This window comes from Globicephala melas, chromosome X (assembly GCF_963455315.2).
Source record: "Globicephala melas chromosome X, mGloMel1.2, whole genome shotgun sequence".
In the NCBI taxonomy this organism is placed as follows: Eukaryota; Metazoa; Chordata; class Mammalia; order Artiodactyla; family Delphinidae; genus Globicephala; species Globicephala melas.
In genome coordinates this window covers 16441391-16677593 of record NC_083335.1, presented here as the reverse complement: position 1 = coordinate 16677593, position 236203 = coordinate 16441391, and the positions used below count along the sequence as shown (strand labels likewise).

The 236203-nt window shown below is 43.1% G+C and overlaps 3 protein-coding genes and 1 non-coding gene across 11 annotated transcripts; 3 read left to right on the top strand and 1 right to left on the bottom strand.

The window, feature by feature from the left end:
- Positions 1-16656: 16656 nt before the first annotated feature.
- RBMX (RNA binding motif protein X-linked) lies at positions 16657-21753 on the top strand. The gene is made up of 9 exons (XM_060292218.2): positions 16657-16815; positions 18049-18177; positions 18377-18483; positions 18954-19125; positions 19743-19895; positions 20154-20268; positions 20370-20495; positions 20601-20683; positions 21310-21753. The coding sequence occupies exons 2-9, from the start codon at positions 18069-18071 to the stop codon at positions 21618-21620; spliced, it is 1176 nt and encodes a 391-aa protein (XP_060148201.1). The 5' UTR covers positions 16657-16815; positions 18049-18068; the 3' UTR covers positions 21621-21753.
- On the top strand, positions 18230-18301 carry LOC115846358 (small nucleolar RNA SNORD61). Its single transcript, XR_004036839.1, has one exon. It is a non-coding gene; the product is annotated as a small nucleolar RNA SNORD61 (small nucleolar RNA).
- A 46311-nt stretch (positions 21754-68064) lies between the features above and the next one.
- On the top strand, positions 68065-233962 carry ARHGEF6 (Rac/Cdc42 guanine nucleotide exchange factor 6). 8 transcript variants are annotated; one of them, XM_060292531.1, is made up of 22 exons: positions 68065-68244; positions 69591-69674; positions 98933-99017; positions 101191-101315; positions 102925-103126; positions 124045-124115; positions 139822-139916; positions 143129-143224; positions 144735-144857; positions 162476-162614; positions 165235-165294; positions 167270-167416; positions 170430-170516; positions 171327-171405; positions 172627-172772; positions 173831-173968; positions 175536-175556; positions 176739-176832; positions 177963-178052; positions 180262-180361; positions 182357-182411; positions 233761-233962. In XM_060292531.1, exons 1-22 carry the CDS (start codon positions 68080-68082, stop codon positions 233818-233820), a joined length of 2262 nt encoding a protein of 753 aa, XP_060148514.1. In that variant the 5' UTR covers positions 68065-68079; the 3' UTR covers positions 233821-233962. The 8 variants fall into 8 exon arrangements, with proteins under 8 accessions (XP_060148514.1, XP_030700869.1, XP_030700872.1 ...); XM_030845009.3 differs by lacking the exon at positions 233761-233962 and adding an exon at positions 184302-186710 and having other exon boundaries at positions 173843-173968; XM_030845012.3 differs by lacking the exon at positions 233761-233962 and adding an exon at positions 184302-186710.
- On the bottom strand, positions 197309-208647 carry CD40LG (CD40 ligand). The gene is made up of 5 exons (XM_030845017.2): positions 208492-208647; positions 206525-206656; positions 202392-202449; positions 200401-200463; positions 197309-197685 (listed from the first exon to the last, which is right to left on the bottom strand). Exons 1-5 carry the CDS (start codon positions 208645-208647, stop codon positions 197309-197311), a joined length of 786 nt encoding a protein of 261 aa, XP_030700877.1.
- Positions 233963-236203: the final 2241 nt, after the last annotated feature.

Below are 236203 nucleotides of genomic sequence, written 5' to 3'. Positions count from 1 at the left end.
TCCTCCGAGCGCACCAGTCCGCCAGCTCGTCGTCAGCTTCCCCGAGCTGCTCCACCAGGCTGAGCAGCAGCATGGGCACCGCCATGGACTCCGCGGCCGGGGCCCCAGGGAGCTGGGGCCGCCCCAGCCCAGAGGGGTCCTCCTGCACCCAGTGCACGATCTGATCCATTATCTCCACCGCTTCGCTCTGGGGAGGGATGAGGGGAGGCCCAGGCTGAGGCTGCATCCCATCCAGTCTGGTCTCCCAGGTGCCGACCTGCTGGGTCCCCAGCCCTGGGGTGGGAGAACCATGTGCTCCCAGCCACTCATAGGACACCTTCACCAAGGCCTACTCTGGGCCTGGCCCCAGGCTGGGGGCTAGGGCTCCCACTCTGGGGGCGTAGACCATTCCCAGAGTGTGAGGTCACGTTTGAAAGCAAGAGGGGGCCCAGGGAGGAGGGAGCGGCCCTCTCCTGGCCAGGGCAGGGCACGGATTGATCCCTGTGAAACAGAGCAGGACCCTGCAGAGACTTCTGGGGGGTAGACCCCCTGTGTCCCCCGCCTCTTGTCTGTAGAAAAGCTTTAGCCTCCTAGGCCTTCCCCGAGTTCCAAAGAGCAAATATAATCATAGAAGTGAGAAAATGCAGAAGCAGAGGAAAACAGATAAGCAACACAAAATAATAATAGTTTAGCCATGAGAGAAAGTCATGGACCTTTAGTTGCTATAGATCATACCTGAGTCATATTCCTGAGTTGTTTTGCAGATACTAAGACCCCCACCGGGTGGAAGAAGGTAAGGGCATGCTGACCACCAGCGTGTAGATCCCAGACCACTGGAACCAGAAGGTTGATGATGTTGACTCCTTCCCGAAATACCACCTGGTTACCTCACCACCAACCAGTCAGAAGAACGTCCATAAGCTGATCAGGTATCCCGCCACCCCCTCCCTCACCTTGCCTTTAAAAGCCCTTCCCCGGGGCTTCCCTGGTGGTGCAGTGGTTGAGAGTCCGCCTGCCGATGCAGGGGACGTGGGTTCGTGCCCCGGTTCGGGAAGATCCCACATGCCGCAGAGCAGCTGGGCCCGTGAGCCATGGCCGCTGGGCCTGCGCGTCCGGAGCCTGTGCTTCACAACGGGAGAAGCTGCAACAGTGAGAGGCCCGCATACCGCAAAAAAAACAAACAAAAAAAAACACAAAAAAAAACCCACAATGAGATATCATCTCACACCGGTCAGAATGGCCATCATCAAAAAATCTAGAAACAACAAATGCTGGAGAGGGTGTGCAGAAAGGGAACACTCTTGCACTCCTGGTGGGAATGTAAATTGATACAGCCAGTATGAAGAACAGTATGGAGGTTCCTTAAAAAACTACAAATAGAATTACCTAATGACCCAGCAATCCCACTACTGAGCATAGACCCAGAGAAAACCATAATTGAAAAAGACACGTGCACCCCAATGTTCACTGCAACATGATTTACAATAGCCAGGTCATGGAAGCAACCTAAATGCCCATTGGCAGACAAATGGATAAAGAAGATGTGGTACATATATACAATGGAATACTACTCAGCCATAAAAAGGAACGAAATTGGGTCATTTGTAGAGACGTGGATGAATCTATAGAGTGTCATACAGAGTGAAGTAAGTCAGAAAGAGAAAAACAAATATCATATATTAATGCATATATGTGGAACCTAGAAAAATGGTACAGACGAACCGGTTTGCAGGGCAGAAATTGAGACACAGATAGAGAACAAACGTATGGACACCAAGGGGGGAAAGCAGCGTGGGGTGGTGGTGGTGTGATGAACTGGGAGATTGGGATTGACATGTATACACTGATGTGTATAAAATGGATAACTAATAAGAACCTGCTGTATAAAAAAATAAAATAAAATTCAAATATTCAAAAAAAGAATTAATGCTACATAGATAATTATTAGGTCAACTAAAAAATGGGCATATCATTGTTTGCTTGGATAAAAATATTGTGTCAATATTAAATTTCCTGAAGTTGAAAACTCTACTGTGTAAATGTAAGAGAATATTATTATTTAGAGGAAATGCTCACTGAAATATTTGGGGGTGAAGGGCTTTATGCAAGTAACTTACTCTTGAATCGTTCAGAAAAATGTTATGTATCTGTATTATTTGTGTGTGTATGTGTGAATACATGTCAATTAAAAAAAATGCTGGACTAGAAAGTTCTTGAATAAAACTTTTTTCAAAACTAAAGTTTTTGTTATAATTATGTGTTACATGTAATTTCTAATTTATAATATATAATTACAAATAATGCCTATTGTCACAGCTAATAAAGCTGAGAGAGGTCCTGGTTTTCTGTTATTTTATATATATATATATATATAGTCTTTTTAATTTTAATAAAGTTACAGAAATAACAAAGGCTTTTGAGAACCACTGTTGAACATATTTGGTTTGCAGTTTATTTAATTAATTTATTTATTTATTTTTGGCCACACCGCGTGGCTTGTGAGATCTTAGTTCCCTGATCAGGAATGGAACCTGCACCCTCAGCAGTGGAAACGTGGAGTCCTAACCACTGGTCCACCAGGGAATTCCCTAGTTTGCAGTTTGAAGAAAAAAAAGATGAATGAGCCACCAAAGCAGTTGGAGAATGAATGAATGTTTTTATAGGCAAATGAATCAGTCTTTTCATTCATGCCATCTGGGTTTTGTGTCAGGAAGTCCTTTTGGTTCTACCCTTAAAATACATGCAGGATCAGACAACTTCTCACCACCACAGGCACTGCTGTCCCCACCATCCAGGCATTATTACAATAGCTATTTAAAAAATATTTATTTATTTATTTGGCTGCACCGGGTCTTAGTTGTGTGTGCAGGATCTTTAGCCAACCCCAAAAGTGCACCCTGAATGGGAAAGAACAGAATATTGGCCCTGGATAGTTAAGGTACATATCGAAGGGATTTCAATGAGCCCAGACTCTTGCATCTTCCCATACACAGAAAAAACGCTAAATTCATTAACTTGGGATGTCTGGTTTTCTTTAATTAAAAGTAATCTTTTGATGTTCCAACTACCTGGGTTTTGTTGAAAAAACTCCTGTATATCCTGGCTCCTTCTTTACCTCTTTGGAGCTGTCTCTCAGAGAGATCTGAGAAGCTGTCCTCCGGGCTTAAGTCCTCGAAATTCTGCCAAATAAAACATAATTCTCAACTTTTAGGTTATGCACTTTTTTTCAGTTGACACTCTCTACGGTGTATCCCGCACAGAGCAACAATGGGATCCTGTTCTGGGGTAAGACAGATGTGTCCCTCCTCTGCTCAAGACCCTACAATGGCTCCTGATTTCAATCACAGTAAAAGGTGAGAGGGAGGGCTTCCCTGGTTGCTCAGTAGTTGAGAGTCCGCCTGCCGATGCAGAGGACGCGGGTTCGTGCCCCGGTCTGGGAAGATCCCACATGCCGCGGAGTGGCTGGGCCCGTGAGCCATGGCCGCTGAGCCTGCGCGTCCGGAGCCTGTGCTCCGCAACGGGAGAGGCCACAGCAGTGAGAGGCCCGCATACTGAAAAAAAAAAAAAAAAAAAAAGTGAAGGGGAGCAGAACTGGCCACCTCAAAGTCACAATATGCCTCTTTGGCATGAGGATTATTTCGAGCTGACTATTTTTAAGAAACAGCAGACACAGGAGAAGCTTTGAAAATCGAAAAGTTACCCTTTCGTAAGAGATATTTACATTTATAAGGGAAATCTCCATTTGTGTGTCTTCCTCTCTATACCAGGAAGAGGAGGATGGTTTTATCTCTAGAAACTCTTATCAATGGAGAACGTAATAATTTCGATCTGCATCACAACCCTATTCTTGTTTATTGTGCTTTGCTTGATAGCCTCCCATAACCGGCTCCTACAACGTCTCTTTTAGCTGAAGATGGTATTTAAAATGATGGCTTGAGGAGATGGGGCAAGATAGGGGTAGGGGATAAGAGGTACAACCTGTTATATATAAAATAAGGTACAAGGATATATTGTACAACATAGGGAATATAGCCAATATTTTACAATAACTAAATGGATTATAACCTTTAAAACTTGTGAATCACTATATTGTACACCTGTAACATATAATATTGTCCATCAACTATACTTCAATTTAAAAATAAAATGATGGCTTGAGTCATTTCCTGAATTACTCAGTTTTCACGGCTATCTCCCATGTATACAGGAGGTATGCATGTTATTAAACTTGTTTGTTTTTCTTCTATTAATATCTTTTTTTTTTTTTGCGGTACGTGGGCCTCTCACTGTTGTGGCCTCTCCCGTTGCGGAGCACAGCCTCCAGACGCGCAGGCCCAGCGGCCATGGCTCACGGGCCCAGCCGCTCCGCGGCATGTGGGATCTTCCCGGACCGGGGCACGAACCCGCGTCCCCTGCATCAGCAGGCGGACTCTCAACCACTACGCCACCAGGGAAGCCCCTATTAATGTCTTATTTTTGGGGGGTGGTCTTAGTCAAGAACCTAGAAGAGTAGAGGGAAAATTATTTTTTCTCCTCAACAAAGGCAAAGTCTTTACCAATGGCCTACAAAACCCTCCATGATCTGGCCCCTCTGCTACTTATCAGCCTTAGGTTCTACTACTCTTGTGTTTTGCTCATTCAATTTCAGCCACGCTGGCCTCTTTGCTGTTCTTAGAATGGGGCAGGTATGCTTCAGTCTTCCTGGCATGCTCTTTCCCAAGATGGCTCTTCCCCCCGCTGGCTTTCTCCCTCCTTTATCTTTACTTCAATGTCACATTCTTGGTTGAGGCCAACTCTGATCCACCCTTTTAATTTTGCACCCTCCCATTCCCCTACTCCTGACACCCTCCCCCTCTTACTCTGCTCTATTGCTTTCCTAGCGTCTTTCATCTTCAAACACACTTTATAATTTATTTGGTTTATTGTTTATTGTCTAGCCCTCCTCACTAAAATGTTAGCTTCAGGTAGGCAGGGACTTTTGTCTTTTGGTTCACTGATGTATTCCCAACACCCCAAACAGTGCTGACACATAATAAGCACTGAATAAATATTTGTTAAATGAATGAAAGGATGGATGTTTCTCATGACAAGATTATAAAAGCATCTACCCATTTTTCCTCTAGTACTTCAGTGGTTTTACATTTAAACCTTTAAGCTGGAATTTATTTTGAAGTAAAAAGTGTGGTATGAATCTGGATTTTTTCCCCTTCAAACAGCTTTCTAATTGTCTTGACACAATTTATTGAAAAATCAATCATCCCCCACCCCCACCCCTGTCCCGCTAAGGTCGGATCTTAACAAACGGCACCGCGAAACAGAGGAAAGCTTCAAGTGAGCTTTATTAGGGAGCGCTCCCAGGCGAGGCTCACTGGTCCGAGAGAAAGGGGCCAGAGAAGTCGCGCCCGGGCAAGGGTTGGGCAAGATTTTATAGGGGAAGAAGGGAAAGGGGTGTGGTGAATCTGGGAGGGCGCAGGGTATTCCTTATTTGGTGGTCTTTTCGGGTATCCTGGGGGACCGTTAGTCCCGCCCCTCGAAAGGCGGGAAGGCTGGGCCGGGTGCAAAGTCCCCAGGTCAGTTCCTGGAACTGGGTGGTCCGGAGAGTTTCGGTCTGATGCAACCAGTGAATCTGATTGTGTTCCCCTGCCTCGGGCCAGTTGGCCTTACATCCTGACATCTTTGGTGTAATGGGGCGGCGTTCTGATCTCTGGCTACTTCATGCTGAATGGGGGCGTCGAAAGGGGAGTCGGGCGACCAGAGGTCCGAGGCTTAGGGGAGACCAGTGGGGGGTTCTGTAGGAAGCAAGGTGTAAGGACCGAGGAGCATTTGGTTTGTGGCCACCCGAGAGACTTCCTCCATGCGCCTGCGAAGGAACCTAAGAAAACAGGGAGCAAACGTGAGCAAGATACAGATGAGAATTAAGGGGCCTAAGACTGGTGTTAGCCAGGTATAGAGGGTGGACCACCACCAATCGGGAATTGGGGAGGCGGACTGTTGGTGTTTGCGTTGGAGTTCTTCTCTTAAGCGATGGAGGGCTTTTACGTTGTCTTCGACGAGTCCTGTTTCATTGATGTAATAGCAGCATTCCTCCTGTAGGAAGAGGCAGGTACCTCCTTTGTCGGCCGTCAGGAGATCCAGGGCTCGTCGATTTTGGAGGGCAACTTGGGCTACTGAGGTGATCCAGCGCTGGAGGGAGGTGATGGAGGCGGCAGAAGCCTCGATGGCTAGCTGGAGTTTCTGTTCTAGGTCAGGGGATGTTGAGACACTGTGTGTTAGGGCTCCTCCCCCGATGCCTGCAGCGACCAGGGAGGAGGCGAAAGAGATGCCTGCGACCAGAGGAAGAAAGATAGCTCTTTTTCGTCGGGTAAAGGGCGGCGTGATTAGCGAGGAAAATTCGGCTTGGCTATATAGTGTGAGTTGTGGGACGAGAGTAACGGGGATACATGGGAAGGGGGAGGAAGAATTGATCTCTTTTGTGAGGGAACCATTGCACCACAAAAACGTGCCTGGTGGTGCTTCAACTGATGTGTTTACCGTGAGGGATGAGTTGCAAAGAAACCCAGTATCAGCTAGATTTGGGCGGCTGCCGTAACAGATGGTGAGATTTTTTGAATCAAGGAATATGGGGACTTTTAACGGGGAAAAAGGTGGGTTTGGGGAGGTGTGGGAAGTAGAATTGAAGGGCTGGTCGAGTGGGACAGCAGCCAAGGGTGGCCGGCCAAGCGAGGCACATAGAAAGCAGTCGGAGATGTTACCTATTCCTGTGTGGTTGAGTATCTGTACTGCTTGACAGACGAGGGTCAACCAAGAGAAAGGATCCTCTTTGTGTTCGGGGTGGGGTAGTTGATGTCTTAGGGCTTGTTCTGTTTCCTGGATGGCAGTGGCTTGTTCATTCAACTGTTGGATAACTTTGGGAATCAAACTGATAAATGAGCGAAAGACCCTGATAGAGCCCACGGGGTAGGCATCAGTTGCCCATCGGTAGATTTTTCCTTGTATCCCTTTTACCCATCTTGTGTCCCAGGGATCTTTGATGTTGATGAATAATTGACCCTTGCCATTTGTGGTGAGCAGGTGGGATTGTCGGAGCGAGCTCCTGGTATCTAGTTTTGCCACATGGATGTTACATGAGTGATAGGGGCACCCCCCATAGGTCTCATTCCACCATTGACAGTAGTCTCGGGTCTGATTGTAAGTGAAGCAGACAGCAGGGGTGGACCATCCCAGGGGAACACCTTCTGTGTTAGAGATGGGGATCTGGACTGTTACTAAGGCCTGGCACCCATCTGGTTGGCAGTCTCCCGTGCCCAGGACTCGGGTGTGGGTCCTACCTTTAGCTTGCCATGTCCCATGGACATGGAAGCGCCATAGGGACATCTGGTGAGTCCTCAGTGGCAGAAGGAGCAGCAGGAGGAGAGACAGGGTGACAGACAAGCCGTAGTCTCGTGGGACCCTGCAGAAGGGCCGTCCAAGTCTCTGGAGTTGGGGCCATTTTAAGGCGGGAGACATGGTACCAGGAGGGGTGTCCCAAGAGTTTAGCTGCCATGGGAGTGGTGAGGATCACCGTATGGGGGCCTGTCCACCGTGGCCTGAGAGATTGAGGGTGTAATTCTTTGAGGAGGACGCTATCGCCGGGTTGTAGACGGAGAGAGGAAGTTTCAGAGACAGTCACTGTCGGTAGATGACGGTCAGCGTGTTCGCGGAGAAGGCGGCGAAGCAGGGAGAGATAGGGAAGGTAGGAGGCTAGGGGTGGACTCTGGGTTGGTAGGTCGTGAAGGAGGAAAGGGCGGCCGTAAAGTAGTTCAAATGGACTGAGGCCAGTAGGAGTCCGAGGTGAGGCTCGGATTCGGGTAAGGGCTAGAGGAAGCAGGTCAGGCCATGAGACACGGACCTCAAGGGACAGTTTGGTGAAGTGGTCTTTTAAGATCCCATTGGCGCGTTCAACCTTACCGGATGATTGGAGGTGGTAGGGGATGTGGAGTTTCCAGGTGATCTGGAGAGCCTCTGATACCTGTTGAACCACCTGAGAGACAAAGGCGGGTCCGTTATCCGACTGAATGGAGACCAGCAGACCAAATCGGGGGATGATGTGTTGAAGCAGGATGGTGGCGACTGTGTCTGCCGTTTCTTGAGTTATTGGATAGGCCTCGATCCAACCTGAAAAGGGGGTCAATGAGAGTGAGCAGATATCGGAAGCGTTTGTAGCGGGGCATATGGGTAAAGTCGATCTGCCAGTCTTCACCAGGCTGATGTCCACGCATCTGGTGTGTAGGAATTCAGGGCCGTAGGCCTCCTTGTGGGGAGACGGATGTGCAGGTTTGGCAGGCCATGTGAGTCTTTGAGATGGCCTCTCTAAGTCCTGGCAGATGAAAGAGGGGGTCCAAAAAACGGAACATTGCTTTTGGACCAATGTGTAAGGATTTATGGATGTCTGATAGGAGGCCGGCTGCTTGGGCCAGAGGTAGGGCAATTTTGTTGTCTATAAAAATCCATCCTTTGTTGTCTTTGCGTCCCCCTTTTGATAGTAAGGCAGCTTCCTCGTGCGGGTATATGTGGGTTGGGTAGGACTGGTAAAAAATAGGAGTGGACCTGGAGGATCCCCTTTTGCAAGCTCTCGGGCCACAGAATCGGCCTTCGAGTTACCTTGTGCTATTGGGTTGGATGGGAGTTGATGACCCCTGCAATGGATAATTGCTACTTCCTTAGGAAGCTGGAGGGCCTCCAGGAGTTTTGCAATGAGGGAAGCGTTGACCACTGGGGATCCCTTAGTGGTCAGAAATCCGCATTCCCTCCATAGTGCTGAGTGGCTGTGTGCAATGAGAAAGGCATATTTAGAGTCTGTGTAGATGTTAACCCTTTGGTCTTTGGAAAGGTTAAGGGCTCGTGTAAGTGCGATTAGTTCAGCCTTTTGGGAGGTCGTTCCTTCTGGGAGTCTGTTAGCCTCAATAATAGTTGAGATAGTTACCACCGCATAGGCTGCCCGTCGGCGTCTGTCAGGACCGAGTATCGAATTACCGTCCACAAAGAGAGTGCAGTCCGGATTTGAAAGAGGGATGTCAAAGAGTCTCTCTCTTGGTGGTTTGAAGGCTTCTATGACATGAGGGCAGGAATGGGATGGAAAACCCCCGGTGCCAGAGATAGGCAGGAGGGAAGCCGGGTTCAGGCGAGGGGAGAGATCAAGAGAAACAGCTGGGTTTTCAATGAATATTAGGTGGAACTCCTGGATGCGGGAGGGGCCCAGGAGGGAGAGAGACTTGTGGCCTAGGAGGTCGACCAGCCGGTGGGAGGAAAACACGGTTAGTGGGTGGGCCAGAGTCAGTGTGAGTGTTTGTTTGGTCAGTTCGGCTGCCGCTGCTAGGGCCCGAAGGCATGGTTGCCATCCCCGAATGGCTGGGTCTAGCTGTTTGGAGAGGTAAGCCACAGGGCGGTAGGAAGGCCCTACAGGCTGGGCAAGGAGTCCAGTGGCCATTCCGGCCCGTTCATCCACAAAAAGGTGAAAAGGTCGGTTTGGGTTGGGCAGAGAAAGGGGAGGAGAAGATATCAGAGCGTTACGGAGGGTGAGAAAGGCCTGTCGAACGGCGGAAGGAGAGGTGAGGGGCCCTTGAGGGGTTTCTTTAGCGGCTAGATATAAGGGTTTAGCGAGGAGAGCAAAGTTAGGGATCCAGTGTCGGAAAAATCCTATAAGGCCCAAAAAGGAGAGAATTTGCTCCGCTGTTTCCGGAGGCTGGAGTTCATGGATAATTCGGGTGCGGTCGGCTGTTAGACCTTTTGTGGTAGGGGTAAGGTGGAGCCCCAGGTAGGTTACAGAAGATACAGATAACAGCCTTGGTTGGGGAGACCCGATAACCGCGAGAGCCAAGGTAATTGAGGAGATCTGCAGTATGTTGTCTTGAGAGGCTGAGAGATGGGCTACAAAGGAGGAGGTCATCTACATATTGAAGGAGTGTGTTGGGGGTAAGGGAGCAGGAAGTGAGGTCCCGTGCGAGCACCTGACCGAAGAGGTGAGGACTGTCGCGGAAGCCCTGGGGAAGAACTGTCCAGGTGAGCTGACTGGAAGTATGAGTATCCGGATCTGTCCAGGTAAAGGCGAAGAGGAAATAGGAGTCGGGATGTAGGGGGATAGTGAAAAAGGCATCTTGAGATCCAGAACCGTAAAGTGGGTTGTGGTTGGGGGGATATGGGAGAGCAAGGTGTATGGGTTTGGTACTACTGGGTGGAGAGGAATTATGGCCTCATTCATTAGTCGGAGGTCCTGGACCAGGCGATAATCCCCAGAGGCCTTGCGGACAGGTAGGATGGGGGTGTTGCAGGGAGAATCAGTGGGGATAAGGAGTCCCTGGTTTAGGAGTCTGGTGATATTAGGTTGTAGGCCCCTAAGGTGAGTCTCAGAGATGGGAAATTGGGGCCTTGATGGAAATTTGGAGGCGTCCTTTAGGCGGATGAGAATGGGGGAATGGTGTGTTGCTATTATGGGCTTAGAAGTATCCCAGACTTGGGGACTGATTGGGTTCGGTGTGATTGGAAGAGGGGAATAGGAGGGGGAGGGTTCTAGAGACAGGCTGAGAAGAGAAAGCAGGAGTTGGGAGGAGGGGACTTAGGGTCAAGTCTAACCAGCTGGAGGGAGGCCCCTAAGTGGAAAAGGACATCTCGGCCTAGCAAGGGAACTGGGCAGGATGGTATGACTAAGAAGGAATGAGTAAAAGGGAGTCCTTCGATATGACATGGGAGTGGACCGGTCTGGAGTGGGAAGGATGATTTGCCATCAATACCCATGACCGAGATCTGGGAAGGAGAAACTGGCCCGGAATAGGTAGGCAGGACCGAATAGATAGCCCCCGTGTCCACCAGAAATGAGATGGACTTACCCGCTACCTGTAGCGTTACCCTGGGCTCGGCGAGGGTGATGGGGGTCTTCGAGTCCGGCACCGTCAGTCGTCAGCCAATCCCAGCAGTTCGAGTGGTAATGCCGTTGGGTCGGCCTGCCCCCCGCGTGGAGACGCTGAGGGAGGGCCAGTCGTAGGGCAGTCACTCTTCCAGTGGCCCGTTAGCCCGCAGCTGGGACAGGGCTTAGAAGGAGGTCGGGGACTGGGACATTGGCGAGCCCAGTGGCTTTCTTTTCCACATTTGAAGCAGGGCCCCGGCGGGGTTGCCTTTTGTGGACCCCGTGGATGCTGTGATCCATGGGAGATGGCCGGCTACAAGAGCTTGGGTTTGGAGAGCCACCTTCTGGTGCATCCGAGCCTGTCGGCTGGATTCTGCCAAATCCTCACGGCCATTATAGACTTTAAAGGCCATCTTTACCAGACCTCGAATAGGGGTTTGAGGGCCGTCCTCTGCCCGTTTTAATTTCTTTCGGATGTCCGGGGCTGATTGGGTGATAAAATGGGTGGCTAGGACCGCTGCCCCCGCCGGGGTTGTCGGGATCCAGCCGGGTGTAGAGAGTTAAGGCCTCTGTAAGGCGATTGAGAAAGATAGCTGGATTTTCGTTAGGTTCTTGGGTTATCTCTTTTAGTTTTTCAAAATTGACCAGCTTATGAGCGGTAGCCTGCATGCCAGTCAGGAGGCATTGGATCATGAGGTCGCGTTTACGGCGGCCATCTTGGCCATCCTGATAAGTCCAGCCTGGGTCGGTGCCAGGTACGGCAGTCGCTCCGACAGGCATGGAATTGCCGGTAAGGTGAACCTGATCTGCATGGTTTCGGGCAGCAGTTTGAATTCTTTCCCTTTCGTCAGGGGTTAAGGTAGAGGACAGAACCACAAAGATATCGTGCCAGGTTAGATCGTAAGGTTGAGATAGGTAGCGAAATTCTTTGATGTAGTGGGAGGAGTCGGCAGAGAAGGAGCCTAATCGTTTTTCAATTTGAGAGAGGTCCTGGAAAGAGAAAGGGACAGGGACTCTGACCAGTCCTTCCGCTCCTGCTACCTCCCTCAGAGGGCAGAGGAGATTTGGATCTTGGGAGTCGTGAGAGCGTGTATGTGCACTAATAGGCGAAGCAAGGGGTGTGGGAGGAGAAACCGTTGAGGGAGGCGGGGAGCGGTTGGAGGGGCCGGAGCGGGTTCGGGAGGAGGAGGGACCGCTTCAGGGTAGGGTGGAGGTTGGAGACGAGTTCTGGAGGGGGGAGAGGCGAGAGATTCGGGAGGGTCGGTTAGTGGGGAGGAATCCAAGGGGATTGAGGTTTTGGATGGAGGAGATGTTTGTTTGGCAAGGAGGATTTGAGGTAGAACAATTGACGCAAAGGGAGGGGCGGGAGCGCAAATACCAGAAGGCCTGAACTTATGGGACCTCGGACCATTTGCCGTCCTGCGGCAGTAATTATCTAGATCACGGAGGATATTAAAATCTAAAGTCCCTTCAGGATTGATTGTCTAGAGGATATTGGGGCCAGGCCACAGTGGAATAGAAAATAAGCCGTCGGCAACGGAGATCTTGGGAGAAGCCGAGGGCTGTAAAATTGGCTAGGAGACACCCCAGGGGCGTCTTAGGATCTGGTTTCGATTGTGAGGTTCCCATGACTCCCAGTCTGTCCCTGAGTGAATGGAGAGGGAGAAAGGCGTCCCTGGTCTCAGTCTCCAATTCACAGTAGGTCGGAGGGCGGTCAGGCGATTGGGACGTCTCCACAGTTGCCCGAGGCCCAGAGAGAGGACGGAGGAATCCCTGACGCGGCCGCGATTAAGGACAGGGAGTCCGGTGGGCAGGGACTCTGAGGGTCGGAGGGAACAAGGGAGGGGGACTTACCCCGTTTTCTGCCGGATCGGGTGGATGAGTAGAGGTTCCCTGGTTGTCTCCTGGGGGAGGGGAGGAGCTGCCCGCGCGGTAACCCGCGGGGCTTGGTACCCCTCCCGGGTTTCGGCACCAAATGTAAGGTCGGATCTTAACAAACGGCACCGCGAAACAGAGGAAAGCTTCAAGTGAGCGCTCCCGGGCAAGGTTCACTGGCCCGAGAGAAAGGGGCCAGAGAAGTCGCCCCCGGGCCAGGGTTGGGCAAGATTTTATAGGGGAAGAAGGGAAAGGGGTGTGGTGAATCTGGGAGGGCGCAGGGTATTCCTTATTTGGTGGTCTTTTCGGGTATCCTGGGGGACCGTTAGTCCCGCCCCTCGAAAGGCGAGAAGGCTGGGCCGGGTGCAAAGTCCCCAGGTCAGATTCTGGAACTGGGTGGTCCGGAGAGTTTCGGTCTGATGCAACCTGTGAATCTGATTGTGTTCCCCTGCCTCGGGCCAGTTGGCCTTACACTTACTATGCACCCATCTCATACTAAGTAACATGGAGGATAAAAAGAGCTTGTAATTCATTCAGCCGACATTTATTTAGCACTGATTATATTCCAAGGATACCTAGTGGAGAAGTAAGATCACTGGACTCAGACCATTGGTCAATCATTGAGATGGCATCTGGAGAGCAACAATGAGGCAAAGGAAAAATTAGAGTAAAAAGAAAATTATAACTATACTTAATGATAATCCAAAGGAGTAAATAGAAAGAAAGAAGTAAAGGGAAAAATCTAGAAGATCCATGAAGGGGAAGGATGGGATTCAGAGATTAGTTTTGGGCAGTCTGCTTACCCGATAGCCTGTTGGCCAGAGCTGCTCACACTTAGCTTGCCCACATCCCCTCTCTCTTGGGACTACATCAGCAACACCCTGCTTCCTGCCCCTCCCTTCCCCTGTACAGTCTCTGGATTGCAGCCACAGTGATCTCTTTAAGATGAAATCTGATTATCTTGCTTTACCTCTTAAAAAGGCTCCCCTCTCCAGTGCCCTCTGATCCGGTCAGTAGGCCCTCTGCCTCCCTCTCCAGGTACTTGCTTTGTCCTCTGTGTCTCACCTCTAGATTCTAAGCTACAGCCATAATGATGCTCTCCTACAGATTCCTCAACTAGCCATTCCCCACCCCCTCCCTTTCTCTTCTGGTCATTGGAAGTGCTGGCCCCCTAGTCTAGAGCACTCCACTCCCCACCTCCCACATTCCTGAGCACGAACTGCAAAGACCAGAGTAATCTGTTCCACTGGGAGGCACATTTCCTTCTCGAGACCCAGGGGGACAGGGACATCTATGGTAGAAATCAGCCCCGTTCTCCCCTAGTCCGGCAGAGGCCCTCTAGTCCTTTTGCCTGGATCTGAGACAGAGAAAGAGCACCTGCTGGCCCAGGGGGAGGGATTTCTCCTAGTTCTGCCTGGGGGTGCAGACTCCCTTTGCCGAGGCGAGCATTTAAGTGCTTTTTGCCAACCTGGCCAATCCCCAACTATCGCTACTCAATAATTTACATAACTCATTCTGAAGGCAAGTGGACGTGACTTTTGCTTTACTTGTTATTATTTGGCTGGGAAAAGAAAAAAGGACAAATATTCTTATTGTACCGAGTACTATTCCCTCCATTAATGTTCATAATTCAAAGCTGGTTCCAAAGCTCCTTGGAGCTCTTACCCACGACCTGAGCATCATTTCCTACCACCTGCCTGGCATATACCGTAATTCACCATGGCAGAGTTAACTGTAACTGTGAAGAAGAAAAGTGACAATTGTCCATAAATTCTACCCCTCCCCCAAGATAAACTGGTAACATTTTAGCATATTTCCTTCTAGTGTTTTCCTCTCCACATGTATTTTTTAGTAATTAATACAGACTTCTTTTCTTTTCCCCATTGTATTCTCTTCTTTGGTGGTCCCATTAACTCTGATGAGTTTCATTACTATTTCTAAAGCGACAGATTTAGCCCTGATCTCTGGTCTGAGCATCAGATTTCTTCACCCTCGCCCACATTCCCAAACTTGCTCCTTTGCAGCCATTTTGATAAATGGCCACCACCTATTAATACCAGATAGTCATCCATAATGACTTACCCTGTTGTTTGAATTCAACCCCAGTGCTCTCCCATCTGATTCATTAGCAAATCCTGTCCATGCTACCTGCCATATACACCTAGTAATTGTTCCTTCCTCCCCAGATCCACTGCTGAACCCTAATTCAAGGCACTGTCTTCTCTCTCCTGGTCTGTTCACACAGCCCCAGTGGTGTCCCTGCTTCCACACTTACCCCTGCAGTCTTTTTTTTTTTTTTGCGGTACGCGGGCCTCTCACTCTTGTGGCCTCTCCCGTTGCGGAGCACAGGCTCCGGACACGCAGGCTCAGCGGCCACGGCTCAGCAGCCTAAGCCGCTCCTCAGCATGTGGGATCTTCCCGGACCGGGGCACGAACCCGCGTCTCCTGCATCGGCAGGCGGACTCTCAAACACTGCGCCACCAGGAAAGGCCCCTGCAATCTTTTAATGGGTTCGAATGTTCTGCCTACCTTGGCTCCCACATTTTATGCCCCTTAAATTCCGGTCGCCCTGGATCCCTTTCTGTCCCTTGATACATGCAACCTCTTTCCCTCCACTTTGCGCTTGTTTCTCTGAAAAGCTTCGGATCTCCCACCCCCACCCCAGCTTTCCCGAGGCGGATTTCTTTTCTTCCTTCAGAGCTGATCTCCAAAGCCACCTCTTCAGATAGACCTTACCTGAGGGCTAAATCGAATTTGGTCTCCCAAATGTTGTCCATCAAAGCCCTGAGTTTACTTCTTCCCTGGCACTAATCACAAGATGCAATTGTTTTATTTGTTAATTGTATTTAAATGTCCTCTTTAGTTTGGAAAGAAATTAGAAAATAAAAAATTTTTGTAATCCCCTCCACGAGTAGGATTGGCAGATAAAAAACACAGTTACGGGCTCCCCTGGTGGCGCAGTGGTTGAGAGTCCGCCTGCTGATGCAGGGGACACGGGTTCGTGCCCCGGTCCGGGAAGATCCCACATGCCGCGGAGCGGCTGGGCCCTTGAGCCATGGCCGCTGAGCCTGCGCGTCCGGAGCCTGTGCTCCGCAACGGGAGAGGCCACAACAGTGAGAGGCCCGCGTACCGGAAAACAAACAAACAAACACAGTTACATTTGAATTTCAGATAAACAGTGAATAAGTTTACTTTATATGATATTGAGATCTACTTATATTGAAAAAAAAGTATTTGTTATCTGGAATTCAAACTTGACTGGGCATCCTGTATTTCATTTGCTAAATCTGGCAGCCTTACCAATGAGGCGCGTTGCCCTTGTCTCGCTTTGCTGGGTTGTACCCTCACGGCCAAGCCCAGAGCCTGCCCGCCATTTAGTAGATGCTCAGTAATTGTTCTATGTAAACGGATAATCTGTCTCTTTAGTACAGTTCTTTTCCCCCACCTCACACTTATTTATCAGAATTTTCCCCATTCACTAAAAATTCTTGTTAAAGATATTTGGGGAAAATGTATTTTTAATACAATAATTCTAAGCTTCTTTGTTTTTCATTTCTGCAAAACTGGCATAATTCTATCCTCATCAACGTTGTTTTGAGAATTAGAGTTAATGGGTGTAAAGTTTAGCACCATGCCTGGCCCACCAGAACACACAAAAAATTTCACTTCTTTTTTACATGAAGCCCGTTGAACCATTTTAGCGGAAAGCAAAAACGCGGGTTTGGGGAGCACCGGTGGGGGTTGGGAAAACGGTTAGAAATCGGGGCCAGCTGGAGAGCTGAGGGCCCAGGAAAAGGGGAGGAGCGAAGAGTGAATAACAGCGGAGGCAGCTAATGGGGAAGCTGGGAACCGCTCCCCACCCGTTCGCATTTTAAATTCTAAGCTCCGCCTGCATCCGGGTCCTTGAGCCTCGTTCCCGGGCAGTATAAAGTTTGCTGTCTCCTTTGTTCGCCCTCGTTGCGCAGTAGTGCGAGTGGCTTCTCGCTTCCTTTCTCGGGATCGACCACCTTCCCGCGTGCTGAGCTGCTAGGAAGCCGCGATCGGCGAGCTCGTAGGAGCTTGAAACAGTTGCCACCCCTCCGGTACGTGAGTCCTGTCCTTTACAGTCTGTTTTTCGTTCACTCTTGCCACGTTAGAACTTGGGATTACCTCCTTGGAGATGGGGGTGGCGGGCGCCATTTTAAGAACCCAGAGGTGCCGACCTATTTAGGGAAACCTGGGAGTGTCGAAGGAGAGCAGACGCTGGGGTGCCACTTCGTAGTGTACCTCTGCAGAAAGTTTGGCTGTCGCCTCTGGGGGCGGGAGGTGGCGGAGGTCGGGGCCTGAGCGGGACGAGGAGGGACCGCGCCTCCGTGGTCGCTACCTGCATTGGGATGGCGGTGGCGCTCCGGGCGGGCACTTGCACTTTTGCGCGGGGTCCTTGTTCATTGGCAGCCTTGGAGCGGAAGCCATTTGAGTTTTCTCAGCCTCCGCTGGTGGGAAAAGTTACTCCCCTGACCGGCGGCGGTTGTTCTGGGCTGAATCCAAGTGTCGCCATTTTGTGTTTTCCACGCGGTTTTTAATGACGGGTTTTAATTGGGTTCCGCTGCAGTCATGGAGTGCTTAGCGTTACAGTGCGCGCTTCCACGTTCCGTTACTTTGTATCCGATGATATTGACACTTTTTAAAAAAGTAAACAACGTAGCGAGCAGGGCAGGGGCTGGTGAAGAAGGGGTCATAACTTGATTAAAACTTTAAATTAGTCCTTAGATTTACTAGGGAATCCCAATGAAAGGCAAAGTTCTCGGGAGAGGGCTTGGTCTTACGGACCTACGTTTGGCCTGTGACCTTGACTGAGTCAGTTTAAAAAAATCATTAGGGTAATTGGGATGTGATCATTGAATTTTTAAAAGGCAACAAATCTAGTGTTAAAGCTAAAATTCACTTCTTGAAATGTTGTAGTTACTTGGTTAAGACTGCCAAAGTGGATTAAGGATAAAGGCATTAGTTAAGTAGGCTTTTGTTTTTTGGCCGTGCCGCGCAACTTGTGGGATTTTAGTTCCCTGACGAGGGATCGAACCTGGGCCCTCGGCAGTGAGAGCGTAGAGTCCTAACCACTGGACGTCAGGAAATTCCCTTAAGTTGGCTTTTTTAACCATTTTAATGTAAACAGTTATCACTGAATTAGTTAAATTGGTTTCCTGGTAAGGCTTAGAAAAAATTGTTTTCTGTGTATTATGCTATTAAGGAATGATTTTAGTAAACAAGAAAAATGAGCCCCGGTACACATGTTGGGTAAACTTTTCCAGGGAGGGTTAACACTTTTTTTCCAACAGACTTTCACCAGAGGGAAAAAATGGTTGAAGCAGATCGCCCAGGAAAGCTCTTCATCGGTGGCCTCAATACAGAAACAAATGAGAAAGCTCTTGAAGCAGTATTTGGCAAATATGGACGAATAGTGGAAGGTGAGTTATCTGAAAGTATATGCAGGGTTATTGTAATTGTAAAAAGAGGTAAGCTGTGATGAATTTGATTACATTGATCATATGAAATGATAATGTGCTTTGTCCTCTAAGAAGTTCTGAGCTTTCTTTTTACAGATTTACTTTTGTTTTTCCGTTTGAAATAGAGTAACACTCCTTTTCCCCCTGAAAACTACTTTAGTTCTCTTGATGAAAGATCGTGAAACCAACAAATCTAGAGGATTTGCTTTTGTCACCTTCGAAAGCCCAGCAGATGCTAAGGATGCAGCGAGAGACATGAATGGAAAGGTGAGACTGCACAATACCATGTTTCCTAGTACGTAAAATAGCACAATGTTACTCAAGTCTGGTCTAGGGCAGCTCTTGAATTTTACTGAGTGTATACTTTTCCAGGACCCTCTTATCCTAGCCCTTTGTAATTTTAGAACGAAATTTTGTAAAGTGTATTCTTGACAAGAATCTTTCAGTTTTAGAATATTCGGTATTATACTTCGTCTGGGATCCTTGGCTTTTGTTTTTGGTTATTTGCCTTAATAAGTTGGTCATTGTCTGGCATTGTTTTTAAACTTTACCGACCTAGCAGTACAGTGGATCCACCTTAGGTTTTAGTTCAAATAAGCAGTTATCTTAAAAGACTAGGTATTTAAGTGCTAAACAGAAAGGTACAGCATTTTGAAGGACATACTAGTGTCGCAGTGCATAGTGGATCTGCAAGTTCTTTTTTTAAATTTCCATAATTAACCACTGATATTATTTAGTCCTTAGATGGAAAAGCCATCAAGGTAGAACAAGCCACTAAACCATCATTTGAAAGTGGTAGACGTGGACCACCTCCACCTCCAAGAAGCAGAGGCCCTCCAAGAGGCCTTAGAGGCGGAAGAGGAGGAAGTGGAGGAACCAGGGGACCTCCCTCACGTGGAGGGCACATGGGTAATGACTTAGGTTTACTTTAGGCTTGGTGTATAAGTTAGGAACTGTAAACACACCAGTGTGTGCTTTGGTTAATAAGTATTTTAAAGGCCCTAGCTTTTGAAATTGAGAACACTTGTTCATCTACCAAAGTGCTTGACTTAAGGAAAACATAGAAGCTATCCTAAGTTAAATTACAGTGTCTTGAAATAATTAACAATTAGCTATTCCTTATCCAGGTGAATTCATTCTGTAGGAAAAAACACTTGCAGAAAAATTTTGATAGGTATTAGGTGTTGGTCATATGAAAATGAAACAATGTATATATTTTTTTTGAAGTAACTTGAAAAGAACCCTCAGGAGAACCCTTCGTGTCTACTTTGCTAATCTACGCAGACTTAAATAGATGACTACCGCATAGGGAACTATATACGCTTTGTATAGTTCCTTGTATGTAGTTTTCTGTGTATACTCTATATACACTGTACAGTTCTCATGCTCAGTCACATATGAGTGAGAACTCAAGATTCCCCGACTAAACAGAAATGGTCATACTCTTGATTAAGCAAAGAAAACTAGATTTTTCTTAGTACTTATATTAACATGATTTTCTTTTTTTTGTTGTTGTTCTAATGTAGACGACGGTGGTTATTCCATGAATTTTAACATGAGTTCTTCCAGGGGACCACTTCCAGTAAAAAGAGGACCACCGCCACGAAGTGGGGGTCCTCCTCCTAAAAGATCTGCCCCTTCAGGACCAGTTCGCAGCAGCAGTGGAATGGGAGGAAGAGGTAAATGGTCCATTTATGACAGTCTGTCCTACCACCATAACACAAGGAAGGATTGAGAGGCGAATCCTAAAAATGATGCTTAAAACTGTACCTAGATCATTGAAAAGATTGGTGTACATACGAAATTTTAAAGAGGATTTCCTCATTTGCATCCATATTGTCATATTTGGTTGAATCACTACTTTTCATTGCCTGAATATAAATTCACGTTTTGACTTTTCACTGGGTATGTTTTTAAAATGGACATTTTTCCTTAAGCTCCTGTATCACGTGGAAGAGATAGTTATGGAGGTCCACCTCGAAGGGAACCCCTGCCCTCTCGTAGAGATGTTTATTTGTCCCCAAGAGATGATGGATATTCTACTAAAGACAGGTAACAGAAAAGCATAGTAGTTTTTGTCTCTAATATTAATACTTAAGGTTGAAGGGGAGAGCTCATCAAAAATATGAACCAAGTTACTTTTGTTTCTTTAGCTATTCAAGCAGAGATTACCCAAGTTCTCGTGATACAAGAGATTATGCACCACCACCAAGAGATTATACTTACCGTGATTATGGTCATTCCAGTTCACGTGATGACTATCCATCCAGAGGCTATAGGTAAGTGACTTTGCTGTTGCTGTCATGGCTTGATGTAAAAGAAATTTTTTTGCTGTAAAAATTGATGTTCTGGGGCTTGTAATACGTTTTTTTTCTTTAATTTAGTGATAGAGATGGCTATGGTCGTGATCGTGACTATTCAGATCATCCAAGTGGAGGTTCCTACAGAGATTCATATGAGAGTTATGGTAAGATTTTGGTTGAGGGTCTTTGAATATCACCAGCCTGAGTTTTTAGGTTCATGAGCCAGTTTATTAGGCTGTTGTGGTGCTTGCTTTTAAAGGGATGTTTGCTTGCTTTTAAGGGGGTAACTTAATCAGCTGGGCTTTTCCTAGTCTTGTGAGGGGCTTTTGTTTTTTCTAAGTTTTTTTTTGAGGCTGTTGGCTTGCTTTGGAGGGGATTTTGCTTGCTTAAATTGGCAGCCTTATGTGTTTTCCCCCAACAGTGAAAATACAATTAAAAATTTTATTAACAAGATCAAATGTTTACCATTGCAATATGAAGGAAAGTCTACAGTTCAAAATTGCAACTTATCACTGGAAAGTGGCTGAGTGTCTACTATAAAATAACAAGCTGTCTGGAATATCCTCTTGAAATACACCGTCTTCAGTCTTTTCAAACAAACATTAAAACCCATCCATTTCCGTATCTCAGCAGATGAGCAAATCCCTGTTAATGGCCAGCAATGGCAGAGTTTAAAACCTCCCAGTTGAGAAAGTAAACGTTTAATACAAGAATTCTGTAAATTCAGATTTAAATGTTGTATATATACAATTTATAGTGTTGCCATATTACCTGACCATTGACCCTGCAGGTAACTCACGTAGTGCTCCACCTACACGAGGGCCCCCGCCATCTTATGGTGGAAGCAGTCGCTATGATGATTACAGCAGCTCACGTGACGGATATGGTGGAAGTCGAGACAGTTACTCAAGCAGCCGAAGTGATCTCTACTCAAGTGGTCGTGATCGGGTTGGCAGACAAGAAAGAGGGCTTCCCCCTTCTATGGAAAGGGGGTACCCTCCTCCACGAGATTCCTACAGCAGTTCAAGCCGCGGAGCACCAAGAGGTGGTGGCCGTGGAGGAAGCCGATCTGATAGAGGGGGAGGCAGAAGCAGATATTAAAAACAAACAAAACTTTGGACCAAAATCCCTGTTCAAAGAAACAAACAAAAGTGGAACCTATTCTATCATAACTACCCAAGGACTACTAAAAGGAAAGATTGTGTTACCTTTTTTAAATTTCCTGTTAAGTTCCCCTTCCATAATTTTTATGTTCTTGTGAGGAAAAAGAGTAAAACATGTTTAATCTTTGATTTTATGAAATTGCTTTCAACGAGCAAATGTTAAGTGTGTTAAGACTTGACATGTGTACTAGTATTGTAATTTTCCAAGTAAAAGTGTCCCTAAAGGCCACTTTCTATGAATTTTTCCCCAGTAAATGATGAGGCAAGCAATTCTAAGATCTTTCACAAAATATCTATTCATCTAAAATGGAGAGATGACTCCTCCTGCCTATACAAACAAGCTAGCTATTAGAGGGTGGTTCGGGGTATGCTACTCTTAGGATTTCAGAGTGTCTTCAAACTGAAATCTCAATGTTCTCAGTATGAAAAACCTGAGATCAGATGCTTATATTGTAAGGAAAATGCTATTCGCCCAGTAAACCCAAAAAAGCAAATGGATAGTGCTGGCCATATTTTGCTTTTCTGACATTTCCTTGGGAATCTACAAGAACCTCCCCTTTCCCCCTCCCCAATAAGACCATTTAAGTGTGTGTTAAGCAACTACAGAATACTAAATAAAAAGTTTGGCCAAAACCAACCATGAAGCTGCAAACGATGCTTGCTCTTACTGTTTCAAATTTTTGCAACTCTGTAGTGTCTCACTTTTAAGGAACAGCTTGATTGCAAAGGAGAAAATAGATAAGCAATGAAGTTATCTCCAACTTCTCAAAGGCTTATGACTTCTAAAAAGTGAATCTATCAGCATTCCACATCAGATTTAAAGCATCAAATGCCTGTGAAACAGCAAAGATGGTAAGCAAAGCAAACTAGTTTTTCCGTCTAAGTCGAAATTGAACACTTACCTTCCTCATAGTACAGTGAAACATACTGTACCTCATGGCAATGGAAATGCTTTCTAGATTAAAAAAAAAACTTTTGGAAAACAAAGTGTTCGATAGCATATTAGAAGTCCTCCAAATTCAACACTTGGATTTTTTTTAAAAGCATGTATGACACTTAAAGGCCTTAATACAGCTGTTGTTTACCAATAGCGATCTGGGGCTTGGGAGGGGGTATTTTTTTAAATCTGTTTTTGATGAAGACCTTTAAACATGCTTCATGTTTTAACATTTTTCAAATTATTCTTTTAGTCAATGTAGGAAATGGCTTAAGTTTGGGGTCCCCCTCTCTTTACCCCTGTAAGCCATTGCAAACCTGACATTTAGTTGGATGCCTGACTTGTTTTTAGTTCTGTGAAACTACACTGTATGGAGAAAATCTATTGCAAGTGGTCTTTAAAAAGCAAAACCTGAGGCAGCATGACCCAGGTCCAGCCATGAAGTTGAAAAAGATGCTCTTGAATATAGTAAACTTGAAGACCTCCAACTAAAAATCCTTACACTGCACTTATTCCTTCAAATAAGTTTTGTCCGTTCAACTTATGGATTTAACATGGCAGTGCACCATTGGAACAGAATGGGGATCCATAAGCCATGCAACTTAACCATTTAAGCCATTCCAGTCCATCCCAAGCCAGTGAAGCTTCCACCACTTAAGAGAAATAGTAGAACATGAAATACGTTAAGCTGCAAGTCTGAACTTGCCTTTTCTTTCTGGAAAAGGGGGCAGTTATAGGCAAGTTTTGAAGAATTTCCTTAAGAGGGATAACTAGTTACCTATTTAATTTTTACAGGTTGAGAATTTTGGTCATGGTCATGATGGTCATGGAGTGCTGATTGATTCACAATAGATAAAGCTGGCAGCAAGAGAAATGCAATGCTAAGGTAAGTTCTGAAAGCAGTGACCTTTGTAGGTTTAAATACTACAGCTTTGCTGTGTTGCATATGTTAATATTGGCAAGTTACTTGTAATGGGATAATCTAATGCTTGGATTACAAGGATAAAAAGTGCTCTAATGTGTAACACCTGGCACATTATTCGTTCAAATGTGGGGTGACGTTATCTTAAACAGGCATATTTCCATGAGTGGCTCAGTCATGCAATGCTTTTAGTAGCTCTATTGAATGCATACATTTTGCTAATACTGTTTTCAGAAGCAGTTGTTGGCTGGAGCTTTACAGTTAGTGTTTTGTCGTGTAAGCAGACTTAACTTGTATGAGGTTCAAATTTTATCCTGTGCGTTTTTTAAATGACACCCTTTTCATCAGTTCCTGATTGTTTGATTGGCCACAGTACAGACTGGCTGAAGGGTGAACAGATGCAGCTGCCACCGAGTCCCTAGTTTGAGTAACGATTTTATTAGTAAAATGATGACATAGTTATTGTCTTCATTACCAGTGATGCTTACAGGAATTATAGGTTTTTATGGTTGCTTTTTTGAGCTTGTAATTTAAAGCAAATGTTATACATGTTGGCAGTTAAAGCAACAAAGTAATGTATTTAAAGAATAGGTGAGGGGGGCCAGTAATTTCCAGTATAAAACAGTAAATACTTTGTGATGTGATAACATGCTTTTCATTTTACAGAGTTGTTGAAGCAGAAGAATGCTGATTGTCCTTAAGGCACAACAGTTGCATAAGCAGTACTCATCAGAATTGGTTTGGTGCAGACAAGATTTTTGCCTTCCAGGGTTCCTGTGGATCTAAGGAAGGCATCAACGTTGGTTAGCACTTGTAACTAGGGAGTGGCAGTTACTTAAAATAAGTAATTGACCAGATGGAGAAAGGGGAGCAATTAAAGAAATTGGTAAGTGGAGGTAGTCAGGAAGTTTTCATGGTTCTTTATGTAGATCTTACAGCTTTGACTTTCATTTCCTTTAGCCAAAGTCATAGGGACAACTGCAATTTAGAACTTCCTAATTACCACTGATTGTCAGAAAGTCGGATTAGAAAAATGAAAGGCATAAGAGGTGACTTTATCCAGTAAAGTGTCTGATTTTCAGCAGGTAAAATATTTCTTGGTGTTAGTTTATCCAGGAGTGAGATTTAGTCTTAAAACTAAAGGGAAGACTAATATCTGGAAACTAAAGTAACTGGAAACATAAAATGCTCAAAAGCACACTTCTTAAAAACTGGAAACAAAATTGGGCCATTTGGCTTTTGCTATTTTTTTTAAGTTATTTTGTAAGCCTACTTTACCCCTCACCCCACTTCATATCTTAGAAACAAATCAAGATACAGTACAGCTTTGTCATTTATTGCATTGGAGACTAGAGCCAATAGTGTAAAAGCTAATGTTCTCAAAGGAAACAGATTTGAGTTGTTGGATTAGGAGAAACCAACTCACCTTCTGAATTTTTGCCTAGTAAATATCAGTACTATCATGTTTAACATTTGCAATCATGGAAAATAATCAAGAAATTTAACCCTCATTTTGATGGGCTCTTCTAATCACAGACCATCAGGGTATTGATCAAATTTAAAAAACCACTGCACTTACATAGCTGTCTTCCTCAGTCATTCTGTAATCTAAATACTTGGGTTTATGCTTCCGTGGACCTTTTGGCTCTTGAGATTTTATTTAGGTTATCTTGAAGATAAGTGTAGAACATAGAGATTAATCATAGTAAACATGAATACTAAATTGAAGAACGCCTAATGACCAGACAGCTGTTTGGCAAATAGTTTGTTGACCCGGCAGATTTAATTCTGCTCCTGTTGGAAAAAGAATCTGTCTTGATTCTTCTGGCTTTATACTGGTTGTAAAAGAAACAGAATAACATGTTTTTCTTGTTTAACTGGTAGTTGAATATAGAACTTAGGTATAATGGTTTTTCTCTTTTTGGAATGTTTTGTATTTGAACCTTAATAAAACTTAACATGCATTTTTCTTGTGGCCCTGGGTTCTTTTTTATAATAAGGGATTCATTTGGCTTTTATAGAATGATCTCCACATGTTCCCCTCCCCCAAACCCTAGTTCTCAGGCACTGTTAGCCCTTGCAGTTAGATGCCAGGGAACATAGTCACTGAGGGTATCCTGTGGCTAGCCTTCCTTCATTAGGAGAGGGAGTTTCAGGTAGGTATCACAGTAATTTGGATGATTTCATTTAATCCTTACCCTGAAATTGGAGCAATAACACCAAAGAACTAGAAGCTAAAGTACAGAAGATGTACTGTAGTGCTTTTGATATTTCCTGCTGGCTCCTGGGAAGGAGGCAGGTTGGTTAATTTGATTTGGCAGAGTCCCACCTCAGACCAATTCTTTAATGGGGATGCCATTAAACCAGCACATGATTAGTGTACTTCTTTATTGGTAAGTTTCTTTACTGTTCTATGTACATCTGACTCATGTTCATTTGCACTTGATAAAACTAATTTAGTGACAATTGTCCTTTATTTAAGGGAGAACAGTCGATGGGTCGGGAGTGCAGTGGCTCACAAGCAGCAAAGCACTGTTCCCAGGGCATTTGGGGCAAGACTTTTACAGAGTAGGCATCATTGGCTGTGGGGTCCTGTTTTCTACGGGAAGGTGAGCTAGCTAAAGTTGGAGGATTGTGATGGGTGTATGTTAAAGGTCACCTTGATGGGGTGTTTTCCTGTTAATGTGTGCTGACTTAGGTTTACCTTTGTGAGGTGGGCCAGACCACTGCTGGCAGCCTTCATTTTGTGGGTCCTGATATATGTATTAACTTTTATAATGTAAAACAGGATATTGTGGTTGGGCTATATAGCCAGTTGAAGGAACTCATCACATGGAAAAGCAGTGTTAGCTGAGCATTAGGGTTGCAGAAAAAGCTTCAGTACTGTCATTCTGTAAATAACCTCAGCTCTATACCAGTTCCAGAAAAACTTAAAATCCATCACATCACATCAATTTTTGTTCAGTTGCACATGTCAATAACCTGAAAACAGGCATTCACAACAATAACAAGCTCAATGTTCATAAATTCTGAAATTTCAACCAGAAGCGAACCATGAGATTTGGCAAAAGCTCACATACTATCAAAGTGGAGAATGTTGCTGTCACCCCAGCAAGTTACCTTGTGGCCCTTCCTCGACGACTCTTGGCCTCTGTCCCCTAAAGACGAACTGCCTGTTCTTGAATATAAATGCAATAAAAATATGGGTCCTATAAGGCTTTCATTAAGCAAAGTGCTTTTGAGATTCAGCCATGTTGTGTACGCATATGAGTATGAGCAAAGTACGGTTTACCTATTGCTGGAAACCTGGGGTTTTTCAGCTCTTGGCTATTACAAATAAAGTCCCTGTGAATGAATGTTCTCATGCAAGTCTGTACATGATTAGAGATGAAAACAGGTATGAAATTGCTGGATTGTAAGATAGAAAGTTTTATAAGAAATTGCCAGACGATTTTCCCAAAGTTCTATTAGCACTAACAATGTGAGTTCTGGTTACTCGACCCCACCGATGTCTGGTGTTTTAAAATTTAGCCATTCTACTGGGTACATTGTATCATTGTGGTTTAAATTTGTATATCCAATGAATAATGAGTAGCACTTAAATTTTTTGAATTGAAATATTTACAGTGAAATGCATAGATGTCAAATGTTCAGTTTGATTAGTCTTGAAAAATACTTAGTTTTATACGGTAACCTGCACATCAGGACAGAACATTGCCCTCCAGGAAGTTCCCACCCCCTAGAGAAACAACATTGACCTGGTTTCTATTGGTGTAGGATATTTTTGCATATTTTAATACTTTGTATAAGTTAAATCCTACAGCAATGTATCTTCTGTGTTTAGCTTTCAGCATGTTTGAGACTTATCCATATAGTTGTACTGGTAGTTTGTTCCTTTTTGTTGCAGGGTAGAATTCCAGTGTAGTTTATCCATTTTATTGATGGACATCTGAGCTGTTTGCAGTTTTGGGCTATGAGGAATAATGTTGCTCTGAATATTCTTATGTAGGTCTTAGACATATTTTCATTTCTCCTGGAGAAATGCCTTGCAGTGGAATTGATGGGGTAATAGGGTAGGTGATATATGCTTAATTTTAAGAAACTGCCAGATATTTTACTCAAAGTGACTGCCATCTTATGCTCTCATAGCAATTTATGAAAGTCCTGGTTGCTTTCCAACATTTGCTGCTGTTGATCTGGTCCATTTCAGCCATTTTAGTGGATGGGTGGGGTGGTATCACGTGATTTTCATTTGCGTTTTCCTGATGACTAATGATGCTGAGCACTTTTTAAAAAACTTTATTTTGGGATGATTTTTACATTTACAGAAAAGTTGCATAGATAACAGAGTTCGTGTATATCCTTCACCCAGTTTGCCCTAACTTTATTATCTTACATAAGCATGGTGTATTTGTCAAAACTAAGATTAGCATTGGTACCAATGAACTAAACTAGACCTTATTGAAGTTTCACAAATCTTCTAGTGTCTTCTTTCTGTTCCAGGATCTAATCTAATATCTCACATTCTATTTCATATTTGGTAGTTTCTCATGTTCTTATAGCCAATTTTATATGTTCTTTGAAAAACTGTACAAGTCTTTTGTCCATTTCAACAGTTCTTTTAAATATAAAATTCTCGGTATATTCTGGATGCAAGGTCTTTGTCATGAGTTATGAATATTTTCTCCTAGTCTGTCTTGCCTTTTTTTTCTTATTTTTCTTGATGAGCAAATTAAATCTGATCAAACATGGTTATTGCTTCCTGTGATAGGTCAGTTGAATTCGAGGTCATGAAGATTTTTTCCTTTTTTCTACAAAGTCTGGTAGTTTTAAATTGTTAGGTCTATGATTCATTTTGAATTGATTTTTTTTTATGGTGAGGTAGGGGTTTAAGTTTACTTCTTAATATATGGACTTAAATTTATTCTAGCGTCTTTTGTTGCTAAGACTACTCTTGCATTGAATTACCTCAGTATCTCTGTAGGAACCATATATACCTAGGTCCATTACTGTACTTAAAATTAATGTGTATCTTTTTTTATATAAATTTGTTTATTTATTTATTTTTGGCTGCGTTGGATCTTCCTTGCTGCGCACGGGCTTTCTCTAGTTGCGGTGAGCAGGGGCTACTCTTCATTGCAGTGCGCAGGCTTCTCACTGCGGTGGCTTCTCTTGTTGTGGAGCATGGGCTGTACGCACGCAGGCTTCAGGAGTTGCAGCATACGGGCTCAGTACTTGCGGCTCTCAGGCTCTAGAGTGCAGGCTCAGGAGTTGTGGCACACGGGTTTAGTTGATCCGTGGCATGTGGGATCTTCCTGGACCAGGGCTCAAACCTGTGTCCCCTGCGCTGGCAGGCGTATTCTTAACCACTGCGCCACCAGGGAAGTCCCCTCTGGCCTCTCTTGTCCGTGGTGCTTGCCCCTCTTTCATTTTAGGCCACTAGCCCCTGATCTCCAGCACCATCCCAGACTTGCTCTCTCCAGTGTCTGGGTATTCCTCAGTTTTATCTGGACTATCTGTGTTAGAATTCCAACTCCAGCATCACCAGCTGTGTGACCTTAGGCAAGTTACTTAATCTCTTTGTACTTGTTTTCTTATCTGTAAAATAGGGTTAATAATATAGTATTGGCTGGGGAGATTAAATGAGTGCCTGGTACATGGTAAATGCTGCGTAAGTAGGAGATTTCATCATTATCTGTCAGTTTTCCATATGTGTGTCATCTTCAGGGCTGGAATTGGAGGGAGCCAGCACCTTATGTTAGATCAACATCTTGTCAAGGACTGAAAGTCTCTACTACAAGCCAATGTTCCTTCTTTCTCTCCTGAATCATCTCAATTTTTGTTAATTGTGATTAGTCCACACAAGACCCTTCTCATTTTATTTTCACTTTTTTATTCCCACTCCCTGCCCACCAGTGGCAACCATTATAATGCATTTAATGTATATCCTTTTTGTTTGTATGTGTTCTTATTGAATGTATATCAATGTTTTATATGCATATATTTAAAATTAAATTGTATGGTATTGTATATCTAACTGATTCTTACAACTTCTCATCACCATGTTTTGAAGATTTGAAGATGTTGCAAATACATATCTAGTCCATTGCTTCTAACTAGTATAGCATTTGAAGGTGTGCATCCCCAGTTTTGCCTATCCACTCTCCCAGTTTGGTGTGTAAGCTATTCTTCCTGGGTTGTAGTGTGTATCTGGCCGCCTGGAGCATCCTGAGGTTTGACCCTAGTTATGGGTTTAATGGCAGTTGGAAGTGGTTGTGGTGGATCTTAAGGAGAATACCATTCCCTTTCAAGGAATCTGCCGCAGGTGAAGTTATCACAGGATTTTTAAGCAGGGAGAGACTTACTTCTACAGATACTGCAGGACCAGCACTCAGATGAACTCAGAAAAATCCACCCAGCACCAGAGTCTGATGGTCATCATTACTGGTGTACCGGCTGGGTGCAGCAGCTACCTGAGCTTCCAAAGCACTGCTTCAGTTGGCACTTGATTCACTGTGATTGTCCCTGCAGGCCACGGATTACTAGCATCCTTTTTTTTTCTCATTTGCAAGGAGCACTGCCCTCAAGCCCAAAGCCATGAACAAACCAATCCCCAAATCCTGTTTTTGTGGGTTTGCAGTTGTCACTCTGCAGGGTCCATCTCTAGGCCAATTCAGTATTTATTTCGGTCCAATCGGGAGAGGGAAACTTCACAGTACTTTGAACAGGGAAGGTTTGATATAAAGAATTATTTAATATGGATAGGATAATGAGGGATTACTTAAAGAGAACTCTTCAGAATATAGGAATACCAGATACAATAGGAGAATAACATAATAATCACCCCGGGGCTGAAATCTAGACCTTGTGGGAGAGGCATAGCTTTGGCTTGTTGAATCGTAGGGAAGTCGCTGTGGTGGCACACCCACAGAACTTGCTAGAAGTCTATCCCTTAGGGCTTTCAACAGGGAGGTGTCTCACCAGTGGTACTCTGGCTATAAAACTGACCAGGGAGGGGAGTTTCTGGGGAAGCTGCCGCCCATGGCACACTGCAGAAGCTGTGAGCACAGTAAGGGCCTGAAGCGGGAGATGCCCACCTCCACCAGGAGAAGCTGCCCAGGCTGGAGAAGCACATGCTACCGGAGCCTGCCAAGCAAGCCTACCTCAACCAGGAGGCAAAGCCCTTTTTCCTCTTGCAATCTCTCCAGTGTCCTTTACTGACAAAACCTAATGTGATGTGATATGGTAAACACATATTTGGGTCTTCATTCCCAGCTCCTGAAATAGCTCCAGAGTGATAAAGGTGAAAAGGGCATCTTTTGTTGTAATCCTTGGGTTTTGTTCCCAGTTCCTAAAATAGTTCTAGAGTAGTAAAAGTAAAAAGATTGTCTCTTGGTATTCATAACAATCCCCTTTCAACCACACCCAAGTTTATGTTAATAAAATGACTTGGAAAGTCCCTAAGGGTTTGGGGCTGGTTGCCAGGGAACCAACTGGGTGTTGAGAGGGCTGGAACTTTCAGCCCCACCCCCTCACCTCAGGGAGGGGAGAGGAGTGGCCAATGATTTAATCAGCCTACGGTAACAAACCCTTCATAAAAACCCTAACCACAGGCTTAACGGGAGAGCTTTCCAGTTGGTGAACACGTGGAGTTGCTGAGAGGCTGGTGTGCCCCGACAGGGCATGGAAGCTCCATGCCCCTTCCCTGTACCTTGCCCTATGCATCTCTTCCATCTGGCTGTTCCTGAGTTACATCCTTTTATAATAAATGGGTAATAGTGAGTAAAGCACTTTCCTGAGTTCTGTGAGCTGTTCTAGCAAATTATTGAACTGGAGGAAGGGGTGGTGAGAACCCCTGGTTTACAGCTGATCAGTCAGAAGTACAGGAGGCCCAGACTTGTGATTGGCATCTTAAGTGGAGACAGTCTTGCGGGACTGAGGTCTTAACTTATGGAATTTTACGTTAACTCCAGGTAGATAGAATTGAATTGAATTGCAGACCACCCAGCTGTTGTCAGAGAATAGGTCAATGTGGGAAAATACCCACGCATTTGGTGGCCAGAGGTATTGAGAGTAGTAGTATAGAGGAAGAAAGTTTTCCTTTTACATAATGTTATGCCAGTTGGCAAAGGAAGAATATCTAAAGGCTCAGATTCATTTTCATAGAAGGAGCAACAAGAGTGAATTTGGAGCTGAGAGGCAATAAATTTATAACTGGTGTGAAGGGTAAATCTAGTCTCATAAATCGGGAAATGTTTTCTACTCTTTTTTTTTTTTTGGCCTCGCTGAGAGGCTTGTGGGATTGAACCCGGGCCCTCAGCAGTGAAAGCGAGGAGTCCTAACCACTGGACCACCAGGGAATTCCCCCCTCCTCTGTTTTCTGAAAGAGTGTGTTCAGGATAGGTACTGTCTTTTCCTTAAATGATAGAATTCACTAATGAAATCAGCTGGGCCTGGAATTTTCTTTGTGGGAAGATTTTTTTATTGAAAATTTAATTTCTTGAGTAGATATAAGTCTATTCGGGTTTTCTATTTGTTTTTGTGTCTGTGGTAAGCAGGATTCCAAAATGGCCCCCCAAATTTCCCTGCCTAATCCCCAGGACTCTGAATATGATATGTCACAGTCACGATTGTTACGTTGCATGGTAAAAGGGATTTTGCAGATATAATTAAGTTTATTAATCAGCTGACTTCGGAGCTTTCTTCGTGGTCCAGTGGGTGAGAATCCACACTCCCAATGCAGGGGGCCAGGGTTCGATCCCCAGTTGGGGAACTAGGTCCCACATGCATGCCGCAATGAAGATCCCACGTGCCGCAGCTAAGACCCGGCACACGCTAAATAAATAAATAAACATTTTTAAAAAATTAGTTGAGTTAACCAAAAGGGAGATTATCTGAGTAGGCCCAATATAATCTCATGAGCTCTTTAAAAACAGAGATTTTGGGCTTCCCTGGTGGCGCAGTGGTTGAGAGTCCGCCTGCCGATGCATGGGACACAGGTTCGTGCCCCGGTCCGGGAAGATCCCACATGCCGCGGAGCGGCTGCGCCCGTGAGCCATGGCCGCTGAGCCTGTGCGTCCGGAGCCTGTGCTCCGCAACGGGAGAGGCCACAACAGTGAGAGGCCCACGTACCGCAAAAACAAAACAAAACATTTTTCTCTAGCTGGTAGCAAAAGAGGCAGTCAGATTCAAACATGAGAAGGATTTCATGTACCAGTACTTGCTTGAAGATGGAGGGGACTCATGTCAAGCAATAATGGTAGCCTCTACAAGCTGAGAACAGCCCCAGGCTGACAGCCAGCAAGGACACGGAACTAAATAATACCATCAACCCAAATGAGCTTGGAAGCTGATTCTTCCCCAGAACCTTAATAGCCCCACCCAGCCAATGCCTTGATATTAGCCTTAAGTGACCCTAAGCAGAGAACCTAATAGGGCTGACTTGGACTTCTGATCCACTCCACCCAACCCCACCCCACCCCGAAACATCCATTTGATTAACTCTCATCTTCCTCAAGCCTTTGCTCATCTCACCCGTCAATGAGGCCTCTCCTGACTGTCCTATTTAATACTGCAATCTGCCCATCCCATCTCCCAATGCCCAGCAGGCCTGAATTCCATTACCCTTCTCTAGTTTTTCCCCCATAACTTTTATTACCTTCTTACATACTATATTATATACCTATTATATCCATTACTTATTTTCGGTCTTCCCTTGTTAGAATATAACCTCCGTGAGATCAGGGAACTTTACCTGTTTGTTTATTGATGTGTCTCAAAAGCCTGGCAGAGTAGGAGTTCAACGAATATGTTGACTGATTGAAAACACTTTTCTCCCCTTATGTACTCTTCTAAAAATGTCTCTCTGCCTAACACACTTCGACTATTTTACACATGTCCTCAAATATACTGCTCCGTGGCCAACCCCAAAGAAAGACAACCCAAAGTTTTCTGCATAATTGCATTCAACTCCAAATGCAGAATTTCTGGGATCTTCTATATTCTCCTAGATATGAACTAAAAATGTTAAATTTATCCCCAAACATTCTATATAAAGTATTGGGAGGAAACAAGAGTTCATACAGCATGGGACAAAATTCAAGTGGAATCTACAACCCTTGCTTAGGTAACTAGTCACAGGGCCATAACTGGTATTTATATTCTCCCTAAGAGATCCATTTTATATACCTTTTACCTCAGTTAATGGTATTTTACTTGGTGGTATAACCTAAACCTTCATTCCTGAGGAGTCCAACTACCTGTGTGTTGTAGTAATCTTCCTTTAACTTTTAAAAAACATTAAAAAAAATTAAAGTGTAACAGAAAAGTAAACAAAACAACTTCCACCTCTGACCATAATGAGGTAATTGGTACTGAACCTACTTTCTCACCATAAACAACTGTAAAACTGGACAAAGTATAAAGAGACAGCTATTTTCAGGCATTGCTCAGTAAGTATCACAAAAGTACAATCCCGGAGAAAAGGGAAACGCACGAGGTGAGCTGCATATTCACTCCAGTTTTCTGGCCTGCGACACTTTCCTGACTGCAGCACAGGGAGGTGGAGTCCACGTCTCGTCAGGTTAAAATGAAGGTGTTAGGATGGCTGCATTCCTCTCTGTAGGCTCGAGAAAATCCATTTTCTTGCTCATTTGCTTTGTTGGTAGATTTCATTTCCTTGTGGTTACAGGACTGAGGTCCATGTTTACTTGTAGGCTGTAAACTGAGGGATGTTCCCAGCTTCTAGAGGCTACCTAATTCCTTGGCTTGTATCCCCCTTCCTCCGCCATCAGAGTCAACAATGGCAGCTGGAGTCCTTGTCATGTTGCATCTCTCTGACTTTTTCTGCTTCCTTCTTCCAGTTTTTAGGATTCTTGTGATTAGTTTGGGCCCACATAGATAATCCAGAATAATCTCCCTATTTTATGTAAACTGATTAGTAACTTTAATTCAATCTGCAACTCTAACTCCTTTTCTCCATGAAATATAACATATTTATAGGTTCTGGGGATCAAACATGGACATCTTTGGGGGGCCATTATTCTGCCTACCACACAGGGTATGTTCTCTAACTGTAATGGAACCAAACTAGAAATCAATAACAGAAATACAACAGGAGGGACTTCCCTGGCACTCCATTGGGTAAGACTCCGCGCTTCCACTGCAGGGGGCACGGACTCGATCCTTGGTCTGGTTGGGGAACTAAGATCTCACATGCCTCAGGGCACGGCCAAAGAAAAAGCAACAGGAAAATCAATGAACACTTAGAAATAAAACTTTAGCACTGCTAAATAACGCACGGATCAAAAAGAAATTCTCAAAGGAAAATTTTTTAAAAAATACATAGAATTGAATGAAAATGAAAATACAACGTATCAAAATATGTGGGACTCACCTAAAGCAGTGCTGGAAGGGAAATTTTATATATATATATATATATATATAGCAGCTTCATTGAGATAGGATTTACCCCTTTCAAGTGTACAGTTCAGTGGCTTTTAGTGTATTCACAGAGTTGTGCAACCATTACCACTATCTAAGAATACTTTTATTGCCCCAAAAAGAAACCCCATACCTATTTGCAGTTACTTCCCATTCCTCCCTGCTCCCAGGCCCTAGAAATAACTAATCTACTTTCTATTTCTATGGATTTGCCTGTTTTTTTACTTGCATGTAAATGGAATCATACGATATGTAGCCCTATGTGACTGGCTTCTTTGAGTTAACATATTTTCAAGGTTCATCCACGTTGTAGCATATATCAGAACTTCCTTTTTTGTCAAATAATATTCCATTGTATGGACATAACAAATTTTGTTTATCCATTCAACGACTGATGGACATTTGAGTAGTTTACACTTTTTGGTTGCCATAAATAATGCTGTGTGGGTTTCTGTGTGTGTGTGAACATGTTTTCAATTCTCCTGGGTATATACCTCAGAGTGAAACTGCTGGGTAATAACTGCTGGGTCATATGGTAACTCATTGCTTACCATGTTAACACAACAGTGTTTTCCAGAGTGGCTACACCATTTTACAATCCCACCAAAGAGAAATTTATAACACTAAATGCAGTTTACATTAGAAAAGAGGAGAGGTCTCAAATCAATAATCTAAGTTCCCTTCTTCAAGCAACTAGAAAACAAAAAGCAAAATGAAACCAAAGAAAACAGATGGAAGGAAATAATAAGAAATCACTGAAATTAAAAACAGGAAAACAATAGAGAAATCAATGAAACAAAAAGTGATTCTCCAAAAAAAAAATCAATAAAATTGATAAACCTCTAGCAAGATTGACAAAGATAAAAAAAGAAAAGACATAAATACCAATATCAAGAGTCAAACAAGGGCTAGAACTACAGATCCTACAGACACTGAAAAGATGAAAAAGGGAATATTAGGAACCACTTGACACTCATAAATTTGAAAACAGAAGAAATGTACCAACTCTTTCAAAACCCCAAGGTACCTGTGATGGTTAATTTTATGTGTCAATTTGAGTGGGCTAAGGGATGCCCAGATAACTGGTAAAACATTATTTCTGGGTGTGTCTGTGAGGGTGTTTCTGGAATAGATCAGCATTTGAATTGGTAGACTAAGTAAAGAAGACTGCCCTCACCAATGTGGATGGGCATCATAGATTCAGAGCCTGAAAAGAACAGAAAGTCAGAGGAAGGATGAATTTGCTCTCTACTTGAGCTGGGAAATCCATCTTTTGCCCTTGGACATCTGTGCTCCTGGTTCTCAGGCCTTTGGACTTGAACTGGGACTTACACCATTGGCTGCCCTAATTCTTGGGCCTTCAGGTTTGGACTGGAACTATACCACAAGCTTTCCTGGGCTTGCAGATGGAGATGGGACTTCCCAGCCCCCATAATTACATGAGACATTTCCTCATAATAAATCTCTTTCTGTATATCTATATATATCTGGTTGGTTCTGTTTCTTTGGAGAACCCTAGTAACAGTACAGTCTTACCTTAGAGATATTGCAGGTTTGGTTCCAGACACCACAATAAAGCAAATATCGTAATAGAGTCATACGAATTTTTTGGTTTTCCAGTGCATAGAAAAGTTATGTTTACACTATACTGTGTTTATTAAATGTGTGTTGGGCTGCACCTCGCCAGCCTACAAGCCCTGTGCTTGCCCAGCTTCAAGACCAAAGAAAGGGGCCGGAGGCAGTGACAGAGACATCACTCATTTGATGGATGGGGGAGCTTACATGTCTGAAGCAACGTTCTGGAGCAACACCCCACCGTGTGCAGCGGATGGAGGGGAGATTGCCAATTACAGGGAGAATTGACGTCAGATTGGATCATGGGTTACCAGGGGAACTAGCAGAGGGGCACGCCCCTCACCGCCCCTTTGATAAGAACAGTCACTAGCTGGGGCCTGGGGCAAGTATGTAAGAAGGTCAGTCATGTGCTTAGGGTGTAGATGAAGCAGGCACTCGTCGGGCAGGGGATGTACAGAAAGCAAGAGAACAGCCATCTTGAGTGGCCTGACCATACAGTGTGTAATAGCGTTATGTCTAAGACAACAATGTACATACCTTAATTAAAAATACTTTATCGCTAGGGGAATTCCCTGGTGGTCCAGAGATTAGAACTCTGCTCTCTCACTGCCAGAGCCCCATGTTTGATCCCTGGTCAGGGAACTAAGATCCTGCAAGCCGTGTGGTGCAGCCAAAAAAAAAAAAAAAAAAAAAAAGAATATATATATATATATATACACACACACATATATATATATATAGTTAAAACATGCTAACTATTATCTCAGCTTTCAGTGAGTCAATCTTTTTGTAATGATAACATAAAATATCACTGATCACAGATCACCATAGCAAATATAATAGTGAAAAAGTTTGAACTATTGTGATAATTACTAATATGTGACACAAAGTCACGAAGTGAGCAAATGCTGTTGGAAAAATTGTGCCGATAGACTTGCTTGATGCTCATAAGCCTTCAATTTGTGAAAAACACAGTATCTGCAAAGTGCAATAAAGTGAAGAACAGTAACATTTGGTATGCCTGTACTAAAACTCAACCAAGATAAAATAGATCATCTGAATAGTCCTTTCACCACGAAAGAAGTTTGAATTCACAAACTAAAAAAACTCCTTAAAAAGAAATCTCCAGGACTTCCCTGTGGCGCAGTGGTTAAGAATCTGCCTGCCAATGCAGGAGACACGGGTTTGAGCCCTGGTCCGGGAAGATCCCACATGCCGCAGAGCAAGCAAGCCCGTGCGCCGCAACTACTGAGCCTGTGCTCTAGAGCCAGTGAGCCACAACTACTGAAGCCCGCGCGCCTAGAGCCCATGCTCCGCAACAAGAGAAGCCACCACAATGAGAAGCCCACGCACCGCAACAAAGAGTAGCCCATGCTCGCTGCAACTAGAGAAAGCCTGCACACAACAATGAAGATCCAACACAGCCAAAATTAAATAAATAAATAATTTATTATTTTAAAAAAAGGAAAAGAAATCTCCATGCTTGTATTGTTTTACCAGAGAATTCTCCCGAAGATTTAAAGAATTAACATCAATATTATACAATCTCCCCAAGAAAACAGAAGACAAGGGAACACTTCCTAGCTCATTTTATGAGACCAGTGTTACTGTGATACCAAAATCAGGCAAAGAGAGCATAAAAGAGAAAATTATAAACTAATATCTCTCACGAAGTTAGACACAAAAATACTCAAATATTAGCAAATCAAGTCTAGAAACGTACAAAATGAATCATACACCACAACCAAGTGGGATTATTCCAGTAATACAAGATTGGTTCAATATTCAAGAATCAATTAACATAATCTACTGTATCAACAGACTAAGGAATAACATCATATGATCATATAAATTGACACAGACACATATATAAGCTTATTCTAAAGTTTGTATGGAAAGGCGTAGGTCCTAAAATACCTAAAACAAATTTGAAAAAGTGAGAGTAATCTCTCTATTTGATGTTAAGGTTTAATACATAGCTACTGTAATCAAGACAATGTAGTATTGATGGAGGGATAGCCAAATAGATCAATGGAAGAGAACAGAGAACTCAGAAATAGACCCACACAGATATGCCCAAAGGATTTTTGACAATGGCATAAAAATAATTCAGTGGAGAAAGAATAATAGCCTTTTAAAAAAATTTATTTATTTATATTTGGCTGTGTTGGGTCTTCGTTGCTGCATGCGGGCTTTCTCTAGTTGCAGAGAACGGGGGCTACTCTTCTTTGTGGTGTGCGGGCTTCTTATTGCTGTGGCTTCTCTTGTTGAGCACGGGCTCTAGGTGCGTGGGCTTCAGTAGTTGTGGCACACGGGCTCAGTAGTTGTGGCTCTCAGGCTCTAGAGTGCAGGCTCAGTTGCTCCACGGCATGTGGGATCTTCCTGGACCAGGGATCGAACCTGTGTTCCCTGCATTGGTAGGTGGACTCTTTTTTTTTTTTTGCGGTACGCGGGCCTCTCACTGTTGTGGCCTCTCCCGCTGCAGAGCACAGGCTCCAGACGCGCAGGCTCAGCGGCCATGGCTCACGGGCCCAGCCGCTCCGCGGCATGCAGGATCCTCCCAGACCGGGGCACGAACCCGTGTCCCCTGCATCGGCAGGCGGACTCTCAACCACTGCGCCACCAGGGAAGCCCGGTAAGTGAACTCTTAACCACTGCACCACCAGGGAAGTCCCAATAGCCTTTTGAACAAATGATGTTGAAGCAATTAGACATCTCTATGGCAAAAAAATTAACCTTGATCTACCTAAACCTCACACCTTTTCAAAAGTTAATTCCAAATGAATCTCAGACATAAATATAAAATGTAAAATTATAAAACGTTTAGGAAAAAAAAAATATGACAAAATCTTTGGGCCCTAAGGCTAAGTGGAGAGGTTTTTTTGATGACACAGAAGCACAGTCCTTAAAGGAAACAATGGACAAATTGAACCTCATCAAAATAAAATGGTTTTGCTCTGCAAAAGACTCTGTTAAGTGGAGGAAAAGACCAGCTAAAGACTGGAAGAAAATATTTTCAAACCACATATCTGACAAAGGTCTTGTATCTAGAATATATAAAGAACTTTCAAAATTCAAAAGTAGGAAAACAACCTAATTAGAAATTAGGCAAAAGATATGCACAGACATTTCACTGAAAATAACAGATGGTACATAAGCACTGATAAGATGGCCAACATCATTAACCATTAGAGAAACACAAATTAAGACTGCAATAAGATATCTCTATACACCTGTCAGCTTGGCTAAAATGAAAAATTGTGATAACACCAAATACTGGTGAAGATGTGCCAAAACTGGATCACTCATACATTGGTGGTGGTGATGTAAAATGGTGTAGCCACTCTGGAAAACGTTTTAAAAGTTTCTTTTAAAATTATGCTTACGCTTACCATATGATGCAGCAAGCGTTCTCTTGACTACTTATCCCAGAGAAATGAAAACTTATGTTCACAGAGAAACCTGCATCGGAATGTGTAAAGCAGCTTTATCCATCAGAGCCCCAAACTGTCAGTAACCCAAATGCACCTCAATGGGTGAATGATTAAACAAAATGTGCTACCTCCATACCATGGAATAATATGCAGCAATAAAGAAGAATGAACTTGATTCATGCCACAAACTACATAATCTCCAGAGCATTATGCTAGGTGAAAAAAGTCAATCCCAAACGTTACATAATATATGATTTCATTTATAGAACGTTCTTAAAATCACAAAATTATAGAGATGAGAAAAAGATTAGTAGTTGTTAAGGATTGGGGAATGGGGCATGGAAGGTTTTGAGGAACGCTGTGATGATGGAACAGTTCTACACTTTGACTGTGGTGATGGTTTTGTGAATCTGCACATGTGATAAACATGTGCCTTTATATCTGACTTCTCATCAGAAACAATGACCACCAGAAGGCAGTGGGATGAGACTCAAACTGAAAGAAAAATCTGTCAAACAAAAGTCCTATATCCAGAAAAAATTATTCTTCAAAACTGAAGACAATTGCTAACAGAGTAGATCTTAGAAGCTCTCATCACAAGAAAAAAAAAATGTTAATTATGTGCGGTGATGGATGTTAACTAGATTTATTGTGATCATTTTGCAATTAAACAAACAAAAACTGAAGGCAAAACGAATTCCCAGATAAACAACCAGTGAGAGGATGTACTGCTAGCATAATTACCTTACGAGAAATACCAAAAATAAATAAATTAAATTAAAAAAGAAATATCAAAAGAAATTTTTAGGTTGAAAGGAATTGATACCAGAGATTAAATCAAATTTGCACAAAGGAGAAAAGAGCATAGTAAAGGTAATTATGTAGGCAATTATAAAAAGGCAGAAATTATATGTGTTATATTCTCTCCTCTCATCTGAATAGATTTTTAAAACAACTTATAAAATTGTATTCTTGGGCTTTTTTTTTTATTCTAGAGCTTTTAACATATAAAGATGTGATGTATATAATAGTATCATGATGGAGGGGAGAAGGAAGGAAACTATATTAGAGCAAATAAATGACACCAAACAGTAATTTGAAACCACAGGAAAAAATAAAGAGAACCACAAAAAGTAATATGTAGGTTACTACAAAAGACTTGAGCAACCACTAAGAAAAATAACTCAAAAAATAGAGAAATTATTTAACAAATGAATGAAAAAGAGACAGTAGAAAATATGTGTTTAATAAAAAATAAGGGGACTTCCTTGGTGGCGCAGTGGTTAAGAATCTGCCTGCCAATGCAGGGGACACGGGTTTGAGCCCTGGTCTGGGAAGATCCCACATGCCGTGGAGCAACTAAGCCTGTGCAACTAAGCCTCTAGAGGCCGTGAGCCACAACTACTGAGCCCATGTGCCACAACTACTGAAGCCCACACACCTAGAGCCTGTGCACCGCAACAAGAGAAGCCACCACAACGAGAAGCCTTCACACCACAACAAAGAGTAGCCCCTGCTCACCACAACTAGAGAAAGCCTGCATGCAGCAAAGAAGACCCAAATGCAGCCAAAAAAAAAACACAACAAAACCAAAAACCACAATGCAAGGGAATTCCCTGGTGGTCGAGTGGTTAGGACCCGGTGCTTCCACTGACCAGGGCACACGTTCAGTCTCTGATCAGGGGAGGTAACATCCAGCAAGCCATGCAGCATGGCCAAAAAACAAAAACAAAAACCGAAAAAAACCCAAAACAAAAAAAACCACAATGTGATAACATCACATATCCACTAGAATGGCTACAATAAAAAAGGTGGACGATAACAATTATTGGCAAAGATACAGAGAAATGAGAAACCTGATAAATTGCTGGTGGGAATGTACATGGGGCAGAATGTACACTGGAAAACAGTGTGGCAGTTTCTTAAAATGTTTAATTATAAGTTTACCATATGACCCAGAAATTATTTCCCAGGGTGAATGAATACCCAAGAGAAGACTAGTACAAGAATGTTCCAAGCAGGATGATTCATTATAGCCAAAAAGTAGAAGCAAACCAAATGTCCACTAACTGATGAATTGATAAGCAAAATGAGATATACCCATACCGTAGAGTATCATTCACGCATAAAAATTAATGAAGTACTGATACATGCTACTATGCCAATGAACCTCGAAAACATTATGCTAAGTGAAAGAAACCAGACACAAAAGTTTTCAGATTGTATCTACATATATTGATACACATATTGTATCACACATGTTGTAAGATTCCATTTATTTGCACTGTCCAGAACAAGCAAATTCATAGAGACAGAAAGTGGTTGCATGGGCCTCATGATGGGAACAAACACTAACAGTAAACAGGGTTTTATTGGGGTGATGAAAATGTTCTAAAATGGATTTATGGTGATAGTCACACAACTTGGTAAATTTACCAAAAATCATTGAACTGTGCACTTGCAATAGGTGAATTGTATGATATGTAAAATATGCATCAATAAAGAAAAAGTATATATATATTTTGGCCACGCCGCTCGTCTTGTGAGATCTTAGTTCCCTGACCAGGGATTGAACCGGCAGTGAGAGCTCAGAGTCCTAACCATGGACCACCAGGGAATTCCCAATGAACGTATATTTTTAAAAAGCTGAGGAATGTTAGGGATGTGTATTGGTTACTGTTGTTCTGCCTAGATCCCCTCCAGAGATATTGTGATTTACAATAAGAAATATATACTTGTCACTTCCGGGAAGATGGCGGAAGAGTAAGACGCGGAGATCACCTTCCTCCCCACAGATACACCAGAAATACATCTACACGTGGAACAACTCCTACAGAACACCTACTGGATGCTGGCAGAAGACCTCAGACCCCCCAAAAGGCAAGAAACTCCCCACGTACCTCGGTAGGGAAAAAGAAAAAAGAATAAACAGAGACAAAAGAATAGGGACGGGACCTGCACCAGTGGGAGGGAGCTGTGAAGGAGGAAAAGTTTCCACACACTAGGAAGCCCCTTCGCGGGCGGAGACTGCGGGTGGCGGAGAGGGGAAGCTTCGAAGCCGCGGAGGAGAGCAGAGCAACAGGGCTGCGGAGGGCAAAGCGGGGAGATTCCCGCACAGAGGATCAGGGCTGACCGGCACTCACCAGTCCAAGAGGCTTGTCTGCTCACCCGCCGGAGCGGGCGTGGCTGGGAGCTGAGGCTCGGGCTTCGGTCGGAGCGCAGGGAGAGGACTGGGGTTGGCGGCGTGAACACAGCCTGAAGGGGTTAGTGCGCCTCGGCTGGCCGGGAGGGAGTCCGGGGAAAAGGCTGGACCTGCCGAAGAGGCAAGAGACTTTTTCTTGCCTCTTTGTTCCCTGGTGCGCGAGGAGAGGGGATTAAGAGCCCTGCTTAAAGGAGCTCCAGAGATGGGCGCGAGCCGCGACTATCGGCTCAGACCCCAGAGACAGGCATGAGACGCTAAGGCTGCTGCTGCCGCCACCAAGAAGCCTGTGTGCGAGCACAGGTCACTATCCACACCCCCTTCCAGGGAGCCTGTGCAGCCCGCCACTGCCAGGGTCCCAAGATCCAGGGACAACTTACCCGGGAGGACGCACGGCGCGCCTCAGGCTGGTGCAACGTCACGCTGGCCTTTGCCGCCGCAGGCCCGCCCCGCACTCCGTGCCCCTTCCTCCCCCCGGCCTGAGTGAGCCAGAGCCCCCGAATCAGCGGCTCTTTTAACCCCGTCCTGTCTGAGCAAAGAACAGACGCCCTCCGGCGACCTACACGCAGAGGCGGGGCCAAATCCAAAGCTGAGCCCCTGTGAGCTGTGAGAACAAAGAAGAGAAAGAGAAATCTCTCCCAGCAGCCGCAGAAGCAGCGGATTAAAGCTCCACAATCAACCTGATGTACCCTGCATCTGTGGAATACAGGAATAGACAACGAGTCATCCCAAATTAAGGAGGTGGACTTTGAGAGCAAGATTTATGATTTTTTCCCCTTTTCCTCTTTTTGTGAGTGTGTATGTGTATGCTTCTGTGGGAGATTTTGTCTGTATAGCTTTGCTTCCACCATTTGTCCCAGGGTTCTATCCGTCCATTTTTTTGCTTTTTTTCTCTTAATAATTATTTTTTTATTTTAATAACTTTATTATATTGTATCTTACTTTATTTTATTTTACTTTATCGTCTTTCTTTTTTCCTTCCTTCCCTCCTCCCTCCCTCCCTCCTTTCTTTCTTTCTTTCTTTCTTTCTTTCTTTCTACTTCTACTAATTCTTTCTTTCTACTTTTTCTCCCTTTTATTCTGAGCCGTGTGGATGAAACGCTCTTGGTGCTGCAGCCAGGAGTTAGTGCTGTCCCTCTGAGGTGGGAGAGCCATCTTCAGGACACTGGTCCATAAGACACCTCCCAGCTCCACATAATATCAAACGGCGAAAATCTCCCAGAGATCTCCATCTCAACACCAGCACCCAGCTTCACTCAACGAACAGCAAGCTACAGTGCTGGACATCCTATGCCAAACAACTAGCAAGACAGGAACAGAACCCCATCCATTAGTAGAGAGGCTGCCCAAAATCATAATAAGTCCACAGACACCCCAAAACACACCACCAGACGTGGACCTGTGCACCAGAAAGACAAGATCCAGCCTAATCCACCAGAACACAGGCACTAGTCCCCTCCACCAGGAAGCCTACACAACCCACTGAACCAACCTTAGCCACTGGGAACAGACACCAAAAACAACGGGAACTACGAAGCTGCAGCCTGCAAAAACGAGACCCCCAAAACAGTAAGATAACCAAAATGAGAAGACAGAAAAACACACAGGAGATGAAGGAGCAAGATAAAAACCCACCAGACCTAACAAATGAAGAGAAAATAGGCAGTCTACCTGAAAAAGAATTCAGAATAATGATAGTAAGGATGATCCGAAATCTTGGAAATAGAATGGACAAAATGCAAGAAACAGTCAACAAGGACCTAGAAGAAATAAAGATGAAACAAGCAACGATGAACAACACAATAAATGAAATTAAAAGTACTCTAGATGGGATCAATAGCAGAATAACTGAGGCAGAAGAACAGATAAGTGACCTGGAAGATAAAATACTGGAAATAACTACTGCAGAACAGAATAAAGAAAAAAGAATGAAAAGAACTGAGGACAGTCTCAGAGACCTCTGGGACAACATTAAACGCACCAACATTCGAATTATAGGGGTTCCAGAAGAAGAAGAGAAAAAGAAAGGGACTGAGAAGATATTTGAAGAGATTGTAGTTGAAAACTTCCCTAATATGGCAAAGGAAATAGTTAATCAAGTCCAGGAAGCCCAGAGAGTCCCATACAGGATAAATCCAAGGAGAAACACGCCAAGACACATATTAATCAAACTGTCAAAAATTAAATACAAAGAAAACATATTAAAAGCAGCAACGGAAAAATAACACACAAGGGAATCCCCATAAGGTTAACAGCTGATCTTTCAGCAGAAACTCTGCAAGCCAGAAGGGAGTGGCAGGACATATTTAAAGTGATGAAGGAGAAAAACCTACAACCAAGATTACTCTACCTAGCAAAGATCTCATTCAGATTCGACAGAGAAATTAAAACCTTTACAAACAAGCAAAAGCTGAGAGAGTTCAGCACCACCAAACCAGCTCTACAACAACTGCTAAAGGAACTTCTCTAGGCAAGAAACACAGAGAAGGAAAAGACCTACAATAACGAACCCAAAACAATTAAGAAAATGGGAATAGGAACATACATATCAATAATTACCTTAAATGTAAATGGATTAAATGCTCCCACCAAAAGACACAGATTGGCTGAATGGATACAAAAACAAGACCCATATATTTGCTGTCTACAAGAGACCCACTTCAGACCTAGAGACACATACAGACTGAAAGTAAGGGGATGGAAAAAGATATTTCATGCAAACGGAAACCAAAAGAAAGATGGAGTAGCAATTCTCACATCAGACAAAATAGACTTTAAAATAAAGACTATTAGAAGAGACAAAGAAGGACACTACATAATGATCAAGGGATCGATCCAAGAAGATATAACAATTGCAAATATTTATGCACCCAACGTGGGAGCACCTCAATACAGAAGGCAAATACTAACAGCCATAAAAGGGGAAATCGACAGTAACACATTCATAGTAGGGGACTTTAACACCCCACTTTCACCAATGGACAGATCATCCAAAATGAAAATAAATAAGGAAACCCAAGCTTTAAATGATACATTAAACAAGATGGACTTAATTTATATTTATAGGACATTCCATCCAAAAACAACAGAATACACATTTTTTTCAAGTGCTCATGGAACATTCTCCAGGATAGATCATATCTTGGGTCACAAATCAAGCTGTGGTAAATTTAAGAAAATTGAAATTGTTTCAAGTATCTTTTCTGACCACAATGCTATGAGACTAGATATCAATTACAGGAAAAGATCTGTAAAAAATACAAACACATGGAGGCTAAACCATACACTACTTAATAACGAAGTGATCACTGAAGAAATCAAAGAGGAAATAAAAAAATACCTAGAAACAAATGACAATGGAGACACGACGACCCAAAATCTGTGGGATGCAGCAAAAGCAGTTCTAAGAGGGAAGTTTATAGCAATACAATCCTACCTTAAGAAACAGGAAACATCTCGAATAAACAACCTAACCTTGCACCTAAAGCAATTAGAAAAAGAAGAACGAAAAAACCCCAAAGTTAGCAGAAGGAAAGAAATCATAAAAATCAGATCAGAAATAAATGAAAAAGAAATGAAGGAAACGATAGCAAAGATCAATAAAACTAAAAGCTGGTTCTTTGAGAAGATAAACAAAATTGATAAACCATTAGCCAGACTCATCAAGAAAAAAAGGGAGGAGACTCAAATCAATAGAATTAGAAATGAAAAAGGAGAAGTAACAACTGACACTGCAGAAATACAAAAGATCTTGAGAGATTACTGCAAGCAACTCTATGCCAATAAAATGGACAGCCTGGAAGAAATGGACAAATTCTTAGAAATGCACAACCTGCCAAGACTGAATCAGGAAGAAATAGAAAATATGAACAGACCAATCACAAGCGCTGAAATTGAAACTATGATTAAAAATCTTCCAACAAACAAAAGCCCAGGACCAGATGGCTTCACAGGTGAATTCTATCAAACATTTAGAGAAGAGCTAAAACCTATCCTTCTCAAACTCTTCCAAAATATAGCAGAAGGAGGAACACTCCCAAACTCATTCTACGAGGCCACTATCACCCTGATACCAAAACCAGACAAAGATGTCACAAAAAAAGAAAACCACAGGCAAATATCACTGATGAACATAGATGCAAAAATCCTCAACAAAATACTAGCAAGCAGAATCCAACAGCACATTAAAAGGATCATACAACATGATCAACTGGGGTTTATTCCAGTAATGCAAGGATTCTTCAATATATGCAAATCAATCAACGTGATACACCATATTAACAAATTGAAGGAGAAAAACCATATGATCATCTCAATAGATGCAGAGAAAGCTTTCAACAAAATTCAACACCCATTTATGATAAAAACCCTGCAGAAAGTAGGCATAGAGGGAACTTTCCTCAACATAATAAAGGCCATATATGACAAACCAACAGCACACATCATCCTCAATTGTGAAAAACTGAAAGCATTTCCACTAAGATCAGGAACAAGACAAGGTTGCCCACTCTCACCACTCTTACTCAACATAGTTTTGGAAATTTTAGCTACAGCAATCAGAGAAGAAAAGGAAATAAAAGGAATCCAAATCGTTAAAGAAGTAAAACTGTCACTATTTGCAGATGACTTGATACTATACGTAGAGAATCCTAAAGATGCTACCAGAAAATTACTAGAGCTAGTCAATGAATTTTGTAAAGTAGCAGGATACAAAATTAATGCACAGAAATCTCTGGCATTCCTATACACTAACGATGAAAAATCTGAAAGTGAAATCAAGAAAACACTCCCATTTACCATTGCAACAAAAAGAATAAAATATCTAGGAATAAACCTACCTAAGGAGACAAAAGACCTGTATGCAGAAAATTATAAGACACTGATGAAAGAAATGAAAGATGATACAAATAGATGGAGAGATATACCATGTTCTTGGATTGGAAGAATCAACATTGTGAAAATGACTCTACTACCCAAAGCAATCTACAGATTCAATGCAATCCCTATCAAACTACCACTGGCATTTTTCACAGAACTAGAACAAAAAAATTCACAATTTGTATGGAAACACAAAAGACCCCGAACAGCCAAAGCAATCTTGAGAACGAAAAACGGAGCTGGAGGAATCAGGCTCCCTGACTTCAGACTATACTACAAAGCTACAGTAATCAAGACAGTATGGTACTGGCACAAAAACAGAAAGATAGATCAATGGAACACGATAGAAAGCCCAGAGATAAACCCACGCACATATGGTCACCTTATCTTTGATAAAGGAGGCAGGAATATACAGTTGAGAAAGGAGAGCCTCTTCAATAAGTGGTGCTGGGAAAACTGGACAGGTTCATGTACAAGTCTGAGATTAGATCACTCCCTAACACCATACACAAAAATAAGCTCAAAATGGATTAAAGACCTAAATGTAAGGCCAGAAACTATCAAACTCTTAGAGGAAAACATAGGCAGGACACTCTATGACATAAATCACAGCAAGATCCTTTTTGACCCACCACCTAGAGAAATGGAAATAAAAACAAAAATAAATAAATGGGACCTAATGAAACTGAAAACCTTTTGCACAGCAAAGGAAACCATAAACAAGACCAGAAGACAACCCTCAGAATGGGAGAAAATATTTGCAAATGAACAACTGACAAAGGATTAATCTCCAGAATTTACAAGCAGCTCATGCAGCTCAGTAACAAGAAACCAAACAACCCAATCCCAAAATGGGCAGAAGACCTAAATAGACATTTCTCCAAAGAAGATATACAGATTGCCAACAAACACATGAAAGAATGCTCAACATCATTAATCATTAGAGAAATGCAAATCAAAACTACAATGAGATATCATCTCACACCAGTCAGAATGGCCATCATCAAAAAATCTAGAAACAGTGAATGCCGGAGAGGGTGTGGAGAAAAGGGAACCCTCTTGCACTGCTGGTGGGAATGTGAATTGGTACAGCCACTATGGAGAACAGTATGAGGTTCCTTAAAAAACTACAAATAGAACTACCAATAGACCCAGCAATCCCACTACAGGGCATATACCCTGAGAAAACCATAATTCAAAAAGAGTCATGTACCAAAATATTCATTGCAGCTCTATTTACAATAGCCCGGAGATGGAAACAACCTAAGTGTCCATCATCGGATGAATGGATAAAGAAGACGTGGCACATATATACAATGGAATATTACTCAGCCATAAAAAGAAACAAAATTGAGCTATTTGTAATGAGGTGGATAGACCTAGAGTCTGTCATACAGAGTGAAGTAAGTCAGAAAGAGAGAGACAAAGACCGTATGCTAACACATATATATGGAATTTAAGAAAAAAAAATGTCATGAAGAGCCTAGGGGTAAGACAGGTATAAAGACACAGACCTACTAGAGAATGGACTTGAGGATATGGGGAGGGGAAAGGGTAAGCTGTGACAAAGCGAGAGAGAGGCATGGACGTATATACACTACCAAACGTAAGGTAGATAGCTAGTGGGAAGCAGCCGCATACCACAGGGAGATCAGCTCGGTGCTTTGTGACCGCCTGGAGGGGTGGGATTGGGAGGGTGGGAGGGAGGGAGACGCAAGAGGGAAGAGATATGGGAACATATGTATAGTATATAACTGATTCATTTTGTTGTAAAGCAGAAACTAACACACCATTGTAAAGCAATTATACTCCAATAAAGATGTTAAAAAAAAGAAAGAAATATATACTTGGTCTTCCTCACCATTACTGGCACAGAGCTTCTAAAACCCTCGGAATTTCCTAAGTGATAAGAGAGATTAAGTGTCTTTTCTTATTCACAACAAGCCCGTTTGAAGCACATCTGAGTTTATGTTAATGAGGTGCCTTCTGGAAAGCCCCTAAGGATGGGGCTGGTTGCCGGGGGAACCAACCTTGTGATTAGAGGGTAGAACTTGAATCTATCACCAGTGACCAATGATTTAATCATTCATGGCTAAGGAATGAAACTTCCACAGTGACCCAAAAGGATTGGTTTAGAGCGCTGCCCAGGTGAACACGTGGAGGTACTGGGAAAATGGTATGTATGCCTGGAGAGGGCATGAGCTCTCCATTTCTTCCCACAGACCTTGCCCAGTGCATCTTGTCCATCTAGATATTCCTGAGTTGTAAGTTGTAAAACTGATAATAGTAAGTACAGTTGACCCTTGCACCATTTGAGGGTTAGGGGCACCGACCCTCTAAGCAATTGAAAATCTGCTCCGTGCAGGCAGTTCCTCCGTATCCAAGGTTTCATATCTCGGATACAACCAATGGCGGATGGTGTAGTATGGTCGTATTTATTATTGAAAAAATCTGCGTATAAGTGTACACTCGCAGTTCAAGCCTGTGTTGTTCAAGGGTCAACTGTAAACTCTTTTCCTGAGTTCTGTAAGCCACTCTAGCAAATTAATAAACCCGAGTAGGGGGTCGTGGGAACTTCCGATTTATAGCCTGTCGGTCAGAAGCACAAGTAACAACCTGGATTTTTGTTTAGCCCCTGACATGGGGACAATCTTGTGGGACTGAGCCCGTAACCTGTTGGATCTGACACTGTCTACCTGAAGATAGTGATAGAATTGAGTTAAATTGTAGGACACCCAGCTGGGGTCGCAGAATTGCTTGGTGTGGGAAAACCCCACACATATTTGGTGGCTAGTACCGAGAGTAGTGAGTGTGTAAAGGAAAACAAGTGTTTTTCCATATACCTCCAATCCCTTTAACAATTTGTGAGTACCATTCTGCTGGCTGTCGTGTCTGTTTGCTTCTACAGGCCTGCATCTGTGTCTCTAATGCTCTTGGAAGCCTGTTTTGTGGTTAGTGCTTTGCTTGCACACGCAGAGAGCTGGCATTGCCTGTGAGTTTACAGTCATCCTTACACAATCCCTTTCCTCCCCACCTGCAAGCCGCTGACGGTCTTTGCCCAGTGACTGACTGCTGTGGGAGTAGGAAAATGTAGTTTCTTTGCCTCAAGTTGGGACAAGCTCTGAGGCAGAATTTACATTCAGTGTTCCCCTGTTGCATCACGCTGAAGCACCCCTCCACAAGATGTTGCCAGAAAGTACGCATCTGTTTAGCTTCTTCCCCTTTCCCGTCCCACTTTCTCCATTCTCTTATTAGTTCGTCCTGGGAGCACTTCCTTAAGTTAATTGAATGTACATTTCAGCAACTGCTCCAGGGGAACCCAACCCAAGACAAAGAGGTTACTTATTCCTTATTCCCCTAGTTTGCAGGTGGAGGGACATATCTATTGAAGTAACACTCCAGGCTTCTCTGTGCCCCTCACTTACTTCTCCCCATGGGACTAGGAATTTGGCATATGTTGGTAGATCAGATGCTCTGTGAACCCTCAGACAGTGGTGCTGACTGAGGCCTGTGGGCCGATAAAGGCAAATCCATACTTGGCATGTGTGTCAAAATGAACAGTTGACCTTTTCAAAGGGAAGGGGTCAAATGTAATCATTTTGACAGCAAGAGACTGATTGATATCCTCAAGAGATGGTGCCACACTGGGGACTTGGTGTTGGTCTCTGTTGCTGGAAGGTTAGACATTTGGCCATGTCAATGTGTACATCGGCAAAGCCCTTGCTGATGGGCCCATGCATAGCCACCATCACTGCCACTGTGCCTACCCCATTGTTCAAGGACTGGGTGGCAGAGGACAGACTGGCTGATATCAACTGGCCAGGTCATCCTGTCTCCTTGGTCATTTAGTGCTTCTTCTGCAGTGGATGCTCTCTGGTGGGTGTTAACGTGAAAAGACAAAGACCTTCACTTTGTGCCCATTCCCATAAGTCCACCCACATGCCTCTTCCTCAGACCTCCTTGACCCCAATCTTTCCATCTTTCCCATCCAAGTCCCTGACCAACAAACCAAGCCATTCACTATTGCCCGTGAACCAATATGTATTATAATTTCAGGCCACTTCTTCCACACAAAGTGGATGCCCAAGTGTACAACCAAAAGCTCTCCCCACTGTCTTTCAGGGACATCCTTGAGTGGGGCGGTAGGGAAGCAGCTGCATATTTTCAGCTTGTACCCAAACACTGAGCCTACCCATCCGGAACCAAGTTTGAGCTCTTTCCTTGTATGTCAGCTGGTCGTAAGTGATGCTCCCTTTCATGTGCCTGTAGGTGGGATTTGAGGGAGAGGCCCCAGTGCAATAGTGGTGGGTGACGTAAGTGTCTAGACCACCTGTTCCTACAGCTTCCTGTGTCCTCTGACTGAGCCTAGTCCTGCTGGATGTACCATGTTGTCTTAGAATGGATTGCTGCTGGGTCTGCCCAACCTTGTGACTGGGTAGATCTGACAGAATCCAGCTCATGATGGGCATTTCTGGGAACATGGTCACTTGATGTCCCAAATTCAGGTGTTCAATCTCTTCTAGGGCCCAGTAGCATGCCAGGAGCTCCTTTTCAAATCATGGAACTTTCTGGATCATATGACCCAAGTGGTAGGATTGTGTTTACTACAGCTTGGACTTGCTACAGAGCTCTTTCTTGCTCTGGGGTCCATTCAAAACTTCTAAGTCATTCAATAAATGGACCAGTGCAGTATTCCCAAGTGCAGAATGTTGCTTCCGAACCCAAAGGGGCCCAACTTTGTAGCCTTTCTTAGAGGTAGGAGGTTCAAAGTGCAACAATTTGTCCATCAGTTTGGAGCAAATGTCCCAGCATTCCCCAGACGTTACATCTCTAAAAACTTCACTCATATGGCTGGCCCCTGAATCTTTGTAGGGTTTATCTCTGATTCTCTAGAGTGTGTGTCTTATCAGGGCATCCACGGTACTTTTGCTTCTTGCTCATCAGATCCAATTAACATGACACCATCAGTATAGTGGACCAATATGATGTTCTATGAAGTATCCAGATGGTTAAGTTTCCTTTGTGCTATATTATGAAAGAGGGCAGGAGAAATAACAAGCCCTGGGATAAGACTGTGAATATATATTGGTATCTGTCCTACATGAATGGAACCTGTTTTTGATTTCCCTTCCTGATGTGTGTGAAAGAATATATTTGCCCAAATCTGTGACCACCTACTACCTACCAGAGGCTGTGTTAATCTGCTCTAGTAAAGATACCACATCCAGCTCAGTAAATGTAATTGGGACTATTACTGGGCAGGTGCCAGACTGATGAAATGGGCATATGATGGGGATCATGACTCTTGCATCATTTAATGTTTTGATAGTGACACTAATCTTTGCACCCTGACTAGGATGTGATTTTTTTTTAAAAAAATTACCATTTTGGCCACTGGAGGGTTTTTTGGGGGGAGGAGTTTCAGGGTCTTCCATAGGGCCTTTCCTATTACAATACCTCTTACTTTATAGATCAAGGAACTGATGTAAGATTTCTACTAACTGCTAATATATTCATTGCAATTATTCATCTGGGAGCCATGGAGATGACTGCTGGATTTACAGAGACCGATCTGAGCCAGTACTCTTTATCTCCTTATTATTACCTGACCCTCATAAACCCCCATCTAACAGGGCAACCACAGTAGCACTTTGGGTTCCTGGGTATTAGTGTCTACTTATTTCCTGGTTCCAATTGACCTCAAAAGTATATTCCACTTTCTCCAGCTGAGTAAATGGTCGTAGATCCTTTTGGAGACAGACTGGGGAAATCACTACCGGGTACACTTGCCATGTTGTTGTAGGGTCCTTCTTCATGGGAACATGGCCTCACCTTCGTTTTATGGGTTTTGGGGTCTGAGAACTGTCTTAGTTCTGGAAATTGGGAATGGAGTTGTGACTTTCCACTGGGGCAGTTGACCTCTGTCCTAGCCCGTTTGACCTGCTGTAAAAACACCAGAGACTGGGTGACTTATAAAGCATAAACATTTTATTTCTCACAGTTCTGGAGGCTGGGAACTCCAAGATCAAGGAGATGGCAGATTTGTTGCCTGGTGAAAACCCACTTCCTGGTTCACAGCCGACTTTTTGTTGTAACTTCAAATGGCAGAAGGGGTGAGGGATCTCTATGGGGTCTCTTTTGTAAGGACACTAATCCCATTCATGAGGGCTCCACCCTCAGGACCTAATCATCTCCCTAAGGCCCCACCTCCTAATACCCTCACATTGGGGATTAGGGTTCAACATATGAATTTTTAAAAATTAATTAATTAATTTATTTTTGGCTGTGTTGGGTCTTTGTTGCTGTGCGGGCTTTCTCTAGTTGCGGCAAGCGGGGGCTACTTTTTGTTGTGGTGCATAGGCTTCTCATTGCGGTGGCTTCTCTTGTTGCGGAGCACGGGCTCTAGGCATGCGGGCTTCAGTAGTTGTGGCATGTGGGCTCAGTAGTTGTGGCTCGTGGGCTCTAGAGTGCAGGCTCAGTAGTTGTGGCACATGGGCTTAGTTGCTCCACCACATGTGGGATCTTCCCAGACCAGGGCTTGAACCCGTGTCCCCTGTATTGGCAGGCGGATTCTTAACCACTGTGCCACCAGGGAAGTCCCTCAACATATGAATTTTGACAGGGACACAAACATTCAGTCTATAGCAACCTCAGACTTCTGCTTACTTTTAATCTTTTTAAATATACATATATATGTGTATATATATATCTTTTAAAATATATATATATCTTTATATATATATATATATACACACACACAGAGAGAGAGAGAGTGAGAGAGGTAGAAGCACATAATACCCTTTTCTTCTATCTTGCCCCTAAGAACACAGTGTTCTGTGAATCATCTCATTTGAGATGTGTGGGTCAGGCATACTTTGATGAGATTCTAACCTTGCTGCCTATTACAGTAATTATACCCGCCTTGCTTCTGATGCTTAAGTGCTACCACCTGACCTCACATATTCCAGACTCTTAACACCTCTATTGCTACTAGGGAGTCCAGTTCTGTAATAGCATCTTCTACCATAAGCCCTGGCTCACATCCCTCCCCTCCCCCTCCCCTGTTTCCCTCTTTCTTCCCTTCCTTCCTTCCTTCCTTCCTTTCTCTTTCTGTTCCTCTAGTGAATGAATCTAAGTTTTTACTTGCTTTTGCTTATGAAGGAGTCCAGTATTTATGGCAAAGAGTTCCTCAAGGGTTTTGAGACTCCCCTTCTGTTTTTCCTAGTCATTTACAGGAAACCAGAGAAACTTGTTCCACTAGAGGGATTTATAATTTTCAAAATGTAGATGGTTTGCTGCTAGTCTCAGAAACCAAGGAGCAATGTAAAACTAATTGATACTTTGGCTTTGGTACAATTCTTTGCTTCACAAGGACATAAGGCTTCACTAGACAAATTGCAGTATTGCTGATCTGAGGTAAAACAGGACATCTGTTGTCAGCTGTAGGCCACAGAGTGTGACAGTCTAGGAGGCAGCCCATTTTGCAGATCTAATAGTCACTAAAAAAACTTAGATAATTTTGAGACTGGTACAAAAAAGTTGTAGACAATGGATTCCAGTTTTTGCAGAGGGGATTAAACCTCTGATGAAGCAATTGCCTGATACTCCTGCTTTGTTCTTTTCCCTCAGGATTGCTTTGGCAATTCTGGGTCTTTATGGTTCCATATAAATTTTAGGATTATTTGTTCTAGTTCTGTGAAAAATGCCATGGGTAAATTGATAGGGATTGCATTAAACCTGTAGATTGCTTTGGGTAGTGTGCCCATTTTAACAGTATTAATTCTTCCAACCCAAGAACATGGAAGATCTTTCCATTTCTTTACATCATCTTCAGTTTCTAAAAGGAAAACTCTTAATTAAAATTTTTTTAAAATTAATTTATTTGGTTGTGCCAGGTCCTAGTTGTGGCACACGGGCTCCTTAGTTGTGGCACATGAACTCTTAGTTGTGGCATGCATGTGGGATCTAGTTCCCTGACCAGGGATTGAACCCAGGCCCTCTGCATTGGGAGCATCTAGTCTTAACCACTGGACCACCAGGGAAGTCCCTTAATGAAAAATTTAAATGATCAGGTTCCTGAGTTAAGCTGCTCCCTAGGCTTAGAATGGGAAAGAACTCATAAAGAACTACAAAGTAATAGTCAATAGTTAATCATTTGAAAGCATAAGCAATAAAGTCTTCATAACAATTTGTAAAATTAATGTATGAGTAAAAAGTGTGTTTTTTTGTGTAAATCAAGAATCCGATTTAGGGACTTCCCTGGTTGCACAGTGGTTAAGAATCTGCCTGCCAATGCAGGGGACACAGGTTCGAGCTCTGGTCCGGGAAGATCCCACATGCTATGGAGCAACTAAGTCCACGAGCTGCAGCTACTGAGCCCACATGCCACAACTACTGAAGCCCATGTGCCTAGAGCCCATGCTCTGCAACAAGAGTAGCCACCGCAATGAAAGCCCGCACACCGCAATGAAGAGTAGCCCCCTGCTCACCACAACTAGAGAAAGTCTGCGTGCAGCAAACAAAGACCCAATGCAGCAAAAAAAAAAAAAAAATCTGATTTAACTCTTCACTATAGGTATGATGTATTCAAAGATTATTTCCTGGGAATTCCCTGGTTGCCCAGTGGTTAGGACTCCTTGCTTTCACTCCTGAGGGCCTGGGTTCAATCCCTGGTTGGGGAGCTAAGATCCTGCAAGCCTCGTGGTGCAGCCAAAAAAAAAAACATGTATGTAATAGGTTGTATCTGCCTGGCCATACAAAATGGTGAGATTGCTTTCAGTCTTTGCGATCTCTTAATAGATTACCTGTGATCCACACCACATTCTCGTTTAATGCTTATTCAGTAACGAAAATGGTTTTCTTTCTCTACTACCATTGTGGAAGGGATTTCTGAGTTTGGAGAGATTTTGTTTTTAATCCTATTTCTCCAACTTAGGCAAAATTATGCCCTCCTCACCAAGATGCCCATGTGCTAATCCCTGAAATTTGTGAATGTTACCTTACATGGCAAAAGGTACTTTGCAGATGGGATTAAGGGTATGAACATTGAGATGGGGAGATTAGCCTGGATTATCCAGGTGAGCCCAATCTAATCACATGGTTCTTAAACAATGGAAGAGGGAGGCATACAAGTGGGTCAGAGAGGTGATATAAAGACAGTTGTTGCTAGCTTTCAAGACAGAGAAGGGGGCCAAAAGCCAGGGAATGGTGTTCAGGCTCTTATAACAAAATGCCATGGATTGGGTAGTTTAAGAACAACAGAAATTTATTTCTCACAGTTCTGGAGGCTGGAAAGTCCAAGATCAAGTTGCCAGCATGGTTGGGTGAAGACCCTCTTCCTGGTTCATAGCTGCCGCCTTCACACTGTCTTCACATGGTGGAAGGGACTAGGAGCCTCCTTTATAATCCTGGGAATTCCCTGGCGGTCCAGTGCTTAGGACTCGGCGCTTTCACTGCCATGGCCTGGGTTCAAACCCTGGTTGGGGAGCTAAGATCCCACAAGCCTTGCAGTGCAACCAACCAACCAACCAAACAAACAAACAAAAAATGACACACTAATCCCATTTATGAGGGGTGAAGTCTCATGAACTAAGTACCTCCCAAAAGCCTGATCTCCTAATACCATCATCCTTGGAGGGTTAGGATTTCAACAGATGAATTTTGGGGGTTGGACACAGACATTCAGACAATAGCAGTTGGTGACCTCTAAAAGCTGGAAAAGGCAAGGAAATGGATTTTCCCCTGGCACGTAGAAAGGAGCACAGCCTTACTGACACCTTGATTTTAGTCCAGTGAGACTCATGTTGAACTTCTGACGTACAGAACTGTAAGACAGCAAATTTGTGTTGTTTGAAGCCATTAAATTGTAACAATAAAAAACTAAGGCTTCCAGTCTGAGGCAGTTGCTGTTGCGAGGCCGACTACGGCAACTCAGGAAGCCATACTGGGAAGCCAGTCGGAGGAGAGCAATGCTTTGGACCGGCCATCAGCTTATGATGTAAGGGATTACATGTTGCAGAGACCGAGCCAGGAGGCCAACAGTGAGGCTTTTAGTTCTGAGGAACCCCTTCCTATTCCTTCCTCTTCTGATGTGGATCCAGCTGTGTGGCTGACAGGGTCTTGGTGCTCGGCCGGGTGTCAGGCCAGCGCCTCTGAGGTGGGAGAGCCGAGTTCAGGACATTGGACCACCAGAAACCTCCTGGCTCCATGTAATATCAGTCAGGGAAAGCTCTCCCAGAGATCTCCATCTCAACAGCAAGACGTAGCTCCTCTCAACAACAAGCAAGCTACAGTGCAGGACACCCCATGCCAAACAACTAGCAAGACAGGAGCACAACCCCACCCATTAGCACAGAGGCTCCCTAAAATCATAGTAAGTTCACAGACACCCCAAAACACAACACTGGATGCGGTCCTGCCCACCAGAAAGACAAGATCCAGCCTCATCCACCAGAACACAGGCACCAGTCCCCTCCACCAGGGAGCCTGCACAACCCACTGAACCACCCTTACCCACTGACAGCAGACGCCAAAAGCAACAGGAACTACGAACCTGCAGCCTGCTAAAAGGAGACCCCAAACACAGTAAGTTAAGCAAAACGAGAATACAGAGAAATACACAGCAGATGAAGGAGCAAGGTAAAAACCCACCAGACCTAACAAACGAAGAGGAAATAGGCAGTCTACCTGAAAACGAATTCAGAGTAATGATAGTAAAGATGATCCCAAATCTTGGAAATAGAATGGAGAAAATACAAGAAACGTTTAACAAGGACCTAGAAGAACTAAAGAGCAAACAAGCAACGATGAACAACACAATAAATGAAATCAAAAATTCTCTAGAAGGAATCAATAGCAGAATAACTGAGGCAGAAGAATGAATAAGTGACCTGGAAGATAAAATAGTAGAAATAACTACTGCTGAGTTATATGGCAAGTGCATGTTTAGTTTTTTTAGAAACTAAAAACTACAAACTACTTTTCCAGAGTGGCTGTAACACTTTACATTCCCACCAGCGATGTAGGAGTGATCCAGTTTCTCTGCATCCTTAGCAGCATTTGGCGTTGTCACTGTTTTTTATTTTAGGTCTTCTGATATGTGTGTAGTGAGATCTCACTGTGGTTTTAATTTGCGTTTCCCTAGTAGCTAGTGATATTGAACATCTTTTCATGTGCTTATTTGCCATCCACATATCCTGTTTCATGAACTATCTGTGCATGTCTTTTGCCCATTTTCTGTTGGATTGTTTATTTTTTACTGTTGAATTTTGAGAGTTTAAAAATGTGTTCTAGATGGTAGATCTTTATAAGATCTGTGGTTTGCAGTAGTGTCTCCCAGTCTGTAGCTTGTCTTTTCATCCTCTTCAAATGGGCTTTCAAAGAGCAAATGTCCTTAATTTTATTTATTTATTTATTATTTACTTTTGGCTGTGTTGGGTCTTTGTTGCTGCATGCTGGCTTTCTCTAGTTGCGGTGAGCGGGGTTACTCTTTGCTGTGGTGCGTGGGCCTCTCATTGCAGTGGCTACTCTTGTTGCGGAGCACGGGCTCTAGGCGCATGGGCTTCAGTAGTTGTGGCATGTGGGCTCAGTAGCTGTGGTTCGCGGGCTCCAGAGCGCAGGCTCAGTAGTTGTGTTGCACAAGCTTAGGTGCTCCGTGGCATGTGGGATCTTCCTGGACCAGGGCTTGAACCTGTGTCCCCTGCATTGGCAGGTCGATTCTTAACCACTGCGCCACCTGGGAGTCCCCAAAGTTCTTAATTTTGATGAGGCCTAATTTCTTAATTTTTTTTTTTGTTGTTGTTCTGTAGATTGTGATTTTATTGCCTTCCGAACTTGTCATTATTTCTCTAGGATAAATTTCTAAAGTGACCTTGAGGAAGAACTTTAAGCATGATATAAAAGGTGTACATCATAAAAGGAAAGATTGGTATATTTAATTATATACAAATTTAAAAACTTCTGTATAGTAATTGCTAAGAAATTAATAAAATTTAAAAGGCAAATACTAACTAGGAAACAATTTAAAACATATATACTAAAAGGTTAATATCTTTAATATCTAAAAAGCCCTTATAAATTAACAAGAACAAACTATATTAGGTCTCATTTGTTGTATGATGTAGAAGACGTAATTAAAAGTAGACTAAGCCAACTTCTGCTTCTACCCATGAAGGATTATGTGGTATGGACTTGTCCTCCCAGTATAAACAACTAGAAAACTAGTCAGAATATATGAAACAACTCTTTCCAGAAATTGAGACAACAGGCAGCACAGGACTTTGATCCCAAGAGAAGGGAAACAAATGGGGACGAACCCTATGGTCACTCAGATTTTTGCCTAGAAGCAAATTCAGTTCTATGACATGAATAGGGGCAACTTGATTGCATGCTGCTTTGAAAAAAAAAAGCTCTGAAAGACATTTTTAGGGATAAATGGGAAAGTCTTTTTTTTAAAGTTTTTATTGAATTTATTACAATATTGCTTCTGTTTTTATGTTTTGGTTTTTTGGCCGTGAGGCATGTGGGATCTTAGCTCCCCGACCATGGATCAAACCTGCACCCCCTGCATTGGAAGGTGATGTCTTAACCACTGGACCACCAAGGGAGTCCCGGGGAAGTCTTAATATGAACTGAAAATTGGATGGCGTTAGTGAATTATTGTTAATTTTCTTAATTGTGATAATAGAGCTTTGGTTATGTTGAAAATGTCCTTAATTTGAGGAGAGGCATGCTGAAGTATTTAGGGTGAAGTGGTAGGATGTCTGCAACTTAATAGTTTATTTAAAAAATATATAGTTACTGCACCTATATAGGCAAGTGAAATATGGCAGAATGTTATCAGTGATTAAATCTAGATGGTGGGGACAAAGGAGATCATCATATTCCTTCAATCTTTCAGTATGTTATAAATTTTGCCTAATAAACTGTGTGTGGGGAGGGGGGAGTTTCATTTTTCGTCCCCCATCCTGACTTCCTGGCTGGAATGCAGACATGACGGCTAGAGCCCAAACAGTCGTTTTTATTTTTTTTTTTTTGTTGCTCATCACAATTGCCTTTTTATTTTACTTATTTATTTAGTTATTTATTTTTGGCCACAGCTCGAGGCTTGTGGGATGTTACTTCCGCGATCAGGGACTGACCCGGGCCCTCAGCAGTGAGAGTGCGGAGTCCTAACCACTGGACCGCCAGGAAAGTCCCACAATGGCCTTTTTAAAAATAACAGTTTTGTTGAGACATAATTAAGATAGTGTATAATTTACCTATTTAAAGCGTACAATTCAATTGCTTTTAGTATATTTACAGAGTTGTGCAACCATCACCAAATCAATTGTAGAATATTTTCTTCACTCCCCCCCCCCACCAAATCCCCCTCATATCCATTGGCAGTCAATCTCTATTTTCCCTCAACTCTCACCCGGGTCCTAGGCAACTGCAGTTCTACTTTCTATCTCTGTGGATTTGCCTATTCTGAACATTTCATATAAGTGAGATCATACAATATATGATATTTTGTGACTGGCTTCTTTAACTTAGCATATGTTTTCTGTAAGGTCGGATCTTAACAAACGGCACCGCGAAACGGTGGAAAGCGTCAAGTGAGCTTTATTAGGGAGCGCTCCCGGGCGAGGTTCACTGGCCCGAGAGAAAGGGGCCAGAGAAGTCGCCCCCGGGCAAGGGTTGGGCAAGATTTTATAGGGGAAGAAGGGAAAGGGGTGTGGTGAATCTGGGAGGGCGCAGGGTATTCCTTATTTGGTGGTCTTTTCGGGTATCCTGGGGGACCGTTAGTCCCGCCCCTCGAAAGGCGGGAAGGCTGGGCCGGGTGCAAAGTCCCCAGGTCAGTTCCTGGAACTGGGTGGTCCGGAATGTCTCCAGGTCAGTTCCTGGAACTGGGTGGTCCGGAGAGTTTCGGTCTGATGCAACCTGTGAATCTGATTGTGTTCCCCTGCCTCGGGCCAGTTGGCCTTACATCCTGACATTGGTTTAGTGTCCATAGGGTATGACAAACTTTTTTTTTGGGCTGCACCATGTGGCTTGTGGGATCTTAGGTCCCCTACTGGGGAACAAACATGGACCCCTCACACACACCCACCTCCGCAGTGAAAGCATGGAGTCCCAACCACTGGGTGGCCAGGGGATTCCTGGTATGACAAATTTTATGTAATTTTATAATAACAAAAAGACAAACAACCTAGTAAAAAGTGGGCAATAGAAATGAGCAAGATTTCACAGAAGAGGAGATATGTGTGGCCAATCAACATATGAAAAAATGCTCGGGAATTCCCTGCCGGTCCAGTGGTTAGGGCTCTGTGCTGCTTCTGGTCAGGGCACTGAGATCCCCCAAGCTGTGCGGAGTGGCCAAAAAAAAAGAAAAGAAAAAAGAAAAAATGCTCAACCTTATTAACAATCATACAAAAGTAAATTTCACACCCACGAAAAGAAAAGAAAATGTAAAAGTCTATAATATGGAGTGTTAGCTATGATATGGAGCCATGGGAAATCATACCCTGCTTTGTGGGAATGCAAATTTGTATAATCATCTTGGAAAACCATGCTTTGAGGATCCCTATGACGCTAAGGATTAATCGTAGTGGGAGTAACTGAATAAACAAGCTGGAAAGACAGTAGCTTGTGGTTAGAAAATGTAGTGTTTGAATTCATGATTCAGGAGGCAGAGAAGTTTATGCGATGACAAAGTACAGGGTGTGACCTTGCAAGTGGTTGGCTAAAGTGGAGGTGTGTTCACCGAAGATGATGACGCATGTTCATCTGGGTCCAATCAGGACAGAGAAACCACAGGGGAATTTTAAGAGGAAAAGTTTAACATCAAGAATTATTAACGATAATAGGGGATTGGATAATAAGAGATTGGCTAGTGAGAAGTAAAGGGAATTCTAGGAATACCAGATATAATATACAATAGCAGACAATATAAAAACGATATATAATAGTCACTACCCATAGAGCAGTGATAACCCCTCTTTCCGTGTACAGCTGATATCCAGGCCTTGTTAGAGGAGTCGCCTGTGGTGCTGAGTCAGTGGAACTTGCTGGACATCCACCCTCTGGAACTTGCTGAAAATGTGCCTCTCTAGGATGTTTCCCGTTCACAGGGGAGGTGTCTCACTAGAGACACTTTGCTACAGAACCACCCAAGGGTGGTGCCAGGGGAAGCTGCTCCCCGCTGTGCATTGAGGAAGCCAGTGCACAGACGGCAAGCACTAGCAAAGGGGGTGGTCTCGGCAGGAGCCCGTGGGGGGAGCACACAGGACACAGCGATTAAAACCCCTTCTTCCTGCCAGGTCTTTCCACCACCATCTACTGATAAAACTTCATATCGCACCAGCTGGCAAGGGAAAATATATTGAAAGGCCCCAGATCCATTTTCACAGCATAGAGAGGGGCTGAGAGGTACTATATCAATTACAGGTACAGGAGGTCAAGAAACTGAGTGGTCCCGATGTTGTATTGTTGTTCTTGTGAATATTGAAATGACCTAGGTGTTGGCAGAAATTTTGGTGGAGTGTAAGGTTATAAACCAACTTGTTCCTCCAAGTGTGACCGTGGTCCACCTGCCTCAGAATCAAGGGGATACTTTAATAATATAGATTCCTTTCTCCCATTGTGTATCTTCTGAACTAGAGTATTAGAGAACTGAGCCCCCAAATCTTTTTAACAAGTGCCCCAGGAGATTTAAATTTTTAAAAAATCAATTATGAATATTCCAAATTCAGAAAAGTAAAGAAAGTAATATAATAGGTTCCAGTGTACCCAAAAATCACTTTTAACAAATGTTAACATTTGCCTTATTTCCTGTAGGTCTTTTTTTTTATTTTGCATTACGCGGGCCTCTCACTGTTGTGGCCTCTCCCGTTGCGGAGCACAGGCTCCGGACGCGCAGGCTCAGCGGCCATGGCTCACGGGCCCAGCCGCTCCGCGGCATGTGGGATCCTCCTGGACCAGGGCACGAATCCGTGTCCCCTGCATCGGCAGGCGGACTCTCAACCACTGCGCCACCAGGGAAGCCCGGTCTTTTTATTTTTAATATAATATTAGCGATTTGGGCTCAGGTTCCACTGTCATGCCTTTCTCCTCCCTCCCTCGCAAGAGGTGATTATTTTTGTACATTGTCGTTTGTAAATCATGGTTTTAGGTGGTGGAGAGGCTTAGAGAGTTTTTGAGCAGGAATATTACACTATTAAACAGGCGCTTTGGAAAATCAACCAAAGTGTGCTCTGCCAGAGAGTTCATTAGGATGAGAGGATGGAGGTGGGAAAACCAATGAGGAGGCAGGTTCAGTGGCCCACGGTGTGTGGTACTAAGGATCTGAAGTAGAACCACAGACCTTTGTTCTTTTTAAAAAATATGCTCATAATTTATGTTCTACTTTATTTTGGGTGATAGCTATGTATAATTTTAACCTGAAAAAATCTGCAAAAAATACAGTTTGCGAAATAGAGCATATACTGGTCACTTTTTTTTTTTTTTAATTTTGGCTGCGTTGGGTCTTCGTTGCTGCACGTGGGCTTTCTCTAGTTGCGGCGAGCGGGGGCTACTCTTCGTTGCGATGGGCGGGCTTCTCATTGCGGTGGCTTCTCTTGTTGCGGAGCACGGGCTCTAGGCATGTGGGCTTCAGTAGTTGTGGTGTGTGGGCTCAGTAGTTGTGGCTCACGGGCTGAGTTGCTCCGTGGCGTGTGGGATCTTCCCGGACCAGGGATCGAACCCGTGCCCCCTGCATTGGCAGGCGGATTCTTAACCACTGCGCCACCAGGGAAATCCCCATACTGGTCACCGTTTTTTTGTTTTGTTTTTTTTTTTTGTGGTACGCGGGCCTCTCACTGTTGTGGCCTCTCCCGTTGCGGAGCACAGGCTCCGGACGCGCAGGCTCAGCGGCCATGGCTCACGGGCCCAGCCGCTCCGTGGCATGTGGGATCTTCCTGGACTGGGGCACGAACCCGTGTCCCCTGCATCGGCAAGTGGACTCTCAACCACTGCGCCACCAGGGAAGCCCATACTGGTCACCTTTTAACCAATCTGGGCAATATTACTGGAATACAATACGAAGATTATAGAAATTCAAAATTACAGTCCAGTTCATAGAACTTGGACTTAAAGCATCTTTTCAGAAAGTTCAATGTCTACATTTTAAGGTTACTATGAAATCGATTTCATATTTGGTATTATGTTGTGTGCTTAGGTAAAACGTTTGATAGATTTCTGTATAGCAGGAGGAGAGCAGGTAATGCTGCTCATCAAAATGGATAGACTCTAATATTCATACAATGGAAGAGAAAACTTAGGCTTCTTATTGAATTAAATGAGCCACGGATGCAATTTCATGCAAGTCCAGGATACATTTATTCCACCTTTACTTCTGCCATTCTCTTCTTCCAATCTTGACAAGATAACTTTTGTATAGTATTTTATTTTATTTTGTTTTGTTTTATTTTACTTTATTTTTTCACACTCTTGTGTAAAGCCTGTGCTTTGTGCCACTGTGATCTCCAGTCTTTCAACCCCCCACTCTGTTCCCCCAGTTCATCAACTGCTTTCCATTTCCCTGTGTTCCATGGTTAGTCATTTCACCCGTATGCTTGCTACTGTCCTGGAATGCCTTGCTTTCTTGACATTTGACCATACCAACCCTAACTTCCAATCTTTATGCTAGTAGAACTGTTTCTTCTGCCTTGAGGAGGTGGAGTTGCCTTTCTGATTATTATTTACAGTAATTTACTATAGCCAGTGTCTAAAATGAGGTGGATTTTCACCCTGATGACCCCAGTGGGCTCAAGCCTATTTTGGACTGGACTGGGTTCCTGAAATTACTCAGGTTTTGTTCTTCACCAAAAAATGTAAGTGATACCTCAATAATACTGCGAGATTTGTTTGTCTATAGAGTACAATTTTGATGAGCAGTCATGAAAACTGGCCAAATGACATATCAAAATATGTTTAAGCAGGTCAGATTTAAGAATTTTATTGATCAACACATGGATTTTGGTTTTATTTCCATTACATAGATGGGGTCATTGGTCAAAAGTCAATTATAACTTCTGATTGACTATACCTATTTTGTTCATAAATATAATTATATCAAACCAAATATTTGGAGGTCAAATCTTTCTTGTAGAACTATTGATAGACACAGCAACATGAATGAATCTCAAAGTGATGATGTTAAGTGCAAGAAGCCAGACAAAAGAAAGTTCTATATAAGGTTCTAGAAAATGCAAACTAATCTATAGGGATTGAAAGGGGATTGTTCGTTGTCTGGGATTTTGGGGGAAGGGAGGGAAGATGGGGTTGAAAGGGCACAAGAACACTTTTTGGGGATGATGGAAAGGTTTATCTGAATAGTGTGTGTGTGTGTGATTGTATCACGGGATGTATACATATGTCAAAATTCGTTAAATCATACAACTTAAATATGTGCAATTCATTATCTCAGTAAAAGTATAAAAATCATTAGCAAGGAAAACATGTTTGTTTTAAGCCATTAAAACATCTACTGTGTACCAGGCACTCTGCTGGGGACAGTGTTCGTTAAGGCAGACAAGACCCCTCCTCTAGGGGAGGGTACATTCTGGTGGAGGAGACAGATCGACAAGTGATAATAGTAAAGTCTGGCAAGTGTTACTACAGGGTAAGAAGGGGAAGCCTTGAAAACAGGCAGCAGGATTATCTAAGCTGGTTATTTGGTAGTAGATGCCTAAAACTGCGTTGAAAAGATTCTGAAGCTTAGCAGGATCCCATGCACTAGGAGAGGGTGGTAATGCCGAGTACCACGCATTTGCCCAGATGAGGCTATACTGTTGGCCTTATCATACATTTCCCAATAATATGACTATTTTAACTGGTTATGAAGATGTTTAAGAATAGTTCAGATCTCTTGTTATAGACCAGTTTTTTCCCAGAGCAGGATTTTTAAGGCAGTGTTTCTTGTTGGGGAAACATCAACTTTCTAGACTGTAGTGTAGACAGAGGACAAGTGTTCTTTTGTTCTCAAAAGCTCTGTTTTCAAGTGCTTTTTACCCGTTGATGTCACTGTGTCTGAGGCTTTGCTAAGGGTACTGCAGCTGGATTGTGTAGTGGAACCAGGTCCAGAAAAAGAATCACTCAAGAATGCAAGTAAACAGGATGTCAGATGTTATCCTTAGTCTATTTCCCTCAACATAGCTTTTTGGCTGCAAAGTAAAATGCCATTCTTCTAGCTTGTGCTTATACACAGTGATGGCTGACGGCAGGCACAATCTTCCTCTGCTTGGCATGTTGTCACTGTGCCACTCAACATGTTTTGCAAGGCATGATTGTGACATATCATCTCGGTGAGACAGTGTGAGGACATGTGGCCATTTCTTGGAAGAATTTCCCAGCCTACCTTCTTTGAGCCCTGTTGTGCCAGCACAGCTCCCCACGAGGCTCAGATCTGTCTGACCTAAGAGCCAGTTGGCATCTTCCTCTTGACAGAAACCAGATTTTCACTGGGGCTAGACTATATATTGACAGCTTCTTCCCAGACTGGCCCATGAGTATCTCATTTCTAAGGTCCCCTGAAGTGCTGGCTCACCTCTGTTTTCCCAGAGCACTCGCTTCCTTCTCTCTCCTTCCTCCCCGGCAGCCTCCTCACTTCCTTCCTTTACAGCTCCTTGCACCCGTTGGTTTTTTTTGTGTGTGTGTGTGTGTGTGTGTGTGTGTGTATGTATTTCTTCTTCTTCTTTTTTAATCCCAATGAATTTGTTTTGCAGATTTTGAAAAAGAAACCCAGTGTTATCCAGGACTCTTTTTCCCCCCATTCATTCTATTTCCACATCTCTGAGTGTGAGCTCTGTGGTTTTCAAATCCCATCATTGGAGTGGCTTCCACCGTTGTCTAAGAAAAGTTCTTTTAGAGCTTTGCGCTGCAAGCACGAGAAGAGAACTCATAAAAAGGAAGACAACAGCAGATGCAATCGCGGATGTGGCTTAGTCCTTGCAGCTGCCCCAGAGAGCTGTTCGGAGTGTACAGTCCTCAGTAATGAATCCAGAAGAACGCATCGTGACATGGCTTATATCTTTGGGAGTATTAGATTCCCCCAAAAAGACCATCTGTGATCCGGAGGAGTTCTTGAAGTCCTCGCTGAAAAATGGGGTAGTGCTATGCAAACTGATCAACAGACTTAGGCCTGGCTCTATAGAAAAGGTAAGGGAAATTTGCAGTATCTTTGGGGTTGCTTACCACAAGAGAGCAGCAATAATGTCACTCTGGAGATTTTCGATTGCCTGGGTCACAGGACGCTCCTACTTTAATCTCTTTCTAAGACTTCGACTTTCTTTCTGTTTTTGTAGTTGGAAAAAGTCGGAAAATGAAATGTTATCCTTTAGTAATTGGCCACCGAAGATTAGTACAGTAAAAACCTGTTACACCACTGGTGCGAGGGACAAGGAGAACACCCATGTCACGAGCTTGCTCTGTCATAGAGATGCATGTTACACCTCCCTGTGTACTGAGGACATGTTTTGAACTTGGGGTGCATGTGAGTCTGAGGAAAAATGGGATGATTTATAAGAGATACAGATGGTGTTTATTGACGGTATGACTAAATTCAGTGTAGATTTTCTTCACAAAGAAATAAAATATCCATTGAAAGAAAGAAAGGCTATTTAGCAACCAGGAGAAATAATCCAAAATGTTACAACACATTCTGTTAAAACAATAGAAACCAAATATATGTTTCAAATGCAACGTGTGTTCAAAGTGAAACTAACCTTACTCTCTTTTAAAAATCCAAAATTGTGAATGTTGGAAACCCATGGTCACGAGGATGTGATTTAAAAAGTGGGCACTGGGACTTCCCTGGTGGTCCAGCGGTTAAGACTCCACGCTCCCAATGCAGGGGGCCTGGGTTCAATCCCTGGTCGGGGAACTAGATCCCACATGCCGTAACTAAAGATTCCTCATGCCGCAGCTAAGACCTGACGCGGCCAAAAAAAAACCAAAAAAAAAGTGGGCACTTTAAGTAAGTTTAAAGGTGGAGCCCTACTATTATTTTCTTAAGGTCAGCAGGGAATGTGAGGCTGAGTACAGTTCTTTTGCTTATAATTTCTCAAACTTGAAAAACAGTGATAAAATGGTGGGAAAATGTTGAGAAATGTGATCAAATGTGGAGAACAGTGAAGGGGAAAATATACTTTTTAATAAATTATCATGAGGAGGAGGGAGGGTGGTAATAGGTTGGAAGCAGGAACCAGGATCAGAAAACTTTCAGGGTCTCTCTAATTTGCTATTACTACACTTTGGCAGAAAGCATGAGAAAAAGTTTGTAAGTAGAGACGGCTTGGGACTAAGGGTTTCGTGACATTTGAAACAAGACCGACCGTTTAGATTTTTGCATCACTTCCTTCAGTGGTTAATTTCTCTTCCTGGATTGACAGCAATGTTGGCCCCGCCTTAAAAAGCCTACCTTATCTACTTATCAGTGAGCGATGCAATGATGTGACCCACATGTGATGACAGTCTCCAAGTGACATTTGACTCTGTTTCCCTAGTACTGTCTGGAGCCCCAAACTGAAGCTGACTGCACCAACAACATCAATGACTTCCTGAAAGGATGTGCAGCCCTTCAAGTGGAGGTAAGCCCACCCAGGTTGCCTTCCTCGTGGTCATCGTTTTTCACTCTGCTAATGAAGATGGTGTTGTAGTAAAAGTACTTGGTTTATTTTCACTGTGAAACAGAGGAAGCATTTTATGGAAACCATGGTTAAGATTGGTGGTCCCCAGTCGTGGCTTGCTAGTTTGTCTTTTCCAGAAACCAATTCCAAAACAAAACAAAATAAAAATTCAAAATATGTACCTTCTGGACTTCCCTGGTGGTCCAGTTGTTGAGACTCTGCGCTTCCCCTGCAGGGTGAAAGGGTTCGATCCTTGGTCAGGGAACTAATATCCTGCATGCCACCAAAAAAAAAAAAAAAAAAGAAAAGAAAAGAAAAAGAGAGCAAAATATGTTACCTTTTATCCTACTGTATAGCACAGAGGACTATATTCCATATCCTGTGATAAAACATAATGGAAAAGAATATAAAAAAGAATGTATGGATATGTATAACTGAATCACTTTGCTGTACAGCAGAAATTAACACAACATTGTAAAGCAACTATACTTCAATTAAAAACAAAACAAAAAACAAAACCAAAATATGGTACCTTTAAAAAATAGCACCCAAGCCCTGAAAGCAGGCTTCCGGTGCCAGAGCTTGTATGGTGTGAGTCCCTACTTAAGTGGAGCCCAAAGCAGGCCACTGGCTGCTGCAGAGGGTTACTGTAATCCCCCTGAGTTGGGAAGAGTGGAAAACTTATTGTCACTTTTTCCCACTAACACTTTAGTAGAACAGAGGCCTTGAAAGAACCTGGCCCTGAGGTAGAAATTGTAAATTAAGTTACGTTGCATTCTTTTACGTTATGTGGATCCTTACAGTAAGTATAGGGGGTGTTGCTGAAAAGGAGGTGATACTTTCGCCTGTGTGTCAAATTATTTAATGTCTCTGTGCCTCAGTGTTTCTATCTGTAAAATGGACACAATAATAGCTACCTTATGGGGTTGTGGTAAGGATCAAATGAGATACTGCATAATAATTTAGAGCTAAGACCTCCAACCTCCAAAGATCTATGAAGTAATGTATGTAGAATGCTCAGCACAGGATCAAGGACATAAGAAGTGTAGATGTGCATTAGTAGTATTACTTGTGGAGAAGCATTAGTAGTGGTTTGAGCCTGGATTCGGACATTAGACTGCTCAGGTTCAAATCTCAGTTTTCTCCCACTAGTAGGTTTATGACGTTGGGCATATTACTTTACTATGCCTCTCTGCCTCAGTCTCCCCACCTGTAAAATGGGAAGAATAGCAGCTCCTGTCTCATAGGATTGGTGTGAGATTTCAATGAATCTGTGTCCCGGAAGAGTGCGTGTTACATAGTAAGTCTTCTCCAAGTGTTAGCTATTAGTAGTAGTAGTACAAGTACCTTTGCCCCAGATAAATTTTGCTTCCTTCAGAATTTTTCCTAAAGTTAGCCATAGCATCAAGCTATGCTTGTCTCTGAATATTTTATTCCGGATTTCCCTATTGCCAAATTTTAGCACTCTGTGTGTGTGTGTTTGTGCATGGGCACATGAGTGTGTATGGCTTTTGAGGTAGGTGTAACCTACTCTATATCCCTTATGGAATCATGTCTGCTATGAGCAGATCATGGTATTTTCTTTTTTATTTGATAAATAAAAACATGGTGAGGTTGCCAGTGATTTATGCACTCTGAAGCTGTCAGAAGGTATACCGAGCTTATTTGTGGTTCTAAGAATACTAGATGATACAGAAACACCTCCTGGGGGACTTCCCAGGTGGCGCAGTGGTTAAGAATCCACCTGCAAATGCAGGGGACACGGGTTCGAGCCCTGGTCCAGGAAGACCCCACATGCCGTGGAGAAACTAAGCCCGTGCTCCACAACTACTGAGCCTGCGCTCTGGAGCCCGCGAGCGACAACTACTGAGCCCGTGAGCCGCAACTACTGAAGCCCGTGCGCCTAGAGCCCATGCTCCGCAACAAGAGAAGCCACTGCAATGAGAAGCCCACGCACTGCAATGGAGAGTAGCCCCCGCTCTCTGCAACTAGAGAAAGCCCGCGCGTAGCAACGAAGACCCAACACAGTCAAAAATAAATAAATAAATAAATAAATTTTAAAAAAAGAAAAAAAGGAACACCTCCTGGGTCTGGCATTGTTGGAGAATGAGTCATTTCACATAAGTGGATTTTTCTGATAACTAATGCTTACTCCATTAATTTTTAGCCACTTTGGATACAAATCTTTCTAAAAAAGTATAACATAATTTTCATTTCTTACATGAAAGGCACCAGGCATATTTTGATTTCTTTTTGATAATTCAGGCTGGCCTGAGCATCAGATGAATATTGTAAGGAGGCAACATCTGGCATCATGGTTAAGCACATACCTTCTCTAGTTTGACAGACTTGGGTCAGAGTCTTGACTCTGACTGTGTGACTCTGGGAAAAGTTACTTGGCCTCTCTCTGCTCCAGTTTCCTCATCTGTGTAATGGAGACATTAGTAATATCTACTGCATAGGATTGTTTTAAAGATCAAATGAAATAATGCACTTAGAACACACTTCATATGTCACTGCACATAAGACACGCATAATAGCTGCTCATACTCTTATTACTAGGTAGTTTTGTACACAAAATTATGCCTGTAAAAAAAAAAAAAGCAAAATTATGTCTGTAAGGGGTGTATAGCAGCCATACCAAGGCACTCCTAGGACCCCGAGGGAAGCCTAATAAAATCAGCACATAAGGAATGAGACTGAAAGCAAAGCTGGGGTGTACTCAAGCAGCCAAGAATACTGACCATCCAGTCTCAAGCTCCCAAGTAGCTAGGGAGACAGACATCAACATAAATATTTGCAAACTTAAAAAAATTAATTATTTAAAAATTGAATATATTTGACATACAACATGGTGTAAATTTAAGGTGTACAATGTGTTACTTTGATAGATTTATATATTGTAATATAACTGCCGTTGTAGCTCACATCACCTAAATATAGTACAATATTGTTCTCTGTGTTCACTACAGCGGGCATTAGAGCACTACGGCATATTTGCTACTCCTTGCAAGTTGGTACCCTTAAACAACGTCACTTTTCATACCCTACCCCCACCCCTTGGTAACCACCATTTGACTCTGTTTTTTTATGTTTGACTTTTTTAGATTCCACATATAAGTGAGACCATACAGTATTTTTCTTTCTCTGTCTGACTTATCTCACTTAGCATAATGTGCTCCAGTTCCATCCCTATTGTCGCAAATGGCAGAATGTCCTCCTTTCTTATGGCTGAATAACAGTCCATTGTGTGTATATGCCACATCTTTTTTTATCCATTCACCCACTGATGGGTATTTAGATTGTTTCCGTATCTTGTCACTTTAGAGTATCTCTCAGACAGTGCCTAGTATAGGGCATGCTGAATACTTTTTTGTTGACGCTATAAAACTGTTAATGTATGAAAAGCAAGAAGAGCAGGGCTTGATTATTGCCAAGAACACACTATTATTTATATAAAAAAGAGTGGCAGCTTGAAATGGTCAATTTGGAAATGTAGAAAAATGAAGCTGGAGATGCAGCAGAACACTGACAATTTGAGTGTTGGTTGTGGGGCACAGTGACCACATGAAAGAGCTGTTGCCTTCTGACCCTCTGGGTGGCCAGTTGGCCTCTGCAAGTGACCTCCATCTTTGTGTTCTCATATGGCTACAGTGTCCTAGGGTCTCTAGGGGATCACACAGCTAGCAACTAGTCAGGGAAGTCTGCTGAGACACCTAGGAGACAAAGGTATCTCTGAAGCACCTCCCAGACTTTGATAGTTTCTCTTTTTTTCTAATATTTCCCCTTTTTCTTTTTTTTAATTTAATTTAATTTTTAAAAATTATTTTTTATTGAATGAAAAATCCTTTAAATTCTATAGTGCTTTACAAATTTCAAAAGTTTCACACACATGATTTCATATAATCCCATAATAACCTCTTTTTTTCCCCTCTACCCCTATATTGCCCCTCCCACCTTCCCTCTCCCCACAGGTAACCACTAGCTTGTTCTCTATATCTGTGAGTCTGCTTTTTTTTGGTTTTATTCACTAGTTTGTTGTATTTTTTAGATTCCACATCTAAGTGATATAATACAGTATTTGTCTTTCTCTGTCTGGCTTATTTCACTTAGCATAATGCCAAGTCCATCCATGTTGCTGCATATGGTAAAATTTTCTTCTTTTTATGGCTGAGTGGTATTCCATTTTGTGTGTGTGTGTGTGTGTGTGTGTGTGTGTGTATCACATATTCTTTATCCATTCATCTGTTGATGGACACTTAGGTTGCTTCCATACCTTGGCAATTGTAAACAATGCTGCTATGAACATTGGGGTGCATGTATCTTTTCGAATTCGTGTTTTTGCTTTTTTTGGTTATATACCCAGGAGTGGAATTGCTGGGTCACATGGTAGTTCTATTTTTAGAGAAACCTCCATACTGTTTTCTACATTTCTACAAACCTACAAACTTAATATACAAACCTACAAACCTAACATACACCTAATATACAAACCTACAAACCTAATCTACAAACCTAATATATAATGTTTTCTACATTTTCTACATTTCTACAAAACTCTATTTTTGAGAAACCTCCATACTGTTTTCCACAGTGACTGCACCAATTTATTTATTTGTTTGTTTATTTATTTATTTATTTTAAATGTATTAATTGGCTGCATTGGGTCTTTGTTGCTGCGCATGGGCTTTACTTGCGGTGAGCGGGGGCTACTCTTTGTTGCGGTGCGCGGGTTTCTCATTGCGGTGGCTACTGTTGTTGTGGAGCGTGGGCTCTAGGGCACGTGGACTTCATTAGTTGTGGCACACAGGCTCAGTAGTTGTGGTGCACGGGCTTAGTTACTCCGCGGCATGTGGGATCTTCCCAGACCAGGGCTCGAACCCATGTCCCCTGCATTGGCAGGCGGATTCTTAACCACTGCACCATCAGGGAAGCCCTGCACCAATTTATATTCCCACCAACAGTGTAGGAAGGTTCCCTTTTCTCCACAACCTCCCCAACATTTGTTATCTGTGTTCTTTTTCGTGATAGCCATTCTGACAGGTGTGAGGTGATATCTCATTGTGTTTTTTTTTTTTTTTTTTTTTTTTTTTTGCGGTACGCGGGCCTCTCACTGTTGTGGCCTCTCCCGCTGCGGAGCACAGGCTCCGGATGCGCAGGCTCAGCGGCCATGGCTCACAGGCCCAGCCGCTCCGCAGCATGTGGGATCTTCCCGGACCGGGGCATGAACCCGTGTCCCCTGCATCGGCAGGTGGACTCTCAACCACTGCGCCACCAGGGAAGCCCCTCATTGTGGTTTTGATTTGCATTTCCCTGATGATTAGTGCGATGTTGAGCATCTTTTCATGTGCCTGTTGGCCATCTGCATTTCCTCTTTGGAAAAATGTCTATTCAGGTCTTCTGCCTAGTTTTTAATTTGGTTGTCTGTTTTTTCGATGTTGAGTTGTATGAGCTGTTTATATATGTTGGATATTAACTCCTTATTGGTCATATCATTTGCAAATATTTTCTCCCATTCAGTAGGTTGTCTTTTCATTTTGTCAATGGTTTCCTTTGCTGTACAAAAGCTTTTAAGTTTGATTAGGTCCCATTTGTTTATTTTTGTTTTTATTTCCTTTGCTTTAGCAGAAGGATCCAGAAAAATATTGCTGTGATTTATGTCCAAGAGTGTTATGCCTATGTTTTCCTCTAGGAGTGTTATAGTATCCAACCTTTAATCCATTTTGAGTTTATTTTTGTGTATGGTGTTAGAGAATATGCTAATTTCATTCTTTTACAAGTAGCTGTCCAGTTTTCCCAGCACCACTTATTGAAGAGACTGTCTTTTCTCCATTGTATATTCTTGCCGCCTTTGTCATTGGTTAATTGACCATAAGTGTGTGGGTTTTTTTCTGGGCTCTCTATTCTGTTACATTGATCAATGTGTCTGTTTTGTGCTAGTACCATACTCTTTTGATTACTGTAGCTTTGTAGTATAGTCTGAAGTCAGGGAGCATAATTCCTCCAGCTCTGGTCTTCTTTCTCAAGATTTTTTTGGCTATTTGGGGTCTTTTGTGTTTCCACACAAATTTTAAAATTATTTGTTCTAGTCCTGTAAAAAATGCCATTGGTATTTTGATGACAGTATCTTTTGAAACACGAAGTTTTAAAATTTTGATGAAGTCAAATTCATCTTTTTTTCTTTGTTGCTTGTGTTTTGGATGTCATAGCTAAGAAAACCATTGCCTGGTGCAAGGTCATGAAGATTTACCCCTACATTTTCGTCTAAGAGTGTTCAAGTTTTACTCTTACATTTAGTTATTTGATCCATTTTGAGTTAGTTTTTGCGTATGGTGTGAAATAGGTGTCCAAATTCATTCTTTTGCATGTGGATATCCAGTTGTCTTAACACCATTTGTTGAAAAGACTATTCTTTCCCCCACTGAATTGCTTAATGTAGCTGTGTAGTAAGTTTTCAAATCAGAAAGCATGAGCCCTCCAACGTTGTTCTTCATTTTCAAAATAATTTTGGCTATTCTGGATCCCTTGTGTGCCCGTATAGATTTTAGGATAAGTCTGTCCATTTCTGCAAAAAAGCCAGCTGGAATTTTAATAAGGATTGTGTTCAGTCTGTATATTACTTTGGGGAATATTGCCATCTGAACAATATTAAGTCTTCTGATCCATAAACACAGGATGTCTTTCCATTGATTTAGGTCTTTAAAATTTCATTCAACAATGTTTTGTAATTTTCAGTGTACACACCTTATATCTCCTTGGTCCAATTTATTCCAAAGTATTTTATTCCTTTTGATACTACTACAAATATAATTTTTTTCTTAATTTCATATTTGGGTTGTTCATTGCAAGTGCATAGAAATACAGTTGATTTTTGTATATTGATCTTGTGTCCTTCAACTTGTTCATTAGTTCTAATAGTTTATTGGATTCCGTGTGATTTTCTTGTACAAAATCATGTCATCTGTGCACAGAGATACTTTTGCTTCTTCCTTTCCAATCTGGATGCCTTTTATTTCATTTTCTTGACTAATATGCCTGGCTGAAACCTTCTATACAGTGTTGAATGGAAGTGATGAGAGTGGACAGCCTAGTCTTGTTTTTGATCTTAGGGGGAAGCTTTCAATTTTTCACCATTAAGCATCATGATAGTTGTGGGTTTTCAATGCTCTTTATCAGGTTGAAGGTGTTCCCTTCTATTCCTAGGTTTTGAGTGTTTTTATCACGAAAGGGTGCCAGATTTTGTCAAATGCTTTTTCTGCATCTGTTAAGATGACCACTGATTTTGTCCTTTATTGTACTGCTATGTTGTGTTACACTGATTAATTTTCATCTGTTAAATCAATCTTGCATTCCTGGGATAAATACCAGTGGATCATGTTGTATGTGCACATAGAGGTTTGTGCACATCTGTCATTATTCTTGTTGCATCTTTCTTCATAGAAATGGAATTACTGTGTGAAAATTTGATACTCTCAAATTCCTCTACAAAAATGCTGAAGTTATACTCTTACCAATAGTGTAGAAAGTGCCTTCCTCATGTCCCTGGTGGCCCTGGATATTACTTATCTTCAATGTTTGCTAAAACGTTGGGTGAAAATGGTATTTCATTTATTGCTATAATTTGACTTCCATGATTCCTAGTGAGTTTGGATATCTCTCATGCCTTTATAGTTCATTTGTATTTCCTTTTCTGCAAAACAAATACATCTTTCTTATTTATTTATTTACAGAATGGAGGGGGCAGGGAGGACACTCAGGCCTCAAGAGAAAATCTTCCAGAACATATGGAAGAATCCTCATGTCTAGGTAGTGTGTCGCTAATGTGACCAGGAAGCCCCTTGACAGCACTGTCCTAGCAATGCTAGTTTTGTCTTTGTTCTGCGCTTGAACTTGGCGGGAATCAGGGACAGATACAGTTCTTGCGATCATTTGAGAGTGGCCAGGGTGCTACCTCTCTGATTGCATGGTCCTGGCTACAGCCCCAGGAAGGACTGGTGTGTCTCAGCTCTAGTCCTCTGGTTTTCCTTTCAGCCAGCCTTTCTCCCTGCCTCATCCCCAACAGGTACTTCTGCTTTGTCACCTGCCACCCTTATGACCCGCATATTGCCAGGGATACCCTACCCTCTCCTATTCTGCTCCTGGGCCAACCCTACTTTGTAAAAAAGATGTTTTGTTCATGAAGGATATCATTGAATGTACATGAGGCTCAGTTAGTGCTTCTGTCTCTCTTTCTCCCTCCTTCTCTCTGTCTCTCTCATCAGCTGGTATCAGTATGGCTTTTTCTTTGCCCCCTCCTGTCTCCGTCTCACTGCCTCCGTCTCACTGCCTCCTGTCTGCCTTGTCACTGGAACAGCAGGGGCGCCCTCCCCAAAGTGGGGCCTGTGGGATGGACGATCTGCCGTTTCCCAGGGGCTGCTCTCCTCATGAGTCAAGGCGAAATCTCCGGTAAGAGAGCTCCGGCTCTAGGAGAGCAAAGCCTTCCTGGAGCCAAGTGCCTGGACTGAGGCAGAAGGCCAGGCAACAAAGCAGTAGCTGCAGTGGGTAGCAGCAGACCTTCCTTCAGACCCTGAACCTGCCACCTTCTTTCGGAGAAGTCACAGTCCCCTTCCCTCGGCCTCGGTTGACTCATCTGTAAAATGAAGAGACAGGAGTAGTGATTGGTAATGTCTCACTGTTGGACACTGTTTTTAACTGGCCCGTTTCCATCAGTTTCCGCTGGGGAAAGCCTTGTATATTTAGCCGCTCAGTTTGAGCTAGTGGGAAGACTAAAGAGGATTTTGTAAGTTGTTGGTCTTTTTTTTTTTCTTTCTGTTGAGCCAATCTGACACTCCTACTGGAATTGCCGTGAGTTACATCAAATGACACCCATGACTGGCCATCCTAATCTACCGACTGCATTGTATTTCTGTAAAAACTGGACTTCAAGTAAGGTCGGAAATATTTCCCATCTATCACGAACCTTTTCATTCTCCATCAAAGAGACGATCTGATGTGGGGCCTGTTATCCGAGAGTCCGGGAAGGGCAGCCAGGACAGCTGGGGGAAAGGAGGGATGTGGAGGGCCGCTGGAGAGCGCTTCCTTGCTGGGGTGTCTCAGCGGCTCACCAAAGAGCTTGGGGGGTCCGAACTGCGTCGGGGGCTGGAGGAGGAAGCGGGCCACCAGGCAGGGCTGCTCTGTGAGGCCGGGATTCCCACCCGAGGCTCTGGCAGAGGCCCGCTACAGGCCAGGCGGCGGCAGCCCGGGGCTCGGGGCCGAACTGGGCGGCAGCAGCATGCGCAGTGTGGCCGCCGCTGCTCCGCGGTTTCTGCTGCTGCCACAGCTACCCGGGCGGCGGCGGCGGCAGCGGCGGCGGCGGCGGCGGCGGCTCTACCCTGCGCCGCTGTCACTTCCAGTTCCTACTTCGGCGATCCAGGTCCGGGTCACTGCTTCCACGCCGCTGGCCCGGTCCCTCCAGGCCGCTTTCCCTCCCGAGCTCTGGGCGCCGCGCTGGAGGGGGCCAGCGAGGTACTGAGAGCAGGGTCCGGAGCGGCCGCGAAGGCGGCTTCCCAGGGCAGCCGCTGCCCGTCCGCCGCTGCCCCTCGCGCCCTCGACCGGCTCGCCGCCAGCGCACCCAGCGGGGCGCGTCTCCCGCACCCAGCTTTCCGCCCTCCCAGCGGCCCCGCCGCTCTGGAAACAAGAACTTGAGGGCAAGAATCTGCCTTCCCTTTATATTAAAAAAAAGGGTGGCATTAAAAAAAATCCCCGGACTGGAGAGGTTGCGGGCGCTGCACGGAGTTTGGAGACGGGCGCCCCCTCCTCGCCCGCGTCCAGGAGCAAAGTTGCAGCCGCCCCTCCCCGCCCCGGAGAGCCGAGCCCAGCTCTCCAGTTTCGCCCTGGTGGCGGCCGCGCTCGGGGCAGGGTCCCAGCTCCGGCCGGGTGGAACTGTTCCCGCAGCCTTGGCACGGGCTCGGCCGCCCGCTCGCCGGCCCCGTGACTCGGGAGGGCGAGCGGCTTCCCGGAGGCGGCGGCGGCGCGGCTGGACCGAGCGAGCAACCGGAGGAGCAGCGGGCAGCGGCCGAGCCAGGTGACCTGCCCCGGGGCGAGGGCGTCAGGGGAAGGGAAGCGCGCGAGGGCCTGGGGTGGGGGCGAAGGACCCCGGTTGGAGAGGAGCCGCCTTTCCTCCCCGGGCCGTGGCCGCGGGGTCCGTCCTCCGCCAGGGCCTCGCGGGGCTCTGAGCTCCGGGGTGCGGGGAGCGGGGGCGGGGGCCGCGGGCGGAGAGCTGGGAAGCGCCAAACTTAGGGGCGAGTTGTCCGCCTCTGGCCGCGAGCTTTGCATCAGACCGGATTCCTTCTTTCCCCCGGAACCAGGGCGGTAGTCAACAGTACTATTTTTTTGATACTAACTTGACCTCCCCCCACCCCTCAACCCCCGGCATCTGTACATTTGGGGGTATTTTCGGTGTTGAGTACACAGGTCTGTCGCAGGAATGGTCTGTGGATGGGGAAAGTCCTGTATCTCCAAGGTGTTCAACGTGCCTGTGGTTAATTTCGAGTTTTCATTTTCCAGTCATTTAGGAACCCAACAGGTATGTGAGCGATTTCGTTTCTTAGCTCTAGAGTGGAGAGCCCTTAAGTTTATCTCTGTCTCTTCGAGAATCTTATATATTTACATTTGGTTTGATATTGTTTTTGAATCTAGGGGTGACTCACATGATTTTTTTTTCTTTTCTTAATGCGTAGTGGGAGTAAAAATAGAGTCCTAAGGGAATATATTTTTCTATGCAACTATGTATATTTTTGTCAAGAAAAGCTTCACATAAACCAAAAACCATTACAGAATAGGAGACAACTTTTAAGGCAAGATTCTAAGGTCCAAACTGCTTTTCTAACTTATATTTGCCTGGGAACCCCACAATTTGTCCTTGAACTTCCTGTCTTAATTTTTGACATTGACCATGGTAAGAGGAGCTCGGATGACATCATTTGCTCGAGCCACAGTTCTGGTGTTCCGTGACTGAGAGCGCCTGTCTCCAAAACGTAAGGCCTGGGCTTGCCCTTGTACTTCAGCTGAGGCATTTCCAAGGATTTCTCTTAAGCAAAGTATTATGCTACATGCCAGGCAGTGCTGCAGTCTCTTCTTACATAAGCGAGCTTCAGGCTGGTGGAGTCTCTGCGTACACTTGGAGCAGTTAATATCAGAGAGTTCTCAGTCTTGGGGAGGGAGGGTGGTGGTTGGTGATTGGAGTTTGGAAAAAAGTAAATTTCCAGTCTTGCCTTTCTTTGCTGCTTCAGTTTTTGGAAAGCTTTCTACTTATCTTATCTGAAACTCACTGTGCCCTTGTAAAGGCTGTAGGAGAGATGGCATTACTTTCATTGGCCAGAGAAACAGAAAAGTTTAGTGAAGCAAAGTCATACAGCTGACGGGTGGTATCATCAAAACTCTCACCTGAATCTCCTGCTCTCAGCCCAGGATTCTGTTTTGTTTGTTTGTTTTTACGAAAACATGACATTTTATACAAAAGTGTTTCATTTGGCACATTTCATGGATGGTATGCCTTCCAAGCTATTAATTTTTTCTATTCTTTTTGCCAACTCACATGGCTAGTGCTGTTCTTAGGAGTGAGGACAGGGACAAAGCTTTCCAAAGGAGAGTCTGTGGTTTGTATTTACCTACAGTCTGCCGCCCCTCCGTTCACTTTCCGGGGTAGCAGGTGCTGAACAGAGTGAGCGACCAGGGCCCAGAAATGTCCGACATTCGTTTGACATCACTAGCCCAAGTATAATATTACTTCAGTCTTTACAAAGAAACTCATTCAGGAGGGGAAATTGGAGAGCGTGAGTTTTGTTCGTTAACAGCAATCTGCTCATCACTGGAACTTAGACACGAAGGAGGAAAAGGAGTTGAGTACCTACCATTTCTCAAGCACCTACTATGTTCTAGGTACTGTGCTAGGTGCTTTAAGTATATTATTTTATTTAATCCTCACAACAATCCTGGGAGGGAGGGGATATTGTTCCCATTATACTGAGGTTTGGGGATGATGCAGACAAATGCCACACACTGCCAGTGCAAAATGGAGCCAGAATGTAATTGTTGACGTACCTTACTTCAGAACTTGTTCCCTTTGCTACGTGCCAGGCTATCCCCCCAGAGGAGCTGTTGATACATACAGGAACGCCTAACCTTGGTTTGCACACGTGGCTGCACATTAGAGCCACCTGGGGTGTTTTTTAAAAATACAAATGTTGGGATCTCCCCACACTGAGCTTTTGGGTTAATTGGTCTGCAGTGAGACCCAGGCCTTGGTATTTCTTGTTCTTTTTTTTAATGTTTAAATGAATTTTCTATTGCCATATAGCATGAATTCAGGAAACTGCACAAATCCTAAGTAGAGTTTGATGAATCCTTACAAACTGAACACATCTGTACAGTCAGCACACCGATTAAGAAACACACCATCATCAGCATTCAAAAGCCACCTGCCTTGTGCCCCTTCCCAGTCACTACCCCTCACCAGTGGGCACCACTGCCCTGACTTCTAAGACAATAGATTCCTTTTTTTCTGTCTTGTACTTTATATGGGTGGAATCATATAGTATGTATCTGTTTGTATAAGATTTCTCTCACTCAGGGTAATATTTGTACGAGTTCCCCATGTCATTCTTTCTTTTTTATTGCTAGTAGTATTCCACCATGTGGATGTCCGCTATTTTGTTTATCCATTCACCTGTTGATGGACATCTGGGTTGTTTCCAGTTTGGAGTTGCTATGAACAATGCTACTATGAATATTCCTGCGCATGTCTTCTGGTGCACATTTCTGCTGGGTTTATGCATAGGAATGGAACTGCTGGGCCATAGGGTGTGTATATGTTTGGCTTGAGTAAGTGCTGCCCCAAAGTTTTCTGAAGTTATTATTTGGTTTTGAAAGCTCCCCAGGTGATTCTAATGCACAGCCAGAGTCAACAACTATTTCCCTGGTTTATCTAGAGTTCAGCCATCTAGCAACCTCTAGTGTCTGCCCCCAAGCTGAGAACCTCCTCAGCATCGGATTGTCTAGGAAATCTCTGCTGGATTGGGCAGTTAGCGTCCATTTTCCCATAATCCCTTGTGCCCAGCTACCTTTTCGCTACCTGCCCACTCTCACCATGGTAATCTGTGGACACATTTCCGTCTCTACTAGCCTTGGAGCTTCTCAAAGGCAGGAACCAGAACTTGATCATATAACGCCAGCAATCAGTACAGAACGTGGCACATAGCAGGTGCTCAGTTAATGTTCATTAAATGAATGATTGCTAGAATGACTGAATGGTCGGGGAAGCTCCGGGCTGTAAAAGAGATGCCCCATCTTTGTCCTTAGACTTGTGCACTTTTATTCCTAGGAGACTGCCTCAGACCCTCACTCAGAGCCTAATTACTTTTATTTATTGAAGCCTGTTGGAATTATGGGTAATCTGGTTGCTCATCCCCATACTGGTTAGAAATAGCAAATTAGATTAAATGAGATAAGGTATGTGGAAGCACTTTGTAAACTGGAAAACAGCGTTTAAATAGAAAGTTGTGATAAAGGGAGAAGAGAAGTTGCACTAGATTAGACTTGCTGGCGATGGCAGAAAGAGTCTATATCTATGTGTAACATGGAAGCAATGAAATCAGCAGGAGACAAAAACTATAAAAAGCAGACTGCCAAACATAACCATCAGGGCCTTTTTGGTGTGGGATCAGGCAACCCAACACATGCTGTGTGGTCTAGTGGCCAGAATTTGTAACTTTCTCTGCCTTGGTCTGGGTCTGATTCCCGGTCAGGGAAGCTTTGTTCTTGAGAAGTAGTATAGTAGTACAGTGGCTAAGAGCTTGAGTCTTGGACTTGAACTAACCTGAGGTAGTCACTTATTAGGTATATGTAATATATATATAAAATATATATATTTTAAACTTTTGGCCGTGCCATGCGGCTTGCGGGATCTTAGCTCCCCGACCAGGGATAGAACCAGGGCCCTTGGCAGTGAAAGCACGGAGTCCTAACCACTGGACTGCCAGGGAATTCCCACACTGAGAATTTAGACGGGGATGAAACTTAAACCAGGAACAAAATATCCACCCATTTTGTTTCTCAGGTCTGTGCTTTATTTGGCAAAGATCGCTTGTTTTTGGAAAAACGTTTCTGGAAAATAAAGTCAAAGGTTAAAATCCCTACATATTTTCTAATTCTTAACATCCCTCTTCTGAAGACAAAATAAAGTTGACAGTTTCTGGGAATTTTAGATGAAGAGTGGTGGCGGGCTTGACCTCTCTTGTCATGGCGAACAGCAGAAATGTTCATCCTGTCAACATTATTAACCTCTTTCACTCACTAATTGAAGTGTTTTTTTTCTTTTTCCAGACTTGAAATTCTCAGTGCCTCACTTCATAGAAAATAATTTGAATTTAGATTAGAGGGTGTTGAAATGTATTTAAAATTATTTGTAGGTCATATTTACTGTGTTTACATATTTTATTTGGAAGACTGCATAAAGGCAGTTTAAATTTCAGTGATGTTATAGCCCAGTGATATCCATGGGACACAGACTGGAACCTGTGACTCTAATTTCTGACAATATATGTGTAATCTTAAGAGTTTCACGAACTGGTTATAAGAGATCCTATTAAGTCTCCAGCTTAATGTCTTGCTGTAGTTCTCAGTGCTTAGTGTGGCCAATTTTTAAGTGCTGAGAAGAATTTGTATATGGTTGCCTTTATGACAACTCAGGATTAGAAATATGTTTGGGGATCCAGTTCTAAAGAGGAAGTGGAGAAGACAAAGCAACAGAATTCTTCCGAGACTATGAATTATTCAGTTGTTAACCACAGTAACTTCTTTAGCTACCATTTTGTGTGCTAATAATAGAAACGGTTTGGACGGATTCCTCTTGGACTTGAAAAATCAGGAAAGCCTTTCACTCTTTTCTAGTCTATGCATAAACTAGGAGAATGTGTAAAAAGGATATTTTCAGTTTCTGTTGTTTACCTGGATGAAATAGTTGGTGTGTCTTTTAAAACAAATGCATTTGTTTTGTAATTACGATAGCTTGAAATTTAAAAATCCACCCCAGAGCAAGATGCTTCCTGATTTAGTTGAATTAAACAATTCAACAAATGGTTTTTTGTTTTTGGTTATGACTGACAAAAACTTTCCCCCTTGCTCCCAGGAAATAAGTAATAAACCTGTTGATTTGGGCATAGTCGAGGGGAGAAAATAAAAATCAATCGCCTCAGGCTTCCCTGGTGGCGCAGTGGTTGAGAGTCCGCCTGCCGATGCAGGGGACACGGGTTCGTGCCCCGGTCCGGGAAGATCCCACATGCCGCGGAGCGGCTGGGCCCGTGAGCCATGGCCGCTGAGCCTGCGCATCCGGAGGCTGTGCTCTGCAACGGGAGAGGCCACAACAGTGAGAGGCCTGCGTACCGCAAAAAAAAAAAAAAAAAAAAAAAAAAAAAAATCAGTTGCCTCTACAAAAACAAAACAAAAAGAAACAACCCCCCCCCCCCACGGTATGTAATACTTAAAAGGGAAAAATATAGTTTCTGAATTGGATTGAATGTATGCTGATAATACCAAAAGGAAGGCATTTTATTGCAAAATTTGATCAATTGAATCTTCCTGATGGGAGGTGTCAAAGTTATCTTGTTTTAAATCTAACTCAACTCTAATTTGTTTTTTTAAATTAAATTTATTTATTAATTAATTTATTTTTGGCTGCGTTGGTTCTTCGTTGCTGTGCGCGGGCTTTCTCTAGTTGCGGCGAGCAGGGGCTACTCTTCATTGCGGTGCGCGGACTTCTCATTGCGGTGGCTTCTCTCACTGCAGAGCACGGGCTCTAGGCACACGGGCTTCAGTATTGCAGCACGTGGGCTCAGTAGTTGTGGCTCACAGGCTCCAGATCACAGGCTCAGTAGTCGTGGCACACGCACGGGCTTAGTTGGTCCGCGGCATGTGGGATCTTCCCGGACTAGGGATCAAACCTGTGTCCCCTGCACTGGCAGACAGATTCTTAGCCATTGCACCACCAGGGAAACCCCTTTAATTTGGTTTTAATGTTGATTCTAATCCAGGCTGTTTCTGGGGGCAACAGAGCACAATACAGCCCTTTTTTCAAACCACACAATCTTGGCCACTCTCCCCTACTCCAGCCCCATTCTAATTTGGTCATACGTTATCACTGAGGCGACCCCCCCAGGATCAATCTGAGAGGTGAAGACATTGCCAGCACAACATGATGACCTTGGGGTTAGTACCAAAAGGAAGTACAAGGTCTGGCCTTTGAATTGCAAATGAAGAAGAGTGAGCGCACTTGCCTATTGCTTAGGGCCTTTGCTTACCTACGTTTTTAGAGGAAGTGTATGTCCACTCAGTCCAGAAGCTGCTCCATATCTGCATTGCCACTTCCTCTGTTGTCATCTGGAAGATGGACTTACAACACCAGACATCTGTCTAATTAGCTCCCCGCTTTGTCATACCCTGGCAAACTGGACCCTTCCACACAGAGGGGTGTGTGGGTTCAGAGATGTGGATCACCCCAGATGACATAATAGCCACGTGTCATTTTTATTGACTTCTTGGCAGAAGATTTACCTTCCTAACTTAGTTCTGCTTACAGAAAGAGAGTAAAATCCCAGCTTTATACTTTCTTGGGGACTTGAATATTATTACAGAGATCAGACATGTCAATTGAGGGATTGAATAGGGCAATAGGGAAGAGAAGGAATTAAATTAAGGTGGGAGGAAATGCAGCAGTTTGCAAAGCAGTGAGTGAAAGTGTTATAAGGACTTGTCTCACCCTAGACAATAACATACAGGTTTCCTCATGCTTTGGAAACACATGGACATTACTTTAAGAGGCATCTCGAAGGGGTCAAGCTCTTAACAGCTTTTATGAAGAGCCCGGCCTGTGAAGCAGGTCTCAACACTGAGGAACATTCTGTCTTGTAATTTGTCTGTTCTTCATGGCTAGGTTTCCAGCAAACTGGGGCTACTTACCAATAATTTCTGAGAAATGTATGCAAACCAAGAGAATGCGGTATTTTACTAACAAAAGAAATTTAGCCACTTCTTTGGAGAAATGTGTGTTGTGATAGGTGTAAACCAGCATTTTTACTGTAAAATGACCAGTTTGCATTATTTGATGATACGCTGGTATTTGGGGATGGATTGGGGAAAATCCTGATTGGGGATTAAAAAAATCATCTTCAAGCAAAGAGAACAGAATGAAAAACAACGTTTGACAGTTGGTATACTTGTGGGTGATTTTATTTGCTAGATTTTATATAGCATCCTTTTTATTTCTTATCTTAAAACAAATTTATGTATTAGTGCCTGGCATATACCAGGTGTTCAGTAAATATTTGTTGAATGGGTAATGAATTTTTAAAAATTTATTTTAGATAGATTGCATATCTAACAGTCTATATGTACATTATCAACAGCTGACTTTATTCATAGAAATGACTCTTTAGTGGATGAAAATAAGGCTAAAAAGAAAGCTGGGTCCTTCCTAATACAGTATTACTCACTTTCTTTATGTCAAGCTGGAGCACCTGTTTCATGTTTTTAAAAGTTAAAAAAAAAAAGAAAGGTATGAGAGATTAGGTGCCACAGTGTCATTTGGAAGACCTTCTCTGCCTTTCCAGTGCTCAGGTCTCTTCTTATTCCTTATGTTACCCGAACTCTCTCGATTTCACTGGGCTGTCCACGTGTGAGATTTGCACATCCAGGACTCCGTAACTTTGATTCTTCCAAATGATCCCAGGTAGTAACTTCACTTCCTTTGGGTGAGGTAAATGCTTTGCCAGCTTTCTTTGCTTCTCTCAATCATATTCTTCAAAAAGAAGCATCTATCTTCCCAAGTGATGGAAAATATATGAGGCCTGATTTATCAAGTTCTACCAGGAAAAAATTACCTTCTCCTGTCTTTCCTTCTGGGGAAGGTATGACCAAAGGACAGGTGTTTCTGGTGGAAGAAATAGCTGCTTAAGTTTTTGGTTGAAAGGAAAGAGGAATAATCAGCAAGTGCTTGTGCACTGTCTACATGGTGAGTACTGAGAATTGTGGAAAAAGGCAGCATGTGTATGGGAAATAGTGGAGTTTCGCAGCATGTAGAAGTGGATGGCTAGGTAGCCAAGCTTCCAGAATCTAGAGCATAATACAGAGTTGCGAGAAAGAGAAGCCCTTTGTGTACTGAGGTGTAGTGTTGGGGGAAGACCCCATGGAAGAGAGTGATGGAGGATGGGCTCCTAAGGACTGCTAGGATTCAGACGGTTGAGGGAACTTTTTCATAAGGAGAAGTGTGCATAGCAGAGAGAGGCACGGTGAAGGAAGCAAAGGATTCTGGGGCATACAAAGAGGTGATGATGAGAAACGATGGGCTTGCTAGTTGTGGGACCAGCTTGAGAAGGACTTTGAATGCTGGCTCGAAGAGCGTGGACTTGACCTTGTAGGCAGTTATAGGCTGGGTTACCTTAGGCTGAGAGACGTGAATTTTAACTGAAAGCACCATTCCTGATGGCTTGGCTATCTGAGCTCCCGAGCACCCACCTTCCTGTGTTTGGATGGTTTCCTAGGCACAGATCCTGTTTGGGGTCAGGTGGAGGAAAATTAATTAGTTAATTAATTAATTAGTTAATTAATTGGTTGATTGATGTCTGTTAGGCATTGATGGACATCTCTGAAAAGGGCAGGCTTGAAAAAGTGACTCACATAGAGACGTAAGCAAAGTGCGCCAAAAGTCTTTGCCGAATGAATGGTTGAAGGTGATCTTGAAGGAAAGAAAGTGGGAGAAACTTTGGTACAACATCCTTCCCACCCGGATTAGCTGGTGGAAGAGGGACTTCAGGTGTGTGATTCGTAGTCTTGCCAATTGCCTATCACCTCTCCTTACTTCTCGTGGGTTACTTTGCCGTGTTTTGCCACATCCCATGTGCCCTGCTGGGACTCAGAGCCTCTTTTAGAGCAAGGGATGAACAGGTGAATGTGGCTCTTAGTGGCTGTCATTTAAGCTATTTTACAATAAACAGTGAAAAAAAAAAAGATAGCCCAGCCCAGCCAAACAGTAACATCTCCCAGTTCTTTCCAGTGTCCCTTCTCTATAGTGCTCACATCATGGTGCTTTGGGAGGAGATTTAAAGGAACCTGTACTACCTGGGACACGCCAGTAATCGCATTGGCAGACGAGTTAATGAAATCCACCACCATGGAGTTTGAAGCATCTTTGGTCATGTCATGGTCACAGGGCTTCAGTTTGCAGATGAGCACAGGTGTATATTATTTTAGATAACAGATGTTTCCTGAAAAGTCACATGGAAATGGATTTTTTTCTTCCTTAATGATATTTCTTTTTGCCTTTACTATAATTTCGGCAATGCCTTTTCCTCAATTATAATTAATCACCAATTGGGGAGAGCTTCTAAACTTTCATTAACTCATCAAACATTTATCGAGCACCAACTATGTGACAGGCACTCTTCTAGACGTTGAGGATCCAGCCGTGAAAAAGGTTGGAAAGAACTGGCTTCGTGGGGCTTACATTCTAGGTGCAATTTATATTTAAGTTTCTCTGACAGTCCATTCCGTCAAGCCACCAATGAATGACTATTTATCGAGTGTCTCATGTGTTGAATGCTGGACCAGGGCTGAGGGACCCTTTGCACTGCAAACAGTTGGCTTTCCAATGGGAAAGCCAGGGCTAATCTTAACCCTCACAGAATAAATACAGAATATTACAGCATCTACCCAGACTGCAAGGCTGTAGCTGTTCAGAAGAAAGAGAGGTGAGGGTGAGTCAGTGGAGGACTTTAAGGAAGGCAGCGGATGAGACCGCTGGAGGAGGGGCTCCTGTGCTCATTGCCCTCCTCCCTCCCTCAGCTTTGGGTAGGGCTCATTTAACACCAGTCTCTCCTGTGCATGAAGTTGTCCCGAAGCAGCTGCTTCTGCTAGGTTCTCGGGCTCCAACCCTAAATCGCAGGAGGCTCCTAGGAAAACAGGGGCTGCAGGAACCCTATCTTCACAGGAGAGTCTCCTCCTTAACCGCCTGGACGGTTAAACAGTCAGGAACTGTCGGCTGTTACACTTTCTGAGCTTATTTTCATGGTCTTCACACGTGTCACTGGATTCATCACGGGGAGTTCCAAAATAAATAGTACTCGGAGTGTCTAGGGTATTTTTTTTCTTTTTAATTCCTCCTTTTTAAATTCCTCCTTTACGTGAAAGGACAAGGAAGAAATATAAGGATGAGGACGTTGATCTGGGACCCCATGTTCAGGCATTCTTCAGTATAAAAATGGATTATTTTCCAAATATTTGTTTTTAAGTTATTGTTAGGAACACAGAACACATTTTCCCATAGAAACAAGGTGCTACGTGGTGATTCTGTTTTCTGGCTGGCCCACAGCGGCTAGTTTAATAACTAATGTGGCTGAACTGTGGATGTCATAGAGACTAAGTGGCGCAGGTGACACTATGTCCCTTGGAAAATGTGTTCCTCATTCCAATTTTCACAACTAAGAAGTAAGTCCCCTTCTCCGACGTGGTGGTGGCTTGAGGCTTGGGAAGGACACCCCCAGCTCTGGTGCACAGATGCTCCAGCAGCTGGGGCATCACCCATCCGCCCGCATCCCTCAAAACTGGCAGCCAGTGTGGCTCTAGTGACAGAGGCACAGGAGGAGGGTCAGGGGGAGGGCCACAGCGGCCAGCGGGCTGAGAGGCAGCTGGTTCTAAGCCTCTGGCTTCCCACCCTTGGCTTGGCAAACGCTATTGACAAGAGAGATTTCATCTTTCACTTTCCTTCGTGCCTACTCTCTTTTCGGTGAGATTATCCAAAGCCAGTTGTTCTTTCTCTTTTTAATCCTGGGACCATCCCCACCAAGATGCCTGTATCATTCCTCATTCATTCGCCACTTTCCTCAACACTTGCTACTCAACTGAGGATAAATCTCTGTTGTGGAGAAAGCGGTTTTTGCCCTAGGTGAGTGCTAACAAGGAAGAATGGCGATCATAAGGTGGGATACGTTGATGTCAGTGATGCTGAGGAAGCCATCCCGGAGTGGATTTGGGGACTTCTCGATGAGGTGTGAGCAGTGACAATTACGCTCAGGTCTTTGCTCCTATTACAGGAGCTCTGGGGAGCTTGACTTCCTAGCTGTGGATGAGATGAGGTCCAAGTCATCTAGAAGCCCGTATTAATTATCTAAAGTGACTCTATATAAATCCACAGAGACAAAAGGACATAGATGGTCAAAGCTGTCCACAATTGCAGTTCGAGTCCCACGAGGCAGTGGTGGCAAGTTAAAGCCCGAATTTATATATAGGCCATTTAAAAAATGACATTTTGAGAGACATACCATGTTCTTGGATTGGAAGAATCAACATTGTGAAAATGACTCTACTACCCAAAGCAATCTACAGATTCAATGCAATCCCTATCAAACTACCACTGGCATTTTTCACAGAACTAGAAAAAAAAATTTCACAATTTGTATGGAAACACAAAAGACCCCGAACAGCCAAAGCAATCTTGAGAACGAAAAACGGAGCTGGAGGAATCAGGCTCCCTGACTTCAGACTATACTACAAAGCTACAGTAATCAAGACAGTATGGTACTGGCACAAAAACAGAAAGATAGATCAATGGAACAGGATAGAAAGCCCAGAGATAAACCCACGCACATATGGTCACTTTATCTTTGATAAAGGAGGCAGGAATGTACAGTGGAGAAAGGACAGGCTCTTCAATAAGTGGTGCTGGACAAACTGGACAGGTACATGTAAAAGTATGAGATTTGATCACTCCCTAACACCGTACACAAAAATAAGCTCAAAATGGATTAAAGACCTAAATGTAAGGCCAGAAACTATCAAACTCTTAGAGGAAAACATAGGCAGAACACTCTATGACATAAATCACAGTAAGATCCTTTTTGACCCACCTCCTAGAGAAATGGAAATAAAAACAAAAATAAACAAATGGGACCTAATGAAACTTCAAAGCTTTTGCACAGCAAAGGAAACCATAAACAAGATCAAAAGACAACCCTCAGAATGGGAGAAAATATTTGCAAATGAAGCAACTGACAAAGGATTAATCTCCAAAATTTACAAGCAGCTCATGCAGCTCAAAAACAAAAAACCAAACAACCCAATCCCAAAATGGGCAGAAGACCTAAATAGACACTTCTCCAAAGAAGATATACAGATTGCCAACAAACACATGAAAGAATGCTCAACATCATTAATCATTAGAGAAATGCAAATCAAAACTACAATGAGATATCATCTCACACCAGTCAGAATGGCCATCATCAAAAAATCTAGAAATAATAAATGCTGGAGAGGGTGTGGAGAAAAGGGAACCCTCTTGCACTGCTGGTGGGAATGTGAATTGGTACAGCCACTATGGAGGTTCCTTAAAAAACTACAAATAGAACTACCATATGACCCAGGAATCCCACTACTGGGCATATACCCTGAGAAAACCATAATTCAAAAAGAGTCATGTACCAAACTGTTCATTGCAGCTCTATTTACAATAGCCCGGAGATGGAAACAACCTAAGTGTCCATCATTGGATGAATGGATAAAGATGTGGCACATATATACAATGGAATATTACTCAGCCATAAAAAGAAATGAAATTGAGCTATTTGTAATGAGGTGGATGGACCTAGAGTCTGTCCTGCAGAGTGAAGTAAGTCAGAAAGAGAAAGACACATACCGTATGCTAACACATATATATGGAATTTAAGAAAAAAAATGTCATGAAGAACCTAGGGGTAAGACAGGAATAAAGACACAGACCTACTAGAGAATGGACTTGAGGATATGGGGAGGGGGAAGGGTAAGCTGTGACAAAGCGAGCGAGAGGCATGGACATATATACACTACCAAACGTAAAATAGATCGCTAGTGGGAAGCAGCCGCATAGCACAGGGAGATCAGCTCGGTGCTTTGTGACCACCTAGAGGGGTGGGATAGGGAGGGTGGGAGGGAGGGAGATGCAAGAGGGAAGAGATATGGGAACATATGTATATGTATAACTGATTCACTTTGTTATAAAGCAGAAACTAACACACCATTGTAAAGCAATTATATTCCAATAAAGATGTAAAAAAAATGACATTTTGAAAAAATCAACTCTAAACAGGTAATAATTATGTTAGGCCGTGATACCCCAGACTCCCTTTGCTTTGATTCTGTTTTATCCAGCAAATTTCTAATTGTAATTTGGCTTACTGTGTAGATTTCTCTATTGGGAGAGAGTGATCTGGCCCATAAAATGGGAGTATCCAATCCTCTTCATGGTTCTTTTTTTTTTTAATTAGTAAATTGGCATTTTGGCTTATGCATTGGCCTTTTGTGAATGTGGTTAATATAAGTCCATTTTCAAGAGCCTTGAGAACTGAAGGCCAGATTCTGGACCCTGGAGACCCGCCGAGATGCTGCCTTTGGGAGCCCCTATTCAGATGATGGACCAGCAGGCCTTTTCCTGTGCTCCTTTGGTCAAAGACATCTCTCACTGTCCTGATGCGAAACAGAGCCACAAAGAAAGTAGTGTTGCTTTCCTTAGGTCCTCACGACTGCTCGGCAGTGACAAATCTGGGATGGAGTCAAGGTCTCCTGACCCTCACATCAGGGCTCTTTTCAGTATACTGATGTTATTGCAACTACATGCATAAGTCACATCTTGTTCCCTAAATTGCTGAAATGGAGAGAAAGGAAGGAAATAAGAGAGAAGTAGAGAGCAGGGTTTACTCCATATCAAATCGAAACAGTTATTATTTAAAACCAGGCAGGGTACACATGCCATCCACTGTATTCTAGTAAGTGGAATACCAGTGACGAATTGAGTCCAGCTTCTGAGCTGAGAGCATTATTTGTTGCTGACTTGGTGGCTGCTTTTAGTAGGAGCTGAGTGGAAGCATCCCAGGTCATGTCCACAGAGCCAGGAGCACTGCCACCCGGTGAAATATGACTAAGCAGCTCAGATTTGCTTCTCTGTCGCACAACGTAATGACATTTCCTCCCAAGTTCAGGGGTTAACAGAGGCAGCGTGCTCAGCTGTGAGGATAAGAGAATGTGATTCAAGACGGGCTAAGTTAATTTAAGATCTTATTCAGTAAGAACAAGGAAGAGATGGAATGTTCCTGAAATATTTGGAATTTTTTTTTAAAAATGGGCCTGAAACATAAGCTATGTCCATGTGGTCCCACTGAATCACTTGCTTTGCAGTTGATTAGACTTTAATAGTTGAGTGATGGAGCCTATTGTGATCACTTCAAACCCTATATTAACTTTAAATGAAGTTCACTGAATGGTACTGAAGCCACATGACATTAGAGGCATCACAGGCGTCACCCATCACTAGGTATCTGAACTAGCATACGGTATGGCTTCTTCTCTTAACAAGGATGTGGCTGGGGCCGTGACTGGTTACCTCAGGTGCTGAGAGCATGATGCCGAGAAATGGTTTCACTTGGTCCTATAACCATGGGCTGGATGCCGCCCTCCCCCTGCACCCCCCACCCCCAGCTAACACCTCACTTATGTGGACGATGGAACCAGATGAACAAATAGAAGTAACTCAGAGCAGCCCTAACCCCCTTCTGGCAAACATGACCAGATGCCTGCTGGGTCAGGGCTGCCCCTTGAAATGAGAAGGAAAGCACATGAGTTAGGCAAAGCCCCTGGGGAGACAGTCTTCTCATATAGGCCATTTTCTCTTTGTCACAATTAGTTGAATTAAGTCATCTTAGAGGTTGTAACAAACTTACTGCATATGGTACAGATGCTGCAAGGGATTTCATAGCGACAGCAGCAAGGGATTTCTTTTTGTGTACAAACTCACAGATTTCTTTCTCATCTTTTTCATGTCTTATGAAAACATGAAATGGGCATACAGGGCTAAGATGCCTCTTGGAGCACTTTCTTGTGTATTTTTATTGGTTCCATCACTTTCTTGCTTTGTGACTTAACTGCTTACTCTGAGTCACTGTTTACTTATCTATAAAATGGGGGAAATAATTGTACACACATTATAGGCTTGTTCAGAGAATCAAGGGCAATGAAGACTCCAAGCATGGTGTCAGCATATAGCGCATAGCAACGGCTTGGTAAGTCAAGAAATCGTAGCTGTAGGACTACCAAGTGGCTGGGGGGAGTGTCTTCTCCTGTGCTTCCTTGCTTTTCTCAGTTTAGGGAAAATGTCATAAAATAGCATACATGTTGAAACTGAAAACTCCTCCAGAAAGGATCTATTTGTAAAGCCATATAAATATTAACTTCTGTGCAGTTTATACTGGCAGATCCCCAATGGTTCAGAATTAACACCTGGTGTTTAGTGGATGGAAAATAGGTTTTGCTGTCATTGTGGATCTCCAAAATGGAAAAATGTGGGGATACGTTTAAAAATGAAATGCCTTGTCTGATTTCAGCTGCCGATGTAGGATTAGACCTTAGGCTGGCTCTATGTAAATACTTAAAAAAAAATCTTGAATGAACTTTAATCCTTGTCTCTCCTATTGCTTACCCAGCGTAAAGTAAATGTTTTTTTGTCGTTGTTATTCTTGAACCTTGCCTCATCCCATTGCAGGCGTGGGACCTTGAAACCATCGAGCTGTAGTCTAAGAAGCAATCCTTTCTTACCTGTCTGCCTCACAGTAGTGGTAAATGGAGGGAGGGAATCCTGCTGTTCATCTGACCTTCACAGATCCAACTGGAACCGAGCAGCTAATTTCTGCACCAAAATAGGAATCAAGAAAGTTCAGCTAATCTGGGACTCAGTTTCATACCAGAGACACTAAACAGGCGAGTGAGGCTTGCACAGAGTATAGGGAGATGAGTGGCATCGGGACTTTGTATTGTGAAATCGCATAACGGGGTCAAAGTACAAATTTGCATCACCTTTTAACCATCCCACTGCTTTGCAGATAGAAAAGGGGAATTGGTTCTCCATTTTGCACATATAAATGGCTGGGATTAGGCCTAGGCAAGTGGCTTGTATTGGAATCTACTTCTCTTTGCTCTGCCCGCACCCTCTCCATGCTGGGGGAATCTCCCTTGCTTTTTCCCAGTTGGGCGCCAGTGCCCTTAGTTTTTCTCCACATCGTCATCTCTAAACTTGGTCTCACACCTCTCGTTTCCACTAAGATGTAAAAGACTGATAACAGCTGAAAGTATTGCACTCCCTCCAAATAATATTTCTATTTTAGTAGGTGACCAATCTCAAGTGCATGGAAGAAAGGTCTGGGGTGGAATGTTCGGTACTGTTCCATGTGAGGCTCGTGAGGGTGCAGTGCCGTCGAGGGCATTCATGGTTCTATCTAACCTTCCATCTGCTTGGAAATCATAACCCTCAGGCATTGCCTTCTCTGCTGGTCCCGAGAGGCCTCTTCCAACTTCTTCCTATGGAGTTCCGAGTGCTTCACTACAGCATCTGTGGGTAAATTCTAGTGTATTGAGGTTTTCTATAAAGGGAACTGTGTATAGTGCAGGCAACTTCCCTCAAGCAGACACAGTGCCTCTTGTTGATGCACGGTTCATTTTCTGATCAGTTTATTTGTTCTCAAATTCAGCCAAGTACCAATACAACTGAACACCAGGGAAGTCCAACGTTTGCATTTTAGACTGTAGCATTCAGGAACATATTTGGATCGTAGTGTCATTTAACTCTTTAGTAATATCGACATTCCCCCTTTGCTAGAAGTGTATTAGTGTTTCATTTTTAGATGTGATTGGGCTCTTCAGTCATTTTAAGTTTGAATGCAAAACATTCATTGATTAAATGAATAAAGAGTGTGGGGACTTCCCTGGTGGCGCAGTGGTTAAGAATCCGCCTGCCAATGCAGGGGACACGGGTTCGAGCCCTGGTCCGGGAAGATCCCACATGCTGCGGAACAACTAAGCCCGTGCGCCACAACTACTGAGCCTGCACTCTAGAGCCTGCGAGCCACAACTACTGAAGCCCATGTGCCACAACTACTGAAGCCCGTGTGCCACAACTACTGAAGCCTGTGCGTGCCTAGAGCCTGTGCACCGCAACCAAGAGCAGCCCCCGCTCGCCGCAAATAGAGAAAGCCCTCGTGCGGCAACAAAGACCCAACACGGCCAAAAATTAAAAAAAATTAAAAAAAAAGAGTTCTAAGTCTCAGAAGGGGCACACATTTGCATATATTGTTTATACTGATGCCCCCTCAAATTTGAAAAAAAATAGATACTGTATATTTTCTTTCTTTTTTTTTTGTGGTACGCGGGCCTCTCACTGTTGTGGCCTCTCCCGTTGTGGAGCACAGGCTCCGGACGCGCAGGCTCAGTGGCCATGGCTCACAGGCCCAGCTGCTCCGTGGCATGTGGGATCTTCCTGGACCGGGGCACGAACCCGTGTCCCCTGCATCGGCAGGCGGACTCTCAACCACTGCGCCACCAGGGAAGCCCCGACACTCTATATTTTCATTTGAGAGACCGATTTTAGGTCTTCTAGAATATGTACACAAAAAAGATAAAATTGGGTCTTGACGCGGCTCCCAGAAAACATGAGGATTAGATATGGAACAAATGTCTCTACCTGACGGGAAGACAGATCCTTCAAAATCCTAGGCTCATTACCAACCATGTCCAACGTGCAAAGGTACATTTTATTCCCATCACCACGTTGGGGAAAAAAAAGGGTGCAAACTTCTAGACATCCTGGAATGAAATGTTTTTTGAAGGTGTGTTTCCATCCAGAAGGTGGGCGTCGGGCTACCTATAGATATATATAGATTGGCATCATTGGCTGGCAGATTAATAGGTTGTGCCTGTGCTTGAGCATACTTCTCGATTCAAATACACGTTTATGAGACTAGAAGACACCTCCATACATTTTAAAACAATGAATACATTTTAATTTTTATATTTTTAAAAATTTTAATTTTTTTTACTGAAATAGAGTTGATTCACAGTGTTTCAGGTGTACAGCAAAGTGATTCAGTTTTATATCTATATATCTATTCTTTTTCAGATTCTTTTCCGTTACAGGTTATTACAAGATATTGAATACATTTTATTTTATTTTTTTAATTTATTTATTTTTATTTTATTTATTTTATTTTTGGCTGCGTTGGGTCTTCATTGCTGCACGTGGGCTTTTCTCTGGTTTGGTGAGCAGGGGCTACTCTCGTTGCGGTGCGCAGGCTTCTCATTGCAGTGGCTTCTCTTGTTGGGAGCACGGGCTCTAGGTGTGCGGGCTTCAGTAGTTGTGGCATGTGGGCTCAGTCGTTGTGGCTCGCGGGCTCTAGAGTGCAGGCTCAGTAGTTGTGGCACATGGGCTTAGTCGTTCCGCGGCATGTGGGATCTTCCCGGACCAGGGCTCGAACCTGTGTCCCCTGCATTGGCAGGTGGATTTTTAACCACTGCGCCACCAGGGAAGCCCTGAATACATTTCTAAATTAACAATTGTCTTTCAAATAACAACTGCTTGGTATCTTCCCTAGGGACAGTGGGATATCAGAATGGTGGTTGCGACAGGCCAAGTGAAATATTGTATTTCTTTAATGTTTTGCTGCTGGCAGTTGAGCAATACCAGGAAGGTCAGAGATCATATCTGGAATAGTCACCTAAGGCCAGGAAGAACCTATAGGCTTAGGCCACCCAAGGGTCAAATCCATGAAGATGAGCTGAGAGGGGCAAGGTCAAGGGGCAGAAACCGGGCATTGAGGCTGGGAGCAAGAGGCAGGCCTGGGCAGAAAGTTGGGCGACATGGAGTTGGGACCCAGTGGGTGGCCTTGGGGAGGATGGGCTGCAGAGAGGAAAGCCCTGCAGACAGTGCCCTGGCTGACAACAGTGAATAAACTGTACAGAGGAAAGTGTGTTACAAAGGCTTCCCCTCCTTCTGTAGGTGATGGGCATTGACTGTAACCCAGCACAGTTTCCAGTAACTGGGCTGAGAGTATTGATGGGCTCAGGTCAGAAGAGCAGGCCTGTGCATTTCCTAGTGGGCCCTGGCCTCGGCGTGGCTCTCATTTCCCATTACTGCTTCTCTCTGACTCACTGATGGCCTGCCACATGTCATTAGGCAGCTCAGCTGCTGCTTTCATTTCTCCCCCAAAGGTATACAGAGGTTTGGGTCTTGGCTTTTACATTTTTTTTTCTCCTGAGAGCTAGAGGAAGTGGCCTTCTGATAGTTTGGTTTGTTGAGTTGAATACTTACAGTGTCTTAACAGTTTCAATTTCCTTTCTCATAGGTATTTGATCCTGATGACCTTCATGCAGGGGTCAATTTCTCCAAGGTTCTGAGCACTCTTTTAGCTGTCAGCAAAGCAACAGAAGGTAAGCAGGGCTTGGGACAGATGGGTTCTGGGTGACACATTTGGGTTCACATGTCTCTGATTACCCTAGGAGCCAACTATCTATGGCCAGGATTGTGCGATTGGGGCAGATTTCTCTCCTCCCCCTAAAGAAACCCTGATGGGTGCCAGATACTTTAATCTGTCATAGTTTAGGATTTAAACATAACTGTCACAGAGGTTATTCTAATGCCCTTAATATAATAAGAACCAAGAAACAATTTCATTCAAAGCTATTGAATAGGCAGTGGAGTATAACAAGACAGAAAATAAAAAGGAAAAAATATCAGTTCCCTTTTTCATAAAGTTTACAAAATGCAGCCGTTACTTCCCTTTCTCCGCCAGAGACATATTTTTTCTCATAGTTTTCTGTATGCCTTTGTCCATGTTAAGGAACCCTTCAGTAACCTTGCGCTGGAAATGAAACCTCAGGTTCATAGTGAGTGAAAAGAACATCATTTATTTAAATGTTTAGTATGCATCACGTTGGCGGAATGAAATATAAATCCTAGTGAATGCGAAGCAGATGATGACAACCTTAAAGTATAACTTCATTCCTTCCGTGATATAGTATCTTACCTACAGCTGGGCAGTAATAACCATAGTTAAAATGTGTTGAGCCCTTACCATGGGTCTCTGCTGTCCTAAAAGCCATCGGTGGTCTCATTCAATCTTTGAAACAAGCCTGGGACCTGTTAGTATTAGGTCCGTATTACAGATAAGGAAAGTCAGGCCCATAGTGGCCCAAGTAGAAAGTAAGCAGCAGACCTGGGATTCAGACCCACATCTGACTGACTCCAGAGCCCTGATGCTCCATCATGGGTCCTGATGCTCAAACCGTTAGAGAGTCAACAGGCTGTGTGCCCAGCACTGCCAGGTGCTACAAAGGAAGTGTAAGACTTGGTCCCTGCCCTGGAGAAAATTACCGTCTATTTAGGGAGACTCAACTTACCCACGTGAAACAACGAGAGAACAAGAACAGACAACATAATCAAGTGCCAAATAGGCTGGAGCATCTAGGAAGCTATCAAGTAATTATAGTTTTAGTCAAAAGAGCTGTATATAATAGCAATAAATGTAAAAATACTTCTCTGAAGTTGTTCTTTTGCTCTCTGGAAGAAAATGCTTTGGAGCTATTGCAAGGCGTATAGCAGAAAGTACAGCTAATTCAAGTAACTATATTTAACACACATGACAACTCTCCAGTTCTGGGCAGGGAGGATCGGATAATTCGAACATTATGCCATACAAATTATATGTTCCTTTGCCAAACTCTCCTAGCAAGTTTTCCAGTCTCTTCCCTTGCCACAGATATTTATAAAATACAAGGAGGTGAAAGTTAAAACCCACAGCATCAAGGAAATTACTTGGATACTGAGCTTGTCGCCTCGGGAATGTTTGGGCTTTAGACTTTTGCAGTTTATATCTTTTAAAAATAAATGGAGAGGAAAAGAACCCTCATTTGAATTTGTCAGGAAGCCAGCTCCTCCCTTTAGTACGGCTCTCGCCATACTGAAAACACCCAGCTCAGCGCCGGGCTGATTGAATTTCGCAAGGTTTCAAGGAAGAGAAGACTCTTGAGTTTGATTTTTTTAAAAAAATAATTCCAGTATCAAGATTGCATCTTTCTCAAACACACATTCTCTCTCATTCTCATTCTCCTCACCCCTTCCCCCAGGCATAAGAGGGATTTTACATTATATGTGCCACACAGACTGTTCCATGTGAGGAAGAAAAGAACCACTCAGTTATAGGCCAAAAAACAAAGCGAGAAATTTGAAATATTTCAAAGTAATAAGAGCCACAAACAGCTGTTTGGTACCCAATATAGTTCTGCCTGGGCTAACAGGGCATACTCTTGCAACGGGTTCAAGGAGGGAAGAGTTGTAGGGAAATGGGTTAAGAGAAAATGTGGTTCTGTCGCTGTTTTTCATTCTACTGGAGAGCAATGGCCAGTAAGGTTAAGAAAAGAAGTTGGTCACCAAAAAGGGAGGCGGGGGGGGGGGGAATGAAATAAGCTCGGCATGTTCATCATAGAGCAGTTAGAATTATGATTAGGTTGCCTTTGATAATGTCCCGTGAAAGATAATATTAAGCTGTAGATGTTTTTCTGACACAAGGGGTTCTCTTTACGGTGCCTTTTCCTCTTTTCACAGATCAGCTCTCAGAAAGGCCATGTGGACGTTCCTCTTCTCTTAGCGCTGCTAATAGCTCTCAGACAAACCCACAGGGAGCAGTTTCTAGCCCAGCTCCAGGGCTGCAAAGGCAGTCAAAGCCAGTGGTAAGTCTGGTCCCCAATTCCCCCTGCCTGTTTTAAAATTTGTAAACTTCGATTGCTATCTCGGTTACATCTCCATAGGTGGTGACATAGCCATCCTGTTGTTTGGGGCGTTGTGAGAAAACGAATTTGGAACCTCGCCCCAGTTCAGGCTGGCCCATGGGAACAAATCAAAGGCATGTGGGGCAGAGAGTCTGAAAATCGGGGTTGAAGCCCCAAAGTCCTGTCCCTTTCTAGAACTGAGCAACTGAGAATGCTATGCAAATGTCAGTCATTAGGGCGACTTCCGGAGGGAAGTTTGCTGTTATTTCCCAGTCTCCCCCGGGCTTATTAGGAGAACTAAATAGTGCCTGGCCCGTAGAAGGCAATCAATGTATATTACTTGCTCTCATCATTGCCGCTGTCATTTTCTTTTTCTCTTTGCATTCCTTTTGAGCCCAGGACGAGCTCCTATATTGGGATAGCTCGGTTATCTTTGCATTTGGTCTTTTTTTTTTGCATTTTTTACATCTTTATTGGAGTATAATTGCTTTACAACGGTGTGCCATTTTCTGCTTCACAACAAAGTGAATCAGTTATACATATACATATGTTCCCATATCTCTTCCCTCTTGCATCTCCCTCCCCCCCACCCCCCCATGGGAGCTTTCATTTGGGAGGGAGCGCCCTAGCTTCTGCTCTTTTGAGACCTTTATTCCTTGTCAAAATCCACCCACTTGCTTTAAGCCCTCAAGAGCTATTACTTCCAAAGTACTTTAATTACTTCCAAAGCACTTAATCTTTGGAGATTGCAGATCTCTTTCAGAAGCTGATGAGCACTCTATGGTTCCATACCCTTGGGCCCTCTCAAATTGTCTGTAAAATCTGTGTGTGTGAACTTACTGGTCTGTGTTTTGGGTCAAGGCTTATTGTGCTATCAGCTTCTCAAAGGGACATGTGACAGGTTAAGAACTCCAGACTTAGGTAACTGTGGGATATTTGATCTTCGCATATGAATAAGTCTTAGCCAATTTAAGATATTCTTAGTAATTGGAAGGGGGAGGCAGATTTTATGAGAGGAGGTTGGTACCTAATCTTGGTCACGGAATTATGTAAGACTTCGGGTGTTGGGTAGAGGCAGAGTGGGATAGTTTATTACTTTACTTTGTTTCCTGGCTCATTTAAATAAGTATCTTTTGGGACTTCCCTGGCAATCCAGTGGTTAGGACTCCGAGCTTCCACTGCAGGGGGCCTGGGTTCGATCCCTGGTCGGGGAACTAAGATCCCCGCAAGCTGAGCGGCGTGGCCAAAAAAAAAAAAAAAATATATATATATATATATCTTTAGATAATTGGTGGGGGAGAAGGAAATAAAAGCTATGACCCCCTCCAAAATACACATTCTCACAAATGCAAAAGTTTGCCTACAATTTTGAGGGCTTTATTAATCCCCTTCCCCTCATTCCCCCAAGACCTACCCATGTTAGGCCCGTTCCTAAATTAAAAACTCAAGACTGAGATGGACCTGAGGTTTTATCCTTGGTCACCCTACTTTATTTGCCTAAATTCATAGAATGTCTGCCCCTGCCTCACTGAGATGAGCGCCTAATCTGGTGTGACTTTTGTTTCTCCAGGAGATGACGGAAAATGGAAGTCACCAGTTGATAGTAAAGGCGAGATTCAACTTTAAGCAGACTAATGAAGATGAACTGTCTGTCTGTAAAGGGGACATCATTTATGTCACTAGAGTTGAAGAAGGAGGCTGGTGGGAAGGCACATTAAATGGGAGAACAGGCTGGTTCCCTAGTAATTATGTCCGAGAAATTAAATCCAGTGGTAAGTCAATCTTTTCAAAGCTTTTTTGACTGTGACCTTTGTACTTTCTCGGTCTTCGGACCAAAAATCTTGTAGTTTTCATTGGTTAACAGAATTGTTTGTACTTGTATGTGTATGTCAAAAATAAGACGAGAACAGAACTGGGAAAAAAATCTATGATTAGATATCTTGAAACCAAGTTGTACTTAGACTACATCAAGGCAGTAAAACCTAAAAAAGCAAAAGAATTCAAAGCTCAGACAACTGTTCCACCTTAACTATGTCCCCTTCTGTCTACTAATTCTAGCCTGTGTAATATAGTACAAAGCCCTTCCTGCTACTCTAAGGATCACCATGGCAGAATACAACAATAAGAGAGGTCATGTGCTAACTTCCTTTTTTAGCCCTAAGCTCTTTGAGCAGACCTAAGTCTAAATGCCTCAGAGATGTGTAGGAGAAATAATAATCATAGGACTGCAGGAAGCTGTCTGGCCACTTTGATTCTGAAAAAGATTGCCCTTAACTCATTAATGATACCCAGAGAATGCAATCTTATCACTCATCAGTAATCTTTCTAGAACTTGCTTGGGTAATGTACTTCCCTTTTATTATTTAAGAAACTAGGTCCTGGGCTTCCCTGGTGGTGCAGTGGTTAAGAATTTGCCTGCCAATGCAGGGCACATGGGTTCAAGCCCTGGTCCGGGAAGGTCCCACATGCCGCGGAGCAACTAAGCCCGTGTGCCACAACTACTGAGACTGCGCTCTAGAGCCCACGAGCCACAACTATGGAAGCCCGCGTGCCTAGAGCCCATGCTCCGCAACAAGAGAAGCCACCGCAATGAGAAGCCCGCGCACCGCAATGAAGAGTAGCCCCTGCTCGCCAAAACTAGTGAAAGCCTGCGCGCAGCAACGAAGAGCCAACACAGCCAAAAATAAATAGATAAAATTAATTAATTAATTAAAAAAAAGAAACTAGGTCCTGCCTATATTTACAAATAAATCCCTAGCATTATAAAAATGTCACGATACAGATAAAATAAGGTTCAGTTATTCACATCATTATATCTCTTCACTCTTCAAAGCTATTTACCCAAGGGCTCCTTTTAAGTAGTTAGCGCCTCAGTATACTTTTCCCTTTGGTTAATGTCTTTATTGCTTTTTAAAAAAATAAATAAATATATTTATTTATTTATTTTTATTCATTTATTTTTGGCTGCATTGGGTCTTCGTTGCTGTGTGCGGGCTTTCTCTACTTGCGACGAGCGGGGGCTACTCTTCGTTGAGGTGGCTTCTCTTGTTGCAGAGCACGGGCTCTAGGTGTGTGGGCTTCAGTAGTTGTGGCATGTGGGCTCAGTAGTTGTGGCTTGCGGGCTCTAGAGCGCAGGCTCGGTAGTTGTGGCACACGGGCTTAGTTGCTCCGCGGCATGTGGGATCTTCCTGGACCAGGGATCGAGCCCATGTCTCCTGCATTGGCAGGTGGATTCTTAACCACTGCACCACCAGGGAAGTCCCTTTATTGCTTTTTTTAATGCCTCAAAATTAATACTATTATTTAATAAAATTATAGGCTCACTGTAAATAAGTTAAAACTTATAGAAATAGATAATGTAGATAATAAAAATTCCCCTCTCCTTCACCTCCTCCCCCAGATAACCACTGTGAGGAGCTTTTCCCTAAAGCATTTGAGATAAAATTTAGTTTCATGCATTTCTGTGTTGTGCGTTGGGTGAAGGTGGGGCATTTCCTTTAATGGAATAAGTGTTTAGTAACAGATTTATAATTATATATGTATGTGTAGATGTCTTAACAGTTTTTAATTCGCTTGGCCAAAAAGTTCATTCGGGTTTTTCATTACACTGTTACGAAAAACCTGAACGAACTTTTTGGCCAATGCAATATTACTGGGAATTGAGACGTTTCTGTTGAGCCCTGAAGTATTTTCACAGGCTGTGCTTGAAATTTCCTTGGTTTTGATGATTTTCACAGCCGATTTTTACCCCTTGCTGCATCTTTCAATTTGTGTAATCTCATTAAGATCTCTAAATAAGTTTACAGATTCACTCTAACTTGGCTTCATCTGTAAAACTAAAAGGAACAGCTCTTGCTTCCTGGCCTGGAAGTCCCAAGCATTGTTTGAGGGGTTGTGGGGGGCAGACAGACAGCACGCACTCCTTATAGTGTCCCTTATTGAGATGCCTTGTAGCCTTATAGCGTATAGTCTGGCCCCTGCCTTGTGGACCGACTGCCCTGAGCTGTTTCTCCTGGTCTTTGGCCCCTTCCCTTAGAGCTTTTCCTATACTCTCTTTGGTTTACAACTCAGTTAAGGACTCACCTGGCAGCTTTCTGGCTCTGGTTTGAGCACCTAGGGAACCTAACCTTTAGAAGCATCCTATGCAACTGTCAAGGATAGGTCTGGCTAGCTGGGGCCAGGAAGCCTGCTCGTCAGGGAAGGCCTCAGACTGGAAGAATATGGACCGTCTCTCACCTAGTTTATTGCAGTAGCTTCCTAACTGGCATCCCTGCTCCTGTCCTTGTCACCCCTGTAATCTAATTTAAACTCAGTAGATCCAGAGTGATCCTTTCAAAGTGTAACTTGAGTAGTATAATGGCTCCCCATCTCAAAAAGAGTAAAGGTCAAGGTCATTCCCAATAGCCTACAAGGCCCTCCAGGATTTGGCCTCTGGTGGCCCCTCTGGCCTTCTCTTTGACCTCTCTCCCCCTCACTCATCACACTTCAGCCACACTGCCCTCCTGGTTGCCTGTTCCAGACAGGCTCCTGCCTCACCTGCTGTCCCTCCACCTGGAATGCTCTCCCCAGATATCAGCACGGCTGGTTCCCTTACCTACTTCAGGTCTTTGCTCACTCATTGGCTTCAGGGTAGCACCTTCCCCGGTCACCCAGGAGAAAATTGAACCCTATTCCCACTGCCCCTATCCCCCTTCCCTTTTGTAGATTTTTGTTTACCATTTCTTTCTATCTAACATAGTGTACATTTACTTATTTATTTCATTTACCATCTGTATCCGACCATTAGAATGTAAGTACCACAAGGGCAGAGATGTTTCTTCTGTGTTGTTGGGCTCAGTAAATATTTGTAAAATCAATGAATATTGTGGGGCACTTCATTCAATTCTCTTTTTAAAAAATAAATTTATTTATTTTCTGCTGCATTGGGTCTTCGTTGCTATGTGCGGGCTTTCTCTCATTGCGGCGAGTGGGGGCTACTCTTCATTGCAGAGCGTGGGCTCTAGGCATGTGGGCTTCAGTAGTTGTGACACGCAGGTCAGTAGTTGTGGCTTGCAGGCTCTAGAGCACAGGCTCAGTAGTTGTGGCGCACAGGCTTAGCTGCTCTGAGGCATGTGGGATCTTCTCGGACCAGGGATCAAAAGGTCATTCAATTCTGTCTAGCTTGTTCATTGAGCATCTCCTGGGTACTTGGTGGGGAGGGGGCTATAAAAATCTGTCCTCATGGACCCTGCCCCCAAGGAGCTTACAGTCTAGTAGTCAAGATAGGTGTGTACACAACCAACCGTGACAGGATAGGACAGAGTCACACAGACAAAGCTCTACGTACAAAGCTGCTGGAGGAGTAAAGAAACGATGTGATTAACAATAACCTCAGAGGAAAAAAGCACTTGATTTGGTTCTTGAATGATGAAAAGAGGCTTATGATGGGCAGAAGGTTAGAAGGAGTCACTAAGTTAAAGCCGGGAAGTAGGGAAGCATGGAGTGGGTGGTAGGAGGATTTGGGCTGAGGGTCTGGTGAGTGAAGTGAAGGGGTGGGGCCTTGAGCTGGACCTATATTAAGAAGGGTGTCAATGACAAGCTGTAAGCAGGGGGTTGCGTGTGGTTTAGGGACATCTTTCTAGTGGTGGTGTTGGGGCTGGATGGCAGGGAAGTGGTGGGGATAACCAATGAGGATGTGGGGAAACCAGTGAAGACTACTGCTGAGGTCCCAGCAATCCAGATAGTGGCATGGGTGACTTTGGCGACAGTGGAGAGGAAGAGAAAGTGGATGGATGCAGTAGATATTGTGAAAATAGAATCAAGAAAACTGGCTGATAATCAGCTATGAGGAAAAGGGAAGAGGTGAGCATGACGCCAAGTCTAGGGGTCCAGCTTGGTGGTGAGCTCCTTAAGGGCATGTGATGTCATCCACCTAGCCAGCCAGCAGAGGACTAGGCTATCAGTCTCTGGCCTGGGCACCGGTCAGGCACAGAAACCTAAGGCATGCCCCTTGCCCTCATGGTGTTCATAGTCTAGTGAGGGGAAGATCTCATTAGCATATTGAATGATAACTTCCAAATACAGGGTACTCTGGAGACTGGTGAGCAGAAGAGGGGTGCCTAACTCATCCTGACATGTAGGTCAAAGGGAAATTATTCATCTTTGTATACCTTCCTATCTCCATAGTGCCTAATGCAGTGCTTTAGACATACATGCTGAACTCCATTAATAGAGAAGATGGGAGAAGGGTGTGTGTGTGCGCGTGCGTGTGCGTGCGTGCTGGGGGGGTAATTGGTACTGAAGATGATGAGTTGTTTTGGACATGTTGAGTGGAGGCGCCAGCGAGTCATCATTCTGAAGATTTCTAGCAGGTTGGCAGTATGGATTCGGAGCACGGGAGAGAGAGAAGAGCTGCAGATGAAACTGACAATGGAAACTGACAATGGACAGTATGAAGTGGTGGATGATGAAGGGTCAGATACATAGCAGATCATCAGTGGACAGAGAGAACACGGTGGCTGGAGAGGTCGGGAGAGGCTTCCTGGAGGAGATAGGGCTTGAGCTGAACCCTCAAAGACACGGAGACTGTGTGGATAGGCCCAGAAGGACAATCTAAGTTGTAGTGATTGGTTGGGGAGATCAAAAACCTTGAAAGAGCTGTGGTAGGTGAGCAGAGCAAGTTTAGGGGACCGTGGAAGAGATGAGCTAGGTGTAACGCAAAGGTCTTGCTGGGAAAGTAGGTGTCAGGTCTTTGCTGACTTGAATTCTTTCCCACCCAAGTCTTGCCTCCACAAAACAGTAAGCAGGCCAAAACCCACCTAGGATGCTGCTGAAGGACAATATAAATTCAATGTTGTGCTGTTTTATGCTTGGTCTAGAAAATACTTGTCAACTTTGGAATTTCTTTCCACAAAGTCCATACTGCTATGTAAGCTCAGGAAAGAAAATTTATTTTTAAAGAGTTAAAAAAATGATTTCTAAGTTAAATGCCTAGCTCAAAGAAACGAAACCTTCAAATTGGAGTTTTAAACTCCTCCGCCATACAACTTCTGGGTCCTTTATGAAGTTGAATCAGGCGTGGAACCATCTGCTTACTATTGGGGCAGATGTGTAATACTGAGGTCACTCAAGTAGTCAGGAATTCTGACATACTTGTTCATGGTAGCCTGGGGTACCATTCAGGCTGATACTACAGGTTCTTTAGGATTGTCTTAGAAACCAAATGAAGCAACCCTAGCCCCAGACAGCCCTTAACCCTGCAGATGGCTATGCCGTGGAGAGCTGTGCAGTGTTTTCTTCCCTTGACAAGAGCACTTCATGCTCTGGAAGTTTGCCCTTGGGGAGTGGCCTTTTACGTTTTAGATTCTACTATAACTTTTGTCTAGAGATACTTATGGCCGAAGCCCTGGGGACATCTTCTTCCTCTCTTCAGGAGGAGGTTGATTTCTGAGGACCTACAGAACCACCAGTGTAATAGTGTAGAAAGTTAAGAAATAGAATATTTGAGTATAATGTTTTACACACACACACACACACACACACACACACACACACACACACACCCCTTTCAACATGAGCTTAAGACTGAAGATAGAGTAGGTTTTTGTGACCATGATGATAAAAGCCTCTCACCAAGGATGATGGAACCCGGACACTGGTGACATTAGGAAGCCCTTGTTACCAGTCAATTTCTTGTTACATGAGAAAAGTAAACCCGATTTTGACTACAAATATTTTTTCAAGGATCTTCATGAAAAATACTTGTATGAATAACTTAGTCATTATATAAACTACAGAAGATATATTAAGGGCCCTTGCTCCTTTATTTCATTTGAGTCAGATACATTATAAATAAGAAAACTAGCCATTTATCCAATTTTCAGTCCTTTTCTTCAAAATCAGTGGTAACTTGTAAATAAACTTGTTTATACATCAAAGTCATGTCTGCCACTACATCAGTAAGGTAGTAAATTATATCTCTCTCTTTTTAAAAATTTAATTAATTATTTATTTTTGGCTGTGTTGGGTCTTCGTTGCTGCATGTGGGCTTTCTCTAGTTGCGGTGAGCAGGGGCTACTCTTTGTTGCGGTGTGCGGTCTTCTCATTGCGGTGGCTTCTCTTGTTGTGGAGCACAGGCTTTAGGCACATGGGCTTCAGTAGTTGTGGCACGCAGGCTCAGTAGTTGTGGCGTATGGGCTTAGTGACTCCGCGGCATGTGGGATCTTCCCGAACCAGGGCTCAAACCTGTGTCCCCTGCATTGGCAGGCAGATTCTTAACCACTGTGCCACCGGGGAAGTCCCTATATCTCTTTTTTTATTTGTGTCTTTGTTACCGAGAGAGGCTACATGTTTTGTCAGGACTTTGCATTAAAATTTTCCTGGCAAAATGTCCATGCCAAGAAAATATTGAGGAAGTATGATTGGAGCAGATATTTTAAGCAAGTTCTGTTTTCTGCAACTGATTCAGTTAAGGGATCATTAAATCCTTCTAAAACTTCTTCTTTTCAGGTAAATATAGATGTCAAGTGCGGGGATTAGGTAGATGGCTAATTAAATTTGTATTAAGGCAGATTAAGAAATGACTCTTCCTACTTATTAAAATCCAAAACTAGGATGGGGCTTTATATTTAGACTTCCTGTTTTAATCTTCTGGGTGTATCACATAGATGCTTCATGTCCAGAGAAAGCTAGTTATCACTAGATTTCTTTTTGACCTGTCACCACCAACAGGCATAGGAATCTGTACCTCAGCAAGGGAGGGGAATGAATCGAGAGTTAATGGGAAAGGGATCTTTACATCAGAAGTAGGAGGGTTGGGCTTCCCTGGTGGCACAGTAGTTGAGAATCCGCCTGCGAATGCAGGGGACACGGGTTTGAGCCCTGGTCTGGGAAGATCCCACATGCTGCGGAGCAACTAAGCCCGTGCGCCACAACTACTGAGCCCACGTGCCACAGCTGCTGAGGCCTGCGCACCTAGAGCCTGTGCTCTGCAACGGGAGAGGCCACCACAATAAGCCCTTTGAATTCTTCACTACGTTGACTGATTTTTTTTTCCACTGATTGAATTGAATTGACCAGTTTTTTAATGGTCTTAGAAACACCATGTAAAAGGTTTATGTTTTCATGTTAGGTCATATCAGGGAGGAAGAAATTTTCCTCTAACCCTTCTTGGTTCTTCTGTCTGGTCTGAGAACTAAGCCAATATGAGATATTAACAGGAGGAAATCCAAGTTTAATAACAAGTATACATGGGAGAGACCCAGGAGAACTGAATAAGTCGCCCAAATGGTGAAACCCTCACCTTAAATACCAACTTCAGCTAAAGACAAAAGAGGATGTTGGGGGTAGGGGTTTGGGACTTCAAAGGGGCAGGAGGGCAATTGACATAGAGATGGAAAAGCAAATGTTTGGTAAATAAACGTTTGCTGGGCCAGACAGAGACAGTGGGACACAGAGTGGACTCTGATCTCTGAGAGTTGCCCCCCTCATACCCAGCACACGTTCTTTGCATATGTCTCTGCTGATAGCTCTGTTCCAGGAACAGGCCCTCTACCTAAATTCTCTAGCCAGCTAAGGGGGTGGTGAAAAGAAAGACTTCCTGAGTCTTTAGAGCCTTGATGGTTTTCAGCTCAAAATAATCCACATGCCAAAGAGACATTTTGGGGTGACAAATTTTGCTCCCCTCCTGTCACTTTGAACCACCCCCAGGGACTGGACTTGTCTCCTCTGAACGTCCACATTCTTATTCCTTCTCTGCGTGTTGCCGAGGGTGGGTTTCAGCTAGGACTGCACGTGGCGGGAGTAGGCAGTGGTGGAGGGCAAAGGAGGTACAAGAGGCAAGAAACTGTCACTGAAACCTAGTGCTGGTGTTTTTCTTTGCATCCACCTCTTGAATTTTTTTCATGGGGCCAGTTGTTTGCAAGGACTACATTTTTTTTTTTTTTTGGTACGCGGGCCTCTCACTGCTGCGGCCTCTTCCGTTGCGGAGTACAGGCTCCGGACGCGCAGGCTCAGTGGCCATGGCTCACAGGCCCAGCCGCTCCGCGGCATGTGGGATCTTCGCGGACCGGGGCACGAACCCGCGTCCCCTGCATTGGCAGGCAGACTCTCAACCACTGCGCCACCAGGGAAGCCCAGGACTACATTTTTAAAGACTTTCTAAGGTTGTCCTTCCAAATGTGTCTTCCTTCTTCTCTTTGTATTGATTCCCCATCCTACACCAAGGCTGCAGGGACAGCCAGACCTTCTAGCACTACGCTGAGTGAGAGTGGTGAGAGCAGGCATCCTTGTCTTGTTCCTGATCTTAGGGGGAAAGTATTCAGCCTTAGGTCTTTCACTGCTAGTTAAGATGCTAGCTGTAGTGTTTTCATAGATGCTCTTTATTGAGTTGGAGAAGTTCCTCTTTATTCCTTTTTTTGTCTGGAAGTTTTTTTTTCTTGAATGGGTGTTGAATTTTGTCCTGTGCTTTTGCTGCATCGATTGCTATTATCATGATTGCTATTTTTAGACTATTAATACCATGGGTTTCATTGATTGATTTTTGAATATTTAACCAACATCCATGAGATGAATTCTGTGGTATACAATTGTTTTAAAATATCACTGAATTCTGTTTGCTAATTCTTTGTTATCGTTTTTTGCATCGAAATTCATGAGGGGTATGGGTCAGCGGTTTTCTTTTTTGTACTGTCTTTGTCTGGTTTTGGTGTCAGTGTAATTAATAGTGACTTTATAAAATGAATTGGAAAGTGATCCCTTCTCTTTATTTTCTGTAAGAGATTGGGAATAATCGCTATGGCTTCTTCCTTAAACATTTGGTAGAACTCTCCACTGAAACCATATGGGCCTGGAGATTTCTTTTTTCCAGTTTTAAATTTATAACTTCAATTTCCAGAATAATTATAAGGCTATTCAAATGGTGTATTTAATATTGGGTGAACTGTGGTAGTTTTGGTTTTCTGAGGAATTGCTCCATTTCATACCTAATTATCAAATTTATGTGTTTTAAGTTGTTCATGGTATTTCTTTATTATCTTTTGGGCATCTCCAGAGTCTGTAATGATATCCCCTACTTCACTCCTCCTATTGGTAATTTGTGTCTTCTCTCTTTTTTCCTTTGTCAGTCTTGCTAGAGGTTTGACAATTTTATTTTATTAAAATTTTTTTTCGCTGTAATATTTTTTTTATTGAAGTGTAGTTGATTTACAATATTGTGTTAGTTTCAGGTGTACAGCAAAGTGATTTGGTTATATGTATATATATCTATATTCTTTTTTTTCGATTCTTTTCTGTTATAGGTTATTACAATATATTGAATATAGTTCCCTGTGCTATACAGTAAATCCTTTTTTAAATATATATTTTATTCATTTATTTATTTATGGCTGTGTTGGGTCTTTGTTGCTGCGCACAAGCTTTCTCTAGTTGCGGCGAGCGGGGGCTACTCTTCCTTGCGGTGCGCAGGCTTCTCGTTGCAGTGGCTTCTCTTGTTGCAGAGCACGGGCTCTAGGCGCAGTCTTCAGTAGTTGCAGCACGCAGGCTCAGTAGTTGTGGTGCACTGGCTTAGTTGCTTCGTGGCATGTGGGAGCTTCCCGGACCAGGGCTCAAACCCTTTTCCCCTGCATTGGCAGGCGAATTCTTAACCACTGCGCCACCAGGGAAGTCCTACAGTAAATCCTTGTTAACAATTTTATTGATCTTATCAAAGCACCAGCTCTTTTTGCATCTTTTTCAGCCACCCAGGAATCTCTATGGCAGCCACTGTTTTCTTTCAATTCATGTTTGTCTGTTCTACTTCACATAGTTAACATTTTTTTTCAGTTACAGTGACCAGTTTCTGTGGCCTTTCCTTTCCTCTTCTGTCTTGGCAGGCTCTCCATTACTGTTTACCCTTCCTTTTGGCCTTGCTTTCAAAAGGTGGTCACATCTTGCTGGTTTCTCTAGAACGTTTCATTTTTATCAAGACTGGTTTACATCATAATTGCACAAAACAACCGAGTTCTAAGTAGCATTAAGGGTACATTGTAGAAAACTTGCCTAATAAAAACCAGAAAGAATTTGGTAACTGTCGATTTTGAATATGCCTACGAGTGCAAAACCATGGTGTGCTGGGGGGAACACCATGCTAGGCAGTACAATACTTGGGTTCAATTCCTGACTCTGTCATTTGCAATCTCAAGTAATAGGCTGGGTGGCTCTGCATTGCTCAGATTTACCCAGTAAAGCCTTGTGAAGCCACCATGTGGATCCAGGCAGACCTTGAAGTTGCATGAAGCTTTCCAAACCTGGTTATGCCCCAGTTTTGGGGCATTGAGGAGTGCCAGATTTGGCCCTCATTGTTGCCTTTTTGTTTTATTTACACTTTACCCAGCCCGGCCCAGCTGGACAGTTCACTGTCACAGGAACAGTACTGCCTTGAGCATTGCCATTTCTACAGCTGTGCTTCTGGCATCTTCCCTGCCTAGGAAACTCTCTACTGTCTTCTCTGCCTATTTGAATTCTAGCTCCCCTCCAGGGACAGATCAAGTACCCCCTGCCCAGCAAGGTCTTCTCTGACCATCCCAGATCAAACCGATGATCCCTCTGAACTCCGGGGGGAACTACTGCTCATGCCATTGACCGGGCCCTTCAGTAGCTTCATCTCTGGACGTCCTGTTGGTTAGGAGCACAGGCTTTTGTCAAGACACACCAGGGCTTCAGTCTTGGCTCTGCCATTTCCCAAATTCATGCCCTTAAGCAGCTGACGTCACTTTCCTGCACCCTAGTGACCTCCTCTACAAAACGAGATCATCTCTGCCTTACAGGGTAGTTGTAAAGATCAAATAAAATGTCTTAAAAGCAGTTAAGTGCCAAATAAACATAAGGGATATTTAAAATGTAATAAACATTAGAAATTAAGGTTAAATGTTCATGAAATAATGTTGTCATAGGAGGATTACAAAGCTGTAGGTGAAGTAAGAAAGATCTATGGGTGTTTGTGTGTGTGTGTTCACAAACACATGTATAAAAAGAATGGGAACACTAATATGTATAAAATAGATAACTAACGAGAACCTGCTGTATAGCACGGGGAACTCTACTTCACTTCGCTGTACAGTAGAAACTAACACAACATTGTAAAACAACTATACCCCAATAAAAAAAATCTATTTTAATAGCAAAAAAAAAAAGAATGGGAAGACGTACTTCAAAATGTTACTCTGGATGATGGTTAGCTCTGGGTGATGGGTTAATTTTTGGTTTTTCTTTTCTATATTTTGCATTTTTTAGGGTAGGAATGTAATAGATATAAAACTAGAAAATATTGTTTTTAAAAAGAAAAAAATCAAGTCCTGATGATAATATTTGGTTATTTATACTCCACCATACATCAGAAAGAGTTGGTTTCTTAAAATTAATTAATTTTATTTATTTATTTGGCTGCGTTCGTTCTTCGTTGCTGCATGTGGGCTCTCTCTAGTTGCAGCGAGCGGGGGCTTCTCTTTGTTGTGGAGCGTGGCTTCTCATTGCAGTGGCTTCTCTTGTTGCAGAGCACAGGCTCTATGCACATGGACTTCAGTAGTTGTGGCACACGGGTTTGGTAGTTGTGGCTTGCGACCTCTAGAGTGCAGGCTCAGGAGTTGTGGCGCACGGGTTTAGTTGCTCTGCGGCATGTGGGATCTTGCCGAACCACGGCTCGAACCCATGTCCCCTGCATTGGCAGGTGGATTCTTAACCACTGCGCCACCAGGGAAGTCCCCAGAAAGAGTTGAAAGCAGCATACAATATAGCAAGATAAAAATGGAACATAAAACAAAATGAAGCAAAGCAAAAAAAAATGAGGGTAGGGAAGACAGTCTGTAGTGACACTGTTAAACATTTATGATCGCTGTCTTGTATTTTTATTAAGTGGTTTCTTTTCTTTTTAATAGATTTTATTTATTTATTTTTGGCTATGTTGGGTTTTCGTTGCTGCATGCGGGCTCTCTCTAGTTGCAGCTAGTGGGGGCTACATTTCTTTTTTCTTTTTTTAAAATATCTTTATTGGAATATAATTGCTTTACAATGCTGTGTTAGTTTCTGCTTTATAACAAAGTGAATCAGTTATACATATACATATGTTCCAATATCTCTTCCCTCTTGCATCTCCCTCCCTCCCACCCTCCCTATCCCACCCCTCCAGGCGGTCACAAAGCACTGAGCTGATCTTCCTGTGCTATGCAGCTGCTACCCACTAGCTATCTATTTTATATAGATATAAAATAGATAGCTAGTGTATATATGTCAATGCCACTCTCTCACTTTGTCACAGCTTACCCTTCCCCCTCCCCATATCCTCAAGTCCATTCTCTAGTAGGTCTGTGTCTTTATTCCTGTCTTACCCCTAGGTTCTTCATGACATTTTTTTTCTTAAATTCCATATATATGTGTTAGCATACGGTATGTGTCTTTCCCTTTCTGACTTACTTCACTCTGCAGGACAGACTCTTGGTCCATCCACCTCATTACAAATAGCTCAATTTCGTTTCTTTTTATGGCTGAGTAATATTCCATTGTATATATGTGCCACGTCTTCTTTATCCATTCATCCGATGATGGACACTTAGGTTGTTTCCATCTCCGGGCTACTGTAAATAGAGCTGCAAAGAACATTTTGGTACATGACTCTTTTTGAATTATGGTTTTCTCAGGGTATATGCCCAGTAGTGGGATTCCTGGGTCATATGGTAGTTCTATTTGTAGTTTTTTAAGGAACCTCCATACTGTTCTCCATAGTGGCTGTACCAATTTACATTCCCACCAACAGTGCAAGAGGGTTCCCTTTTCTCCACACCCTCTCCAGCATTTATTATTTCTAGATTTTTTGATGATGGCCATTCTGACTGGTGTGAGATGATATCTCCTTGTAGTTTTGATTTGCATTTCTCTAATGATTAATGAAGTTGAGCATTCTTTCATGTGTTTGTTGGCAGTCTGTATATCTTCTTTGGAGAAATGTCTATTTAGGTCTTCTGCCCATTTTGGGATTGGGTTGTTTGGTTTTTTGTTATTGAGCTGCATGAGCTGCTTGTAAATTTTGGAAATTAATCCTTTGTCAGTTGCTTCATTTGCAAATATTTTCTCCCATTCTGAGGGTTGTCTTTTGGTCTTGTTTATGGTTTCCTTTGCTGTGCAAAAGCTTTGAAGTTTCATTAGGTCCCATTTTTTTATTTTTGTTTTTATTTCCATTTCTCTAGGAGGTGGGTCAAAAAGGATCTTACTGTGATTTATGTCATAGAGTGTTCTGCCTTTGTTTTCCTCTAAGAGTTTGATAGTTTCTGGCCTTACATTTAGGTCTTTAATCCATTTTGAGCTTATTTTTGTGTATGGTGTTAGGGAGTGATCAAATCTCATACTTTTACATGTACCTGTCCAGTTTTCCCAGCACCACTTATTGAAGAGGCTGTCTTTTCTCCACTGTACATTCCTGCCTCCTTTATCAAAATAAGGTGACCATATGTGCGTGGGTTTATCTCAGGGCTTTCTATCCTGTTCCATTGATCTATCTTTCTGTTTTTGTGCCAGTACCATACTGTCTTGATTACTGTAGCTTTGTAGTATAGTCTGAAGTCAGGGAGCCTGATTCCTCCAGCTCTGTTTATCGTTCTCAAGATTGCTTTGGCTATTCGGGGTCTTTTGTGTTTCCATACAAATTGTGAAAAATTTTTTTCTAGTTCTGTGAAAAATACCAGTGGTAGTTTGATAGGGATTGCATTGAATCTGTAGATTACTTTGGGTAGTAGAGTCATTTTCACAATGTTGATTCTTCCAATCCAAGAACATGGTATATCTCTCCATCTATTTGTATCATCTTAATTTCTTTCATCATCGTCTTATAATTTTCTGCATACAGGTCTTTTGTCTCCTTAGGTAGGTTTATTCCTAGATATTCTTTTTGTTGCAGTGGTAAATGGGAGTGTTTTCTTGATTTCACTTTCAGATTTTTCATCACTAGTGTATAGGAATGCCAGAGATTTCTGTGCATTCATCTTGTATCCTGCAACTTTACCAAATTCATTGATTAGTTCTAGTAGTTTTCTGGTAGCATCTTTAGGATTCTCTATGTATAGTATCATGTCATCTGCAAACAGTGACAGCTTTACTTCTTCTTTTCCGATTTGCATTCCTTTTATTTCCTTTTCTTCTCTGATTGATGTGGCTAAAACTTCCAAAACTATGTTGAATAATAGTGGTGAGAGTGGGCAACCTTGTGTTCTTCCTGATCTTAGTGGAAATGCTTTCAGTTTTTCACCATTGAGGATGATGTTGGCTGTGGGTTTGTCATATATGGCCTTTATTATGTTGAGGTAAGTTCCCTCTATGCCTACTTTCTGCAGGGTTTTTATCATAAATGGGTGTTGAATTTTGTCGAAAGCTTTCTCTGCATCTATTGAGATGATCATATGGTTTTTCTCCTTCAATTTGTTAATATGGTTTATCACATTGATTGTTTTGCGTATATTGAAGAATCCTTGCATTCCTGGAATAAAGCCCACTTGATCATGGTGTATGACCCTTTTAATGTGCTGTTGGATTCTGTTTGCTAGTATTTTTTTGAGGATTTTTGTATCTATGTTCATCAGTGATATTGGCCTGTAGTTTTCTTTCTTTGTGACATCCTTGTCTGGTTTTGGTATCAAGGTGATGGTGGCCTCGTAGAATGAGTTTGGGAGTGTTCCTCCCTCTGCTATATTTTGGAAGAGTTTGAGAAGGATAGGTGTTAGCTCTTCTCTAAATGTTTGATAGAATTCGCCTGTGAAGCCATCTGGTTCTGGGCTTTTGTTTGTTGGAAGAGTTTTAATCACAGTTTCAATTTCAGTGCTTGTGATTGGTCTGTTCATACTTTCTATTTCTTCCTGATTCAATCTTGGCACATTGTGTATTTCTAAGAATTTGTCCATTTCTTCCAGGTTGTCCATTTTATTGGCATAGAGTTGCTTGTAGTAATCTCTCGTGATCTTTTGTATTTCTGCAGTGTCCGTTGTTACTTCTCCTTTTTCATTTCTAATTCTATTTGAGTCTTCTACCTTTTTTTCTCGATGAGTCTGGCTAATGGTTTATCAATTTTGTTTATCTTCTCAAAGAACCAGCTTTTAGTTTTATTGATCTTTGCTATCATTTCCTTCAGTTCTTTTTCATTCATTTCTGATCTGATTTTTATGATTTCTTTCCTTCTGCTAACTTTGGGGTTTTTTCGTTCTTCTTTTTCTAATTGCTTTAGGTGCAAGGTTAGGTTGTTTATTCGAGATGTTTCCTGTTTCTTAAGGTAGGATTGTATTGCTATAAACTTCCCTCTTAGAACTGCCTTTGCTGCATCCCATAGATTTTGGGTCGTCGTGTCTCCATTGTCATTTGTTTCTAGGTATTTTTTTATTTCCTCTTTGATTTCTTCAGTGATCACTTCGTTATGAAGTAGTGTATTGTTCAGCCTCCATGTGTTTGTATTTTTTATAGATCTTTTCCTGTAATTGATATCTAGTCTCATAGCATTGTGGTCAGAAAAGATACTTGATACAATTTCAATTTTCTTAAATTTACCAAGGCTTGATTTGTGACCCAAGATATGATCTATCCTGGAGAATGTTCCATGAGCACTTGAGAAAAATGTGTATTCTGTTGTTTTTGGATGGAATGTCCTATAAATATAAATTAAGTCCATCTTGTTTAATGTATCATTTAAAGCTTGGGTTTCCTTATTTATTTTCATTTTGGATGATCTGTCCATTGGTGAAAGTGGGGTGTTAAAGTCCCCTACTATGAATGTGTTACTGTCGATTTCCCCTTTTATGGCTGTTAGTATTTGCCTTATGTATTGAGGTGCTCCTATGTTGGGTGCATAAATATTTACAATTATTATATCTTCTTCTTGGATCGATCCCTTGATCATTATGTAGTGTCCTTCTTTGTCTCTTCAAATAGTCTTTATTTTAAAGTCTATTTTGTCTGATATGAGAATTGCTACTCCATCTTTCTTTTGGTTTCCATTTGCATGAAATATCTTTTTGCATCCCCTTACTTTCAGTCTGTATGTGTCTCTAGGTCTGAAGTGGGTCTCTTGTAGACAGCAAATATATGGGTCCTGTTTTTGTATCCATTCAGCCAATCTGTGTCTTTTGGTGGGATCATTTAATTCATTTACATTTAAGGTAATTATCGATATGTATGTTCCTATTCCCATTTTCTTAACTGTTTTGGGTTCGTTATTGTAGGTCTTTTCCTTCTTTTGTGTTTCTTGCCTAGAGAAGTTCCTTTAGCAGTTGTTGTAAAGCTGGTTTGGTGGTGCTGAACTCTCTCAGCTTTTGCTTGTCTCTAAAGGTTTTAATTTCTCCATCAAATCTGAATGAGATCCTTGCTGGGTAGAGTAATCTTGGTTGCAGGTTTTTCTCCTTCAACACTTTCAATATGTCCTGCCACTCCCTTCTGGCTTGCAGAGTTTCTGCTGAAAGATCAGCTGTTAACCTTATGGGGATTCCCTTGTGTGTTATTTGTTGTTTTTCCCTTCCTGCTTTTAATATGTTTTCTTTGTATTTAATTTTTGACAGTTTGATTAATATGTGTCTTGGCATATTTCTCCTTGGGTTTATCCTGTATGGGACTCTCTGTGCTTCCTGGACTTGATTAACTATTTCCTTTCCCATATTAGGGAAGTTTTCAACTACAATCTCTTCAAATATCTTCTCAGTCCCTTTCTTTTTCTCTTCTTCTTCTGGAACCCCTATAATTCGAATGTTGGTGCGTTTAATGTTGTCCCAGAGGTCTCTGAGACTGTCCTCAGTTCTTTTCATTCTTTTTTCTTTATTCTGCTCTGCAGTAGTTATTTCCACTATTTTATCTTCCAGGTCACTTATCCATTCTTCTGCCTCAGTTATTCTGCTATTGATCCCATGTAGAGTATTTTTTATTTCATTTATTGTGTTGTTCATCATTGTTTGTTTCAGCTTTAGTTCTTCTAGGTCCTTTTTAAATGTTTCTTGCATTTTGTCCATTCTATTTCCAAGATTTTGGATCATCTTTACTATCATTATTCTGAATTCTTTTTCAGGTAGACTGCCTATTTCCTCTTCATTTGTTAGGTCTAGTGGGTTTTTATCTTGCTCCTTCGTCTGTTGTGTGTTTTTCTGTCTTCTTATTTTGCTTATCTTACTGTGTTTGGGGTCTCGTTTTTGCAGGCTGCAGGCTTGCAGTTCCCGTTGTTTTTGGTGTCTGTCCCCAGTGGCTAAGTTTGGTTCAGTGGGTTGTGTAGGCTTCCTGGTGGAAGGGACTAGTGCCTGTGTTCTGGTGCATGAGGCTGAATCTTGTCTTTCTGGTGGGCAGGTTCACGTCTGGTGGTGTGTTTTGGGGTGTCTGTGGACTTATTATGATTTTGGGCAGCCTCTCTGCTAATGGGTGCAGTTGTGTTCCTGTCTTGCTAGTTGTTTGGCATAGGATGTCCAGCACTGTAGCTTGCTGTTCATTGAGTGAAGCTGGGTGCTGGTGTTGAGATGGAGATCTCTGGGAGATTTTCACCATTTGATATTATGTAGAGCTGGGAGGTCTCTTGTGGACCAGTGTCCTGAAGTTGGCTCTCCCACCTCAGAGGCACAGCACTGACTCCTTGCTGCAGCACCAAGAGCCTTTCATCCACACGGCTCAGAATAAAAGGTAGAAAAAGTAGAAAGAAAGAATTAGTAGAAGTAGAAAGAAAGAAAGGAGGGAGGGAGGGAGGAAGGAAGGAAGGAGGGAAGGAGGAAAAAAGAAAGAAAGAAAGAAGATAAAGTAAAATAAAATAAAGTAAGATAAAATATAATAAAGTTATTGAAATAAAAACATAATTATTAAGAAAAAAGAACAAAAACAAAGAAACAAACGAACAAAAAAACGGACGGATAGAACCCTAGGACAACTGGTGGAAGCAAAGCTATACAGCATAAATCTTGCTCTCAAAGTCCACGTCCTCAATTTGGGATGATTCGTTTTGTATTGATGTATTCCACAGACATCAAGTTGATTGTGGAGCTTTAATCCGCTGCTTCTGCGGCTGCTGGGAGAGATTTCCCTTTCTCTTCTTTGTTCCCACACCTTCCGGGGCTCAGCTTTCGATTTGGCCCCGCCTGTGCGTGTAGGTCGCTGGAGGGCGTCTGTTTTTTGCTCAGACAGGATGGGGTTAAAGGAGCCGCTGATTCGGGGGCTCTGGCTCACTCAGGGCGGGGGGGAGGGAGGGGCACGGAGTGCAGGGCGGGGGGGGGGGGGAGGGAGGGGCACGGAGTGCAGGGCGGGCCTGCGGCGGCAGAGGCCGGCGTGACGTTGCACCAGCCTGAGGCACGCCGCGCGTTCTCCCGGGTAAGTTGTCCCTGGATCCCGGGACCCTGGCAGTGGCGGGCTGCACAGGCTCCCGGAAGGGGGGTGTGGAGAGTGACCTGTGCTCGCACACAGGCTTCTTGGTGGCGGCAGCAGCAGCCTTAGCATCTCATGCCCGTCTCTGGGGTCCGCGCTTTTAGCCGTGGCTCGCGCCCGTCTCTCGAGCTCCTTTAAGCAGCACTCTTAATCCCCTCTGCTCGCGCACCAGGAAACAAAGAGGGAAGAAAAAGTCTCTTGCCTTTTCGGCAGGTCCAGACTTTTCCCCGGACTCCCTCCCGGCCAGCCGAGGCGCACTAACCCCTTCAGGCTGTGTTCACGCCGCCAACCCCAGTCCTTTCCCTGCGCTCCGACCGAAGCCCGAGCCTCAGCTCGCAGCCCCGCCCGCCCCAGCGGGTGAGCAGACAAGCCTCTCGGGCTGGTGAGTGCCGGTCGGCCCTGATCCTCTGTGCGGGAATCTCCCCGCTTTGCCCTCCGCACCCCTGTTGCTGTGCTCTCCTCCGCGGCGCCGAAGCTTTCCCCCTCCGCCACCCGCAGTCTCCGCCCGCGAAGGGGCTTCCTAGTGTGTGGAAACTTTTCCTCCTTCACAGCTCTCTCCCACTGGTGCAGGTCCCGTCCCTATCCTTTTGTCTCTGTTTATTCTGTTTTCTTTTTCCCTACCCAGGTACGTGGGGGGTTTCTTGCCTTTTGGGAGGTCTGAGGTCTCTGCCAGCGTTCAGTAGGTGTTCTGTAGGAGTTGTTCCACGTGTAGATGTATTTCTGGTGTATCTGTGGGGAGGAAGGTGATCTCCGCGTCTTACTCTTCCGCCATCTTCCCGGAAGCCGGGCCTACTTTTCGTTGCGGTGCGTGGGCTTCTCATTGCGGTGGCTTCTCTTGTTGTGTAGCAGGGCTCTAGGCGCACGGGCTTCAGTAGTTGTGGCACGTGGGTTCAGCAGTTGTGACTCACGAGCTCTAGAGCACAGGCTCAGTAGTTGTGGCACACGGGCTTATTTGGTCTGCCGCATGTGGGATTTTCCCGGACCAGGGCTCGAACCCATGTCCCCTGCATTAGCAGGAGGATTCTTAACCAGTGTGCCACCAGGGAAGCCCCTAAATTTATTTCATTTAGAGTGTAAATATATGCCACAGAGTACTGTGGTGTTTGAGAGGGGCTAGCATAGGATATTCTGAAAACCAGTCAGGTCTGTTTAGGATTTTCAGTTCTAATAAAATTGTGGGTTATTGTACTAGATATAGTATTTATTATATAAACTATATTTCTTTAAATACTGTATGACAGAAGTGTGTGTTTACGTACTCATAGAACTCATCAGAAACCACATATAGAGATGTGGCACTAAAATTATTTGAATTATCTAATAAAATCTTAGGGGGTGTTAAAGCAGCTTAGTGTTTGGCTGTGAAACCAAGAAGTCTTGTATAGAGGCAGGGACATGCTGCATATTCTCCCAAATCTTCTTTCTTCTCTAGGCCCTTGGTACCTGAGTAATACCACTTTGCAAAATTCAGAGAGGGTATTAGGTGTAGTGAGAACCTATAACCTAAATGGCTTCTTTTTTTTGAATTTTATTTTATTTATTTTTTATATAGCAGGTTCTTATTAGTTATCTATTTTATACATATTAGTGTATATATGGGTAAGATGAACTTTGTAAAAGAAAGGCATCTTTTTATAGCACAGCATAATGATATTAAAATGATACATAAAAGAAGAATTTTCTGCTAGTTTTCAGTGTATTCAAGATTCTGATTATTTTGGTTTTGGCACAATAGACAGCCCTAAGAAAGGATGGCTGCTATTATTCTTGTATAGTAAGTTGCAAGATACAAATATACATATTTGGTTAGCATTGGCTTTGCTTATCTGTTTTGAATAAGTTGAATGGAGAGGCAGACTGGAGTGAAGAAACAGCCCAAACTGGAACTGAAATTCTTGCCTTGACCCTGTCATTAAGAAAGTCTAGGGCTTCCCTGGTGACGCAGTGGTTGAGAGTCCGCCTGCCGATGCAGGGGACACGGGTTCGTGCCCCGGTCCGGGAAGATCCCACATGCCGCGGAGCGGCTGGGCCCGTGAGCCATGGCCGCTGAGCCTGCGCGTCCGGAGCCTGTGCTCCGCAATGGAAGAGGCCACAACAGTGAGAGGCCCGCGTACCGCAAAAAAAAAACAAAAAACAAAAAAAAAACCTCTAGCTTGACCAGCTGTAGTTTAGTAAGATTATACTTTCACTTATTTGGGAATGTACATTTCCACTGAGCCTTCCACTTGACAATATTTATAGTATGTTAGTTGCCCTATGTTATAAACTGTTCATCTTACACCAGTATAATATTAACATAATTTAAATGTCTTTTTCACAGAGAGACCTCTCTCCCCCAAGGCTGTGAAAGGATTTGAAACTACTCCACTTACCAAGAATTATTATACTGTGGTGAGTGTTCAGATGATGAACAAAAATTTTCTTGACTCTCTACATGGAGAACCCCTGATGTGTTGAGGCGACACCAGTGGAAGACTGGAGAAAGTTGCATTGCAAGGGTCTCCACTAATGACAGTGGAGCTCTTTTATTTGTAGGCTTGTTACAGATGTCTAGAAGTTTTACAACCACTGTACTGAGAAATTCAAGGGTAGCACAAAGGTTCAGAGCAAGGTCTACTAAACTGCAGCAAAAGAGAAATCAGCTAATATGTAGACATTATGGGGAAATTTAGCAGTTAGATCTAGCCTTACCAGATAGTTAGGAGGTGAATTCCCAAGTTCCTCTAATGCAATACGTTTTAAGTGATTGCATACTGTGATTTTATTTTAGAATCAATCAACCAGTTACGATAGCCTCTGAAATATTATCAACCTTGTTCTTGAGGAGAGCCCAAAGGGAAGACTGCCCTTTGGCACAGAGGGAGGAATGAGATGGCTCTGGCTTGAGCACAGATATGTCAAAATATATTAGCTATAAATAGGGCATGTGCAATACTCAAAATAAGTTCCCATTTGAAAAAGAAATCGTATCCTTTTCCTTAATCTACTCTCTGCTTTCCTCCATGTCTCCTTTCCAGACTTGGCCCAGTCAGCAATGAAAAGGTCAAGTCATCATGACCTCTAAGTCTCCCTGTCTAGCATCCCTGTCATCTTCCCCATCACAGCTGAAATACAGTTTCACTTTTCACCCAATGCTCTATGTGCATTTGTACTATGTGCTTCTTTCATGTGTCCATGGATAAACAGTTTTTATTTTTATTTTTAAATTTTATTTTATTTTTGGCCGCACCACACGGCTTGTGGGACCTTAGTTCCCCGACCAGGGATCGAACCCGTGCCCCCTGCAGTAGAAGTGTGGAGTCCTAATCACTGGACTGACAGGGAAGTCCCTAAACAGTTTTTAAATCTCTCTATACATTTGGTTTCAAAAAATGGAATTTCATTCTTCAGTGCATTTGCTCTGTAATGATGACATGAACAGTAGTTGGCATGAAGAATCAAGTAAGAGCTTCATAGGTAACCTGGACAATAATCATAGGGGATAATTTTGTCACTGTTCTTCCTCTTACATTTCCGAGGTTAAAACGTTACCCAACAGAGCTAGGCTCCCTTCTCTCTTCATCCCTGATCACTTTTTCTTTTTAAACTGGCAGTATTTTGATGCCTTTTTTTCCTACACCTATATAGCTATATATCATTACATAGTTGCAATCATACTATATACACAATTTGTGTCCTGAGTTGTCACTTAACATTATATCATTTTCAATTATTTATTTACCTTCTATTTCCTTTTTTTCTTCCAGTTTTATTGACATATAATTGACATGCAGCACTGTGTAAGTTTAAGGTGTACAGCATACTGATGTGACTTACATACATCATGAAATGATGACCCCAATCAGTCATTGAATATCCATCATCTCATAGAGTTACAAAATTTAAAAAATAAAAAAAAATGTTTTCCTTGTGATGAGAACTCCTCAGGATTTACTCTCAACAACTGTCATGAAGAGCATACAACAGTCAATTGTATTTATCATGTTGTACATTACATCCCTAGTACTTATTTATCTTAAAACTGCAAGTTTGTACCTTTTGACCACCTTCACATAATTCCCCCCTGCCTCTGGTTCTGACCACTTTTAGCTTCCAGGCGACCCCCAAGGATTTAATTTTTAACAGAAGGGCACAGTCAAATGGTAGGTGAAAGTGTTACCGTAGCTGCTTCTCCCTGCGGACCTGGAGCACACCATCGCTCTGCTTTCAGTCTCTCTCTGCCTCTGCTGAGTCTACCAATTTAAAATGCTGGGATTATCCAAGGCAGACTAACCTCTGTGATTCTTATGGGCGTTATGTAAACCCCATATATACTATATACCAACTCTGGACGTACTGTAGTTTCTCTTTTATTTTTTAATTAATTTTATTTTTGGCTGTGTTGAGTCTTTTTGCTGCCCGCGGGCTTTCTGTAGTCATGGCGAGCGGGGGCTACTCTTTGTTGCGGTGCATGGGCTTCTCACTGTGGTGGCTTCTCTTGTTGTGGAGCACGGGCTCTAGGGTGTGCGGGCTTCAGTAGTTGCAGCATGCGGGCTCAGTAGTTGTGCCTTGTGGGCTCTAGAGTGCAGGCTCAGTAGTTGTGGCACATGGGCTTAGTTGCTCCGTGGCATGTGGGATCTTCCTGGACCAGGGCTCGAACCCATGTGCCCTGCATTGGCAGGCGGATTCTCAACCACTGTGCCACCAGGGAAGCCCCTGTACTGTAGTTTCTATCACCCATCTCCTGTTGGAGTTCATGTACATTATTTCTGGTTCCTCGCAATTATAAACAATTCTGCAGTGAACATCCTGTGTGTGTAACTTTGGCAAAGTATATAAAGATCTGTGAGGTGAAAAAAAAAAAGATCTGTGAGGTGGATTCCTAGAAGTTAAATTGTTGAGCCAAAATATATATATATGTATTTAAATTTTGATAGATTTTGTCTCAAACCAAACTTAATAAAACAGAAGGTCTTGGAGAGCCCATGATGGCCTGGGAAGGAACTGTAGAGCTGTGGTGTAAATATTGCTGAATTATTGAGACCAGTTAGACATGTTGTTGTAACTAGATATGCATGTGAAGGGATTTGGGTTGATTGTTGGTGTTTTTTTCTAATTCACATTTTTGAGTATTTAGGCAAATTTTTAGCAGCAACTAATTCAAAATATGTTCTGAGTGTTCTGATTGCCCTCCCAATCTGTGTTGAATACCTTAGACAAACCAAAATAATTCTAGCTCACCCACAGTATTTGGAGACCTGGAAAATCAAGTTCACCCACATGTAAGACGTCCGCATCTGATCTTTTTTTCTTTGGTAAAAATGTAACAAATTTTATTTCCCATATGATCTTATATTAACTCTTATCCTCTCTAAGAGTCAGTAATTGTAGACATTATCTGTTGCTAGTACTATAAGGGCAGTAGTGACTAATTTTTACTTCATTTTTTTTAAAACAGGAAGTATTTCTTTTCTGACTACATAACATTATGTAAACAATGATTTTAAAAAAGTCAGACAGTTCAGGAAAAGTATAAAGAAGAAAATAAATATCACCTGTAATCCCACCACTCAGAGATGATCACTATTAACATCTTGGTGAATCTCATGACAATCTTTCTTTGAGGTAGATGTCTATGTGTGTGTGTGCGTGTGCGCGTGTGTGCACACGTGTGCACATATATACATATATATTGCCTATGACGTGTGTGTGTGTGTGTATTTTAAACAGAAATTATGTATTCTTCATTATTTCTCCTTCATGGAGATTTTTCTATTCTCAGACCCTGACAATACCGTCGCTGACCAGACCTGTTCTTATGCTCTTGCATTCAGCGAGTCCTTGCTAGTCCAAATGCTTCCTTTATTTTGGTCATGTGTATTAGTCAGGGTTCTCCAGAGAGACAGAACCAACAGGATCCATATAAAGAGATTTACTGTAAGTAATTGGCTCCCGTGATTATGGAGGCTGAGAAGTCCCACGATCTGCCATGTGTAAGCTGAAGACCCAGGACAGATGGTGGTATAGTTCGGTACAAGTCCACAGGCCTGAGAACCAGGAGAGCTAATGGTGTAAATTCCAGTCCTTGGGTAGAGGACTGATGTCCCAGCTCAAGAAGTCAGGCAGAGTGAGCAAATTCTCCCTTCCTCCACCTTTTTGTTCTATATGGGCCCTCAACAGATTGGATGATGCCTACACATATTGGGGAGGGCAATCTGCTTTACTCAGGCTACTGATTCAAAGGCTCATCTCATCTGGAAACACCCTCACAGACATGCCCAGAAATATTATTTAATCTGGGCACCTCGTGACCCAGACAAGTTGACACATAAAATTAACTGTCGTATCCTGTAAACTTGGGCAGGATAGAGACCTCTTGGAATTTGCAAGTCTGCAGACGTTCTCTCCCCTTTTTCAGGTTTCCAAGGGATTGTCTGCTGATTTCAGCCCCATTTAGGCCTCGATATGCTTCTGGTGGCACATCAGTTTTGAAATGTTTAGAAGTTCTCCGGTGTCATCACGAGTGGCATGGGGTACCCAACTCAGACCTGCATCTTCCATGAGGCTTTTTTTTTTAAAGCTCAAAAAACCTTGGATTAAAAGGAAGTCATCAACAAAATACAAAATATTTAGCACTGAATGATGATGTAAACAGTACATGTCAAAAAGTAGTTTCCTTCCTTCCTGCCTTCTTCAGAGGGGCATGTTTAATGCATCTAACTGAGGCTTGGCCTCTCCTGGCCCGTTGTTTTGAATGAGAGTTTAGCTCATCCTTTAGGGACATGGCAGCCTAGAGGCTTTTGCTGCTCCTGACCTTGCTTCCTTCATTGTCCTCAGAATTCACTGCCATTTGTTAAACTTCTCTTACTACTGAGGAAAAGCATATCATTTTCTCTGAATTATTTTTCTAATAATCTTCTCATTGGCTCTCTTTGCCTATTGTAAGTTGATGTTACATGCCAGGAGGGATTAAAAAATTAATAATAAGCACAACAAAGAAAATGGTAACTATGAGAGGTGATGGATGTGTTAATTAGCTTGATTGTAGTGATCATTTCACAGTGTATACATATATCAAAATATCAAGTTGTATACCTTGAATATATACAATTTTTATTTGTCAATTAGACCTCAATAAAACTAAAAAAAAGAAAAGAAAAGAAAGAGGAATCTATGTAGCTTAGTTGTCAGGCTTAATTTGCATGCAGTGCTTAGGTCTTGGCACCCATGGTCTCACTGGGAAGACAGGACAGACATGATGGTATAAGCCACGTGGCAGACAGTGATGTCAAGTTATAAACTGTCCTAAAATGAGTTGCTCCAAATGTGGTTGGGGGATCTTTTGCATTTGAAAGCCCCCAGGGAGACTGTTAAAACTGCAGATATCTGGTCTCCACATCTGGCTTGTTACATCAGAATCTCTGGCAATAGGTCCCAGGAAACAGCATTTTTAACACCCCCTCAGCCCCCTTCTCTCCATCCCCCCCGAGGTGAGCTGATACTCACTAAACTAAAATTTGAGAACCAATAAAGGGAAAGGTTGAATGGGAGAGAGGATTGATGCCATGTCAGGACTTAGATAAGCAGAGAAGAGCTGGAAGGGAAATCAGGCAGGGGGAACCCTGTGAGCACATTCATCCAGGCAAGAATGTGCGTGCCTGCAGTCCGTCCCTGCAGGTCACAGAATGGACTGCGTTCTCTTCTATCCCCATCAAAATGCCTCTCGGAGGGTGAAATTCTTATTTATTGCAACTGGTGCAGCCCAATGTAAGAATGCAGTCCCTCGTGCTGCCACAAATAGGCCAGACTCACAATAATCCTAATATAGGCACACCTCAAAGGTATTGCCAGTTCAGTTCCAGACCATCACAATAAAGCGAGTTACATGAGTTGTTTGTTTTCCCAGTGCATATAAAAGTTATGTTTACACTTTACTGTAGTCTGTTAAGTGTGCAATGGCATTGTCTTAAAAAACAATGGACACACCTTATTTAAAAAAATTTTATTGCTAAAAAATGCTCGCCAACATCTGAGCCTTCAGCGAGTTGTAATCTTTTTGCAATAGTCACATCAAAGATCACTGGTCACATAACAAATATAATAATAATGAAAAGGTTTGGGGTATTGCGAGAATTACCAAAAGTGACACAGAGACATGAAGTGAGCAAATGCTGTTGGAAAAACGGCGCCAATAGACTTGCTTGATGCAGGGTTGCCACAAACCTTCCATTTGTGGAAAACCCACAATATCCGTGAAGCGCAATAAAGCAAAACGCAATAAAACGAGGTCTGCCTGTACTGAACTCTGGGGATGAGCATCTAGCTGCAGAGTGAGAGGTGACATTTCCCTACATCCAAATAGGAAAATATAATCAGTAAGGGCCAGTATTATTTATTTTTTCTAACTTTCTTCTCCTTTATTGTAACGTGTGGCAGATGTCTTACCAGAACCTCCGTGCGGTCGGAAAGGTGGGAAGAAATCTGAAACCCGTTCAATCACATCAGAATCCCAGGAAGCCTCCTGTAGTTCTTGCTTCTGCCACCCATCTTCTGTTTACCCCCCTTTTCTCTCTCACTCATCTATTTACCCACTTGCTCCCACCCTGAATTTTCTCTGCGTTTCTAGTGCTTATCTACCCTTCTAAAAGAAACTTTATTTTTTAGAGCAGTTCTAGGTTCACAGCAAAATTGATCCAAAGGTTGGAGATGTCCTGTATACCACCTACCCACACACATGCACAGGCTCCCCCAGGATCAGCATCTCCCACCAGCGTGGGACATTTGTGACAATTGATGAACCTACATTGACCCATCATTAGCACCAAAGTCCAGAGTTTACATTACCATTCACTCTTGGTGTTGGACATTCTATGGGTTTGGATAAATGTATAATGACACGTATCCACCATTACAGTGTTGTTCAGAGTAATTTCACTGCCCTAAAAAACCTCTGTGCACCCTCCCTTTTTTAAAACCACCAGCCTAAACTACCTTACACATCTATCCAGTTATTCCTTCTCTATATCCCCTATTCTTTTTTACCTACCCATTTCCTGCCTAACTCATCCATATCTTCCATCTGAGGTCAGGGAGGTGACAAGAGTTTTCAGAGTCCATCTCTGTTTTGCAGAATCTGTCCATAACAGGGCAAGAGTGCTGCTTGTTTTGTGAAAACCAAGGACCTGGAGGGGTGAAATTGATCACTGCACTTGAATGTAAACCGGCGAGCTCTTCTGCCATATACGTCAAATATGACATAAATACCGTAGTGTATTACCTTTACCCATCTCCTAGGAGTTTACCAGCATGAACCCATTTTTGCAGGCATCATACTTATCTCAGAATTCCTATAATATGATGGTTTTGCTTAGATTAAGGTTTCCTGGGGCCATTATAATCTTCCTTTATCATGGGGTGTATCTGTTTCCAGCTTTTGTTTATGCATTTTAGCCTCTTAAAATAATTTCTTCAGACTTATATGACTTGTTCCCTTATGGAAAACAGAGTTATAAAAATGAACTCACTCTAAAGCCTTTCCAGGAAATGGAGGAAATATATTTTACTGGAAAATCAATAGCCCAGGACGGAGGTACAAAAGGCCTCCACCTCTTTTTTCTATGGCTTCTCACCATCTGTTTTATTCTGAATTTAGTCAGAGGTTAATTGAGCAAAAGGATACTCTGTTGTCCTTGTGAAGATGGAGTCAGAGAGGCAAAGGCAATGTCTGAACACAGTCCATTTTAGTATTTGAGTGGATTTCATCTCGATCAGATTGTACTGCTCTGAAGTTGGTTGGCCTGCCAAACTGTTTGCGTTCTGACTCACCACTGAGGCCTTCTGTTTGGGAACACATAGCCTTCTCTGTCTGCTTCCCTTTTTATCCTTTTACAGTAGATGCCCTGTGGCCTGAAAAATAAAGAACCAGTCTCCGCAGTTCATCAGTTGGTCTTCTGAGATTGAGGAAAGCAATAAAAAGCCAAGTGAATTTGGGAGAGAATCCCAGGCATCCACCCTGATGAGCATTTCTACTAATCAAACCACAGCAAGGGCAATGCTATTTAGTACATCATCATTCAAACAAATTTTGCATTATTTAATGAAGGACTCATTAATCACCTGTGTCAATTTAGCTTGTAAAGTCAGCATTTAGCCACCCTCAAGACTTGCAACAATATGAGTTTAGTGTATGTTTCCATTCAGCTCTCCAGAACTTACTCAAAGGCAGCAGGGAGTGTCTGCCTTCCTACCTCCGTTTGTCCCATATGAGTGGTTCCAGCACAGATGGAACCCTTAGAAAGTGTGCTGCTTCGCCTAGCAATTAAATCCCCCGGAGCAGGACAGTTGGCACCTTTCTTGCAACATCTTAGTGCTTTCTCTTAAAGGAACTACCTGTGATAGCATTTTAAAGGAAGTTAAAATAATAAAACTGTTTCAATGGGGGGAGGAATGTTGAATTATAGCAACCATGGAATTAAAGCAGTGATGTTTAATTGTCTTAAAAATCACATTTTGTGATATAAATAATGTCCGTGAATTTTCTAATTTAAAAATTCCCTCAGGCAATGACTGTTTTGTTTTGTTTTTCTTTTTTTTCAATGGACATTATACTTTGGGTAGTGTGACAGTTACAGACAACAGTGCTTGAAAGCAAGGTTGAGGATGTGAGATGGCTCATTACCAGACATGGTCTCTTTAGAAAAATGTGAACAAAGGAGATGATGAGATGACTTCATTCTCTCCTGAATATAAGTGGGAAGCCAGGCCACCATCCTCTTTTTCCTCCAATACAAATACTGTAGACAAATGTTGCTAAAACGGTAGTCTGCCTATGAGTTTTACCTCTTAATAAAATGTGGTACTGTTGAATTCTAGTGCAGCTCTCTCCATTTTTAAGAATAAAAAAATGAATCCTAGTGCTGAGCATGAGTATAAATGATTATTTAACACATTGCAATGAACAGCAGCCCAGCTGGGCAGAGACCGCTAACAATGGACACATTTGAGTTTGGAAGGACACTACTGGATGAGGACTTGGAGTCAGAGAAAAAACAGAAAAGTTTCTATTAACAGATGAGAAATTTGTGCTTTGACTTTAAAATAACAACTATAATGACACATAATTCACACAGCACAAAAATCGCCACTTTAAAGTGTACAATTCACTGATTTTTAGTAAATTAACAGAGTTGTGTGATGATCACCACCATCTTACTTTCCAGCATTTTCATCACCTCAGTAAGAAACCCTGTACCCGTTTGTAGTCACTCCCTCCAGCCCTTGACAACCACTAATCGACTTTCCATCTCTATGGGTCTTCCCTATCCTGGATGTTTCATATAAATTGAATCATACAATATCTGTTCTTTTGTGTTTGACTTCTTTTTTAGCATAGTATTGTCAAGGTTCATCCATGTTGTAGAATGTATCAGTACTTCATTTTTTTTTCTTAAAGAAGGAAAGTATTTTTTTAATTAATTAATTTATTTGCCTGTGTCGGGTTTTAGTTGTGGCATACGGGATCTTCGTTGTGGTATGCAGGCTCGTAGTTGCAGTGCGCGGGCTCTTTAGTTGTGGTGTGCAGGCTCTAGAGTGCACAGGCTTAGCTGCCCCGCAGCATGTGGGATCTTAGTTTGCCGACCAGGGATCGAGCCTGTGCCCCCTGCATTGGAAGGCGGATTCTTAACCACTGGACCACCAGGGAAGTTCCTTCATTGCTTTTAATGACGGATTAAATCTTCCATATTATGGATATATACCAGGTTTTGTTTATGGACCTTTGGATTATTTCCACTTTTTGGTTATTATTTATAATGCTGCTGTGAAAATTGATGTGCAAATTTTTGCACAGACATATGTTTTCATTTCTCTAGGAGTGGAATTACTGGGTCATATAATAACTCTATGTCTAACTTTTTGAGGAACTGCCAAACTTTTCCACAGCAGTTACAATTTTTGATTTTCCCACCAGCAATGTATGAGGGTCCCAGTTTCTCCACACCCTCACCAACACTTGTTCTTTCTATTTTTTTCTTTTTATTATAGCCACCCTAATGAGTGTGAAGTAGTATTGTGGTTTTGATTAGCATTTCCCTAATGGTTAACTATGTTGAGTATCTTTTTATGTGCTTATTGGCCATTTGTATATCTTCTTTGGAGAAATGTCTATTTAAATCCTTGGCCAACTTTTAACTGATTATTGTTGAGTTGTAAGAGTCCTTTATATATTCTGAATAGTAGAACCTTTTCAAATATATGATTTGTAGATATTTTCCCCATTCTGTGGGTTGTCTTTTTACTTTCTTGATAATGTCCTGTGATACATAAAAGTTTTCAATTTTCATGAATTTCAGTTTATCTGTTTTTTCTCTTGTTGCTTGTGCTTTTGGTGTCATCCAAGAATCCATTGCTGAATTCAAGATCAGGAAGATTTCCTCCTCTGTTTTCTTCTAAGAGTTTTGTAGTTTTAACTCTTGAATCCATTTTGAGTTAATTTTTGTATATGGTGTGAAGTAGGAGTAATTCTTTCTTTGTATGTAGTTATTCAGTGGTCCCAGCACCACTTTTTTTTTCTTTAAAGAGGGATTGCACAATCAAAGGGTACATGTGTTTTTTGTTTTTGTTTTTTGGTTGTTTTTATTTATTTAATTTATTTTTGGCTACGTTGGGTCTTTGTTGCTGTGCACGGGCCTTCTTTAGTTGCGGAGAGTGCAGGCTACTCTTCTTTGCGGTGCCTGGGCTTCTCGTTGCGGTGGCTTCTCTTGTTGCGGAGCACGGGCTCTAGGCGCGTGGGCTTCAGTAGTTGTGGCACACGGGTTCAGTAGTTGTGGCTCACAAGCTCTAGAGCACAGGCTCAGTAGTTGTGGCGCATGGGCTTAGTTGCTCTGCAGCATGTGAGATCTTCCTGGACCAGGGATTGAACCTGTGTCCCCTGCATTGGCAGGTGGATTCCCAACCACTGCACCACCAGGGAAGTCCCAGCACCACTTTTTATATACCTTTTTTTAAACTTTTTATTTTGTGTTGGAGTATAGTTGATTAACAATGTTGTGTTAGTTTCAAGTGTACAGCAAAGTGATTCAATTATACATATACATATATCTATTCTTTATCAAATTCTTTTCCCATTTAGCCAGAACCATTTTTTGAAAAGACTACTCTTTCCTTATTGGAAGTTCACAGCACTCTTGTCAAAAATAAGTTCACCATGAGTTCATTTCTGGACTCTCAATTCTATTCCATTGGTCTATATATCTATTTTATACCAGTACTAAACTGTCTTGTTACTGAAGCTTTTTAGTAAGTTTTGAAATTGAGAAGTATACACTCTAACTTTGTACACTCTTCTTTGCCAGGATTTTAAGTGTTTGTGAAGGATTGATGTGAATTCTTTAAATTTTTGGTAGAATTAATCAATAAAGCAATCTCATCCTGGGCTTTAACTTATGGGAAGTTGTTTTGAATATTAATTCAATCTCTTTACTTGTTATAGAGATATTCAGATTTTCTACCTCTTTGTGAGTCAGTTTTGGTAGCTTGTGTAGTTTTAGAATTTTTTTTTTTACTTTTTTAGTGATTGCCCTAGAGTTTGCAATATACATTTAGAACTAGTCCAAGTCCACTTTCAAATAACACTGTATTGCTTCACAGGTACAAGTGCAAGTACTTTACAATAACAAAGTGTTCCTAATCCCTCCTTCCTATCCCTTGTATCATTGCTGTCATTCATTTCACTTATACATAAGCACACATAAGCATTTTATATATATATATATATAATCTAATACATTGTTTCTATTATTATTTTGAACAAACTGTTATCTGTTTGATCAATTAAGAAGAAAAATAAAAGTTTTTTATTGAGGTATAGTTGATTTACAGAAAAATAAGTTTTTATTTGATCTTCACTTATTCCTTCTTTCATGCTTTCTTTCTTTATGTAGATCTGTTTCTAACCTATAACATCTTCTTTCTCTCTGATCTTTATTTTTTATTTTATTTTTTTAACATCTTTATTGGAGTGTAATTGCTTTACATTGTTCTGTTAGTTTCTGCTGTATAACAAAGTGAATCAGCTATACGTATACTTATATCCCCATATCCCCTCCCTCTTGCATCTGCCTCCCACCCTCCCTATCCCACCCGAACTTAATTTTTTTTATTTTTAAAAATTTTAAATATTTATTTATTTGGCTGCGCTGCGTCTTAGTTGCAGCAGGCGGGATCTTCGTTGTGGCATGCGAACTCTTAGTTGCAGCATGTGGGATCTAGTTCCCTGACCAGGGATTGAACCTGGGCCCCCTGCATTGGGAGCACAGAGTCTTAGCCACTGGACCACCAGGGAAGTCCCTCTCTGAACTTTAAAAAAAAAAAAACCCACTTTTTGCAAAGCAGGTCTGCTGGCCAGAAAATTCCCTCAATTTTTGTTTGTCCTAGAAAGTCTATTTTTGCTTGACTTTTGAAGGAAAATTTCACAAGGTACAGAATTCCAGGTTGGTGGGGTTTTTTTTCCCCAACACTTTAAATATTTTACACCACTCTACTCTTGCTTGTATGCTTTCTGACAAGTCACGTATAGTTCTTATCTTAACTTCTCTATAGGTAAAGTATTTTTATCCTCTGGCTTTTTTTCAAGATTTTTTTTCTTTATCTTTGATTTTTCTGGAGTTTGAATATGGTGTGCTTAGGGGACATTTTGCAGGGGGGGCATTTATCTTGCTGGGTTTTCTCTGAGCTTCCTGGATCTGTGGCTTGGTGTCTGACATTAATTTGGGGAAATTCTTAGTCATTGTCGTTTCAAATATTTCTTCTGTACCTTTCTCTCTTTATTCTCCTTCTGGTATTCTCATCACACATAGGTTACACCTTTAGATGTTGTCCCACAGTTCTTAGATATTTTGTTCCATTTTTCAGGGTTTTTTTCTGTTTGCTTTTCAGTTTTGAAAGTTTCTATTGGCACATCCTCAAGCCCAGAGCTTCTATCTTCAGTGGTCCAGTTTACTAACAAGCCCATCAAAGGCATTCTTCATTTCTATTAGAGTGTTTTTGATCTCTAGCATTTCATTTTTATTCCTTCTCAGTATTTATTCCTGCTTACAATACCCATCTGTTCTTGCATGTTGTCTACTTTTTCCATTCGAGCCCATAGCATATTAATCATTGTTATATTAAAATCCTGGTCTGATAATTCCAATATTCCTACCATATCTGATTGTGGTTCTAATGTTTGCTCTGTCTCTTCAAACTGTGTTTTTTTACCTTTTCATATGCCTTGTAATTTTTTGTTGGAAGCCAGATGTGATGTACTAGGTAAGAGGAACTGCAGTAAATAGGCCTTTAGTAATATGGTGGTAAGGTATGGGGTCAGGGGAAGTGTTCTCAAGTCCTATGATTAGGTCTCAGGCTTTTGGTGAGCTTATGTCCCTAGATTGTGAACTGCAGCAGTGTTTCTCAGTCTTTTTTCCCCTCCCTTAGATAGGACAGGAAGGCTGGAGGGAGCTGGAGTAGGGTATTTCTCTTCCCCTGGGTATATTAGGCTCTGATAAAACCCCAATAGGTTAGGGTTTGGTAAAATACTTTCTTGAGGGCAGACCTTGTTATGAAGAACAGAATGCTCTGGTAAATTTCAAAATGGCTACTTTTCCCTTCCCTCTCCTGAAGCACAAGGGAGATTTTCCTCCTATCTTCATTGTGATGACCTGGTACAGCTTCTGGAGGGAAACGTCACAGAAGTGTGGGTGTGCTCCTCTGTGACTGGACCCCCTAGAGTTTTTTTTTTTTTTTTTTTTGGTGGTATGCGGGCCTCTCACTGCTGTGGCCTCTCCCGTTGCGGAGCACACGCTCAGCGGCCATGGCTCACGGACCCAGCCGCTCCGCGGCATGTGGGATCTTCCCGGACCGGGGCACGAACCCGCGTCCCCTGCGTCAGCAGGCGGATTCTCAACCACTGCGCCACCAGGGAAGCCCCCCCCTAGAGTTTTTAACTCTCAGGTGTTTCTGCACTGAGCCCCCAGCAATTCATCAATTACAGTTCAGGTTTTCCTACCCTGATACCACTTCCCACGGAGGCTTCTGCTCATGGTCTTCTGGTCCAGCAAGTTATGATTCTCTATCTGCCTGTCTGTCTCTCCAATTTTAAGTGTACCATTTTTGCCTGTGACCTCAATTCCCTGACAGATGTAAGCAAAGTTTTTTTCTAGTTGTTCAACTGTTTACTTGCTTTTAGGATGGAGTGATGACTTCCAAATGCCTTAAATGCTGGACTGGAAACCAGAAGTCCTCTTTCTTCTTTTTGACGTAGGCATTTACAGCTATTTACAGTCTCTAAGAACTGCTTGAACTTCATCCCATAAGTTTTGATGTTGTGTTTTCTTTTTTATTCATCTCAAGATAGTTTCTAATTTCCTTTGTTGTGCTTCGACTTTCTATAGGGGTAACATTTCTGTTCCATTCCTGGATTAATTTCACAGAGCACTGGTACCTCCAGGCCCTTAAATTTACACTTACACCTTTAGAGAGTAGGCATTCCTCCCTGAGGAATAGAGAAACTGAAAGTAGACATGAGTGGCTGGGAGGAAGGGCTACAACTTAAGCCCTAGCTTTTGAAGCCACCCTGTGGCCTATGTCCTTGTCAACTAGGAGTGATATTGCCCTTCAGGTGACATCTGGCAATGTCTGGACACATTTTTGGTTGTCATAATGGGGTAGGGGGTGGCATGCAACTGACATCTGGTGGGTAGATGCCAGGGATGTTGTTAAACATTCTACAGTGCACAGGGCATCTGCTCACAACAAAGAGCTATCTGCTCTGAAATATCAATAGTGCTGCCATTGAGAAACCTTTTTTAACCCCTTAAATTGGAGGGACTGTTTCCCAGCTCACCCAGCACCTACCTGTACAGTGTCTCACACTTACCTCTTCACAATGGTCCCTGAGGTAGGTGAGATGTCATAATCTGAGATGAGCCTTAAAACTGAAGCAACCTGTCCGTTGGTAGCAGAGCCTGGATGACCACCTTCCAGTCCAGTTGTTTCCTAAAAAACCCACAGCTACCTGGACCTCCAGTTGCTTTGTCCACTCCACCTGTCAATAGCAGATCATCATGCACTGTCTTGTGAGTATATGTCTGGCATATTGGTAGGCTAAGGGGCTTCTCCTGGCTAAGAATGCTTCACATTGTCTTGTGAGCCCGTGTTTAATGGCTCCCTCTGAAGACAGAGTAGAAACTCCCTAAGGACAGGCATGGCCTTTGGCACTAAGGAGGCACTCAGTAAATTTGTGTTGAATGGATTAGGAGATATGAGAGAAAATACACCAAAATATTAACTTGGTGATCTCTAGGAGCCTAGAATGAAGGTTATAGCTGCCTCCAGAAGAGGCTGGGAAATGAGGTGTGACCCCAGGGTTGGTGGGGGCAGAGAAGTTATGGACCTGTACATTGGTTGTTTTGCCGATAGGATTTTCATTTGGCTACATTAATAATACTGGTAAGCATCATTTTCCTTGTTAAATTCCTCACATTTCAGCTTCTTTTTCTCTTTGAAATGTTCATACTAGCACTTTTTACCTTTATTAAAAAGCCAGCTTTAACTGCTTAAAAATTCAGTGTCCTCAGATTTTGTCACCTAAAGATTTTCTCAAGAACATAATATAAAAAAATCTTTTTTGATGTTTGACATCAGTTATCATGAAATTATCCTGACACTGAATCTCTGTGTCTTGAGGTAGCTGGTCTCAATTTCCTCATCCATAAAATGGGAATGATGATCCTTTGTTAGCTGAGACCTTTGCTGAGGATAAAATGATTTAAAGCACATGAAAGCATTCTGAGTAGTACTGTGTAAATGGCAAGGCCCCTCCAATTATGGGTAATTCTGAAAAAATGTGTTCGTATGAGTTATGCAGTATAACCAGTTGTCATGCAATTATTAGAGTAGTTTACTAGATTAGTAGTTTACTCTAGTAAACTAGAGTAGTTTACAGATTTTGTGCTCCTTACTTACAGTGTAGCTGAATAAATAGGACTTTTTTTTCCTGATAATTTGGTTAAAAGATCTAAAGCTCCATTTTACCTTGGACTTTTCTGACAGTTACAATACCTTGACCTTTGTTTCTCCATAGGTGTTACAGAATATCTTGGACACTGAAAAAGAGTATGCTAAAGAACTTCAGTCTCTTCTTGTTACTTACTTAAGACCCCTGCAGTCCAATAACAAGTAAGATTTATATTTTAAACCTCTCGCTAAGCAAAGCAAGATAATGTCAGTAGATGGAGTCATTACTCTTATGTCACTGAATAATTGATTTTGCCCTTTAGAAGAATTTCCACAGATCACAGGTTGCCAAGAACATGGTCAGGACAACAGAAATTATGCAAGATGTAGCTTTTGGAGAGCTTGGCTTTCTTTCTCTTCTGGCTGTGGAGGGAATGAGCCGATCTGCCTTTCTGTCTGTCACCATTTTTATCTTGTACGTTTTAGAAGTGATACATCTAGTTTTACCTTCCAGAAAAAGGACTTGCTGGTGTTTTTATGCAGAAAGCACAGACAGTGGAAATTCTTGCGCTCGCTCTGACCTTGGCTTGCCACGGCAGAAACTCTTTCCCATGCTCCCAGAATGGAAAAAGCGTGGCATTTTGTGAATCTTCCTAAGAGCAATTCAAGCCAGTATTTCACCCAGGCAAAAGTGAATGAGAAAGAGGTGTTAAAAATATTCAAACCTTATCTTGGTCTTAGAAATCCGAAGGCCTGAATTGAAAACTTACTTTTCACAAAAGAAAAATATTGACCGTTCATTTTTTAGTGCTTGTAGGCCTGGCATATGTAACAAATAATAGCTAACTGCATTTATGTGTGTTTTTTATTTTAATGGATTAAACTTTACTGGAGATTATGATCTATAAGTCAAATGGTAAATTTAGCAGTTGATACATAGAATGGAGGACAGAAACCTCTTCTTGTACCTCAGTTTAAGAGTTTATTTTTGCCAAACAATTGCCTAAACTGTTGGCTTCAGGCTTAAGTAAGTTTAATGTATTTCACTATTTTCTCCCTTTTCCTAAATAATGCTTGCTTAGGCATAATGTCCTGTTAAATTTCCTACTCGGTTATTTTCATGGCACTATGGGAATCTTACTTCAGTATGAAAGGATTTTGTATTCCTGTGTTTTGTCAGAGTTTAAATGATCAACAACAAAGTGGCTTTTGTTATTATTATGTGAAACATGAAGTGCTCTGTGAATCATAGCCCTTAGAGCTGAATGGAACCTCAGTGAATCATTGGGTCTAGTGCCCTGGAAGAAATGACTATCCTCATTGAATAAATAAAAAAAAAAACAAAGTCCAGAGAGGCTCACTGTCCTGCCCATCACACAGTCAGTCAGTGGCCAGACTCAACCCACTGCATCTCCTGCCACCGAGTAAAATGTGGTTCCGTGTTCTAGAGGTGACAGGCAGAGGAGGAGAGGGGAACTGAAGTGGTAACCCTGGCAGCAAAGATGGTAAGATTTCAAATGGAGGAGTGACTGATTAGCAATCAAGAAATAGTCAAAGGAAAAGAAAAGAGCCACGGCAGAGGAGATGAGAGACCCGAGTCAGAACCGCACTGTTCCCAAGGAAATTCAAAATGCAGTTCTAGTCACTTCCCATTGGTTCTGCCTTGTAGACCCCAAAGTGATTTGAGCAAAGGGGACTGTTTATTGTTTGATCCTGGAAGGTCCAGATAAGCTCCCAGTCAGGTTCTTGCTGCTATGGGGGAACAGCAGCCAGGGAAGCTGGCTAAAGGGTTTCACTTTTGATACCCATGAGAGGGGTTTTCCAGCTTGTGGTTCAGGAGGGCATCAGAGCAGAGGAACTGGGTGCTTTTTATACTCTAGGGGTTACTGGTAACGTCTTTTTGGGTCTTCCTTTTCTTTGTCAGCAAAAATTACTCTCCTGGAAACCCTCCCCTTGTATTATTAAGGAGAAAGAACATGTGGCAGACACTGGCCTTTTAAGTAAATCTTCAGAAAAGTTTTCTCTCAACAAGTGGTTAGGGGCTTCCCTGGTGGCGCAGTGGTTGAGAGTCCGCCTGCCGATGCAGGGGACACGGGTTCGTGCCCCGGTCCGGGAAGATCCCACATGCTGCGGAGCGGCTGGGCCTGTGAGCCATGGCCGCTGAGCCTGCGCGTCCGGAGCCTGTGCTCCGCAGCGGGAGAGGTCGCAAGAGTGAGAGGTCCGCGTACCGCAAAAAAAAAAAAAAGTGGTTAGGAGCATGGACTCTGGAGCTAGAATGTTTGGGTTCAAATTCTGGCTTCACCATTCACTGGATTTGGGACTTTGGCTGATTTGCTTTAACCTCTCTGTGCCTGGATTTCCCTATGTGTAAAACAGAGACAGCAATAGTACCTACCTCATAAAGTTGTTGTAAGGTTAAGACGAGTTGTTATTTGTAAAATGCTTACCTCAGTGTTGAGCGCTGTATTAGTGCTGGCTCTTGTTTTTATCACCTATTATTTGGTAGGGGAAGAAAGGATGAGAAAATTCTTAGTACAGAGGCACTGGATTAAAATGGTTCAGTTTGTGTTTGACTCCATTCCATTCCAAAGGCAAACAAACACATCAGTACTATTTTCTTCCCTCCTATTTCCGCTCAAGATTTCCTTTAGTTGATTTATGAATAGCACATGTAATGTCTTTCAATTAACTTTCCCAGCTCCTCTAGAGGAGAGTATTCAAAAGTTTTTACACTTATTCCCAGCTCTGATGTATTCTACCCATTTAGATACTTAGATATTTTTTTGAGATGTATTTGACATATAACATTATATTAATTTCAGGTGTACAGTGTAATGATTCTATATTTGTATATATTGTGAAATGATCACCACAATAAATCTAGTTAACATTCATCATCACACACAGTTACAAAAATTTTTTTCTTGTGATGAGAACTTTTAAGATCTCCTCTCTCAGCGACTCTTTCCACTATGCAGTACAGTATTATTAACTGTGGTCACTACGCTGTACATTACATCCCTATGACTTACTTATTTTATAACTAGAAGCTTGAACCTTTTGACCCCCATTCCACCCCCCTCCCCCCCCTTTGGCGACCACCAATCTGTTCTCTGTAGATGCTTAGATGTTAAGCACTTGTTATTCATTTACTCCTTGCTTTGTAAAATACCTAAATGTCCCTTACAAACACTCATTTTCTTTAGGATCATTATTCTTGTTATGGAAAAGGGAAATCAAGGAAAGAAGCTTTAGAAAGTTGCTTGAGATCACAGAGTTGGTGTCAATTAAAAACCTAAAGTTAAAATATAGGGATTGCTTCCCTTCTCCCATTTGCCAGTTACTGGCAAACTATCAGCTAACTAGACTAGAGATAGATAACTAGAGTCATCCCCAAGTTCTCTTCACTGAAACTACATATATATTTTTTTCAGTCTGAGTACTGTGGAATTTACATCTTTATTGGGAAACTTCGAGGAAGTATGCACGTTTCAACAGACGCTCTGCCAAGCCTTGGAAGAATGTTCAAAGTAAGTGTCGCACGTCGCCACCAGGATAGCTGGCAACATTGAGTTTTTTGGTGTGTTTTGTTTTCTTTTAACTGTTGTCTTAGATAGGGGCACTTGATATTTATGCAGTTATTATGCATTTATACATTTATTCCAACTTTGATAAATTGCCCCAGTACAGAGAAAATCTACTAGGTGGTGGTACTCACAGAGTCAACCCACTAGTTGCTTATCAGGACTCTACATCTGGTCCGTTATTTTTCACTTTATTTAAAAATCATATTGACAAATAAGGTCTAAATCGACCATGGATGATGCCTTTGTCATCGATTAGATATTTTTCTTTTGTACATTGCAGATTACTTTTCTAAGTAATTTTTTTTTTTTTTTTTTTTTTTTTTTTGCGGTACGCTGGCCTCTCACTGTTGCGGCCTCTCCCGTTGCGGAGCACAGGCTCCGGACGCGCAGGCTCAGCAGCCATGGCTCACGGGCTCAGCCGCTCCGTGGCATTTGGGCTCTTCCCAGACCGGGGAGCGAACCCACGTCCCCTGCATCGACAGGCAGACTCTCAACCACTGCGCCACCAAGGAAGCCCCAAGTAATATCTTTATGTGAACCACAACGCATCATTGATGGCTAGCTAGCTCGTTGAAGTGCAGAATGAACTGTGATGATCATCAGGCAATATGTTTCTGGAGCAAGATTCGTTTTCCAAGTAGTGGATCTCGGAGAATTGGTGACTTTCGTCGTCTATAGGGAATTTGGGGCAATTGCCTGTTTCTTGAGCTTAATGAGACACGGGTGGTTGTCCAGGGACGAAGCTGGTGAGAACCCCCTGTAAAGAGACCTGAGGAACCACTGCAAATGCAGTGGGAGCCATATTATTGGTATGGAAAGATGGTGACTAAGTGAGAAGAGCATATTACTATTTAGATTTGTAATCTTTGCTTTTCATTTTATATGGAAACATGTAGAAGAGAGTCCAAGGAATATGCCAACATTGTTATAATAGATATCTCTGAATGGTGGAATTCCGAGTAATTTTTTTTCTTTCTTGTGTGTTTTTGATTTTTCTGCAAACTAAAATGGATGCCATGTAATTCTAAACATCTGGATGTCACCTCGCCTAGCAACACCAGGCCACCAAGACTACATAATACTCCTTTGTGATGTGCCATTTTTGGATTCAGTTAGTTTTGTCTGTACTTGAACTTCATGCAAATTAGTCAAGAGTATATTTCGTGTGCCCGGCTAAATTTGAATATTATAATTTGAATAAGTATCTTAAAAAACCCTAGTAATTCCAAATAAGTATCTGACCCTATATATTGGAACTATGTTTGGTGGCTAGAGTTTAAAACAGTGGCCAAGAACTCGCATTTCATAGATAAAATGGTTATAATATAGAAGTTTCTTTTTAACTTTGGCAAAAGAATTCATAAGGTTTGCGTGTTGCCAGGTTTAATTGGAATCATCTTCCTTTATCCCGTTTCCTATTTTACATTCTGTGTTTCACCTGTTTTGCTTACAGGTTTCCAGAAAACCAACACAAAGTAGGTGGCTGTCTACTGAACCTCATGCCTCATTTTAAATCTATGTATCTGGCTTACTGTGCAAATCATCCTTCAGCTGTAAATGTACTCACCCAGCACAGGTAAATCATTAACATTTCCCCCAAAAAGCTGCTTTGCAATGATATCCTTTCCCAGGACTACCTCATTTGGAAATCCAAGATCTCCCACTGAACTCTTGATTATCCCCATTCATCATACCAGAAATTGATTCATTGTTATATGGATTTATTGTCCATTCATGCAACAAATAATTTATTGAGCACCTACTATGTGCAAGGTCCTATAGTAGTTGATGGGGATACAGTAGTGAACAAGGAAGAGAAGGTCCCTTCCCTCATGGAGCATAGACTCTTGAGAGAAATAGACATGAAATTAAATGTTGTAAACATGTTGTATTAGAAAAGGGTAATTAAAAGGAAGCTGTGAGACTTTGAACATGGTATCAAAGTGTGGAGTGAACGAAGGGTCAGGGAAGGCTTTCTTGAAGTAAAATTCTATTCAGAGCCAATGGTTTAGCCTTCCCCATCCCAGTGAATGTTTTATCCAAGTTGCTGCAGAGCTAAGCTGCCTAGGTTCATCTCTTTTTCACTCTCCCTTTGTCTGGTAGAGGAAGTCTCAAGTAGTAATATGGCTAAAAGGCAGGTGTCAGCAGGGAAAGGTGGAAGGAAACTAACCCTGTGAACTGGGTGTCAGGTACTCTAAGCAAAGGTCTCTGATGACAATTATACATGAATATAAATCGTTTCAGATTCATGGAGAACAGCAGCACAGTATCTCCTTTAAGAGTCCTTACAAGGGACCCAGATAAGCTCACATCTCTCCTACCCTTCCTTACACTCTGACGACTCACCCTTGACACATTCACTGATACATTCATCTGGGCCAGAATTCTGTAGGATAGGCTTGAAGACACAGTTTGGACTTTGAAGCTATGTGCTAGGAATCCAGGTGGGACAATAGGAAGACCAACACACAGAGTCTCTTATGACTGAACTCGGAGACTAGATTCAGAACCGACATGATTCTGGAGGCTGCTTAAGACTGAAAAGATTATTCTTCTCTTAATTTGACTTGTACTCCCAGACCCAGGCTGGAACAGTGGGTGACAACAACCTCAGAAGTGATGGAAACTTTGGCTTTGTCCTGGTTCATTAGGAGCTTGATTGACTTTATAGAGCTGTTATGTAAGGGCATTTTGAAGGTAGAATTCAGTAGGTCCTACTTGAAGGTGAATTTTACTTCCCGGATGAAAGTTGTGAACTCTTGTGGCATAGCAAATATGGAAGTTGGAGTTTAAAGAAAGAGAAGCCATGACTCTGGATTATTTAGGCAAGTGGCTCAACTGCTTAGAGCTAAAAATAACACTGACAATGTGCCAGGCACATGATGTAAAAGCCTACGAGGGAGTTACTATTATTACCATCATCTCTGCTTTACAGATGAGACATTAGAAGGTTAAGTAATCTGCCCAAGTACTCATAGCTGTTAAGTGGTTGAGCCAGAATTAGAATCCAGGTCTGTCAGACTTCTAAAAAAAATGTTTTTATTAACACATGTATTTCACCTACAAAGTGAATAATCTAAATGCAAACTTAAAGAATTATCATAAAATGAGCACCCATGTACCCACCACCCAGCTTAAGAAATAAAATTTTACCGTTTCTTTTTTAATATAGTAACTTTATTGAGATATAATTCACATACCATACAATTCACCCATTTAAAGTGTACAGTTAAATGATTTTTAGTATATTCAGAGTTGTGCAACCATCACCACAATCAATTTTAGAAGATTTTCATCATTCTCCAAACAAACCTATACTCATTAGCTGTCACTCCCCATTGCCAGCCCAAGGCAACCACTAAAATACTTTATGTCACTATGGATTTGCTTATTCTGAACATTTCATTTAAGTGGAATCACACAACATATGGCCTTTTGTGTCTGGCTTCTTTCACTCAGCATAATGTTTTCAAGGTTCATCCATGTTGTTGCACTTAACAGTACATTGTTTTTTTAAATTGCCGTACATACAATGAAAAATATTTCATTGTATGGATACCGCATATTGTTCTTCCATTCACCAGTTTGTGGACATATGGACTGTCAATGGTGCTACTATGAAGATTCATGTACAAGTCGTTGCGTAGACCTATGTTTTCATTTCTCTTGGGTAGATACGTAGGAGTGAAATTGCTGGGTCATACGGTAACTCTATGTTTCACTTTTAGAGGAACTGTGAGAATGTTTTCCAAAGTGGCTACACCAATTTATATTCCTACTAGGAATTTATGGCGGTTTCATTTCTCCACATCCTCACCAACATTTGTTATCATCAGTCTTTTTGATTATAGCCGTTCTAGAGGGTATGAAGTGACGATATCTCATTTTGATATTGATTTGCATTTCCCTAATGACTAATGATGTTGAGCATCTTTCATGTGCTTTATTGGTAATTGGTGTACCTTCATTTGGGGAAATGTCTATTCAGATCCTTCGCCTATTGTTAAATTGGGTTACTTGATTCATTACTGAGATATGATTCACATACCATAAATCCACCATTTTAAAGTGTAGAACTCAGTGGTTGTTAATATATTAGGTTGTCCCTACATGTGAAGTGGGTCTCTTGTACACAGCATGTGTACGGGTCTTGCTTTTGTATCCATTCAGCCAGTCTATGTCTTTTGATTGGAGCATTTAATCCATTTACATTTTAGGTAGTTATCGATATGTATGTTCCTATTACCATTTTCTTAATTGTTTTGGGTTTGTTGTTGTAGGTCTTTTCCTCTTCTTGTGTTTCCTGCCTAGAGAAGTTCCTTTAGCATTTGTTGTAAAGCTGGTTTGGTGGTTCTGAATTCTCTTAGCTTTTGCCTGTCTGTAAAGATTTTAATTTCTCCATCGAATCTGAATGAGATCCTTGCTGGGTAGAGTCATCTTGGTTGTAGATTTTTCCCTTTCATCACTTTAAATATGTCCTGCTACTGCCTTCTGGCTTGTAGAGTTTCTGCTGAAAGATCAGCTGTTAACCTTATGGGGATTCCCTTGTATGTTATTGGTTGCTTTTCTCTTGCTGCTTTTCATATTTTTTCTTTGTATTTATTTTTTGATAGCTTGATTAACATGTGTCTTGGCGTGTTTCTCCTTGGATTTATCCTGTATGGGACTCTCTGTGCTTCCTGGACTTAATTGATTATTTCCTTTCCCATGTTAGGGAAGTTTTCTACTGTAATCTCTTCAAATATTTTCTCAGACCCTTTCTTTTTCTCTTCATCTTCTGTGACCCCTATAATTCGAATGTTGGTACGTTTAATGTTGTTCCAGAGGTCTCTGAGACTGTCCTCAATTCTTTTCATTCTCTTTTCTTTGTTCTGCTCTGTGGTAGTTATTTCCACTATTTTATCTTCCAGGTCCCTTATCTGCTCTTCTGCCTTATTTATTCTGCTATTGATTTCTTCTAGATAATTTTTAATTTCATTTATTGTGTTGTTCATCAGTGTTTGTTTGCTGTTGAGTTCTTCTAGGTCCTTGTTAAATGTTTCTTTTATTTCCTCCATTCTATTTCCAAGATTTTGGATCATCTTTACTGTCATTACTCTGAATTCTTTTTCAGGTAGACTGCCTATTTCCTCTTCATTTGTTCGGTCTGGTGGGTTTATACCTTGCTCCTTCATCTGCTGTGTATTTCTCTGTCTTCTCATTTTGCTTAATTTACTGTGTTTGGGGTCTCCTTTTCGCAGGCTACAGGTTCATAGTTCCCATTGTTCTTGGTGTCTGCCCCCAGTGGATAAGGTTGGTTCAGGGGCTTGTGTAGGCTTCCTGGTGGAGGGGACTGGTGGGCAGGTGGATTCTTAACCACTGCACCACCAGGGAAGTCCTATCACTTTTTTTTTTTGCCTCATGTATTTTGATGTTCTGTTGTTAGGTGCATTCATGTTAAGGATTGCTTTGTCTTGTTGGAGAAATGGCCCTTGTATCTTTCTGTAATTCTCTCTCTTTATCCCTGATAGTTTTCCATGTTCTGATGTCAGCTTTTTCTGAAATTAATATAGCTAATCCAGCTATCTTTTGATTGCTGTTAATATTTCATTTTCCATACCTTTGCTTATAATCTGTCTGTGTCTTGTAGACAATATATAATTGAGTCATGCTTTTTTAATCCACTTTGAGAATCTCTGTCCTTTAACTGACATATTTGGACCATTCATATTTAAAGTGACTATAGTTATAGTTGGATTAATATCTAAAATGTTTGTAACCATTTTCTATTAATTTCCCTTGTTCTTTCTTTACTGCCCCCCTTTTACTGCCTTCTGTGGTTTTATTATTATTATTATTTTTAATTTTGACTGTGACACCCAGCATGTGGGATCTTAGTTCCTCAACCAGGGATTGAACCTCTGCCCCCTGCAGTGGAAGCACGGAGTCTTAACCACTGGACTGCTAGGGAAGTCCTGCATTCTCTGGTTTTAGTTAAACATTTTATATGATTTCATTTTCTCTTCTTCTCTTTGTCTTTTTCTGAAAAAATTTTAGTGATTTCCCTAGAGTTTGTAATATCCATTTACAACTAACCTAACAGCACTTTCACATAACACTTACCATTTCACAGGTAATGCAGGTACCTTATAACAGAGTATTCTAAATTTTTTCCCCTCATCTCTTATTGTTCTCATTCATTTCATGTATCCATAACATAAAATCACTCAATATACTGTTGCTTTTATTACTTTGAACAGGTATCTATTAGATCTATTAAGAATAAGAAAAAAGATTTTATTTTAACTGCATTTATTATTCTCTGACACTCTTCCTTTTCATGTGGGTCCAAGTTTCCTTCTCTCTGAAATACTTATTTTAACAATATTTGATAGGAGGTCTACTGGTGACAGTTTCCCTCAGTTTTTATTTGCCTAAGGAAGTTTCATTTTGCCTCCACTTTTTTTCCTTCTATTTTTATTGTGGTAAATAGCATGATGTCCTCAGAGTTCATCCATGTTTTCACATATGACACGATTTCCTTCTCTTTAAAGAGGTATGCATGTGCATACCACATTTCTTTATCCATTCATTCAGCAATGGCCATTTATGTTGTTTCACGACTTGGCTGTGGGAATGCAAATGTCTCTTTGAGACCTTGATTTCAGTTTATTTAGATAAATAACCAAAAGTTGGATTGCTGGATTAAATGGTAGTTCTATTTTCAGTGTTTTGAGGAACTTCCATACTGTTTCCACTGTGGCTGCACCAATTTACATTCCCACCAACAATGCACAGAGGTTCCAACTTCTTCACATCTTTGCCAACATTTGTCTTTATTTATTTATTTATTTTTGGATAATGGCCATCCTAATCAGATGTGAGGGGATGTCTCATTGTATGTGTGTGTGTGTGTGTGTGTGTGTGTGTGTGTGTGTGTGTTTACAGTAACTATTACACTTCTCTACTTAAATGTATACAGTCTCATGTAGTAGGGGTCATGTATCTCTTTTCCTCAAACAAATACTAATGTAATATTTAATTGAAGTATAGTTTCTGTACAATATTATATAAGTTACAGGTGTACAATATAGTGATTCACAATTTTTAAAGGTTATACTTCTTTTATAGTTATTATAAAATATCATTGTGGTTTTGATTTGCACTTCCCTGATGATTAGTGTTGTTGAGCATCTTTTCATGTATCATTTGTATGTCTTCTTAGGAAAAATGTCTATTCAAGTCCTTTGCCCACTTTTTTTTGTGTGTGTGTGTGTGTGTGTGTGGTACGTGGGCCTCTCACTGCTGTGGCCTCTCCTGCTGCAGAGGACAGGCTCTGGACGCGCAGGCTCAGCAGCCATGGCTCATGGGCCCAGCTGCTCTGCGGCATGTGGGATCCTCCCGGAGCAGGGCACGAACCCGTGTCCCCTGCATCGGCAGGCGGACTCCCAACCACTGCGCCACCAGGGAAGCCCTCTTCTTTTTTTTTTAACATCTTTATTGAAGTATAATTGCTTATCAATGGTGTGTTAGTTTCTGCTTTATAACAAAGTGAATCAGCTATACATACACATATATCCCCGTATCTCTTCCCTCTTATGTCTCCCTCCCTCCCACCCTCCCTATCCCACCCCTCTAGGTGGTCACAAAGCACCAAGGTGATCTCCCTGTGCTATGCAGCTGCTTCCCACTAGCTATCTGTTTTACATTTGGTAGTGTATATATGTACATGCCACTCTCTCACTTTGTCCCAGCTTAGCCTTCCCCCTCCCCATGTCCTCAAGCCCATTCTCTAGTAGGTCTGCATCTTTATTCCTGCCCTGCCCCTAGGTTCTTCATGACCATTTTTTTTTCTTTTTTTAGATTCCGTATATATGTGTTAGCATATGGTATTTGTTTTTCTCTTTCTGACTTACTTCACTCTGTATGACAGGCTCTAGGTCCATCCACCTCACTACAAATAACTCAATTTTGTTTCTCTTTATGGCTGAGTAATATTCCATTGTATGTATGTGCCACATCTTCTTTATCCATTCATCTGTCAATGGACACTTAGGTTGCTTCCATGTCCTGGCTATTGTAAATAGAGCTGCAATGAACATTTTGGTACATGACTCTTTATGAATTATGGTTTTCTCGGGGTATATGCCCAGTAGTGGGATTGCTGGGTCGTATGGTAGTTCTATTTGTAGTTTTTTAAGGAACCTCCATACTGTTCTCCATAGTGGCTGTACCAATTTACATTCCCACCAACAGTGCAAGAGGGTTCCCTTTTCTCCACACCCTCTCCAGCATTTATTGTTTGTAGATTTTTTGATGATGGCCATTCTGACTGGTGTGAGGTGATACCTCATTGTGCTTTTGATTTGCATTTCTCTTATGATTAGTGATGTTGAGCATCCTTTCATGTGTTTGTTACTTTGCCCACTTCTAAGTTAGGTTATTAGTATCTTTACTATTGAGTTGTAGGAGTTCCTTATTTTTTTTGGAGATTAGACCCTTATCAAATATATGATTTGTAAACATTTTTTCCTTTTCATAGGTTGCCTTTTCACTTTGCTGATTGTTTCCTTTGCTGTGAAAAATCCTTTTAGTTTGATGTAGTTCCACCTGCCTATTTTTCATTTTGTTAACTGTGCTCTTGGTATCATATTCAAGAAATCATTGCCAAGACCAATGTTTGGAAGCATTTCTCCTGTTTACTTCCAGGAATTTTAGAGCTTCAGGTTTTATGTTTAAGTCTTGAATCCATTTCGAGTTGATTTTTGTGTGTGGTGTGAGGTAAGGTTCCAGTTTCTTCTTTTTTTTTTTTTTGCATGTGCATATTCAGTTTTCCCAGTACCATTTGTTGAAGACTGTTTTTTTCTCATTATATATTCTTGGCACCATTGTCAAAGATCAATTAAACATATATACATAGATTTATTTCTAGGCTTTCTAATTTGTTCCGTTGATCTAGTGTCTTTCTTTGTGCCAACCATACTGTTTTAATTACTGTAGATTTGTAATATGTTTTGGAATAAGGAAGTGTGAAACCTCCAACTTTGTTATTTGGGGTTCATTTTGGTTCCATATGAATTCTGGGATTGTTTTTTTCTGTTTCTGTAAAAAAAAAAATGCCATTGAGGATTTATAGGGATTGCACATCTGGACATTTTTAACAGTATAAACTCTTCTGATCTGTGAACATGGGATGTCTTTACACTTGTTTGTTCCTGCTTTAATTTTTTTCATCAATGTTTTGTAATTTTCAGTGTACAAGTCTTTGGTCTCCTTGGTTAAGTTTAGTACTAAGTATTTTATTCTTTGGATGCTATTGTATCAATAAATGAGATTTCTTTCCTTCTTTCTTTCTTTCTGTATTTTTTTGGATAGTTCATTGTTAATGTATAGAAATGCAACTGATTTCTGTATGTTAATTTTGGATCCTGCAAATTTACTGAATTCGTTTATTAGTTTTACCAGTTTTTTTGTGGAGTCTTTAGGGTTTTCTACATATAAAATCATGTCATCTGTGAACAGAGATCATTTTACTTCTTCCTTTCCCGTTTGGATGCCTTTTATTTTTCTTTCTTGCCTATCTGGCTAGGACATCCAGTACTGTGTTGAATAGAAGTGACCAAAGTGGGCATCTGTGCCTTGTTCCTGATCTTAGAGGAAAAAGCTCTGTTTTTCACCATTGAGTATGATGTGCTTTTCATATATTGCCTTCTTATGTTGAGGCAATTTCCTTCTATTCTTAATTAGTTGAGCATTTTTGTTTTTATCATGAAAGGATGTTGGATTTTTGTCAGATGCTTTTTCTGCATCTATTGAGATGATCATATGATTTTTATCTTTTTCCCTTTGAGTGTGATGTATCACATTGATTGATTTTTGTATGTCAAATCATCCTTGCATCCTAGGTATATTTCCCACTGGTCATGGTGTATGATGCCTTCAGTGTGCTATTACATTTGGTTTGCTAGTATTTTGTTGAGGACTTTGGCATCTATATTCATCAGGATATTGGCCTATAGTTTTCTTTTCTTGTGGTGTCTTTCTCTGGCTCTTGTATCAGGGTAATGCTGGTCTCATAAAATGAGTTTGAAAGTGTTTCTATCTCTTTAATTATTTTGGAAGAGTTTGAGGAGGATTGGTGTTAATTCATTTTTTTAAAAAAAATTTATTTATTTTTTGGCCGTGCCATGGGGCACGTGGGATCTTAGTTCCCTGACCAGGGATCAAACCCACACCCCCTCTGGTGTAAGCGTGGAGTTTTAACCACTGGACCACCAGGGAAGTCCCTAGTGTTAATTCATTTTTAAATGTTTTATAGAATTCACCAGTGAAGCCATCTGGTCCTGGGCTTTTCTTTGTTGGGAGGTTTTTTTGTTTTTTTGTTTTTAAATTAATTAATTTTTGGCTGCGTTGGGTCTTCATTGCTTTCTCTAGTTGTGGCAAGCGGAGGCTACTCTTCATTGTGGTGCATGGGCTTCTCATTGTGGTGGCTTCTCTTGTTGCACAGCACGGGCTCTAGGCACGCAGGCATCAGTAGTTGTGGCATGTGGGCTCAGTAGTTGCGGCACACAGGCTTAGTTGCTCTGCGGCATGTGGGATCTTCCGGGACCAGGGATTGAACCCATGTCCCCTGCATTGGCAGGCAGATGCTTTTTTTTTTTTTTTTTTTTCCGGTACGCGGACCTCTCACTGTTGTGGCCTCTCCCGTTGCGGAGCACAGGCTCAGCGGCCATGGTTCACGGACCCAGCCACTCCGCGGCATGTGGGATCTTCCCGGATGGGGGCACGAACCCGTGTCCTCTGCATCAGCAGGCAGACTCTCAACCGCTGCGCCACCAGGGAAGCCCCCTGGGAGTTTTTAATTGTCAAGCTAGTCCGCGCTCAGACTCTTGCAGTTCATCACAGTTTCCATTTGAGTGGTCCTACCAGTTACTGGCTCCAGTGGCTTCTCCTCAGGGAAGTTGATCTCAGTTCTAATTCTTTGTGTTTGCCTGTCTTTCTAGATTTGGGGGTGGTGGTTTTCCCTGTGATCTCAATTCTCAGTGGATCTAAGAAAAGTAATTGATTTTCAGTTTGTTCAGTGTTTTTCTTGTTGCGAGGATGGTAATAATAATTTCTAAGCTCTTTGGATGTCAGAGCTGAAACCCAATGTCCTTTTATGGGTTTTTGAATTATTTTATTTTATTTTACTTTTTAAGCAATTTGTTTAACTTACATTTAATAAATGTATAGGGTTGTGCAACCATCACCACAATCCAACTTAAGAACATTTCTGTCACAGAAGATCCCTTATGCCCATTCCAGTCAATCCCTGCTCCCACCCCCATGAATTATGTTTTTAGTGTTTGCTTTGAGGCTTTCCATATATATATCTTGTCTGAATCTGCTTCATGTTTACAGTAACTTAATTCTAGTGAGATATAAAAATGTTACTCCTAGTATACCTCTATTTCCACTTTCCTTTTTGTGCTACTGTTGTTATACACGTTATGTCTATATGTTATGAACCCAATAATACATTGCCATCATTATTATTATTTTAAATTTATTTATTTATTCATTTATTTAATTTTTGGCTGCATTGGGTCTTTGCTGCTGCACGTGGGTTTTCTCTAGTTGCTGAGAGCAGGGGCTACTCTGTTGTGGTGCGCAGGCTTCTCATTGAGGTGGTTTCTCTTGCTGCGGAGCACAGGCTCTAGGCGCGCGGGCTTCAGTAGTTGTGGCTCGCGGGTTCAGTAGTTGTGGCTCACGGGCTCTAGAGTGCGGACTCAGTAGTTGTGGCGCACGGGCTTAGTTGCTCCGTGGCACGTGGGATCCTCCTGGACCAGGGCTCAAACCCATGTCCCCTGCATTGGCAGGCTGATTCACAACCACTGCACCACCAGGGAAACCCGCCATCGTTATTATTAATTTTCTATTAATGAAACTGAGAGAAGGAAGGAGAGTGAGGATATATTTATAGCATTTGTTATATTAACATTCTTATTTACTGTTTGTGTGAAGTGATACCTCATTGTAGTTTTGATTTGCATTTCTCTAATAATTAGTGATGTTGAGCATCTTTCCATGTGCCTGTTGGCCATCTGTATGTCTTCTTCGGAGAAGTGTCTACTTAGGTCTTCTGGCCATTTTTGGATTGGGTTGTTTGTTTTTTTGATATTGAGTTGTATGAGCTGTTTGTATATTTTGGAAATTAAGCCCTTGTCAGTCACATTGTTTGCAAATATTTTCTCCCAGTCTGTAGGTTGTCTTTTCATTTTGTTGATGGTTTCCTTTGCTGTGCAAAAGGTTAAAGTTTGATTAGGTCCCATTTGTTTATTTTTGCTTTTATTTCTATTGCCTTGGGAGACTGACCTCAGGAAACATTAGTACAATTTATGTCAGAGAATGTTTTGCCTATGTTCTCTTCTAGGAGTTTTATGATGTCCTGTCTTACATTTAAGTCTTTAAGCCATTTTGAGTTTATTTTTCTGTAGGGTGTGAGGGAGTGTTCTGACTTCATTGATTTACGTGCGGCTGTCCAGCTTAACCAACACCACTTATAGAAGAGACTGTCTTTTCTCCATTGTATATTCTTGCCTCCTTTGTCAATGATTAATTGACCGTAGGCCTGTGGGTTTATTTCTGGGCTCTTTATTCTAGGGGTAGTTTTTTGAGACCAGTCTTTGAAATTTGCTGGTTCTCTCTACTGACCTAGCTGGCCTCTTGTGTAGCTTGTTGTTCTTAATTAAGAGGACCAGCCTTCTCTCATTTGCTTACCACCAAAATCTTCATTGCTTTTGCAAGAGACCTTAGGCTTGAATTTCCCCACACTGTTTTTCAACTAGAACCAATTCCTTTGAGGAAAGCTCACTGTTCCTATAGTCTGTCTGCCTTTCCCCTGGGCAAAATCTTTGAGCCACTGCTCTGGGTGCTGGGCAGGGCAGTAGCCTCTGTTCTTCTCTGTTTACCTTTCCCAGCACAGAACCTCTACCCTGCAAGCGAGCTGGGGTGAGGGTAATTTGGTGCCAGTATTTTCAGCCTGCGTCCTCCCTCTCCGTCCAACCTCTCAGCCACACTCACTAGGCATTCAGCATCTTCAACTCAGAGCTGAAGCAGTTGAGATACGCTAGTGAGATATTGTGTCCTTGGGTTGGGAGTTGAGGGCAGAGGGAGCCCTCTCTTGTCCACACTTTCCTGGAGTGGCTTCTGGCAAACTGAGCCAGGAGGAGGGAGGAGGGAGAGAGGGAGAGAGCAGGTCATGGCTCAAATACCAAGCTCTCCCTGTTCTTACTGAGTTTTAGAATATTTTCTTGAATAAATGTTTTCTTCATTTACCAGATGTCACTGGAACACTTGCTAGAGACTTTAAATGGTTGTTTTTATAGGTTCCAGTAGCTCTGCTTGTTTCCCCGGGGGATGGGTCCACATAGCATCTCATGCCACCGTCCCCTTCATGCCTCTCCTTGATGTCAGCCTAAAAACTTTTTCCCACTTTTGTATTGTCTCAGTTTACAGTTCTGCCACTTAGAAGCTGTGTTACCCAGGGGGATTCACTTAATCTTTAAGCCTTAGTTTCCTCACTTGTAAAATGAGGATAAAATCACCTACCTTGCAGGGCTGGTGTGAGGATTCAATGCAGTAATGTACACCAAGTACCCGGCATATAGCACAAGGTGCTTGCCGCCACCTCCCATGTCTGCTTTATTCGTCTTCTACCAGCTTCTCGTTGTTTTTTAGAAAAAAAATTATGCAATATTTCAAGCATACAAAGAACAGAGATAAAATAAAGTGCACCCACGTACCCACCATTCAGCTTAAGAATCAAATTGTCGCTGCATTTGGAGTCCTGTGTATACTTTCCAATATTTCCTGCTCCTCCCTCCCTGCCCCGAGGGAACCTCAGTCCTGAATTGGTTTTTATTATTTCCAGGAATGTTTTCATACTTCACTACTTATCTTCAATAAAGAAAAATATGGTTCAGAGGCATTTTTCCTGTGATGGCTACGTAAACATCCTGTGTGGATAAGGGTAAATTTCTTAATGCCAATGAAAAGAGATCCCATCATGTTAGCTTGCCATTTATATGAGCATGTATTCTTTTTCTTCTGATCTGAGAACAGCAATTCTGGATAAATACCAGAAAGAAAGGGTGTACCTCAGATGGCAGACTTGTAGTGTTTAGAGAATTTTCTGTTGTAATTCTATGTACTAAAATACTACTGACTCTGCATTCACCCATGTTAGGAGTTTAAAGTATAAATAACAGTAGAGATTCCTTCAAACATTATGATTTAAAGTTTGTTGCACAGTTAATTGAAAGATTCTCAACTTTGGGGGGAAATTATTATACCCTGTTTGCTTGATTTTGGTTAGTGATTTTTTTAAATTGAAGTATAGTTATTTACAATGTTTCAGGTGTACAGCAAAGTGATTCAGTGTACATATATCTATGTATATATATATATTCTTTTTCAGATTCTTTTCCATTATAAGTTATTACAAGATACTGAATATAGTTCCCTGTGCTATACAGTAGGTCCTTGTTGTTTATCTATTTTATATATGATTAGTGATTTTTTTGGAGAATTTTATAATATCCCTTGAAATGATGGAAGACTCACTGGAGTCCCATAGAACTGAATTTTTACCTTAGTGGTTTATTTACATGTAAGGAATGAAAATTAAATTAAAATACTTGGGGTTATCCTCAGAGGTGCTTCTAATATAATCTCAGCTATTTTCTAGGCATCTTGTCGTAATTTATGCTGACATACTAGAGGCAAAGCATACTTGAGTGAAATTCTCAGAAAATTCAGATTAAAATCCTGTTTTATATGAAGGTTTCAGCTGAAATAGGGACATTGGTGGATTTCTGCTAAAGCTGTAGACGCTTAGAGGCGGGAAAATCTCTGAGTCAGAGCAAGCCAGTTAGGTGAACTTCTTCATTTCGGCCGGCAGGTAGCAGTATCATACTAGAAATGCTTGTGACGATTGACAGTGAGACCAGACGCAGCCTGAAAATTGTATGACTGTGTGTTGGTGCCTTGTGAAAAGTGCAGTGATGCATTATCTGAATTTGGAGATATAAGCAGACCCCAATCTTGATATGTTTGTTCCCCATATTTACATATATTTGAATGACTGCCCCAGTCTTTTGCTCGGCCCTGGGTGAGGTCTTTTGGGATTTCCCCTCTCTCTCCCCTTCTGGCTTGCTATTGTGGCTCTTATTTCTTCCTGGGAGAAACTTCACCCTTACAAAAATACCCACTTCTCTCCCGTGCTTCGTTGTGGCATCCATCCTTTTCACAAGGGAGAGGAACCCGGCGGCGTGAAAAGACAGAGCGGGGAGAGGAGGAGAGAGTTAGCACCGAGGCAGATCTGGACCTCACTTCCGGCTCTATTGCGGCGACTACCACAAACACCACGTGTTCTTTTCCTCTTGTTAGTTTTATTCACTCTCTGTTTACCACTGTTGTCAGCAATGAAGACTTTGAGAAAAACTCAGAGCTGTGTACTTGCTTCCGGGACGAAGCACATAGGGAAAATTCTGAGGCTAGATTCTGTTCTGTCTTTGAGGAACCAGGGAAGGGAGCAAGTGAGACTGACCACAAACAAAAAGTGGTGGGGAGGAAGCAGGCAGCCTAGTCTCTGGGACTGGATCAGTGAAAAAAGGGCTAAGTGAGATCCACCCAACCCAGTGTGAGCGGCATCCCGGGGATTTTCCACTGGCCACGCCCAGCCTCCCAGTTCCTCGTGCCTCACCTCCCCATTCCAGACCACGGTGATTCCCATGAAAGGCTGGTGGCGAGAGAGTGAGGCGAAAAGAGGGGAAAATCTGGTCCTTTTCTAGCTGCTCTAGTTAGAGTTACCATCGTTCAAAGTGGAAATCTATGCAAAGATTCTACAGAAACACTGTTATATGAGATGGTTAAGCCCTGTAGTGTTATTATAATGTATGACACTTTTCTTCAGTTTTCCAGCCCAACCTAGAATATACCAGAGCCCCATCCACCATGCATTCTCTAAGGGTATGTTGAGTTTCAAACAACATTCATACATTGAAAACTGCTTCTGTGGTATCACATCACATATACAGAACCTGTTAAACTTGAAAAGCACTTCAAGCAGGCTGTATAAAACATAAAAGCTACATTTGAAAGACAGATTGTGTTTTGGTATACTGACATATATTTGCATGTTATATTTGTGTATGATATTAATTTGTGCATTAAATTTATTTGGCTAAGTAAAATGTGTCTTTGAGGATCTATTTATCATAATGGGCAGTGGCTTTATAAGGCAGTTTTGTTCTTTTGTTGCACTAGTCTAATGTTACTTTTTCCCTAATAGCCAGTGTTTTATTCTGAGATAGTGATCTCACGTTATATTGAAAAAAATTTTTAAATTCTTTTGTAATATTTAACAAGCCTAGAAGTTAGAATGCTGCATGGAAAGTAGAAGTTAGAATGCTGCATGGAAAGTAATAAAGTACACGTTAGCATTTGCTTTTAATTGTTGTAACCCTTGTATCAATTAGAGTAGAACGTTGAGGATGCAGGTAGTTATTTACTCATGGAAAGGAAAAAATAAGACTTGTTTACCAAATTGAAAAGAAATTAGGAAAGTGATTTTCTCAAAATTACATACTCAAATGCTCTCTCCAACTTCGAGTTATTTTCCTAATTATATTTTATATGTGATGATCATTTTTTAGTCTAAGCCAAATCTGACCCACAGGCAGGTTAACCTGTGTTTCCCTAGTCGCTTGCATTAAGCACTATTTCTTTTTTAAAAATTTTTATTGAAATCTACTTGATTTACAATGTGTTAGTTTCAGGTATACAGCAAAGTAATTCAGTTATACATATATATATTCTTTTTCATATTCTTTTCCATTATGATTTATTACAGGATATTGAATATAGTTCCCTGTGCTATATAGTAGGACCTTGTTGTTTATCTATTTTATATATAGTAGTGTGTATCTGTTAATCCCAAACTCTTAATTTATCCCTTTCCCCTTTGGTAACCATAAGTTTGTTTTCTATGTCTGTGAGTCTGTTTCTGTTTTGTAAATAAGTTCATTTCTATCATATTTCAGATTCCACATATAAGTGATATCATATATTTGTCTTTCTCTGTCTGACTTACTTCACTTAGTATGATAATCTCTAGGTCCAAAACACTATTTCTTCTAGAAGTTCTCCCTGCATTATTCAAGTCAGCTCAGCTCCCACCCTCCTTTTTTTCATGGTTTAGACCTCAGAGATGGTCCATGCCACTGCTGTGTTCCACATCGAGCATCAGACAGTAGTGATTTCCAGCAGACCTGGGTATGAACCTTAATGTAGCTATTTACTTGCTTTCACTCACCCTTTCTGAGTCTCATGTTTCTCGTCTGTAAAATGAAGATAACACCTGTGTTGGAATGTTGTTGTGAATATTAAACAAGAACAAATGTATGCAGAGATCTTAGCATGAAAGATTTTAGTCTTATAAACCCCAATATTTAAGGTTCACAATTTTAGTAGGAAGTAGGTTTTATCTCTGCTTTACAAATGAGTCAGCTGAGGTTGGTAACTGATCAGGGTCACTGAATCTGTTTTATGATTTCAAGTCCAGGGCACTTCCCTCCCCTTGGCTGGAGCAAGACTGCAAAAAATGATAAAACAGGTAGGCTTGATGGTTAGATGTGACCACTCAGATGAGATCTATCTTCCGTGACATCCCTGTGATTCTGCGTGACTCAAGGTTGCTGTGTAACAGCTGAAACGATGTCTTTTTCTCTCCTGCTTGCAAAAGCCAAGAAGAGGGAGAGTATCTATAATAGGGGTAACCTGCAACCCACCACACCCCCAAACCCCCTAGTAGGTTTTCACTGATAGCAAGTTTCTTTGAACACAACACAACTTTTTGCAACATGCCACAGTTGGGAACCGCTGTCGAAGATGTGTTCTAGGAGAATAAGTAGATCATTTGGTAGTAGAGGGTTCCTCTTGGAGAGGGATGAGAAGATTGGTGGGGCCAGTGGGAATCCAAAAAGTTAAGACTTGATCTTGCAGGCAATTGGAGGTTCCTGAGTAGGAAAGCAACAGGAGTTAAGTGGTGGTTTGCAGGGTGCTTCACAAGCCGGAAATCCTGGAAGCTGGGGGGTCCATTGGACTATTGCAGTGAACTAGACCAGAGAGATGAAGGCCTGAGCTGAGTCAGTGGCAGTGGGAATGGAAAGGAATAAACAGGCACAAGAAGGTTTGTGACGGATTAGATATGCGTGGGTGAGCAGGGAGGGAGAGGGGTCAAGAGATAAGGCAGGTTTCCTTCTTTAATTCTATGTTGCAGAGATATAAACTAAAATGATCTTGCAGCCCCAGGACTCAGTATCCTATTGGTGGAAAGGAGACAGTCCAGAGGGTGCTGAAGGGCAGAGAAAACCCAGGCTTAGACTTAGACATTTGCACAACATGGTTCCTAAGATATTAATACAGTCTTTTTTTTTTTTTTTTTTTTTTGGCCACACCTCGCGGCTTGTGAGATCTTAGTTCCCCTACCGGGGATTGAACCCGGGCCCACGGCAGTGAGAGTGCAGAGTCCCAACCACTGGCCCACCAGGGAATTCCCTACAGTCTTTTCTTTTTTTTTAAAGCCGAGTTATTTGGGTAGGCTGCTGCACTGTTTTCAGATCCTAGGCTAAGTGATTAGACATGCAAACATGCTGCTATCTGGATTTAGGACTTGATTCTCGCTCATTACAAGTGGGTGTCCCAGTGATAGGGAGCTCTTGGTGAGTTACTCCCCTTGGCATCTCATCAGCCAATAACTAGAATGTTTGCAGTGACTAAGAAAAGATTTTTTCAAACCTGACGTTGAGGTCGTATGATAGATTGTATGCCCCATGCCTCTGGGTGCAGGCTTCTTAAGGGCAGGGGTTTTGGTTTTCTTCACGGCTGTATTCCCAACAGAGAACAGAGCCTGTCACTTAGTAGGTGCTCAATAAATAATTGTTGGATGAGAAAATAAAGCCAGGGATCATAAGTGCCTGGTTCACCGCTGTAGCCCAGTGCTGTGCGCCATGCTGATTGAATTGAGTTGAAGTGCGTCGGACAGCATTTGTGCTGGTGATCCAAAATTTATTTGGTTTTCTATGTTGTGAAATACAGGAAAATTATGTTCAGTTGGTAACTCTTTACATGGAATATTAAGCAGTAACAAAACTATATTCGTTCTTTTGCCAGTGATGATCTGGAACGATTTATGGAAAATCAAGGTGCATCTAGCCCAGGTATCCTCATTTTAACAACAAGTCTCAGCAAACCTTTCATGCGACTGGAAAAGTATGTTACTCTCTTGCAAGAGTTGGAACGGCATATGGAGGTAAGGGAAGGCGAGCTATTTTAAGCTCCTGTACAAAGGATGAGCCTCTGCTCTGGAGGAAGCAGCCAGTACCGCCTCCAAACTAGCCTTACTGAGGAGTTCAGAAAAAACCCGGGTTTCAAAATTTACTTGATCCAGTCTTCCCTCTTCCCGGGCTTTTAGTTTTCCTCTTTATGCAGCAAAATAAGAATGGGACATTCTTTTTTTTTTTTCCCCTCTGAAGATTTTTTTTAACTTATTTTTACTTATTTTTTCCAGCTTTATTGAGGTATGATTGGCCAATAAAAATTGTGTATATTTAGGTTGTACAACGTGATTTTTTAAAGGTGTACAATGTGATGATTTAATATACATACATTGTAAAACCATGACCACAATCACGTTAATTAACACATCCATCACCTCACATACCTACCTTTTTTTTTTAGTGAGAACTTTCAAGATCTTTTCTTTTCTTTTCTTTTTTTTAAGCAACTTTGAAGTATACAATACAGTATTATCGACTATAGTCACCATGCTGTACATTAGATCCCCAGGACTTATTCATCTAATAACTGAAAGATACCCATACTTTACTATTAAATATTCGTGATCATTCTCCCTCCCCTCTCTTCTCCCAGCCCCGGTCCTGTTGCTTCCTCAAGTCTCTGCTCACTGGTTGACTTAGGTTTACTTCTGCCCTCTCATCTGTAGATGGTGGTTCTACAGAGAAATCTTCCACCAAGAAACCTTCTGTTGCTCTGATATATGAACCAGCTTTCTTGTGGGAGCTAAACAAAGCAGAACAGCATCAGAAAATGTACAGAACATTTTTCATTATAGACAGGAATGTTTATCCCTAGAGCACTGTGGTCATTCAGCTTCATGACTCTGGATTACAATGGAAGATTCTGGTGTTTCTTTAAAGATGAATGAATGGGTCCAGTCTCAGTTTCTCTGTTTACGCAGCCATACATCTCCATCAAAGCCCCCTCACATTTTTTGTTTAAAAATGCACAGTGTACTTGCAACAGCTGTAGCATAGCTATCACCTTTTCTAAATATTCAGATTTGCACTGAGGCCTGAGGATTGAATATTGTTGCCTCAAGAGCCCAAATCCTCTTTATTAGAAGCCCGTCAGCAGGGGTAGCTTCTCGAGCCGCTCTTGTGTGATGGAGCATGGGGGATGGGGATGGGTGAGGAGGGCCCGAGGGGGGAAGCTGCGTTTACCCTACTTGTTCTTCCTGTGTCTGGGGAAAGGTTTTGAGGTTTGAAAGGGTTTGATTATCTTTAAAGAGAAAGGTTGCAGGAAGGTGTTGACCTCTGGATGGCTTTCCAAAAGCTAAACCTGTTCACCGAACCGTTTGTGGTTTGCCCCTCCTTGTTTATCACAAAAATCCAGAAACGCGTGGCCCCAGTTTCTGGAACTGCTCAGTGCTGAAGTGCAAACAGACACTTCATTTGAGGAAATAAAATCCCAGGTGCTCCCACTGCTTGCATCCTCTGTCCTGGCCCTTTTTGTCTCAGAGCCCGTTTCCTCTCCTCCTCCGCTGGTGCTGGTGGTCACCTGCCTTTGGCTGCCTTTCATTTCCCACCATCAGATAATACGTATCCTGAGAACAGGTTCACCATCTGGTGAGACACTTTATCCAGCTTTCTGATCACTGAGTATGGCTGCTGGCTCATGGCAGAGTGGAACTTGAACTTCTCAACGATCAGCCGATTTGCAGAAGGATACATTTATAAAGGAGTACAACCTTTCTTTTCAGAAGCAGTGCTGCTCTTGGCTTGGGTCAGACCCTTAGTCCACTCAGCTCTGTATTTTATCACCCAAAGCTGATCAAACAGCAGATTTTGTCTTCCTTTTACTGCTGCTGAATTCCAGAGGTTAGCTGGACATCTCCCGCAAGGAGCCCTACTTTCCCTTCATAAACAGTTATGCAGATGTGGATCCCTCAAAGCCATTTTGAACCTGTCCACTTTTCAGGGTTGTGAGTACCGTGGAATTGCAGACCAAATATAATCAGCTTGCTTAAGAAGGAGCACATGGTATGAGACCTGGAATTTTTTCCCGTCTGCCATGTTGAGTCTGCTGAAAGAAGATGGAGGCGGTGTAGGAAATGAGATTGGATTGAGTTCTCTCTAACCACCACTCTGTTTCTACAATTCCCTACCTCTTGTCATTTACTAACAACATGACCTAATGATGCCCCCCCACATAATTATTATTAATTATCCACGGTATAACAGCAAAAAGGCAAATGGGAACTCTTGCCTCGATAACTGTACCTAGTATGTTGTTACCAAATATATAATGTGTTCCCAGCCATCTTAATTTCTTCATCACCTAATCATTAGAGGTGCTGAGATTCCAAATGCTCAAATGCTGTTTTATTTTTTAATCTTCAAGTTAGCATACGGTAAAACTGACTTTTTTCTTTTGGGGTACAGGTCTATGACTTTTAACATGTGTATAGGTTCGAGTTACCACCACTACTGTCTTGATACAGAACAATTCCATCATCCCTCAAAATGTCTTCTTTGGATCCCTTTGCAGCCACACCCTCCTCCCACCCCTAAGCCCTGCAATCACTGCTCTGTTCTCCTTTAATATTGTTTTAAAATGTATTCCTTTAATAGGACACGCATCCCGATCACCAGGATATTCTGAAAGCCATCCTAGCATTCAAAACTCTCATGGTAGGTGACGCTCTAAAATTATAACTCTCCATTTTGTATGCTTTGTTCCTAAAAGCGTGACTTGTGTGTAATGTTTCTTTCCTTCTGCAAAGGTCTCTAGAGTGGAAACAATAAGCTCTAGTGACCGTATCGCAGTGATTGTTTCATTTACTGTTGTCTTCCAAACATCATGCTTACCTGTGAAAGGTTGCCAGGCTGAGGGTGTAAAGCACTCATTTGAAGTCTCTGCCACATTAAGCATGGCTGTGTAGGTGGGGGGTTTCCTTTTGTCTCTTTGTCTTTACCCCCGTGTTACTCACCTTATGTCTGTGCAACTCGTCCTTCACTGATCGGCATCAATACCGGATTCGTCTACTTATGCCGAAAGGTGTGAGTCTATTCTTTGCATATGAAAAAGAAATCCTTCATCAAATCTAGAAGGAAAAAGAAACCCGACTAAAATACAATTGCTGTATATAGAGTGCTATCAAAGTTACCTTTTATCTTGAATCTCGAGCACAATGGCTTAGTGTCCTCTTGAACCCACTGAGGTAAAACTGCTTGGTGGCATTTTAGGAGGAAAGAAAAGGTTATTTGGGGTGATTGATTAAGTTGAGCTTAATTTTAGACATTTCTGTAGTACTCCAAGTGATGGGGATCAACGTTTAGTTATTGATTCTTGCTGTAAGGGTGTTATGCAACATTCACCATCACCTCGTTTTTATTGCTGTCGAAAGATCTGTACCTGACGTGCCCACAGTTAAACAGCAAGTTGAAGACCAGAGTGTAAGGTATCAGGTTAAAACTGCTGTTGTAGGTAAAAAATGGTGGAATATTGGCAGTTTGACATGGTTCAACCTAATGGAACAGCCCACTGAAACCCATGACATTTATAATTATTTGTATCCCTTCTCTTTTTTCCTATGTAAATTGAGTATAAAATGTCTCATTTGAAAAATGATATTTCATTCTAATCATTTTACATGTTGTAAAACTTGCTTTGACGGTTATAGTATACTTATTCCCATTCTAGGCCTCAAAAATATGTGTACAATGAATTTATTTCCTCAAGTTTCCATTTACCTGAAAGGGGCAGCAGAGCTTTTATAGAAAACATGCCCCAAAACACTATGATAGTCATTTGGAAACAGGAACATAACTAACCATATGCTTATTTTCATACTCAGTTTGGAGTGAATACTGTTAAATTATTTTAAGATAACTTCACATTTTCTGAAGCAGTGAGATATATATGTATATAGTATATACTGTGTACAAATATATAGTAGTCATACCCCACGTGTTATTTCTTGGCTTGTATTTTCAGTTTGTATTTGTGAAATTCAGTTGTATCCCTTTTTCCAATCCTTTTAGGGATAAAAATTAGCTTAGTACTTTTTCATAGCAATCTACTACTGGTCCCCAAACAAAGTATAGGGCAGTGCCTGTGTTTCATTATAAGATCAGTTTGATTCACTGCGGCAGAAGGAGTTTAATTTTCTCTTTTTCGATAACTCTTGGAGTCATTTTGTAAAGTAAGATGTCACTTGGTTGGAAACTGAGTTAGAAAAATAAAATTGCTTTGTAACAAAGCACGATTTATGCAAAGGTAGGCAAGATGGAGAGGAGCTGGAGCGAGCAGGGACGCCGAGCAGCAGATCTGAACCTACTGGTCCTGTTTGATGTGATTCTGCTACTTGTCTTCCCTTACTCCTTGTGGGGAGGGAGAGGCAACCCCCTTCCTTCTACCACTTTATCTTGATGTTTTGCAAAATGAGAAATGGCTCCTCCTTACAAAATGTTTAGGGGCTGAAGGCTAGAGATTTAAGGTAGTGAATCTTTCCGTCTGTCCGGAACGGACCAGGTGATGGGACTCGTGGTGAGAATAGGGACTCAGCGGAAATCTGATAGTCAAGAGCCGCTTCTTACTTTAGCCTTGTTTTAGGTCTGTTTCAGAAGAATTCCTATTTCAGTATGTTCTGCTTTGGTTCTGTAGGGGCAGTGCCAAGACCTCAGAAAGAGAAAACAGCTGGAGTTGCAGATACTTTCGGAACCTATTCAGGCATGGGAAGGGGAGGATATTAAAACCTTGGGAAATGTGATCTTTATGTCGCAAGTAATGGTGCAGTATGGAACATGTGAGGTAAGAGGTTTCAAATCTCAACACCCTTTCTTCCGTCTTTTATATATTTCTTCCTTTATTTCTTCTTCCATCAAGGTCAAATGCTCAGACTTTTCGCATCAGAAACTGAGCACCTGTTCTTTGCCCAGCCCTCTGCTTGGTGCTGTGGGAGCAGTTAAGAGAAAAGAACAGCCATGATCTCTGCCTTCAAAGAACTCATTAGAGACAGATTAAAACCCAAGCTGCAGCTAGAAAACAAACCAAAATAGTCAATGCCATATCATGCCATCCCTACAATAGATTCCACAGAAGTTCAGAGAAGGGAGAGACCAAGAAAAGACTGTATGCAGATAGGACTTGAGGAGGGGGCCGTGAAGAGAGAGGGGGAAGATTTTGTAAGGGAGAGGTCATTCTTATCTCAGGAGAGAGCAGGGATGTGGCCTTTTTTCTTCAGCGCACTGAGCCAGCCAGTTTATTAGGAGCAGAGGAAGCATCCTGGGCAGAGTGAAAGAGCAAATTCATTGGGTTCAAGAGAGGCAGGTTGTGAAGAACCTCGGATGTCAGCCAAGGATATTTCAGCTGGACTCAGCAGGAAACCATGTGAGGCCTGAGTAGTAGAGAAACAGGGGTGAAACGAAAGGGGCGTTTCGTTGTGACAGTGACAACCTGACAGCTGTGTATGTCAGCTAAACTGGAGGGGATGGGGCTAGAGACAGGCCATCTGGGTTGGAAAGTGGTAAGTACCCCCCAGGAAGGTGGTGGCAGAGAGAACGAAACTTAAGGGGCAAATATGAGACCTGTTTAGAAGGGAAAGCCTGTAGGAAGTGGTGAGCCAGAGGCTAGAGGAAATGACGGATGTCATTTCAGACCTGGTAACTTTCAAGTGATGGTGGGTATCCAGGAGGAGATGACTTGTAGGCAGCTGTTGAAACGGTATAGAAATGTGGGTAGGAGGTCAGAGTTAGAGGCAGAGGTTTACATGCCCCTGACAGATGTGCCTTCTTGGGAAGTAAATATCCAGAGAGAAGCACAGAAGCCTGAAGATGGATTATGTCTTTTAGGAAGGGAGCGGGGTGGGGGAAGAAGGTTGATTACATCACCTGGTGTGATTTGTGGGGTATTACCATCGTCTTCTCCCTCCCCAAACATCTTCCTCTACTCCCTGACAGGTCTCTGTCAGAGATTCCTTACTGTGGTTACCAAAGGGGAAAGCGGGGAGGGATAAATTAGGAGTTTGGGATTAACAGATTCAAACCACTATACATAAAATAGATAAACAACAAGAACCTACTATATAGCACAGGGAACCATATTCAATATCTTGTAATAACCTAAAATGAAAAGAATCTGAAAAAGAATATGTATCTGAATTACTTTGCTGTACACTTGCAGCATTGTAAATCAACTATACTTCAATTTAAAAATTGGAAAAAAAAAGCAATCTCATTTAAAATGCAGATACCCTGTGGAAGGTTAATGCAGCAACTCTAACAGTCTTTCATACCTTTGGGATAAACCTCTTGGGTAAAGCAAGGATGAATCAGTGCCGGAAAAAGACGAAGCAGGGACTCCCTGGCTGTGCAGTGGTTAAGACTACACGCTTTCAGTGCAGGAGGCTGGGGTTCGATCCCTGGTCGGGGAACCAAGATCTCGCATGCTGCACGGCGAGGCCAAAAGATTAAAAAAAGAAAAAAAGACAAAGCAGAAGATAGAGGAGAATCAGGGGAGTGTGGTGTGTCGTGGAAATTCTAGGAGGAGCATTTGAAAATGGTCAGCCTGCTGAGTGCTGCAGAAGGGTCAGAGGTCAAAGAGTATGGAGACTGGGAAGAAGCCATTGGATTTCTCTAGAAGGCAGTGATTGAAGACTTTGAGAGAGCAGCAGGGGTGCAGTTAGAGAGGGATCAATGGGGAGAAAACAAAGGCAGCAAGTAATTTGGCAATAAAATGTCAAGAAATAGGGTGTTATGGCTAAGGCGCCACAGGGGGCAAGTGAAAGCTTATGAAATGGACAGGAGATGTACATATGCTAAAGGCAGCAGAAAAAGCCAGTTAGACAGGAGAGGCAGCTGGAAGCAAGAGCAGGAGATGAGACCAAGCAAGAGAAATATGTGAGAGAACGCAGAACACTTGTTAGAAAAATTAGCCTTGAAAGTTGCTCTTCTCAAGCGGGAGAAAGGAGACGGAGCCAGGCATGAGGATAATTGTAGCTAAGATGGCCGGATGCACGAGCCCAGTGCAATCTTTGGCATCTACTCACTGCATGTCTAAGGGGTTCAGAGAAGCCTTCGTGTGTAAAATTTCCTTTAGTGCCATTTTAAAAAGTGTCTCCTTTGTTTTATATGGGTATAATAATTATTGTGTAGTTATTGATTAACGGTAATTTTAGGAAGAGTTTACCATACATGTTAGGGCATAATAAATTTCCTATCACCTGAAAACCCCTTTATTTGGCCACTTTTCAAAGTAAAATCATTTTCACTTTGAGAACATTGAGACTTACATTGTGCTCTGGTTGCACCTTGGGCAGGAAGGCATTAACTGTGTGACTTTTCAGGCTTACATGCTTGGGAAACAAGCATGGTTGTTTGTATTTAACTCTTATGTATAGGAAGGACACAGATAAACTGGGGGCCTATATCCATTTTCAAAGTAAAATTAAATGCGTTTTATACTTTTAAGTTGGATATCCTTTTTTTTAAAAAAAAAATCACTGTGGGGGCTTCCCTGGTGGCGCAGTGGTTGGGAGTCCGCCTGCCGATGCAGGGGACGCGGGTTCGTGCCCCGGTCCGGGAGGATCCCGCATGCTGCGGAGCGGCTGGGCCCGTGAGCCATGGCCGTTAAGCCTGCGTGTCCGGAGCCTGTGCACCGCAGCGGGAGAGGCCGCAGCGGTGAGAGGCCCATGTACTGAAAAAAAAAAATCACTGTGTTTCATTGCCTTATATAAGATCTATGTTACAAAAATGATTCCAGAAATTCTTAATAAGCAAAATGTGCAATTTATATTTTTCATTTAATCTTTTTCCTTCCACTTCAGGAAAAAGAGGAGCGGTACCTCATGTTATTTTCAAGTGTCTTGATAATGTTATCTGCAAGTCCTCGGATGAGTGGCTTTATCTATCAGGTTAGTAGATTTCATATAAAAGCAAATAGCAAGACCCGTAATGAAAACAGGTTTCCATCCAGATGCAATATTTCCACTCCGGCATTAAAGGCTCCAGCCAGAAAAGACAGAATGTTCTGTCTGACCCTTCATGTAATTAAACAGTTTATAAGAGCAGATGTTCCTTCTCTCAGAGGTGTATGTGTTAGCATAATGAGTTTATCCTGAATGTCCACTGCTCTGGTTATAAGCTAGATTATGAATGTGTAAATAGAAATTGAAGTCTGCAACTAGATGAATTAGCAACAGAATTTTCCAGGCCCATATCATATCATTATTGCTGAGAAAATGTAAAGTTGAGACTTGCCCCTATGGTTGTCTTATTACAGTCACATCACGTGACTCAAGTTTCTGAGATGGAAGTCATTCAGCTCCTTAGGAAATTCAACTTCCTTTAGTCTGCTCCCAAAACACGGAGTACTGTAAGTTACTGTTGCCTATATCCTATCTTGGCCTAGCGATTACTAATTTTCATGAAATTCGAGTTTCTACTTTGTTTTCTGATGATCAGGAAAATGTGTTAGAAAAGTAAACTGTGATTAAATCCTGACCTTATGGTTTAGGGTGTGTTAGCAAAACACAACCCCCATTTTCCCCTTGCTTTCTTGTCTGATTAAAATTTAAAGTGGGGAAACATATTATCTATTGACAGACCAAAGAAATATGTCTCTCCATAATTCACCAGTGATTCCTAAGAGGGTCAGAAAATCTAACAAATAAGCAGAGACATGTATAACCACAGAATTAATGGGGATATTCTTTTTCTGGTAGGGAAAAATACCAATAGCAGGAATGGTGGTGACTAGACTAGATGAAATTGAAGGGAATGACTACACATTTGAAATCACTGGTAGGTAATTTTCTCTTCTTCATGTAGCTACTTCACATTCTTTTTGAAATGCAGTGGGGTTGAAATAAATAAGTGCTATTATTTTCTGTTATAAAATCCGTGAGCAAGTTTTACATGGGCATGGCAAAGCATATTACATTTCCTGGGTTAATTAGTCTACAGCAATAGCAGGGAAACCTCCTGGTCATTCAAAAGCCTCGGCTTTGCCGTTAGTTTCAATCTTCTCTTGTATAAGAGCTATTTGTTAGAGCTAAGAAATAACAAAATGGACCGATGTAAATGTAATTTTCTCTCCCTTCTGTCGTCTGTTCCCTGGTGGCAGAGGAGCCATTTTATCACCAGCCTATGAATTAGCAAGATTTGGGTGTGTTTTTAAAAAGTGCTGAAAAGCCGTGAAACTTTCTTCACAAATTGAGCAAAATGCCACACCTCCATAATGCTCTGTGACATTTTGGCCTCTTGTCCCTTTTTCCAAACCTGTTTGATATCCACCTGATGGTTGCACTTTTTGCACTGACACGACACGATGGCTAACACTGGGATGCCGGCCGCAGGCTTTACCCCCTTCTTTCCCAATAGGGAGCCCGAGATTTGGTGTTGGCCCAGAGATTGGAACCAGTCTTAGTTGGATCTTGCTTCTTCTTTTTTTTTTTTTTGCGGTACGCGGGCCTCTCACCGTTGTGGCCTCTCCCATTGCGGAGCACAGGCTCCGGCCCGTGCAGGCTCAGCGGCCATGGCTCCCGGGCCCAGCCGCTCCGCGGCATGTGGGATCTTCCCGGACCGGGGCACGAACCCGTGTCCCCTGCATCGGCAGGCAGACTCTCAACCACTGCGCCACCAGGGAAGCCCTTGCTTCATCTTTGATATTGGGTAAAGCAATACAATATTCTCATTTTAGACTATGAACTAGATGGACCCTGTGCTTACATGTTTGGATTGGGAGTTTGTTTAGCGTGAAGTTTTCTACTACTTCCAAGATTCTGTAAGTGGTAGAAATCCAGGATGGTTTTATAAACCAGATATGAGCATTTATGTCTTTACTTTATTATCAGAGCTTATCCGTTCCTGATAGAGAAGTTTCAACAGGGTTAGCTCATAGGTATGAAAACGCCTGAAAATAGACACCCAAGGCCTAGCTGCAATGAAGTGTGTTTATGAATGAGGCAAGCTCAAGCTCCTCCTTGCCTTTTGTTTCCAAATGCTCCTGATCGGGTGATGCAGGTAACATAGTAGAGAGAATTGTGGTCCACTGCGGCAACAACCAAGGCTTCCAGGATTGGCTGGAGCATCTGTACAGGCTGATCAGAGGACCCGCCTCTTGCAGTTCCTTATCCAAAACATCATCATCATCTTGTAGTGCTCATTCCGTAAGTACTCCATCTGTCCTGTCCAGGGATTATTGAGTCTCTCGTCAAATCTTGCCTGCTGAGGACTTACAAGAAGTGGTGAGCATGCCCTCAGCCTTTGCATAGTCTGTATTTGTAGGGTTTGAAGTACAGTCAAACCTCACTAATTCTGGTTTCTTGTTATGGAGGGAGACCCATCCCAATGAACAGAGTTTGACTTAGAGGTGTGCAGCTTTGTCTGACAGTATTAAGGTACTCCAACTAACTGCTAGCAAAGTTTTTCTGGCCAGAAGTCCTGCTAAGATGTTTTAGTGATAAACAGCATTTATTTTAATCAGCAACCACTACGTTCTTTTTAATAATGTGCTAAGTCAAAGGAAATAGTTTACCTTCGTGAGTACTTGAACATCTCCATGCAATCTCATTTATGCATCACATTCCCTCAGTAACCTTTAAGGGTGAACTTTGAGCGTTGTCTCCTTCCATTTTATCATAAATTTAGAGTTCACGGAATTTGAATTGATGAGATTTTACTGTACTTGCCGAGTGAGATTGAAGATGTGCTGTGTTGTCTGTTAACACTCAAACCTGTGATGCCCAAATTCCAGTTTTGAGCACAGTGTGTGGTGGAAAGAACCAGGGCTTTTGGCATCAGATCTGGGTTCAAATCTTGGCTTTGCCAATTGCTGGCTGGTTACTTCACTTTGCTAAAGTTTGTCTTAAGTTCTTCTCAGGAAATAACCTATTTAAGTGCCTAACTGAGTGCCACACACATGACCAAACTCATTAAATGTTGACTGTTACTCCACTTTCCTTCCTTAGAGGGGAGAAAACACCTAACTTGAATGAAATTCCAGGACAGAGGGAGGGCAGGATCATGGGATGTGGAGTGAGTTTTGTGCTGTTCCTTAGAGACCCCAGAGTCTTGACTGGAAAGCGCCAGTTCTCCAACTGGAGACTTGTTTTCCCGTCTTTTCCTTTCCGGGGCTGCCTTTGCGGATGCAACAAAGCTATTGCTGTTCTCTCAGTGTGTGGCCCAGGGGGCGGGTTCAGATGGCAGATTGCCAACATCTCATCAGACATTCTCCCAGTCTTTTAGCTCTACTGGACAGCCCCGAGGACCCTTGGAGCCTCCTCAAATTATAAAACCGTGGAGCTTAAGTTGTCTGCGACCTGCGCCTCCACTTAGACCATCAGCAGCGCTAGGTTATAAAGAGGTAATTTTGCTACATATGGTATAAAATGCTTCAGACAAGCTGATTTCGTAGCTTATTACAAAGAGTTCTGTGGGCATGTGCTAGAATTGATGATAGGTGATACATGTCAGTCAATCTCGAATTGCTAGACTCAGTGATTTTTTAAAATTAATTTTCCATTTCCGCATTGTCCATCTACACATATTTCTTGAATATCCACAAGGTTTCTGTGCACTGCCTGAGTTTCCCTGGTCTCCCCCTGGAGTGCCTCTGGCTTGCCTTTATGATTATATGATAATTCTATAAATAGGTCATGATGTACACACATCTCAAACAAATGCCACTTCGTTAGCATTGAATTGCTAACCAAGCAGTCCCAACTCTGCATTTGGAATCATTTTGATCTCTTAAACCAAATCAGTAAAAGTCTTATGGGACCAAGCCGTGGGTCTGAACTATGAAAGTCTGAATTATTTGCTGCAGTGGAAAGAGAAAAAGAATTTAGTGAAAGGAGTGTCTTTTAAAAAGAGGCTTTTAAGCGACAACCCTAGAGAACATCTGATATTTGGGTAGAATGCGGATTTCAAGGTGTTTTTTTTTTTTTTTTGTCTAGAAGTGGCAGTCAGGAAATGTCAGTCACTATCTTCCATAACTGTGCAGAGCATTACCTTTTCCATCCAAACGGTGGTTTGTTTTTTTTTTTTTTTTCCCCTAACAAGTTTCTCATCATTTCAGCTTTCGGAAAAGATCCTCATATATTAGTAACTATTCTTTAAATAGGTCTTACCGAGTGAAGATTTAAGTCTGTGACAATTATGAGACGTGTGTTAGAATTATGGTGCAAAGGCAGCATATATTTTTGTGTCAAATGTGTGTTTTGATGAGTGGCGCAGACTTAGCTCAATTTTGAGTTTTTGATTTAAAACACCATGCTTCACTTAATTGTTTCACTTAATTGTTGCCTCCAGTTCTTAGTGCAGTAAAAGTAGGACAATATTTGGATATGGGAGGATTTTTTGATCCTTTTAACCTGACATGATAGGAGAAATAATCCTTGAGCCAAATCTTTATTATGTACCTCTATTCAGAATTTGGCCAGGAAACAGCCCCACAGGTTGGCTTTGGAAATTGACCAGTGATTCCTGCAGTTATCCAATTCTCTCCTCTGATTACCTAAATCAGGAGTGCCACTTCATAGTTACCTAAGTCCCCTTTTTAATGATGGATATTTTGTAATTGTCAGTTACTAAGTTCAAATTAAGGTGAGCTTTGAAGGGTAAAGTTGACTTAATCCTTCACAGAACTAATCCATTAAAACTAAGGCATGATCACTTTGTTTCTGCTGGGAGATGTGTAGTTCAGTTATTTTCAGCATTTGTTTTTCTGCACAGAACTGTATTCCTTGGGCTTTTGCATGATGATATTGCATCTGAAACTAATGTGGGAAACATGATGATATTCTCTCTGTGTAATTTATGATAACACTAACATTTCAAATGTTGTTTTAGAATTATTGATAAATGGATTTGGTCATTATAACCATCGACCTCTCACGCTCATCTTCTCTTTCTTTACATATTCACTTTAGAGGATGTCTTATATCTTAAAGGTAAGGGTAGAACGATATCTTTGGCGTACAGTGACATCATATAATGCTGTGCTGTAACCTTTGATGAATGAAGCTTTCCTTTATGCTTGTTTTGTCCCTTGTTACAATTGGTGGCTAAAATATGAAGATACAATTCTGACATGTAAGTACTTTCTTCAGAAAAGTAGGCTCTTGTGAAATATGTGCGAAAATGTCATCTTCTAATGCCTCTAAAATGTCTGTTTTCCGTGGGGTTTTTTATATGCTCTTTCTATTTTTCCTGTTATTTTTGTCACATGTGAATTTTTCATGTCTGTCTGTTTTCAAGTCTAAGTGGATCACTGAGGCTAAGTGGAAGAAATTAAATTCTTTGTTGCAGTTATTTTTAAGGTAGTGATTGTTAACCACGCATCCTGTATATACATTGCATGGGAGATTGGAATAAGATGATCACTGTTTACTTGGGTACTTAATGAGCACCTTTTTAGACCTGCTGGTTATTCATATGGCAAAGGCAAATCCAATAATTCATCTCTCTTTTTTCTACTAATTAAAAATATAACTTTATAGATGTATGTTTAAGCTTGCTGTAGGTACGCTATGCCTAACCCCAAATTATTTATCAGGAAATCCTTCATTTGGCTCTTCTCTCTGACTACAGGGAATTTACTTAGTCTCTCTGCCTTAATTTTCCTGTCTCACAAATGGAAATTGATATTCTTCTTTGTGGAACTGTCGCTAAGGAGAATTTATTTAAATAGTTTTGAAGCTCTTCAAAAAGTGGTCCATACCCCATTAATAGTTACAATTGTTATTTCATTCCCTTAAAGCTGTATCGGTGGGGAATATAAACCAAGTTAGGAAATACTGTTATTTCTCTGGGATTGACATCCATTACTTTCTCTGCAGATGGTACCCTGAAGGCATTTGGCCTCCTGGAGAAGCAGCCGTATCTGCAGTAGGCCCACACCATTCTTATTCCCATCTCTATGGCAATTGAGAGGACAATAGCATTGCCTCGGTTTCATTTAACCTTTTAGAGTTTATTGGAACCATTTTTATTGTGTATAGTATTAAATCCTGATACCCTCCTAAATGAGACTGTCAAAAATAAGAGAGAGCCATTCTATTTAATTTCATTTGCTTTTTTAATTTGTGTTTTGGGGAAATTTTTAATTCATAAAGAAACCTCTATCCTTACAGGAATCTGGTAAAAGCCCCAAAACGATGAAGAAGTTTCTTCACAAAAGAAAGACCGAAAGAAAGCCATCGGAGGAGGAATATGTCATCCGCAAAAGTATGTGTTTCGTACTTTTAGAAAGTTGGTTATGGATGAGGAATTTTTTGAAAGAAGAGGATTCGAGCAGTATGTTCTCAGCATCACCTTTGACATAAAGAAAAATGCATGGGAAGGCTTGGCCGCCACCTCTCAGCTTTTGCAATAAGCTGTCTCCTGCTGCTTTTCATGTCGTCTTAGGCAGACAAACCATCTATATAGTTTTCATGTTGAACATTTGGCTCTACCTGGTTTAGAACCACTAAAGGGACCCATTTGCTATGGAGACATTTTTTTCTTCCCTCTTAGTTTCTAACACCTGAGATATTTGCCTTTACTGAGATCGACTAAATAGGCCCAAAGCCTGAGATCCTCTGGAATTTTAATGTTCAGTGATGTTCTCAGTTAGGCAAGGAGGCAGCCTGCTGGCACATAGAAACAGGGCTGGGTTTAGAGGCAGGCTGCAAAGTCGGTCAGCCAATCGATATGCACACATTTGCCTCTCTGGGAACAAGGTACTCTGGGACACACATGAAGGAGTAAGCGATGTATCACCAAGGGGTGACAGAGCTGTGTGTATCAGTCCGAAATACAGTCTGGATAAATCTTTGCTGGACTCTAGCTTCTGCTTCCCCTACCCCTCACCTCACCCCTGGATGTGCACAGCAGCGTGTTAACAGTCATTTCTAGAATGAGTTGGAGGCGGTTGGGGGAATGAGAGGGAGAATCAGTGACTAGGCTGGCTGGTTGGGAAAAAATGGGTGGGATTAATGGTGGAAAGCTTCCTAGAGAAAGTGAGCCTTGAAATTTGATGGAGAGGAAGGGTGTGGTGTATGGGATGAGAACTGAGGCCAGCGCCAAGCCCAGGGCTGGCCTTGTAGCCTCTGAGACACTGGCAGGACCCTCCAATTTCGAACTCCAAGTGGCTTCTGGAGCAGGCCACTCTCGGTGCTGAACTCACTGGTGCCCCATCCCTTTCCCAAGGTGGATGTGTCTCTGCTCCACCATGCCAGCCGGTCAGCTTTTTCTCCTGCCTTTCATTAAGGCCACTGGTCAGAGAAGCCAGTGCCTGGCACCCGAGTGCACTGCATCATTTCGAGGGTCCGGAGGCATGTATCTCCTGAGGAGTCACGATTCGTTATACTTGACAGGTACGGCTGCTCTGGAAGAGGACGCTCAGATTCTGAAAGTGATCGAAGCCTACTGTACCAGTGCCAACCTTCAACAAGGCCACGGCTCAAGTAGGTTCCCCCAAACCACTTTCTCTAATGAGTGATGTTTCTCTGCTGCTGCTCACTGCCTCTTAGAAAAAGAGAACAGCAACCCAGATGGGCTGCAGGGTGTGTAAAGCAGGTGACTTGCAGCAGAGGGGCGGGCACAGGGCTGCATCTTTCAGATAAGCTGCTTTTAGCTACCAAGCGGTTTGTTTACCCACTGTTTCTTTTCACCCAGAGACAAAGAGAGATGCAAGAGTAAAAAAGTTGGAGGTGATAGAAATGAAAATAAATTTTTTTTTAAAGTCACTCTCCTTTGAAGTACGCAGATACCTTCACCAACACTAGTTAAAGAGCCCAGAGAGTTCCTGTGTCTGTGAACTGATGCTAATCTCTTCTTATAGGCAGATTTGGAAAGGAAGTCAAAATACTATCTTTGATCAGCTGCATATTTAAGCAAACAGAGCTTCACCAAACTCAAGTTTCAGAGTTGCTCTGAAAATCTGGAAATGTAGCTGCTTAGCAGGGCCTTTTGAGAATGTCTACAATTTATCAGGGAGCCATTAGGTGAGGGTATTTCCCCCAACAACTTTCAGGCTACAAACTGAAAGCGAGATAATACTTTCTGATTCATCCTTGTGCTTTTAGAAAAGCCAGGTCACATCGCTTATGTCCTTGGTCTTTCATTATTATGGGCATTCAGGATAGCTGGTGTGAGGGTCTTGCATCTGTGTAGGAGATAAGCTCTCCATAATGTTCCATCTGGACAGCCACTGAGAGGCCTGGCTTGAGTGTGGGCAGGGCTTCCTCAGTGGACTGCCCTGACCGATGCTTCCAAAGTAACATGTCTCTCAGGTCGTCATGGGGAAAGCATTCTATGTGGAAGTTGACACATTTGACTCTGAAGGGGGGACTGTCACACCTTCTGCTTCTCAGACCAAACCTGCCTCTGGCTTTGGGCATGCCCAGCCCTGATAACAAGGTTCGAGGAGTCAGGAAAAGAAAGTGAGAGCAGTTTTTATTGCAAAAACGAGGAAAGAGAGGGGGGCAAGGAGACGCCAGAAGCAGCAGCCCTCATACGAAATCCGACCTCACCTCCCGCCACCTCCTGTCCTCACACTGACAGAGACGGGAGATTTGCTCAGAGGTGCGGGCAGGCATTCTGGCCTCAAGAACCTAATTTTCCCCCACCCCCGTCCTCCCTGGCCTCCCTTTTTTGTGTGGAAAGTGTCTAGCATAGTGCTTGGCACGTGGTAAGCGTTTTCGCATCCTGGTGACCGACACCCTCCATCCCTCTCCAGCCAGAAGTCCTGCACCCATAGAAGCGGCCGCTATTGTTTCTCGCTGCATCCAGTCGGTTGGTTAGTCGGCCAGCCTGCTATGCACTTATTAAGCACCTACGAAGTACTGGGCCCCGAGGAAGGCAGGGACACATCCACCTTGGGAAAGGGATCGAGGTTGAGTGAAGGCACTGAGTGTTCACAACTGGAAGGAACTTGGCTTAGAAGAGAGGAAGCCAGTGGCTCTGAGAGGAAGGATCCAGAAGGGACGGGGAGGTTGCAGGTGCAGGAGAGCTGTCTGGTCAGGTCCCATGGCTGCTCTGTCACCTCTTCCATCCCAGAGCCTGGAGATGGTGAGCGGAGAGCAGTAAGGACGCCCGCATCTTTGCTGCTGTTGTGATCATCTCCCCAACGCCCCCTCTACCCTCCATCAAAATGGTCTTCACCGACCCTGCTTCACCGTGTAGGATGGTAAAGAGAACAAATGGGAGTGAGTGATGCTTCTGAGGCCCTTTAAGCATGCTGCGTCCCAGTGCAGTGCTACGTTCTGCATGATTTTTACTCAAATACAAAACCCACGGGGTGTGGCGTGCCGTTCCCCAGAGACGCGCAGGGAGGAATGGTCACTGGCTGGCTCTTTGCTCTGGAAGAGGCAAAACAGGAAAAGATGGGGTCTTGGTTGAGGACAATTCTCACAGCAGCCTTTTCACATTGTGTTTCTGAATACAAAATGTGCCCCCGGCCCCCAGGATGGAATCAGTGTATTTGGCCATTTCGAATTTCTCCCGTCAGGAGGATTTCGTCAGCAGATGTTGGATGACTACTCTCGGGGCGCCAGGCAGCCGGATGCCGTCAACAAAGACTCCTCAAAAACCACAGTAGAAAGGAGCTAACCCCCAACAAATAGTCTCCCCTAGTAAACTCCCTCCCTCGCCTCTTGCCGCCCTTGTCTGTAGGTGCCCGCAAGGATTCCGTTCCCCAAGTCTTACTCCCCGAGGAAGAGAAACTCATCATTGAAGAAACCAGAAGCAACGGCCAGACCATCATTGAAGAAAAGTGCGTAGAGCGGGCTAAACCTTTTCTGATTTTTCTGGGGGCTGGAAAGAAGGTTCTGGCAGGGCAACGTGGCTGTGGCCAAGCCTGCACGGAAGGACAGTCCCTCCTCATCTGAGAATGTGGCCCTCTTGGCTGACTGTACAGTTGGGAGCCTGGGGAGGGCTGCCCGCCACAAAGGGAAGGGGAAAGGAGAGGCAGAGGAGGTCAGGAAGGGACTTCAGGGCACGCAAGAATACCACTCCACATGCGGTTTGGAGGCATTGGGAAGGCCATGGCACCAATTCCCTTGCCCAGAGGGATGCCTCTCACATTTATTGACTCAGGCACTGGATTTTCACATACTTGACCTCATTTAAACTCCTACCGCAATCCTGGGAGATAAACGTTACTTTCACCACTGTTACAGATGAGGAAACTGAGATTCAGGGAAATTATGTCCCTGACTTAGCTTTGCACAGTAGTGAGGGTGACCTAACGGGGGAAAATCAGGTTAAGTACTTGTATATACTTGAGTCATTTCTGAAGTCAGGCCTAAATTTGCATAGGACAGCGTGTTTCACAGTGCTTGGCATCGTCAATGTATTTTTCCATCTGGTGTATGAAGTGATACGACCAAATGGTACAGCACTTGGGCTCAAGAGAATAACAGCCCTGATTCAACTCCAGATTCTGGTACTTGTTAGCCGTGTGACCTGGAGCAAGTTCCATCACCTCTCTGTGCCTCAGTTTCCTCATCTGTAAAATGGGTATGATAGTAATACTTTCAGAGTTTTTGTGAGGTTAAATGGAATAAGAAGTACAAAGGCTAGCACATGATAATTACTCAATAAATGATGATCGTTATAATTACTATTATTATAGCTATATTAACCCCTACAATGACTTTATGAGGTTTTCAGGGAATGTGATATTATCCCCATTTTGTATGTGAAGAAAATAAGACCAAGAGAGGATGAGAAGAAAACTGGTTACCTAAGGTTAGAGGACTGGCAAGTCGTAGGGTCAGAACTGGAGCCCAGATCTCCAATGTCCTTGTCCAGGGAGAGAGCCAGAGAGGAAATGACTCTTCCACAGTTCTGCCAAGGCGCTTTATCCTTTTTTGGAATATATGGAATCTTTTAGAAATAATGCCCCTGACTTTGTGTTTGTGTCATGTACGATGGTGTAGGGTCAGATAGGTGAGAAGGGCAATGCCATAGCACAGATAGCGTAGGATAGGCAGGGCCTGGTGACACCTCTCATTACAATATGTCAGGTGATGGTCCTTCCTGCCCCCAAGAGAGAAATCAAACCTTATGAGGAGCCCTAGTCTCTTTTTTTTCTTGACTTTTCTTTCTTTCTTTTTTTTTACATCTTTATTGGAGTATAATTACTTTACAATGGTGTGTTAGTTTCTGCTTTATAACAAAGTGAATCAGCTATACATATACATATGTTCCCATATCTCATCCCTCTTGCATCTCCCTTCCTCCACCCTCCCTATCCCACCCCTCTAGGTGGTCACAGAGCACCGAGCTGATCTCCCTGTGCTATGCGGCTGCTTCCCACTAGCTATCTATTTTACGTTTGGTAGTGTATCCATGCCACTTTCTCGCTTTGTCACAGCTTACCCTTCCCCCCCATTTTCTTTTTATTTATTTTTAAAAATTGAAGTAGAGTCGATGTACTGTATTATATAAGTTACAGGTGTACAATACACTAGTCTGTTTTATTTTTTTAGTACTTGCCTAAGCTGGGAAGCAAGCAGCAGAGGAGGAGGGAAGTGTAGAAAACGTGCGGTGACACGGTGTTAGAAAGAGCTTGTGTGATGCTGGTTGTTAGCCCATAAAAATGAGAAACACAAGGACCATTCATAGCAGTATCTCTTCCGATTCACCAGCAAGACCACTGCTTTTCAGGATCTGTATGTCTATAAAGCTGCTTTTCTTCTTAAGTATCACTTAACAATATCTCAGTGCCATCTATTAATCTATGAACTTTATCTTTGTGTTCTAGGAGCCTTGTCGATACTGTTTATGCCTTGAAGGATGAGGTCAAAGAGCTGAAACAGGTAATGAAATTCGAAAGTCGTTTTCTCAGATCCTAACGGGCCTGCTCCCTCTTCCCTGCTGCGCACTGGTAGATGCCCTCAGGAGAAGGCCAGGAGCAAGGTGGTGAGGTGGGGGTTCTTAGTTCCCTTGTGTCAGCCAGGTGGGTTTTGTTGATTTTACCACGTGGCCTTGGGTTTCAATTTCTGCAGCTTGCCTATATACCTATTCAGGGATTTACAATAGGATCACAAACTTAGTTACAACTTCATGTTCCCTGACTTTTGCAAACAGAATTTAAGAAAAGATAAGTCAGTCATGAGCATGTAAGTGTAAACAGAACCATAAATCATGATTCGTGGGCTCCTCTGCAGATCTGATCCAGTGCTCCATGAGGGACACTCTCCCTTGGGTTTGAGGACTGACTGTACCTGGTGACAGGGTAAAGGATGGATTGAAGGGAGAGAGACCAGAGGCTGGAAGACCACTTAGGAGGTTATTATAAAACTCAGGGTGAGACGTGATAAAGTCCTGAGCTGAGGAGGGAGAGCCGCTCAGGCTACGGAGGAGGGACACAGATGTAAAGGAAGGCACATCGCAGAGTTAGAGCCTTTGGAAAATGGCGCCGTGATGTGGGGATTAAGAAAGAACCAGGGATGGAAGATGAGTCTTTTTACCTGGGTATCTACTTTGTTTTTTGTTTTTTTGTTTTTTAATTGAGGTATAGTTAGTTTACAATGTGGTGCCAATCTCTGCTGTACAGCAAAGTGACTCAGTTATACACATAGAGACATTCTTGTTTCCTATTCTTCTCCATTATGATTTATCACAGGATATTGAATATAGTTCCCTGTGCTATACAGTAGGACCTTGTTGTTTATCCATCCTATATATAATAGTTTACATCTGCTAATCCCAAACTCCCTGTCCTTCCCTCCCTCAATCCCCCTCCCCTTGGCAACCACAAGTTTGTTCTCTATGTCTGTGAGTCTGTTTCATAGGTAGGTTCATTTGTGTCATATTTTAGATTCCACATATAAGTGATGTCATATGATATTTGTCTTTCTCTTTCTGACTTACTTCACTTAGTATGATAATCTCTACTTGCACCCATGTTGCTGCAGATGGCATTATTTTGTTCTTTTTTATGGCTGAGTAGTATTCCATTGTATATATGCACCACATCTTCTTTACCCATTCATCTGTTGATGGACACTTAGGTTGTTTCCATGTTTTGGCTCTTGTGAATAGTGCTGCTATGAACATAGGGGTACACATATCTTTTTGAATTATAGTTTTGTCTGGGTATATGTCCAGGAGTGGGATCCCTGGATCATATGGTGGTTCTATTTTCAGTTTTTTGAGGAACATCCACGCTGTTTTCCATAGTGGCTGCACCAACTGACATTCCCACCAACAGTGTAGGGGTGTTGGGTATCTACTTTGATATGGTGGTGCCCTTCACGGAAATCAAGAGCCACAGGAGGAAGAGAAGTTTGGGGGGTGGGGGAGAGATTGAGTTCACTTTAGGGCGTAATGAGTCCGAGGTGCTTGTGACACATCTAAGCTGGCATTGGGGACTGTGGACCTGGTGCTCATGAGCTGAGATGAGGTCAGTACCAGAGAGACAGGGGAGGCACCCATGTAGTTATTTGAGTTGAAAGAGAAGAGGCACTAAGTGAAAAGTGTGTTGAATTAGAAGAGGGCCAGGGCCAGAGCCCTAGAGAATGCTTGTATTATATCTCAAGGGATGGTCAGCGAGAAGTAGAACAATCAAGAGGCTGCCTTGTCTTAGAAGCTGAGGGAGAGGAACTTGAGGCAGGAAAGTGTTGTCACTGCCAAGAGACCGAGCAGGAGGGGCCCTGAGGCGGGGTCCCTTTGTTTGGTAACCAACCAACCTTTTCCCACCATAGGAGAATAAAAGAATGAAGCAGTGCCTGGAAGAAGAGTTGAAATCAAGAAGGGACCTAGAAAAGCTGGTCCGGAGGCTGTTGAAGCAAACTGATGAGTGTATGCGGGCCGAGTCCAGTAGCAAGCCCTCCATTCTCCCATAACCATCACAGTGCAGCTGGAGGGTGCCCGCAGGGCATCGGGAAGTGTCCAGCTGAGTGATCTGACTCAGCTTGCTCACTTCTCTGGTTTTTATTTCGTATCTTAGTGTCTCTCTCTCTCTCTCTCTCTCTCTCTCTCTGTTTGGTTCAGTGTTTGTTGTTGTTTGGTTATTGGTTGGTTGGTTATTTTTTTTAACAGAGGTCAAAGCAAGAGGGGGTGAACATCTCCCCAGTCTTTTCCATTCAGTAAGCAAAGGGAAGCTAATGTAGGCAAATGACTTACATGGCCTTCAGATGGCTTTCAATTCATAGTGCCTCTTTACCAGCCATTATCTCGGGTCACTCTTTTTGGGCTGGCTGCTGTCCCAAAGTGGCCGGCCATGGCTTATTAAATGTGAACTTGACTTTCTCCCCCAATGCTTTCCTGTTCCTGGCAGCCCCTCAGTACCTGATTTACTGAAGGCAACACTTCTGGAACTCCAACTGGCGTAGGGTGAAAGGCTAACACAGTTTGCCCAGTGATCCAGCTGCCCTTCCCTGGGCCGTCCTCAATGCACACTTTTTTTTAATGACTACCCTATTTTGTCTATAAGACCAAGAAAACCGTAGTGCCCTCCCTCCTTTCGTGTTGGTTTACATTTTAACTCTGGGACAGAAGCTCTGGTCACCCATGCCAACACCAAGTCCATTAGCAAATTGCACTGGACAGTCCTCCCCTTCAGTAGCAGAGTTGCCCATCTCTTGCCAGTGCATGGTAGGTTTTGTCCCTAACCTTCTGCCTTGCGTGTAAGTTTTCTATTTCCGCAGTGCTTTTAGCCAAGCATACCAAGCGGTGTGTCAACTGGTGTGTCTGTGCTTTGCTTTTTAAAAATACAGACTGTGAGCACTTACTTTTTTCTACATCACATATTCAAATTGCGACTTCTCATCCTTCAGTCCACACTTGAGGAGATGTTGTGCCCTAGCAGACAGCTTTAATTCCCTTGATTGCTCTACCATATATGCTGTGAGAAGCTGTGATAGTCACCAGCCTCTTCGAGTAGGACTCTAAGCATTATTTGCAGAAACGTGCTGTTGGCCCAGTTTGGATAGCCGGAAAGAAAGGGCCGCTCTAGTAGCTGTGTGCTGGCTACTAGTGAAGCTGATTATTTGGAACTGGTTGACTCAAGTTGCTTGTTGAATCAAACCCTCGCCTTTGTAAGCATCTGGGAAATTAGAACTGTGATAAGCCAGGTTTAGAAGAGGGTCACAGGAGGGCAACACACATCCAAATTCAGCACAGTTGAAAGTTGGCCTGGGGCTGTAGGACAGAGCAGTGCAACCTGCCCCTGTCTGTCCCAAAGACGGGAAGTTTGGCCAGGTGGAGGAGATCGCTGGAAAGAGAGACCAAGGACCAGTGGACTGAGCAAAGTCGTCTCCCACATACATTTGATGGGTGCCTATAAATGTGGGTTTTGTGAGTGTTGTTTAGGAACCAAACTTGAAGCTTGAACTCCCCAGCTTGTTAAGCCCTTTTCCTTTCTAGTACAGGGTGGGTCTCAGTTCCCATAACTACATGGTACGGGGCTGTTGACTGCTTGCTGCACAGCAGAAATGACACCGTCCACGGGAAATGGACTGTTCCTGCAGACCAATCTCAGCCAGCCACACCCAGCTGTCTTTGGAAGCCGAAGACCGAACAAGATTGCTAGGAATGGCTGTTGTTCTGTTTATAGCCCAACAGTTTAGAGATGCCGTCCTTCATCTCCAAATGGAAAACAACAGTAACAGCAACACAGATCATAGCATCTGCCCTGTCTGTGGTTAGTCAATGGCTTGCAATAAATGTGCAAACTATATCCATAGGAAACATTTTTGTGATTACAAAGTACTTTAGTTGATAAGGTATATAGGATTGCTTAAAATATTGAAAGGTCTTTATTTTAAAGAGACGTGTCCATATGCATGTTTTGGGGACGTGGCCCTTCTGATGAGAGGCCCTGTGTACTCTGGGTAATGTAGCTCGTGCAGAGTGGTGTCCGCGCTCCCACTCGATAATCCTATATGGGAAATGAAGCCATGTTAACCTGACGGCAGTGTCTCCATAGTTGTGTTGTTTACAGTACTCTATAAATGGGTCCCTGTTACTCTGTAGTCAAACTGCTGCCCTTCGAGGCCTTTCAGTTCCTCTTCTGTCATGTCCCTTCTTACACAGCTCAAATTTTCTAACTTGTTTTTATTTTGAAGACTTTTAAACTGGACATTTTCAATAAATAAGAATAACAATGCTTCATAAAATAAGTCCTGTGTTTCTTCTTCATTTTCTTTTTCTTTCTTTTTTTTTTTTTTTGCTAGCTGGTGTGCAGAAAGATTTCTCATGTTGTGTCAGCTTCCTCTTCTGTTTCCCTCATTAGCTATCCATGCTCATCAGGCCCCTGAACCAGCTTCTACCTTTTTCACTCAGGCCAGATGATATTTGTTCCCCACTTTAAAGAGATAATACATCTCTTGAGAGAGAACCTTCTGTAACTTCTCCACCCCTCTCCTCCTGCCCCCAACCTATAAACTGTCTGTACCTCTTCTCACCATTTTCCTTCCAATATAAGAGAAAGAGATATTCACTTGCTTGTTCAAGCGTATCCCTTGATCTTTAGTCTGGTTTCCATCCCTCTTTGTATTTTGCAGGATTTTGTCAATTTTGCTCTATTTTGACCACAGGTGGAATGCTGGGGTCAGCGGTCAGGATGAAAATATTTGCTCCACCCTCAAGATAGATACACTGGATATTATCTGTTACTACTCAGCATCCATTCCTCCCCCCACCCGCAACCCCAAGGCTAAAAAAGCACCTAGCCCAGACTCCCTTGCAGCTAGGGTTCCGATACAGTGTGGGTTCTGATACATTTTCACTTCTGCCAATGAGATGTCTTTGTGCAATGTTTGAAAAGATTCAGTTAGCAGAGGCTATCTTCCTGGGGCTTGTTGGCTGGCAGGAGGTTCCAAGGATATGTTCGTGGCTTCTGTACTACCTATGGGTGACAGACTGTAGTGGCAGCAGCATCTTCTGAAACTGGATTTGGATTACAGCTGCCGTGTTATGACCTTGAAGCCATAGTCAGTGGAAGCCCCCTGACTTCCACTTCTGTAGCTGTCTATTTTTTTTTTTGGCTGCATTGGGTCTTTGTTGCTGCGTTCAGGCTTTCTCTAGTTGTGGCGAGTGGGGGGCTACTCTTCGTTGCGGTGCGCGGGCTTCTCATTGCAGTGACTTCTCTTGTTGCGGAGTGCGGGCTCTAGGCACACGGGCTTCAGTAGTTGTGGCACGCGGGCTCAGTAGTTGTGGCTCACGGGCTCTAGAGTGCAGGCTCAGTAGTTGTGGCACACGGGCTTAGCTGCTCTGCGGCATGTGGGATCTTCCCGGACCAGGGCTCAAACCTGTGTCCCCTGCATTGGCAGGTGGATTCTTAACCACTGCACCACCAGGGAAGCCCCTGTAGCCATCAATTTTATAGGCACCTGATATTACCTTTCTGCCTCAGCGTAGGAAGCCGAAGCAATAGCTGTAACATGGCACCTCCCATGTGCTAGGCTCTGCACTGTTTTACATAGTTAAGCTCCTGTAACCCTTGCAACAACCCTATGAGGTATTCACTATTGTTATCCCCATCTTACAGGTGAACCAAGGTACAGTGGTTGAACAATATGCTAGTATGTGTGTAGCAGGGATTTGAAACCCTGGTCCGTCTGCCTCTCGAAACCATGCTCTTGCTACTGCATCTCCTCCTCTGCACTTGGTACTTGCCAAGTCAGCTTCTACCTCGGCCATCTACTCTCCTGAAGTCACTGATGAGCTCTTACTGACAAATCCAGGGAGCGCTTTTCAATACCCATCTTGACCTCTCTGCAGTTTCTGACCCTTGCCTCCTTGATAAATCTCTCCTTCCTGGGCTCTCATGATCCCAGCTTTCCTGGCGTTCATTCAACCTTTCTGACCATCCCAAAGTCTCCTTTGCTGGATCTACCTCCTGCCTGTCCCCTGAATGTTGCTGATCCTTGACACTCTTTGCCTCTTCTCTTCCTTTCTATAGCCTCTTCCTAGACAACCTTGTCTATTCCTATAACTTTATTCATCAAAGTGTAGATGACTCCCTGGTCCATATTTTTCCATCCTGACCTTTTCTCCTGAGCTCCAGACCCATGGATGCAGCTACCTTGTGGACATCTCAGCTTGGACGTCCTACAGCACCTCAAACTCAGCATGTCCCAAACTGCACTCCTCATTCATAGTCCTAGATCTGCTCTTCCAATGTTTCCTATCCCAGTACATAGCACCCCTGGCCACTTAGTTGCCCGAACCGGAAAAACAAGTATTGTCCTTTATTCCTTCCTCTCCCTCAACCCTGTATAAATTTATACATTAACCCTTTATACATTTAGTCATCAAGTCTTAAAATTTTTAACTCTGTTGTAACCCCTGAACTTCTCCCCATCCTCCGTTGCCTATTTTTGATGCTTATCATCTCTCCCTCAGACTAATGCATCTCTTTGCCTCTTGTAGTCTAGCCTCTTGGGTGCCAATAGTCTGGCCTCTTTGGTGCCAGTAGAATGATTATCTAAAAGATCTATGTCATTCACCTGTTTAAAAATTTACTCTCTTTCTACTCCCCGCCACACTCAGTAAAGTTGGATCTCCTTGAATTTCTTTTAAGTCCCATAATATGCCATTTGCCCTGCCTAGAATCCCTTTCCCATCCCTGTCCATCAAGCAAATTCATTCCTTTCTATTTAGAGTCAGCTCAAGTATCTATGTGAACTCCTGATTTCTAAAATGCATGTACATATGTATCTCTGCATGTATATGTGTACATTTATATGTATGTAGTGTGTATGTATGAATTAGGGTTGCCAGATAAAACACAAGATGCTCAGTTGCATCGGAGTTTCAGCTGTACATCAAATAATGTTTTGGTATAGATCATGTCCCACATACTGCATGGGATATATTTATACTAAGTTTTTCAATGTTTACCTGAAATCCAAATATAACTGGGTATCCTGAATTTTTAAAAAAAATTTTTTTTTTGGCTGCGTTGGGTCTTCGTTGCTGTGCACAGGCTTTCTCTAGTTGCGGCGAGAAGGGGCTACTCTTCTTTGAGGTGTGTGGGCTTCTCATTGCAGTAGCTTCTCTTGTTGCGGAGCATGGGCCCTAGAGTGCATGGGCTTCAGTAGTTATGGCACGTGGGCTCAGTAGTTGCAGCATGCGGGCTCAGTAGTTGTGGCTCGTGGGCTCTAGAGCGCAGGCTCAGTAGTTGTGGCACGTGGGCTTAGTTGCTCTGTGGCATGTGGGATCTTCCCGGACCAGGGATTGAACCTGTGTCCCCTGCATTGGCAAGCTGATTCTTTCCCTACCCTGAAATTTTATTTGCTAAGGCTGACAGCTTTAGTACCTACATGTATATACATAGGCATCTAAACACATACATTTCCTAGGGGAAGTGACATCCTAATAGCAATGAACACAGCTGTGCCCAGAACTTGGTTTCTAAACCCTATACTCTGCACTGGAATGAGGGCTCCTTGGAGAAATGGCCGATTCTACGGCTGAGGCAGGAAAGGTACAAGATGAGCCTGGCACATCTTGTTCTGCCAGAAAGTAATGCTCAGAAATATGATAGGGGCATGTTACAAAGACACAGGTGCAAACTTGAAGAGGCTCTTACTGGCCAAATAAGGGAAAATTTGAGCATGAAAATACAGTAATGAATTTGAAAACATTGGAAAAAGTAGAAATCTATGTGTCCATATTGATAAATAAGTAAGTGGGGAGAAGGGGAAGGCTCTTGTTTACAGTACCATGCTGAGGGTTGACTGGTAAACGTGGAAGGAACTCTGGAGTTGGAAAATCCCCGTTTTGCAGCCATCATAGTAAAGACCGATTCAGGCAAAAATTATCACTGGGTGTTAAAATATAGAGGGAAACGTTGATGACGAGCAAGTTACTTGTATGGTCTTAAAGTGTTTCCCCAAAGAGTGCTTACTAGTTGCAAGGTGGAAAATAGTAACTCTAGATAGAGTGGGGAAATTGGACAGCACTTTAACTGAGTGATCAAAATTCACATCAACAATGAGAGGCAGGGACTTCCCCGGTGGCGCAGTGGTTAAGAATCTGCCTGCCAATGCAGGGGACATGGGTTCAAGCTCTAGTCCGGGAAGATCCCACATGCTGTGGAGCAACTAAGCCCGTGCGCCACAACTACTGAGCCTGTGCTCTAGAGCCTGCGAGCCACAACTACTGAGCCCACATGCCACAACTAGTGAAGTTTGTGCACCTAGAGCCTATGCTCCACAACAAGAGAAGCCACTGCAATGAGGAGCCTGTGCACTGCAACAAAGAGTAGCCCCCGCTCACTGCAACTAGAGAAAGCCCGCGAGCAGCAACAAAAAACCAATACAGCCAAAAATAAATTAATAAATTAAATAATTAAAAAAAAAAAGCAGTGGGAGGCAAACAGCCGTCATGTGCCTCCAGATGTGATATGCTGTGAAGGACACAACATCGTTTATGTAGTTTTCCATCCAGGAAAGCATAACCTGAATTTAATCATGAGGAAACATCAGACAAACTCAAAATAAGGAACACTTTTTTTTTTTAAAGGGGACAGATTGTTACTATATTAGTCTAAAAAGTCAATGTCATTAAAGACAAAGATTGTGGACTTCCCTGCTCAGTGGTTAAGAATCCGCCTGCCAATGCAGGGGACCTGGGTTCGAGCCCTGGTCCGGGAAGATCCCATATGCCGCGGAGCAACTAAGCCTGTGCGCCACAACTACTGAGCCTGTGCTCTAGAGCCCCCGAGCCACAACTACTGAAGCCTGCAAGCCACAACTACTGAAGCCCACGTGCCTAGAGCCTGTGCTCCGCAGCAAGAGAAGCCACCGCAATGAGAAGCCTGTGCACTGCAAGGAAGAGTAGCCCCCGCTTGCTGCAACTAGAGAAAGCCCGCACGCAGCAACGAAGACCCAACGCAGCCAGAAGTAAATGAATAAATAAATTTATATTAAAAAAAAAGGACAAAGATTGTGGAAATGTTCCAGATTAAAGGTGACTAAAGAGACATGACAACCGAATGCAATACCGACCCTAGACTGGATCCCATGCTGGAGGGGAAAATGCTATAAAAGATATTATTGGATGACTTACCTGAATTGGAATACAAATGGAAGATCAATATCAATGTTAAATCGACTGAAGTTGATAACTGTACCTGTGGTTATAAATAAGAATATCTTTATTCTTAGGAAATACACGCTGAAGTATTTAGGGGTGAAGGCCGTGAGGTACACAACTTACTCTCAAATGATTCAGAAACCACTTTTTATTTGTACTGTTCTTATTTTTGCAACTTTTCTGTACATTTGAAATAATTTTCAAATAAATTAAAAAAAAAAAAAAGCTCGAGCGTTGCCTCCTCAGGGAATCCAGACTCCATCACGCTGCACTTTATTTGCTTGTGTCTTTTTCCACACTAAATGTTAATTACCTTAAAAGGGGGGAATAGGCTCCTTTCATCCATGTAAATTCGGGGCCTCATACAGGGTCAAGCCCATAGAACCTACTCAAGAAATATTTATTGAATGAGCCAACTTTCCCCATAATTTGGGGTCTCTGCTCTCTGTCTGGAAGAATTGTGAAGACTTGCCTTGGTGCCAATAGTGGAAGGCCAGTGGGGTTCTAAGCTTTCAGCAGCCTCCAGGCCTGCAGGGTCTAGTCTGACCCAGCTCTTGGCAAGCAGGCAACCTCGGCCAAGCTGTAGAGCCAGCCCCTCTGGGCAAGCAGCTCAGAGGGAAGCTTCTGTCTGCCAAATAAGCACAAAGGCTCTTCCTAGATTGGGCTTCAGCATGTGCTGTTTGACCTGTACACCAAGATTCTTTCTCACACAAGGCCCTCTGCGAGCTGACTCCTGCTGCTGCTCCCCTGGACCTTTTATCCAGCTTCACAATCTCTGCTTTCGTATGCTCTGTGCCCTCCCTCTGGTCCTCCTTTCCTCCCTGTGGCCCCTCCTCCCCTCAACGTCCCTCAAGACTCAGTCTGTGCCACCTGTCCTGGAAAGCCTTTCCTGACACCTACCTTGCCCCGCTTGTCCGAGTTACACGTCCTTCCTGTGTATTCCCTGTTACACTGGTCCTGACCCCCGCTGCGGCATTCACGCTGGGCTTTCAACATTTGCACACCTGTGATGCAACATTCCGTAAGCTACTTGAGGGCAGGGACTGGATCATATCCATCAAGTGCATAGCACAGAATGTATCATCCCAATCAGTGTTGGATGGGTGGGTGAATGGATAAAAAACCAAGTCTTTAACTCCTAGTAATAAGAAATGTGAATCAGGGACTTCCCTGGTGGTCCAGTGGGTAAGACTCCGTGCTCCAAGCACAGGGGGCCGGGGTTCGATCCCTGGTGAGGGAACTAGATCCTGTATGCATGCTGCAAGTAAGAGTCCGCATGCCGCAACTAACAGTCCACGTGCCATAACTAAGACCCAGCGCAACCAAAATAAATAAATAAATAAATAAATAAAATAAATAAATAATGTGAATCAGATCGAAGATGTGTTAAAGGTTTCATGTTGGATTTCAAAGAGGGTTACCATCAGAGAGGTACAGAGGATAAGAGTGAGTGATCAAAAATTATTGGACTTTAAGTAGGGTTACATTAGCAGGAAAAATACGACAGATAACTGAGTGGAGCTCCAGGAATGGGGAATGGAAAACAACTATATATTTAACTGGTTTTCTTGAAAGTTGCTGAATTGCCTCTTGGGGTTACTCAGAGAAGTGCGGTATGGAAGGGGGAAGTTTTTTTTTAAATTTATTTTATTGAAGTATAGTTGATTTACAATGTTGTATTAGTGTCTGGTGTACAGCAGAGTGATTCAGTTATACATACATATACATATTCTTTTTCATATTCTTTTCCATTATGGTGTATCAGGGGAATATATTTCCCTGTGCTATACGATAGGACCTTGTTGTTTATCTTGGAAGGGGGAAGTTTATAAGCTGATGTCCTCTAGATTGAGAATTAGTGATCATAGTTTTGTTTTTAAACCTTCCTAAATATCGTAAAGATGACTGCTCAAGCCTACTGAAAAATTTGGCAATCCCCAGCCTCCGATGGTTAATCGTTTTTGACAAGGAAACTATAAGAAAGAGTCTTTGCTACACACAGGCCTGCTCTAGTGTTCGGTATGTACTCTAATCTTGCCTTTTTTCTTTTCCTTTTTTTATTTTTTTTGCTTTCGCTTTGCTTCAAATTGGGTGTGGTCTTTGGTCTACGACATGGGCAAGGCCTTTCATGTGTACCTGGGCTGCCAGGCATTCATTCGCCTTGGTCTCAGAGGTTTCAATCATTTTAAGATGCCATCCTGTTTACCTATGCCCCTGGGTGCAGGCTGGTGTGCTGGGGACCACGTGGAGACCCACCTTAGTGCTCTTTATAGGATAATCTGTTCCTGGGGGCTTTCTGGGAATGGTCTCATCAAATCCTCATAAACTTTGCAAAGGATGTATTCTTAGCATCCCCACTTTACAGATGAGGACACTGAGGCTCAGAAGAGATGAAATGACTTGTCTGTGGAGCCTAGATGTGCTTCACAGAAAAAAAAGACATAATAAAAATCATGTCCCCTTTTTGTGTCTCCCAGACTGCTTTAAAGGCCTAAGGCAGTGCAAATTCTTGCTTTAACCAACACACAGAATTATTTCATGGACTCCTGGGTTAGAAGCAGCTCCCGGCATCAGAGGAAACACCTCCACCCTGTAAGTGCTGTGAGCCTAAGTGCGGGGGGCAGCGGGGAGGGGAGGGGAGCCACAAGCAGAGAAAATAGCATTCCCATCTCTCCTAAGGCAGGAAAGCATTTGTAGCCTTGCTTAGAGGAACTGAGGTTTGGAACTTAACGCACTGAGAGAGGTATCGGCAGGAGAAGAAATAAGTTAATTATTTGGGTCTTTATTCTGAGGTCGTTAAGAAGTAGGAGAGTGGTGACATCAGAATTGTATTTAAGAATTGCTTCCACTGCAGGGGGCGCGGGTTCGATCCCTGGTTGGGGAACTATGGTTCCATATGCCACGTGGTGCAGCCGAAAAGAAAAAGAATTCGCTCTCGCCTCCGGCCGCACATGGAGAATGGATGAGAGGGAACGGGGTGGAGGCAGAGAGTCTAGGAGGCCGTTGTAATCTTCCAGAAGAGAGATGACAGGAGTTTGGACTAGGATCGTGACAGTGGAGACAGAAAGAAGTAGATTAAGAGGTATTTAAGAAATAAGGTTGATGTGTTGGGCTGGTAGGACTGGACGTGGGAGGGAGGGCAGTGAAGAGTCAAGCCTGGTTTCTGGCTCAGGAAGCAGGGGGGGGGGTGAGGCTGCCCTTCACCGGAATGGGCAACACAGAAAGTGGGTCCCATCGTGGGCTGTGGGGAGATCAAGGGTTCCATTTGGATGCCTTGGATTTGACTCCTGGGCCCACCATTCGGAAATGCGGGCAGAAGGGGACACACTCCAGGGGGCAGGTCAGGACTAAAGGCATAACGTCAGTAGCACAAAGGGGGTCGTTGAACCCATGCGCTGGGAGAGACAGCCCCCTCTGAGCAGGTAGGACAGGAGGAGGAGAGGGGGAGGGATGGGCCCTGGAGTTCTTGGGAAGGGCAAGGGTGACGTCAGGAGGAAGCCGTCTGAGGGGTTGAAGGCACTTGGCTATGTGAACCTGAAGCTTAGGAGAAAGTTCTGGGCTGGGGCTGCGGGAACTGGCATGTAGAGGGCAGCAGAAAGCATGGGAGCAGAGAAGCTCGCCTAGAAAATTTGTTTCTGCGTCTATAGCATTCCTTCTGATAACAGATATTGTTAGCCATAGCCACATGGTTACTAGAGGTAGAGATGGTCTGGGAGATAATGATTTCCAAAGAAGAAGAAGGGGGCGTGAAGTGCAGGGGCAAGGTTTAAACAGAGGATGTGAGTGTGTAAAGACTATAAAAGGTTTGTCCAGGCTGGACATGAGTTCCCTTCTTATGACCCTCTTGCCTACCCATGGCTGTGCTCCAAAGTGGGCCCTTAGCTACCCTGAGGGAGGGACATTCATGGCCTGTGTACTGTCTTCTTCCCTCGGGACTGGGCCAAGCCCTCCCATCAGCTAGACCGGGTCCTGGCCTACCTGTGAGAACGTCATGAGCAGTGTCTGCTCGCTGCCCGCCTTCCTTCAAGTCTCCCGTGCCGAGGGCAACGCTGAAGAAGGATCTTTGCTCCAGAGGACAAGATCGCACTGTGGACACATCCCTGACTGAGTCCTCGAATCCACAAATGTCACGAGGGCTCAGACCAAAGTTCTCTTGTTGGAGAAAGTATCCATACACAGCCCAGCAAGTCTGTCTAGCACGACTTCAGCCTTGTGTTAGAAATTCATGCTCTAAGGCCTTCCAAGTCACTCAGCCAGGAAGGGACTGTGCCATCCCGAGGACCAAAGAGCAGGGCCAGCGGCCGTAGAGCTGCCCCCAACTCTCCTCATGCCCCTGTCTTATTGCTACAGTCATATTTTTCTGCCTGGACACGTGGTATTTGCCTTAAGAAGGGCCCCCTACCGGTAAGGATGACGAAGCCACTCTGGGCTTCTTACATGAAAAACCCCTCGACTGGAAGTGACAAGACTGAGAGGCCAATGCTTCCCTTCAGTTTGTCCCAGTTCCCTGTCCTCTCACCTAAGGCGGAACCGCCTTGACAGCTATTAAAAAGATGAGCAACTGCTTCTCTTTAAGCTTCGCTTAGCTGTGATTAATCAAGAAAAAGCCCAGCCTTTTTTCAATCCTCTGCAACCTTTCCTGAGCAGGTTTTTCACTGGCTCTGCTTTCCTGTCATCCATCAAAGGTTATCACAGCCTTCCAGGGAGTGTGCTGTCACCAAGATATTTTGTGGTGCTACAAGCTTCAGAACCAAGTTTCTGAAAATATCACAAGGGTTGGGAACATTCCCTCCAAGTGATCCCCCTCCCCCCTGGCCTGGGGCTTCAGATGCTAAGTAACCACAATAATGTTAAGAGATCTTTATTATTCAAAAAATAAATAACAAGATAATCACCAGTTCACTCTGGAAACAATGGGGACTGCAGGTAGATACAATAGATTTCCTTTAAATCCAGTCATTTCTCTGGAAGGAGTGGGAAGCCTCAGAGCTGCCCCCCTGCCCGCCTACCCCATCGACAGTGGTGGAGATAGGAACAGGGTTGAAATAAGATACTTGATTAGCAACAGCCTGACTCTGTGTGTGTGTGTGTGTGTGTGTGTGTGTAGGAGAGAAAGAAAGGATGCGAATGAGTGTCAGGGTGACTGGCGGGGAGCAGGGTTTTCGGTTCTCCATTGCATTATACTTTCTAAAGTCTGCCCCACCTCCATCGTGGCCGCAGGGACCCAGAATCCACCGTAATTGAATGTGAGCTGAGGCTCCGCGTTTCCCTCCGGCATCTTCACTGAGAAATCAAATACATTCTCCACTGAAGGACACTGCACGCAAAGAAACAAAACTAAACTTGGCTAATTTTCTGCTGTTTACTCAGAATTCGAGCTGTGTGTAATGGCTTTGTCTTTTCATAGGACTCTCTGGATGTCTGCATCAGTGGGGTTGCTGCTTCAGAATATAAGCTCTTATGGAACAGGGGTTTCCTCCACCCGGTAATTCACTCATTGCAGCCCTGCATGCCTTGGGATGTATAATAAATAGTTCTCCATGAGGAGGATCCTAGGGTTATAAATAGGCAGTCCAACGGGCTGCGGTGGGGCGGTCTTAAGTGCTTTGCTGGATTGTGAAGACAGCCAGCGTCAGCCCAGCCGCAACCTGCCAGCTTACACCGTTCAGAGCTTGAGTAAGCCAAACGACGTGAAGCCAGTCCCGTGGCTCACTTGGCTTGGGTCAGTCACGTTGACAAACACCGAAGCACCCGGTTGCAATTCAAAGACTCCTCCCAAGTGAATGGATTGCTGCCCGCACGGTTTGGAGGAACTGTGGGTATTTGCAGCTCTCAGTAAGATTCTCTCCGATCCACCTGGGGACTTTAGGCAGAGGCTGGCTATAAATGGAGCTTGACTCGAAGTTTCCCGATTGGAGCAGAAGGTGACTTGGGCGTAGATGTAATAGAGTCCTTGTCTTTTCACGGCCAGCTGTTTCCCGTTTTCGAGGGTTACCAAGTTGGTGCTTAGGGTGTAGTATCCTTTGGGGGCCCACTGGAGAACTGTAATGGAGAGGGGAAAAAACCGTGGTCAGGTGGAGCGTACATGATTCAGATTCTAACAGACAATATGGTTTCGTGTTGGATACTGGCTTCACATAGGAGTGGAAGTTTGGGTCGTCAGGGATTCTGAAAGACCCATCCAGCCCTCAGTCTATGGAGGAGCCACGGCTGACCGATCAGCATGGGTTGCACAGTCAGACGGAGCTGGGTTCCCATCCAGGCCTTATTTAAGCTTGGGCAAGTCAATCTCCCTGAGCCTCTCAGTTCCTTACCTGTAACACGGGGCTCATATTACAGCCTATTTCAGAGACATGTGAAGATTAACTCAAGTAACAGAGCACAGTGAGTTTCCTTCTCCCCTTGAGAGCTCTTAAAGCCAGTTTGCCCTTGAACTTAAAAGAATGTGAATGACTTAGAAATCCCAGGTCATAAATCACGCCTTCCAAAATACTCAAAGTCCTTGCTAATACTAACTCGTATCTCGCTTTCCTTGAATTTTCCAAAGTCGAAGACTTGCCGATCTCTCTTGCTCAGCTCAGCACAGAGAAAAGACCCCATTTCTTCCTACCTGATCATGCTCTTGCAAACCCGATCCGCCTCCCACAGCAGGGACTAAAATTAGGCAAGGAAGTATGAAAATAAACCTGTCATTTCACTGTGTGTTTTGATCTCCCATTGTAGTGGGTGCCACCAACTTGAAAGTGCCTGTATTCTTGTGGCTAAGCCGAAGTACCCACCAACAATGTGCCATTTTTCTCGCCTGAGATGTTGACTGGGTTCAAAGTAGTGTGTGCAGCCGATTTCAAATCTCAGCCCCCACAGACAGCTAGACTGCCGGGGGTGGAGGGTGGGGAGAAGTGAAAGTATCGATGCATTTGCTTCCTTGGGCTTTTATTTGAGCTCCTATTTGGTGCTCTTAGGCCTATCAGGGTGCAAGACCCCACCTGCTAAGACTCATCCTTTAGTAATTAGGAAAGGCATCCTGCAATGCCTGACATTTCTTGGGCCTCCAGACCACTCTAGAAATGCTTCATTATGATGTTTTCGCTTTTGGACCATCTGATTGAGAAAACACGGGCGGGTTCCCTATCTTTGAGTCCACAAAGTTTATCTTTGTAAGTCCTTACCTAATTTTCATCCTTGCTGTGAGATGTAGGGCAAGTTTGGAGCAGCGTGACCAAGTAGATCTGAGAGGCTTGTGGGGTAAGAAATGTGACTTTCTTCTCACCTGATCCCCTGCAGACATACTGTGATGCGGACTGTCAACCATGCTAGGACCAACAGTCATCATGGGCCTTTCGGCAGAATATGTGAGCGTTGTGAAATGTATGCAAGGCGAGCTATTCTTCTAGGAGGTGTCTCTGTTGCTGGCATCCATCCAATCTGGATGAGACTGTATCATGTGGATGACCACCCTGGACATACCAGATATGGTTGTGATATTCTCCCATAAGTGTATTTTATGAGAAAGGGGTACTTGGCAGAATTATTAAATATTGTGGGGTAAGTGTTATCAAAAAGGGCTTTATGTTGCTCTTCTGACAGCTAAACTGCAGTGAAGTAGCTAAGGAATGACACCTTACGTTTCTATAGCGCTTGACAGAATAACTTTCTTCTATATTAGCTGATTTGATGCTCAGAGTCACCCTGTGAAGTGAGACAGGAAACTGCTGCGAAGGTAAAAGGACTTGCCCAAGGTCACCCAGCAAGTGGTAGTCATGCTTCTTAAATCTCAGTGTTCAACAACTTTCTATCCAGTGCTCGTTACTCCTGTACCATGATCCAGGATAACTACGTATGCATTATGCCCACTGAGAAGCCCAAGCCACCTCCAGGATGAGGTCCTATCTCCTTTCCTCTCTCTCTCTGTGTCTCTCTCTATATCTCTGTCTCTCTCTGACACACATGCACGCACACACACGCGTGCACACACACACACACACACACTGCTTAGAACTCCGCTCCAGAGCGCTGTGTTAAAGTTTTCAAAGACTGCTCTGATGCTCTTGGCCTGCATTTATGTAGACAGGGGATTTTATGCTAGTGTGCATGTTTCCATCCATTTATCAGATGTGCCATATTGTCCAACACCAGCTATCGTGAGGTACAGATTTGGGGGAAAAAAATCTAAGGGCTAGAATCATGGCAGAACGTATACGGAAAGAAAATCATTGAGAGTTGAAAAGATTACAGTATGTCGTCTGCTGTTACTTCATTGGAAAATCTAACATCCTGGCATCTATTGATCTTTGCAGAATGATTTTACCCTTAATTTCCCTGAGGTTGGCCCCAGTGAAGCTGGGGCTAATCATACAGGGATTGGCAGATGGCAGGAAATACCCCTTGAGGCCCATTTGCATATAGTGAAGAGGGGTTAGGACGAGGGATGCTCCCAGTTAGCAGGTCACTACGTGCCATCTCTTCCGTGTTATCAGAATAATGGTCCCTCCACCCAGTAATTCATCATTTAGAATCAGCCACAGAGCAAGAACCTAATGAGAACATCGGGATTGCTTCCCACCTCCTTTTGTCCCTTCAAGTCCCATCTGTGCATTTGAGCCTACTTTGAAGACAAGGGCAAGTGCACGAGGCATGTCTGGGTAGCTTTGTAAATTGGCCCCCGGAGGAAGACGGGAGCCTAATTGTTAGGCTGCCTTGCTTTAGCCTCCTGGCCTTCCCCCTCGGGTGGCTGATGCTCAGATGCTTCGGACTTACCAGATGCTGTTTTACTACTGGCCTCACTGATGACATGTGCCGCGATCTGAGGATCCTGATCACCTGAGATGAAACCAAAGACCAACTGTCAGGCCAAAGAAACACAAAACTGGCCACAGAACGATTTGGTCTAGTTCTGCAGCTGGGTCACAGAGACTGTACTTAAATAGGTTATGTGAAAGGAAGGATAAGATGGCCTTGAAATCCCTTGAAACCAGAGGGAAATGTTGGTTTCTAAAATCTGAACAACTGAGTCGGCTCTTTACACCGAGCCCATTCTTCCAATCGTCATTCAGTACTTGACTCCGCTTTACATAGACTGACACAGGCTAAAGAAAATGATCTTCATTAAACACATTTTGAATCTTGATTTTAAGAACAACTCCCATCCATTGGTCATCTTAGTGGGCCCAGAGGTCGTGTCTGCACACTTAGCTAGTAAAATGCTTATGGTGTCTGATTTGGTCAAGCACTGGCCACAGTGTTATATCTACCTCTAATTGTTGCTCATGTAAAAGGTTTGCTCCTTAATTACACATACTGAATCTCCTAAGTGCAGACATGGTGTGGAAGTTGGTTTGGGTTTTTTTTCCAGTAATGAGCCTGGAGCTGGACACTTTGTAGGTGTCCTATGAATAACGAGTCAAGCTGCATGACCTAAATGACCAGCTTTGTTAAGTGTATCATTTTCCCAAAGACTGCTAGGCAGCACGCACATGAACTGTTTCCTCAAATTGCACAGCAATTAACAGACAACATGGTACCACTCAACATATTTACAGTCATTCTGAAAGCAACGCCTTCATGGAAATCAGGTGACCCTTTGCATCCAAACCAATGGTTAAAGCAAGCTCTTTGCCTCAGAAAACAGTATCTGTATCTCTGTATGTATTTCTTTGTGTGTATTAAATTTACTCAAGCCATACCATCTTTTACGCTGACTTTGTGCTATAGCAGTTTATCTAACAACACCCATCTACCAACACTCCATTTTCCCCATACTCAGCTGCTTGGGTCACTCCAGGCATTATTGTATTTGGTTTGGGGTGCTACATTCTAAAAAGAACAGAGAAAGTTAGTGTGTCCAGAAAAGGACCTAAACGAGGACAAGAAAAAGCCTGGAAAGGGTCATAGGAGAAACAGTGGGAGACACTGAGAAGGTTTACCCTGGAGAAGAAAAGGCTCAGGGGCCATGACTGTTGTTTTCAACATATGGACAGCTGCTGTGTAGAAGAGGAATTATATACTTTCTTTAGTATGGCTCCAAAGAGCAGAACTCAATTCAGTTAGTGGAGATTATAAGAACAAATGTCAACTCCAGAGGAGAAAAGCCTTCTCTCGGGTATAGAGTAATCTTATTATTATAATTATTAGGGCTTTTCAGAGATGGCCCAGGCTGCTTTATGAGCTAGAAGGTGTCTAGGCATGTTTGATCAGACAGTCAATGGTCAGTGCTGTTGTGAAGGAGATTCGTGATCCGGGGATGGTGCAGGATTTGAGAACCGTCAAGGTCCCTTCCAACCCTGGGATGTTTGAGATGCTCTGACCTCAAGAACAGGGCAAAGAACAGCGCTGTCACACTGAATCACTCCTGGGTCTCCGAGGCTCCCCTGGCCGTGTTTCCCCATGAAAAAACTGTTCTCGTTGAGTGATGAATGACACCGCTACCAAATGCTGACCGTCTTGTCATCTTATCCTCTGTAGGTGGTACTAGGCTGTTTGGTTGCTTTGATTAAGGTGTTGAAAATAATGTGATTTCTTCATACTTGGTATCGTCAGCACTAAAGGAACACAGGCTTCACTATAAATATGTCCATACAACTCCTTTCTAAATCGCAGGCACCAGAGAAGGTATTGATGTGGCAATTGTGTTCCTGTTTTATTTCCAGGGCTACAGGTTCCCTGATCCAACACTGGGTTGTTCAGTATGATCGGCCTAAAGCTTCCTTTTAGTTTTTAAGTATTTATAGAAATGGTAAAGAGCAACCTACCTTTGTGCATTTCAAAGTTTTTTTCTTTCTTCTTCACTTCTTTGCTTTGCATTATACCCTAAAATAAGAATCATGGCAAAAGGTCATTTTGACAGGAACCCTGGCGGGGGCTTTAGAGGGAGGTTTCATTCATTTGGCACCTGCCATTACTCTGTTGCCTGTTTCTGGTGAAGATTATCATATAGACTCAGGTCCTGTCATTAATTCCATCCTACCGATTAGGAGCCCATGGCTTTGACAGATGAGTTGACAGCCCAGAAAGCCCAGGGGTGAACCTGGAAACAGAATCTGGGCTTTATTATCTTCCAGTGCTCTCTCCAGACCAATGACTGCCATCCTGACCCCTCCTATGACCCCAACCTCCCTGGCTTTGACGAGTAAAATAATGCTGAATGGGGAGCAGATTCTACCCTGGGAACTGGTATATAGAATATTATTAACATAAACCATGGTATGTATCTATTAGAATAAAACTGGTCTGAAATCGCTTAGGAAATGGAAATAGTAAGTTTGACCTTGGGAAGAAATCCCAGACTATGAAAAGATCCTCAGACTTTAAAAAAAAATTTTGTTGTCCCTGTCAATGGGCTGAAGAGATTCTCTTGTTGCTGGTTGCCTTGTGTGGCCCGTTCTTACTTAGAATCATCAGCGCGTATAGGAAACTCAGGTAATCTCCCAATGCGGCTGATGTTCCATTCCAAGCCAAACGCAGCACTTCTTAAGGGGTTTCTTCTCATTAGCAACTGCAGGAAGGCTAGAGGCACTTAAAGAAGCTATAGCAGAGAGTACCATCTACACAGACTGGAAGGTAATAAAGGCTGCTGTTGCCGTTTTAAAGATTTAAAGATACTGAATAAAAGGCACGGTGGGCTTAACGGGCAGGCATGAGGTCACCCAAGGAATCTGAGGTTGAAGCCGACAGTAGAAACTGAGATCACGTTCCGAGGCTGGGCTTAACGCTGTACTCTGAGCACAGATAAGGAAGGCAATAGTATTTTCACGTCTTCTGATAATCAAAGTCCTGTGTGCCTTCCAGTTCCTGGAATCAATTTTCTACAGCGCCCTTCCTTTTCGTTCCTCCCCAATAAGGTATTAGTGTTGTTACTGCTGAGGGGTTCCTTGTACGCTCGGCTTGAGTGCCAGATGTGAGGGTGTAAGTCATGGAGCCTAACCGGGGGCCCGCGCCTCAAAACTCTCACGGGGCCCAGAGCTTCAACTTTCCACTTGAGCTGAAGTGTGGCAGTGTGAAAGTGCTGCAACAGGAAAATGTTTGTGAGATAACAAGCAAACAAATGAATATTTCGTGTCTTTTCAAAAGATGGAGTGTGGTGATCGAGGGTGAGATACTTTTAGGCTAGGTGGTTGCATTGGTGTCAGGGCTTGGCCAACATGAAAATGTGAAGTCAGCAAAGTTTGCCCTTTATGCACCCGGCCTTGCCTTTCTGTGAACTCTGCCCCAGCCACACTCCCCAGAGCCTTTTTACTCCTCTTGCTTCACTCCCCACCTCAACTGAAAGACTTTTGAAAGTTGACTTTCAGAAAATCTGGAATTAGTTATTTCTCTCTTAGTGGGAACTCCATGTGGCAGGGTTGGATAGCTTGACCTTTAACTCGAAAAGGAGATGCTTTGACCTTATCAAAGACACCTCGGGCATTGGCGAGCAGACAATCATGGGACTGATCATTCTAGCAGGGAGCTGGGGGGAGGGAGAAAGTTTTAATGTGTAATTATACTATTTAAAATGCCGCCTTCATCTACTCTAACATCAGCCCCGAATCCCATCTTCCACCCAGAGTGACAGCTTGGTGCGACCTGCCTCAAGAAATAATGAGTTCCCCGTCACTAGAGGTGTTCAAACAGAGATTGAGTGACCTCTGGGTAGCGGCTGTGGGGAGAAGAAGCAGCTCTGGGTTGATAATTGGATCTGATGATTTCGAAGACCCCTTCCTGTGATTCAGGCCTTGGGTTGTTCTGGACCAATCAGACTGTGACCCAGAAAGAAAGGCTGCTAACATTAGCTAAGAATATAAATAATCCAGTTTGGGGGTTATTTTGTAGTTGGCCTGTTGGGTTAAAAAAAAAAGTCCAAAATATTGTTTTAGAATGAGAAGTTTCGGGGAATAGATATTGGAACGGGGGTCAATCGTTGGAACAGGACTGGGGAGCTGGAGTGCTTTGTGTCTGATTGTCGTGCGCATCGTTGGCGCAGATGACGTTGACTCGGACTCCACCCCGCAGCACTGGAGGCAAGGGGCTTCCTCTGTTGCACGGAAGGAGCCCTGGCGGACATGCCTGAGAAGGTCTGCCTTTCCAGAGTATGAAACTTGGGAGCTGTCACTTTTTTCATGCAAGCATAAGCAAAGAGGCCAAACTGACTTTCTTCCTTACTTTTGTCCTGGGTAGCTGATTTGGGAAGCTTTACATATCCAACCTGAAATACAGCCATGAGGAATTGGCAGTACAAATGTAAAACTCTCAGTAAGAAAGAGGGAGGGAGGGAAGACACCAACAGCCACTCTCACTGCCTTTGCGGGTAACTGAAGTCTGATCACATAATTACAGGATGTCAGAGCTGGTAGTGCCCTGGCAGATCATCTCAGCCCTCTCATTGGATAGATGAGAAAAATGAGGCCCAGAGAGGTGAAGTCTTTTGCTCAAGGTCACACAGCCCGGCACATTAAATATGCTACTTGGATTATTAAGCGTTGTTCTCAAAGTGGCTTTATTCCCATTTAAATTTGCAACACCTTCCAATACCCTGTAATACTGGCCAGAAGCCTTGAAGAACTAGAGAAACTCAAATCGTTTTCAGGCCTTGCAAATAAAGAGTTAGGAGTCTTTCTCTAAAACATAGATTAGTGTAAAGAACCTAGAAGCCAGCAAGAGATTTGAGCTTCATTCAGATCCCCGTAGGTGACCCAGGAATAAGCTTTCGGAGTCCTCACTACTGGATTAAAAATGACACACCGGGGACAGTACAGGAGGACAGGAATAAGCTCAGAACTAAGCTCTCAGGTCCTTCACTCCCAGGTTAATTACATATTATCCACATGTGAGAGCTAACTCCTGTTGGTTTCTCCAGATACCCACCCATCTGGCACAGCGCCGCCCTCAGCCTGGATGCGGCCTCCTAGTCACGACCCCCAAGTCCCCGGAGGGCCCAAGGTATCTGACTCAGTGTTCTGAGGGGGAAACAGGCAGAAAGGCTTCTTGCTGTTCTTCTTCTGGAGAAAGAGCTCCTAGACCCCTTGTCTACAGCGATGGAATTAATGTTGTGGGCATGTCCTCAGTAAACGGTCTAGAAACTCTTGCTTTAGGTACCTATCATAGGCCACTGCAGTTACTTCATGCTGGGCACCAGTCTGTTGGGCTAGAAGGCTTCAGACTTTCTGCCTCAGGTCTTGATTGGCCCTAGAGGGGACTGACTCCATGAGCAGGTGGTATGATACAGGGTCTGGTTCGAGCGGTACTGAGACAGTCCATCGCCAATTGCCCACACCTCTCCTCACAGTAAAAGGAAAAGATTTCACTTACATGGCACCTGAAATCCCATCACGAGAGAAGCATTCCTTCATATGTTAGAGTCTATCAGTGTTCAGAAGTCCCCACCGCCCCCAGTAAAGGCAAACCCTTAACCTGTGGCCTGACAACGCTGCAGTGGCCAATGGTTATCGCTTCTCTGGGAAATGGGGACCAGACCCTGGGTCCACAGTGGGAAGGCATCAAGGTTTGGATGGAAAGATAAGAAAATGCAAAAAACAAACTTGGTAGACTTCATCCTTTCCCCTGAGGCATCTGCATGTCTGAGCTCATGTGCATGTGTGAATGTGCCCATGAGAGTGTGTATCTTCCCCAGAGAGAGTCACTTTTGTTCTTCTTAAGGGCATTCCTTTCGACGAGCACACTTCCAACTTTCCTTTCCCTTTTAACCGTAGGATTTTGGCTTCATTTCTGTTTTTTTGATACACATACCCATATATACATGTATGTACATATGATGGCGATATGCATCTATAGTATATATATAACACATGTTTAAATTTTACATGGTCACGTTTTAGTGTCCCAACCTAGCAGGTTTTCTCAACCAAAACTTTTCAGTGACACTTTTCCCAACAACTGAGGTCCTTACCGTGACCAGGTCTTCAAACCGGCTTCGAATTTCCTCACAGTTCAGTAATGATAAGGACCCCTCTCCTTTGCTGCAACGCTGTATCGTTTTCATGAACACAAAATCTTCATGAAGATTCCTTTCATCTTCTATCTATTTATGAAATAACAGGGACATGAGACATTGTACTTCTGTCTGCCTCTACAATCACTTCATGGCCTCAACGACATGAGGAGGACTTTGCAGATATAAACGGGGCATAATAACAAGTTAGTGTACTGGATTACTGATATCTGGTATTAGCAGTTTAAAAACTCTACAAAAGCCAGCAAAGAAAATGTCATGTGGTCTGCAATGCTAGGTAGAAATCACAGCTATTCTAATGAAATTTCATCACAAAGGGTACTTTTTCCCGTGTATTGTAGCAGCAGCATTCTCTAATGGTCATATTTCCCATTGCTTCAGTAATGATTGGTCATTATAAACACAGTCTATAAAATAGTTTTCTGCTGAGCTAATTTGCCCACTTAGTTTTAGTGTTTGTGTTGCAGTGCTCTGGTGAAGGTAATTTGCAATGTGTGTCAATAACTTGAGTTCTAATTACATCTCTCTCTTTTTAAGTTTAGTATTTGCAGAAAACATTTTCATTTTTAAAGAAATCATCTTTCATTCCCAAAGGTAATGAGATATTTTATTTTCCAATGTCTTAGAATAAGTAAATAGATGGAATTCACTTGTTTAATCAACTAATTCTGTGCTATTTTCTTATATTCAGATTACATTTTTAGATTCAAAACAAGATCCAGCTAGCCGGTGGCTTTCACTGTCACTAAGAGAACACCCAAGTGCCAGGGTAAACTTGAATCTACCCAGGTCAGTATTTCCCCTAGAGGCTAGGCTTATGTCCAGGCATTTGATTGGCAGAGCCCAGCAGACCAAACACAAACAAACAAACAAGCAGACCCAGACCCCTGCTCTTTTCTCAGCAGTGAAACCTGAAATCTGGGTAACCCAAGAATTGCCTCAATTGTTCCAGCTCCACCTTCTCCCAATAGGTAACCTCCTGGTCTTAATTCAAGATTGGCATCCCGATAATGGCCACTCGCACATCCCTGAGAAAACGCAGTCTTCAGATGCTGTGCATCCACAATTCCCACATCTAGACTTTTAGGAACAGCCAAGTAATGGACCAAATTTCTCCTTTTCATCTATGATTGGGATTTTTTCAACACAGCCAATAATGCTTATGAGTGGAGGTGGGTAAACGCATGGAAACAGGATAAATCCTAATGGTTATTTTTCTTAAGAATGCAGAACGACCTGCTAACTTCCTCCACTCTTTTGTTCTGTATGTCCAACCGTTTGAGAACGTAAAACATCTCAGCGGGAAACTGAGCAGCTTGCAACTACAATCAGCATTTGAAGAATTATACAGAGAACGCCACTTTCAGGGACTTACCCATGTCTATGCTAACCTGAAACTATGCATTTTCAGCTCAGATTGATGCTTTCCTTGTCTAGTTGGAGATTTAGAAGAAAAACAGTTGTCTCCATCAGAAAAAAAAATAGTTTACTTTTTAAGCAAAACCTTAGCAAATCATTATAGCTCATGCCTACATAGTGCTTATTTTGTGCCTGGCTCTGGTCTTAGCTTGAATTTAATCTATGAGGTGGGTACCATTAACATCCCCATTTCTCAAATGTGGAAACTGAGGCATAGAAATGGCAAATAACTTGCCTGGGATCACAGAACTAGTAGGGGACCGAGTCAATATTTGAACCCAGCAGTCTGACTCCAGAGCCAAGGTTCTTGACCAGAGAAAAGAGTAGAACATCTCACTAACTAGCCCACAACCACTGCGCCACAAGACCACTTATCTATTTGGGTTCTTACCATTGTCCATCATTTGGGTAGAACTAAAACCAACCAACCCACACATCTATAAGAACCCCAAATTTAGTTAATAAAGGCCTACGGTTCATCTTACCTTGTCCAATCTTCTGTGAAGATACACAGCAAAAAGCGCTGACCCAATCATCTGGGTGATAAGAAAAACAGTCAGTAAATACATAAAAATTTTCATACTGACGGGTGGTCCAGTGGCCACAGAGCGGGGAGAAGGTTGGCTGTACGTTTCGATCATGCTGCGTTCGAGTTGAAATGATGTCTTCTGACCGAGAAGGTGGCAGAGGCAGCATGAGAAGACTGTCAAAGTGGCCACCTTACTCAGGATTAGTTAAGAGCGCACAATCGTCGCAGCCCACACTTCCTGGAAAATGTGCTTCGCAGTCGTCTCTCCCGGCAAAAAAAGTTACGTAAAGGTTTTTTTTTTCTATTTTTTTTTTACCTACCCATATCATTCACTTCCAGGCTTTCCCTTTCGTTAGTAAAGAAGAAACAAGTTTCTTCTTCCATACATTCATTCTTGCCTTGAAATGTCATAGACTTCTTAACAGACAATGGCAGTACTTTCCTATCGCTGTCTAACGTTTGGGGTTCACCAGTTTCAAGGAAAGAGCCAAATGAATCCACCAGCAATAGAATTATTTCAATTTCAATCTTACTAATATAAATCGGGAACCTGGTAGATGGGGAAAGAAAGAAACATCAACAAAAGCTTGGATCGATTTTGCGACTGGCTTCCCACTGGCTAACTGCTTGTTAACATTTCTTTCATCTTTAAACCCAACGAAGTCCCGGCGGCTTTTCGAGGCAAGTCTACGTGGCATAAAGCAAAGAGGAGTGCTGACAATTAGTAAAGAAAATTTAGCTGGAAAGATAATTCAAGAAAAATACCCTTTTCCAAGGCCAAGAGAAGTAGCATCTTGGGGTAATTCAGGCCAAAACTCTGGGATTGAAGTTAAAGTAGGAATATTAGCTTGATTTAGCCAAGTTGTCTGTCTACACTGTTCCAGTCCATCAGATAACTGTTGATGCCAATGTATCCGTTTGGACTAGGGAAAATAGGCTGCAGTTAAGAGACCTGAATTCTAGCCCTTGGTGTACCAATAAATTGCTGTGGACCTCGAGCCTATCACTCTCCCTCTGCAGATCTCAGTTTCCTCATATCCAAATGGGCAGTTGTACCCACCTTGCTTATCCTCTAGGTTGTTATGAAATCCTATGTGCATGAAAGATGCTTGAAAGCTGTTAAGATATAGAGAAACACTCTCACCTTGGGTTTTATGCTATTTGTTTAGCCTATGATAACGAGTTTTCCAAATAATTGCCAAGTCCTTACATACTAGCAAAAAACAAATGAACAACATCAAAAACACCCAGCGTCTTGACAACGAATTGAATCATTGAAGTGTGTAGAATTACGCGTTTCTGAATGGCTTTTGATGGTCTTATCAGATGGCCTTCGAAATAAAAGTAGCTGTGGAAATCCCTACCCCACATCCCAACCTGGTCTAGAAACCATGATAAGATTGCTTTGGTGATTCCTATAAGATTGTTTTGAGACACAAATAGGAAATGTAACAAACTCCTCTGATAGGCATGCTATCTGCATAGTTACCACCTGCTGTCTTCCCCTCCCACGCCCCAGCATCCTGTCCTGGGCGCAGATCTCACTACATCTGCCAAGTAGGTGGCTTCAATGCATGTGATAAACTTTGATCAGTCAAGTCAGAGGCTTCAGTTCTTAGACAAGGAACCTTAGTTCCACTAAAGGAAAATTATCACAAGAACTAAAAGGGGCTCGAGGACTTCTCCAGGAGCAGCTTCATACCATGGCAGCATGCCAGAGCTGCAAGGACCCTGTGACCATCAGATCAGTCTAGCCCCGAGAGAGAGGTCGCTGAAGGGACCAGAGTTGCCGACAATGCCACGTTTGTTCACGTGACCAACTTCAAGAGAGAATTGTCCAATCTCCCTGCCTCCACTTCCTGACTTCTGCTTACAATATCCCCCTGAAACTGCTTCCACCATTATTAGCACAATAGTTTGGGCTGAATACTTTTTATTTTTTTTAACATCTTTATTGGAGTATAATTGCTTTACAATGGTGTGTTAGTTTCTGCTTTATAACAAAGTGAATCAGTTATGCATATACATATGTCCCCATATGTCTTCCCTCTTGCGTCTCCCTCCCTCCCACCCTCCCTATCCCACCCCTCTAGGTGGTCACAAAGCACGGAGCTGATCTCCCTGTGCTATGCGGCTGCTTCCCACTAGCTATCGATTTTACGTTTGGTAGTGTATATAGGGCCATGCCACTCTCTCACTTGGGCTGAATACTTTTTAGAGTTAATTTTCAGTGACCTTTCCAGTAGTCTGTTGACCTATTATTTTGTTGTCATCCTTCTGAAAACTCTCCCATCTTGCCTCTCAGAATCCTTCTTCATGTGATTCCTTTTTCCCTTGTACCTCTTAAAACTTTGGTCTCTCCCAACCTCATGCTCATCCCCTCCCCTCTTCTCATTCTACATGTTTGCCTTGGATGGTTCCCATCCATTTTCATGGTTTTCACTATCACCTTACAGTGATAAACCTCAAATGTATAACTGCAGCCCTGAACTGTGGACTCGTAAGTGCAGCTGCCTCTGAATGTGTCCACGTGGGTACCCCCAAACCACCCCATATTTGGCATGCCCCAAACTTAACTCATCTCCCCACTCCACTTCCAACCCAGACTTGTTCTCCCTCCAGGCTCTCCCCATCTCAGTGAATGGTACTACTACACCCACATAATTGTCCAAGACTTGGGAGTCATCAAGGATTCCTTCCTCTCTCTTGCCCAGATTACTCCCCAATCCCAGTGGCTTCCTCATCCCCAAAGCTTCTCGACTGCCACCACTCCTTTCTATCCCCCTGGGCAACATTCTAGTCTAGGCCCTCATCCCCTCTCTCCTGCATGACTGAATTGTACGTTCCTAATTGATTGCCTCGCTTCCCTTCCCGCCCCACCCCATCCGTCCTCCACATCACCAGAAGAATGTTAACTCTAAATCCTGTAACTGACCGTATTATCTAACCTGATTTTACCCCCCTAAGACGATGCATTAGACCCAGGGAAGCAGGTTGACAGTTTCCTGGCATGTTCAATGTGAATGGGATTAGCTCCGGAATAGCCTGATGGTCCTGTAATCCCTGAAGCCTCCTCTTTCTCCCATCCTTCTTCTGCCTGGTCCTCTAGATTGCTGCAACATTGGCTACCTATCCAGCTTCCACATTTTAGCTCTACTTTCTGATTCTGTACCAGATGTCCTTTGTGTGTCTCTCCCCCAACAAGGAGTGGCCTGGCCCTGGTGTTGGGTCCCCTTTAAAAATCTTCAGTTGCCTAATGCATTCAGAAGTGATTTTTAAACTAGGTTACCGAGAAATCTGTAGACCTGGGGAGTCCAGGGGAATGCCTGCAGATAAAGTCAAATACTGACTATATTTTTCTTAGTTCAGAGAAAGAATTAAGTGAAGGGATTGAATTGTTTCATATTTCAGTTTTTCTTGCATAAAGTTTTCTCAAATCTCTGTCACGCTTTTCTACTACCGATTTTCTTCTAGCTGACGATTGATCTGCAACAAATAAGCATCAGGGAAAAAACGAAAAAAACAATGGATCGCACACATTCTGATGTGACTAGGCTTGTGGTTGTGATTTTATATTGATAACCTAGAACACAGTCAGAGTTTCTGCTAGGAAAGTTATTTCCAGTACATAAGAAAGAGTTAAATATATCAGCATTTTGTTTGTTCTACAAAGGGCCTCTCAAGGACTCTTTTCCCTGAACATGTCTGGAAAACCCTAGCCTAGAGGATAGTGTTTCCATTGTAAGCATAGCACAGGTTCCCAGCCCTGCCCACCTTTCTGTCTTCATCCCCCGCCACTCACTCATGCTCAGACTTGAACATCACCCATGTCCAGCTAAGTTTATTTCCCCGAACGTGCTGTGTTTGTTCAAGCTGTTCCCCTATGAACATCATGACTCCCTCCTTTTTTATCCACTAATGTTGAAGAGATACCTGCTCTGTGAAACGTGCCCTTCCAGCTGACAAGGTGCCCTCTTCTGTGCTCAATCTATCATAGAATTTGACACATTACATCATAACTGACTTGTCAGATTTCCCTACCATTAGCTTCTAGAGGAAAGATAATTACAAATCTCAGAATCCCTGCTTCCTGACACATTGTAAGGAATTAGTAAATCTTTGCCCAATTACTTAGTTTTCTTTTCAGGGGATAGAAGGGGAAGTTGTAAAATATTCTAATCTGGTAGAACAGCACTGGCCAGGCTCTCTGGCGATACGAATCACAATATATTTGTTTTACGTTTTCTTCTATTCCTTTAATTATCTCTCTTTCCTCTGGGGTCAGTTCCATTTGTTTATTTTGGTCCTTCTCCTTCATGTTGATAGTTTTCCTCAAATGTCTGGTGACCCTTAGTTGTCTGGTCATATTTATGAATGAAGATCTATGTTAGCTTTTATGGGTGGATGGCATGGGTTTCCTCTACAATTGCATTGATCTGTTTCCCCCACAAACCTCTCCCCGGAATGGGAGGGCCGACTGTGGGTTCTGTTTAAGTGGGTAGAGCTTGTCAACAGGCAGGTTTCCCTTTAGGTTATGTGGGTTGAGAGGCAGGAAGGCCGGGACCCCCACAACTGATAAAGTAAGGAGGGCTTTTCTCTGGGGGTGGAGACCTTTAGAGGGTTTCGCTCTTGACTGAGGCTGGTTTTCCTTTTGTTTTCTTTTGCCTATTCGTTGTGGAGGTCTCAGCACACTCCCTAGAGTCCTCCTCGGGCAACTTTAGCCTGAGGGCAAAGGCCCAATGTTGCTGCTGACAAAGGGTCCGTGGGGGAAGGGAGAGAGGGAGAAAAGGGGTCCACCTGTCCTAGCTGTTCCACTGCAGCTCTTTATTGAGTTGCCATAATGATTCCTTCCCTGCCCACCCCTGCTCTGCATTTACCAACTCTGAGATTGCTGCCTCCTTGAGAGAACCCACTCTTGCTTCTGATTTCTTGAATTGCAATGTTTTCTGCTCCGATTTCTCTGTTAGCCCAAATTCATTGGGTTTCTTGCTTCCTGGTATCCCTCAAAATTTATTTCACATTGATGTCACCTTTTCTTGTTTCCCATTGTTGCTGTGATTTCATTCGGTTTACATTTATTTGTGACTGAGTAACACATTCACATGGTTAAATATGTGATAGAAAAGAGTGTGCAGTGTAGAGTCTTCCTTCTGCATTTTCCTCCTAGTTCTTCATTGGCAACCAGTGTTGTCAGTTTCTTATGTACCTCCCAGAGATGCTTTTATGCACCTTCAAGCAAATACATAGATATTCTCTGACACTCTTTTTTACACACAGTAGTATACAATATACTGTCTACATCTTTGTTTTTTCATTTAACACTATACATTGGAGATTACTCTACATCAGCAAAGTGCTCCCTTTTTTTTTGGCGGTACGCGGGCCTCTCACTGTTGTGGCCTCTCCCGTTGCGGAGCACAGGCTCCGGACGCGCAGGCTCAGCGGCCGTGGCTCACGGGCCCAGCCACTCCGCCGCATGTGGGATCTTCCCGGACCGGGGCACGAACCCGTGTCCCCTGCATCGGCAGGCGGACTCTCAACCACTGCGCCACCAGGGAAGCCCAGTGCTCCCTTTTTTTTTTTACAACTGCATAGTATTCCATGTATGAATGACACACCATCGTTTAACTAGCCTCCTCTTGATGAACATTTAGGTTGTTTCCAGTCATATGATATTAAACAATGTTGCAACAAATAACCCTATACTTATTCACTTTTCTTTTTATGAGTCTGGAGTTTGGGGGGTAGGGGTCTGGGCTGGACCCATGAATTTGGGGGTTTTATTTGTTTATTTATTTATTTATTTATATAAATTTATTTATTTATTTTTGGCTGCGTTGGGTTTTCGTTGCTACGCGCGGGCTTTCTCTAGTTGCGGCAAGCGGGGGCTACTCTTTGTTGCGGTGCGCAGGCTTCTCATTGCAGTGGCTTCTCTTATTGTGGAGCATGGGCTCTAGGTGTGCAGGTTTCAGTAGTTGTGGCATGCGGGCTCAGTAGATGTGGCTCGCAGGCTTTAGAGCAGAGGCTCAGTAGTTGTGGTGCACGGGCTTTGCTGGTCTGCAGCACGTGAGATCTTCCCAGACCAGGGCTCGAACCTGTGTCCCCTGCATTGGCAGGTGGATTCTTAACTACTGCACCACCAAGGAAGTCCTTATTCACTTTTTTTTGTTTTTATTTTTTTAATTTTATATTACAGTATATTTGATTTACAATGTTGTGTTAGTTTCAGTTGCACAGCAAAGTGATTTATACTTATTCACTTTTTAAAGTTTCTTTTCAGGCATATCTGTGGGATCTGGAAGGCTAAAAATCACATATATATATATATCTATATATATATATATATATGCTTTTAAACATTGACCAATCAACATGTTAACCTGAACACATCACAGTCAAAGGAAGGTAAGTTAAAAGCTATTGCTGTGGCACATATATACACTGGAATATTACTCAGCCATAAAAAGGAGCAAAATTGAGTTATTTGTAATGAGGTGGACAGACCAAGAGTCTGTCATACAGAGTGAAGTAAGTAAGAAAGAGAAAAACAAACGCATATATATGGAATCTAAAAAAATGGTACTGATGGACCTAGTGGCAGAGCAGGAATAAAGACGCAGATGTAGAGAATGGACATGAGGACTTCGGGGGGACGGGGAAGCTGGGACGAAGTGAGAGAGTAGTATTGACATATATACCCTACCAAATGTAAAATGGATGGCTTGTGGGAAGCTGCTGCATAGCACAGGGAGATCAGCTCGGTGCTTTGTGACCACCTAGAGGGGTGGCATAGGGAGGGTGGGATGGAGGGGAAATGGGGATATATGTATACATATAGCTGATTCACTTTGTTGTACAGCAGAAAGTAACACAACATTGTAAAGCAATTATACTCCAAAAGACGTTAAAAAATAATAAAATAAATAAAAGCTATTGTTTATTTTCCATTAGTCAGATCAATGCATAGAAAATTGTCTGTATTATGCACCCTCTTCAAAGCCAGGCCTTACATTGTAAAGCTTCCAATGCAAAGTCCCGTGTGGCCTTGCCGATTTTGGTTGCACTGTGTGGGATTCTCCATGCAGGTCTGAAGCAGAAAGCCAGAGATGATGTGATCTCTGCTGCTTCCATCCAGACGCTACACTTGCAGACGAGATTGGTAAGAAGCATTTTCAGGAGACATTTCCTTCAATCAGTTTATTTGCTCAAATTAACATTCACCGAGTGCCTACTGTGGCCCAGGTACTGAGCTGGATGCTGGGGATACAAAGATAAAAATGATAGTCCCTACCCTGTCAGGAGCTCCCAGTCTACAGAAGCCAATCAATACATGAGCAGACAACCATGAAACAACGTGAGAAGTACCATGGTAGAGGTGAAGACAGAATGCTGTGGGAGTGTTAAGGAAGAGGATCTACCCAGCAGGGAAGTAGGATAGAGAGAATGTCCAGGAAGGCTTCCTAGATGAAAATACACCTGTCATAACTTTGTATCCTGACTTCTAGCACCCCACTGACAAATCCCCATGTTCATTGTCTATCTACTGTCCTTGGCTTTTCTAGTCTGGAATCTTCCACCCCTTTTCCTTCTGCAGCTATCTTTCTAGTCGGCTGTACTCACTCTGACATGCCAAAGGCTTAGGAGGAGTAAGGTAGGAGAGGGTTGGTGATAATCATCTCCAGCATGGATGAATGTGGTTGGGGATGGGGATAATTGGAGTGTTGGCCTCGTTTCAGATATTAGTTTTGAGAGTATGATCAGAATCCTCAATCTCTAGCTGCCTACCTCCATCCCATGTCTCCAAGGTGAATTTTCTTGGCAAATGTCTACTCTTTGTTTCTAAATTTTAGGCACCATGACTCCACTCTCCATTAGTGTAAGAAAAAAAGCTGTATTTGTTTATGTGTTTAAGTAGACAAGAAACACAGGTAACAGTGGTTACCACTGGCAATACAATGGAGTTTATGGGGAGCAAGTTTTACTTTTTAATCTATACCTCTGTGCCCTTTGCATTATTTTTATTTATTAAAAAATTTTTAAAAAAATTTTGGCCACACCATGTGGCATGTGGGATCCTAGTTCCCCAGCCAGGGATCGAACCCCCCTCCCCTGCATTGGAAGCATGGAGTCTTAACCACTGGACCACCAGGGAAGTCCCTGCATTATTTTTATAATGAGCATATTTTACTTTTGTAATTTTTAAAACAAACTTAAAAATATTTATTTGGTTGCGCTGGGTCTTAGTTGTGGCAGGCGGGCTCCTTAGTTGCAGCTTGTGGGCTCCTTAGTTGTGTCACGCAAACTTTAAGTTGTGGCATGCATGTGGGACCTAGTTCCCTGACCAGGGATCGAATCTGCATCCCCTGCATTGGGAGCGCGGAGTCTTAACCACTGCGCCACCAGGGAAGTCCCTAAAATAAACTTCTTATGGAAGTAAACTTTTACATACAGAAAAAGTGCACAAATCATAAGCTTAATGAATTTTCATAAAGTAAATACACCCATTGTAATCATCACCCAAATTGTAGACTTGTAGATTTTTAATAGTATCTTGGAAGCCCACCTCTTGTCTCCTTCCAATCACCTCCACTTCTCACAAAGGTAACCACTATTCTGCCTTCTATCACCAAAGAATCGCTTTGACTAAGAGTTCCAGTTGCTCCTTATCCTCACTAACACTTGGTATCATCAGTATTATTTATCTTAGCCATTCTAATAGGTCTGTAGTATTGTCTCATTGTAGTTTTGATTTGCATTTCGCTAGTGGCTAATGATGTTGATCATCTCTGCGTGTGCTCACTTGCTATCCATGTCCTCTTGGATGCTAAAATCTTCCATAAATATAGAACATAATCATTTAAGAAAATTGTTTGAAGATAATAACACCATTAACCAGACTAGGGGATATTCTTTGAGTGTAACAATTCTTCTGAGAGGCAGATTAGGGTGGTGGAAATAGCCAGATTTTGGTACTTGTTGTGGGATCTTAGGCAAATTATTGAACCTCTTTGTGCCTCGGTTGCTTTGTCTATAAAGCAAGGATAATAATAGTTCTTGCTTCATAGGGTTGGCCTGAGAAAATTACGTAAGGCTCTCTGCTCCATGCCTGACACTGGTTCATCAGTGTCTCTCTGCCCTTCTGGCAAAGCCTGGAAAGAAGGCATGAAAGAGAAGGTTGTCCTTGAGGCAGTCAACGGCTTAGTATCTGAGGGAGAATGGATGAGTGATTCCTCTTTCTCTAGGTCTAAGGAAAAATACTCTAGAGTTGTGTCCTAGAGTTTCTGTGCCCTCACTTCCTGCTGCTCCCTCCACCCCACCCCCACCAAACAGCAGGAGAAGCCTGCTTTGAAGGAAATTCTAGAAGAAATTCTAGTCATAACTGGGCTCTCAGATGCTACTGCATCCCTTGTATGATTTAAACACCTACTGCTGTGTGTCTAGCAGAAAGACACAAGCCCCACAGTGCACTGGGGAAGCATCTCAGTAGAGTGAGTGCAGGGGGTTGCGGGTGTACGCAGGAGAAGGAAGGTGACGGCACCAGGGGGTCCAGGAAGGTTCCTGGAAGAGGTGACATCCGAGCCCTGAAGGAATTTTCTGAGTGAGGGAAGAATGCATCCCAGGTACAGGGAATAGCATGTACAAGGCCCCAGAGGCTCTTTCTCTTCTTGAGGCTGCGTTCTTGGGACCACAGCCTTGTTCTGGGCTCTGCACAGCACCTCAGGTTTTTCCATTGTGCCCTTAAGGTGGAGCATCTCCTTATGAAGCCTTTATAGTAAAAACATCCCCTTTGTTCCAGGTTGAAGGGCCTCAGGGATCAAGTGCTGTACAGGCGTGTACATTTTGGGCACCCATCTTTCTTCAGAGATCAGCCTGATATGCTTGAATATATGATACTTGTCTGTGTGGTTCTAGCTCATTTCTCACCTCCCTCACTGCAATCTCAGACTGCCTTCTGCATTTCCTCCAGAGTCCAGGACTTCAATAGGCTGGCTCCTAGCTCCTATGCCCCAAACCCTTCCGCATAGCCTCTCCCTGGGGCCCCTAATCTACCCCTACCCTAAACCTTCTTGACTTAACTTGTTCAGGGTTCTCTCTTCTCTCTCCCCCTCCCCCAGCTTCTAACTGCTCTCCTCCAAGCTGCCTTCTTCAGCTCTGACCCCAGGCTAGGGCGGTCCCTCCCTCATCCCTCCTGCGGTCCGTTCCGACAACCCACTGGGGCTATTTCTGAAATGAGCGCTTCTGCTCCTGACTCATGTCCTAGGTCTCCTCACAGGAGACTGTCTTCTTCATGGGGACTGACTCAGGAGCCCTCTAGTTCTCCCACCGTGTCTCCTGGGGCCAGCCTCAAGGTTTCCGAAACGGGGAAACTGAGGCTCAAAGAAAGGGGATGACTTACGCGGGTTAGCAGGCGGCAAGTTAGTGACAGAGCAGAGACCACCCCAGGCCTCCAGACTTCCAGCCAATGCTCTTTCCCAGGAATCAGGTTGCCTCTCAGAAGGCTCAGGTCTTCTCACTGCCATCAGCTCCCATCCACCGACGGCACCGGGCACCCATCTCTCTCAGTACTTCCTTCCTGAGCCACTTCACTAAGACTGGAGCTGACCCATCCAGGCTTCTGACTCAGCAGTCCAGCAAAGAACATCCAGCCATGTCTGCATCTGATTAAGGAGACGCCAGGGGCAGGAAGCCTATTTTGTCCTCTGGCAGGGTGGAGGGCGCAAAAGAAGGCCGGGAGAGTCTGTGAGATGGTGAGATGTCAGGGACCACGGGGGCGGGTGGGAGGCGGACGGGTTGGATCAAAAGATTTAGGATTCCTAGTGAAATAATACATTTACTGACTTAGAAGGACCGCTGTGATGCAATGTTAGTGCAAATATCGTGGCAAAAATAAAATGTTCCCATAGTTCTGCTTGTGTAAAAGTAAGTTGAGAGTGTCTCCAAAGTGCCTATGAGTGGTAGTTAGCAATTAGCTGTGTGTTGCCCTCCACCCTCTGCATGTGAATTTTTGCCCAGAAGTTAATAGTTGACGATGACCACAACCTTGGAGAGCTGCTGCAACACAGGCGTTCACCTGTAAATAAACGGAGCTGAAAACTTTCCTCCTTCACAATATCCCACAGTGAACAGTGCCATCTTGTCCAGTGTGGATTTAGACCGGCTCCCACAAGAGCACGTCTACATCTAATGCAACGTCTAATCCAGTCAGGGATTTTGACATCAAGTGTTTTCTGACTGGGAGGAGCAGGAAGCCCTGGGGCCTCCTATTGTCACAGGGTCACTGATGCCTGGAGACCTCTCTCTTGATATGGGGGAATCCAACCGTATCTGAAGCGTGTTTAAATGAGCAACAGGGTTGACACTTGTACTGAGTTGAATAGCGTCCCCCTCACATTCTTGTCCACCTGGAATCTGTGAATGTGATCTTATGGAAATAGAATCTCTGCAGATATTAGTTAAATTAAGATGAGGCCATACTGAATTAGGATGGGCCCTAATCCAACGCCTGATGTCTTTACATGAAGAGGAAAATTTGGACTCAAATTGAGGAAAGATGGCCATATGAAGATGGAGGTGGAGGTTGGAGTGATGTGGCCACAAGCCAAGGAACATCAGTGATTGCTGGCTGTCACCAGAAGCCGGAAGAGGCCAAAAAGGAGCCTTTGGAGGGAGCATGTCCCTGCCAACACCTTGATCTCAGACTTCTGGCCTCCAGAACTGTGAGCGAGTACATTTCTGTTGTTGTAAGCCACCCAGTTTGTGGCACTGTGTTACAGAGGCCATTGGACACTAACATGACACTTCCATAAATGGAAGAAATAAATGGCCCCACCTTCTGAAATGCTGCTCCGGTTGAGACATGAGGAGAAAGATGCTCATCAACAGAGGACACACTCTTAAGCCTGGGGACTATGTGGTCCCTCTGGTTATGCTCTACAGTGGTCTATATGTGCGTAGAAAAATGAGTCTGGAAGGCACCCCAAGATTTGTCTTTGGGTGATAAATTTTGGGAGAATTTTATCCTTTTGCTTTAACTTGTCTGTATTTTCTAAGTTTCCCACATGGCTATGTCTTACTTGTGTAAAATATATATATCTCTATATACCTATCAACTATCCATCTACCTATCTTTAATCACTAGTACGCTCATACACTCACAGAATCTTTCCAAGTTAAATAGCCCCAGAGTACCTTCATTTCTTGTAGATCCAGGGCTAGGAAATACTCCTGAAAAGCCCTGGCAGTGGGGAGGGTAGACAATAATAAAACCCTGTATTTGTGTAGTATTTGATACTCTTCAAAGAGCACACCTCCATCTCCATCAACACATTCAACCCGTTCAACCGCATAGCCCTCTGGTTGATAAAGAATCTGAGACTCAGAGAATTGTCCAAGGTTTCATAGCTAATAACTCATGGGGCTGTGACTAGCACTCACGGTCCTAACAACGGGTCCAGGAGCAGTTTCTAGAATGTAAGATCTATAAAGACAATGCTTTCTGTCTGTCTTGTTCTCCTAGCCCTTGTATCTCCAGCACTGAGAATGGTGCTGGGTATACGGTAGGTGATCAGTACCTTTCTAGTGAATGGATGTAACAAAAGCAAACTCCTCCCTAGAAGCGTTTTCTGCTACTAGGAACATTTTTGTTCAGACCAAGCTGTTGTGCTCTGCAGACGGCAGCAGGGCTGCTGGAGAGGCCCAACTCTCTCCTCAATCCCTGTCCTTCCATATAACCTGCTCCTCTGACCCCTACCCCCAGTAAAGGGTAGCTGATTTCCAGGGCTGGCCTCTCACATCACCTACAGGGTGGCCCCCAAGGGATATCGTTCAAGGTCAATCTGTAAAGGGCTCCTTGTCCAACAAAAATGCCGCTCAACATAAAGATCCAGGGTCAGGGGGAGGGCAGGCTCTGCCGACGGGTGGGTTTGTCAGCCTCAGGATGATTTATTTGGTTCTGGGACAAGGAATAAATAGGACTGGGACAAGGAATAAGACATATCAAGAAATACTCGGGGCTTCCCCGGTGGCGCAGTGGTTGAGAGTCCGCCTGCCGATGCAGGGGACGCGGGTTCCTGCCCCAGTCCGGGAGGATCCCACATGCCGCGGAGCGGCTGGGCCCGTGAGCCATGGTCGCTGAGCCTGCGCGTCCGGAGCCTGTGCTCCGCAGCGGGAGAGGTCACAGCAGTGAGAGGCCCGCGTACAGCAAAAAAAAAAAAGAAAGAAAGAAAGAAATACTGACACACAAGGGACTTCCCTGGTGGTCCAGTGGTTAAGACTGTGCTTCCACTGAAGGGGGTGTGGGTTTGATCCCTGGATGGGGGACTAAGATACCGCATGCTGTGCAGCCAAAAAAAAAATTAGAAAAGAAATACACACAACACGGGGACTATAGCCAATATTTTGTAATAACTGTAAATGGAAAGTAACCTTTAAAAATTGTATACCAATAAAAATTAAACTGAAGAAAAAAAGAAATCTTGACACAGAGAGAGACATGCTCACATAGGGGAGATGGCAGCAAGGTGGATGGAAAAGGGTCACAGTTCAGAAAGAGAACACGAGAAGTACAGAAAATGTCCAAAAGTGAGTCAAGAAGGAAGACTTCTTGAAACAAGTGGGAAAAAGGAAGTGGGGTGAGGCAGGCAGAAAACACTCCCACCACTGCCTGTCATTGAAGCCCAACCCCCAGTTCTCACATCCCCTCCTAAGGATAGCCTCCCACCGCCCTCCACACAGGTGACACCTTCCCACAAGGCCTTGTGTGTGTGTGTTGGGGGGCTCCCAGAGGGCAGGCTGCTCCTTGCCCTGCCTGAGAGGGTGTGGGTGTGGCTACTCTCAGGGCTGAGAAGGGCTGGGTTTCCGGAAACCCAGAAGCCAGCAAAGAAATTGGAGAAGGGAGGGCGTGGGGTCTTCTGAGCACTGGGGTCAGGGAGCAGAGCTCTGGGGACCCCAAAGACTTTCACAATTCTCCCCTTCCCTGACCTTTTCCCACACAGCCAGGACAAGAAAAGGAAGCTTAAAAAGAATTATGGGGACTTCCCTGGTGGCGCAGAGGTTAAGAATCCACCTACCAATGCAGGGGACACGGGTTTGAGCCCTGGTCTGAGAGGATCCCACACGCCATGGAGCAACTAAGCCCATACGCCACAACTATTGAGCCTGCTCTCTAGACCCCACGAGCCACAACTACTGAGCCCGTGGGCCACAGCTACTGAGCCCGTGGGCCACAACTACTGAAGTCCACGTGCCTAGAGCCCGTGCTCTGCAACAAGAGAAGCCACCGCAATGAGAAGCCCGCGCACTGCAACGAAGAGTAGCCCCTGCTCACTAAAACTAGAGAAAGCCCATGCACAGCAACGAAGACCCAACACAGCCAAAAATAAAAAATAATTAATTAATTAATTATTTTTAAAAAGAGCAAGGTTTAAAAAGAAAAAGAATTATGGGCCAATTAACTGAAGTTAAGGAAGTTGCCTTAAAAAGGAACTCTCACACCCCTGCACCACTGTCTTAATTAAAGACCATTCCTGGCTAATTTGCTAGACAAGAGAGTTCACACATTTGTGATCTCTCTTGTCCAGCAAAAGTGTTTCGAGAGCACACATTTCTGTGTCCAGGTCAAACCACGTGTATTCTGGGAAAGGATGTCTTCCAGGCTTTGGAGCTCTACGGGAGGACAGTCGAGAGAATATTTGTCTTCTTCTCCAACACTGGATGCTTCTGCCCCCAGCATTCCAAGGTTTACATCATTAGTAGCCACCAGGTACAAAATGTCAATTACCAATGCTCCTATTTTCATACTTCTGAACAAAAGACCTTTCTCAAAATCTACTCCCAACTGGGAGCAAAATTGTCATTTGCAGCTTAGGACGCATAAGACTTTTCCAGCCGTGGGGTGCGTATCCACAAAGTTGGTGAACAAGGAAAATTACTGCATTTTCAGAGTTAGCTCCTCTGAAACCGGAAATGTGAACAGAGCTGACTTAGTGCTAAGACTTTCTCTTACTCCTGTAAGAAAGAGGAAAGGCTGTGTGCAAGGTAGCAGTGATGTGCAAAAACCACAGTAGAGGTTTTGTGAAGAAGAGCAATTGCGGCTTTTGCACAAGTTATTCCTAAACCGAGGCTGGGGACAGCATATGACACCTTTCAAAGCAGCTTCTGGACTGGTATTTCACTGAAATGTAGAAGATCTCTGAGCAAGACCGGAAAGCCAAAAGTCTACGTTTCATGACCTCTGCAGGAAAGTAATCGTTGCATTATGGAACATTCTAGAATGGCAGGCTCAAACCATGGCCCGGAAGAACTGTAGGCCTTTTTGGGTGGGAGGGGGAGAGGCAGGGAAAATATAATTCCCAATTAGGTTTCTGATAGTTTTCCACTCTCTCCCCACCCCCTCACCTAGTTCTGTGCCTCTTCTTATAGCAGTCTCCTCTAGCACAGGGGATCTGATTCAATAGCTGGGAAAAGGATGTAGAGGAAACAGAGAAGAAAAATTAATGTCAATCTCAGGAAGTCCAGAACTTTTTTTTTTTTTTTTGCGGTACGCGGGCCTCTCACTGTTGTGGCCTCTCCCGTTGCGGAGCACAGGCTCCGGACGCGCAGGCTCAGCGGCCATGGCTCACGGGCCCAGCCGCTCCGCGGCATGTGGGATCTTCCTGTACCGGGGCACGAACCCGTGTCCCCTGCATCGGCAGGCGGACTCTCAACCACTGTGCCACCAGGGAAGCCCAGTCCAGAACATTTTAAACTCAAAAGTTGCCTGCATATATAAAGAATCTGCATCACATACCCATTGTACTGGGAGTGCCCCTAAGTATATCATGTCCCTAGATGTAGCCCTGGAAAAACGCTTCACAGTAAATATTATTTTAGGACTAATCTATATTTGGATAAGAAGAAGAGAGAAGTTTTACCAGGTGAACAGAAGGATATCACTAATGAGTAAATAAGTGAACAGGAAGAGCAAAGAATTGGCCTGATAGAGTAGAATAAATTTCTTCTGTCCCTCATGGGGTTCTCTGGGCTGACTTAAGCCCCTATAGGATAAACTAGGAACGTTTTGGGGGGTTTTGGCCATTGCTCCTTGCAGTGGAAGGACAGAGTCTTAACCACTGGACCTCTAGGGAAGAACAAGGAATGTTTTAAATAGCTAACTCTTCTAAACAGCATTAGAGGGCTTCCCTGGTGGCACAGTGGTTAAGAATCCACCTGCCAATGCAGGGGACATGGGTTCGAACCCTGGTCCGGGAAGATCCCACATGCCGCAGAGCAACTAAGCCCGTGCACCACAACTGCTGAGCCTGCGCGCTATAGCCTGCAAGCCACAACTACTGAGCCCATGTGCTACAACTACAGAAGCCCTCACGCCTAGAGCCTGTGCTTTGCAACAAGAAAAGCCACCACAATGAGAGAAGCCTGCACACCACAGCGAAGAGTAGCCCCCACTCGCCACAACTAGAGAAAGCCCGCATGCAGCAACGAAGATCCAACGCAGCCATAAATAAATAAATAAATTTAAAAAAAAAAAACAGCATTAGGCCCAGACAGCTTCATAAATGAATTCTTTCAAACTTTCAAGGAGCAGGTAATCTTTTCTCTTTTTTAAATACATTTATTTTATTTATTTATTTTTGGTAACCAAAATGGACCTACCATATAAAACAGGGAACTCTGCTCAATGTTCTGTAACCTAAATGGGAAAAGAATTTGAAAAAGAAGAGATATATGTGTATATATAACTGAATCACTCTGCTGTACACCTGAAACTAACACAACATTGTTAAAATAAAAATTTTAAAAAAGAACAAAAAAATTAGCAAACCAAATCCAACAGCACATTAAAAGGATCAAACACCATGACCAAGTGAGCTTTATACCCAGGATGCAAAAATGGTTGAACAAAGACAAATCAATCAGTGATGGTCCACATTAACAGAAGAAAGGGAAAAAATCACATGATCATCTCAATAGATGCAGAAAAAAATATTTGACAACATTCAACGCCTGTTCATGATTAAAAACTCTCAACAAACTAGGAATAGAAGAAAAGTACCTCACCATAATAAAGGCCATATAAGATGAGTCCAAAGCTAACACCATACTCAATGCTGGAAAGCTGAAAGCATTTCCTCTAAGATCAGGAACAAAACAAGGGAACCCACTATTGCCACTTCTATTCAACAAAGAACTGGAAGTAGCCAGATTAGGAAAACAAAAAGGAAAACAAATAAAAAGCATCCAAATCAGAAAAGAAGTAAACTTATCCCTGTTTGCAGATGACATAATCTCATATATAGAAAACCCTACAAATTCCATTAAAAATAACTGTTAGGGGCTTCCCTGGTGGCGCAGTGGTTGAGAGTCCGCCTGCCGATGCAGGGGACGCGGGTTCATGCCCCAGTCTGGGAAGATTCCACATGCCGTGGAGAGGCTGGGCCCGTGAGCCATGGCCGCTGAGCCTGCGCGTCCAGAGCCTGTGCTCCACAACGGGAGAGGCCACAACAGTGAGAGGCCCGCGTACCGCAAAAAAAAAACAAAAAAACAAAAAAAACCAAACTGTTAGAAGCAACCCAATCCAAACATGGGCAGAAGACCTAAATAGACATTTCTCCAAAGAAGATACAGAGACTGCCAACAAACACATGAAAGGATGCTCAACATCTCTAATCATTAGAGAAATGCAAATCAAAACTACAATGAGAGGCTTCCCTGGTGGCGCAGTGGCTGAGAGTCTGCCTGCCGATGCAAGGGACACAGGCTCGTGCCCCAGTCCAGGAAGATCTCACATGCTGCGGAGTGGCTGGGCCCGTGAGCCATGGCCGCTGGGCCTGCGTGTCTGGAGCCTGTGCTCCGCAATGGGAGAGGCCACAGCAGTGAGAGGCCTGCGTACCACAAAAAAAAAAAAAAAACTACAATGAGGTATCACCTCACACCAGTCAGAACGGCCATCATCAAAAAATCTACAAACAATAAATGCTGGAGAGGGTGTAGAGAAAAGGGAACCCTCTTGCACTGTTGGTGGGAATGTAAATTGATACAGCTACTGTGGAGAACAGTATGGAGGTTCCTTAAAAAACTAAAAATAGAACTACCATACAACACAGCAATCCCACTCCTGGGCATATACCCTGAGAAAACCATAATTCAAAGAGTCATGTACCACAGTGTACATTGCAGCTCTATTTACAATAGCCAGGACATGGAAGCAACCTAAGTGTCCATTGACAGATGAATGGATAAAGAAGATGTGGCACATATATACAATGGAATATTACTCAGCCATAAAAAAGAAATGAAATTGACTTATTTGTAGTGAGGTGGATGGAGCTAGAGTCTGTCATACAGAGTGAAGTAAGTCAGAAAGAGAAAAACAAATACCGTATGCTAACACATATATATGGAAACTAAAAAAAAAGAAAAGGTTATGTAGAACCTAGGGGCAGGACAGCAATAAAGATGCAGACATAGAAAATGGACTTGAGGACATAGGGAGGGGGAAGGGTAAGCTGGGATGAAGTGAGAGAGTGGCATGGACATATATACACTACTAAATGTAAAATAGATAGCTAGTGGGAAGCAGCCACATAGCACAGGCAGATCAGCTCGGTGCTTTTCTTTTTTTTTTCTTTTTTTTTTTTTTTTTGCGGTACACAGGCCTCTCACTGCTGTGGCTTCTCCCGTTGCGGAGCACAGGCTCTGGACGCGCAGGCTCAGCGACCATGGCTCACGGGCCCAGCCGCTCCACGGCATGTGGTATCCTCCTGGACTGGGGCATGAACCCGTGTCCCCTGCATCGGCAGGCAGACTCTCAACCATTGTGCCACCAGGGAAACCCCAGCTCAGTGCTTTGTGACCACCTAGAGGGGTGGGATAGGGAGGGTGGGGGGGAGGAAGATGTAAGAGGGAAGAGATATGGGGATATATGTATATGTATAGCTGATGATTCACTTTGTTATAAAGCAGAAACTAACACACCATTGTAAAGCAATTATCCTCCAATAAAGTTGTTTTAAAAAAATAACTGTTAGAACTAATAAACAAATTCAGTAAAGTTTCACAACCCATAACACAAAAAAATCAGTTGTATTTCTAAACACTAACAAGAAACTATTGGAAAAGGAAATTAGGAAAACAATCCCATTTATAATAGCACTGAAAAGAGTAAAATACCCTTGACTAAGGAGGTAAAAGACCTGTCTATTGAAACTAGAAAACATTAATAAAAAATTAAACAAGACACAAACAAATGGAAAGACATTGCATGTTCATGGATTGAAAGACTTAATATTAAAATGTCCATGTACCGAAAGCGATCAACAGATCTAATGCAACCTTATCAAAATCCTGATGGATTTATTTACAGAAGTAGAAAGAAAAACCCCTAAATATCATAAGGAACTGCAAAGGACCCTGAATAGACAAAATAATCTTGAGAAAGAAGAACAAAGCTGGAGGCCTCATACTTCCTGATTTCAAAATATATTACAGAGCTACAATAATCAAAACAGTATGGCACTGGCCTAAAAACAGACATATAGATAAATGGAACTGAGCAGAGAGCCCAGACGTAAATCCACATATATACTGTCTACTATCTTTGACAAGGGTGCCAAGAACACACAACAGTGAAAGGATAGTCTTTTCAACAAATGATGTTGGGAAAACTGGATAGCCACAAGCAAAAGAATGAAATTGGACCCTTATCTTACACCATACACAAAAATCAACTCAAGATGAATTCAGAACTTAAACAGAAGACCTGAAACTGTAAAACTCCTAGAAGAACACATAGGGGAAAATCTTCACAACATTGGTCTTGGTAATGATTTCATGGATATGACACCAAAAGCACAGGCAACAAATACAAAAATAGACAAGTGGGACTATGTCAAACTAAAAAGCTTCTGTACAGTAAAGAAAACATTCAAAAGAGTGAAAAGGCATAAAATATTTTCAAACCATATATCTGATAAGGGGTTAGTCGCCAAAATATATAAGGAATTATTACCAAAAAAGAAAACAAAAAGTAACAACTCAATCTTAAAAAGGGCTAAAGACTTAAATAGACATTTCTCCAAAGAGGACATACAAAAGCCAACAGATACATAAAAAATGCTCAATGTCACTAATCATCAGGGAAATGCAAATCAAAACCACAATGAGCCATCACTTCACACCTGTCACAATTGCTATTCTCAAAAAAAATAAAAGGCAACAAGTGTTGATGAGGATATGGAGAAAATGGAACCCTTGCACATGTTGATGGGAATACAAAATGGTGCAGCCATTATGGAAAACAGTATGAAACTTCCTCAAAAAACTAAAAATAGAACTACCATATGATCCAGCAATTCCACTTCTGGGTATATAACCAAAAGAATTGAAATAAGGATCTCAGGGAGATATTAGCACTCCTATGTTCATTGCAGCAATAGCCAAGATGTGGAGACAACTTAAATGTCCATTGACAGACAACTGGATAAAGAAAATGTGGTATAGACATATAACGGAATACTATGCAGCCTTAAAAAAGAAGGAACTTCTGCAGTATGGGACAACATAGATGAACCTTGAGGAAATTATGCTAAGTGGAAGTAAGTCAGTCACAGAAAGACAGACAAATACTGCATGACTCCACTTATATAAGGTATCTAAAATAGTTAAAATCATAGAATCAAAGAGTGGAATGGTGTTTGCCAGCGGTTGGGATGGGGGAAATGGGGAGTTACTAATCAATGGGCAAAAGTTTCAGTTAAGCAAGATGAATAAGCTCTAGAGATCTGCTGTACAATATTGTACCTATACTCACAATAGGTACGCTTTAAAAATTGTGTACACTTAAAAAATTGTTAAGAGGGTAAATCTCATGTTAGGTGTTCTTACCACAATAAAATAAAAAATTTTTAATTAATTTAAAAAATTTTTATTTTATATTGGAGCACAGTTGATTAACAGTGTTGTGTTAAAATAAAATTTTAAAAACCTCACAAAGAACATGGAAAATTGAACTGCCTATCAGTTTCACACATAAATATTTTCTGAAACTATGCTAAGTAAAATACTAGTAAATGGAATCTAGCAGTATGTTAATATACTCATACCTTCACCAAGAGGGACTCATTCAAGATGCAAAAATAGCTTAATATTAGAAAATCTATTATTTGAATTCCCTTTAGTAACAGAACACTATTGTGATAAATGGTGAAGAAGCAAAACAATTCAACATCAATTTCTGATAATGCTTTTATTTTATTTATTTATTTTTATGCCTCACCATGCGGCATGCCAGATCTTATTTCCCCAACCAGGGACTGAACCCGTGCCCCCTGCATTGGGAGCGTGGAGTCCTAACCACTGGACCTCCAGGGAAGTCCCCCTGATAATGCTTTTAGAAGAGAAAGAATAGTGACAGTCTTCATTCATAAGTTAATTTATAGTTCAGCCTTACTATCTCTAACTTCGGGCATGTCATACATTTATGTGCTTCAGTTTCGTAATATTTTAAATAGTGATAATAATATATACTTCTCAGTGTCTGACGATTCAGTTTTATATATATACATATATATATATATATATATATATGAAGTGCTATCACAGTACACTCAGCTCCCCCTCCACCTCTTACTGCCTTTTTTCTCACCTGTGTAACACTCATTAACACTGTGTGCAGCACACTAAGGTAAGTGATATACTGTCAATTTTCAGTTTTCCTGGTTTCTTCATTTGCACCAGTGGATGTAGAATGTTTTTACTGCCGCTCTAGCTTGTTTGTTCATGCATGGTCTTGTAAACAAAGTAACACTTCCTGACTACCCCTCTATGCTAACTCCTAGACCCTCTTTTAAGAAGGTCTTTAGGAAGATTGTACTGATTGGCTTCACTGGTTGTATTAACCATTGGTTCCCAGCCCCATTTGCACATTAGAATCACCTGGGCAGCTTCCCCACGTGATGCTACTGAGTAGCTAGAATTGCAAACTGGTGTAGTAGTCACTTCACTCAAGTTACTTTTACTACCTCTACACAAATTGACATATACAGTCACTCCTCAGTATCCACAGGGTATTTGTTCCAGAACTCCCCTCGGATACCAAAACCCACAGATGCTCAAGTCCTTTACAGTGATCCCCCTCTGTATCCGTGGATGCTCTGTGGCTCTGCATCTGTGGATAGAGAGGGTCAATATTCGGTCAGTGGTTAGTTGAATCCGCAGGTGTAGAACCCTGCGGATTCCACAGATGAGGATACAGAGGGTCGACTGTACATCATTTGATTCTGAAATCAGCTTTGATTCATGACTAAAAATTAACTGAGTGACTCACAGTACCTAAAAGATCATTCATTAGAGTGAATGCACTTTCAGAAAGAAAGACAACTTAAAAAAAGAGAGGGCGGAGAGCAAGTAACCATAACTTGGAGGAATCTCACAATTAGGTACAAGAAAGAAGAGAAGCAAGGCAGGGTCAAAGAATAGAGACTCAGGATTGGGCAGTACCATAGAAACCAAAGAGGGGGAAAGATGCAAGAAAGATTAAGCTCAAACTTCTTGTTTGCCCTCAAGCACTGCCCACCTGCCCACCCAAGGAATGTTTTTCTGGGCTAAGCAGCTTGGTTGGACCCTCAGAACAAGAGCCACACTTCCTGGCTTCAAATCCCAACTCCATCATTCTCTAAGCACACAACATTGGACAAGTTACTAAACTCTCTATGCCGTCATCTCATCACCTGTGAAATGGGCCAACAATGGGTCTCTGCTCCTAGGGCTATTGTGAGCCCTAAACAGGGCACCAAGAACAGCACCTGGAAAACAGAACATAATGTGCTGAGTATTAGATTGTTGTTTCAAAGATCCCCATTGCAGACCCTCATAGCACCATGCGTTCCCCTCCTGTAGCATTTGTCCGAATTGTCATCTTACAATTTCTTTTGGTGATGCATTGTCAGGTCCACCAGGATAAACTCTCTTTTGAATAACTCAAAGCCAACTGATTTGGGACTTTAATTACATTTGCAAAATCCCTTCACCTCTGCAGTATAATGTAACCTAATCACAGGAGTGATGTCCCATCGTAGTCACAGGTCCTGCTGACGTGCAAGGGCAGGGGATTTACAGAAGGCATGTACACCAGGGCATGGGAATCTTGGGGGGCCATCTTAGAATTCTGCCTACCACCGTGATGATTTGATTGATCTTTCTTCCACTAGATCCTAAAGTCCACAAGGGCAAGGGCCATTTCTGTTTGGGGGGATGAGTGAGTGAATGAAAAATGAAAGAGAACTAAGGAAAAATAGTTGTGGGGATATGTGATTTGATTCACCAAAAACTTTACCACTATAGTCAAGAGGGAGCCCTTATAACTTCACAAAAAGTTGTGGAAAGTTGCAAAGCTGTATAACCCAGGTGAACATCAAGGCTGAACCCCTCTTTGGGGTTTGTTGTGTTGCCAGAGGCCATGGGGGAGCTGCCTGGGGCTTCTGTTGGCCCAAGTAGTTCCCAAACCCCAGGGTCTCCACAGCCCCAGCTAGCGCCCTGCCAGCACCCGGAACCTAACACCTGGTGCCCCTACGATCAGGGCACCCTCTGATCTCAAGTGTTTATGAAGAGATCAAGGGCATCCTGAGCAAGGGAAGGAGGGGGAGAAATGGCATCTAAGGCCAGACCTGAGAACTTCAGAGAATGAATTCAATACCTCACCTAGGAGGCACCCAGGCTTTTCTGCTTGGTGTGAGTGGTTTCGCAGTGGCGAAATGGTCTGAACGGTACCGCACTCTGCTGTCCTGCCGTTCACCTGCCCCATTCCTCTCCCAGCCGCTGAACCCCCGTCCTGGGCCACGACCCAGGATGGGCCCTGGGGTTTCAGTATTTTTATAACACCTTGATTCAGATATAATTCCCATAGCATATAATTGGGTGCATTTAACGTGTGTAGTTCAGGGCTTTCTGGTATATTCACAAATTGTGCAACCATCACCACCCTCAAATTCTAGAACATTCCCTTTAGCAGTCATGCCCCATTTTCCCTCTATTCTCCCCCACTCAATTTTGACTAAGGCGGGAGCCCTGCCCCCAAGGCTGTCCCAGTCCAAGCTTCTCGTCCTGGCTGTGCTCCTGACCAGTTGTGTCGCCGCGTGGCCTTCCCTTTCTGGGTCTCAGTTTTTCTTGATGTAAAATGAGAAGTTTGGACCACAGAATGTTCCCCGAGGGTCTCTGCTGTTCCTATATTCTACCCACCAACTGCTGCTGTAAGTAAGCTGTTTATTTAGGCCGACAGCCCAGCATCCCTCTTGCCCCATTGTGCCTTCACTCTCATTCACCTTACCTGCCATATCCCCCTCTCCTTTCACACCTCCTTCATACCCCTCCCTCCAAGAGCCAGCCCCAGCATTAGCTCCTCCAGAAGCTCTCTTTTCTCTAAACTCCATGGCAACGGAATCATCTACCACACAACATGGCCCTTCCTTACACAGAGAAAATCTGTGCTTCTTGTGGATGGCCAGGAAACGGTATCAAATATTTTCACTGCATCCCACATTGCCATCCTCTTTCTTCACCCGGTGCCTTGTATGGCTATGTTTTTGAGATTCTTTCCTCTTTGGCCCTTGACAAGATACCGCAATACTTCAGAACCTGGGGTGAGAGTGGGAAGGAAATAGGATGGGACGAACATGGGCTGACTACTTACTACATGCCCAGTCCATGCTGAGGAGTTGATGTGCTTTACCTCATTAGAAGCTCCCAGCAGCCACTTGTGAAAAGAATCCAAGCCGGGAAGGGTCCAGTTAACTGGCCAAGCTAGTAAGCAGCCCAAAGCAGACGAAAATCCAAATCTGTCTGATTCCTGGGTTTGTGCTTTTAACCTCTGTGCTACGGTGGCTCTCACTACAGTAGAGGATGCTGAAAGGGATGTAGTCAGATAAAATGCAAATTCCTCCTCTAAGTAGTGGGCGTTGGGTTCACTGACAATGGAGAGCAGAAACGGCAGCCCCAGCCCTCCCCATGCACTGCTGGGCACACAGTAGGCCCTCAGCTCCTGTTTGCTCAGGCCCTGGGCCCTCTGTCAAGATGCTCAGATACTAGAGCAGCTTTATGGGAGGGTGTGGCTGCCGCCCTGGATCTCTGGAAAAAAGTTTACCCCAAGAGGCTTAATCGCTGTTAAGAATTCATTTTCAGTTACCCAGGGATTTCTTTAAAATTGTTCTTAAACCCATTTTATTATTTTTCACAGACACCTCTACATTTTAGAATGCTTCACCCACCGATGCCTGATGGAGCTCTGGTTTTCTGATGAGAAAAGTGATAAGTGCTCATTGTGGGAAACTTTAAAATGCAGAAAAATATAAAGGAGGAAACAAGAAGCACCCACAACCCAAAGATAACCACTGATAACAGTTTGGAGTGTTTCCTTCCAGGCTCGCCAGCTTGCATGCTCTCTCTCTCAATAAAGAAATAAATATGCATACATAAGGCATCACTGGACTCCAACTGAATATGTAAGTTTATGACCCCTCTTTTCCCTGAACACTGTGTGGGCGTGAGCATCTTTCTACTTAAGCTGTTTCCCAATTTGTCCCTATGAGGAACTGATTCTGTAAATCATATGTAGAGGGCCCTGGCTCTCAGAGGCAAATTCCATAACTATCAAATACCAAAGCCTAATAATCAAATGAAATCGGCTCCAGTGCCCTGCGGGTGGCAGAGAAATTTGGAGGTTGTCATGGTAGCCTTGGAGTTCTCTTCCATTCATGTGGCACTTCACTCTGTAGCACCAGGCACTGGTACTTACCTGTTTCTTTTGTCCTCAGCAAGTACTAGGTATTAAGCTTCTTGGGTGCCCTGTTCCTCCACCCCTCATTTTTTGCAATAAACAATTGCTGGATTGATTCAAATGTATTTTCGAGATTTTTTTTTTTTGTCAATGTAGTAAGCAGCCCTCACAAAATATTTTGGTCAACCTAGATTCACTGGATGACCTGTGGGGACCGGGGAAAGCTCTAAGCGGCAAGTCCTAGCCACGAAGGTCATATTCCTTCCCGAGAAATGGAGGTACCAGCTCGCACCCAGCAGCCTCCACGTCCCTTTTCCCTACCTCAGGCCCATGCCCTTGGCGCTGAAATCAGGGGCCTCCGTCTGGACCTTATCCTCCTCCTTTGGCTCAGCTGAGACTGCACTGGCAGGCACATGGAAGAATGGGCTGCACCGTGACCTCAATTTAGAGCAACTGACGGGACTGAGGCTGATCGTCTCATTCTGGGGTGATTCAGAGTTTCTCTGAGCCTACTCATCGCCAGCCAAGAGCCCAGCGGAGCCCCTCTCCTAGGCAACCTTTTTAGGATGAAGCATTGCTCACCTCGCTGAGATTCTCCGTTTCTGGAAGACTGAGTTAGGCAAGAGAAAAAATCAACTCATGCTGCCAGCCTGGGAACTTAGCTTTACAATAACTGGACAGAAACCCTTCTCTTAAATAAAATGCTGAAAACACATTCTTTAATGATATTGCCAAAGAAAAGAAAGAGAAAAGGAATAAATGAATCACAAACCTGCCTTTCTTGCATAGCCATTGCTGTCATAGTTCCTTCATCTTCTCTTCACACAAAAATGTTCCTTGTAATTATAGAACCCACATGTTTGTATCCTGCTTTTTTAAACTTACCTTTGTTTTTTAAGCTTTATTGAGGTATCATTGACAATGTTGTACGATATTTAGAGTATATGTTGTGATGATTTGATATACGTATACCTTGTGAAAGGATTCCCCCAGCTAGTTAATTAACACCTCCATCACCTCATGTGTTTATCTTTACTTACCCTTTCCTAATAAGCATCTTTCTATGTTACCCCACATTTTAATAACCACCGTTTTAAAAGGCAACATAATAGAATGCTTCCTTTAGTAACATCACACCACTGTGAGACTGTGATTTTTCTCCTATTGCTCTGCAGTAGGTGCAGAGTTAAGAGGTTTAAGACATGGCTGCTGCTCTCAAAGCATTTCTATTCTCTCTGGTGGAGATAGTTATTTCTTCAAAGACCCTTAAGTTGGAGCTCCAAGGCCTGAGTAGCGTCAGGTTCAGGATTGTCTACACAGGTACCCCTCCATGAGCAATGGAGTACATGTGAGTGCCAAGGGACGAGTCATTTTCAGTGACCCACATCTGCCATCCTCTGTATTGGCACCTATATGACCTACTCCCAGCTAAAGAGCTGTTTCGATGGCCTTGATGCGGGGCTTGTATATGTGGACGCTTCTCCCACACCTTTTAATCTGGTTGGTGGGTTTGATGGAGAAGGTGACCTGATGGGTTTATACCCTACCTCCTCTGCGGTAACCAAGTGAGAAGATGCTAGCCTCTTGAAGGGTATCACATTACACCTTAAGGTGAGAAGCGGAAACTCTCTGACTCTAAGTGGCTCAGCTGATGGAGGTGTCATCCAGACTCTGTAGTTCTGATAAGGGTTACTGCATTTTGTCACGTCGCTGAAAACTTCCAACCCTACCTTTTACTTCGAGACCAGTAAACGTTTAGACGTTCTTGCAATCTATAATTTGTGTTTGTTGATTTCCACAAGCATTATCAATCCAAGTCATTTGCATTGTGGTCCTCTTGGGAAAAGTATGGACCCTCTAAAGTATCCTGAATTTCATGAATAAAGCATGACCTTCATCCAAA

Bases quoted from the DNA above. Each gene is read 5' to 3' on its own strand.
- RBMX (XM_060292218.2), top strand. From the start codon at position 18,069: ATGGTTGAAGCAGATCGCCCAGGAAAGCTCTTCATCGGTGGCCTCAAT. The intron at 19,896-20,153 runs GTAAATGGTCCA...TTTTTCCTTAAG, and splicing joins CAGTGGAATGGGAGGAAGAG to CTCCTGTATCACGTGGAAGA. The intron at 20,496-20,600 runs GTAAGTGACTTT...TCTTTAATTTAG, and splicing joins TATCCATCCAGAGGCTATAG to TGATAGAGATGGCTATGGTC.
- ARHGEF6 (XM_030845012.3), top strand. From the start codon at position 68,080: ATGAATCCAGAAGAACGCATCGTGACATGGCTTATATCTTTGGGAGTA. The intron at 99,018-101,190 runs GTAAGCAGGGCT...CTCTTTTCACAG, and splicing joins TGTCAGCAAAGCAACAGAAG to ATCAGCTCTCAGAAAGGCCA. The intron at 170,517-171,326 runs GTTAGTAGATTT...TTTTTCTGGTAG, and splicing joins TGAGTGGCTTTATCTATCAG to GGAAAAATACCAATAGCAGG.
- CD40LG (XM_030845017.2), bottom strand. From the start codon at position 208,647: ATGATCGAAACGTACAGCCAACCTTCTCCCCGCTCTGTGGCCACTGGA. The intron at 206,657-208,491 runs GTAAGATGAACC...TTTCATAAATAG, and splicing joins TTCACAGAAGATTGGACAAG to ATAGAAGATGAAAGGAATCT. The intron at 200,464-202,391 runs GTAGGTTGCTCT...GTTTCATCTCAG, and splicing joins AAACTTTGAAATGCACAAAG to GTGATCAGGATCCTCAGATC.